The following is a 288,358-nucleotide window of genomic DNA, read 5'->3' as shown; positions in this document are numbered from 1 at the left end:
CGTTGTCTTCTTCAATTTCCTCTACCTCTCTTCAAGAAAGAGTAAGTGAGAGTTGAAAATCTCAATATAAAAGACCTGGGATTCCTTTTCCTGGCAGCCGTTCATTTCGAAAAGACAGCAGCTGATAATAACTGACTTAATGTCGGATGATCAGTTTATATTCTTAATGGTTGACTCAGACTTTTATTCACACGTTACGCCACAGCACGCATCTATTGTTTCTTATGTGTGGAAATTTCATACCCCTTTTCATTAGCAAATTACTGCATACTATAAAACTCCAGACCGGACGATTATTTACGAAAAGGTGAAAATGATACGGAAATTCTTCATAAAGCTGGGAGCACAACTCTTCGTTTTACAGAAAGTGATGGATATCTATATTTGTGATAGTAAAGAAAATAAAGTTACCTTCAATGTAGGGAGTGTACTTTATCTAAAATATAGGTAACTCTTTACTTTGGGCAAGGCAATGACATCCTATCACTGTTAATATTGTTCCTGATTCACATAGTATTGCCGAGCGAGCATTAACGAAGGCGGGTTATAGCTCCGCACAGCACGTTGTTTTCTGTCTTTCGTTCTTGGGAACTGTAAATTTAACTGCGAGAACTGGTCCAAATGAATCGCTTATTACCACTGCCTTACCTAAAGTAAAGACTTGCCAAAATATATTTTTTTTAATTTGTCACTATTGTGTGACTAATTGGTTATCAAATATATTTGCAGTAGAAATGTATTTTATCAGATATAAAATTAGTTCGATGCACAAATTTCTAATTACATACTTATTTGCATTTATTTCAGTCTAATTTCACACTCATCCAAGTGTCACTGATTATTGTAGAGATTTTAAACCAAGAAGTCTTACAAGTACAGTGAAACCTCCCTTAACGGACACCTCTATAATAGGAACAGATTTTTTTGTCCCGGCAGAAATATATGTTCTCTTATGGAACAAAACCCTCCCTTTTGTGGACACTCTCAGATACGGACGCGGACAGTTCTCTTTTCCCCCAAACGTTTCAATAACCTCTTCATAACGGACAGGAATTATTCTCGAATCTGAGATATATTACAGTAGGCAGAAAAGTGTTTTCCCCACAAGTGTATCTATCATGAGTCTAGACCTGGTGAACCATCAAACAGAACAGCTTCAAGCTGAACTTGAATTTTTTTCCTGTCCGCAATAAACCTGGTTTCTGGTGGAAATCCTAGAAAACTTTCAATAAGCAATAACACTCATGCAAGGTCAGTCGTATGGCCAAGAATTCTATGCGAAAGATCTTCCCTTCCCTAACAAATTTAGTCCTTTTTCCTCTGGGCCTTGCATTTTTCAAGACAATTTCATACATAATAAAACAAGCATTGTTTGTAACGAGCAATGTTTCTTTCAACCGCATTTTTCTTTAATGATACTGGAACAAGTCTGGGTTGGAGCTTTCCCGGCTTCCTAAGATATTCTTTGTGATTGGGCTGTCAATAAACATACGCACTCCAAATAATTTGCTTTTTCATCCATTCTGCCAACAAAGTTATCGTGCTAGTTCACAAACATCCTCCCCCCCACACACACACACATGTTTCTTTCGTAATCGTACTGAAGATTGTCAGAGAACACTTGCTAATGAGTTTTATTACCCTTGTAGAGGAAAAAGAGACTGCCTTTTTCGCTAAATAAAAGAGTTTAAGCGATTAGTTAGTTCCATCTTTTGAAAAGGTTCTGAATATTTGAAATAAATGAAAACGCTTCCCCTTCTGCTTTCGCCTCCCATGTAACTTTTACAGTATACGAATATATTAACTCATTCCCCAACAATAATATTATTTAACATAAATTAATTTCTCCTTCATCCCTCCTAGTAAGTCAAATACGTACGAGAGTATTTTCATATTGAATTTTACGTATTTACTTTCATACATAATATATTTACTATGTATTATTACATACAATTACCGTGTGAGAAATTAAATTTCTGGAACCTCTCTGTAACGAACACCTCTCAGTAACGGACAAGAATTCATGTCCCATTGGTGTCCGTTATTCAGAGGTTTCACTGTATTTGTTTTGGAACTAAAAGTTAAAAAAAATGCAATATAGGCAATAAACACCAATTTTAATACCAAAGCAATAGATTTTAAATTTACATGTATAACAATATTACACTTTTAATTACTTCGTAATATCTTCATGTTTACAAAATAAATTAAAAATCAAAGACCGAGTTTCGAATCCCTCGATGTTCAAGTTCTACAAGCTCTTTTTGGCCCTCCGGGAAACGTCGTACCTAATACAGCAAGAATTACGAGAAAACTTGATTTATATTTAGTTGAGATTTGTAAAGACTTTATTACATAAAAGAATACACGTTGGATGTTAGATTGTTTCGAAGTTCCAAATTAACAAATTGATGAAAACAGTTTGTTGAACAATTTCAAAATAAGAACAGTTAAAACAGTTGCCTTGTTTAAAAAAAACTACGGTTTTTGTCCAAGCTAACAATCAGAACAAGCATACAGAAACTGAGATATTAGGAGTTCTACTATTTTTTTTTAAAGTTGTAATTGTGGAGTGGAACATTAAAAATCATTTGGCGTTAATCATATTTTATACCATAAATTGCGAATAATGCTGCTTTAGCTGCACCCTTTTTAGCTTCCTTCTTGTTCTTGCCATTTCCTCTGTAAACTATGCCATGCACTTTCACCGATATGCTTGATACTCCTCCCTCGACCTGAAGATCATGAAATTCTGCTTCCGGGAACAATTGATTCAACAGCATTACAGGATCAATTCTTTTCCTTTCATTTGGAATTTCCTTCATCGGATCATCCGGAATTTTCTTCATTGGAGGTTGTCTGTTTGACTCTTTATCTACCGTCCCTTGTTTAAGGCCTGGAGGTACTTTGACTCCTTGTTTCTCCCACTCGGAAAATAGCTTGTAAATAGCAAATGAGGCGAGCGTATCCCATGGAAAGTTATCTTCAGCAGAGGCAGGCTTTGTGGAATTCATGATGCTCTCATCTGTCGTATTAGAGTCTATCTCCATTTGATTTGCTTCATCGTTTGATTGACTATTAGACGCTAATGGCATAATGAAAATGTCCTTCAGTACATTCTCTGCAGCGTTCTGCTTTGCAATAGTTTTTGACTTGCCGTGTCCCTCGTAAAATTTTCCATCAATGTCCGTTCTGGCAACGAATGCAATTTGCTGAAGCTGATTGCGGTACTCATAGACTGTGAATTTGACTCCGTTCCTAAGCTCATTCAGAGCCATAATCGCGTTCTTTGGTTGCAGAACCTTTGTGAGTCTAGCGTTTTGCCTTCTCTTCTTATTCATTCTTTCCTCTTCATTAATTGGTTTCTTTATCTTAGGGTCATCTTCCTCCTTCGATATAACTTCAGCGTCCATGTTGAAAGTTCCCGACAATCGTTCTGTGTTTAACATTTTCCATTAAAAGAAAATATATACTCATAACGTTGCTTAAGTATTACTTACAATATCATTTCTCAAACAATATCTGAAATTGTTTAACACATAATCAACGAAACGTAATTGTTAGAGTAGAATAGTTTATCAAATATCTACTTAAATGCTCATATAGGTATTTTTAAGTTGAACCTGAGTTGTCTACTCAACGCATCGTTCTCTTATGACCATAAATCTCCTTTCCAATCTGCATGTCTCCTTACTCACACAAGTAAAGGAAAGGAGACACAAAGGAAGCGAATTACTATGTATAAATGTTGGATTGAGTTTGTAACAAATTTGTAAAAGTAACACGATATCAAGTGAAAATATTTTTTCCTAATAAAACCATATCCGTCAGAGCACGCCTCATTGCGTCTCTTGAAGCCTTTGAAGTAGCCACCATGCAATAGGTTTTGCCATTCAGATTTAAGCAACGCGCCTACAATGTCTGTCAACCTGCCATACGTAACTTCTGTTGTGGTTGACTTACACCGTAGTTTCGGCCTGAAACAATGTTAACGTTATGGGCTCAAAACAACCCCTAAAATATTGAATAGAACAATGACACGGTTTTTGAAAATGTGAATGAGAACTGGACACAAAATTTGAAATCGACCACTGAAAACGGCATGTTTCAGCACTTGTGGTTTTCTAGATCTCATTGTCGAAAGGATTGCGGACAAACATATAAACCTAGCAATTTAATAAAGAGATTCAACATCCTTCTTTTCTGAGATAATAATAATAATAATAATATAAAAATATCTTGAATGTTACTTATACATTCTACACAGGGGAATATATATGGGAAATATATTGGGTAATATAATGGGAAATATACGATAAAATATAACTTAACTACATTGCATTTCCGTTCCTAATGGTTTATGGTCCGTTAGACGGTGAACACTTGAATAATTATACCTAGTCAACGCATCGGTTCCTATTATTTTTGACACCAGTATTACCAACTATAGAAACATGTCCCTAAACGTAGGGATATTTAGAATTTTTTTCTTAACCGTAGGGGGCGGATTTCGTAAATAGACAGGAAATATAGACATTTTTAACAATATTTAGTAAATGAAAATCAAATATAATTAATCGGGTTTGTGCTCCATATTAACCTAATAAATCGCAGGAATACCTCAGTTACCAACTTTGGTTTCCGACGATTAAATTTCTAATTTTCGAAACGAAAGAAAAATATTGTAGACTTTCAGTTGACTGTAACGAAATATTCAGTGTCTCTAAACAAAATAAGAGAAACAGAACGGGTCCAAAGCTTCTTAATTCCCTTTTTGTTAATTTTTTTCCATAAGAAAGAGTGTGTAGAACCTTTCAAATAACAAATCAGTAGTCTACAACCAAGGTATTATAACGGCTTATTCTTCTCCAGCTTCGGACCATGAGGTATAGCAAATGAGAATATGTGAAATACAAGCATACCTTTCAATCCTTACAGAATATATGTATCGAATGTTCTAAAAAATGGCGCCCACAGACCTCAGAGCATTATTCTACAAGTCAAAATAAAGCTATATATATATATATATATATATATATATATATATATATATATATATATATATATATATATATATATATATATATATATATATACTTTTCGAGTCCTCGTCTGGAGACACAAATTGCACTATATGCCAACGTTGCAAATAAAGAACCATTCATTAGATCTACCAATCGATCAAATACTTATATCGATTTTTCCAGATGGCAGCTAAAGATGATATTAATTGACACTAGCGTCACAGTAGGATCATGTAGAAAAATCTACGTCAGAGGATACCGCCTCTTGCAGAAATAAGTAGATAAACTAGAGAAAGTGTTGTAACGTTAAGTGGTACATGAGAAGAAAGTAGGTCTTGATTTCTAAAAGGTGTTAATGACATTTGGAATGTGAATGATATTTGGGATGTTATTGACCTTTGATGTGGCAGCAGGACCATGGTCCATGGCTTGACAATGGTCCCTGGGTCCCTAGGGACCTCCTATGGTACTGAAGAGTGCCCCTGAGTCCTTAAAAATATGCTCCTGAACACTATGTATGTGAAAGTAAAAATTGTTTGGTTTTTCGCTACGATACGAAGCTCATTGTTAAAGTGTTCCCTGACATTCCAGGTTCGATCCTGATTCCTGTAGCCCAGGGTCCCCATGGACATCCTATAGTCCTCAAGAGTGCCCCTGAGCCCTTAGAAATATGCTCTTGAACACTATGTGTGTGAATGTAATAATTGTTTGTTTTCTCGCTACGATACGAAGCTCGTTGTTAAAGAACGTTATGACTAGATATTTTCTTTTAATGGAAAATGTTAAACACAGAACGATTGTCGGGAACTTTCAACATGGACCCTGACTTTCCAGGTTCGATACCAGACACAGTATAAAAACTAGTTGTTAAAACTTGATTCTTATTATCCCTGTAGCCCTGGGTCCCCAGGGACCCTCAAAATGGCCTTCTCAGAACCCCATATGTGAAAGGCGTACACATTAAATGCTTAGCCATGTTATTAGAAACATTGTTTTGTACGAATAAAAAGAATGGGAGTCGAACCGAGGACCCTATATGTGAAAGGCGTGCACAGTAAGTGCTTAGCCAAGGTATTAGAAACATTGTTTGGTACGAATAAGAAAGAATCGGAATCGAACTCGAGACTTTTATGTGAAAGGCCTGCACAGTAAGCCATGCAGAAGGAAATGTGGAGGAAGGTAGAAAAGGCATAAGGAACAAACATTTCTTTCTTCATTCATTTTTTTCATATGCTTGATACTGGTTCATATACTGTATACAGAACATGGTGTTCATACGTCCTTCCCGGCCGAAGTCAGTAGACTAACTGAAGTTTTCGCGGGCTTTTGGAACCCGGATGGATGGACGGAAGTGAGAGTTGGTGATGTAGGGTATTGACCTTACTGCTACGTGACAATGAATAGAAAAGAAGTTTGACGTGACAGAATGCCGTCGGAGAACACAAAAGAAGTTTGGCGCCGCGTAAGGTGAACACGTGATTACCTTGTGGGTATGAAAATTGTGATACCACTGAAAATACAGGTTATAACAGAAAAATATATAAAGATACGTTATGCAGTCCTATAAGAAAAAGGATCATTGCAATATTGAAGCATCATCATCTGATGCTGAATCAGGAATACACGAATCAAAGTCGGATGAAGAATTTGATATTGATGCAATAGACTCACCAGTGCTATCAGTTTCAGAAACCATACCGTCATATCCCCCGTATTATCAAGAACATCAAGATTTTGGAGTTTAGACTGTTGTAATAGTCAAAAAGTTGACCGTCAATGTATAAAGAAGGCTATTGAAAAATGGGATTTCAACGATATATTAATATGCGACGGTTGTAGAGAAGGATCTTATGATGATTATGCTCATGATTGTATCAATGTACCCCCAAAGTCATTGGAAACCCGAGCTTGGAGTATTATACCAAGTCCTAGTCTTGAAGATGTGTTTTACCTGTGCGCACACGTTCTTGGAACATTCATCATCATCATAGGTATTCTGCCTTTCTTGGCAGGTCACTTACCGCAGCTGTGAAGCTTCCATGCTCCACGGTCCTCCGCTAACCTTTTCGTCTTCGCGTATGATCTTTCTGTTTTAATATCGTCCATTAATTGTAGTCTCCTTCGCCCCCTCCCTCTCTTTCCCGACACCATACCCTCTAGGACGTCCCTCATGATGCAATCTCTTCTTAGGCAATGCCCCAACCAGTTTCTCTTCCTCTTCCTAATAATATCTAAAAGTGTTCTTTTCTCACCCACCATTTCTAACACTCTCTCATTCGTTTTCCGTTCGACCCAACTAACTCTTTCCATTCTTCTCCACACCCACATTTCGAAGGCTTCCAGTCGATTTTCGTCACCCTTACGCAATGTCCACGTTTCCGCCCCATACAGCACAACACTCCACACGAAGCATTTTATGAGTCTTTTTCTCAACTCTTTGTTCAAGGTCCCGCAAAACAGACTTTTCTTTCTTTTAAAGGCTTCTTTCGCCATTCCTATCCTTGCTTTTATTTCACGTTCGCATTGGCAAGAGAAAAATTCTATGAAACATATGTAGAATTATTAAATGATACATACTATCACCAGAAATTACTGGACGTTTTATTAAGAAAAGGCATACGGAAATCGAGCATTATAGATTGAAAAAATGTATTCGAATAGTGCTAGATTTTCATGTTTCTTATGTACTGCTGAAAATATTAATGTGAATTTTGTATTAAAACAATAAAAGTATACTTACGTCATAGTAATCCAATTGAATGCGTGGAATGCAAACTGAATATTCTTCATGGTTGTACTCATCTTCATAATACTGAAACATTTGCAGCGAAGTACTTATCTCTTGATAAAACTCTTAGTGAACTTTTTGAAGTGTTTGTACAAGAACATAGTGAAATCTCATTTATATGCTTTATGCATAAAACTTGTGATCTTTTAAAAAATATAGAATTTGTTGGACCAATTACACCATTCTTCATTCACCGCACAAATGAAATTTCCCCATGGGTAAATCAGTATATTATTGATATTAAAGCTTTTAAAATCTTTGATAACGAATTTATTATTCGTGAGTTTTGTGTAAGCGCATGTGATGATACAGTGAATTTCCATTGCTTGGTAAAATCTCCAATAGAATATAATTTATTGTCATTATTTTGCCAAAAACAAATTGATTGGTTAACATTAAATTTACACGGTTTGAAGCGAGACAGTAAAACTGGATATACTGTATCATTCATACGGAACCTTGTATATCAATTATGTGCAAAGAATTAAACCTTTTATTGTAAAGGTTTAGAGAAATTCTTTGGTTTAAGAGAATATTTGCATTAGATAATGTTATTGATTTAGAAACAAAACATTGTCCTTCATTAAATAAATTGTGTGGAAACACATTTAATGAATATTGTTCTTTTCACACAAATATTGTAAACAAATCAGGATGTGCATATCGTAATGGAGAACAGTTGAATTATTGGTGGAAATATGAAAGATCAACAGCATTACCTAATGCATTGTTTAGATTGTAATGTTTTTGTTAGAAATTGTAAATAAAATGCAGGAATGTAATTTTTTTAAAAAAATATTGTAAATTTAAAAAATGTAATTAAAAAATTGTATATATAATAATAAATTTAAAAATTGTAATTATATTTAATAAAAAATAAAATATATTCGTGTTTTCTTTTTAAAATTTTGTTTACATGTTTATAAACAATATCATCATCCTTTTTCAAATTTTTCTTGTTAAACATTTTAAAACATTTCTGAAATGATTGAGTGCGAATAATATGATGCAAAAAGAATAAAATATCCGCACAACACAGAATTATCGTACTGATATTGTAGACTATTTGTAAAATATTTATTAGTATTTTTGTGATAAAAAGGTTTTATATCCTTGGGAATGTTTATAGCAAGACTATCACAGCAATATCCTTGTTTTTTTCTCATCGATGTACACCGCAACCCAGAGTGAGTGATAAACTTGAATGAGATGTTTCAAGATTAATCACAAGTGCAGCAGGTGTTTATACCATTACACGAAGTTTGTCAATGGATTAAATCCCAGTAACACTTGCACCAGTCACTTTATCAGATAGTAACACTTTTAACAATTCGTCATTATACATGATGAAGATTATTTTTCTTAATTGTAGTAGGTATGTAATTATCACTGTTATTCACATGTAAAACAATCATACAATTTTACATATTCATTATACAGTAATGCTTCATGAACACTGCACCTATATTGCCCGAAACGATGTTTATTATGCGCACACCTATGAACGTGAAAACTTAATGCAGTATACTTAGACAGTCTATTTCTTTTAAATTTGTAACATTTCTTTGAAGAATTTCTTCAAGAAAACACTTTCTAGTTATTCCGTATGTGTATATGGTTTAGTATTTGAACCATATGTTTAAAGTATTTGCTTAAGATGTGAATATTCTACATCGCCTTCGTGCGAGGTAATGCCATATACATTCTTACCTAGGTGATTGTTTGTAGTTATGATCGGCTCAGTTAACTTATCTAAACTATATGGCGGTTTAAATATCTAAATTTGAAAAAAGGGAACGTCAGGATTTACGATTGCTAGTCCCTTTACAATACATCATCATTATCGTGGAAAGCAGAGAAGTGCACAACTACCCTCATTATACTCGACTGAATAAATTAGAAGGTGTTATCAATAAATTTTTCTCTCCTTGTCTACTTGTGGTAAGGAATCAAACTGTGCATACACAATGCATGTAACAGGTTCAGTCAGTTTCTGAAAATGATACTTTTAAATTTACAGGGGAATCACGTATTACGTCCCATGTATTGTCATCTTAGTTCCTCTTGGAGACAGAATAAAAGCATACAAAGCATATCCGTTTGGATATTCATCAAGAGTAACAGTATGTGAATAATTTTGATAATATATGCCAGTATCTGAAATCAGAGTATAGTAACTTAGAAGGTATAAATCATTATTAAAATGAGGGGTGAGTGGGTTAGGAAGAAATGATTTTGAGCCAACTTGTAATTGCAGTTTGTCAACGTTACTTTCGAAACTCGTAGGGATTAAGATGTGATTTCCCATTGAAGGCTGTGTTGGAGATGAATCCAATAACCAAGCCTTTAGCAACATTACCCAGAAAGAGATTATCAAGGTTGTAAGACTTTACTTGTGCATGAATAGTATAAGATCTTGTCTCTACTCTTCTGAGAGGTAACTTGGCCGTTTCCAAAACCATTCGCGTATTTAATTGCATAGAAAAATTTGCAGCTACATCAATGCATTGTACATGAAGAATAACTTCCTCAACTGCAACTTTATAACTTGTATTTTCGGAAGACATTAAGCAAAAGATGGTGTTGTTACGTAAAAAGAGTACATTGCATGTCTCTCGCAACATGGTGTATCTAACGCAATCGGAATGGGGCAAATTCATCAATGTATTCCAGTGTGTTAAACATGCAGTGGAAGTGTGCAACAAAACAAGTATATTCCTGAAAAAGTACTATTTTAAGAAATGTGTTATGCATATTGTACAACATGTATCTAGATGTTGTGATGGTTGTCATCATCGTTCGTGGGTGCATACCTGTATTGATAAACAGTTTATTTGTGATCAAATGGACATTGAGTTTCCACCAATTGATATTGCAATAGACCTTAAATAGATTTCAGTTGGAATTAAAAATATATGCTAAAGACAAACTAGTGCAAGAAGTTCAAAATACATTGTATCGACAATATCCAGATCCTATATCTGGTATGGACGTATGTGATTATTCAGTGCAGTGTAATAAAATGATCCATTTCACTGATTTCTGTTTTTTCATTTCAAGTACAACCCCATGTTCTGACGTGTACTATTGCATCATGAAAAAAACATTGTTGCCAGATGTTTTTGTTCTAAACAGTTCCGGTTCTTTACTAATGAGTGCACAAACTTGAAAAAAGTCAAACCAAAATTTTCCAAACTAAAATTTCAAACAAAAATTTCGAAATAAAAATGTTCAAACAAAAATTTTTGAAACAAATTTTACAAACAAAAACTTTGAAACGAAAAAAATTTCCAACATTTTGAAACAAAAAATTTCAAACAAAATTTTGAAACAAAAAAATTTCAAACAAAATTTGGAAACGAAAAAATTTTTCAAACAACAAATTTTCAAACAACATTTGGAAACAAAATATTCAAACAATTTTTCGATTTCACGTTTTACGTTTTTAAATGTTAAACAAAACTTAAAACTGAATGTAGCAAAATTTGAAAATCATCAGCCAATCAGATTGCACGAAAGATAGTGATCAACCAATCAGATTGCATGAAGGATAGTGATCAACTAATCAAATTGCATCAACAATAACTTTGCCAGTGTCAGATTACATCACCTTGTGATTAAATTTCAGTGTTGTAGCATGTATTGCCTTTCGTATATGAGTCATAAAATTTAATAAGATTACCTATCAGATTTCGGAAAATTCAAAGTTAATTCAACCACCACCAATGATCTTAGACTATGAGCTTAACTAAAGTTCAAAGTATTGTTTCAAATTTCGCGCGACATACTAAAATTTTGTTTATCACAAATCCCAAATTTAAAGAATACCTCTCTTGATATACCTAAGTCTTAGAATTAATCATATAATTACATGTTGTAGTTAGGTCTCAATTAGGTCAATTGTTTATCTTAGCAGAACCAACTGTTGTTTACAAACGTGTTATTTGATAACTTCCACGAATTTTGAAAAGGAAATGAATCCCTCTACACCACCTCATCAAGGTCAATCACATGGTATATCGTGTTCCTTACGTTTATATTTGGCGGGAATAATCAAAACCAATGACGTAATTTCATTTTGACAATTCTCAAATTATCCTACAAAGTTTAAATGTACCAAAGTCCTGGACACCTAATCCCATCATAGGTCAATAACAGATCACGTGACCGTACTCATATTTGACAATGATTTACCCAAAGAAAGAAATACCACCCAATTCTACAAACAATTATTAATTTAACAATAAGAAATGTACCCCTCCCAAAATTTAAGATTGGTACATAAATACACCTGTGTCTTAAGAAAAAGTAATAAATCCTGTACTCATTCAATAATAAAGTCGGTCAGTAACCATTCAATTTGAATAGTTATTGTTGATGCAGTCAGTTTATTGTGACACTACTCCTTGTAATATGAGGCATGTCAACGGTGCTTGCATTCTGCTAGAGCAGTAGCTCCAAAATAACCTTCTATACTTTCCTTGTAGACACCACATTTATGGATTAGTTTTAAAATGTGTATTTGATAAGTAAGGCATTGGATGGCAAAGTGGTGTTAGTCATTTTTTTAAAGAAAATTGAGGTGTAGTCATTTCCGTGAACTTCAAACCATAATCTATGGATGGCAACGTTGTGTATCTCAGAGGTAAAAGAGCAGGCCATAGGCCAAAAGATGGCAGCACAAAGAACCGATTTTATCCGCTTTTACTATATCGATTCTAATAAAAGTCTCAACATCTCACAATGTCTCAAAACTAACTTACGCCGCTTTGCCATCCAACGCCTCAAATGTTGTGTTTCGTTTGCATCTGGACGACGTTCTCCTATTTAAGTGTTTTCAGAATGAGTGGTCTAAAATAGACTGCACTAACTTTATTCCAGGAATTGATGATGATGATGTAAGGAACAATATTTCCGATGTAAGAAATGAAGTGTTGAATTTTGCTATCAAACTTCTAGAAGTAGGACACCGCTGAGAAGATTACTGGGAATTTTTAGAACTGACCATCATATTCTTGGGTGGCATACCTCCTTGAGGAGTTTTCTTTCGTTTGCCTGGAGAAATTCACCATATAAGGAGGATGGGAAAAGCAATCTACTATTTAAAAATATTTCTCTTTCGCCAACAATTTCGTTTAACGAAGCAAATAGAAACAGATCGTCGGAGAGTATGCATTTTCTGATACGACTATCAAGCTTGGCTTAAATGTGATCAAGCACCCCATTCACCATTACAAGATCTGCAATTTTTGAAAGGTTTATTCACTTATAGACAAATAGATGCTGAATTATCTGAAATGGCTCTTTTTAAATTTTCACGCCAACTCTGGTACTTGACGGAGGAACACGTAGCACTGGGATTTTTTGATGATGGAGTTACCATAATGAAAAAAAAAATGGTTGAAAGAATTAAAACTATAAGGGGAAACCGTGAAGCAGCAAAGAGACTTGACGCAGGAGACGATACCATAAAAAAAATTTGTGAAAAGAGAAAACACCGATTTTGTTACAACAAACACACAAATTTTCCTCGAGAGATTTTAAGTACCCAAATTGTTTCTCGAGTGTGATACGATTTCATGGCCAAATAACAATGACTATCTTCAAGGAAAGACAATAGTTAAATTCATCCACGTAACAAACGATGCAGCAGAAAGGGGAGTGTAACTAATATAAGATGACAACAACGTTCTTACGAAAAATGAGGAGAGCAGAAACAGTTTCTTTTGCAGATAGTGAAGGCCCACAAACAATCGTTTCCTAGATGCGACAAAAGTGAACTATGTAGCAAATAAGATTCATAACTTACCAAAAAGCTACTACATAAATAAGGGATATTTCAATTTCTTCCAAGTGATAATTTTTCTTTTTGCTCATAATGGTCTATGAATCATCTTGATGGAAAAACTTGTTTGTAGTTCATAGCAAAACAAGCAGTTCGTTTCAATTGATGTAAAAGACTTCCAAAATTCTTACAAAATCTGTGTTACATAACTATAATAAAATAACATTACATCGAAGCATTTTGTTTTTCACACGTAAGAACTCTTACATGAATATAGGTAACTTGAAAATAATAAGATTTGTGCTTCTGGTGAAATGCTACCTCAAAAAGATATGGCACATGACCCTCTTCTTATTAAAAAATTTTGACCTGAATTCAAGATGGCGAACTTCAAGATGGCCGCCATGGCAATGCTATACAAGATTAGATTCGTCTCTTCCTCTAGTTCCATTATCCAAGATATCTTTCCATTCCCTTAAGCCGTTTCTAAATTACAAGAGTTTATTCTAGCTTTTCCCCATATACTATGTATTGTAAACACATTCAAAACTTTGGGTCGTTTGGGGCACCATTTAAAATTATTCAATGAATGTAATTTTTCTCCTGGCTTAATTTGGTCCAATATGGAACTATTTTAGGAGGTGAGTCCAAGGAAATTCCTAAATTTATTTTTCCCATATAAATAAGGACCACCCTAATATATATACATATTTCGAGTGATTTCAGCCTTGCGGACAAGCCCTGCAAGGGTAGACCTCCAATGGTTAAACGCGTGATCTTCGTTTCTGGAGGAGAATTGAATTGTGACAGATGATAAGTGGCTGTTTCTGAAAAATCCTGACACACGTAAACGGTGGGCGAAAAAAGGACAGGAAGACCTAACCAATATGAAACAGAACAGATTTGAGAAAACGTTCATGCTGTCTGTTTGGTGGAATATTGACCGGATAGTTCATTTTGTGTTTGTTCCAGAAGGTCGTGCTGTAAAATGTGAACTGTATTCTGAACAATTACTTAGAGTGTATGCCATTCTGAACGAGAAATATCCGGAATTAACGACAAGGAAAAGGCTATTGCTTCAAATTGACAATGCTCCGAGTCGTCAGTCTCGAAGTGTGACCAACGCCCTGGCTGAACGTGACGGGTTTGAGTTGTTACCTCATCCTGCCTATAGTCCAGATTTTGCACCCTCAGATTATTGGTTTGTTTCGCTCTATCTCAGATTTCTTGTGTGGCCGGCAATTCAATTGATATGATGAGATGCATGATGCTGTCGCAAGTTTTTTCAGTTCTAAATATGCCAGCTGGTATCGCCATCAGATTAAACTGTTGTCCCAAAGATGGGTAAAGTCATCGAATATGATAGCCTGTACTTTACTGAATAAAGGTTTGTCTTTGTTTGATATTCATGTTTCATTTTCCTCCTTGTATGGTGCAGAATTTTTGGGACAGCCTGGTATGTATGATTATCAGTCGGAATCGTCAAATTATCGCATCCCGTTCCATATTCTTACGCAACCACGCACAGTTCGTCTGCAACATATGGTCCTCTAGCCCCTTGTTACGATATCGACTTCCCGCCAAGGCAATCTGTGTTTAGTACTGCCATAGGCTCCATCTTCGCTGATTTGGATCCATCTTTAAGGTTACCCTTTCAATTTATAGATATAGTTAATTATCACTATATATATATATATATATATATATATATATATATATATATATATATATATATATATATATATATAGGCGCCGACACGAAGAAATCATTGGGGGGGCTCAACTACTCTAAATAGGAACAATGGATGTAGGGTTAGTTGGTTGAAAACCAATTGGTTTTAATCAGAGTGGATTTAGACACCTTGTAGCCTAAGTTTCCCACCCCCGCTTCGTTCTGGTTGTTTTCATTCACTTTCTCACTATTTACGTTCCCCGTTTCTGTGTGTCAATAATGGACTATTGACAGCTCGTCACAATGCAGTTGAAGCCCTCTCCGCTGGTTAGTGGCTAGCGCGCGTGAATTTGGTGCACATAGTCCCAGGTTCGATTCCCGGTGCGAGAGCATTGAACTACAGTGGGTCGGATTTCAGCTTAAATTGTAGATCCATAGCCTTGCTGCTGAAAGGATACGATGTATGATAATCAAGTCAATTCAACAATACAGTTGCAAAAATTCAGAAACGATAATGGCTAAGAATTCACTATAACCAATAAACTGTTTAGTCTTTTATCGCATAATAGGTTCAGTTAATTTCTGCAAGTATAATAAAACCCCTCAATAACGGACATCAATGGGACATGACTATTTGTTCGTATATGAAAGGTGTCTGTAAAAGGGAGTGTTCTCTCCCGTAACAATACACACATTTTTGCTGGGAGGCACAAAAAAAAGTTTGAACATTTCCAATGTTTGAATGATACAATAAGACAATAAAATAGATGTAAGAATAAGATATGACTACCAAATTTTAAATTTCTTATTAAATTGTAATATTAACTTACTTGTATTTAGTTGATTTTCTTCCATCCAGGTTCAGGTTTGTAGGTGGCAAACGGAGAATTACTTCTTTCTCATAGCAAAGGTTTGGCTGCGAATTTCGGTGCGCATTATAAATTCGTCTGCAATAAACTCAAGATCGAGTGCTGCAGAAAGTTCTTGATGACAATTTAAAATTGCTAACGCGTTGAGCCGTTTTTACCCCATGGTAGATCGTAAATAGGACTTTAGTCGTCTTAAAGAAGAAAAGAATCTCTCCGCTGTGCAAGTAGTGGATGGTAGCGTCAAAAATAATCGAACGAACTTATCGATTTCTGGCAACATTGTTTGAAGATAAGTGTTTTGCTTTAACAAGTCAAGAACACACGCGAAATTTCGGAAAGGTTGGGAGCTAGTTTGTGTTTTGCGAATATCAAGTAGCATATCACGATGCAGCTTGAGCCGTTCGATATCTATATCGTCTTTGTAAAATTCATCTATAGCACTAACATCATTTGTTTCACCAACGATAAACCGTTCACAGGGCCCTACAAAATGTTTTGTTTTAGTATCAAACCGTGATTCTAAACACTGTACTGCTGTGTCAATAGATTCAAAATATTGTTGACGATATAGCTGCTGTGGGTTTCATGGGGATTATCACCTTGATTGATCCGTTTTGGAAGTTTTCTTGGTCGCGGGAGAGCTTGTTCTGAAAGCCCAAATTTGTTTGCTTTTCCTACTACATCTGCCCAGAACGTGCCAAACGCAGTTATCTGTTTGGAAATTCTGCAAAGTGAGCTGTAGGCTTGAAGTCATATTTACAGCATCTTGAATATATAGTTTTCTTTTGTAATGTATTTGCGCTGTCTATGTGACAAAACAGCTTTTTAGAACTGCGAAATGAAAAAATAAATCGAACGAGTGCATTTGAACAAGGAAACCATGTGCTTTGGCGCCAGCGTCTGACTTACCTGATAAAGATTGCTCTGACATGAAATCCATAAGCTCATGGTAGTTAAGGTAACTCGACTGAAGAGAGACATGCCGTACTGTCATTCTTGTTGGACAAAACGGTCGTAAGTTAATCGACTTATCATTTTCACTTTGCAGTTGATGAAAGAAAACCAGTCTCTTAGGGGAATGTTTTACAAAAAAATATTTCCCTAATCAGATTGAGGACATTTCGACTGCCTGTCACTTTCTTAAAGTATCATGAACAACCAAGCTAAGAGAGTGAGCAAAGCAATGTACATAAGGAGCCCTCGATTCTAATTGAGAAATGTTTGCTTGAAGTCCTCCACGTACGCCAGCCATATTGCAAGCGCCATCATAACACTGGCCTCTACAATACATTATTTCCAGACTGAAACGTAGAAGAACATCTTGAATTATTTTGAAAAGAGTTTCTGAATGTATGTCATTTGTTGAGTAAATGCTTAGAAAAATTTCATCGATTTCAAGATCGTTGGTGACTATTCTAAAGCAAAAGGAAATCTGTTCTTTCACTGAGATATCTGCTGTTTCGTCAATAATCATAACGTAATACTTTGTGGATTTTATAGTGGACACAAGTTGCATCACTACAGCATTACTCAAAATTGATAACATTTCGTTACATATATCGTGCGATATCCATTTCTCTCTCTCTCGTTCAAGTCACAACTTAAGGATAGGGCTGTCTTCACTTCTCAATCGGAGCAAATGATTGAAATTGCTTTTGTCGTCAGTATAACCCCTTACAGGAAATCCTTGAACAGCCAAATAACGCAAAGAAGAAAGTATCTTCAGTAGGACAATTCTACTCTCTTCCATTTGAATTCTTTTACCATCAGAGAGCTGGAAAGATACACTGATCTTGCTGTTCAGAACAATGGATTACAATCAGAGCTTTCATGTTTTCTCATTCTTTCCATCGCTTTCTTCCAATTACGGAAAACAGTTTCAATAACGCTTAACTCCATTTTTGATGAAAACCTCAAAAAAAATTTTCTCATATGTGTCTTTGCAAATTTTACAAAATGCCGCGTCTACTTTAGCGTCATAAAACAACCAAGGAAACTTCTCACCCCAATGTACCCGAAAGGTTCTTTTATTTGATATACGAGGGTCACTACAAAAGTTTTGAGATACGCATTGTTGTGGCACAATATTTGAATTCCAACTTTGCGTTCGGTAGTGGTATCCAGAGTGAAGAAGCGAAGCAAGTTTCAACTTGCCTCGCTTATCGGCGTGGCCGTATCGACTTCATTTGTTTGTTGATGTGAGCAGTATTCGGCTGTCTAGAATGGAGCTTGAAAGGGAACATTTTCGGGCAATGATCCTTTACGATTTCAAAAGTGGTTTCAACGAGACACAAAGCCTTGACCGTTTGCAGGGGGCATTTGGGGACCTTGCTCCTTCCCGTGCTACAATTTTTCGGTGGTTTGGTGAATTCAGAAAAGGCCGGACATCGCTTAAAGATGAGAGAGCTGGACGTCTGGCAACAGCTGTGACAGATGAAAACATTGCCGCTGTGGAACAAATGATCCGATAAAATCCTCGAACAACTTTCAAGGACATTGAATCTACAGTGAACATTGGATCGCCAGCAGTAACAAAAATTCTTCATGCTCATCTTCGGCTCAGGAAGGTTTCATCTCGTTGGGTGCCTCACACTTTGACTGAACAGCAGAAGCGCATGCGTGTGGAATGGTATGAAGAAATGCTTGCAAGATTTGATGGAGGCAATTCTCGACGCGTCTCTGACATTGTTACTGGTGATTAGACTTGGATCTATCAATTTGACCCCGAAAATAAACGTCAGTCTACAGTTTGGATCTTTCCAGACGAAAATCCACCCACGAAAGTGAAGCGACCGCAAAGTGTGGGGAAGAAGATGGTGACAACTTTCTTCTTTAAATCTGGCCATGTTACAACTGTTCCACTTGAAGAACAAAGGACTGTTATTGCTTAGTAGTACACCACTGTTTGCCTAACAAAAGTGTTCCAGAAGCTTCGGGAACGGCGTTCAAGAACTGGATTTCGTGGGGTCCTGCTTCATCATGACAACGCGTCCGCACACATGGCCAACATCACAATTCAGGTTTTAGAATCTACGGAGGTCAAACTTATGACTCATCCGCCGTATAGCCCTGACCTGGCCCCGTGTGATTTTTTTCTGTTCTCCAGGATCAAAGATCGTATGCGTGGGAAGAGATTTTGCAGCCCTGAAGAAACTGTAGTGGCTTACGAGAATGAACTTTCAACACTTGAAGAAAAAGACTGGCAACACTGCTTCCAAAAGTGATTTTCGATTATGCAAAAGTGTGTGCACTGTAATGGTGAACACTTTGAGAAAATGTGTTAAATTAATTTTAAGTATGTAAGTTATTTCACATCTCAAAACTTTCGTAGTGACCCTCGTAGATCTGTCTGTAGTGAAGACGGCATTCAAATTTACCCTTGCTTTCCCTACTATCAATATTGTCAATCACTGAAATAGAAGATTCATTTTGCAATTTTTTTTTTTTTTCGTTCTCACTATAAAACGATCCATTTTTCAAATGTTCAATTAACACTAGTTACTCGCAAATAATGAATGAATGAATAAATGAAACAAACACTTCACTAAAACTCACGCTCCTCTTCTTCCAGAAAACTGATACCATAACACGTCACCACAATAATGTTTTATTTTTTCTGTTAACACTATCGATAAACTAACACACCGACACGACACGAAATCTTTGGAATAAACATATCGGAGTATACGTTGTTACTGACTGTGTTTTCTCCACAAAATGACCAAAACTCAATATTTGAAAATATAGAATGAAAAAAAAATCAGAAAAAAGGAAGGGAAGCATTGTTGATTTTCCGCAACCAGGGGTCATAAACCCCTATTAAACTACTATGTGTTGCAACTCCTAGCAGGGAAAGTTCATAGGGCATCCGGAATTCCTAGAAAGAAAGGTCCACTATACTTGTCCTTTACATCCGCTCATATAGTAATAAAACGATGGCAATTCTCCCTCTCTCCCTGTTCGTTTTGATGCTCCAGGACGACAATGCTCACCAATACAGTCACCAGTAAAGAATTGAAGCTGGGAGCGGTAGGAAAAAAAAGTATTCTCTTTCCTCTTGTCAATAAAAGTTCTCAAACGGAAAAATACTTCTTTGGCGACACTATTTTACTAAAGAAAACTAAATATTATATTCTGAAAATGAAAACGCACCTGAGTAGTTATTTTCTAAAACTAAGTATGGAAAAAGTACTTTGAACAAATAAGGATAGGAAAACATAATTGAAATATTGGGGGGCTGAAGGGGACTGACCCCCCAGGTTCCGGGCGCATATATAATTTTGCGTTTAAATGTCTAATTATATGCTTATTTGCGTTTATTTCAGTCTAATTTCACACCCATCCCAATGTCGCTGATTATTCTGGACATTTTAACCGGAGAAGTTTTATAATAATTTGTTTTGGAACTAAAGGTAAAGAAAGAAATGCATAAAATAACACTTTTACCACCAAAGCATTAAATTGAAATTTATATCTTTAACAAATACTACACTTTTAATTATTTTATATCTTCATGTTGAAAAAATGAATTAAAAACGTACCACAAACCTAGTTTCGAACCCTCCATCTCCAAGGCTCACTTTTTTTGGACTTAGTCTCTGAATGAATTTCTAGGTTTTTTGTGCACAAGAGTGTGTATTACATCACCCCATTCAAACGAAGGTTGCACGATAAAATGTGTTTCTAGAGGACTTGCTGATCTTATTTTAAAGGTCCAGCAGTGCGGCCATTGTGTACAGCAGACTAATAGCATTCTCCTACTACTTAAAGGTTGTTGGACAACAAGACAAGTATAGTTAAGTTTGGAAAGCATCGTGTGTCTACAATTTCAGTACAAAGTCAAAAAGGTCTATTGTATCATACAATTCGAACGTGACTGTATACTGAGGAAGCGAGGGATCGGATGGTCATTCCGCTGAATTGCCCCTTGCATGCCATGTCGTGTCAGCTGTCTATTGGTGGTATACCCAATGAGAAGTAGAGGGTTCCCATTGTTGACGTTTCGTCTTCAATGCCTCAGCCTGGAAAGAAAGATCACTGGGGACTCCTAATTGACAGGACAGTGACCGCTAGTGCAACCAGAGCCATCATGGTTCTCCGAATACTAAACACGGACAATCGATTGCTGAATATTGATCTATACCATCCTGCGTTACTTTCACACGATTACTACTGAAATCTGATAATCGCCAAGAAATGTCTTACGTGGCATCGAAAGAGACTGTAGTGACAAGGTGAACGGACAGTGGTAGTATTCATGGATGAGAGTAAACACAGAGATGGTTCTGTGCGTGTATGTAAACCTGCAGATGAATGCAAACATCCAGCGTGTTCTCATTCGTTATATAAAAATCACACTTGACTTTCTAGTATTTTGTAAGAGAGGGGGAATAAGCTACATCTCTGGTTTTCATTCATGGTAGTATGATTAGTACGTTGTGCATTCGTCATGTTATTCCTGTCCTCTGACCTTATCTGGACACTTTCTGGAACTTCATCTTCCACATCACACCTTCCTATACCGCTCGGTGAGTCCAGTGCATTCTGTTCGGCATGCCTTCTAATCTAGCCTGCTAAATCTCCGGACCTACTCTTCATCGAGTGCGTGTGGGATATAGTGGACGGGCTCTAACCACCAGCCGGCCAGGACAAATGATCTCCCAGAGAGATATAGCCTAAGCATTTGATCGGCTACATGTCCGAACAGTTGTGGGGTCGCTTGGGGAAGTTACACGTTTTATTAAGATAAGTAGTCCTACTGTATGTTTTTAACATGTTCAGGATGTGTCATGGATTATACGTTGGAAATAGCACTACCTATCATGGCCTTCAAGTATATAACTTTGGACCAGATCCGTGAATTACTACTGTGTTTTCTTAAATATAATTATGTCAGTGTAGTTTTATAGTTCCTATGTATTTTATTTAATTTTTTACTGAATGAAATCTTAACTCTCTATAAGAAGTGATGATGACTCTCGTCATTTGATTAAAAGTTCCGCATATAAATATTTATTTTTTCCTTCCTTCTTTACATTGTTAATAAATGTAATAGCTTCAACAGTCTTCATTTCATGTTCTTGAACTTGTCTTTAGTATAGCAGTTTCTCGTCATCTTCGTTTATTTCCTTTTCTTTTTCAATGATCAATATACACAGCTTTTTCTTCCTGCTATACATCTCAAATTACCCTTTCTACAGGAGTGTACCCACAGGAGGCAAATAGGAGACCTCCACCAAATGGAGTTCGACTCTTAGGTGTTTATTTAAGCATTTTACTAAAGTAAATAACCAATGCTCATAATAGAACAAATAGAAATGCCAATCTTTACATGAAAATTTAAAGAATGTAAAACCAGAACTTTGAATATCATTTTTTAAAAATCATTTAGAAGAGGAATTGTCGGAAAGTCTGCAACTCATTTTTGATTATGAATTTATATATCGAATTTCACGCATCCAACTTAGGCGAATAGTAACATTAAACATTTTCTGAATAAAGAATCGAAAATGTTAATACTAGAAATTGCGGCCTTTAGGAGCCAAAGTTTTGAAAAGGCTGAAACACTCCTATTAAATTAGGAGTTTATGCACCCGACTCCTTACCTCCTACTTAAACGAATATTCACATAAAGTTTTTTTTTCTGTAAAAGGAATCGGAAATTTGAATATTATAGAAGTTGTTCCTTTTCCCCATTATAAGCAGGATCGTCTAAACATTCCGAACTTATTTTTAGTTAAGATTTAAATACCGAATTCCACACTTCTAACTTGAGTGAACCATCACATTTGATAGTTTCATAATAGAGTCGAAATTTTTTAGATATAAATTCCCCCTTTTTCCCATTTAAGTGCAGAATTTTCCAAAAATGCTGAAACACATGTTTAGTTTCTTTAATGGGAAGCTTATATGTCAAGTTTTATCTTCCTCATGCGAGATATTTAACTCCTAGGGAAAAGACTTGAATTCCCTTTAAACTCCCTTATGATATGTATTTTTAAAATCCTTTTTTATTACTTGTTTTCGTGGCAAGGGAATTTCCTGTACAAATTATGTTCCTAGTTATAGTAGTATTACCATTCTCTTAATGATCGAACTATATTAATTTACTCTTTAGTATAATAATATATATAAGAAAGGGAAAAAATTCTAAACCCAGTCAACACATTAACCACAACAATTCAAGTGAAAGATTTCAAATGGATTGACCCTGTAGTATTGAAATTTATTGTTTTGAGTCTAGTCTTGTGTGTTATATGGTCTCTAGTGTATTGGAGAATTGCATATTATACTTAAACCAGCAAAAATATAAAGACAGATAAGTTACATTTTTTTAAAACTTAAATTAACCGTTCTATAACACCTCCTATACTTATATAAAACATAATTCGAAAGTCTTGAAAAAAATATAAAAATGTCTGAAAAATACATTAAGTAAATAATGCTAATGAATTATCTTTCGCTTATTTGATAATATAATTTAAACATTATAGTACAAACATTTAATTATATCAATTCTTATCTTCTTAGTTTGGTTACCTATTCTCAAATGAGGTGTATGAAAAATCTCAGAACAGGGTGAAATGATGCAATTTCAGTTCAAACATTAACCTAGTATCAAGCTGAAAAGTAAGTAAATTAGTGCTACAAACAATATTCTGAATCTTGATATCCAAAATCTAGCTACCTAACATATAAATGACAATATGAATCGAAATTTCAATTGTGGCTGTAAGAAAAACTATTCTCAATGTCCGTAATGTTAAAAGTCAAAATGTATAGTCAACTGTATAATTTGATCTTGCTTGTTATTTTTCCTATACAATACCTATAGTTAAAATGTTAACAAGAAATTTCCTTTTCCCGTTTTCTCGGTAACGAGGTCAAAAAGAGGCTTTGAAAAGATGTATGCTATGTTGTTTTTTTAAATTTTGTTTGTTTACTTCCTTCCATAAATAATACTAAAACATTGTATTCTGTTGTTTTACCCAAACTCATATAACAAATAGTCCATTTAGGTTTTTTGAGCTCAAGAAATACCATTTGTATCGCTTTCGTAATTACATTAACTAAATTGATTTGAGCAACAAGTCATTGAGATTGTTGTTCTGTGGAAAGTGACTAGGAGGAAGCAATGTATGGAAAACAGATCAATATTATGTTTCGTCGCCTCGGTTCCCGATAGAAGAGGTTTCTCTTTCATAAAGGGCTTCGTAGTTTCTCAAAGGCACATTTTAAAAATCACCCACGCCTTCTCTTACTATAGTGACAGGAAGTCATAAGTAAGGAATGATTTTTTAGAGCACAATATTGCTTTCTTTCTTTGAATGTTGTCTACTCGCAAGCTAATATTTGTGATATGTTGGCTCACGACAAAGATTTCAAAGGGATGAAAGATGTTACTTCCTATTTTGCTTCCTGCTACTCTACACAACCAAATATAGAAAATGTTAAAAGGCAGGAGAATGTTTTAGGTTTCTTGAACATAATTGATTCATTTTTCTATTGCATTTCTGACAAGCATATACGATTTTTGAAGTTCAGCAGTAGTCGAATTGGAAATAAATTACTACCGGACCGGTATTATTGTGAAATATACAAATCAATAATTTTTATCTTTAGATTTGTTAATTGATTTTGTCTTAACTATTCTGGAATTCCTAGGATAGTGTATGAACATTTGGAAGGGTTAATAATGATGTCTTTGTTATTATACTACTGAGATACAGATAACAGGTCTCTATTTAAAAGTTTAACTATCTGGATAACGTGTGACGATGAAATAATAAAAAAGCTGTGTAAAATATTTATAACAATGTGCAGAGGAGTATTTAATAGAACTTACAAGATCACTAGTATACAAAAGAAATAACAATGGGCCTAAAATAGATCGCTGAGGCACTACCATGTCAACACTAAGGGTCTCACACAGGGCCGGCCTTAGGTGCTGCGGGGCCCGATTGGGAACATTTTGTGGGGCCCAAGGTTGATAACTAACTTGCACCAAGGCCTGTAGAACCAATATATATATACAAGGTCGCCCATGTTGTGGTTTCCAAGGGGGGGCAAGTATAAAGGACATTTCAAATATAGTTTCAAATTTTGATGTAACTATTCTAAAAATTCTATTGGGTTTTCGATTTTCCGAAGTACAATTTCCTCTAAGGGGGGCGAGCGCCACCTTTTCCCCCCTGATGGGCGCCCTTGTATATATATATATATATATATATATATATATATATATATATATATATATATATATATATATATATGTATATATATACACTCTCCCTGCTTGTCTGATGGTTAGGGCGTGCGCCTGTGGTGTACATAGTCTCGAGCCCAATTGCCGGTGGGAGAGCACACAAATCCTTTAATTTCATAGTCACTCCCTTTCATTAATCATCCATCTCCTAAGAAGAAATCCTGGGACGTCAAATAAAAAAAATCATTTTCATTTCATTTCAAAAGTTTAATAGAGATTGTGTAGTCAGAATGGATGGCAATCAAAACGTACGCTTAAATAGTGCGTGAAAGTTAATACACTAAACATATAAATGGTACATTTCAATATAAAATTCTATATATGTAAATCTACAACTAGTAATATTCCTATATCATATCTGAAAAGGACATAGTCGTAATATTACTTGTTTTAGTGACCCCGAAATTCAAAAACTTGTTAAAATAAAACCTAAAATTACGTTTTCAGTCCCCACATTACCAAACATTGAGGGGCCCCCGGACCCCCCAAAATTTTAAATTTGTTAAAAGAAACCCTAAAATTGCGCTTTAGTTTCTCCATTGCAGAAACCTGGCTACGACGTTATGCTTATAGTAAATATAGTAAGAGTAACTATATAGTAAGAGTAACTATAGACAGTACTATAGAATTTCATACTACTTATTAAATACAACAGTGTATTAGCAAGCTAATCTAATAAGTGTAGACATGTATTTCGAAGAATTGAACACTTTTCGAAAATATAGGTGATGGAACTGACAACCTTGCCCCACTCTGCGGGCGGCCATGCATACTACACGCTTCAAGATGTGTTTTAAAGTTTAGCACGTGATGACGTCCAAACTGCGTGGCTGATGGGAATTCGTATGCGCATGCGACGAAGCGCAAGCCCATTTTCGTTTGGATGGGTTCATCAATAAGCAAAATTGGCGCGTTTGTGGGACTGAGAATCCGGATTTCGCAATAGAGAAGTTTCTCTACCCTGAACGGGTGACGGTGTGGTGTCCAATGTCCAGCCATGGAATAAAATGAAATAAAATGAAATCTAGTTTTGCGCCCCATGGTTATGCCGGCAAGGCTAAAGGAGACGGTGATGATGAGAAATAAATGAAATGTTGGAATGAAGAAAGTGGGAGGAAACGGGAATAATCGGTGCGATATTACTTGACGGCACGGTGACCACTGCACGATACGTGACGGTTTTGGAAAATTACTTTATACCCATTATCCAGACCCTGATTTCGACAAGATGTGGTTCATGCAAGACGGAACTCGACCCCATCGGACTATGAGTGTATTTGACGTCCTGGAGGAGTATTTTGGGAACCGCATTCTGGCTCTAGGGTACCTAGAGGCCACTGGAAGAGTCTCATTTGGCCGCTATATTCCCCGGATTTGAACACATGTGGCTCATTTTTGTGGGCTATATTAAGGACAAGGTGTACAGCCCTGTACCCAAAAACCATTGCCGAGCTAAAAACTGTCATTCGATTTTCCGACACTTCAACGGATCATGCAGAATTTTGCTGTTCGTCTGCGCTACATCATCGCCAGAGACGGCAGACATATCGAACATGTCATAACCTAAATCCGGGTGTGGTAGTGCCTAAATCTGTAGTGCCGCTTACATGTGCAATACAGTTTGTGTACTACGTACTTTGTCACTAATTTCCGTTTTATTTCATATAATTCATTAATTGTCATCCCGTACCTTTATTGCAATATGTTGTTGTGTGTACTTGACAACCGTGAGTAGGAGAGCCATCTTAAAGGTACCATAGCCACTTGACCGGGGACCTGGCGAGCAGAATGGTATATGTTAATTAGGTGTATTAGGAGCAAAATTTAGTCATAGGAACCACAACACACTTGTTTGCTCTGGGGCCTAATATGCTGTTAAAACAGCACTGGAAAGTAGATTAGACTGGAGGAAAGTAGAGTAGACGGCACTAGCGCGGGGTCCTCTTAGGCGCGGGGACCGATTGGGAGCAATCGGTCCAATCGGTTTAAGGCTGGCCCTGGGCTCAAATATACAGGGTGTCCAATATACAATGCAACCCGGAGTTTTGGATAGTAGAACTTTTGAACCTGAAGTGATACACGAATAATGGTTATACAAAATGAAGCCTTGTTCATGCATATATTTTTAAACTAGGGAGAAATGATTGAAGTACACTAGGAACTACACAGTGTTGCCAGATGTAACTGAAGGTGTAAATATATATTTTTTTTTTTTTTGCAAAACATGTAAATTGACTCATAACTCATACGTATGGATGTTCTGTCGGTAATTTTCAGTTTGTTTAGTTGGAGTAGCTTGTAAACTATGGAGCAGAAAAAAGAATTTTTCATTTCCACCGATAACTAATCGGATGAGGCCTCTGTATGGGGGAACCAGGGAAATCGTAGTTTTCATAAACTAACACTCTGAATTGGCAACTTTGCTGATATTTCAGTGCATGAAAAGGTGTGTTAAGGATTTGTCTACATTATGCAATTCCTGAAAAGAATGAAAAACAAACTTTGAAATTATCATGATAAAACGTTTACTTACATGCACCCGACAACACTGCTACTATTAGAAATGAATTACCAGCTCTACTGCGGATGCTGGGAGTGTCCCCTGTTTTGATTCAAACACTGGTTCACACGTTTCACCAGGTTAGCAGCAACTTTACGAAGATTAGAAGTGTTAATGTTCTCAATGGCACTGCGAATGTTCGTTTCCAGGTCTTGAATAGTTCGAGAATTGTTCTTGTATACCTCTTGCTTTAAATAGCCTCATAGAAATGAATAGCAGTGTTGCCGGGTGCATGGAAGTAAAAATTTTATCATGGTAATTTCAAAGTTTCTTTTTCATTATTTTCAGGAATTGCATAATGTAGACAGATCCTTAACACATCTTTTGATGCGCTGAAACATCAGCTAAGTTGCCAATTCAGAGTGTTAATTTATGAAAACTACGATTCCCCTAGTTCCCTCTTACAGAGGCCTCTTCCGATTGGTTATCGGTGGAAATGAAAAATTCTTTTTTCTACTCCATAGTTTCCAAGCTACTCCAACTAAACAAACTGAAAATTAACGACAGAACATCCATACGTATGAGTTATGAGTCAATTTACAGTTTTGCAATATATATATATTTACACCTTCAGTTACATCTGGCAACACTGTGCGGTTCCTAGTATCCTTCAATCGTTGCATCTTAGCTTAAAAATATATGCATGAACAAGGCTTCATTTTGGTATAAAAATTATTTGTGTATCACTTCAGGTTCAAAAAGTTCTACTATCCCAAACTCTGGGTTGCATTGTATATTGGACACCCTGTAGAATGTTGCGATCTTATGAGGTACTCCCATGCGCAAAAAAAAAAAAAAAAAAAAATGCGCGTATACTGTAACTCATGATTTTTCTCAATTATTTCATTTTCCTTATGTTTATGGGTAAAATTCAGTTATTAGTATGTGGAGATAATACAAAGTAATCCATCTAAGGAGATATTTCTAAAAAATATAATAAAATAATAAAAATATAAGCAAAAAACAAAATTATGTTCGGTTTTGTGTATACTGGCAATAATGTTTTCGAGGGAATTTTTGGAGCAGCACAGCACGATTGTAGAGGGAATTACAGAATTGGTAACAGAACAGTTGAATCAAGGAACAGGAAATTGGAGTAAAATATTGCATTTATTGGCTTAAATCTAGGGTGTAAATTGTCTGCCAAATATAAATTAGCTTCTGTAACCAAGATGTTGTACGGAAATATATAAACAAAGAGAAAAACTGTTATCTTAAGTTTGGAAGTGACATGCTCTATAGCCATGAGCATTTATTTCTTAAGAAAAAGATAGGCAATATAAGAAAGTCTGTGTGGTCAAGTGGGTAGAGTGACGGATTAGTAATGCTTATACTGTTTTGACCCCAGATCGAATCTCATCCGATCTTGTTCAATTTTTTTTACGAAATATTATAGAAGTGTATAATTTGTATGTTAATAAAAACTGAAACAATACAATAAAGAAATAACTTTTTGTTTCCTCTGATGACGTATTTATTTAGAATTAGTGTACTATTAGTAATAGCCATTGCTTTCAGTTTATGCTGTTATATAGCTTCTTTTATCATCCTCTTTTCTTAAAAAAAAAAGAACAAATTTGTCTCCAATAAAGTATGAATAATATATATAGACAGAAACAGACATCTTAGTATCAAACGTGATTTATCGTGATGAAATAAACAATTTTCCCGTTATTAAAAAGAAAACTATAGAAAATCATTGAATTTGGTCTTTAGGTTTTTAGCATGCTATATATATTCTTTATAAGACTATACTTTATAAGGCAAGATGTGCGATTATACCCACAAATTTAGCTAGTGGGTGAAAGATGTTTTCGACACAAATATTTTACAGGTCTATGTGCATGAAACACCAATACGCCATGGTCTTGACCTTCGTTTATTTCACATTATTATCCGACATATCATAGCAGGTAAAAAGCAGCATCAATTGGCAAGAAAAACTGCAAGTTGTGGTCTTAGTCTGTTTTTGATGCTCCGAACTCGATCGCCTAGCACACACGTCTATACCTTGACTCATACGTCTATCATTCAGTGCAGGCACATATCCAGCTTTACTTTTCGGAGGGGGCCCGACACGAAAGCTCGTAAGTACGTAATTCTAATGTTTCAAAAATATCAATAATAATAATAATAATAATAATAATAATAATAATAATAATAATAATAATAATAATAATAATAATAATAATAATAATGCAACAGTTCTGTATTTCTCTTAAACATTTCTTACTTTTCATTTATGAACCGGTCAAACTGCATTCTAACACAAACGAAATTAAAAAAATATTTTCTAGAGACATGTAAGGAAAACTGTCTGCTACGTATATCACATAACAAAAATAGCAAATGGCAATGAGTGTATCGTTCTAATACAGTAATGTTATAAACAGAACGGAAACGAAATTGTAATCCCATTTAAAAGTGTTCTTTAATTCCACCTGGTATCAATGGCATTACGGTATATTCTTACAAGTAACACTTCCCAAGTGTAACACTCCGATTTTGATAAAATTTGACAGGCAGATACTACACATAAAATAAACGAATACATGTTTTTTTTTAATTTTCTGCGGAAAAACGGTTTTAGGGGGCAAAAGCCCTCACCCAAAATTTTGAAAGTTAACGCCCGAAAGACAAAAAAGTGGACCAAAGTGAACGAAATTGTGCACAGATATGGCAGACGTAAAATGAAGGAATACGTGTTTTGTATTTTCCTGGAGAAACGGTTAGGTGGGGCACAGACCCCTCCAAACCTTTGATCATGAAATATCAAAAGTGCTAGTAACAATATGTCTCATGTGTGTAAAGGACGAAGAATTCCAACGACACTTTGTGTATGGACAATACGCAAAAACTAAACGAATCCTGTTTTTTTATTTTCTGCGGAAAAGTGGTTTTAGGGGACAAAAGCCCCCATCCAAAATTTTGAAAGTTGACGCCCGAAAGGCAAGAAGAAGTGAACCGAAATGAATGAAATTGTGCAAAGATATTGCAGACGAAAAATGAGGGAATACGGGTTTCGTATTTTCCTGAAAAAAAAAAAGAAAAAAGAAAAGAAAAACGTTTGGGTGGGACACAGACCCCTCCAAAACTTTTGATCGTGAAATATCAAAAGTGCTAATAATGGTATGTCAGAAGTGCTTAAAGGACATGAAGAATTTGAACGACACATTGTGTAGGGACAATACGCAAAAAACAAACGAATACGGGTTTATTTTCTGTGAGAAAATGGTTTTAGGGGGCAGAATTCTCCACCCAAAATTTTGAAATCGTGCATAGATATTCTAGACGTAAATTGGGGTAATTGTGTTTCGTATTTTCCTAAAAAAAAAAAAAAAAAAAAAAAAAAAAAAAAAAAAAAAAAAAAAGCGGTTGAGTGGGGAACGGACCTTCTAAGCTGTTGATTACGAAATATTAAAAGTGCAAATAAGTATACGTCAGAAGTTCCTAAAGAGTATGGAGAATTGCAACGAAACTTCGTATAGGGACAATTTGCAAAACAATAAATGAAATGCGTTTCAATTTGTTCGACAAAACAGTGTTGGGGCCTAGAGCCCCTCCAAAAAGAAAAGTAAATATTACTGTAAAAGTGCAGGAAGGAATGGACCGAAGCAAATGAAATTGTGTGTAGATATTGTATAGACTGTATGTAAAATAAGGACTTTCGTGTTTTTAAGATGTCCCTATCAATTTTGGCACATCAACAACAAACAGGAAATTAATCGGCACGTGTTTTTGTTTATGCGGAAAAACATTATAAGGGTTAAAGTTGCCTCGTAATATACTACAAAATACGCTAACTGTTTGTGCTTGTTGTTGATCTGCCAAATTTGAAGAAATCTGATGGAGACGCTTGTGAAACACAAGAGGCTTTATTTTTCATATCCAATATCTACAGACAATTTCATTCGCTTCGGTCCTCTCCTTCCGACACTCAACGCCTCGGTCCACTCAACAGTTTTTTTTTCCTTTTCAGGAAAATACGAAGCACGTATTCCCTCATCTTACCTCTACAACGTTTGTGAACAATTTCATTCAGTTCGGTCCATTTCTTCTTGCCTTTCTTGCGTCCAATTTCAAAATTCTGGGTGGGACCTTTTGCCCCCTAAAACCGTTTTTTCGCAGGAAATAAAAAAGGCGTATTTGTTTATTTTTTGCTTATTGTACTAACACAAAGTTTTGTTCCAATTCTTCGTGTAAATTTAGGCACTTCTGGCATACTGTTATTAGCACTTTTGATATTTCATGATCAAAGGTTTGGAGGGGTCTGTGTCCTAGCCGGTTTTTCCAGGAAAATACAAAACACGTATTTCCTAATTTTATGTCCGCAATATCTGTTCACAATTTCGTTCACTTTGGTCCACTTGTTTTTGCCTTTCGGGCGTCAAGTTTCAAAATTTTGGGTGAGGGCTTTTGCCCCCTAAAACCGTTTTTCAGCAAAAAATAAAGAAGCACTTATTTGTTTATTTTATATGTAGTATCTACCTGCCAAATTTTATCAAAATCGGAGTGTTACACTTGGGAAGTGTTACTTGTTAGAATTATAACAACAACGCATTGTCCACAGTTTGGACACTGACTCAAAGTAATCTGACATAAAAGAACCTCAAAAGGGAAAAAGTAGGTTTATTAAAAAGTGCTTGAGGTTTGGTAAGGGACAGCTTCCAGGACCTCACGCTGGATACGTCACTGAGTCAATGCATTGTATTTGTTTCTTGCAAAACATGATAATTAGATGCGTAATATGTAAAATTATATCATAGTTTGACTTTTAATAGGTCTTTCCTTAATACATCCATATTATCCGGCGTTCTGCCTGCCTGTTTCATGTCGGATAAGCAGAACTCTACTGTATTTTCAAAGATAGCATATACACAGGGGCTAGAGGTCTGCACCGGCCGGAATTTTTAGAACGGACCCGGCCCGTCCCCTTTAATTTATAATCTTTAGGCATTAGCGGATTAAGGGCGGAGCCAATGGAGCCCAGGCTTCGGGGCCCCAAGCTCAGGGGGCTCTTTAAAATCTCTCTGTTTAATACTAAAATATAGTAATCAACTTATTATATTATAGGCTTCAGACCGATGCTATTTTTTTCCGCTTGTTACGCTCGCGGTATCGCTAGATTTAAGTCTTTCTATCAGCAGCATTTACCTGTTAATAATGAATGCAATTATTTAATTGTTAATAATGAATTTAACTAAACTAATTATTCTAAACTTGGAGCACATTCAAATATTACAGCATAGTTCTCAGTAGTTCCATAAGCCTATGAGGGTGTGGAAGGCAGAAAAGAAAATTTATGCACTGGAACTATTCTTAACATAGGGCCCCCTTAAAACAGTCGGTTCTAGGTCCCCAAAAGCCTTAATCCGCCCCTGTCTATAAGCAATATTTCACGAAAAGCTGGTATTTTTTAACAAATGTATTCATAAAGCAGTCCCTTTCTCCTTTAAGTAATTTCAGAGCCCACGGTGTTTAAGTGGTAGAGCGTTCACCTCTGGTGCATGGAGTCCTTGGTTCGATCTATGCTCGCGCCAAGTGAACCTTGTGCTGGACAAACACTGTGCGTGGGTTTTCTCGAGGTTCTCCCGTTTTATCCCACTTTCTTCACTCGATCATTTCATTCATTTCTTATCATCACTGTCTCCTTTAGCCTATCCGGCATAATCGTGGGACGTAAAACTTAAAGATTTCATTTCAAATCATTTCAATCAAAAAAACAGTTGCAGGAAGAATGTAATTTCGAATAAAACAAACTACTATATACAATTCTGAGTATATTATTCTTTTATGAAATTCTCGCGAACCTTATTTCTAAATCGAAGGGTAAGAAGACTAAATTCACTCTCTTATTATTATAGATCCATTTCAATTGAAGCAGTTGGAATAGTTGGAAAAAAAAATAAAAAAAAACTTACCCTATATTCCAGTGTGCCACAATCGGTATAACGCGGCACACTGGTGTGTCCAGCAAAGTGAACTGTGTGACGAAAACTTTTTCCTATTATTTGCAAGAATATTTGTCGAGCTTCTGTTATTTATTATTATTATTATTATTATTATTATTATTATTATTATTATTATTATTATTGTTATTATTATTATTATTATTATTATTATTATTATCAACGATTCTTCCATGGATCAGCTGTCTGTATACGGTTAAGCAACCACAAGTATCACATTGAGGGAATGAGTATAATTATTTACTTTAATAGTAATACAAAATCTATTTGCTTGTATATTCTACTGGGAATAACTGCATCCGTCTAGAAAGCTAGTTCTAACAACAAAGGGATCCGAAGTTGTGACCACACACCGCCCCAAATCGTGAGTGCCACAAGTTCCCTTCTACGCCTTAGCACAATAAGGGCTGTTGCGTTCAGGGAGAGAGAGAAACAACTTAATTCCATTGCAGTTATATGCTTATTAAATGTTAACTTATATTTATAAATTATGTAAGTGATCGTATCGTTTTCTGTTTATTATTATACATTTCTTAATACGTTGATTGCCATGTGTATGGAATTCCATACACACGGCTGTCCTGTACAGTAGAGCGTGATTATTTTCCATACGCAAACAATGTAGATATTCCAAGTTTGTTGTGTTCGTACTATAGCTGTGTATGTAATTAGATACATATGGCGTAGAAATCAAAATTTAATGTCCATGCCACGTATATGCAAAACCATACACAGAGACATTTATGAACAAAGACATTGAGTTTGAGTTTAACGTCTCGCTCAGCAACGAAACTATATGAGACGTCGGCCTACTGATTAACGTGGACTCCGAAGCACGTGAGCTCTCGCCGGGAATCGAAGCCGGGTCTTCCACGCCAAAGGCGCGTACGCTAATTGCTTAGCCACTAAGGATCTCATGAACAGAGACATTTAAAACAAAGGCGAAAACAAAGATGGTGATGTGATTTTGAGTTTAACGTCCCTTTCAGCAGCGAGGCTATATGAGACGTGGACCTACTGATTAACGTAGAATCCAAACCACATGAGCTCCCGCCGGACGAAAACAAAGGCCTTTGGAATTGACAATAATCGTTTGGACATTTCAGTCGCACCTACCTAATATTAACAACATTTCTACGATAATTTCGTAACATTGTATTATTTCTTTTGTTGATTAGCTTGGTTAGACTTATTTAAACACTTTTTTCTTTGCACCGACGTGTCACATCTCTTGGATGAAAATACACTAGCTCTCACTGGAAATCAAATCCAGAACCAATGCACTAGAACCATTTGACCACAACAAGGCACATTTAAAAAGAAGTTTCGATTTTGTTCGGAAAATTGTGATTAGGTGTAACATTAAAAAATATATATTTAAGAAAGGATACGGAGCAAACGCACTGTACTTTCTCGCTCGAATTTTTTACACTGACATGTTAGGCTGTAACTATTATTGAAACATTTATTTGGGAAATTGCGAATAAAATAATGTTTTGGAAAACTTTGCTAGAAGAAACTTCAGGCCCAAAAGTAAAGTACCCATTGGTCATATTTTCGTTAGAAATAACTTGATCCATATATTAGAATTATTAAGGATATAATTGTATGTGAACTATAAGCAAAAGCGTCTGAATAATTTCTGAGAAAATCATGAAAAAAGTCACCCCCAAGAATAAATTATCCCTTGTGGATCTTTTCAGGACTAACGAGCTATGCTATATTGTTAGTGTTTTCGTAAAACATTTATTTATGAAATACGAACACAATCGCCTGAGTCGTTCTTGAGAAAATCGCAGGGTAAAACTTACTGTCAAAAGTAATATACCATTTCTAGTTTTTCCGGATGAGGGAATTATACCATATAGCTAGGTTATTTATGTCACATGTATTTATAAAATATGAACAACAAACATCTCCTGAGTGTTTTTTTAGGAAGGTCATCGGGAAAAGCTTACCCCCAAAGGTAAACTCTTCTATCTGTAATTTTGACAGTATATTGAGTAATTTTTTAAGCAAATCGTCGGGAAAAAATTCACTGTCAAAGTATCTCTTTTGGATTTTTCTTTTCGGAACAAGCGAGTTATACCATATTGTAAGATTATTACAGAAAATATTTTACTGAAATTAGAACAAATTTGTCTCAGTTATTACTGAGAAAATTGTCCAAAAAAATTCAACCCTTGAGACAACCACTTCTTCTGTATGTTATCGGAATAAACGATTTATGCTGTATGTTAGTTTATTAATGAAACATTTCTTAACGAAATATGAACAAAATTGGCTGAGGCGTTAATGGGAAAACTATCGGGGTAAAGCTCATCCTAAGATTAAGCTACTTCTTCGAACGAGTTGTTTGTTAGGTTATTAATGATACGTTTATTTATGAAATGTGGTTGAGAAAATTCTGCAAAAAGAACGCATACCATACAGTAAATTACACCATATATATTTTTTCAGAAAAATTATTCATATGCGGTGGAGATTCGTTAATAAAATATATATTTATAAAAAGTAAATAAAATCGTCACAGCTTTTTTTACTTGAGAAAATTGAATTGTTTTAAATTTTAATCTTTCAGTAAATAACCCTTACTTTTAGATGTCGAAGGACATAAAATTCGAAAGATGGTATGTTATTAAAACGTTATGTCTAGAATTCGGTCCAGATACGTTGAACAGTAAGGCCTCTAATTGAGTGCGTGTAAAAGCGTGACGAACCGAGAGACGAATAGATGGACAGACATCGAAAAATCATTTTTTCGATATGTAGGAGCCATGTAACTTGAATTCATTGAAATCTGGTATTCGGTTTTTATAACTATAACCACACTTTCTTCTTTCGTCGCTCGAATGTGAAAACGAATAGGCCTACACCGACACGTAATGTCATAATTTGTAATCCCAAAAATTTAATTTGTTATGTTTAATGTGTTGTCACGCTAGAAAAAGAAGCTAATGCATGTTAGATCATTTTATTATCAGTTTTTCACGGTACTGTATAATTCGTCGGAAGCATTCGTGTTATTCACAAAGAGAGCTGTAAAATTTAGTTTTGTTTAAAGAAAGCATTCTTGATTTTTTTTACACAGACTTGCATTTGTTGCACTTGTTGATATGATACAAAAGGAGAGAGAGAGAGAGTCAATACTCTAAAAAGGAACACACACGCACAGAAACACTAGAACAGACAACGAGCTATGGCTGTGATTGTGTTCGTCACGCTGTGTGTAAAGCTGCAGGTCGCGCTTGTTTTGTTTTTTACAGACACACTCGCAGTGAGTTGAAGTTTGAAGTTACTTCTGCTGTGTTTAAAAAAACGGAGAGGGAATGATTAAGCATAACATACCATAAACTAAAAACAATCGCTATTAGTAATAAATAGTAAGCTAAATCTAAATAAATACGTCATCAGAGGAAACAAAAAGTTATTTCTTTATTGTATTGTTTCGGTTCTTATTAACATAAAAATTATACACTTTCTACAATGTTTTGTAAAGAAAAAATTGAACAGGATCGGATGGGATTCGATCTGGGGTCAAAACAGTATAAGAATTACTAATCCGTCACTCTACCCACTTGACCACACAGACTTTCTTTCATTGCCTATCTTTTTCTTAAGAAATAAATGCTCATGGCTGTAGAGCATGTCACTTCCAAGCTTAAGACAACAGTTTTTCTCTTTGTTTATATATTTCCGTACAACATCTTGGTTACAGAAGCTAATTTATATTTGGCAGACAATTTACACCCTAGATTTAAGCCAATAAATGCAATATTTTACTCCACTTTCCTGTTTCTTGATTCAACTGTTCTGTTACCAATTCTGTAATTCCCTCTACAATCGTGCTGTGCTACTCCAAAAATTCCCTCGAAAACATTATTGCCAGTATACACAAAACAGAACATAATTTTGTTTTTTTTTTGCTTATATTTTTGTTATTTTATTATATTTTTTAGAAATATCTCCTTAGATGGATTGCTTTCTATTATCTCCACATACTAATAACTGAATTTTACCCATAAACATAAGGAAAATGAAATAATTGCGAAAAATCGTGAGTTACAGTATACGCGCAATTTTTTTTTGCGCATGGGAGTACATTTATTGCTATTTACAGGATAAGTAAGACACACTATTTAGAGTACGTTTGTTTTATCTTGGCACGCTTCCCGCCAGTGCACTTGATTGGCTTTTAAAGTACTTTCTACTACCACTCACGTGAACGTTTTAATCCAATAGATGTCTTCCTGGTTTTGTCGTGTAGGTAACGTTAGTTCTCAGCCAGCCCATCAAGTGAGGTCATTGCTATTTGGTGTGTATTTGAAGTGCTTGGTTGCCATGCGCGAACAAGTGTATTGCAGTGACTTGTGTGTGGTGTGGTGTTTTGCTGTTTCCTAGCGTATTGTAACTCGCAACTTAACCGTGGCGTGGCAAGAACGCGTTGCAGACAGATCCATCCTTTAGGCGGGAAGCGTGCCAAGATAAAACTAACGTACTGTAATGGTAATAACCGACAGGTCGTAAATGTTTGAGTTTAGCCAACAACAACTTATGATTTACAACAAAACCTTTAGTTAAGTCTAATAATACTAGACTTGTTACCTGTGAGCTATCGAAAGTACAGAATATTTAATTTGTAACTTCAACCATTGCACTAACCGTACTATGGTGTTTACGAAAGTCAGACTGATCAACAGGAATTATATTTTTATTATTAATGGGTTTGGGTACAAAACCTCGCGGCCAGAACCTCGCGGCGACAACCTCGCGGACCAAAACCTCGCCTGGCCAAAACCTCGCCTCCCAAAACCTCGCGGGCCAAAATCTCGCCGGGCCAAAACCTCGCCTGGCCAAAACCTCGCGGGCCAAAATCTCGCCGGGCCAAAACCTCGCCGGGCCAAAACCTCGCCTTGCCAAAACCTCGCGCCCCAAAATATCGCCATACCCAAAATCTCGCCTGACCAAAAGGCAAATGTTCCAACAGATGATAAGGATGACGGTATAAAAGACGCTGTTTCAGAAAAAGTATCACGGGTATTTGACCAAGTCCCGCGATACCATATGAAAATTCTCTTTCTGTATTAGAGGATTTCAATGTGAAGATAGGGCGACAGGATGTTTTTAAATTGGTTATAGGGAAAGAAAGTCTGCATAAGGAAAGCAATGACAATTAACGGGGTTAGTTTCGTGAACTTTGGAGCATCTAAAAACTTAAAATTTCAACAAAAATCTAATAATATTTATGAAAGTATGAAATAATATATGAGTTTTTACGACGTCCCTTGATTATGTCCTGTAGGTTAAAGGAGACGTAGATGACCAGGATGAAGGAAATGATCGAATAAAGAAAGTGGGAGGAAACGGGAATAACCCGAGAAAGCCCATGCACACGATGTTTTTTGTATCTTCTTCTTCTTATTATTATTATTTTTATTATTATTATTATTATTATTATTATTATTATTATTATTATTATTATTATTATTATTATTATTATTATTATTATTATTATTATATTTTGTAATGTGGAATTGCATATTAAGAAACTCATTGGGTAAATTTTCAAGAAAAGTTTCATTCGCGGCGAGGTTTTGGCCACGCGAGGTTTTGGGTGGCGAGGTTTTGGCCCGGCGAGATTTTGGGCGGCGAGGTTTTGGCCCGGCGAGATTTTGTCCCGCGAGGTTTTGGGCGGCGAGGTTTTGGCCACGCGAGGTTTTGGCCCGGCGAGATTTTGTCCCGCGAGGTTTTGACCGGCGAGATTTTGGGCGGCGATGTTTCGGCCGCGAGATTTTGTCCGTATCCCTTATTAATGTATACAGACAATTGCTGAAACATTTTTTCTAACGACTTTGACAACACCGATAGAATACTTATTGGACGAAGGTCATCTGCAAATTTTATTTGAGAGTTCTTTGATAGTGGTAGGACTTTTGATGTTTTCCAAGCATTGGGAAAGCAACCTTTCACTGTGGAAATTTTTTCAATATGAGTTAAGGGAATCAGTAAAAATCACAGTGCTAGTTTGAGCATTTCTACAGTTATTTCATCAAAACCAACTGTGTTAGATTTATACTGTGTAATGCTTTCATTATTTCTCGTTTAAGTGTTGGATGCAATCGGAAAAGTTCATCTGCATTTGTCTTTTTGTTTTTTTCAGATGTAAATCGAGTAATTTGGTAATCAGGCTTTTCTGAACTCATTGTGAGTTGTCTCAAGACATTGCCAATATGAGCATTTATATAATATGAATCGTTTAGTTCATCAGGGAGTATAATATGGGAGAAATACGTATATATATATTTAAACCACTGTCGTCCTGAAGTTTCGTAGACATTTATATTCTTCTCAGTCTTGCTGAGATCTGGTACGTTTAAATTTTCTGTGTGCTCGATTTCGTATTTTTATGAATAACTTTGTGTTACTTGAAATAAAAGACACTTTAGATCTCGTAATACTAACCTTTGGAGTAGGAGCATAAATATCAAATATAGTTTTTACTGAGTTATTAATGAAATAAACTTTGTCATCTATGGTTTCAAATGATTCGGTTTCTTCTAAATTAATAAGTGGTCAGAAGTTTCAATAGGTAATACTGCCATTTGTACACTGCCAGTAATAATGAGATCCGAGATCCATTAATGATTTGCTTAAATCTGTTATTCTAATAGGCTCATATAAAGTGGTTTGTGAAATAAACCTACAGTTGTCATGCTAAAATATACTTTTTCCTCCTCAATTATGATCAAATGAATTGGTTGTTTATTACTGTTCTCCTCTCTGAACGAAAAGATAGAAAGTGACTTTTGAAATACTTCTCTGTACAGTCGTTACTCAAAATGCTGCACATCGGAAATCTACGTTTAATAAAGTGTGTCCTTTTGATGTGAACAGATGTTTACATTACTTCACAACTTAATGAATGTCATGTTGATTTTTGCAGATTTTTGTCTCAAACATTCCTTCTCAGGACGCTGTAATCCAAATAAGAAATTCTTGAGCTAAATTACTGTGGGATGTAAAACTCAAAAATAAATAAAGCGAAACGCAAAGAGCACGCACGCGTTAAGTATTTCTCTTACTCATCTTGAATATGTGTTCATTACACAGCTACTGCTTACACACGTCACTATCATTCCATACAAGACATTCTGTATTCTTTAGTACTAAAAAGACATTATTGAATATATATATATATATATATATATATATATATATATATATATATATATATATATATATATATATATATATATATATATATATATATATATATATATATATATATATATATATATATATATATATATATTAACTTTTCTAGGATTAAATATTGTCAATAGAAAAATTCCGTGAAACATGACATCGATAAGGTAATTTCTAAGAAGTATCTTTAAGCATATTGTTAGTCTTGAACTACAGTGAAGTAAGAATAACACAGCTTGAATCGGCACAAAAATCACTGAATATCTGTTTCCAAAATTATCTTAATATTGAAACACCAAACGGTTGTATCGACAAGGATCAAGTAAACAAGACTTCTTCACTAGGTTATCTACCATGAAATATATACAAGTAATTTTTTAAATGTATGTGCTTTATCACTTTGAATCAATCTTTCATTTCTTCTGATATATTTATTTTCAATAATCTGCTATTTCAGAACTCGGAATCTTCTGTATATAATCCAGAAAACTCATACACAATTTAATTGTCAACTCAAGTTTATCTATGTAACTTCTGATAGCTTCTCTCTAAACGCTTGCTACTTTCTCATCAACTATAAAATAGCTGTGCTTCAATAAGTATATATATATATATATATATATATATATATATATATATATATATATATATATATATATATATATATATATATATATATATATATATATATATATATATATATAGATAGATAGATAGATAGATATATATATATATATTAGGAAACAAAACTTTAAAGGTACGAGAACCGTAATATGTTCTTTTCTTTGAATCCTAACTGAGAAAGGAATGTGTTCTTCGTTTTCGAAAGCGAAAGGGAATAAAACAAGTTTCTTTCTCTTTTTTTTTTCTTTTTTTAAAGAGCTTTCTACACATTAGAGATTGTTTATACTTAAAGAATAACAAGAATCTTTACCTTATACTCACCTAGAAGGAGTGTCCCATTTGCGTACATTCCCACTTCCATACATGTCAAAATCTTTCCCAGGGGCCGCGGTGGCTCAGTGGTAGAGCGTTCACCTCTGGTGCTTGGGGTCCCGGGTTCGATCCCAGCCCCCGGCAAGTGAACTTTGTGGTGGACAAACACCGTGTGCGTGCGTTTTCTCGGGGTTCTCCCGTTTCCTCCCACTTTCATCATTCCACCATTTCATTCATTACTCATGATCACCGTCTCCTTTAGCCTAACCGGCATATCCGTGGGACGTAAAACTCAAAGATATCATTTCATTTTTTTTTCAAAATCTTTCCCAGTTCCGTGCAGGTGCCGGTGGGGTGCTGACTGTCACAGACAATTATTGGTGCTGGTTGCCACGACTGGCCCTGATTGCCAATATGAAGGTGCTGATTGACACGATGGCGTGCTGACTGCCACGAGCCTGAGAGAAAGTAGCTAGACGTAACATCATCGGACGCCAAGAAGCATGAAACAAACGTGATGAACCTTAGGATCGTGTTGTTCAGACCAACTCCTAACAAAGGTAAACAGGTCTCTGTATGTACACTCATGTCAAAAATTATTGTCGCATGACTATAAATATGTTGTTCTAGTAATATCATTTGATAACGAATTCGCCCGGTATTTCTTATAATGTTAGTATGTGTATAATCGGCAAATACTAGTATGTGGTAAATTTCATGTCAAAAGAGCAGTAAATAAGTGTAACACTGGGGTTCCGGTATTGGAAGCCAAGTTTTGTAATGATAATGCTATTGTCTCGGGCGCTAAGTTTTGCAACGATAGAAAATAACTAATAATTAAAGGAAAATTTCTGCTCGTGCTGCCGAATAGAATTACTGCGTGATATTACGAAGAAGCAGATCTTACGTATTCGGGCGGCGAAGAATATGAAACGTATTGTTTTCGGAATTCGATTCCTTATCTCTAATTTGCATATTTAATCTGAACTAGAATGAATAATTAAGGCACTCACGGATGAGCCTAATATGCATCAGAAAAATGAATACCTGACCTTGTACTTGAAAAGTGAATGGTATTGATGAGCGACAACTCATCTGCCTATTACACAAATGAAATAAAAAAAATGAATGAGAGTTTGGAGAATTGAAGTTGACTCCACGGGGCTCGAACTTGAGTTCTCCAAGGTAAAAATACAGTTTTGCTAAGATGGTTTGGAATAAAAAAAATTGATATATATACAACGAAAGATGACCTAATGTCTGATCGATCCTGTTTTCCCCATAACGGTGTCTCCAAGGCGCTAGGAAAACAGGTGCGTAGTTAATAGTTAAGTGATTTAAACATGCGGAGCAAAAATCTCACAAGCTGCAAAGCTGAAAGAAAGATTTTTCGCTAATGGCTTGTTCAGTTGGCTACATTGACTATCACCTTGTCACCGAAGTGTGTGGAGATAGCAAAAATAGTTTAAAAGCAACAAACGAGGAAAGTTTAATTTAAAGTTTAAAAAATGAGTTAATTTAGATAAAACTTTCTGATGGTCAATGTAACCGTGCTTCAACTTTTTCAGTTCTTCTAGGTATGTTAATAGTGGTTATAGAAATAGGCATATCTTTGAAATGATAACCACATAACTGCTTTGGTTCTAACGTCAAATAGACTTTTAATAAATTTAACGAGAAATAAGGTGATATCTACAAAAATCAACAAGAAAGTTAATTTGGATTTACAAAAAAATGAATTAATTGACTTTACTGAAAATGAATCAGACTTTTGACTGTTTTGACCAAATAATATGATTTCTCTTAACACATTCTTCACTGTACAACGTAATGTTCAAGTTATTTAATCTTGACTGTAAAATTTAGCAACAATCTATTTCTACTCAACTAAACTGACAATATTCTAAACTTTATAATTACCATGACGTAGTTATACAAACAAAAATTGCTATTAAACTGAATATTAATTAACAAAATGATTTATTGTTTTTCCCCTAGACATAACCAACTATTAAGTAATTCGCCCACAGTTATTACCTCTTTTTAGCAAGAAAAGAAATGGAAATAAGTTTAATAATCGGATTGCGGAATGAAAGAATTAATGTACTTAGGTTGCTTGCAAGACTTACTGGAGAAATGGTTTAGAAGCGATAGTATGCTTTTGAGAAAATTTAGTGCACTGTTTCTAATGAACTCTAATGAATTTTCAATATTAAAAGATTTGCATAAACAAGACATAGCTTTGTACACATACTATATCAGTTGGAAAATAATACAATTCACAATAAAAATCGTTACACAACACTAACTACACAAATATTTCATATTCAAATACACTACACAGAAATATATATATAGTACTACCATTATTATAGTTTGGCCAATTGATCAAAATAATTATATTGTCGACACTTTTTGATTTTCTCACTGATTCCTTATTTTGCGAATACACGTTTCTCCATAGCTATGGACCCTATCTGCGTTCGTTGCTCAGATAGGTACCTCCGAAGGGAGTTACTCGAGTATCTTAAATTGTTTACCTTATTTATGAGACTCTAACGATATTACGGGATAAGAATATTTACACTTATTTGTCTGAAACTTACTCAACATAGCACGTCTTTGGAAGCTTTATATTGATTGTTTCTTTTAAGAATGAGTTTAATAAAAATTGACAAGTTACAATAAAATGGTATTAAGCCTGTTTACCGTTCTGACACATATTTCCCTAACACAACTTATACAAATGTTAAAATTTGAACAACTAGACTTTGACGCTAAATCATGGTTTACTCAAAACAGAAATTACATTATATTCACACATCTTAAACACGATTTATGTTTAAAAGAGAAATAATCCATACTTGATATAAATAAATATTGGATTGCATATAAATTATTATAATGACGGCTTCAAGGATCTAAATATTGACACATGACTATTACAAATAAATGCATGATTGAAGATCAAATCAATGTATACAAATTTCACTAGTAAAATAATTAAAAAAATTTATGGTACTTATTCAAGAATGAAATTAATAGTTCCTATATCCGTGAATTAATTTTGGAAATGCAACCAAGGCATTAGGCTATTTGTTTACTTCTTTTAAAAAGAAAAAAAAAAATGCTCTAAATGTTTACGGACAGTTCCGTATGAATAAACAATGTCCCGAAGTTTCTAGGAAAAGGTGAGTACGGAGATCACGAATCACGGAAATATTGGCCATAGTCCTTCTTCAATAAAGAAAATAACAGAATACTTTGTCCTACCTTAATAAGGCCTTCCGCTTATATTTCCACACTTCAGAAGAAAACTGCACTGTACTTAACTGACCGTCACAATGCTTCCTAATGTCCCTTCTCAGACCCCGCTGTCTTCTGGATTCAACTCCCGGAGAAGAGGTCCTCGTTTGTCTGAAGCGTCTGGGTCTTCCTGTGGCAAGGCATCTGTCTCGAGTATCGGGGCTCGAACTCGTGTCTCTGTCCCTTTCAATCTCCATGTTGGAATGCAACGATGCGTCACTTATCAAATCCATCTGCACTTAAATTTCACTCGCACAGTTTATATATCCGCCATCCATCGCACTACTTTTCCTCTCTTTCCACTTAATGCAGGAAGTCAACGTATATAGATCGATCACAAACTCACTTCAAAATCACAAATTACGTAGCGTCACCGTAAGATGATAAAAATAATATCTATGTTTTAATGTTTTAAATATTTACATAAGTAATTTTGTAATGACTATGTTGCTGTGGATAACGCGTGGTTTGAGTAGCTGGCTGCTAAGGGGTCTTTAGCTAGCCATTCTTATTAAATTAATCACTTAAGTATATATATATATATATGTGTGTGTGTGTGTATATATATGAGTTGACGTATGCTTATGAGTCGCGTGTTTGTGATGTTTTTACGCTGAAGAGTCGATTTAGAGTAACCTCTCTTCCGTGTAGGCGTTCTCCCAGCTTTCTTTCTTTTTAAAAAAAAAAAAAATAGACGCTTCATTCTTCTCTTTGTGAATTTTGAATTTCGGATTCTGATTCGCCGCTTGAAGTTCGTGACACCATTTCCCAAAAATCGGTTGATAGCTTGGTTTTGGGTTCCTAGCTTCTGTTCTGGGCTAGTACGTGATGTTAAAGAGTTTCATAAGCACTTGCGAAGATTGTAGATAAAAAATTTTGGTTTCTGTGTGTCTGTGACGTGATATTTGCGATATCGAGGTACTTAGGTAGTGCGACAGTATGGCTGGAGTAACAATAGTAATTCCCTTACCGTTGACTGGAAAGGTAGAAAGGTGGGTGGTCTATTAGTGCGGTATACGTTTTATGTTTTTTTTTTCTGAACAGCAGAGAAACTTCTTTACCTGGGACAAATGAAAGAGGTTCGCTTGGCTGCTAAATGAAACAAAATAAAATTTTCCTTGACTTTTAAAATAAATTGAATTTACATATAAATATGTTTTAATTTGAATATATGAACAATTAATTGAGTGTGTGAGCGTAATTGTCACATAAGAACAATGAAAGGCAAATAAAATTTTCTTGTCCATTTAGTAACATTTTATTTTACTCATTATTGATTTTCGTATTTATAATTCTTTTCCTATGAAATTTACCACAAATATACATTTCCTGATTATACATATATTATCAGTATTAAAAGGACTCTGCAAAATCATTATCAATTTATATTCTTACAAGAAGACAGTTATAGATATGCGACAATAATTTTGGATATGAGTGTACTTTCAGTTTTGACAGGGACCGGTGCGTACAAAATTGGTACGATTTATGTGTTCTCACTTGAACTCCCTATGTCAGCAGACCTATGCACAGCTGCGCAAATGGTTTCGAGCAGCTCTTGAATGTTCCATCAAAAAAGCACTGCTGGCTGTCCCTCACAAGGGAAGTTCAGGAAAAAGCACTCGCTTGCAGAGAAACTAAGCATGCCATTTGAAGCCCCAATTCATGCTGATTACAAGCTAATAACATTCCTGTACGGTTGAGAACGGTTCGACATATTCAACTTAGAAGTTTATATGAGAAAATGAGGATATGCGCATTTATACGCGTTAAGTACAACATAATTGATAACGAATATTGACATACGAATTGAAAGCTATCAGAAGTAACAGAAGAAAAGTGTTTCGTAATAACTAACGGGTTTGTTAGATACAATTAGTCATTACATTGTTCACAATAATCATAGGTTAGAGATGAAAATTGATCACTGTTCTTCTGTTTTATGAAGAAATGACGCAAGCAAAAGACTCCCTTGCACCATGAACATTTTATATGTGCAATTGCGTTGCATCAGTCAGGGGAACAGTTCGCAGAACCAAAGCAAATTCGACAAGTGATTCAAAAGTTATAGGCCTATAATTTATTAGTAACCTACCTTGTAGAACCCAAACTGAAACAATCCAATGTATCGCGGTGATCGGTAGTGATTCGTATGGACACGAACTTTATTTGATTGTTTCGTTCGTACATTACACGATGAAGAAGTTTCATACTATGTACAAATCTCCTGCCATAATCTTTGATTGATCGGAATCAAAACACATCAAATGGTTGCACAAATCGTGTGCAATTCTTTGGTATCTTCTCAACCATTACGTCTTTGCCATCCGTCATGCAACTTGTAATGGACAATTTTTCTGTGAATGGACCCCAGTGATCAAGCAATAGCAAGTTCAAACCATCAGGCTTCGCCATGGGTGAGAATACTTAACGCATTGAAACGTGCATCCACTCATTTTCTCATATAAACTTCCAAGCTGAATGTCTCGAACAGTTCTCAACGTACAGGAGTTTTATTACCTGTTGTAATAAGCATGAATTGGTCCTTCAAATGACATGCTTATTTCTCTGCAGGCGAGTGCTTTCTCCCGAACTTCCCTTGTCAGCTGGCTTCGGACCATCATATCCATTAAATAATACAATAAAACAATTAATATAAACAATGAAATGTGCCAATTGTACATATAACAGAAAAGACAATCCCTTTATAAACATCCAAGTGTATGTCGTTCCACTTAGTGAGCAACTTCGTAACTTAAAGGATGCTGTGATGCTGTGCTGTGATGATTACTAAATTAATCCCTAATTAATCCCTACTAAATTAATTAATAATCATAAATTTAGTATGAGGGATTAATTCCTCTCTTTCCAAATACAGTTTCTTCCAGGTTCGTGGCAGTCAGCACGCCATCGTGGCAGTCAGCACCTTCATATTTGCAATCAGCGACAGTCGTGGCAGTCAGCATCAATAATTGGCTGTGGCAGTCAGCACCCGTGGCAATCAGCACCTATCCCAGGTGTCAGATGCAATGGAATGTCATGATTTAAAAGCGATAAGAATTCCCACTTCCGTACGGGTTCAATAGTTGGTACTGTTTTTGAGTAGAGGGGGATATGGAATCTAAGGGTTTCGTTTCGGTAGCAACCAATAAGAGGCCTAGAATAGTTCCAATTTGCAAACTGCCTAGCAGGCCAGTTTTGTAGTTGCTAGGCAACGGGAAAACAACGGGTTGAACTTACATACAGAGACCGACAGAAGTATTCGCATAGTATAATACTTTACACTGTATGTATTATAAACAATGTAATATATCTTTAGTAGTGTTGAATTTGTAAACATATAAACGTTACAACTGTGTGTCTCCAAAATCATATTTAAACTATTGTCATGCAAGTATTTAGCACACAAACCTGTACTGTATTTTTCATGCGGTCCCACTTATAGTACGATATAAGTTTTTGAATATACCCAAACGAGTAGAGAGACATGATTGGATGCATGCTTTATCTCCCACCACACAGCCGTTGTATTCATACTGTGCCTCGCAACAGCAGCTTGCAGTTATGGTATACTCATTAGCGTTCACAAGCAGTGTTGGTAAGTAACGTAACGTACGTAACGCGTTACTTTTTAAGTAACGTTTCCTAGTAACGCGTTACATTTTTCCAAAGCAACTGTAACGGTAACGCGTTCAAATTTTTAAGTAACGTATCTAGTTTGAGTTACTTTTTTCGCGTTACATTTCGGATGAGTAACTACAATATATGTATATTTTTTCTTCGGAAACAAATGTTTCTTTCCTGTAAGTGAATTTCTCAGAATGAAATAATTGAGCATGAACTACGTATGTCAGTGACCGACAGTCACAGACACAGAGAAACAGATAAGTTCGTAGTGCCACTTGCTGTTTTTTGAAGATGAGGACAGCCTTAGGGAAATCACGTGTACTGATTGCAAGCACTTGGAACATTTTATCGTAGATTTTGACAGCTCCAAATCAATACATTCAGTGAGTGAACTAGGAGTGCAATGATACCAGTAGTCTATTTTACTTTGATTGCTGTTGTTTTTATAAAGATTGAAAACGAAAATATTTTGCCGTTCGAACATTTGAAAGAATACTATTTTTTTCAGAGCTGAGGATGATGGTAGACAGAATTTAAAAGTAAAGTGTTTGAAGTGCCCCGACGGAAAATATTTATCAACAACTAGGGTACCATAATTAACGGTTTACAGTAAGGGGTTAATATGAATAAACTGTGTTCTGATGAGCAGGCCTACTTTATTACTAGAAAATAGTTTGCTGAAGGTATGTAATATTGGAGTTCTTTCAGATCAGTTTGCTTATCCTAGAGTCCCGTTGATTATAGAGTAGTGTAATATTTCTCTATATTCTGTATTTTTAATTTTACATAACAACATTGTTATTATTATATAATTAGTTTAGCAGAATAATTATAAGCAACCATTTTTTCTAACTCATAGGGATGAGCACAAGTCAAGCTAAAACTCGACTCGACTCGAATTCAAGTCGAGTTTCGAGTCAATTCAAGGGTAATATCCTCGAGACGAGTTCCGAGCCGATTCAGTTTTTCGGGTCGAGTTTCGAGTCCAGTCGAGTTTGATAAATGGCTTGTTCGTTTTAAGTCGTCTTTAAATCATGGCCTGATTGAACTGGAAAACGAAAACCATGAGAAATGTAAGGTAAACAGTAATATGGAATACTTTTGGTATTGCTCACGAGAGGGGACACTGGTCGCATCTCCTGTCGTCTCGATAGCGAGACCAGAAGAGATTTTTTTTATAATAAGCTCAGCTCGGCTCGGCTCAACTGAGAAGATGGCTCGAGCCGGCTCACTTGGGGTGAACCATCGGCTCGAGCTGGCTTGGTAGGGATGAGCCATTTGCTCGGTTCAGCTCAACTGAGCAGAGGGCTCTAGCCGGGTCGGTTGGGTGAGCTGTTGGCTCGGATCACTTCTCGGTTCGGGTTGATAATGAATGATCGGTGAGCCGAGCTGTTCGAGTCGTTGTCAATTCTAAACCGAGGCCGAGCAGTTTTGGAGATATTTGGCCAGTGCCCTATAACTTTTAACGGTGTTTGTCTTGAGCCCGAATACTCAACCTAGACCCTCAACCGAAATTCAAAAGCTCGTGAACGATGTCCTTGACTCCTAGACTTCACGACTACCGAAGTTGGCAATAAACTAGTTTTTTAGTATTCAAATACAAACCGCCTATCTTTCATTTTTATATACAATGTTGTTATAATAATAATAAAAATAATAATAATAATAATAATAATAATAATAATAATAATAATAATAATAATAATAATAATAATAATAAGTTGTAGTAGTAGTAAAGTCATTGATAATAATTATACTGTCTATGTACTCGAAACTACACACTGGATTTGGCTGGAGTCGACTCGAAATTCGACCCCAACTTGAGTCTAGTTGGAGGAAATTTTTCGAGTCGAATTCTCGGGTCGAGGCAAAGATGTCTGTTTCTAGTCGAATCGAGTGTCAAACAAAACTCGCTCGAACTCGATCGCGTCCATCCCTACGAGTAACACAGTATGGCATTTTATCAATGTTACATTATATGAAAATGTTCATATATAAAGTAAAAATTTGTCCTTGCATTTACATAAAGCGATTCAGAACGTGCAATAATAATAATAATAATAATAATAATAATAATAATAATAATAATAATAATAATAATAATAATAATAATAATAATAATAATAATAGCGGTAGTAATAGTAGTACGGAAAATTGAAGTCATATTTTTTTCACATTTTTAATGTTTCGGACCTAAAAGTAACGCGTTACTTTCGAAGTAAAGTAACAGTTACTTTTGGGGGCAAGTAACGCGTTACTGACGCGTTACATTTTAAGAGAAAGTAAAGTAACTTGTAACACGTTACATTTTTACAAGTAACTTACCCAACACTGTTCACAACTGAAATGTGACGTAAAGGTAAGGAGACAACGGTGGAATAGAGAAATGTTGTAATTAATCTGTACAAACAACACAAATCCCTCTCCGAAATTGCAAGTGCAATCAACAGAAGCAAAATCACGGTGTTCATCATTCAGCGCTTCAGACTAATAGTGTTGTGAATTAACCTAGATTTCTAAACTTATTACTAGAGACAGGAGGCAAATAAAAATGATGAAGCAGAAATCAAGGGTGAGGCATCTGACATTAGAGGAAGCCTTGAACAATATTCTGGCACTGTGATGCACACAAAAATAGTTGAACGGGTGTTTCATAGTGCCGGTTACAATGCTTCCGTTTCTATGAGGGAACCATATGTCAATCGTATGAATCAGCAAAATTGTCTAGAATTTGCCAACCAGTATGTGGGGAAACCAACAGGATTCTGGATCACGTTCTCTGGTCAGACGAGAGCAAATTCTGCTTATGCAAGGGTGATGGACGTGTTACAGTGTGGAGGCTACAGAATACAGAATAGTAGCCTAAGAACATGATAGAACCGTGCAATGTAGATTCCTGTCACCGCGGCATGGCGCGTTCTCAGGTTGTGGATCGAGGAGAAGGCCTCCAGATATAGAGGTTGGCTCCGAATATTCTGAATAAGCAGTCGCGGATAGACGACAAGGAGTGGTCCTCCAACTTGAGGGTTTGGGTGAGGCTAACAACCTCATCCTGTACAAAAAAAGGCACTTGTTCAGAAACATTCACAGAAAAACACATAATCAAATCGATCACGTGTTACTAGATAGAAGAAGATAATCTAACATAATTGATGTTCGGTCATTTCGAGGAGCTGATTGTGACACTGATCACTACCTGGTAGCAATGATAATAAAAGTGAGATTATCGTTGAATAAAGAAAATATTCAATGTCTGAAAACGGGGAGATTTAATTTAAAGAAATTGGAAGCGAGCCAGGTAAGAGAGGAATACCAAATTGAAGTTACGAATAGATTCTCGGTTTTAGAAGATTCGGAGTGCATTAGTGTTGAAGATACTTGCGTTGAAATTAGAGATAGCATTAAAATTTCAGCAAAACAAAAATCGCGGAAATACGTAGGAACAAACCATGGTTCGACCAAGAATGCATTCAACTAGCGTAGAAGAGAAGACAGGCAAAATTACGTTCGCTACAAAATCCGAATGAAATAACTGCGCAAAATTTCGTAGACATCAGGCAGGAAACTTCCAAAACTTTCGAACAAAGAAACGCGATGTTTTGAAAGCTAAAATTAAGGGTCTTAAAGATAATAGTAAAAATAAAAATATTCGGGACATGTATAAGGTGATCAACGAATTTAAGAAAGGCTATCAACCTCGTGCTTATATATTAAAGAAAGCTGACGGAACAGTCACTGATACAGATAGCATCTTAAATAGATGAAAGGATTTCTTTGGCGAATTGCTTAAGACGCAGCCAAAAACTAATGTGCGTGGAGAAAGGGAAATACACTCCGCAGAACCGTATATTCCAGGGCCTAACCGAATAAAACAAGAAACCGCAATAAAGAAATTAAAGAAAGACAAATCTCCGGGTTTAGACGAAATTCCGGCTAAGTTAATTTTAACTGGAGGTGCAAAATTGTGGAACAAGATACACAAACTCATTCTCCTTATCTGGAACAAGGAAGAATTGTCACAAGAGTGGAAAGAATCAATCATTGTTCCAATTCACAAGAAAAGCGACAAAACTGATTATAATAATTATCAAGGCATTTCTCTTCTGTCAACATCTTATAAAATCCTCTCAAACATTCTATTAGCAAGATTCACCCCACGGAGATGAAATTATTGGAGATTATCCAGTGCGGATTTAGACGAAATCAATTAACTATCGACCAAATATTTACCATTCGACAAAAACTCGAAAAAAAGTGGGAATACAATACCCCGGTACATCAACTATTTATTGATTTTAGAAAGGCGTACGACTCGGTTAGGTAAGAAGCATTGTGCAACATTCTTACAGAATTTGGAATACCGAAAAAGTTAATTAAAATAGATTAATTAAGTTATGTTTAAATGAATCCTAAATTACTTTCCAGGTAAAAATTTTTTGTCCACGAGCCTTCACATCGAGAATAGCCTGAAACAAGAAGATGCGTTGTCGAAATTATTATTCAACTTTATCCTGGAATACGCTATAAGGAAAATCAAAGATAGCAACCAGGGCCTAGAGTTGAATGGGGTTCACCAGGTTATGGCATACGCTGATGATGTAAATTTAATAGGGAGAACAATAGAGAGAAATGCAGAGGTCTTATTAAACGCTTGCAGGGACATGGGTTTAGAAGTAAATGCACAGAAAACTGAATACATGGAAGCTTGTCGGGATCATAATACGGCGAATTACGGATGCGTTAAAATATCGACTAATACTTTTGATAAAGTGGGTACTTTCAAATATCTAGGATCAATATTAGCAGACGAAAACCATATTCAAGAAGAAATTAAATGACAACTAAAAGCAGGAAATTCGTGTTATTATTCAGTTCAAAATCGCTTGTCGTCGCGAATTCTGTCGAGAAACTTGAAACTTAAAATACATAAAACGGTAATCGCGCCTGTTGTTCTGTATGGTAGCAAAACATGGTCGAAGAACATAGACTGGAAGCATTTGAGAACAAGATCCTGAAACTAATATTCGGACCCAAGAGAAACGGGAATGAGGAATAGCGGAAACTTCATAACGAGGAACTACACAATTTATACGGTTTACCCAACATTGTTAGGGTCATCAAGACTAGGAGGCTGAGGTGGATAGGTCATGTAGCCAGGATGGAAGAAAGTAGAAACGCTTTCAAAGTCTTGACTGGAAGACCAATCTGAAAACGACCATTAGGAAGACCTAGGTACAGATGGGAGGACAATATTAAGATGGATCTCGCAGAAATAGGAACACAAAATAGAAATTGGATCCAGTTGGCTAAGGATAGAAGTCAGTGGAGAGCTTTTGTGAACGCGGCTTTGAACCTCCGGTTTCCATAGGCCATAGAGTTAGTTAGTTAGAACATGTTAGCTACAGTGAAACATGGAGGCAATAGTGTGATGGTATGTGGCTGTGTGCATTCATAAGGCGTTGGGGAACTGGTGTTCCTAGATGGGATCATGAACAAATTTGAATACAAGAAGATTGTTGAAAACAATCTTAAGAAGAGTGCAGAGAGGCTGAGATTGGGAAACGATTATTACTTCCAGTAGAACAAAGATTCAAAGCATACTGCAGAAATACGACAGTTGTGGCTTTGGATCGTGTATAACACTCTCCATACTTTGAAGACACCGCCCCAATCGTCAGATTTAAATCCTATAGATAACGTCCGGAATGAACTCGAAGACCGTGTTAGGAAACATTCATCAGAATTAAGAACCATCTGAAAGAACTTCTTCAGAGTGGAGAAATATGGACTTTGCAGTCACTAAAAAACATGTCAATGACCAAAAAACTTCGGCAGCAGAGATGACGTGGGTGAATGAAAACTTGACCCACCATACATCCTGACTTACGACCCACTGTCTCACAAACCACCGTGACCCACTCTAACCCAGAACCCACCATGACTCACTATCCTCCGTAACCCCCTCTGACCTGTCATCCACCATGACTCACTCTGACCCACAACCCACCATGACTAGGGTTGCCAGACGTCCCGGTTTTCAGTGAAAGAATTAACTGCCCCGAAAAAACCTTTCGGGACGCCTATTTGTCCTGGTTTTCGTTCTTCAGATTGAAAAAAACAGTTCAACCAGCGAGAACTAGTATGTCTCACCTAAAAATGGAAAGTTTTCAGAAGATTTGTGTAGCTAATTAATATTACTAAACAAACAATAAGGAGTTTAAAAAACACGTCCATTCTTTCGTTTTATGGGTTTAGCTTCCAGAGGGCAAAAAAGAATTTTAGAAAAGTAGTCAAGAGATATTTTAATTTCTTGAATATCAATTTCAGTAGAAAAGAACGTTTTTTTTCGGTGACGGACTGTAATATATATAGATATAGATATAGATATAGATATAGATATAGATATAGATATAGATATAGATATAGATATAGATATAGATATAGATATAAATATATAGATATAGATATATACTTCAATCGGCATACTTCAACGGAACTTCAATCAACAATTTCGTCTTGTCTGTCATTTTCTGAGGCACAATTTTACAATCAAATGTCTTATCCAGCCCAGTGGGTATACTATACTTATCTTTGCAAGTGAAGAGAAGTGAATTGAATTTCTTTGTCTGCTGGCGTCTGGTATTATGGTGTATAAAGGGTTTCCATCATGCCCAAGCGCAAGTATTCTTTGCAGGAGAAATATTCAGTACAATGGATATTTATAAAACGAGGAAGAAATGATCATGAAGTAGAGTGTAAAATGTGTAAGTGTTACATTAATATATCGCACGGGGGACGAGTGGATATCAAAGACCACATAGCATGCGAAAAGCATAAATCAAACATGTATTCTGCTAGCACTTTAAAAAGATTGTACAGTTATTTTGTTCCGAAATTTTCCGAACAGTAAAAAATGGCACAAGCGGTTGAATTAACAATGTGCTTTCATACGATGAAATATCATATCTTATTTAAATCGATGAATTGCACTAGTAAGTTAAACTTTAAAATATTTAGTTAAACTCTAACTCCAAAACATCAAAAACATCGCTTTAGGGAGAACTCAAGCAACACCGTAAGGTTCTGAATTTAGTGTAAATGTATTTTTCCTTGCTAAATGTTAAATTTGTATTTCTTTTAGGATAGTGTTTCTGACTCAGGTGATGACGCAACAAAGAAAAATGTATCTCTTCAATCATTAATAGGGGAAGGGTGTATCGTAATTGACGGAAATTTTAGGACCTGTTAAACACATCAAATCGGAATTTGGAATAAGGGACGCCTGGCAGCTCTTCTTATATTAGCTTTTCACATTCTTTTTGCATCCTTTGTGTGGCATCATTTGTATTGACTGTGTATACAATCAACTGGAAAATTGTGAATAGTAACCTGGTAAAGATAAGTAATTAATTGATTCTGACAAAATGAGTAGGAACCCTAACCTTATATATAGTCTGAGATTGGTGTCACAGTTTCTCGTTTACAAAATCTGGCAACCCTAACCATGACACACCATCCACCTAAACCCTTCTGACCCACCACCTACCATGAACCACTCTCGCCCACTGTGACACACTCCGGCCCACCAAAACCCATCGTCATCAACTCTGACACATGATCCACTTCCTCTTCTGTACTGACTAACACTTGTAATAAAACGAGGCTGTGAAATTCTAACTAATCAGAGTTTGAATATCTGCGGTCAATCGCTCAAGCACCGCTCTGTTACAATAACGGTGGATCTGACCTTTACGATATAAAATGGTAGAGTGTTTGTCAAGGGCCATACTACGATGAATTTCAGTTAAATTATCATGGTATAATCATTTCCTTGTTGAATTATCGATATTTTTCAGTGGAAAAAAGGATGGAATTTGAAAGTCCCAAATCTAGGTAAGTAGACCAAAAGGTACAAAAAGGTACAAAATTTTCCATACAATTAAGCGTATAGTACAAACTTAAAATTTCCCTGTAATTCAGCTTACAGTACAAATTTTACATCTGTTTTTCTCACAACTTCATGGGTTGATTGCCTTGTGCTCTGTGCGCTCCATATAATAAACATAAGCTTCAGCAATTATTATAGTAGAAAGCAATGGATATATGAAGCGAAGCACAGTTTTTTTTTTTTTTTTTTGTTTCTCAATTAATAGTTGTTTCTGAATGTCTCAACTAATATCGATCGTATTCGATTACTTTTACAAACCAACCCACTGCCAATTTTCCATATAGGCTACAGAAAGTGCACACACACACACATAAAGGAGAATTTAAAAAATGCTAGGACACGTTCTGTTTATTTTCAATAAAGAGTTAATATACTGAATTTCAGCTCCCTAAGTTTAACGGCTTGCGAGGTACTTTTTTTTTTTTCTTTACAAAAATTCGGATCCACATTACCCCCTTAGGATATATATTATAATGAAAGCGATATGATGACATCCCAGTTTGGATTAAGGCCTAGCTATATAACAAAAGTCATTTCATTTGACTTTGCACTTTGGCCGTGATGATCAGGCACATATAGTTACACTCAATTTTTTTTACATAATACTGTAATTTATATATTACAATGATTCAAAAATGTATTTTTCCAGTAGTTAGCTCCTCTAAAAACTCACATGCTGTGTGTCTTGAAAGCCAAGTAGTAGTATAAGTCCTATTGCTATTATTACAATTACAAATATCAATATCTCAAAGTGTCTGAAGCTCTTTTTTTAACTTACTTGTTAGATATACGCATCTCAGGTAAGAGGACAGAAATAAATGGAAAAGGAAGGGAAATGGAGGCCTTGAAAGTAAAACGAAAACAAATTCACCAATGTTCAGAAAATGTTGTATACAATGCACTGAGCAGAGTGGGTCAGAGTGGGTCACATGCTGTCCACTCCCGACCCACTGACACACTCCATCTCTGTTCGGCAGTATACTAATTCATAGAAAGGGGATGATAACTAAATATTTGCTGTTTTCTGTTCGTATACTTATGTCCAGATGTAAGTATCTGTTGCTTTTTATGAGTTTGCATGTTTAGTAGACGACTCAACTTTATTTTGTACCAGTTGTATTTATGTCTACTTTCTTTGCGTAACTATAGAAATGATAGAACTAGTAAAAATGTTTAGGTTCGAATACTTAAGTCTGCCTCTATATATAGCGTCACTCAGAATTCGACTCATACAACCGTTCATGCAATAGTAAGAAGAAAGCAGAAAAAAAAAATACTACGCCTTGGCTTCAGGTAGACGGTAAGCATATCAACTATTTGAACTATATTTTAATAAATGCAGGTATTTTTTGGGTCTCCTCCCGCGAAAAATCTAGCAGCTGGAAAAATTGTAGAATGGTTCCTGGACCCGAAGAGCATGATAACTTTACCATATTATGGAAAAAGTGATTTATTATTATTATTATTATTATTATTATTATTATTATTATTATTATTATTATTATTATTATTATTATTATTATTATTATTATTATTATTATTATAATAAAGAATCTACATTTGTTTTTACTTTTAGCGTGTTGTAGATTCGCAAAAGTGATGGACAGACGTCGTTCGTTCTAGATTATAGAGACAAGTAAAAGAAAATCTTCGGCCATATATGATGTATATCAGTATAGGTTACATAGGATTAATAAGGAAAATGTAGGGAGTTGGTTATGCATTAAGGAAAGAACGGAATTGTGTCGCTGCCGAATGCAGACACAGGGTGAAAATGTTCTTGGTGTATCTAATCATGTTTGTACGGGTGATAGTTTTGACAAGCGAAAATATCACTATACACTATTCCAATGGTTTTTGACCAAGAGAAATCGTGTATATGAAAGTTTTTTTTTCACTAATAAAGAAAGAAGTTCCGAATTGGAATCGAGAATTTGTTATGGTAGACTTCGAGGAAGCAGTAATAAATGCTTTTAGGATAGCTTTTCCTTGAGCTTGCATAAGTGGTTACAATTTTCACTTTATCCAGTGTCTTTGGCGTAAGATTTGGGCTTGGTTACAGACTACAAAAACTTCACGTTCGAATGTGCGCGTCATTAGCTTTCCTTCCGTTAGAAATGGTCGACAGTAGTTGGCTGTGTATTCAAGAAGATATCACCTCATCCCCTGAGCTTGAGCAGTTCTATGACTATTTCGTTGACCAGTGGATAGAAAATTCTACAGTCCTAGTAAGCATGTGTAACTATCATGAAAAACGCCATAGAACAAATATTTCCATACAGGGTTGAAATAATAGATTAAATACTCTGTTAAACAAGCAACATCCTCATGTCATCGAATTAGTCCGTTTTCTCAAGCTAGAAGCCAGGGCAAGTGATCATGGTTGCGACAGAAAGTATACAACTTGCAAGGTAAAAGAAGAAAGAAAGTATATGTGTAGCTCTACCAACATTTTGGATAATTTTGATGTTTCTAAAGATGTTAGAAGGTGTTTGGTTGCACTTTTATTTTTCATAAGTAAATCTGTTTATACAGTATATTGATAAGAATTACATATAGGTAGTGATATCAACGGTAAACGGCCTGCTGCAGATGAGCCAAGATCATAGAAGATCCAGATACTAGTTCTAGGGATGCGCACGAGACAAGATTTGTGTCTGTCTCGTCTCGAAAATGTGCTGTAAAAGTGATGTCTCCACTCGAAAAATGTATATTTCTCTATTGGAAGAGTCGTGTCTCGACTCGAATTTTGTCAGGAAAATCCTGTCTCGACTCGTTCCGTGCGCATCCCTAACTAGTTCGACGAAGGCTCTTTAGAAAATATAAGAGCCGACTTGCGTGTTTGTTTGATGTGATTTGTGAATTCATACCAAACACATTTCGGGGATACATTGGTCGAATTTGAATTCAAAGCAAGGAGTTGACAATTTTACGTTAGTACCGGTGCTCTTGTTACTACCTTCAATTACATATCCTCCTTTTCCCAAACTTTATTAAAAATGCACAGAAACAGTGTCAGTTATTAAACATATACGGAAGTGGGAAATCTTTTATCAATGTCAAAATATGTAATATCATCCGCTATGGCACTTTTACGGATCTGGGAAGGATTTTGACATTTACGGATTTGGGAATGTACGCATCTGGGAGGTAATCCCTGAAAGGAACTTCAGCATATACTTATCTAAATTTGAAATATGTTCAACTTGAGCTTACTTCGGCGAGGGTCTGTTGTGAATGAGGAAAAATCCAGGGAGGCCAGGATGGAAATTATAAATTCCTCCAAGATTAAAAATTTCCCCTGAAATATTAAATTAAGCACATTTCATTCTTACATTCTGTGTGTCAATTTTTTGTGTACGTACATTGGAAAAAGTAAATTTAGATCATCTTGTGTACAATTGTATTTACAGAATTGTATATTTTTTTAACTGATAGACAGTCCATTTGTATACAGCTATTGTTCTACGTATAATGTCCCATAGTATCTTCTCACGTTACAATGTTTTGCTTTATGGCCTTTCTTTGTGCAAGGAAACAAATTACTATTCTTTAAGACTCCAGACATCTTAATTAGACAGAACATTCAGTCTTTGCTTTCGACTATCCAGTGACTTTAGCCTCATACAAACCTGTTACCCGATTATGGATTTAATATCAACTCAGTACAATTCCAATATTATCTTGCGTTCAAAATTACTGCCTCCAGTGGTCAGTCGTGTAATTATAAAAAGAGATGCATATTTCTATTTCATTAGTCTGGAAAGCTAAAAGTTTCTGTTGGCTTTTTAAAATAATAATTAATTCATATATTGAAAGTCAATCAATGGTGGTTTATGACTTTCCCCACTAAGCCAATGATATATTATATTTGCTGAAGCCTTTGTTTGCAGATTCCATGTTTTTATTTCCAACGGAATTACAGCCAATTGAGTAATCAAGCTAGAGTAATCACACGTACTGACAATGAGTAGTTCTGGAGGACATCATGGTAGCTGCTTAGTACAGTTGGTTATGATTACAATTTTAGTTGTGATAAATATGCTATAATAGCGTAAATGGTACTTTTTCTCTTTAAACAAACTAGTTGTGGCGCCGAATCCTTCGGCCCGATAAAGTCGTTCTAATTAAAAGCTCTAATTGTCTACATTTAGCAACTTATTATTTTTAGTACTTCACACCGTATTTTAAAATGCAATTATTCAAGAACTTCATTATGTCTATCTATCTTCGCACGTCGTGACACCTATTAGCGTAACTGTTTATTGTATTGTTTGGAATCAGTATGATGCACTAAAACGTTACTGTTTATTATAAGGAATTCACATTATGCCCTTTGTCTATCTGCATGTCTTAAGCAGGGGCTTTATTTGAGGAGTGCAGGGGCAATAGCCTCCCCCTCCATGAGTTTGAGAAACTCACGCTTTTCAATAAATTGTATATTAATACAGGGTTGCCCAAAAGTAGATATACAGTACCGTACTGATCAGCTCATTGCATTTCGTATCATTTCTTATTGTTACCCATCAGGTAGTTTCTTTATTATTTGTTCTTAATGTATTTTTACTTACATCGTTAGCTCGGAAGAGCCGAAGTAAATAGACCCATAAATTAGAATGTTATACTTGATCAATACAGGGGTGTATACCTACTTTTGGACCACCCTGTATACTATTGAAAAAAGTGGAACTCCTATCTCGGCGGTGAACAATCTTGCTACACCTTCCCTGGTAAAATCTGAAATTACATTACTGTCTTAACCAAGGTTGAATAATATTCCAGAATATTAGTGTTACACACAGACTGTATCATAAAAAAGGATACACAGATAGATTATCTTAATATAAAAACGAACAAATGTTTACTTTACCAAATATGACACCAGATATATACGTATCACAAGGGATAGGTGCTGATTGCCACGGGTGCTGACTGCCACGACTGTCGCTGATTGCAAATATGAAGGTGCTGATTGCCACGACGGCGTGCTGACTGCCACGAGCCTGGGAGAAACTGTATTTGGAAAGAGGAATTAATCCCTCATACTAAATTTATGATTATTAATTAACTTAGTAGGGATTAATTTAGTAATCATTACAGCATCATATAAGTTACAAAGTTGCTTACTAAGTGCAACGACATACACTTGTATGTTTATAAAGGGATTGTCTTTTCTGTTATATGTACAATTGGCACATTTCATTGTTTATATTAATTGTTTTATTGTATTATTTAATGGATATGATGGTCCGAAGCCAGCTGACAAGGGAAGTTCGGGAGAAGCACTCGCCTGCAGAGAAATAAGCATGTTATTTGAAGGACCAATTCATGCTGGTTACAACAGGTAATAAAACTCCTGTACGTTGAGAACTGTTCGAGACATTCAGCTTGGAAATTTATATGAGAAAATGAGTGGATGCATGTTTCAATGCGTTAAGTATTCTCACCCATGGCGAAGCCTGATGGTTTGAACTTGCTATTGCTTGATCACTGGGGTCCATTCACAGTCAAATTGTCCATTACAAGTTGCATGACGGATGCAAAGACCTAATGGTTGAGAAGATACCAAAGAATTGCACACGATTTGTGCAACCATTTGATGTGTTTTAATTCCGATCAATCAAAGATTATGGCAGGAGATTTGTACATAGTATGAATCTCCTTCATCTGGACGTTATAATGTACCAACGAAACAATCAAATAAAGTTCGTGTCCATACGAATCACTACCGATCACCGCGATACATTGCATTGTTTCAGTTTGCGTTTTGCAAGGCAGGTTACGAACAAATCATAGGCCTATAACTTTTGAATCACTTGTGGAATTTGCTTTTTGCTTTGGTTCTGCGAACTGATCTCTTGACGGATGCAACACAATTGCACATATAAAATGTTCATGGTGCAAGAGAGTATTTGCCTGCGTCATTTCTTCATAAAACAGAAGAACAACAGTGACCAATTTTCATCTCTAACCTATGATTATTGTGAACAATGTAATGACTAATTGTATCTAACAAACCCGTTAGTTATTGCAAAACACTTTTTTTCTGTTACTTCCGATAGCTTTCAATTCGTATGTCAATATTCGTTACTAATTACGCTGTACTTAACGCGTATAAATGCGTATATCCTCATTTTCTCAGGGTCACTACAAAAGTTTTGAGATACGCATTGTTGTGGCACAGTATTTGAATTCCAACAATTGCGTTCGGTAGTGGTATCCAGAGCGAAGAAGCGAAGCAAGTTTCAACTCACCTCACTTATCGGCGTGGCCGTATCGCCTTCACTTGTTTGTTGATTTGAGCAGTATTCGCCTGTCTAGAATGGAGCTCGAAAGGGAACATTTTCGGGCAATAATCCTTTACGATTTCAAAAGTGGTTTGAAGGAGACACAAAGCCTTGACCGTTTCCAGGGGGCATTTAAGGACCTTGCTCCTTCCCGTGCTACAATTTTTAGGTGGTTTGGTGAATTCAGAAGAGACCGGACATCGCTTAAAGATGAAGAGAGAGCTGGACGTCCGGTAACAGCTGTGTCAGATGAAAACATTGCCGATGTAGAACAAATGATTCGAAAAAATCCTCGAACAACTTTCAAGGACATTGAATCTACAGTGAACATTGGATCGCCAGCAGTAACAAGAATTATTCATGATCATCTTCAGCTCAGGAAGGTTTCATCTCGTTGGGTGCTTCACACTTTGACTGAACAGCAAGAGCGCATGCGTGTGGAATGGTGTAGAGAAATGCTTGCAAGATTTGATGGAGCCAATTCTCGACGCGTCTCTGACATTGTTACTGGTGATGAGACTTGGATCTATTAATTTGACCCTGAAAATTGGATCTTTCTACAGTTTGGATCTTTCCAGACGAAAATTCACCCAGGAAAGTGAAACGACCGCGAAGTGTGGGGAAGAAGATGGTCGGAACTTTCTTCCCCAAATCTGGCCATGTTGCAACTGTTCCACTTGAAGAACAAAGGACTATTACTGCTCAGTGGTATACCACTGTTTGCCTAACAAAAGTGTTCCAGAAGCTTCGGGAACGGCGTCCAAGAACTGGATTGCGTGGGATCCTGCTTCATCATGACAACGCGTCCGCACACACGGCCAACATCACAATTCAGGTTTTAGAATCTACGGAGGTCAAACTTATGACTCATCCGCCGTATAGTCCTGACCTGGCTCCGTGTGATTTTTTTCTGTTCACCAGGATCAAAGATCGCATGCGTGGGAAGGGATTTTGCAGGCCTGAAGAAGCTGTAGTGGCTTACGAGAATGAACTTTCAACACTCGAAGAAAAAGACTGGCAACACTGCTTCCAAAGTGGTTTTCGAGGATGCAAAAGTGTATACAGTGTAATAGTGAATAGTTTGAGAAAATGTGTTAAATTGATTTTAAGTATGTAAGTTATTTCACATCTCAAAACTTTCGTAGTGACCCTCGTATAAACTTCCAAGTTGAATATCTCGAACCGTTCTCAACCGTACAGGAATTTTATTAGCTTGTTATAATCAGCATGAATTGGGATTTCAAATGGCATGCTTAGTTTCTCTGCGGGCGAGTGCTTTCTCCTGAACTTCCCTTGTGGGGTACAGCCAGCAGTGCTTTTTCGATGGAACTTTCAAGAGCTGCTCGAAACAATTTGCACAGCTGTACGCAGTTCATGCTGACATAGGGAGTTTAAGTGAGAATACATAAATCGTACCAATTTTGTACGCACCGCTCCCTGACAAAACTGAAAGTACACTCATGTCCAAAATTATTGTCGCATATCTATAACTGTCTTCTTGTAAGAATATAATTTGATAATTTTGCAGAGTACTTTTAATACTTATATTATGTGTATAATCAGGAAATTTATATTTGTGATAAATTTCATAGGAAAAGAATTATAAATACGAAAATCATAATGAGTAAAATAAAATGTAACTAAATGGGCAAGAAAATTTTATTTTCGTTTTATTGTTCTTATTTACTGCTCTTTTAACATGAAATTTACCACATACTTGTCTTTGCCGATTATACACATACTAACATTATAAGAAATACCGGGCGAATTCGTTATCAAATTATATTACTAGAACAACATATTTATAATCATGTGACAATAATTTTGGACACGAGTGTGCATACAGAGACCTGTTTACCTTTGTTAGGTGTTGATCTGAACAACACGATCCTAAGGATCATCTAGTTTCTTTCATGCTTCTTGGCGTCCGGTAATGTTACGTCTAGCAACTTTCTCTCAGGCTCATGGCAGTCAGCACGTCATCGTGGCAGTCAGCACCTTGATATTGGCAATCTGCGCCAGTCGTGGCAATCAGCACCATTAATTGGCTGTGGCAGTCAGCACCCCACCATCACAAGTAGGGATATTCTATTTTACAATAGATTAAGTTGTCTTTTCCTTGATTTCTTCACACGAAGCTTAATTTTGTTCATCAGTACAAAGGACGAAACCAAACATATAGATAGATAGAAAGATAGTATAGATATACAGGATGGCGCATGAAATGTCATACCATTTGTTTTGTTCACTACACATGTATTTATCATCAAAATATTACAAAATTAGTGTAGAATTAATTGTATGAGCATGGAAATTTAGTTCAATGTGTATGTGTTCAATGTCACTATTTTGTTGCACAACCTATTACAAACGAATCTTTACATTTGTCACAACCTTCCTGCACAAGTCTTGCCAAATTAGACGGCACAAGTGCATGATGAGAGCCCCGAGTTGAGCTACACTTGCAGGCTTCCTTGCGAAGACATTATCTTTCAAGTAGCCCCACAAGAAGAAATCACAGATTGATGTCAGGACTACGCGGGGGCTACTGTCTCCCATCTTGGTGACGCTCAGAAAACCGATATAACATTACCCGCCCATCAAACATGTCATACAAGCAATCAAGGACAACATTTGCTGTGTGTGTGTGGGCTCCATTTTTCATGAATCATTGAACTTGTAATGGAAGACCTGTTGCCAAGAGTTCTGGAATAAATCTGTTTTCCAACATGACCTTATATCGATCTTTGTTTACCGTCTCGTCAAAGGAACATGCTCCGATGATTCCATGGGATGAAATTGCTGCCCATACACTGACATTTTCTCCATAATTTCCCTTTCATGCAGAATATGAGGATGTTCACTTGCCCAGAAATGAACATTTTACTTATTCACTACACTAAAACGTCTTTGTGTCACTAAAAAACTCCTCGTTTCTCTCTCTCTCTAAAAAAAAAAAAAAAAATGTACAACTTTTACCTTTTGTTCAACACTTAATCTGCTCTTTTGCGACATCTTGAAAACTGCTGTTTGGCGCCAAGTAAATATTCGATACTAACTTCTCGTGACATCTACCGGATTTTCCATAAACCAAAGTATACGAATACGAGTTTTCAACATTCAATCTATAATATTATATGGGTAATGAACAATGACATTTTGTGCGCCATCCTGTATATGAATACGTATAATTGTGCTTCTATCTACAGAATACATACAATTCTCCTCTCCTTTTCGTTTGTATTAGATTTTCAACTTAATTACTAGCCAAACTTTATTGGTACAAAACTTTGGTATTTGAATGCAGATTAATCAATTTTGGTCATATTTATTCAATTGATATTATTATTAATAATATTAATCCCCTTTTTATGTTTAACATGCCTGAGCGCACAAGTGTCAAAAGTTTGATCATTTTGTATATAGTGGTGGAGAAAGAAGTCATTAATTCAATTTAGTAAGTTGATTCAGTGAAATTCATAAATACATATTTTTGTGGACTTTAGTACATTGGATAATATTTAGTAGACGACTTTTTAATAAACATGAAAATTCTGTGGAAGAATACTTTCACGCCCTGTTCTACATATATCAGTATTGTAAATTGGAAGCCAAAGTCTAGCGTTTTGGGAAGCAGTTATCCGAAATATTCTAATAGAAGCTGGTCCTATACTTATGTTAACGTAGAGCTCGCGTATTGGTTTTTAACAATGGACAAGTCCTTACTCAAAATAAAAGCAAATAACATCCTACGCATATACCTTGTGGCTAAAGGAGAAAGGTGGTAAATAAAAGTGAATAATTATAGGAAAGTGAATAGAATGAGAAATTTGGAGGAAACGGGTACACTCGTTCGCTTTCATTAACCATCTGTCTTCTATGCTATTTTTGATAAGACATTTATACTTTACGTGAAGATGATAACTCACATATTTCCCCTTATAGGCTGAGTTCTAGGTCCGTCGCCTAGTGGTCACTGATGCTCTAGGATTATTGGGTAATTATTAGGGCATTTTAAGATACATATCACTAATGTTTCCAGTCATTCCTTCTGGTGGATGAAAATCGACCGATCTTGTGGTATAATCGAATGATCCTGATTAATTTTAACATTAAGTTTATCTAGGCGATTCTTATAACAGACGAAAATCATATTCACGAAGAAATTAAATGTCGACTAAAAGCAGGAAATTCGTGTTATTATTCGGTTCAAAATACCTTGTCGTCGCGAATTCTGTCGAAGAATTTGAAGCTTAAAATATATAAAACGATAATCATGCCTGTTGTTCTGTATGGTTGCGAAACATGGTCGCTTACTCTGAGGGAAGAACATAGACTGAAAGTATTTGAGAACAATATCCTGAAACTAATATTCGGACCCAAGAGGAACGGGAATGGGGAATGGCGGAAACTTCATAACGAGGAACTACATAATTTATATGGTTTACCCAACATTGTTAGGGTCGTCAAGTCTAGGAGTCTTAGGTGGGCAGGTCATGTAGCTAGAATGGAAGAAAGTAGAAACGCTTTCAAAGTCTTGACTGGAAGACCCATCGGAAAACGACCATTAGGAAGACCTAGGCACAGATGGGAGGACAATATTAAGGTGGATTTCACAGAGATAGGAATACGATAGAAACTGGATCCAATTGGCTAAGGATAGAAGTCAGTGGAGAGCTTTTGTGAACGCGGCATTGAAACTCCGAGTTCCATAGGCCATAGAGTTAGTTAGTTAGGCGATTTTTAAGCATATTAAAGTTCTCTTTGAGTTGTCGTGAGACTGCTTATCGCTTATTGGAAGGAATTGATGACGATATTTGAGAAAGATCGATTAACAGAGATATTATTGGGTGGAATGATTCGTAAGTATCCTAAAAAGAAGTTTATGTATTTGCATCTAGATCTGTATAATTGACCCAAGGTTAAGCATTCTATTTACTGAAAGTTTAATAATATAATAATTTCAAGATATGACTTAAAAACATTATTTGCTACAATAATAATTACAAGATTAATGCGTGTTAAATAAAAATCTAATATACAACATCATTAGTTTTAAAATATTGTATATTTATATACTTTATTTATTCATGTCAAAATATTCATAAAGATTACTGAGAAGCCTATGAAAATTCTACCAATTCGAACAGCGCCTCGTTGGTATGAAGCACTTACCATTTCCTTATTTTAATCAGAAAAGCCGGTTACTATTTCTGCACTTTGTCGTTTTACCAGTACGTTTCCCTCATTCGCAACTGTTCAGAACTTTAACTCAATTTACACTTTCAGGAGAAAGGTTAGTTTTACCATACCTTTTATCTTCAATAAGTAAGGCTATTTGCTCAGTTTACCTTCGTTTACAAATGTTTACACTATCTTTGTATAAGAGCATTGTGTACTTGATTCGGAGCAATACCTATTGTACTATGGGTATATAGAAATATATATGTCTATGGTTCCAAGAGACTAATACAAACATTTAAAGAGAAATCTAATAAATCTGTGTATGGTTCACCTTCTCCATCATTCAAAAATTTATTCTCAGTCCGTGAATTTATGACTGTTAGATTCACAAAATGAAAAAGAATCGTTCTGATTTGATTTTTTCCTGGCAAATCTGCGAAAGAACCAAGCCTCCCGATCTAAATCAAGCTTGGAGTGTGGTATCCCTTGATCTGCTATACAAGCTTTAGAAGTATCATGAGGTACAGATCTTTAGTTCCTAAGTTATAAGTAAAATAAAAATCAAATTCATAACGTTTTTTACGATTACGCGTAATATAATACTAGTTACAGTTTATATATATATACATATGTTCAATACAAGGAAATCTGCTGAACACAAACATCAGCTCCATCCATATTATCATTTCATTCTCTAATACCAGCCGGTCTGCTGACATTTAGGTATTGTTTACTTCCGACGACGTCGATCTAAAATATCTCAAGTATGTAAACCACAAACGTAAGATAACATATCAGCAGACCTATTGTCCATCCATTGTGTACAAACTAATTTACCATCTGTGAATACAACTTTATCCAAATTCTTACGACACTTCTACTTCGTGTTCTTATCTGACAGCAACAAACACGGCATTTTTATCTTTCATTATTGTATTTTATATATATATATATATATATAAAATATTCTAAGTGTTTAGATAACTTTTTTTATATGTGAAATATCTGTCAAAAACACTTTAGTTCCTGGAGAAAGGGTCTTATAAAGACTCATTGTAGAAAGTCTAACTTGACTCTGTACTTTTAGTATGAGTAGGAGTTGCTTGCCCTCACCTCTTAGATTGATAGCGAATGTGGTCTGATATTTGTATTAGTAAATTACAAAATGCTTGTAACTCCTTAGTACACAGAAATATTTTTTTACGTCTGCAGTTAATGGCCTTCTATTCTAGTCTTGGTAAATTTAGTCTTTTCTCGGTATTCTAGACTTCTGGTGTCAATAAACAGACACCCAAAGACGTTTTATCTCTTCATCGGTAGTTGCCAACTTTGCCCCGTGATCTTGCAGGCATCTAAGATCAAACAGCGGCGTCATTTGGGGTTACAAAGGGGTAATTGGCCCCTCCCCAATGAGCTTGAGATACATTTACATTTCAATCAACATGATAATATTATACCAATGAAAAACTTAAAACTCTTTTTATATTGAAAGATCTTCCCTCTCTCCCAAGCAAAATATGAAATGACGTTGTTGATTGTAAATCTTTTGAATAAATTATTCCGTAATCTAATGTAGCGAAATCTTAAGAGTCTTCATCCCGGCGAAATTAAAAAACCGCTAATTTTACAGTAATTATGTGATATCTTCAAATAGATAAAAGATACTTGAAATATGGAACAAGAGCGCCCTATACAATATTATTTTGCTTGAGGTACCGTTATCACAAGTCATCTAGTGGCTTTCCGTTTTCAGCTGTTTAGAAACGCAAAAATAAATGCCGATTTTCAAAATGGCTCGAAATCGAAAGCAGATAAGTGAGACGTGATAACGGTTTCTCATGTAAAATAATATTGTCTAGGGCGCTCTTGTTCCACATTTCGATTATCTTTTTATCTATTTGAAGATACACATAATTACTGTAAAATTATCAGTATTTTCATTTCGCCGGGATGAAGACTCTTAATGCAGTTGAATAGTTTCTGCCAATTCGATTACTCGAATTCGGACAAGGGCTGGTAAATGATTTCCTCGCCACAAATATCAATTTTTGAAAACTTTTCTGCAGAGTAAAAGAATAAATTATCAAGGAATACAATGTTGAAACTCTAAAAGAGACGTAGTTTGGTTATACCACTTAAATGTATTCAGAAAAAAAAAGAGCTCCTATTACTTTCTAGCATAATGTAAACGAAAATATTTCCAATATGCAAAATATAAATGTTGACATGAAAATTTCAATGAAAACATATTCTTGTATCATTTGTATGTGTTGGGGAGGCACGGTGGCAGTGGTAGAGCATTTACCTCTAGTGCGTGGGGTCCCTGGTTCGATTAAATGAATAAATCAGAAAGAGACACAATAATTCTATTTTGTAAGTTCTGATAGCACTTAATATAATTTTGTGTATATAAAAAAGAAAATATAAAATTATAAAATTACGTAACCTTTCACATTATTTTATTGATTCTTTTAAAAATATTTTCTCTCGAATAGTCTTGTTGAAAATATATGAAATGACAAAGGCACTGAAAGGAGCAACCTTATTGAAAACCTTCAATAAAACGTCTGACCTAATAAAAACGCAAGATCTCAAGTTTTAATAAACATTGGTAATATAGCATTGTGAGTGATTTTTGCATTTGAATGAATTGCGAAATGCTATTGTGCTTCTATAAGAAAGAAATAATAATGAAAAGATTCTAGTAAGATTTTTCGTTATCAAAAGTGCTGCTTTCTATTTCTCTTCTTGATTTAAACTAATTTCGATTATTGTTTTCTTGCGAGTTCATATGTTTTGTTCTGTAGTAAAGAAAGAAATACAAGAGGAAAAAACTAATATACGGTACATTAGATTAACACCCACGATTATGCACCGAGGTTGAAGGAGATTCTGATCTTGATTATGAACGAAATGACGAAATGGAGAAAGTGACAGGAAACGGAGGAAGCCCGAGAAAGCGATATTTGCTAGCAACAAACCTCACTTGTCACTAGCTAGGATCGAATTAGAGACTTCACGTACCAGATATGAACACTCTACTGCTGAGCCACGAGAGGAATCCAAAAGATAACATTTGGCCTCCATTTTAAAATATTCTGCAAAAAGCGGTAGATAGAATTTCCTCAGCGAAGCGGGGTGAGTTCAAGCACCCGACTTTACGTATTTCGTTTCAGGTCAGGACCAGCGCGTTCTTTATATATGGTAAAAGTGGGACAAACGGACACGTCCTAACATTTTGGTGTATTATCGGAATACGAAAGTAGCAACATTGAAGGGAGTGTAGTTGACGATTGGGGTTGTGTGTTGATAGTTTGTCTATGTCCACAAATCCACTTGAAGTCAGAACAGTTGCAGATAGGAAGACATCAAGTGTCCATCTATAAATCAGGTACGACACGTGAATCACTATTTATAATAATTGCAAGGTTAGGGCTCTAAGGCAGCGTTTCCCAACCGGTGTGCCGCGGCACACTGGTTTGCCGTGAATGTGCCGCGAGGAAATCGAAACAAAATTCTCTAGCAACCAAATTGCAAGACAGGAAAAAATGTCTATTTGTATTTCACATTACTATGAACCTCCACTATGAATCTACGATTTTAAGTTTCATACCGTGTTACTTTTCTGTACATTTTTAACGTTGAAAATGTACTTATCATTGTTATGGCCATTATTGCTTCTTCATTGTTGGAGACTATTTCGTAACTTGAAATGTTAAAATATTCAATATTTTCGACAAAGCAAACATGCATACAAATTACCTACATTTGTGTTTTAAAAGTAAAAGATATTTGTTTGTTCGTTCGTTATTTACTGATCTCCCTTCTTAGTGAAAGGTTGGGTACAGTTTTCGAAAAAGAAAGCGTATTTTTAAAAACCTGAGTTCAACATTTCATTGCAATTGTTTTCTATTTTTAAATTAGAATGAAAAATAAGTATAATGATTTACCACGGAGGAAAACCAGTGATCGAACTTTCTTCTCTGTGAGAAGATCAGTAATCACAGAAACAAATACCACGGTATTTTATATTTACAAATAATAATATCTATGAGTGTGCGCGAGAATTCAAGTTATACCCGTAGTGTGCCGCAAGTTGAAAAAGATTGGGAAACGTTGCTCTACAATCGGGCGTAAAACCGTAAGAATGAGGTATTATGTGCACCATGGATCACGTCATGCTGCAACCTAGTCACAGGTAGCATGTGCCATCTGTCGATAAAAATTGGTGTTTCATTGGAAACCTGTATGCTGGGGCAGACGGACAGTGTCATGGGGGCAGACGGACGGTGATATTTACAATTATTTTGAGAGACTGTGATAAGCAATTAAGTCTAGAAAAATGTTAAACAAACCCATCGGTAATTGACACAGCCTTCCATTTACCTTTCAGTCATGGTTCGGCACCGTAAAAGGACAACAAACAGATGCTAGTTGAACGCCGAGTCTATGCCGCTGTCAACAGCAGCAAGGATATTTAACATTCCTCACAATACGTTGCGGCGTTTTTTTTTTTTTTTTTTTTTTTTTTTAGACGTTTCCTAAGTTTGGACAGCACACCACATTTTCAATTGATGTGGGAAACGAACGAGAAACCTACCTATTAGATTTTGAAGGAATTGGATTTGGTTATCGTTTTGCTATGGCAAGTAATTACAAGTATCCGTTCAGCAACAATACACAAATGGCGGGTGCTGACTAGATTAGAGGATTTCTGCCACGTCATAGACGTCTGAGTATACTCTGCGAGTGGCTGAAACATTATCATATGCTAGGGGGAAAAGCTTAACCAGAAAGAAGACTCAAAAATTTTGCTCAGGCACCAACCAATGAAGAGCACGTGGAGTCGGATGCAAATGGGTCTTCATTGGATGGAGAACATCTTGCAGCTACAGAGCGAGATGGAGGTGATGTACATCTACCAAGAGGAGAGGAAAGTTGCAATTTCGCTTCGCCAGAAACCATAAGCTTTTCGCGTTTAAGTTCTTTGACTACTGTAACGTCATTAGAACAGCACCGCAACAGGAACAATGCTGGATCAACAATTAATACTATACTTTCCAGTCCTGGTGTCATGGATGTGCTTCGGCGTAAACCTGCAAATAAATCCTCCAATCCTACAGCTACGAAGAATTTCCTGCCGACGATATCTAAAAAGAGTGGACTGTCCAATCCATCAACAAAACGGCAATTCAATCTGACTAATGTTTGTATGAATGTAGAAAGGTATATATAATGGGGAAAAATTGGTTTCAGTGTTTGAGATGTAATTTTTGGTTTCATATTTAATGTGTTTCCAATAGAGATGAGCCCTACTTTGAGTGTATGTGCGCTGTGATGACGATTCTGATGACAGATGTGCCACAGTGTCTATTTATTCCCTTTGTACTGTCCTTATGCTCCACTGTCGGGAAAATATGGACAATTGGGCATTATTTTTTTTTTCTTGCGACTTTTTCGTGGACTAAATGTAACTACCACTTTTCGTTCACAACTTTTTCTATTATTTAATAGTCTGTAGTTCCCAATGCCATATGTATCTACCTTCCAAATAGGGTCTATAACATGTATAAAAATCTTCGGCCATATTTCATTAGCATGTCCGTTTGCCCCACTTTTCTCCTACATGGTAAATATTTATTTTTCCATAATGTCTTGTTGAAGGGGAAGGTTAAAATCTTGAAGCCTCTCCTTGTATACCAGTATTGCACACAAGACGAGAAGTAGTTTACATTCAACTACCCAGAATAACATAAAAATTCGAGACGAGACAAGAAATATCACAGTCTCATGGGCAGCACTAGTTTACTTAACTCTTAAGCCTCAAACACTATTATAGAGTTAAATGATACGTAGTATAAGAATTAGAAATTGATAATAAAGAGACTGTAAATGTAATGAAATAGCATTTGCTATGTCAACGTTTAAAGATACGCAAATTATTACACAATATATTAACCAACTAATTAATACTATGGCCTATGGAATCCGGAGGTTCAATGTCGCGTTCACAAAAGCTCTCCATTGACTTATGTCTTTAGCCAACTGGATCCAGTTTCTATTTTGTATTCCTATTTCTGCGAGATTCATTTTAACATTGTTCTTCCACCTGCACCTAGGTCTTCTTAATGGTCATTTTCCGATTGAATTTCCAGTAAACATTTTGAAAGCGTTCCTACTTTCTTTCATTCTGGCCACATGACCTATCCATCTGAGCCTCCTAGACTGAATGACCCTAACAATGTTTGGTGAACCGTATTAATTATACAGTTCCTAGTTATGAAGTTTCCACTATTCCCCATTCCTGATCCTCTTGGGTCCAAATATTCATCTCAGGATTTAATTCTCAAATACTTTCTGGGGCAGAGGAGGCTCAGTGGTAGCTTGTTCATCTTTAGTGCATGGAGTCCTTGTTTCAATCCCATCTCGCACCAAGTGAGTTTTGTGGTGAACAAACGCCGTGTACATGGGCTTTCTCGGGGTTTTCCCGTACACTATTTTACCACCGATATTTATGAAATTATCACTTGCAGGTTGCTTCTTAATGGACGGTGGTAAATATATATACCAACCATTCTGATGTCACGATCCAACGTGCGATCAAATGGACTTCAAAATGATAATACAAAGACACATTCCGACCAGGAAAATCATTAGTACCTCCAAATATGAGCATGAAAATTTGCCCGTTAAAGGGATAGAAAAGGTTTTTGACCATGGAAGTTCAAAGAAGGTTGAGTTGTTGGAAAGATCGAAGACTTACAAGACTCATAAGAAGCTTATATATGAACCAAGCAGGGGTAAAAGTGAGGGGGAACGCAGGGGGACGTCGTCCCCCACCTCCAAAAAAATATGCGGCGTCCCCTCAGTTACTAAAAAATTACAATGGGCAAAGATAGGCTGGGGAACGACGTAACATCACACAATGGTCGGAAACAGAAAAACCGGTCAAAATTCGATTTTTTCAACTTCGCCGCCTATGAAATCATTATTGATATTTGATTATAAGTATCTCTCCTGCTTCCAAACCCGGAGTTTGAGGACACAGGAATATTTTCGCTGTCAATAAAATGCATGCAAACATGAACAAATAAAATTGCCGAAAAATCAGAAAAAAAATGAACCAAACAATATGATATGTTTCAACCATTTATATTGTCTCTGAGGTCGATGAAAGCGGTTAGATAGTATATTGCACTCAAATACTGTGTGTTTAGTGAAGAGTTTTTTTTTTTTTTTTTTTTTTTTTTTTGTCCATCGTCATATCATTTATATGATAGATTTGTTAAGTGTTAGCGAAAAGCTACATATACGCTGATGTTAGTAGCTCTGCAGTCTAAGCTTATCCTTGCTTATCTGCAAAATAAGGTTTATTGAGTTGACCATGAGTAGTACAAAGGTATAGCATTGGAAGTAGCTGCAGCCAAGTGCAGCTGAAGGACTCAGGCCCATCTAACTGGAAATGTGTGATGAGTAATGTTGTTATAGTCGCAATCGAGATACGCTGTCTGAGCCTTACAAAGGGGACAGACATTGTCTTGTACTTAATTTGGATTGCCCTTCGTCCCTGAATCAAAGTTGTAGTGAAAGCCTCATACATAGTGCAGTGATAAACTATCAGTCATGTGGAGCTGCTGTATATTACACGTCAGCGTATTAGTATATACGAAGATTCTATACTGAATCTTTTAATCTTACAGAATCAGCGCAATCCTGAACTAAATTACATTACAGTAAGTATTAGTGCTTCTTCGAAGATGATGCGAGTGCAAAACCGCGAACTTTAATTTTGTATTAGAAGGCCAAACACACATTTGTTTTACACCGTCTTTTTACTATCTGCATATACAATTAGAGGGAGAGCACATTGAACCTGTAACCGCTTCTTGGATGCATATTAACACCTGTCATAACTTCGTACTGGCTAGCGATGTCCAATTCACATAAGGCGTCAACATGTTATGTCTTGAATTTATAAAATGTATGTATGATTCACGATGGTGGATTTCAATATGGCGGATTTCATTGTTCTGTGTCCTCTCCAATTTCTCCTCATCTTTATTACTCTCCTACAATGTTCCTTTGGTTATATTTTGCAATATTTGATATTTGTGCGAGGGTTTCCACACTTTTGGACCACCATGTATATATAGAACTGCACATATTGCAGCAGGTGTTCTTCGAATCACATTCGCAGTAGTTGCAAGGACAATTACGTATAGAACGATAGAGAGACGACCATGCCACAACTCTACAGTTCAACTTCCATTATTTCGAAATAAACTACTTTGATTGCTTTTGTCCGCTTTTTCCAAGTTTCCGACCATTGTGCGTCATGCCGCTACCTACCGCCCCCCTACTTTTTCAGATCCACTTTTACTCCTTCCAACAAGTAAGTGTTAGAATAAAGGAAGAAACGAAAGACGGGTGTGCAACGGGAAAGGAAGTTCGACAGAGATGTCTTCTCTCGCCTACATTATTTAATATCTATCTAGAAGAAATTGTGGAGAAGAGCTACATAATGAAGACGGTATCTCAGCGGGAGGTATAATAGAATGGCTAGATGCTATAGTTCACAGATGAAATAGCGGTTGTTGCGGAATCTGAAAAGAAAATTAATAAGGCGTTAGAAAATGTGAAGAAAGAATGAGAAGAATGTGAGATGTAAATAATTGTAGACTAAAGCCATGGTGATTGGAACGAAGTAGTCGCTGTCAAACATACAAGGAAGAAGAGAGAAAATGGAACAGATGAATCGTATTCGATATCTGTGTAGTATTATCAATAATGGTATGAAGTGCGAATGTGAGATAAAAGCAAGAGTACAGCGAAATAATAATTTGGAAGGAAAGAAAAGTCTATTTTGTGAATCATACACTAAAGAGTTTAGAAAAAAAGGCTTATAAAATGCTTCATGTGGAGTACTGTACCATATGAAGCAGAAACATGGACATTACGTAAAACTAGTGAAGAAAAACTGGATACTTTCGAAATGTGGCTGTGGAGAAGAACGGAGAGAATTAGCTGAGATGGAAGGAACTGCAACATTAAAGATGTGCGAGATGTGCTAGAGGCTCTGGTGGCAGGAAACAGAAGGAGTGAGCGAAGAGAGTAGCCTACAGTTGATGGACAATGTCAAAGTGGAAAAATCTTACGGGAAGACAAAAATGTTACAGGATCGTGGTGCATGAAAGCTTCTGTTGTGACAAGTGACCTGAACATAATGGTGGTGATTATTACAATTATAGATTCTAAACATATTTATAATTTAATTATGTGCTACTAATTACTTAATTAAGAACTCTTCAAGCGAGCTATATACTTCGTTTCTTCACATGAAAGAGTTGTCGAAGCATGAGTTGAGAACAGAAGTGACATAGTGCCTAAGCACACCGTAAATATTTATTATTGATGTATGCTTTAAAAGTTTTACGAGAGTTCTTAGTTTCCACAGATGGAAGATCTTTGTTATCATAATGATAGTTATAATTAGAGCAGCCCACATTATGCTTTATTTTTTGCTTAATTATGCTTTATTTTTTTCCAAATTATGCTTTATTATGCTTTATTGTTAGTTTCAATCATTGTTTTACAGTAATCGTGTATAATGTATAATATTTACTATACATTAAATATTCTAAATATCGTGATCTATTTATTAATATTTTATGCAACCTGTTTATTTCATATTTCATGAACTTTCTACTTCATGCACTGTAAAGAGATATACTTTACTCGAGTCAGTTTTTTTTTGTTTTTTTTTTATCACTTGTGTGCGCCTTAGAGGTGTATATATACAGAACGGGAAAGTAAAAGATGCCACCAAAAAATACAGAAAGTCTTAAGTTCAAGAGGTACACATAACAATGTAGTGTGGAGTTCTTGTGCACGTTTTGTACATTTCGAATCATCATATAACTGCTCAGTTTCACTTAGAAATAAACTATTGTTTATTCATTGTTGGCGGAAAGTTTTCTTCATTTTCTGTTTTCTTTTCCCGACTTCAAAGGGTTACACCGAAAAGTTTACAGAAATAAAGATACGGTTTGCATTTTTGTATTGTAAATATTGGTTTAAAAAAATATTAATACTGTATGTTAAACTTGCAGTTAAACAGAATTTCTCAATAATTGCGCTATATATTTTAAATTTTGCTTTATGCTTTATTTTCTAAAATTATGCTTTATTATGCTTTTAAAATTAATTTCTTCTGGACCCTTAGACAAACCATGTTCAAGGTACCAACCATGTGTAAATTGCTGTTATGTTTTGTTATGCTTTTGGGTTGCTCTAGTTATAATTTTACAAGAGTCAAGCTAACAGTGGATCAAGAAATCACCTGATTATTATAGGCTAATATTCATAGGTGGAATCATTGTTCAGTAAAAGAACTTATCACTTGTTTTCTCTGTTCTTTATTACGGTGTTTTCTTAGATTATATTGGAGATATACAATTAGTTCTTAAATCTCGGTTAAACCAGAAAGTTAAACTTCTGGAATACATAATTGAGTCTCGTTCTTAATTTCCACAAATGAAAGACAACGTAATATTACTTTTTTCTGTATCCGTGCTCTTTATTTTAAATTCAGACATCTTTGGAATCATCGCGATAAAAAAAAAAAAAAAAAAAAAAAAAAAGTGTAAGACTACCAGTCGAGCAGAGGGTTACTAACACTTAAGTTAAACAGAAGTGCAATAAATTCTCATCTCAAATATATAGGGACTAATTGTGTTACTGAAGCAGGAACAATCGGAAAACGGAGCTTCAACGACCATGCTTTTAGCAGGCCATGCTAGAAAACACCAGAAGAATATGTGGACACAATTCAACAATCGCCTTCACAGTTTGAAATATGGATTGTGTAGTGAACAAATTTCTCTCATGCAGTATCTAGATGCTGTTGCTTATTATACGCATCTGGAAGATCTATATATATAAAAGAGAACGTACAAATCCTTTGTTAGCTCATCACGCTAATACGGCTGAACCAATTTCTTTCATTTTTGGGGGGTTATTAAGATTTGGACCCTAGATGGTTTTTATCATATCACTTTAATTTTCAATTACCAGTGTCTTGAGATAATTGACCATTCAAGTGTCCATAACGTAGAAATCCTTTGTTAGCTCATCATAGCTAAATCTAACCGTATTTATATGCAACCCACATGACCGTGTCACTCGGCGGGTTAACATAAATGACAGGCGATATAATGTTAACATTTACTGCAATCTTCTATGGTTTTTATCATATCACTTGAAAGCGAAAAAGTAAAAATTATCTAAGTAACAAAGTTTATTGCGTTCCGGGGTGACCCCAGCGAAGCGGGGTGAACGCTGCTAGTAAAGAATAAAAGGTATCTTGTAAAAAGGTTTGAACTCCTTGTACTTACTTAAAATGAAAAATGAAATGAAATCTTTGTTTTATCTTCACGATTATCCCGGGTAGGTTAAAGGAGACGGTGATGATGAGAAATGAATGAAGTGGTGGAATGAAGAAAGTAGGAGAACCCCGAAAAAAAAACCCATACACAGTGTTTGTTTACTACAAAGCCCATTTGGTGCGAGCTGGGATCGAACCAAGGACCCCATGCACCACAGCCCTTGTACTTACCTTGTTATGTGAATAAACAACTCAAACTGAAATGAAATCTCTGTTTTAGGATCCACGATTATGCAGGCTAGGCTAAAGGAGGAGGTGGTGATGAGAAATGAAATGGTAAAATGAAGAAAGTTGGAGGAAACGGGAAACCCGAGAAAACCCTCTAACGCCGTGCTTATCCACCACAAAGGCCACTTGGCGATAGCTGGGATCGAACTAGGGACCCCACGTATCAGAAGTGAACCCTCTAGCACTTAGCCACAGCAGGCCCCTTTAAATCAAACTGAGTCTATGAATATATTTGCAAGCATACAAATATAAAGTTAGATAAGTGAAACGGGAAAATGCCAAAACAGATTTCCCATTTCGCCTTAGTGGTGGAAGGTAATAACAGGTTCCTCATGAGAATTTCATTGCTGGAGGTCGTAAGGCGAAACAGAAAAAATGGACAGTAGTAGTAGGCCCCCCGTTATATTGAGCCGAGTCAGCAAAAATTTTTGTGACGTCATAGGTCAAAGGTCAATGACCTTGGCCCGGGGTCAATGACCGAGGGGTACCTAGAACCACCCCCTCTAAATTTTGGCAGGGGTACCATGGCCCACCCCCTAAATTTTGGCAGGGGTACATAGGACCACCCCCCTTAAATTTTGGAAATTGCCAAATCTAAAAATTTGGTATGGTAGCCTAGGACCATAGTATGTACCTCTATCAGTATTGGGTGTCTATGCCGTTCCCTTTCATGGGTAAAAAATTGCCAAAATTTGAAATTTCGGGAGTTTTTGACCTAATTTATCCCCTTTGATGAGGTGTTATTACCCAATATGGTTATATGGGCGTATACAGGGGTCCATTACCTTTCATAAGGCATGGGTATATTAATGCACCCCTTGAAAAATTTGGGAGGGATACCTTGGCCCACCCCTTAAATTTTGGAAATTGTCCAATTTAAACATTTTGTATTATAGTATAGGACCCTAATATGTATTATGATAAATTTGGATGGTCCACCTCGTTCCCTTTTAGGGGTACCAAATTGCCAAAATATAAACGTAAGCAATACGTAGTACCACGTGTTTGGTGTTTGGTCGATTTTATCCCCTTTGATGAGGTGTTATTATCCTATATAGTTATATGGTCATGTATAGGGGTCCATTCCCTTTCATAAGATATGGGTATATTTGTGCACCCCTTTAAAAATTTGGGAGGGGTACCTTGGCCCACCCCTTAAATTTTAGAAATTACCCAATTTAAACATTTGGTATTATAGTACTGGACCCTAACATGTATTATGATAAATTTGGGTGGTCCACCTCGTTCCGTTTTAGGGGTACAAAATTGCTAAATTTTAGTACAACCACGTGTTTGTTCTTTTGGTCCAATTTATTTCCTTGGATGAGGTCCTATTACCTTATATGGTTATGTATAGGGGTCTATTCCCTATCATAAGACATAGGTACATTTGTGCACCCCTTTAAAAATTTGGGAGGGGTACCTTGGCCCACCCCTTAAATTTTAGAAATTGTCCATTTTACACATTTGGTATAATAGTATAGGACCCTAATAGAGATCACTATAAATTTGGGTGATCCACCTCGTTCCTTTTCATGGGTACGAAATTGCCAAATTTTAGTACAACCACGTGTTTCGTTTTTGACCTAATTTATTCCCTTGGATGAGGCCCTATTACCTTATATGGTCATGTATAGGGGTCCATTACCTATCATAACACATAGGTACATTTGTGCACCCTTTTAAAAATTTGGCAGGGGTACCATGGTCCACCCCTTTAATTTTGGAAATTATCCATTTTATATATTTGGTATTATAGTATAGGACCCTAATTGAGATTACTATAAATTTGGGTGGTCCACCTCGTTCCCTTTCATGGGTACGAAATTGCCAAATTTTAATACAATCAAGTGTTTGGTTTTTTGACTCAATTTATTCCCTTGGATGAGGTCATATTACCTTATATGGTTATATGGTCATGTGTATTGGTCCATTTCCTATTATAAGACATGGGTATATTGATGCACCCCTTTAAATTTCGATTTAAGCATTCGGTATTATAGTACAGGACCTCAACATGTATCATGATAAATTTGGGTGGTCCACATCGTTCACTTTCATGGGTAAAAAAAATTGCAAAAATATAAACTTAAGCTATATGTTGTACCACGTGTTTGGTTTTGGCCCAATTTCTCCCCTTTGATGAGGTTTTATTACCTTATATGATTATATGGTCATGTATATGGTTCATTTCCTATCATAAGACATGGGTACATTGATGCATCCTTTAAAAATTTGGGAGGGGTATCTTGGCTCATCCACTCAGTTTTAGAAATTGTTTAATATAAGCATTTGGTATCTTCGTACAGGTCTTCAAATATGTACCACTATAAATTTGGATGGTCCACATCGTTCCCTTTCATGAGTAAAGAACTACCAAAAATCAAATTTCGGAGGTTATTGACCCCTTTGATAAGGATTTAACACATTATATGGGTATGTACAGAGGTTTATTACCTTCATATGTTTATGTGCCCTTTTAAATTTGGGAATTATCAAATAACAAAATTCGGTAAACGTTTTCTAGGACCCATTGTAGATGTTGGTGTTCCTCTTATAGCCAAATACTCAAATTTTGAAGTTTATTGACCTATTTTTTGATACGGCTTTATTATTGAATAAGTACAGGATTTATTAATATTTCATAAGACACAGGTGTATTTGCGCACCAATCTTAAATTTTGGGAGGGGTACATTTCTTATTGTCATATCAATAATTGGTAATTGTTCTTAGAGGTATCTCTTTCTTTGGGTAAATCATTGTCAAATATTAGTATGATCACGTGATCAGTTATTGACCTATGATGTGATTAGGAGTCCAGGACATTGGTACATTTAACCTTTGTAGGATAATTTGAGAATTGTCAAATGAAATTGCGTCATTGGTTTTGATTATTCCAGCCTATGGACCATTTTAGTTTGAAATTTTTCGTTTCAAAATTTTGTTTGAATTTTTTTGTTTGAAAATTTTGTTTGAAATTTTTTTGTTTCAAAATTTTGTTTGAATTTTTTTCGTTTGAAATTTTTTGTTTGAAATTTTTTCGTTTCCAAGTTTTTTCGTTTCAAAAATTTTTTTCAAAATTTTGTTTCAAAGATTTTTGTTCGAAATTTTTGTTTGTAAACTTTTTTGTTTGAAATTATTGTTTGGAAAATTTTGGTTTGACATTTTTTAAGTTTGTGCACTCATTAGTAAAGAACCGGAACTGTTTAGAACAAAAACATCTGGCATCATTGTTTATCATGGTGCAATAGTACACGTCAGAACATGATAATGCAACGTCATCAGTTTTGCATCATATATAAGTATCGTTCGAGTTAGTATTCATGATAACATCATCATGGCTACTTGTCTGCAGTTTCTAAACACACGTGATGTGATGAAATCATTTACCAAGATTACTGATTTACAACAGAATGTACCTTATAGAATCTTAGCTAGCCAAATGATACCTACAAAGTTTGGATTAAGAATCGTAGTGAAGGCTGAAAATGATAATAATATAATTTTACCAGCAAGATATTTACCCATGGAAGCATCAAAACAAGAACAACTGCTGCGTTTCTTAAATACTGGATTTGTATTTTTATGTTATAAAAGACTCTTTGGTCGAAGTCATCAATTTGAATTTAGTACACAGCCGGATTCGTCAACAATTGTTATGAAATCATGAATTCAAACGTCAACACATTCCTTTGACGTCAGACGTAGCTGTATGAATTTGGTTTGTCAGCATGACGTCAGCAACTGTGATGAAATCATGAATTCAAACGTCAGCACATTCCTTTCCAATGACGTCAGCAATAACTATAAACCAGCAAACACAGTGTCATCCCACGAAATCATTTGAGCAAGTGCGTTCAAGGAGGAAAGATGTGTACTTCTAACGATAAAGAATTCATCTTCGCAAGCTATTATCCATTAAATATATTTCAAACAAAACATGTGTTGATTTTTATCAGTGCTAGAACATTTGAACCTGTGATTCGATTGGGAAAAGCAGAACAATTCGGTGTACAACTGACCTGTGAAGAATGGCAAATATTATGTTCACGAATCGATCAAATGAATGATTATTTTCATGATGAGCTAAATGTGACCATAGTCAAATCATTAGGCTCAAATCATGAAGTGGTGTTGCGTACAGTTCTTGAAGAGAAGATGGCGCTGTTACGTAAAAAGACTACATTGCATGTCCCTCGCAACATGGTGTATCTAACGCAAACGGAATGGAACAAATTCATCAACGTATTCCAGTGTGTTAAACATGCAGTGGAAGTGTGCAACAAAACAAGTATATTCCTAAAAAAGTACTATTTTGAAAAATGTGTCATGCATATTGTACAACATGTATATAGATGTTGTGATGGTTGTCAACATCGTTCGTGGGTGCATACCTGTATTGATAAACAGTTTATTTGTGATCAAATGGACATAGAGTTTCCACCAATTGATATTGCAATAGACCTTAAAAGACTTCAACTGGAATTAAAATTATATGCTAAAGACAAACTAGTGCAAGAAGTTCAAAATACATTGTATCGACAATATCCAGATCCTATATCTGGTATGGATGTATGTAATTAACAAGTCCAATGTAATAAAATGATCCATTTCAATGATTTGTGTCTTTTCATTTCAAGTAAGTCCCATGTTCTGACGTGTACTATTGCATCATGAAAAAACAATGTTGCCAAAGATTTTTGTTCTAAACAGTTCCGGTTCTTTACTAATCAGTGCACAAACTTTTAAAAATGTCAAACCAAACTTTGAAACAAAAATTTCAAACAAAAATTTCGAACAAAAAACTTTGAAACAAAATTTTGAAAAAAATTTTTTGAAACGAAAAAAAATTTGGAAACGATAAATTTCAAACAAAAAATTTCAAACGAAAAAAAATCAAACAAAATTTTGAAACGAAAAATTTTTCAAACAAAAATCTTCAAACAAAAAATTTTAAACAAAAAATTTGCAAACGAAAAAATTTCAAAAAAGAATTTGAAACGATAAAATTTCGAACAAAAAATTTTAAACAAAAAATTTTTAAACAAAATATTTTGAAACAAAAATTTCAAACAAAAAATTTTTCAAACAAAAATTTCGGAACAAAAATTTTTAAACTAAAAAAATTTCAAACCAAAGTTTCAAACAAAAATTTTAAACAAATATTTTCAAACGAAAATTTCAAAAACTTCTTAAATGTTAAACAAAATTTAAAACTGAATGCAGCAAAGATTTGAAACTCATCAACCAATCAAATTGCACGAAAGATAGTGATCAACCAATCAGATTGCACGAATGATAGTGATCAACCAATCAAATCGCATCAACAATAACTTTGCTAGTGTTGTAGCATGTATTCCCTTAAGGCTATGAGTCATAAGATTCAATAAGGTTAGCTATCAGATTCTAAAGCTCAAGGTCAAATCAATCACCACAAATGATCTTAGACTATGAGCTGTTACTAAAGTTCAATGTATTGTATCAAATTTTGCGCCTTATGTTAAAATTCTGTTTATCACAATTCCCAAATTTAAAGAATACTTCTCTCGATATACCTAAGTCTTAGAATTAATCATATCATTATATGTTCAATAAGGTCAATAATGTCCGTCATTTGTTTACCTGAGTAGAACCAACTGTTTAAGTGTGTACTCAAACTTAAGAAGTACCACAACAAAGGAAATGAACGCCTGTACACTACCTCATGAAGGTCAATCACGTGGTACATCGTATTGCTTCCGTTTATATTTGGTCCATAGGCTGGAATAATCAAAACCAATGACGCAATTTCATTTGACAATTCTCAAATTATCCTACAAAGGTTAAATGTACCAATGTCCTGGACTCCTAATCACATCATAGGTCAATAACTGATCACGTGATCATACTAATATTTGACAATGATTTACCCAAAGAAAGAGATACCTCTAAGAACAATTACCAATTATTGATATGACAATAAGAAATGTACCCCTCCCAAAATTTAAGATTGGTGCGCAAATACACCTGTGTCTTATGAAATATTAATAAATCCTGTACTTATTCAATAATAAAGCCGTATCAAAAAATAGGTCAATAAACTTCAAAATTAGAGTATTTGGCTATAAGAGGAACACCAACATCTACAATGGGTCCTAGAAAACGTTTACCGAATTTTGTTATTTGATAATTCCCAAATTTAAAAGGGCACATAAACATATGAAGGTAATAAACCTCTGTACATACCCATATAATGTGTTAAATCCTTATCAAAGGGGTCAATAACCTCCGAAATTTGATTTTTGGTAGTTCTTTACCCATGAAAGGGAACGATGTGGACCATCCAAATTTATAGTGGTACATATTTGAAGACCTGTACGAAGATACCAAATGCTTATATTAAACAATTTCTAAAACTGAGTGGATGAGCCAAGATACCCCTCCCAAATTTTTAAAGGGTGCATCAATGTACCCATGTCTTATGATAGGAAATGAACCATATACATGACCATATAATCATATAAGGTAATAAAACCTCATCAAAGGGGAGAAATTGGGCCAAAACCAAACACGTGGTACAACATATAGCTTAAGTTTATATTTTTGCAATTTTTTTACCCATGAAAGTGAACGATGTGGACCACCCAAATTTATCATGATACATGTTGTGGTCCTGTACTATAATACCGAATGCTTAAATCGAAATTTAAAGGGGTGCATCAATATACCCATGTCTTATAATAGGAAATGGACCAATACACATGACCATATAACCATATAAGGTAATATGACCTCATCCAAGGGAATAAATTGAGTCAAAAAACCAAACACGTGATTGTATTAAAATTTGGCAATTTCATACCCATGAATGGGAACAAGATGAATCACCCAAATTTATAGTAATCTCTATTAGGGTCCTATACTATAATACCGAATGCTTAAATCGAAATTTAAGGGGGTGCATCAATATACTCATGTCTTATAATAGGAAATGGACCAATATACATGACCATATAACCATATAATGTAATAGGACCTCATCCAAGGGAATAAATTAAGTCAAAAACGAAACACGTGGTTGTACTAAAATTTGGCAATTTCGTACCCATGAAAGGGAACGAGGTGGACCACCCAAATTTATAGTAATCTCTATTAGGGTCCTATACTATAATACCAAATATATAAAATGGATAATTTCCAAAATTAAAGGGGTGGACCATGGTACCCCTGCCAAATTTTTAAAAGGGTGCACAAATGTACCTATGTGTTATGATAGGTAATGGACCCCTATACATGACCATATAAGGTAATAGGGCCTCATCCAAGGGAATAAATTAGGTCAAAAACGAAACACGTGGTTGTACTAAAATTTGGCAATTTCGTACCCATGAAAAGGAACGAGGTGGATCACCCAAATTTATAGTGATCCCTATTAGGGTCTTATACTATTATACCAAATGTGTAAAATGGACAATTTCTAAAATTTAAGGGGTGGGCCAAGGTACCCCTCCCAAATTTTTAAAGGGGTGCACAAATGTACCTATGTCTTATGATAGGGAATAGACCCCTATACATAACCATATAAGGTAATAGGACCTCATCCAAGGAAATAAATTGGACCAAAAGAACAAACACGTGGTTGTACTAAAATTTGGCAATTTTGTACCCCTAAAACGGAACGAGGTGGACCACCCAAATTTATCATAATACATGTTAGGGTCCAGTACTATAATACCAAATGTTTAAATTGGGTAATTTCTAAAATTTAAGGGGTGGGCCAAGGTACCTCTCCCAAATTTTTAAAGGGGTGCACAAATATACCCATATCTTATGAAAGGGAATGGACCCCTATACATGACCATATAACTATATAGGATAATAACACCTCATCAAAGGGGATAAAATCGACCAAAAACCAAACACGTGATACTACGTATTGCTTACGTTTATATTTTGGCAATTTGGTACCCCTAAAAGGGAACGAGGTGGACCATCCAAATTTATCATAATACATATTAGGGTCCTATACTATAATACAAAATGTTTAAATTGGACAATTTCCAAAATTTAAGGGGTGGGCCAAGGTATCCCTCCCAAATTTTTCAAGGGGTGCATTAATATACCCATGCCTTATGAAAGGTAATGGACCCCTGTATACGCCCATATAACCATATTGGGTAATAACACCTCATCAAAGGGGATAAATTAGGTCAAAAACCCCCGAAATTTCAAATTTTGGCAATTTTTTACCCATGAAAGGGAACGACATAGACACCCAATACTGATAGAGGTATATACTATGGTTCTAGGCTACCATACCAAATTTTTAGATTTGGCAATTTCCAAAATTTAAGGGGGGTGGTCCTATGTACCCCTGCCAAAATTTAGGGAGTGGGCCATGGTACCCCTGCCAAAATTTAGAGGGGGTGGTTCTAGGTACCCCTCGGTCATTGACCCCGGGCCAAGGTCATTGACCTTTGACCTATGACGTCACAAAAATTTTTGCTGACTCGGCTCAATATAACGGGGGGCCTACTACTGACAGTACATGAATTCGGTGCCACGGAGGGGGGCATCCGCTACCCTTACCTCCCTCTAGTCAGGGGTGCCCATCCCCCCCAAAGCTGATGGCGCACTCCCCCCAAAAACTAATAATCTCTTCCCTCCTCAAAACTCAAGTCCTCTAAAAACAATTGCCCAGTGTAGCAGTAGTTTTTATAGTACTAGTAATTGCTTTTTTGTTGTTGCTTTTATTTTCTAAAGTAGTATTATAGAATGCTTGTAGTAGTAGTAGGGGCAGTAGTAATTATAAAAATGGCAATACTTTTATTAGTAGTCTGGGTAGTGTACAATACTAAATATGTTCTATAAGGATATTGAAGGGTATAAAAACTTCTACACACTGTGTATGGCACAGGTATTCTTTTTTTACAATTAGTAGTATTATTTTTTTTCTTTACAAAATATTGATATAATTCCCTTGTACATGAAAAGTAAGACGCAAGTTACAAGTTATTGAGTTTGATACAAAAACAAAAGTTATCCTCGAAATTGGCCTACAAAAAAGAAGTGATATCCAACAAAAAACATTCCTGTAAAAGAGCCAAGTACGAGTGGCCTTAAAAAGAATTGAAATCACAAAAATAGGAGCCAAGTTCTGGTGGAGAACAGTTACAAACACTTACTGGCTCACTTCAAATTTAGATTTGAAACTTGGCTGTTGTCTGTATGGTTACCACTAGCTCATAATTATGTCAAACTACTTTATAATTTTCAACAGACAACATAGGCAAGTTTCAAATCTAAATTTGAAAGTGATTCCTTGAGTGTTTGTAACTGTTGTTCACCAGAACTTGGCGCCCTCCTTTCATATAGCAACTTGCCCGGTACTTCATTCATAGAGTTTCTAAGCAGGGGGTAGGGGGATTCATTCTCGAGATTTAAAAAAAAAATCGCATCGTGTTCCAATGTTATTCTGACGACAGCAAAATTACTTATTCGACATTAGAGTAAAATTCTTCCCCAATTTTTTTATACCCCCATTTTTTTTCTCGATGGCACAACTTGCGCCATTCATCCCTCCTGTGGGCGGCCCTTCTTTCTTAAAACGAACCAACCTTTCCTTTCATACGGCTACTTGCGCGGTACTTCATTCATCGAGTATCGAAGCAGGGGGTACGGGGATTCACCCCGGAAAATTTTTGAAAATTAGCTTCTCAAAATCGTGTTTTAATTCTATTCCGACAGTAAAATTGCTAGTTCGAAAGTAGAGTAAAATCCCCCCCAAAATTTTTCTCAATGGCGCACCTTGCGCCATACATCCCCCCTGTGGGCGGCCCTGCCTCTAGTAACTTCACTACTTCTAATATGTATTACTAGTTAGTCCAGTCAAATTACATCTAAAAAGTGCCAAACCTAGGCATTTAGAATAAAAAGATGGGACCTTCTGGAATTTGTTCGTGATCTCTTCCTCATTAACCTCCAGAAAATCCAAAAAAATCCAGTTGCGGGTTTTCCGCCATTTTGAATAAATATTCTGCCACCTTGGCTTTCTCACATCCACTTAGTTTATGCCATATAACTTCTAAACTAATTAACATAGAAGGATCATTCTTTCTTTATTATACTTCTAATGTTATAGGCAATGTAACAAGTTATCACTTTTCTCCTAGTAACCGTTTTTGCATAACTTTAGGATAAAGTGAAAAATTGGGACTTGTATTAGGGGACATATTCTTTTCATTGGCTCATACAACTTAACAGTAGAAATATATATATATATATATATATATATATATATATATATATATATATATATATATATATATATATATATATATATATATAAAGTGTTCGAATAAAAGTTGTTGAAAATTTCATAAGCTTTAAAACGATATATATATATTGTTACTATATACAGTGTCAGAGATGCGCAATGAAGCTAGGAACGTCATCGGACTGCACACGATTTCTGTAAAAACATATAAATGAATCATTTAATATGAAGAAAAAGATATCTACTGATTTGAGACGGCATTTCATTGCAATTTCCGGTAAGTATCAACAGGTTTGTAGTCAAGCTAGTTTAATAATCCTAGACTTTCACAGTATCTTTCTGTATGTAGGCTTATGTGTTCATTGAAAATGGTGTTTGAGATAAACTTTTTAAAAAGAAGATGAAGTCTATTGAAATATGTTTTACTGATGTTGTTATCCCGCCAAAAATCCAGTTAGGGGTTTTCCACATTTTTGAATAAATAGTACAGTGCAATTACCACGAAAATCGATCAAACTTAAAGATTTTTTTTTAAGTTTTAACCTGTTAGAATGTGTTATATGTATTGATATTATACTAAAACAGTCCCAAAGCTCTAGTTGGTTTTCCATAATTTTTGCGGCCAATTATATGAGCAACATGTGAGATTTATCACAAAACACAATGGTAAATAATGTATTGCATTTGGTGGTTATGATGGTGGACCTAGTGTATAGGATACAAAACACTGAACATGAACAAAGAAACCATGAATACGCGTAATCGTTGAGGATAACATCCACGTTGTTCGTTTATCTCAACAGGAATTTCTTTCTAACACAAAGAACAAATCCGAATTGATATCACTTCTGACGAAATATCTCGAAAAATCTGGTTGTATCGTACATCAATCACCTGGAGATGCAGATATATTACTTATGTTCAGTGGCGTATTTAGGGGGGCTTCCGGGCTTAAGCCCCCCGAAATCTTACATACTATAGTAAAGTATATGAGATATCTTGCAGAATTTTCACATTTTCAGGCAAAGCCCCTCCCGAAAGTTTGCAAAGCCCTCCCCGAAACAAAATCGTAAATACGCCACTGGTTATGCTAATCGCAACAAATCTTGCAAAATCCAGCTCGTCAGTAATAGTGGGAGAAGATTCAGATATTTTGGTTCTGATGGTAGCACTCGCAACAGCTGAGACTTACAAGTTTATTCTTGGCTCGAAGCCACCACATAAGATATACAGCAGTACCAAACTTCAGAGAGTATTCGGAGATATGGGGAACTGTATTTTATTTCTGCGTGCCTTCACTAGTTAAGATATAATTCTGCTCCATACAGTAAACGGAAAATGTTGCGTACAAAATACTGGGAAAAAATGAAGAACTGCGTCGAGAAATTGATGTTTTCAACAACCCAACATCATCTGCTGATGATTTGACAGCTGCTGAAGAAAATGTTCTTAACGTCAGATAGATGTGAAGAGAAAGAAAATCTCGATTGTACAAGATTCTGCATATACAAAGAGATTGTATCCAAACAATGCATTAGTGACACTTTCAACTTAGTAGTTCTATCTCCAACGGCAGCTGTTGCAAATCAGCATAGTCTTCACATGTTCTATCAAGTTCAGCATTGGAAAAATCAAGATTTGACTCCAACTCAGTGGAGCAGAAGAATTTGTGGTGATTGCCTTCTTCCTGTAACAATATTTGAACCTGCTCCAGATTTCTTTCAATTTAGTATTTATCTACTGTGTTACATGTTCCAATCTTGAGTCCATCTGTTGTCCTATTTGTTGTGTCACTTGTTACAATTTGGAATCCATTTGTTGTGTCATGGAATTCATATGTTGTCCTAGCTGACGTAAAACATTAATTACGTCTGTTGAAGTCTCAATTGCTGGAATATCGACATCTTCAACTCTTGTATTGGTACCCATTTTAGTTTTTTCCATAAATCTTTATTTTATTAAGCATAGAATGTAATCCGTGATGAGATAGCTTACTAAACTTCTGACTAATCTCAAAGTTCCACGGTTCCGACACCATAAAAATATGTAACGTTAATTATTTTTGCTTACGTTACTTTCCCTGATTCTAATGTATATTTATACGGATTACAAAATTATTCTGTATTGCACGACAAAGTTATTCACTGTAGAACATATATATTCACTTTCAAAATATATCGTATTGTTACATTACAATATCATACAATCGATCTACACAATATGGCACTTCGTTCTATTCTGCCTTTCTACATTGCCATGACAACGACATCAAAAAGATAAACAAGTAGCCATAACAACCAAATTAACAAATTATTTTTTAAATAAGATACCAACATTTAAATTATTTCTTTATATCTTTCTTCTTCTTCTTCTTAAGTGCTTGTATCTTCAAAATAGCACTTTTGCCCGTAACTATAAACAATACTTAGAAAGTATTTGCAAAGATAGACAATATCGTTGTATAACAGCTCCCCGAACTATGGGACTCCTTTAAATTGATCACTATTAAAGGAACAATCCTGGACCGTTAGACATTTCGAATACAAGTTGCTTTACTTTTTGAATAGCCTTCGTATATATAGAAATTACAATTCATAAAATAATACATTATTTTCATTTTATCTCATCATTTTTATATTTATTTAGTAATCAATTTTATTTTAATTATATAAAATTAGTAGGGGTGGGGTGGGGATTCTGCGCCACTTCATCATTTCCAATAACAATCTAGCACACCATCAATAATAATAGCGCACCCCTAATAACAATAGCGCATCCCCCTACCTCCAAATAACTTCTAAACTACCCCTAATAATTTCTACCGCACTCCCTACTTCCCAAATAACTTCTATCACATCTCAAATAACTTCTATCTTACTCATAATAACTTCTAATGCATTCTATCACTAAATCTAGTTACAAAAAAGTCACTAAATTTGGATACAAAAAATCATTAAATCAAGTTACAAAAGCAAAAAAATCACTAAATCTAGTTATAAAAATCACTAAATTTAGTAAAATAAAATTACAAAACACTTTTATGATTTTACCATAAAAGTTAACTAAATTCTACATAATTACATAATACTTACAAATTAGTATATTAATAGTTACAAGTTCGGATACTGATAATGGAATCTTCTGCTAACCTCGTTCTCTATAGGAAACAATGACTTCTTAAACTCTGTCCACTGATCATAATTCAAACTGAATAGACAGCCGTTAATATCAAAAACAACTTGAACTTCAGTTTGCACATTTTTCACAATTACATTGAAGTTATTAGTAAGTATAAATTTCTTTTGAGGATCCATTCTATTTACTCCATTTTTTACTTCTGACAACATATTTTTGATCATTTTTATTATTTTTTGGATTCACATACAGAACTCAACAGTTGGATAGTTATCTTTTAAACCAGTGTATTTGATTTTTATTCCATCTTTAACGATCTCATCAATCATTTTATCTGTTAAGTGTTTTGTAAATCTAGGTGGAAGATATACCTTAAACTCTTCACATTCAACTAAAATGCTCTTTCCAAACTTAGTTTTAATCTTTTCCATTTTCACAATCTTATATTCTGTATTTAATTCTAATTCTCTTAATCCAATAACCTGTTTTTGTTCAAGACTTCCAAGTTTATTTAAAAGTTCAATATGACTCGCCATCGTATTTATTATATTAAAACTTTTTAAAAATCAGTTTCTAATAGCCTCGAATTTCGTTAAGTATGTCATTGATTCTGTTAACAATATCTCTTACATTTTCATCTGTTAATTCGCCATTCATGAGCTTAATTACATTAAGCTCATCTTTAAACATCCCAATTCGATTCACCATATTTTTATAATATTCTTTCTTTGAAGCTATATTAAACCGTGTTGATAGACCAGTGATAACAGCAGAAGCCGAAGCAAATGCAGTTGTAATAATTGAATATACTGTAACAGGAATAAATACATTGATGAACCCTGTAGAAGCTGATAATAGAATTGATAACGTAATAAGAGTAATATAAACACATTTTATTCTCTTAAACTTTCTTTTGTTTTTCATTAATAACTTCTCAAGATTTAATATAGTATCTTCAATTAACACAATTAAATTCTCACGTGGAATGTTATCTGGAATAGTCATTTTATTAAATAAGTTTTTATGATATTATCATAAAAACACTTACAAACTAAACAAATCTAATAAACATATTATATAATTGATTTATATCTTCTCAATTATTTTTTCTTTCTCAACATCATACTCTAAATTTTTCTTACCAATCATAACAACATAGCAAATTGTTTTATCTGATACATCGCTTTCAAAATTAACAGTCAGTTTCAAATTAGTTCTATCACTTACAGTTACTGATTTATGCTTGCTTGTGTTAATTACGAACATCGGCCTATTTTCTAAAAATTCCTTAGGATAATAAAACATCTCAGTATTTCCAATTGTAGCTCGCTTATATACCGTATACATTTCATAAACTTTCAAATACTTGTTTTGCAAAATCTAAGTTTAAAGATTCTAATGGGAAAGATTCATTTCTAGAATTACGAAAATGGATATTCTGAACTTTACAATGATCAAAATAGCTTGAATCTCTTTCTTGATTATCATTTCTATCAGTTTGGAAAAAGGCAATCACAAAATTAGGCATATCAAATTCACTTGAGTTAAATTGTGTGGTTAAATCGAATTCTAAATACTTTCCACTAACTGATTTCTGTAAACATTGATACGTGTTAAATGAAATAGGAATCTTACCTTCTTTTAACATATTAGATCTTAACAAGGTGGCATAGTTAGGTTCATAATTAACAATAGGCATTCTTAACTCCATATTTGTAATCTTAATTTTACCTGGATGTGGTTGATCATTCTCACATGTTCCATCCTGCTTTTTTGTTTTCCAAATAGCAAATGCATTATCATCAGAACCACTTCTTTTAAATGTATATTTCAATCCTCCTTTCCACATAATATCTTTAAAATCTGAACAAAATCCTGGCAAAAGTCTTAGCAAAAACACTATTTCTTCATCTGTTCTTGCCCACGTAATTCCTTCCCATCCACATTCATCATAGTGATTTGCCTCTGGTTTTGAAATCGTACATGTGTTTACAGCTGTTGAAGTTAAACCAGGATAATCAATAATATCCAATATCTGACCATGCTTACTAACTTGAATTTGAGAAAACAAATGTGGGAAGAAATTATTAATAAGTCTAATATTTTGACCAGTAGTATATTCTCCATCACCATCTCTACCTCTAATTTCAAAAGTTACATAAATATCAGCATAATAAGGATGTATGAAGCCATCACCCACGTCAATATCAAATTCAATAGACCTGTTTGGTTTATTTAAATTCTCGATTGTTTTTTGATTAGGTTTAAAGGATTGTAATTCATATGATTCAATCTTATCCATATTTATTATAAAAATATTTATAATCGTTTTATGAATTAAGCCCATAAATTAAACTCATAAAACTTAAATATAACTTCTCCAAATATCCTTATTCCTATTCACCTGACCAATAATTTCTGAAAAACTATAATCATCTGTAAACATTTTTAACACTGTAATGCATAAATGTCCACAAATTACCTCGTTAAAATGTTGTATACGGCTGCTATTGTACTTTATGTTATGACCAAGATATTTTACGAGTGTTTTTGGTGGATTACCTCCAAATGAATCAAACACATACTTTTTATTTCCTTTTTTCCAATAACAAATCCAATGCGTTCCTATATTTTTAGACGTATCAAAATTAACAATACCACACTCATTCTTCCTTGGTTGTTTAGGCAATTCATCACTCATAAATACACCTCTAAAGTTTCTTATCTTAAGTTTTTTAACAAGTTGTATTAGATCTAAATTACTTAAAGGTTTAATTTCTTCTTTTTCTTTACTGTTTTGGAGTTTACGTTTTTTGAAAGCTTACCACCTTGTTTTTCTTCCATTGCTAAGTTATGTCGCTTTTGTTCTTCTAATTCCATTTTATTCTTTTTTGCATCATCTACAGTCTTAGCAATAGCAGCCGCACCTCCAGCAACAGAACCTAGAGCACCTATTAAAGCTAAAATCGTTGGAATAGTAAATATAAAATCACCATAATGAACTTTATTATCATTTGCCTTCATTTCTTTGTTTATTTTCTTAAGTTGTGGTATAGAAAGAGATAGAGACATACATTGTCCTTTACTTAGTTTTGCCTCCTTTTGTTTGAGTTGTTTGTTAGTTAAAATGTGATCTATATTTAATTGTTTAAGTTCCTGATTAGGAATCGTAAATGTAAAACCTTTTAACTGCATATTTATTATATAAATTAAAAGCTTTTTATGAAAAAATTCCATAAAAAGTACATATATAAACCTAAATCTAAAAAATACTTATAAACCTAATCTTACTTTCATTACTTATAAACCTAAACCAAATCTTACTTTTGTATTCATCATTAAAGCAGTTCCAAGAGCAGGTAGTTTTTCAGTTATTAAATTAGCATCTTTATCAAAAACTCTTTCCCAAGCTTTATTTTCTAATTCCTTATCTGCAATATGTCTTGATTCTGTATCTTTATTATCCCTATAGTATATATCATGTTCTTTACAAGCCTCATCTAATTTGTTAATACCTTCATCACCTCTTTCTAATCTTTCTTCTAACTTAGTCCCAGGCCCGCAAAATCTAAATCCTGGAATATGCAACTCAAATGGAAGTTTATTAATCAAATCATTTACTAATCCTTTTCCATACTTTTCACTATTCCAAAATTTTGGTGGCAGCGTATTCAATATCTTTATCAAATAACCTATACCTTTTGGATCATTAGGTATAAATTGTGCAAGTTTAGAATTAATCATATCCATAATACCTACTTTCTCATTATAAAAGTTATCATTTCCAGATTTTTCTTCCCCATCAATAACAATCAAGCGATCAATCAGTTTTCTCACATCATCCATCCATATGTATTCTTTTGATAATTCGTTATATACCTTTATTCCTTCTCCAGATTTTGGTGTATTTTTTGAAGGTGTTGTTGGTTTTATATATTCATCCCAAATAGGTTTGATAATCTCTTTATATTTTCTACCTTTACTAGATTTTTGTTTTCTTGTACTTGGATCATTATTATGAAATGCAACACTAGAATCAATTACTATTTGTTTATATTTTTCTAGATCATCATCATTATAATTTGTTGGATTATGTTTTGTCAATAATTCCCATAAACCTTCTGTTCCTGTATAATGTCGATTATTAATAACTAAATCATCACCATGAATTTTAACTTCCGCATTTCCTATCATATGTATAATTTTCCCATCTTCATCATATGGCTGTATTCCAAAACTTTTATCATCTCTAGTTGCATAATATCTTGAGGCAATATTACCAAAATGAGTTGTTGCTAAAGATTCTATTCCTTCTACTTTATATTTAATTTGTTTTTTCATGTGTTTTATTTCTTCTGTTATAGGCGTATCACTTTCATTTATAGAACTATCATACATAGGCGGTGTTTCTAATAAGCTTGAATCCACTCTAGCACTTTTATGTACAACTGGAACTAACTCTTGAATTAGATTTTTATTTTCTTCTGCTACTTTTGATATATCTTGCCCTAAATCTTTAATTGCATCAATAACAGGCTGATCTTGTTCTTTAAATTTTTCATACTTTTTTCGATTACTTTGTTTAATTTCCTTAAATCTTTTAATAAGTTCTTCTTTTAACTTAATATACTTCTTAGCTTTATTAACATCCATTTATTATATAAAGAAAAAAAATAAAAACATAACATAACATAACATAACATAACATAATATATACGTTCACCTGCATTCATATATGTTTAGTTTACACGTTTAGAAATTCTTTAATTTTATTTCTATATTTACCATTATTCACCTTCCTAGTCATATCTATTGTTAAGAAACCATGTTCTTCACTCCAACACTTGCTACATAATGATTGTAATTTTTCAAACGACATATCAGATGCAACAAATTCATCATATATATGTTTTAAATTTACATTGTCCTGTCTAAATATACAAAGAAAGTTTAAGTTGTCCCTAATTAATTGTTTTGGCACTTTAGAATATGTTTGTCCAAGATAGAAACAGTTCAAACCCTTATGACGACCTCGAGTAAAATATTCTCTAACGTGGTTTTGTTCTTCTAATATGAAATCATCAAATACTACCACAGAATAGTCCTCACATTCATCTAATGGAATAATCTCTTCATTGTTTCCTTTTATTATTGCTATTGTGTCTTTAATATTACGTTCTATATCTCGAAAAAGTTGTATTAAGTGTTGGTATTTAGGTTGATTTAAACTTTTAGAATATATATATAAACATTTGCATATTTTAACCATTTAGGTGCCAACAAAAAATTATCAATCATTAACGTTGTTTTACCACATCCACTAGGCCCAACTATTAAACATCTTATATAATCAGGTAACAACTCTCCATTCCTCTTACTCTTCGCCGTTTCTTCTGTTAACCTTACTTTAATATCCCAATTATCCATTTTAATTATTTATTATATAATAAATGAAAGTATTTAATTTAAATGGTTATTCATCTGTATTAAACATGTCTTTGCACTACCCATTTGAAAACGATTTAGAAGTAGCTGTTGCAGGATTTTATACAACATACTTAACACCAAACATTACAGAAAAGAACAATAAATTAACGTTTTGCACTGAAGAACCTGAAGTTACAAGACAAGCCATAGTTCAACCTGGTCAATATAGTTTAAAAGAATTAGAAGAATATATTAAATCAAACCTTCCATTCTACACTGATGAATTCAAAGATACTTTTGAAATTACAGAAGACAGGAAAAGAAATAGAGTTAAAATATTTAGTGAGGTTTGTGATATAACCTTAGATACCATTAACACTGTATTAGGTTTTAGTGATAAAAACTTGGCTAATAACATAGAACATATTGGAGATAAACCACCAAGGTTTCATCCATTTGATATGTGACGATGTGCAGACTCTTTTTAATTATTTAGCTCGTTTTATTCCACCATAATGTAGAGATCTGCTCACGCTAATTCTGTAGCGGATGTCACAAAGAAATATACTTAAATTACACCATTATTTTCATGGGAAAAGGTGGTTTTAATCTAGGGGAATGACAACATTATTTATAAAAAGTAAGTTTATTACATAACTAAAATGGTAATATATAACAACATTTGATTTAGTGATTCAACAAAAGTAATGGAATATCTGATAGTTCATTTGATAGATTGATATATATATTGATTGACAGGCTAAAGATTGAAATATTTAAGTTAGAAGAAACGGAAGATGAAATACAAGTATGTGACAACAGTTCTTAATCTTGAAAGTTTTATGGTAGGTACACAATTCATTTTGAAGTACCGCATGACATCTCTAAACTTGAATTTTATGATGCAACAAGAGATTATACATACCTTATGGTAGTATTCTTGTAACTCTTAGAAACTTTGACGATGATTCTGTCTGGCCACAACCGACGTCTCGAACCTCTGCACCCTTGCACCGGAACAAGTGATCAACCGTTTGAGACCTTGAGGTTCTTTTATATTATTCTCGAGGGTCACACCCAAGCCTCACATCCGTCAGTACATCCGTTTTATCATCTCCACAAATATGGAAACTTATTGCTCTTTTGCATTTTGATTGGCTCTTAGAGACTGCCGCACCCAAAATACGTGGCGTGACACACATGTACATACGTGTACTGTCACAGCCGGAAGAATTCAATAGCGTGATCTCTAGACTTATCTACAGATTCATATCTGTATAACCAATTTCAACATATTAATGCGGTGTCACGTTGCCAAAATCATGATTATGTATCCTGTAGGATGACTTATGAGTAATCTTCGACAAGTAAACTTCCTACAAAATTGCGCAGCAAAAGCAACATTAGTCATTTTCAGAAAGTTTTACGTATTTCCTGTTTCTGTTGCTAGCTTGTAGCAAGTCAAGAGAGAGAACATGTCTTTTATAATGCATATTAATCCAAAATACCCTTCTCAATTCCTTCAATAAAGAGCAATGTAACCATATTTTTGGATTCAGCGTCACATTCTCACTGCTTCATAATTTTCGACCTCGAAAATCATCAAGAAGCGAGGTTAAAGCTGGAACATGGGTAATTTACTTTCCGAGTGGCCCTCGTAAAAAAAAATTATATTGAAAAAAAAGTTTTCGCAAAGTGAAGAAAGCATAGGTTATGTATACTTATGAGTCTGTTGTCAGCATAGTCGCATTTCATCTTTTCTTAACAATAATACAGAGAACGTTTATAACAAAATGGTGTCTCTGTTCCTTCACGTAACTCAGCTAAATGGAGATACAGGTGATTATGAATGAGTAACTTCTACTAACAAGAATATTTTAGTTTGACACATCATATAACTAATGTACTATAACAAAGTTAAAGATGAACAACATTTCAATGTGCTAAAATTTGCAAGAATTCACTTGAATGAAATATTACACTAAAGTTGAAAGGTCAATGACATATTGAACATGCTACATTAACAGAAAAAGTCAATTTTCTCAATTATCATAAATGCTACGATTGCAAGAATGCAACAGAACAACAACCTACATAATGTTCATTAACAACTTACAGTTCTCAGTTCTAAAGATTCATTATTAAAAAAAAAATCTTGCATAAAAACCTTAACGACAAACATCCACATTTGGAATTGTAATATATGCAAAAAGGACAGAGAATAAAGTAATGACAGAGAGTGAATTAGACTACTGGACAATAACAGGGAACCGTTCGGTTTATCATGCTAACGGTGATTTTGTAATGTTCAGCACACTATCTTAGATTCAATTCAGTTTCTTTAGTACAGTAGATTCACTAATGGCAAATTTTGAACTTTAATGAAAGTAAGTATTAATATACGGTTACGTACGTTAAATACTACAATCTAGTGAGATGTGTACCATCTCATACTCAACGAAATAGGGCCCCATTAGAAATTTAATACTACACAAGTAAGTAAGAAATAGTATTGTTATAATTAGTAACAATGTAATATACTCAGGAGCACAATAGTTTGCATTATTTCATTACATTATACACATATTTTAATTTCAATATTGTGCTTATGAAGTGATTGAATGAAATAAGAGAACATAAACCATTGATTAAGAGATTGGCACCTAAGATGAATGGAAAAGAAGATATGCCAATACATAATTTGGGGTAATTACATAGCAAGACAGCCGTGCTTCGTTGTTTACAAGGATAAATGAATGATTACAATTTAGTCACCCCAAGTAATTGGTAATGAGTAATTAGTAACGTCAACTATTAATGGGGTTTAAATAGAGATCTCTACAGTTACATAGCTCGTAGAGATTTGGTTACATAAGGATTCGATATATCAACAAGGGTTGAATTACTATTATTGACTACCATTGATTTGTTAATTTATTATAATGAATTTCCAATAATTAAGTTCATGTAGATTCAAGGAAGAACTACCGTCAAACTGTTGATATTGTGATCTTGAATTTTAATTTACTATAGGTTATATTATTTTAAGCGTGACAAACAACGAATAATAGTTCAATATTGAGTTGACTCGTAGAAATTGCCTTGAGTCTACATGTCATGAATTTAAAATTTATTGGAACCCTGTTTCGTTTTAGTAATCCTCCAAAATAATAAATAATCCTCTCTTTCCTTTCTCCTTTTTTTGTGCGTTTTTTAAAGTTTACAGGTGTATTCAAGGGAGCGAGGAAGGAAAAGGATCCTTTGTTGTTTATTATTCGGGAACTTCGGAGAATCGAACCAATACTTAGTTAGATTTGGGACTTTCACACCTAGTGGTTTTTACTTCCGCCTGGTCATGGGCGAGTTTTTAGGTATACCGAATTGAGCCAATTAAAGAAGTTTAATCATTCACATATTATTAATTTCTTGCCGGCATCAAAGTATATTGCCATAGGCGGTTATTTGCAACCTTAGATTTAGGAGGAGCAGGGGCAACAGTCGTTTTTGTAATCTTTCGATTGAGAAGCAATCGTCTCCCCTTTCTCCTATTATTTACTTTAAGTAGCCAATGGAGCGAGGAGAGAGGATTTTAGTTTGTCGATCTGTGACGAGGGGAAATCGAACCTCAGAGTACTTGTATTCAGGAACTAAATCGTATCCCTAATATAATTTGGAATCAACATGGAATCAATCTGGAATCAACGTTTCTAGGGGGCTATTTCACTAACATCACGACAATTGAACAGATACATAGAATAAAAAAAATATAATTGCATGCATAGACGAGTTACATCAAATGAAATATTAGATAATAAGTATTATGAGCTACGCAGTGGACAACCACAATACTTGATAGGGGTTTCCTGTTTACGCATTAAAATGCTATTACAGGAACTTGTGTAAATGCAACGAAGAAAGTTGCAGCAATATTTCCATCTGTAAGTATGAGTTTTAAACCAAGATAGGGTATTACATAATTCTACAATTATATTCTTCAAGCTGTTTATGTGCGATATCGATATACTAGTGAAAAAAAATGTGGGGATGGAACGTTTTAATTCTTACTAATGTTAGCAAGCGAACCCATAACGCCTAATGTGGGTTGAAAATATGTTTTCTGTCATTCGATTGGTGGCTGCATTTTATTAGTGGAAATCCGTTCGGGCGTGGTCCGGAAACGTTGATTCGTATCGAAGTGTAATATTGTTCTTCAATATTCGATATTAAGGATTCAGAAGGTATGCCACGTAGATGGTGTACAGTGTACAGTGTATTTAGTGCAATTTAGTGCAGTTACTTAGTGAAGTGAACGATGAAGTGTAAAAAAATGTTGTAGAATTAGTATAAAAACGAAAGTATTAAGGTGAGATCAAGAAAAGGAAAGTTTCGTTAACCAGGTAAGTAAATAGGCATTTTCGAATGTCTTTTCCTTAGTCCTACCAAACATCATATAGACTACCACTAATAATACATTAGTGATACTGCAGGTGCTCCAGGAATACTATTTTCGAAGGGTGAACTATCCTTGTAAAGATCACAGTCACTTGTCCGTCCAATAGCTGTTCCAAATACCTGAAGAATTAATCAATTTTAGAAGTATCCCCTTCCAGTGCTGGCCGTTAATTTTGAACGAGGTGCCTCTCGAGCCGTTGTCAAGAGTTACTCATGAAAAGACAATTTAATGTATGTTAATTCATAATCTTATTAGCTCTAAATAATAACTAAATAAACTCTAATTAACAAATCCAAATCATTAATACATAACAATAAATATTAATCACCATTAACGATTTTTAATACATTAATACTTAATGATAACTTCTGTAACAGCACAACACAATTAATAGAATGGATATATAGTATAGGTGTTATTTTATATTCTTATTCACCCCTTGTTTTTTTTATGAGTATGAAAACGTTGGTAGTATAATCTAAAGTACATGCGTAACCGCATAATAATGCATTTGTCTGTTCATTCATATGTGTGTCCTTGTTCTGCTGATAGCGAGTCGTTGGAATTTTGTGATGATAAAGTCTTCCGGGCTTCCAACTTTACGTAATGATAAGATTAAGTAATAGTGAAGTTGAAGAGTATAAAATGTTTGCATGCAAATGTTTGCATAGACTTTCTCTCTTTTTATATACATATATATATATATATTTCTCTTAAAATAGTAATTAGATAAAAGGAATCCACATAATTGATATTAGGCAAACCCCTGTTCATATGATTAATTATTTATGGTGTTATTTGTCTATTTTACCTAATCAAGAGTCTACCTGTGTCTTTTAATAATAGAATTTGTATTAAGAGATAATAGGGGTCTGTCGTCGGCTAGAAATGAGAATACATTTTAAATAACTTGATTGTACTTACAACTTGTGGCAAAACAAGCTTTTATCTGTATAGAAAGGAACTAGATTATTACAAAATTACTTTATTTTCCTATGTTAAATTCCATGTTGTACCATATAAAATAGTGCGATAAAATTTATTAGATAATGAAAATTTATTAGATAGTGAATTTCTTGAATTACGTCCCATGATTATGCCTGTTAGACTAATGGAGACGGTGGCGATGAGTAATGAATGAAAACGATGAAATGAAGGATGTGGGAAGAAACGGGAAAATCTCGAGAAAACACACGGTGTTGTCCACCATAATTATTAAGATAAGAACACTAATGAGTAAAAACTTAGAATATAAGGTTAGAATGCACGTTGAAGAGGAAGAAGGCACTCATTTAATGACATTTAAGAGGATACACTCACTGGCCGCTCAAAATACTTCCGGAACAATTTAGGACAATTTACGCCAATTATTCGGGGACGCCGGTAGCAGAAAGTTAAACTATACCATAGATGTTTGCATGATGTAACGCCCTGTCTGGTGTGTGGATGGACCCTTACAGTCTGCAATGGGGTTGATGGCACTATGTTGATTACTAATAACTTCCGTTAGGGGCAACCCTGACTCTAGCGTGATTTTAATTAAACTCCGTTAGGCAGGGGTGTCCCTGGGGGAATGTTGTTAATTCACCTTGCATGCTCTCAGCAAGTGGGTGTGAGAGGACTGAAGAATTTCACCAATTAACACCTACACATTGGAACAAGACTTGAATGCATGGAGTCTGGAGTATATGTAGAATTAGTAATTAGAGGGAATGTAGCATGAGTAATGACATGTAATGCATGTAGTAGTGTAATATGTAGTATTGACATAACTTGCTTGATTTCCTTTTCACTTTTCTTATTATCACAATATAGTTTATTATCAGTTATATAACAGATGCAACGTAAAGGTTTTATGCATGTTTCATGTGCAAGGTTTTGTTGAGTGTTTTTGTTTTATTTTGTTTTAGTTTTTTTTCATAACTAGTAGTGCACTCAAGGGAGTTATATCTATATGTGTAGTAACTGTATCCATAAGTAATATACTATTGGGATATATGAGTAATATACTAATTAATAAGCTAGCCTATAAGTTACTGAACATAGTGTTCTTATATAAAATATGGGAACGAAGTCAACACTCTATATATATATTACACATAAGGAATGATAATGACTCGGTCTTTGCTTAAAATCATCATAAGCTAATAGCATCTTTTGCAAAAATATTGACAATGTGCAAAATATGTAATAATCTAACAATTTAACTAAATAACTATTACATATACATATTCAAATAAATCTAGCAATTATATAACGTTACTTCTACACTTCTAATGATAAAACAACAGTAATTCAATATTAATCAATAATACAAAGATAATCAACATTAGCCTGAAACATAACTTGCGCAACACATATAATTATGTACTAATAATATCACCATAACTACATTATCATCTGTAATCAAAACAATATAACGTTCATAATAGTACCTTAATAAGGAGTAGTAAGGCGCATAACTCAATAACATTTGATATATTCAGATAGTCAGCACAGGTAAGAGTCAAACTGTCTAGGAAATGGAAATCACTCTTAGGACCGACGCTTCATCCAACCTAAAGCGGTCAGAGTAAGAGCACTCGTACGCAGAAAGCCTTCTTGGGAGAGGCTACTGTGGAGCACATATTCCTTATTAGCCAATGGAACAGTAATATTTTTTTTAGCTAATTTAATGGTGACAATTAGATAACAATTTAAAGGTCATGATTAAAGACAAACGTCTAAACAGAGTTCGAAATGGAGCAGTGGGCGAACAAGGATCAGCCTCCATTTTGTAACACAATTTCAAAGGCTATTCCGTGCTCACTCGAGAACGGAAGGCTTCCTATCCGAGAGCATCCTAAATTCCTTAAATTTTCAGCTTTGATTAAATAACTTAAGAATTTATTTAATGTTATAATTTTTCTTGCAGTATAATTTGCTATATGGTGTAAGTAAGGTGGAAAGCAGTTCCTTTACTGCTGAAATAGAGATCCCATCAGAATAGGACCAATCCAAACCATGAGTATAAATGGTCTGAAAGTGAATACGTTCTCATAATATGCACCCTTGAGAAAATAAAAGGTATTTATAGTGACTACTGCCTTGTAATTAGCAATGATGAATGAACTACGGCTATTAATGGATGTTAATTAATTATTAATCTTATTATTGTTTCCAGATTATAGAATGCTCATGACTATTCATTTGTTTTAATGTACGGTACAATTTAGTTACCCTTTTATTATTATTATTATTATTATTATTATTATTATTATTATTATTATTATTATTGCATGAAAACTTTCTGAGTAAGGCTGTTATCATTCAACTTGACCTAATTCCAATAATAGAGCATTAATCTCAATTAGTAATAATGGTGATTTTATAATTTAGAACCTTCTTCTTTTTAAAGTATTGCGCTTCTTTGCATACAAATTGTAGATAAAGATTGTTGTGCTGAGAGTGTGTGCTGATAACAGTTGAGCAAGGAAGTAGATAACTTACTTCCGGAATACAGAAAATACTCAAGAAAACACTATTACATAATAACAGATAATACTGTTATGAAGTGAGATCGTTGAAAAAAGAAGAACAATGTTTGATTTAACAATTATGAAGTATATCACAATATTATTATTATTTTTTTTAACAAGTATGAAATATATTACAAAACATATACTTGCTTAGAGAAAGAGACCTTTAAAAAAATACAGAACGTTGCTGGATCAGGCCGGAAATAAACCGGAAATAAAAAATAGTAAAGGGGAGGAAGGCGTCCTTGCTTCGTAACAGAGTACTATACCTACTTTCATGCCAATCCCATAAAAAAAATAAAGAGGGAGGGGTACACAGGTATTTCGGGGCTACCTATAGTGCTCAAACAAACGGTAAATTGTGAATTGTCATCCATCTGCAGTATCTGTAATACAATGATGTATGTAACTATAACAATGTATTGTAAAAAAAAGAACAATGTTTGATTTAACAATTATGAAGTATATCACAATATTATTATTATTTTTTTTAACAAGTATGAAATATATTACAAAACATATACTTGCTTAGAGAAAGAGACCTTTAAAAAAATACAGAACGTTGCTGGATCAGGCCGGAAATAAACCGGAAATAAAAAATAGTAAAGGGGAGGAAGGCGTCCTTGCTTCGTAACAGAGTACTATACCTACTTTCATGCCAATCCCATAAAAAAAATAAAGAGGGAGGGGTACACAGGTATTTCGGGCTTACCTATAGTGCTCAAACAAACGGTAAATTGTGAATTGTCATCCATCTGCAGTATCTGTAATACAATGATGTATGTAACTATAATGCCTTTTTGTAGAATATACTATAATGCTGCATTGCATTAATACAAACAAAGCAAGACATACTTACTTACGACCAATGACAATTTATAGAGGCATTATCTGTAAAAGGAAGCAAAACATGATTATACAAAATTAAAATTATTGTTGCTCGTGTTCTTTTCTTGTCTGTTTCTGTTTTCAAATGACAATTTCATCGTTCTCACTGCTTCATTATCTAATGCTTTAGAGTAAAATAATACTAATAGAAATATGGAAACGTACACCTTTCTGCTATACGAGGACGAAGCATTCAGTGATTCATGACTGGTTATCTTACGATATAAGGGAATATAAATTATTATATCAGTCCCTTCTATATATTTTTATTTCCTTATCTATCTCTTCTAACTACTAATTACCTGCGCAGGAATTTAGACAGTAAAAGGAAAGAAAATAAATTTAAAAGAAATACAATGAATAAAATTTTAAAAAAATACCAATGCTCGCTTATTTTGAGTTTTATCTGTAGATCTTACATTTTGAGAGTTCTATCCTTATTCTATCCTTATCACGGCTGGCCTCTATTATTATAATGACCTCTTATACCACGGCCTCTATTATTATGGAATCATTGTCCTCCACGATTTATCAGTACACTCTGTCGATTGATTTTAATTTGGGTTGACTGTATTTCACCTTATTGAGTTCCATGGGAACACCAGAAAGGACACGTAAACCTGCTTGAACCCTAGCAATTCATACAATTAAGTAATTTCTCAGCTTCATTTACACACGACCTGGTTCACGAGTAAAATAACTTCCAATACACGGGGTTCAAACCATTTTTAATGTGTACTCATAATTAACTCTAGTTTGTTACATGCTCTTAGAATTGCATGCTTAATTCGAAAACGTTCATAAGGTGTTTTATTCCGTCTTGCAAATAAGGCAATGGTTTACTAAGCTCAGATGAGGTTGCGTGGGCAAAAGCCTATCTGGACCTACAAAGTACAAAGGCGTATCCTGTTTTTAATTATTATTCTCTCCTTGTATTAAAATATCTCTTTTTTTTAATTATATTCTCATCAATGCGATTTTCAATCCTTCTAACGGAAGTTTTACCTTTAGCAAATAAAAATAATTTTTGTTTTTCTAACCACTTCTCTTTTTTTTCTCTTGGTGTTTTTCTTTTTGTTTGTCTGTCTGTCTGTCTGGCCATCGGTCTGTCTGTCAACACCAGGAATATAATACCTACGCAAGGAATCAAGTTTCCTTAGTTGTATATATTTATATATTTTCTTCCTATTCTCTTTTCTCTCTTTTTTTATTTATTTATTTTATTTTTTTGTAGCAGGGTTTCCAACCATATATGGATTTAAAACCATTAGTAATTCTCTAAACTACTCTTTTCTCTATTTATTCCTTCTATACATATAAATATATTTACTTAATTGATTGGGTACCCATTTACTTATTTAATTATTTATTTAGGTATTAATATAACATTTCTTTCAGAAAGCCTGCATCAACATTGAATTTCACGTTAGAAGTTCCTACGCCTATCGCGATAACTTAACTTTTTTTTAACTATGAAATGATCGAACAATTCGATCAGGTTGAAACTAGAGAACTTGGACAATATAACTTCGTTCGTTCAACATTAACTTTCTTAATGATGCACGTTGCATACATTTAGGAAATAACCCCGGCTTAGTTACCAAATTTGTAATGAGGTCTAATCTTTTTTTTTTTTTACGTACGTGCTTTCCTACGCTTATCAATTTTGGCTTTTTGTTTTTACTGCTGACTAGTTAAGGCCTTTGTGCTAATTTTCCTTATACGATCAAGATTCTTTTTCACGAGTTTTCCATACGGGGTTCGGCATGGAGTCTCGAGTTCGAGTCCTAATTCAGCCTTTCTACCAAACACCAATTCAAAAGGAGAACAAGAATGGTGTTTGTGTTTTATAGTATTATAAGAGTAACAAGCAGTTCTAACAAATAGAGACCAATCTTTCTGGGAAGTAGACATATATTTCTTCAAATAGTTTACCAAAGCTTGATCATATTTCTCCATTCGTGAATTTATTCTATTATGGTAATTAATACTAAACTTTTGATGTATACCGAGTACAGTCATAATTTCGCTAGTTACTTGTGTGTGGAATTTAGAACCAAGGTCTGACAATATATGGCGGGGTGGACCAAAATAACAAATAATATCCTCCAATAAAAACTTTGCAACATTCTTGGCTGTTATTGTTCTTAATGGTCGTGCCACTACATAATTTGAAAACATATCGACAGCGGTGATGACATACTTATAACCATTAGAGGGGGGCAGTGGGCCAAATACTTCCAAAGTTAAGGTATGGAAAGGAGCTAGTGGTTTAATTGGTTCATGCAACCCTAATGGTGTAGTGGTTGAGTCTTTACGTTCTTGACATTCGCGACATGTCTTAATATACTGTTTGATATCGAATCCCATTCGAGGCCAATAAAATCGCTCATTGACACGAGAAAACACTTTGCTCTCTCCAAGATGTCCGCCTTCTAGACATGATGTATGTGTAGCATATAGCACCTCAGGAACCAGACTTCGAGGAACACATTGTTTTAAATCATTATTAGACTTACGACATAACACCTCATCTACTAATACATACGGACGAGCCTCATTATTAGTAGGATCAGACTTTACTAATTCACGAATTCTACCAAAATATTCGTCTTCTTTCTGTGCCTTAATTACATCAGTCGCGTCAATCTTCATTGTATTTATACAAAGTCCTTCTTCGCGATTTGCATTCTCTTCCTCACTTAGGGTTTGCGATGGATATCTGGACATGCAGTCCGAATGTCGATTAGAGGGGTTACCTCTTATCCCTTTAATCGAGAAGTTATAAGATTGCAACCTGATTAACCAAAGAAGATATTTGCCTTTTAGATTTTTCATGTTCCTTAAATAGCAAACACAACAACTATCAGTAAATGCAGTGAAGTGAGGCACTCTTATTAGATATTCATGGAAGTGTAATACGGCTTGTACCAAAGCCATGGTCTCTTTTTCTGGGATCGTTAAGGACTTAGCTTCATGGTCTGAGATTTTTCTGCTATAATAAGCAATCGGTTTCTTCTCTCCATTTTTGATTTGCATTAATACGGCGCCAATTCCGTATTCACAAGCATCTACATACAATTCGGTAGCATCTGCTTCAGGATCAAAGATGGCTAATACTGGGGCAGTAACGAGCTTCTCCTTTAAGATATTAAAGGCTTGACGTTCTTTATCTCCAAATTGAAAGATTACATCAGGCTTAGTCAAATCTATTAAGGGCTTCGCGATAACTGAAAAGTTCTTAATAAATCTTCGATTATAACTAGCCAATCCAACGAAACTGCGTACATCACGAACTGTTTTTGGTTCGGGAAACTTAGTGATAGCCTCGAGTCGTTTAGGATCTATCTTAACCCCTTCGCGTCCTACGACGAATCCCAAGATTGGTAGTTCAGCATACATAAAGTGAGATTTTGAGGGATTTAATTTTAGATTGGCTTCTCGCAAACGAGTGAATACTTCCCGAAGTCTATCTAACTTTTCGTCTATAGATTTTCCAAAAACAATCAAGTCATCCACGAAGCATGCCATAATATTAAATTTTAACCCTGCAAACACTTTGTCGATCATTCTTTGAAATGCTACGGAGGAAGTGGAGAGACCTTTTGGGAGCACATTAAAATTAAACAAACCGGCACTACAAATGAATGCAGTTTTCAATTTATCCTCTTCCTTTAAGGGAATTTGTAGAAAACCAGTTCTGAGGTCTATTGAACTTATGAATTGAATATTTGTGAATAAATCTATTAGGTCGTTGAGTGATGGAAGAGCGTAACTGTCAGGGGATATGACGGAGTTCAATTTTCTATAGTCCACTATGAGTTTCTTAGAATTATCTCTCTTCTTAACTAAAATAACTGGTGATGCGTATGAAGACCGACAACTAGAGATGATGTTTTGTTTAAGCAAATTGTCAATCTCTTCTTTCATGGCTCTTTTTGTCTCTAATGTCTCTCTGTAAGGTGGTGAAGATACAGGAATGTTTGAAATTAATTCTATGCTATGCTCATATTTGTGTGTTACAGTTATATCATTTATTGTCCACGCAATAATATCTTGAAATTCATTCAATAGATCTACTACCCTTTTTCGATCTTCAGACGAAAGGTCAGGGGAAATGTCAATTTCTTTACCAACATCGTGTTGTAATTTAGATTTCAAATTTTCGACTTTCTCAGCGGAGAGTGGGCTGGCTTTAACCGTGTTCACTCTTATCTCTGGTGTAGGAATACATTTCTCCAAATGTCCTATGATTTGAGCATCTGGAATAGTCACGTCCCGCTTACTCAAATTAAACACAGGCAGTTTAGCATACCCATTTTCTTCTACATACATTGTAGGTGGTATTAAACATGAGTAAGTTCGATGCAAAACATCATTCGGTTCAACATAATGATCTCCAGTTATAGGATAACATGGCTTAACTTGCACTAAACCAACTTTCCCAGCAGGTATTTGCATGCGCTCGGCAGTTGTGATCAAGTTACGAGATGTTTGCTGCTCAATACAGTTGATTTTCAATATAGGACATTCGTTCTCAAGTTGGGAATCACAATGTGCGTCTTCAGAAAGGGAGATTGAATCATGAAGTTCTAAACTACTTTGAGGCACATTAATGTTCGTAGGTGATAATGATGTTGAGCTAACGTTTCTATTCGTCCTAGAGTTACCATTTTTGTTGTAAAACTGAACATGCGATAAATTAAGTACTGTTTGCTCCTTACGACTTGGCAAATACTGAACATAAAACTTCATGTTAGGATGTCTTTGATTACCTTTAATGAGAATGGACTGTAACCCAATGCCGTACGTGTAACGCTGAATGAAGTCTATTCCTAGAACCATTTTCTCGTCTAATTGAGACTGTTTAACTAATGCCACATTTAACCATAACCGACGCGATCTTCGACCATAAGTTCCAACTTGGAAACTTAACCGAACCACTGGGAGTGGTTCAGTTAACTTATCCCCTAATGTGCGCAAACGAATAGTGGCACGCATTCGCTTAGCAATTGGAAAATTTTGAGGGATAATTTCTTCAGCCAAAACAGAGACTTGTGAACCACTGTCTAATAATGCATCTACTTTTTTATTAAAAATTCGAATTGGTATCGTGGGCAATCTGTGATCACACAAATTCGTTCGAGCTCTTTTCACTTCAATTGGCCTACCATCTCTCCCGATTTCACGTCTACATGTCCACATTCTTTTAACAAACGAATTGCTTTTAGCGCCCATATAAGGTTTTACATGATGCGGTCTTAATTCTCTACATTTTTTCTTCATTTCCCGATGAGATTCAGTATAAACGTCAGCTAAGTACAATAACCGCAGCACATGGATAGCTTGATCTATGGTCGATACTTCTTTTAAGACTAAAGCTTGGACATAGTTAGAAGGCAATGCCTTATATAGTAGGCGTAATAACTCTCTTTCTCCAATTTCAGGTCTCACGAATTTCCAATCCCGTATTAAAGTATACGCGAAGTTATCAGGTGGAAAACGAGGAGGAAATCGTTTTCTCTTCAACTTTTGTTCAAGCTGACCTTTATACAAATCATCAGGAAATGCTCGAGAAATCATTTGCTTTAATTCCCGAAATTGTAACTGTTGGATGGCATCTTTATGACATAAAAACCAATCAAGAGCTGAATTTTCAAGACAGGCCACTAAATATATATGCTGCTCCCGGTCATCCCAGTTTAAGGCACGGGCTATGGTCTGATATTCATCAAGGAATTTAGTAACCGATTCGTTAGGGTTTCCTTTAAATTTTGGCAATTTAAATACCGGGACATTGGCTACTTGATTATCAGTTTCTTCCCGTGCACTTGATTCATCAGGATCTTGTCTATATTCTATTTGGGGTCCTTTCGGAGGGAGTAAATTAACATTTATTGCCTTATTCTCGTCCAAGGGTAATGAATCCTCTGAGGGAGTCTTCACTTCGTGATTATCTAAAATTTCTTGCCTAATATTATTGTATAACAAAAGTGCAAGTGCGTTATCGGCAGTGGGGGAATATGTCACTTGAGGAGGGTGAGAAGCAATTTGCGGATATTTAAGAAAACTTAGATTTTCAATACAAGGTTCCTCATTTATAAACTCTTTAAGTTCTTCGCCTGAGTCATATGAGAAAGGACTCGGTGTTAGTACGTCACGTGCAGTCTCTTCCTGGTAGAGCTCCTTCTTTGCCAATTGTTTAATTTCGTCTTCTGAATCATATTTACTTGATTCAGGTGGTGAACTTTCTGGGAGTTTACTTTTCAAGGGTTCGCCCACATGAGGTGGTATGTCAAATGGAAAATAAACTTCATCTTTGACCGCTTCTGAAGCAGCTACTTGCTGCTGTTCTTCTTTCTTTAAAGGTGTTGACGCTAATTTAGGGTCAAACTCAAAATCACTCGTCATAATGCCAGGAGACTCTTCGGATGAACTATCTGCACCATCATTAGAAGGGTCAGTAAGTTGTTCTGGCTTAAGGAAAATTGTGCGTTTCGCGACCACTGGTTTATATTGTGTACTGTCCAAAGGAGTCAAGGATGACATTTTATTACAAGTTTCTTCAAATTTAGCTAAATTTTCTTTATAACGCTGCGTTTGTGTTATCGGTTGCCTATCCACAGGATCCGGTAAACTATACTGCTGTGGATGGTTTATCCGCGGTTCAACTAAAGTAGGCGAACTGGCTACTGGGAAACTGGCTTGCTGCACGGGCAAATCTGTTGCTTCTTTTGCCAGGGGACATACTTCGGAGCGCAAAGCCTGCGTAAGAGCGGCGTTCTGAGCAAGAGATTTCCTACAAAATTTGCAATTTGCTTCACCCGATTTGGCAATATACCAAGCATGAAATTTTGGTGGGGATTTCTTAGGTTTGAAAAAGGGGAACCAATGGGAAGACATTTCGAATTACTGTTTTCACTATTTTTTTTTACTCAAATCAAAAAAATAATGGGGGGTATTTCACTATGAGCAATATAATCAGATCATTAATTTCCATTAGAATCCAAAATAACACAATTGCAGTAATGCGACAATTTACATAATTCACTTAAATTAACATGCACTATGAACATAATATCAAAACCTAAACATAAGACACAAAATAGAAAAGGAAAGATGTCATAGCAGCACCACAAAATTTTTCGTCCCGAAAAATGAAAAAAAGAAGAAAAGCTTTGGACGAGCCCCCATTTGTGACGATGTGCAGACTCTTTTTAATTATTTAGCTCGTTTTATTCCACCATAATGTAGAGATCTGCTCACGCTAATTCTGTAGCGGATGTCACAAAGAAATATACTTAAATTACACCATTATTTTCATGGGAAAAGGTGGTTTTAATCTAGGGGAATGACAACATTATTTATAAAAAGTAAGTTTATTACATAACTAAAATGGTAATATATAACAACATTTGATTTAGTGATTCAACAAAAGTAATGGAATATCTGATAGTTCATTTGATAGATTGATATATATATTGATTGACAGGCTAAAGATTGAAATATTTAAGTTAGAAGAAACGGAAGATGAAATACAAGTATGTGACAACAGTTCTTAATCTTGAAAGTTTTATGGTAGGTACACAATTCATTTTGAAGTACCGCATGACATCTCTAAACTTGAATTTTATGATGCAACAAGAGATTATACATACCTTATGGTAGTATTCTTGTAACTCTTAGAAACTTTGACGATGATTCTGTCTGGCCACAACCGACGTCTCGAACCTCTGCACCCTTGCACCGGAACAAGTGATCAACCGTTTGAGACCTTGAGGTTCTTTTATATTATTCTCGAGGGTCACACCCAAGCCTCACATCCGTCAGTTCATCCGTTTTATCATCTCCACAAATATGGAAACTTATTGCTCTTTTGCATTTTGATTGGCTCTTAGAGACTGCCGCACCCAAAATACGTGGCGTGACACACATGTACATACGTGTACTGTCACAGCCGGAAGAATTCAATAGCGTGATCTCTAGACTTATCTACAGATTCATATCTGTATAACCAATTTCAACATATTAATGCGGTGTCACGTTGCCAAAATCATGATTATGTATCCTGTAGGATGACTTATGAGTAATCTTCGACAAGTAAACTTCCTACAAAATTGCGCAGCAAAAGCAACATTAGTCATTTTCAGAAAGTTTTACGTATTTCCTGTTTCTGTTGCTAGCTTGTAGCAAGTCAAGAGAGAGAACATGTCTTTTATAATGCATATTAATCCAAAATACCCTTCTCAATTCCTTCAATAAAGAGCAATGTAACCATATTTTTGGATTCAGCGTCACAGATACTATAAATATTCATTGTGATTTAGCAGAAGGTATGATTTTAAAACACAATGATACAACACATAACGAAACAGACTTAATTGCAACATTTAGAACAAATGCAGAGTTTAGAGAACCAATTATATATGAACCTAATGAAAAGATATTTTTCCCAATACATCACAATAAATTTAATAATTTGAAAGTTTCAATTAAAGATGAAAATGGTGATTTGATTGATTTTGGTGGAGCTCGTATAACTGTTTTACTTGCTGTTAAATAATTTGAATTGTTATATAATAAATATGGATATATTTGGTAATACTAAAACGAGGACTACAAACCTCAATCATGTAAGTGAAGTTTTTACATCAAATATAACATGGGTTGATTTCAAAAACAAAAGACTTGTTAATGTAAGTGATGCAATTGACCAACAAGATGTAGTAACTTTACAACAGCTAGATTCAATAAATAGTAATGTTAATAGTCAATTGGAAGGTGATAGAAACAAATTTGAAGATGTATTAAAAACATTACAAGACACATATATAAAGAAAGATGATTTTCAAAAGATTAGGATGGATACTACTAAATTGATTATGCAGAAAGAAACTATACCCCTAATATGTCGATTGAGAGTTAAAAATGTTAAGGAACCAATCTTTAGAATATTTAATCTCTCTAATGGTTACAAATTTCTCTATAATGGGAAAATAATGCACATGGAATTAAGTTTGGATAAATACTTTCTAGAGATATATTTAGGTGATACTTTGATTGAAAATTTACCTGTAAACATTAAAAAGGGTGATATAATTATGTTTCAAGCAAATAAGAATTCAGCTATGGAAGAAGGGCAACCATTGCAAGTTATTATGTATATAGAAAGAGAACTTTCATAAAACCAGTTGCTATATTCAATCTATATAACAACATTCTAATTCAATCCATATATATATAACATTTTAATTCAATCTATATAACAACATTCTAAATTGAATTATACAGATGAATTATAAATTGTTATATAGATTGAATTATTGTTTGAATTATAGACTAAGTTATAGAATGTTATATTGATTAAATTATATAGATGAACAGTGTTTGAATTGTAGAAGTTATTATATAGATTGATTATAGATTGAATTATAGATTGAAGTTCATGATCAATTATAGTATTAATCAACAAATACCAACAACAGCATTAATTATAGTATTAATCAACAACAGCATTAATTATAGTATTAAACATCAAATATCGACACCCGTTAATTATAGTATTAATCATCAAATATCGGCAACAGCATCAAACAAACATGTGCTTGAATTATAGTTTGAATTATAGTTTGAATTAGGCCGATCTTTAGAATTATGTTGTTAGTTGATATAGTGTTTGAATTATAGATTGAGGTTAATAATTTTCCATATAATAAATAGTATGATGTATTGTGTTAAGTGTAAGAAATCAACAGATACAAAAATAGATAGAATAGAACAAACAAATAATGGAAGATATATTAAGAAAGGTATATGTGTTGTATGTGGTACTAATAAATCCCAATTCATTAAAAAGCCCGATTGACTATATGAAGGTGAAGGTATTAGAGAAGATATTATAGAAGAAATTCATAAACCATCTAGAAAAAATTATGCTAGGTTAAGTGTTATTGTTAAAGGTATAGATGATTTATGGCAAGCTGATCTTGTGGAAATGGATAGTGGTGTGTTAAAAGGTGTTTCAAAATTAAATAAAGGTTATAAGTATTTACTAACAATTATAGATGTGTTTTCAAAATATGCGTTTACTGTTCCTGTTAAAGATAAGAGTGGGAAAAATGTTACAGAAGCATTTGAATCAGTGTTAAAAGTAAGAAAACCCAACAATTTACAAGCTGATCAAGGTAAAGAGTTTTATAATAAAGAATTTGAAGATTTGATGGGAAAAAACAATATCAATCATTACTCAACATATAGTGGTAAAAAAGCTTCTGTTGTTGAAAGATTTAACAAAACACTTAAACAAAATATGTGGAAAAAATTTACTGTTCAAGGTAATTATAAGTGGTTAAAAATATTGCAAGGTTTGGTTGATGAATATAATAATAAAGTACATAGAACAATTGGTGTGAAACCTGTAGAAGTGAATAAGAAAAATGAGCATGCGATATTAAAAAAAGTGTATAAGAAAGAATATAAGTCTGTTAAGTTAAAGTATAAGATTGGTGATTATGTTCGTATAAGTAAAATTAAAGGTTTGTTTGAAAAAGGTTATACACCAAATTGGTCAGCAGAAGTGTTTGTTATTAATGAGGTTATACCATCTAATCCACCAACATATAAAATTAAAGATTTAAACAATGAAGAAGTTAAAGGAAGATTTTATGAACCAGAATTATTGAAAACTAAATATAAGGATGAGTATTTGGTTGAAAAAATATTGAGAAAGAAAGGTAATAAAGTGTTTGTTAAATGGTTAGGGTTTGATAATTCACATAATAGTTGGATAGATAAAGAAAATGTTGTAGTGTAAATTTAATGTGTTTAACTTTTATGAATATTTTCATACAAGGTAATAAAGTGTTTGTTAAATAATTAGGGTTTATTAAATGGTTAGGGTTTAATAATTTACATAATAATTAAATAATTAAGGTTTATTAAATGGTTAGGGTTTAATAATTTACATAATAATTAAATAAATAATTTGCATTAATAATTAAATAAATAATTTGCATAATAAATAATTAGAGTTTATTAAATGGTTAGGGTTTAATAATTTGCATAATATAATATTATAAATGTTGTAGTGTAATTTAATGTGTTTAACTTTTATAAATATTTTCATAAAAGGTAATAAAGTGTTTATTAAATGGTTAGGGTTTAATAATTAGCATAATAATTAAATAAATAATTTTCATAATAATTAAATAAATAATTGGCATTAATAATTAAATAAATAATTCGCATAATAATTAAATAATTAGAGTTTATTAAATGGTTAGGGTTTAATAATTTGCATAATAATTAAATAAATAAAAATAATATAATATTATAAATGTTGTAATGTAATTTAATTTGTTTAAACATGAAAAATATTATGAAAATGAATTAAAAAATCTGCTGAATATAAAAAACGATACAGTGTTTTTTCATATAAGGTGTTATTATATGGAAAAACACTGTATCATTTTTTATGTCGACATTAACAGCTGTATTAGAAAAATAAGTATGCTAATGTTGGTATAAAAATATTATGAAAATGAATTAAAAAATTTAGTGAATATAAAATTACCATACAGTGTTTTTCCATATAAAATGAGTATGAATAATGTTAATTTTACTGGTGAGGAGATGAAGGAGATGTCAATTACAAAACTAAAACAAATATGTAAAGTCAAGAAAATCCGCGGCTATAGTTATTTAAATAAGAGTGAATTAATCAAAAAAATCGAACAATACCAAAATGAACCAGATGAATTGAAAGTTATATACACAATGAAAGTTGATGAACTAAAAACCATTGTAAAAGGAAGGGGATAAAAGGTTATTCTAAATTAAGAAAGGCTGAACTTATTGACCGTATTATAAAATATGAAGATGAACAAAACAGATCACAAATTAGAAACATATTTCCACTTAAACAAGATGTTTTTGAAGAATCCAAACCACAACGAATACCAATTAAAGTACAAACAAAGGAAACAGCAATACAGAAACGATTACAAACTATCACAATCGAAAACATAGGAGGATATAAAGATCCGGTGAAGTTTTTAAATATAAGTGGGAAAGTAGTTATTAATAAAATCAAGGAAGAATTAAAGCATCACCCATTAAAAGTCAACCTTGTATTCATTTGTGATTATATTAAAGATAAAAAGTACAAGAACGCAATTTTAAAACTATGAATGAAAGAATATTACAATCAACTGACTTAGATGAATATATAACCAATGCTAAACAAAAACTATGTAGAGAGATGGAGGAATTTCAAGGAAGAGGTTCAGGTTGGTCATTACATCAAATTAAATATTTAGAAATCAGATTAAATAAATATGTACCATTACGAGCTTCTTCCTATATTGACCTTCCTAAACCAATTAAAGATAAAAAAGCAGTGATTAATGTTCAAAATAAAGATAATAAATGTTTCTTATATTCTATTGCATGTTATTTAAAACCTATAGATCACCAATCACATCCTCAACGGCCTTCAAACTATACAGAAATTGTGGATGAATTACAAGAGAAATCTTGTAAGGGTATTGAATTTCCTGTACAATTAAAAGATATAGTAAAGTTTGAAAAAAGAAGTAACATATCCATTAACGTGTATACCTATGATGATGAATATAATATATACCCACTTCAAATCACAAAAAATAAGCAGGATAAACACATCAATTTATTATATGTAAAAGATGAAAATAATGATCACTTTTGTTGGATAAAGGATTTATCAAGATTAATAAGAAGTCAAGTAACAAAGCATAAGGAAAAATTATACTTTTGTGATAGGTGTTTAACAAGACATTTTAGAAATGAGATACAATTACAAGAACATGAACTATATTGTAAGGAGCATGAGTCTGTTAGAATAGAACTTCCAAAACCATATAACAATCAAATACAATTTCAAAATTATAATAGATCATTGAGGGTACCATTTGCGATATATGCCGATTTTGAATGCTTGTTATGTAAAATGGATGTAGACCATAATTGTTCTAAAACTGTGAAGTATCAAAAGCATTTACCAATGAGTTTCTGTTATTACATCAAATACTCAAATGGTGTGTATAAAAGGCCTGTTAGTTATATTGGTTTAGATGCTGCAAAGGTGTTTGTGGAGAATTTAAAACAAGAAGCAATAGAAATAAAGAAAATATATAACAAAACAGTTGAAATGATTGACCTAACTAAAGATGAGGAAAATAGATATAATAATTCCAATAGTTGTCATATATGTGAGAGAAACTTGAATGATTTACCACCAGCAATTGAAAAACAAATAAATATGTTAAATAAGAAAATAAAATTCGCTAAAAATAATGATAGCATGGTTGAAAAATTAGAAGAATGGAAACATGAATTAGGTAAATGTTTGAAAAATATAAATATAAATAAAGCAAAAGTAAGAGATCATGATCATTTAACTGGAAAGTTTAGAGGTGCAGCTCACAGTTATTGTAACTTAAGCTATCGAAATCCTAATTTTATTCCAGTATTTATTCACAATTTAAGTGGTTATGATACTCACCTGTTTGTTAAAGAACTTGCTTATGATAAGAATGAAATAAAACTAATTGCAAATAATGAGGAAAAATATATAACATACTCAAAATATGTGAAGGTTGATAAAAAGAATGGAATTAATTTACGATTTCTAGATTCATTTAGGTTTATGTCAAGGGGTTTAGCAGAACTAGCAAATAACCTTACAAAAGAACAATATAGAGAAACGTCAAAGTATTTCACTAATGATTTATTAGATTTAGTAATTAAAAAAGGTGTGTACCCATATGATTATATTGACTCAATTGAGAGATTAGAAGAAACAAAACTACCTTCAAAAGAAATGTTCTTTAATAAACTTACTAACACCCACATCAGTGATGAAGATTATGAGCATGCGAAAAATGTTTGGAAGTCATTCAATATTAAAAATCTAGGTGAATATACAGAACTTTATAACAGGACAGATGTATTAATATTAGCCGATGTATTTGAAAATTTTAGAGATGTGTGTTTAAAGGCATATGGTTTAGATCCTGCTTGGTATTTCACTGCTCCTGGTTTATCGTGGGATTCAATGTTAAAGGTGACTAAAATCGAACTAGAAATGTTAACTGACTATGACAAAATATTAATGATTGAAAAAGGTATAAGAGGTGGAATTTCACAATGTAGTAAGAGGTATGTAAAAGCAAATAATAAGTATATGAAAAGTTATAATAAAGATGAACTTTCAAAGTATTTAACTTATCTAGATGCAAATAATTTATATGGATGGGCAATGAGTCAATACATGCCTTACAAAGACTTTAAATGGGTTCAACCTTACATAAACATAATGAATATTCCAGATGATTCAGAAACTGGCTACATATTAGAAGTTGATTTAGAATATCCAGAATACTTACATGATAAACATACAGATCTACCATTAGCTCCAGAAAATATGTGCCCACCAGGATCGAAACAATCAAAATTATTAACAACGCTTTACAATAAAGAAAGATATGTTATTCACTATAGAAATTTAAAATTATATATGTCACTTGGAATGATATTAAAGAAAATTCACCGAGTATTAGAGTTCAAGCAATCAAACTGGTTAAAGGAATATATTGATCTAAATACAAATATGAGAACGCAAGCTAAGAATAATTTCGAGAAAGATTTTTACAAGTTAATGAATAATAGTGTATTTGGTAAAACAATGGAAAACATTAGAAAGAGGCCATCAATTACTTTAGAATGTGATCCAATGAGGGTGGAAAAGTTAATAGCGAAACCGAACTTTGATTATAGAACAATATTTACTGAAGATTTGTGTGCGATACATATGAAAAAAGAAAAATTGATCTTCAACAAACCTATATATGTTGGTATGAGTGTGTTAGATTTATCAAAACTATTAATGTATGACTTCCATTACAACATTATGAAACCTAAATATGATATTGATATAAACTTATGTTATACGGATACTGATAGTTTTATATATGAAATTGGGACAGATGATTTCTACAAAGACTTAAATGAAATGATTGATTTATTTGATACAAGTGATTATGGAAAGGATAATCAATAGGAATACCATTAGTAAACAAAAAAGTATTAGGAAAGATGAAGGATGAAAACAATGGTAAAATAATGACAGAATTTATTGGGTTAAGGTCGAAAATGTATGCCTTTAAAGTTGAAAATAAAGAGGAGAAAAAAGCAAAATGAATAACAAAATGTGTAGTAGCAAAAGAGTTACAATTTGATGATTATAAGCAAACCCTATTCAATGATGTGAAAACATATAAAAATATAAATCTAATTCGAAGTTGTAAGCATGATGTGTATACCATAGCTGTAAATAAGTTAGCATTAGATTCGAATGATGATAAAAGATATATACTAGAGGGTGGTATAAGTACATTAGCTTGGGGGCATTATAAGATATAGTTAAAATGTATTTATGTGTAGTTTAGTTTTAGGTCATATTTAATTAACTTTTATGTATAGTTTAGTTTTAGGTCATATTTAATTAACTTTTATGTATAGTTTAGTTTTAGGTAAATTTAATTAACTTTTATGTATAGTTTAGTTTTAGATAAAATTTAATTAACTTTTATGTGTAGTGTAGTTTAGTTTTAGGTCATATTTAATTAACTTTTATGTGTAGTGTAGTTTAGTTTTAGGTCATATTTAATTAACTTTTATGTATAGTTTAGTTTAGTTTTAGGTCATATTTAATTAACTTTTATGTATAGTTTAGTTTTACGTAAATTTAAGTAACTTTTATGTATAGTTTAGTTTAGTTTTAGGTCATATTTAATTAAGTTTTATGTATAGTTTAGTTTAGTTTTAGGTCATATTTAATTAACTTTTATGTATAGTTTAGTTTAGTTTTAGGTCATATTTAATTAACTTTTATGTATAGTTTAGTTTTAGGTAAAATTTAGTTAACTTTTATGTGTGGTGTAGTTGATAGGTGTTAGTGAGTAATTATGTATAATTTAGTTTTAGGTAAAATTTATATTTTTAAGTCATAAAAGTTGTTTTTGTAATTTTATCCTTAGACATAGGCAACCAGTAACGTGTTAGAAAAAAAATATAAGAAAATAGAAACCATTTACCGTTTGAATTTTGAAAATCGGTTAATATTTGATGAAGTTACAGCAAACTCAAAATTTCGGGACTTTTTTACGGGTTTATTTTTGAGTTTTCGGGAAAATGTTATTCTTTAAAAAAGTGTTAAAATTTTTTTTTAATTATGGTAGTATTTTTATTTTTTCGATTTGTTGAAATTTTGTGGAGATATTGAAAAAGGGAAAAGTATCCTTTGGGTTATGCAGCCATTTATGCATTTTAGAAAATTGGTTATGTTATTAGTATTCATTTGCCGTTTGAATTTTTGAAATCGGTTAATTAGGAGCCGAGGAATTAATTAATAACGTTATTTGGGGGTGGCACTGTAAGTGTTGCCAACTCACTTTTAACAATTATCATATTTATTAGTAGTGGGGTGAATTCATCCCGATATGTTTTAAAGCGATATCTTGAAAAATTAAAATCCTGGAACGTTCCGAAAAAATATATAGAGTTGGATACACTGACTTTTTCTTTTTTGAACATTAATGTTTTAGCTATATTTACCACCTAGGTGACTATGATCAATAAGTTACTCACCTACTCAATAGATGGTGTGGCATGCGGTATGTTTCAGAATTATAAAAGCTAGAGATTTGCGGACAGATTTTGTATCAAGAATTTTCTTCAAAGTGATGACCGTGAATCGAAAAAAGCGGGACTGACAAGAAGCCGTGACACCTAGGACAGACAGCCTGGACAGACAGCCAGGACGGACAGTTTTGGTGTTGTTATTATTACATACTCAGAAGAAAGAGAGAAGGAAACTGAATTGTAAATGTGTGCGTGTGTGTTGTGTTGGGTTGTATAAATACAGGCGGCAAAATGCTAAATTCGTTATTTTTTATCCGATTTTGATAACTCAAACGGCATTTAAAAGAGTATGTATCAGGGTTTAAAATGCAATTGTTTATTCTTGTTAAATGTTGTTAGATTTAGTAATTTTTTTGTTTTTGTAACTAGATTTAGTGATTTTTTGTAACCAGATTTAGTGATTTTTGAAGTCTAAACCGGTTATAACCAGATTTTGTAACTAAATTTAGTGATTTTTTTAAAGTCAAAACCGGTTATAACCAGATTTTGTAACTAGATTTAGTGATTTTGTAACTAGATTTAGTGATTTTTGTAACTAGATTTAGTGATTTTTTATAACCAGATTTAATGATTTTTGTAACTAGATTTAGTGATAGAATGCATTAGAAGTTATTATGAGTAAGATAGAAGTTATTTGAGATGTGATAGAAGTTATTTGGGAAGTAGGGAGTGCGGTAGAAATTATTAGGGGTAGTTTAGAAGTTATTTGGAGGTAGGGGGATGCGCTATTGTTATTAGGGGTGCGCTATTATTATTGATGGTGTGCTAGATTGTTATTGGAAATGATGAAGTGGCGCAGAATCCCCACCCCACCCCTACTAAAATTACTGACAAGAAGGACTTATTCAAAATGTGGTAAATTTGTTGGTTATTTTAGGTCCTAATTAGATTCTTTAACTCAATGCTATTTATACATATTAACAATGAAGTTGGTATAAGCTGAAATACAACATAACCTATATCATTTATTCGGGCGTAGTTAGCATAAACTTGATAGACAATATTTGTATTGATGCATATATGTAATTGCATAGAATGTGAACGAAGTAAAAATTACAATGAAATCATAACAACATTCAAATTGAAACAAAACAAAAACCAATTATTATCACAAAAAATAAAGGATTACACTAAGGATTAATCTAAAACTTCAATATTACCTATATTAATCTTAGATAGAACTGTAGAAACTAACTTTTCAACAAATTACATCCATTTATTTTTGGTATGCTTTGACAGACGCCATAACTTTAGTTCAAGTTACATTATCAAAAGATTCGATGAGGTTGCATTGTATAGCACAATCTTGAGTACAGTCCGGTATGTTATTTACTTCCCCAATTCTTTGGTTTCTATTTCGAAAATTTTTGTCACCTATGTAATTATTACGAAATCTGGCATTTCGTGAGAAATTAGCTCGATTATTTACATTATTCCTGAAAGCGGTGCGATTATTATTTAGGTTTCTTCTGAAATTAGGTTCGGACGTATTGCCATTACGAGAAAATCTAACATTACCTCTAGTATTATGATTACAGTCTTCTCTAACATTAATATTTCGAACAGGAACATAGTTAGCTTGATTTATGTTATTATTACCTTGCAATCTAGTCTGACTTTCATAATTTTGAACTATCATTATTAAGTGATTAAAATTAATACATTGCGAAGAAATCAATACTTGCTGTAACCTAAGCAGTAATAATATTATTATTGATGCGATAATACGTGATTCCTGCTGATACGGATCGATCTGTTTCAAGTCATTATACGCAGAGATTACAAAATCTGTAAGGCTATTGTCTACTTTAGGATCAAAACGTCGGTTTCTAATTTGGGCATCTCGATCTGCTCACAAAAAATCGTTCTAGAAATTTGCTAACAACGCATTTTTAAAATCAGAATAATTACGCAGACTACCTCTTATTGCTTTGTACCATCTAACAAGGTAGTAACAAAATATGCGGTACAGATTTTGAAAAAGTTAGCTTTATCTATTCCAATTAATTCACACTCTTCCCCAAATTTCTTTAAAAATGTACTCGCTGGGATGTCCTCAGATCTGCCGCTGAATTTAGTTAATGATCTTATTTCACTGAATTTCACACGACTGTTATTCTTATTAAAATCACCTTAGGTGTGTACGGTTCCTGCGACGTGGTCTCCTTTGTTCGTCGTCAGTATTTGAGATGGTATCTCCCCTTTCAGAGTATACTTCTGATGAGTTGTTGTCTTCTTCACGGGGTCTTGACTCATTTCTCCTATGTTCTTCATACACAACGTTGAGGGCTGGATCACGATTACACTGGGCCGTACTGATTTTCTCTTTGATGGAATGCATCTCTTCTTGTAGTGTTCGAAATTGGTTTGTATGTTCGTTTACTTGCGTTTCAACTACACCAACAGTACTTTTCACTACTGCAAAGCTATGAATAATTTGTTCCATCCTATTGTCGGTTATTTCCAATTTAGTATTTATCTACTGTGTTACATGTTCCAATCTTGAGTCCATCTGTTGTCCTATTTGTTGTGTCACTTGTTACAATTTGGAATCCATTTGTTGTGTCATGGAATTCATATGTTGTCCTAGCTGACGTAAAACATTAATTACGTCTGTTGAAGTCTCAATTGCTGGAATATCGACATCTTCAACTCTTGTATTGGTACCCATTTTAGTTTTTTCCATAAATCTTTATTTTATTAAGCATAGAATGTAATCCGTGATGAGATAGCTTACTAAACTTCTGACTAATCTCAAAGTTCCACGGTTCCGACACCATAAAAATATGTAACGTTAATTATTTTTGCTTACGTTACTTTCCCTGATTCTAATGTATATTTATACGGATTACAAAATTATTCTGTATTGCACGACACAGTTATTCACTGTAGAACATATATATATTCACTTTCAAAATATATCGTATTGTTACATTACAATATCATACAACCAATCTATACAATGTGGCACTTCGTTCTATTCTGCCTTTCTACATTGCCATGACAACGATATCATAAAGATAAACAAGTCGTCATAACAACCAAATTAACAAATTATTTTAATAAGATACCAACATTTAAATTATTTCTTTATATCTTTCTTCTTCTTCTTCTTAAGTGCTTGTACCTTCAAAATAGCACTTTTGTCCGTAACTATAAACAACACTTAGAAAGTATTTGCAAAGATAGACAATATCGTTGTACTGTTACCAAAACCAACTTCTTTGAGAAAGGAAGTTAACGAAAACTGTGGACATTCAACTGTAAAACGCCGTAAAAGTAAATCTCAAAGTGCACTGGTATATTTAGAACTTTTATTTAAGTTCATTTACCATCGCAAGGCTTTTTACGGTGCATATAGACTGATCAGCAGTTGAATTACAGAGGTTGTTCAGTCCACATTTGGCCAATTTCGACTTACCTAAAAATTTAGAAGAATCCATGGCACCAGGTCCGTATGTGCTCGATGTGTTTCCCTTGGTTCCTAACAATAGCCCGACAGCATAATTTCCACTTTAATAGGCTTCTCTGAAGAACTGGGAGGGGAATCTTGTCCCATTCCCTTTGCACAGCTTCCCAAAGTCCTTCCACACTTGTCACACGCCGTTTTCCCAAAGCCCGCTTCTACAACCCAAATCCACAATGGTCCATAGGATTTGCATTTGGAGATTTAACAGGTACCTCATTGAAAAGTATCACCTGTATACCACTTGCCTCCTCCATCTCCCTGTAGAATGCAAAGGGCCAAGGCCTTGTCCATGTGATTGTCGTGAGGTATGTGATAAGGCCTTGTCCATGTGAATGCGAACCAGATTGGCGTCATTTCCGTACATTGTTGGAATCTCATGCTCGTAGATCGGCCGCATGATCTGCTTCTGAAAATACCGCGAATTTATTTTGTAGTTCTTCGGCACCCTACGAATCTTCAGTTTACCTCGGTAACAATAGCCAGTAACGACCATGAACACTTTTGGGAAGGATTCTTTACAGACACGGACCCATCTTCTGAAGTTCTTGGCGCCTTTCTCTCGGTACATGAAGGCTCTCGGTTTGCCGCAGTCGGAAAGGTAAATCCATGCTTCATCGAGCGTTACAACGTACACCCACCTTTGTTTTGCCAGATGTCGTTCGTACAGCTTCCGGGCGTTACACTTTCGTTCCTTTTGGTGGGCATCCGTGAGAAGATGGCCGCGAGCTTTCATGACTTTTCCCAGCTTGAGTTGATGGTGTAACGTCTGGTTCACAGTCCCCAAAGACACATCAAGACGATTAGCCATACACCTTTGTGTTGGCGGATATTCTTGCATTGCCATTTTGCGAAGTTTCCTCTGCATGGTGGAGGTGGCCTTGGTGCATTCCCGCTTCCTAGGCAACTTCGTTGGTGATCCAAATGGTGGAGCTTCGTTGCCCTTGTACTTTTTAACATTTTTATTTCATTTAAACTGATGTTACAATCATTCTTCTTGCACTGTTTTCTAATGACAGAAACACTAAAGTGGGCGTCATAAAGAGCCACAACATATCGTTCCCAAAACCGTCTTAGTTTGGGCGGCATTTTGGTGACAGAGCGGAAACGCACACACTTAGAAACAAATTTAATACAACACTCACAATAATAGTCCTGTCTTGTGCGTTATTGTCGTCCGCGCGAAAAAACAACTCCGTTCCCAGGAAGCCACTGCACAACACTGCAGGACCCCACGAGCCAGGTCGGGTGAGTCCATTCTACCTGGGAGGGGGAAGGAACGAAATCGGCCAAACGTAGGCTGAACAACCTCTGTAGAGACAGCAGGACAGTTGCAGAAACCGCCCTGCAGAGGCTTCACCAGTGCATGTACTTGAAATGCATTGCAAAGGTACTGCTGCCATGTACTTGCTCTCTCGGTATCTCTGTCAGTGCAGTGCGTGATGGGCAAGACGAAGGACCTGTATGCACTTGACCGTAGTCAAAACGTAGGGGCCAGACGATTGGGTGGCTCGATTTCGGAAGTGGTTGCGGCACTCGGATATTCAAAGGCAACTGTGCCAAGGGTGTAAAACCTCAACCACACGGACAAACCGCCGCTCAGGGGCGTGTCGATGACAGGAATAGAGGCCAAGTGCATCGTAACAGCCCATAGACGGGCCACAGTGCGTCAAATCGCGGAGAGGCTCAATGCTCGCTATGGAGTACAGAAGCCATCGACACATGCGACTTTTCCTTCTAACAGCACAACACAGGAAACAACTTCTAGCATGGGCAAAGGAACACTACCTCTGGATCGTGAAAATGTGGGAAAAGGTTGACTGGACAGTTTCACATTGGTACATGCCGATGGACTGGTAAGGATGCGTATCGAACCGCAAAAGGAAATGGATCCATCGTGACTGTAGGGAACTGTGCAGGCCAGTGGTGGTAGGTATTCTCATTTGGGGCAGGTTTACATGTACTGAAATGGGTTCTCTAACAAGTGTAACATAGTCCCTCACAGATAAATGCTATCGCGATATTCTGGATGACCATATCATATCATTTACCCGGCTGTTACATCCAAGTGGTGACCTCATCTTCCAGCAGGACAATGCGCCGACCCGCCGCTCTAGGATGGCAGCAAGCTGGTTTGATTATCACTCCTCTGATCTGGGAACACTTTCCTGGCAACATAGTCATCGGACCTCAATACGATCTAACATATTTGGAACGCCATGAAACGACGCCTTCGACTGTGGACCCTCTTCCAACTAACCTGCAAGCTCTGCGGGAGACTTTGCAGCAGATGTGGATTGAGATCCCACAAAAACAGTTCAGGCACCCCGTGGAGTTCATGCCGCGGCGGATAGCCGCCGTTATCAAAGCGAAAGGTATTGTTACACGCTATTAGGTAGGTGTCTATAATTCAACTTGTGATCACTGTATATTGTCTTCCTTTTTGTAACTACAATACTGTTAATTTTAGCAGCTTAATAGAAGCGCAGAAGAGTCTAAAGACAATTATAAAAGCTAGTACTATACCCAAATAGTGAAAATCATGAAACAGGATATGATGGTATTTGCTGTAAATCGGATACAAAATGCATCTCAAATAATTCCTGTAAGTATATTTTCCTTCATTTTTAATAATTAATCCCTTGTTTAAATCACCATTTTTTTCCTTAAATTTATATTTTCAAGTAGCCTACTAATAGATAAAAATTTAAGGTACACTGATCTTTTGGTAACGCCAACGCGGAGAAAGTGATCACTTATTATGTAACCTATAATATAACAAGTATAATAAAGAAAGAATACTTTTGCGTTTATTGGCTTAGGAGCCATAAGGCAAAAACTACGTGCTGGGGAAAATATCAAGATGGCGTACCGCTTATTTAAAATGGCGGGAAACCAGAAACTAGAGTGTTGGGACTGTTTTAGTATAATAGGCTATCAATACATACATTCTAACAGGTTTAATCTTTTTTAAAAAAATATTTAATTTGATCGATTTTTGTCGTAATTGCACTGGATTATTTATTCAAAAATGCGGAAAACCCGCTGCTGGATTTTTGTCGGGGGAGTAATCTTCACACCACCAACACCCCCCTAACACTCCTCCAAATTTTACACACACCCCTGGATGGAAGAGGAATACTCCCCCAAATCCAATTGTATCAATCAGTATCATATAGGTTATTTATTACATCAAGTTAAAAAAAAAGGTTTAGCGTTTAGGAAAAAAGGCAATATATTTATTTATTTATTTCACTTCAAAATACGAAGCGACCTCTTTCTCATGTACGGCTTCGAGAACCACATGACCTCATTGTTTCGGGCGGTGTTTCGATTGAAACAATTGACAGAACAGACCGCTGATACCTACCCTTCTGGGTTCCGCGGTCGTTTCCGAGAAAAGAGAATGATGCACAGATGCAGATGACTGAAATTGGCAACGTCTTGAGTGGTCATTCACCTACCTCCTCTTCAATAAGGAAAAATATGACAATATAGTAATAAGCCTATACCAGATTCAGTTGGTAAGTGCTACTCTGCAACAGGCTCGCAACCAGAGGAGGGCTAGGGCAGGCCTGGCCCTCCCTAACCCTTTGGGGATACTATGGTACAATTTGTACCATACGCATTTTTCATGGTACATTGCGTTATTTCTCTTCTATTTGAGCTTTTTCGTCCGGTTTTTTTTTTTTTTTTTGTTTTCCAAGTCCAGAGGCCTTGTAGAAGACATTACGTAAGGTTTCAGACCTTCCTGCGTCCAGACATAGGAGGTGATGACGTCATAAGTCAAAAATTTATTTTCTAAAATTTATTTTCTCATTTACTAAACCTATGTTCAATATTTTTTGGCGGGCTTATTTTTCCACGTAGAAGATTGAAATTTTGCACAAACATTCAGTCCACCGAGTAGTATTTACCAGATTTTTTGTTCCGATGTCAGTGCTAAAACACGGGGGGAACCAGAGGGGCAAAGGGGTGGAAAAAAGGGATATTTTTACCCCCAAAATCCCGTTTCTCGTCATTTTCCCGCCTCACATACATGATGGGGACACGTGAGTCATACCGTCTGAAAGGCAGTTCTATTCTGAAGAGAATGACGGTCGAATCATTGTCCTAGGGTAATTAGGGACGTCTCAGGGATTTTTTGAAAAATATACTTCTATATAAGGAAAAATGGGACATGGTGGGTATATTTTTTTTGGCGGGCTTACTTTTGCACCTAGAAGATTGAAATTGTGCACAAACATTCAGCCTACCTAGTAGTATTTATCAGATTTTTTTCAGATCTCTGCGTTAAAACAGGGGGGTCCAGAGGGGGGAAAAACTGAAAAAAGGGATTTTTAGACCAAAAAATCCCGTTTTTCAGGATTTTCCCGCCTCACATACATGATGGAGACACGTGAGTCATACCGTCTGAAAGGCAGTTCCATTCTGAAGAGAATGACGGTCGAATTATTATTCTAGGGTAATTAGGGACGTCTCAGTGATTTTTTTTCAAAATATACTTCTGTATAGGGTAACATGGGGAAATTTCTGAACTTTTTTTCTGGCGGGCTTATTTTTGCACCTAGAAGATTGAAATTATGCACAAACATTCAGTCCACCGAGTAGTATTTAACAGATTTTCTTTCAGATTTCTGCGTTAAAACAGGGGGGGTCCAGAGGGGCTAAAAGTTGAAAAAAGAGAAATTTAGACCAAAAAAATCCCTTTTTTCTGCAATTTTCCGCCTTAGATACATGATGGAGACATGTGAATGGTACCGCCTGAAAGGCAGTTCTATTCAGAAGAGAATATGGGCGACACATGACCCTAGGGTAATTAGGGGTGTCTCAGGATTTTTTCCCTGAGATCATAGTGTTTTGTGGTAATTTGGGGCATGGTGGGAAATTTTGATAAAATTTCTCCCTCCCTTACTATTCAAGGTAGAAACTTGAAATTTGGCACACACATTCAGTATACCAAGTACTATTTCTCAGATTTTTTTAGATGGCTACGTTGACACAGGGGGGTCCAGAGGGGGGCCAAATTTCGAGAAAAAAAATTCCCTCCGAAACTTTCACTTTGACATTTTTTCCCGCTTCTGGTATATGGTATGAGCATGCAAGTAGTACCATTTGAAAGCCAGCTCTATTCTAAAGAGAATGAGTTATGAACCATGATCCTAGGATAAATAGTGACGATACAGTAGCTGCTTGACTGAAAGTCTAAAAAATAGCCCAAAAAGCCAGGATCCGGAAAGGGCTAAATTTTTCATGTCCCCTCCAGACCTCAATACAAAATGCACAATTTAGATATTTGTAAGAGAATTTTTAATGACTTGGCCCCTCCTAACATATTCATGCCCCCCCTCCCCAAGCTCTGTGGCTGGTTTCGAGCCTGCTCTGCAAGTGGTGTATCAACGAACGGACGTTAGAAGGGTGTAGTCAAAACGTTTTTAGAAATGAAGAGATCGGTCGAATTAAGAATTATATATATATTTTAGACTGAGTCTAGTGATATGCAGGAACGCATTTGACGCTAGCTTAATTTTTTGTAAAGTATATTTTTATTCACGTAAATTTATTGAGCGGAACAGGGTTCATAGCGAGTCACTTTTTTAAAACTAAAATTTACTTTTTTTTCAAATTTGTCACTAAAAGTTACTTTTCTGAGAGGTAAAGTGACTTTTTCGTGTGATTTATGTTTTACATTGGCAGTTTTCTAAGAAAAATATAAAAACAAATGGAAAAAGGCAGAAACTTGTTACTCATTACTCTTCTGAAAGCTTCAGTACTTGCTGCCACATGTGAAACAGTCAGCTTTATTCTCACTTTAGCTTTTATTCTTTCTAAAGCACAGTGGACGGTTGGTGGGTGCTTAAGCTCTCAAGGTGGGGTTGAGAATCCTTCTATGTCTATTCTTTCTTCTATAATACTAGTCTTTTAGTTTTCTCTCGTAATAGTTAACGCTCCGCTCAACGTTGTATGTGTGTGTGTTTGTGTGATTCATCATGTTCGTTTTGTGTTATGTTTCTTGTATGGTGTTCTTCAGAGTAGGTGATGAATTTGAATATTTCACGTTTTTGAAAACTCTTAATGTTAAGTTAAATATAATGTCTGGGATGAAGAAATTCGGAAATAGGAAAGAACTGGTTCCACTTACTAAGAAGCTTTTTACACCTGCTAAGTCTGCTTACCCTAACTACAAAGCATACTTTGAAAACCTAAGAAAGGAGGAAGCTCAAAAAGAAGAAGTAAAGAAGGAACAAAAGAACAAACAAAGAGAGAGGTGATGGATAAATTGACAAAGAAAAAAAGGGTCATGATGAGATTTTGGTCATTTTTCGTGTGCTTTTGGCCATTTTTGGTCACTTTTCAACTATTTACAAGAGGCCAGAGACCACTACGAGCCCTGGGATTATTAAAATTAGGGTATATTAAAGAAGACAAAACAGAAAGATACAAAATATTTGTAAATTGAAAAACTGGATTTCTGGAAAACAACTAAATCAATGAAGAATTTTCTTATGAAATATATTCAGAGCGAATAACGTAGCCAGGAAGGGGCAGGAACGGAAGTTAAGAGATCAAATAATATTACAACAATTAACGTTAACAACAGGGTTAGAATATTAAAATAATAAAATTGGAACTATGTACAGTATTAATTACTAAACGAATGTGATTTGAGCATGGAACGAGGGAATTTTTCCCAATTAATATTTTGGAAAAAATCACCCACTAAAACTTGCTCGGGGTGAATAAATTCAAATAATAGCAGAATTTTGCAAAATAATTACAATAATTCGTATGTAATCAATTCACATGTAATTACTGGGTAAAATAGTTGAGGTTAATTCCTAATACAGTGAAATCTCTCTTAACGGGCGTCTCTCAATAGTGGACATTTTCATAAGAGGACAAACTTTCTTATTCTTCCATGCCATAAATATGTGTGGTGTGGTGTTATGAGAGAGAACCCTTCCTTTTAGGGATACTTCTCACTTACGGAGAAATAATCGGTTCCACCGATGTCCGTTTTGAGAAGTTTCACTGTATTACTTAGTTTAATAATAATAATAAATGCCCAAATGTGTGAACTTACTTTATTGACCCTACCACTGCAAAGAGCTATTATTATTATTATTATTATTATTATTATTATTATTATTATTATTATTATTATTATTATTATTATTATTATTATTATTATTATTATTATTATTGCAATAGTTGCGTAACAAAATATACTGTTTTCTTGTTTGAGTTTGTTTAAAAATTATATCACTATTCTGAGAGCACACCCCCCTTTTATTTTGAACACCCCCCCCCAAGTAAAAATTTCTGGCGTACTTACTGCATAGGCCTACATACAGAGAGAGAGTGCGAAAGTCTACTTTCAGGATTCTTGCGCACCCCTGACAACGCCACTGTTTAAGAACTATTTATTAAACTAGCTTGACTTCCAAACCTGTTGATACTTACTGGAAATTGCAATGAAAAGCCGTCTCAAATCAGTAAATATCTTTTTCTTCATATTAATTGATTCATTCATGTGCGCAGTCCGATGACGTTTCTAGCTCCATTGCGCATCTCTGACACAGTGTATAGTGACAATATAAGCATCATTTTAAAGCTTATGAAATTTTCAACAACGTTTATTCGAACACTTTATATATATATATATATATATATATATATATATATATATATATATATATATATATATATATATATATATATATATATATATATATATATATATATATATATATATATATATATATATATATATATATATATATATATATATATATTTCTACTCTGTTAAGTTGTATGAGACAATGAAAAGAATATGATACAGATCCCAATTTTTCACTTTATTCTAAGGTTATGCAAAAACGGTTACTCGGAGAAAAGTGATAATAACTTGTTACATTGCCTATAATATTAGAAGTATAATAAAGAAAGAATGATCCTTCTTCTCTTAATTAGTTTAGAAGTTATATGGCATAAACTAAGTGGATGTGAGAAATCCAAGGTTTACAGACTATTTATTCAAAATGGTGGAAAACCCGCAACTGGATTTTCTGGAATTTTCTGGAGGTTAATGAAGAAGATATCACGAACAAATTCCAGAAGGCCCCATCTTTTTATTCTAAATGTCTACCTCAAACCTTATTTTGACTGCGCTAAGTATGTTTACAGCACACTTTATCTTATCATAATTTCAATCTCGAACTCCTACATTAATTTGAAATTTCGTGTGCGTGAGTTTTCTCAGGTTTCTCCCGTTTCCTCCTACTTTCGTTATTCTACTATTCACACCCATGACCCATCCCATCATCACCATTCTGGGTAGTATTTAACATTTTTGTCGCCCAGGTTATTAAAAAATGCCACCCGCTCAATATCAATAAATATCAGTGTAGAAAATTTAAGATAGTAGATTTGATTTGAGCATCTCTTTCGCCAACGAGGCTGTATGAGACGTGGATCTACAGCTTACCGTGGGATCCGAAGCACATGAGCTCCCGTCGGGAATAGTGTTTCTTTCAGAAAAAAACTTTCCGGGGGCCACACTGAGTAATCTGAGGGTCATTTTTGGTATTATTCTTTTTATTATTATATGTATTATAGATGTACTATTCTGGTCTATTTCGGGGTGGAGGTCTCTCAGAACTCCGGAGGGTCACTGGTTTCCCAAAGTATGTCTGGAAGAAACACTGGCCGGGAATCGAATCCGAGTCTCCCACTCAAAAGGGACGTGCGCTAACTGCTTAGTCACGACTTAAGATAGTGAAGTGAATAATCTACTTTAAGTGGAAGATATGTAATGCATATATACAATAAATAAAATAATATACGACTTTTAATTTCAATTAATGAAATATTAATAGTTTATTTGATTACTCATCAATATTGAGTTAATGCGGTAGACATTTCCTTCGTGCTTTCTCTTGGACAAAAGTGTCATCTTATCATGATCAAAATATTACTTTCGATGCAAAAAGTCTTGTCAGCGTTCCTGAAACAGAAGAACAAAGCTATTCTTGATTCGTCGTAATTACGAAAATGAACGCTGGTGTGTGCATAGTAAATTTCTGAACTTTCCAGAACTGGAATACGAAAAAACTGGTCCATAAAATTTTTGCCGCCTCAGGCCATGGCCCTGACCGTCTTCCTTAGCCCCGGTGGATTACCATGAGAAGATAAATTTAATAATAATAATAAATTTTAAATTGAACGCCCTGGAAAGATAATACAAGACTTTCCTTTCTTTTGTGTGTGTGTGTTTACCGCCATCGATTTATTTTTACGTTATCCCTTATATTTCACAAAAGCGACCCCAGATGGCACACTTGTATAACTAATTCAGAAGTTACGAAGTGCTGCCATCTGGTAATAAATGTATTAATTATTTGAAGTCGAAAGAAGTGACCTTGTGTACTATTCAATATTTGGCACGTTTGTATAAGTTAATAATAACTTGCGGTGATTTTCCTTTCTTTTTGAATGACAGATTAGAGCATAGATTTTGTCTGAGTACAAAGTATCAGCACAAAGAAAGATAAGCAAAAGATGCCAGATACACTGGGAGAGAGAAAAGAGGTAAGTTGAAGTAGTTCACGGCCACTCGCAGTGATGTTTGTCTAAATCACTGTTTTATTTATATATTTGTTTGTCAATGAATGAAATAAATCTTAAGAACATAATTCGCACATATTTTTCTTTGTATTTTCAGGAGCTGAAATATTTTATTATTTGTGTAAGCAGTACTTTCAAAAAGGTGCCGGTGTATGTTAGTACTGCAAGCCTATATTACTTAAGCGGCGTTTTTGTAGCTTCCTGTGATGATATTTACTGCCATTCTCTTATCTAATTCACTATATATATGTATATATATATACCAACGAATGTATTGGTCATTGGTCCGCCTGAAGCAGTATGTACGCACTAGTGCAAGGGCGATTGTAAAGATTTCTGTCAAAGTCTTCGTGAAGTTCAGCATATCAAAATATCGCTTTGAAATAGAACGGTGTATTTCAATGGACTTGAAATAAGAAGTTGTCGCCCTTTTGAAATTAACTCAGAAGGTATAATTTGCTCATATAAAGTTTGCATTACACTTCAGTCATATTCAAACGTGATGTTTTGTGACGTCATGTTCTATTTCTCTCGCTGTCACTATCCACAGCTTGCAAGAACGGAAACTTAACGTTGTCAATTCAGTAGAGGGAGGCACTGTTTTTAACACTACTACTTCGAGTTCACCTGTCTTGCTTTACTATTTATCCACATGTGTGCCTCAAGAAAAAAGCTCTGATATACATTGGTCAGTTGAAAATAACTACTCTATGCTTCCGTTCTGGGAATAATTTTATTTTCGTGGCCCGGACATATTTAATGGTTCTATATAGATAGTATATACGGCAAAAGTGCACTTTGAGCAGAACATTCGTAGGAACCGATTCACAATAAATAGTAATACGGGCAAGTCTTTACTTTAGGCAAGGCAGTGGCAATAACCAAGTCATCTGAACCAGTTCCCACAGTTACAGTTCCTAAGAAGGAAAGACAGAAAACAACGTGCCCTGCGGGGATCTATCCCGCCTTCACTCGCTGACGCTCGCTCGCCAATACTATTTACTGACAGGATATCACTGCATTGCCCAAAGTAAAAAGTTACCGCAATACGAAAAGTTACATTCTATTAATTTTAACAAAATGTGTCCGAACTTCCCTAACCCTAAGCTAACACAGCCCTACCTTACCTTACGTGAACAATACCACATTGTTCTGCTCAAAGTGCAATTTACCGTATATACAACAGCCTTCGTCGCTGGTCGGGATAGTTCTGCATTTTGGGGACCAAAATCAGGTAAAAAGCAGAATGTTTACATGGGGAAATGAGTCGATGTTACAAAAATGTAATTAGTAAATGAAGTAAGTACTAAGTTAACCTAACCTTACATGACATGAACGAACAAAAAATGAAGAAAATATAGCGAGAAATTCGATCTCTACAAACCGTGAAGGTAAGTAAGTACTAACCTGAACAAACAAAGTATACAGAAAATATAACGAAGTAGTACGAATTTTAACCAAAAAATTCTGCCCCCTCCCCAAAGCCAAAAATATGCCCCGCTGCTCTAGTAGTTATCTCGTGTACACTCATGTCCAAAATTATTGTCGCATGTCTATAAATATGTTGTTGTAGGAATATAATTTGAAAACGAATTCGCCCGGTATTTTTTATAATGTTAGTATGTATATAATCGGCAAAGACATGTATGTGACAAATTTCATGTCAAAAGAGCAGTAAATTACAATAATAAAACTTTCTTGTCCATTTAGCAACATTTTGTTTTACTCACCCTACTTTTCGTATTTATAATTCTTTTCCTATGAAATTTACCATAAATATACATTTCCCTATTATATACATAGTATCAGTATTAAAAGTACCCTGCAAAATCATTATCAAATTATATTCTTACAAAAAGACAGTTATAGATATGCGACAATCATTTTGGACATGAGTGTACCATTGGTGCACGTGGTCCCAGGTTTCAATTCCCGGTGGGAAACAGGAGAATTTAATTACAATCCTTCATTTTAATTAATCATCCGTCACCTTTACCCTAAAAACATAATCGTAGAACGTTAAACTAAAATGGAAATTCCGCAGGTGGGGTCACTGGATTACACCCAGATGAACTTCTTTTCTCCGTTGTATTGCTACTTATATATTATTTTAAGTTAACTTTCCTAGAATTACCTCCGTGGTTCATTCTTAATTGTTAACCACAAATATTTCTTATTTTCTTGCTTTCGTTACTTTCCATTAGACACTTATCCATCTGTATTGTAATACTTCGCAAAATTAATATTTTCCAACTGTTAATATTCTAAACCACATACTTTTCATAAGTAACGAAAACAATGGATCTCTACCTTTTTATGTTTCCAACCAGAACAACTCTTCTACAGTAGTATTCTTTAGGGAGTATTAGGGAGCAGAACCCCCTATCAAACACATGTCCCTGATACATCAAAAATTACAAAAACACATACGATTTTTTTCCCCTGTAGACGATTGTCATGCAAGCAGATACATATATTCATGAAGTATGAAGTTCTCTTAGCAAGAAATGCACTTACTGCCGTAGAAAGTGTTTCTTAAGGAAAGATACTTATTAATGGGTGCAGAATGACTTAAGGGAACAAGTATAACAACAATGTGCACATATGACATAAAAACTGCTGTGCGTACCATATATTAACTTGATAATACAAACCAGCGGGTGCTAAGTGGTCACTAAAAAGCACAAATGCTGTTGAACCGACTCAGAGCAGGAGCACAGCTGAAGGATCCGATGGGTTACGTTCGTAGGGAGCATGTGTGTCAGCGACGCATAAACGAGGATAGGAGAAGCGCATTTTATACTTCGTAAAACAAACCTTGTATGTGGCACAGCTTCGCGACATTTCTGTGATCATTTTGTACACTTCTTTCTCGGGGTTCTTCCGTTTCCTCCCACTTTCTTCATTCCACCATTTCAATCATTTCTGATCATCACCGTCTTTAGCCTAACCGGCATAATCGTGGGACGTAAAACTTCATTTCATTCCAACATATTTTGATTACTTGTCGAGTCGATTGTGAAATCAAATAAGATATTCCTTCTCTGGATATTACAAATGTATGTCTGTATAAAATGGGATAGAACCCAAAATTTTGCTCCATTTCACCACATTTGGTTCAGATGCAACTCTGCTCTTAGTAGTTCCCACTCTACTTTTCTGTATTTCGTCCTTTACTGTAGCATATACGTCCTAAGTTAATAAGACAGTGGATTTGAAATACTGTCATATTATACGTATTATACTCTATTGTCTGCGACCTAATATTGCTTCAGTACGCGAAGATATATAGTCCATAATTTAACTTCGTTTTCTCCCTAATTAATTACGCTGCACTGATGACCTTTATTTCCTTTTCTGTTAACTCTCATGCTGACATTTCTTCTGATTTTGTTCATTTCTCTAAAAAGTTTGTATTTTGGGACCGCCATCTGCGGAAGTTAATCCCATTTCATATATGTGTGTACTTATCTTAGTAAGTTAATTGTTATTTTTGCATAATATCTTGCTTAAGGAGTCTTAAAACACGCAAACTCCCTTTGCGTACGCTACTATACATCAGTCGATCCATAATGAAAATATGAGTTGATGATAATTTTGGCCACTTCCGCTTTAGCACCATAATTTAAATTGTCCCTATATTAACTGCTAATGCTCGGAGCATTAATTGTTACCAAACCGGAAGTGGACAAAATTTGTGTCAATTGATTCGTTTTGTCATCCTGAATCGATTCATGTACCATACCAATACCCAACAAGATCATTAGAAATGCTCAGGCTTCAGAAATTAAATTGTAATTCTAACCCGGAAGTTGTAAAAAATGCTTGAATTGAATTGTTTCGTTTTTCATCTATTTATGTATGTATTGTTCATATACACTCATTAGAAATGTTCCGGCCTCTGAAAATAAATTGTGACTCTAAACTGCGAGTGGTCAAAATTTACAACCCGTTTCGTTTCGTCATCCTGAATTGATTGATGTACCCATTATCAAATTAAAATCACTAGAAATGCTGTCGCCCTAGGAAGTAAATTGTGACTCTAAACCAGGAATGGCCAAAATTTGTATCAATCTCTTCGTTTCGATATCCTAAAACGATATATTTATATAGAATCACTAAATTTGTCCAAGCGCCAAAGGTAAGTTATTCCCTCCCCCGTTTTTGCTTATTATTATTCGTTAATTACTTGCGATTGATTACCAGATTGTTCACGTTTGTAATTTTCATAGTCGCCAGTACTCTCGATTTTTTTTTTAATCGTAATCACCATTTATAACGCGAGATTAATATGTTGCAAACAATTTAAAAGTATTGCATAAACGTAATGGAGCTGTTTTACTTAAGATGTTTTACAGATTCCTTTGTTCATCCACAGTGCGATTAAAATTGATAGATTTAAGAAATCACTATTAAAATCTTTTGAACCCTCGCTTTTACTAAGTGTATAAAAGAAGTGCACTTATAGCTGTTATAATTTAAGAGAGAACGCATCCGGACTAAATATTTTTCCTCTTCTGCTAATTTTGTTAATTACTTAACCAAAATTTCATATACTAACAGGGTTGGCTGGTTTAAACCGTTTTTTTTTTTTTAATAACCAACTGGTTTAAAAAAAACAAAACAAAAAAGCCTGTAAGTCGTATGGACTTCATAGTGACGTTTCTACATACCGAACTATCTACATTCGTTTTATCTCCTTTTCATTTTTTAATCAAGGCGTCCCACGTTCAATTCTCCGTCAAATCACAACTCTTCTTTCAAGTGTAAACTAAGTAGCGGTTCGGATGGCACTTTAAGCGAAAGTCTTCTTCTTAACAACCTAGGTGTTACTTAAGGCTGTTAAGCCTAAACATACGAAACTATATTGTATATTTCTGTTTGCCTGAATGTCTGTTGTTTTATTTATTTATTTATTTTTTTAAAAAAAAAGTTGCTTAAACATATTGATAGAAATTGGTAAAATGTATTGACTGCCTACATAGCTTTCAACATTAGCTTGGATTGGATTTTCAGTTTAAATTTAATTGAATGATATCTACATACTAAATTTGTAATTTAATACCTCAGTGTTAGCGTACTGATTATTATACGTTGACCATAAAATTTTACATGTCAAGCAATAACGGAATTTTTCCGTTATTCCTTTGTATTTAAAGTAATAACAGGATTTTCCCAATGACTCAGGCGGGAGTTTCCGGATTTATATATAATTCTGTGTAATGGTTTCATTTGTGCAACTGTTTATCTTTTTGTCCTTCTGAAATGACTCTTGACTATTACATTAACAACTATGTAAAGATCAGTACAACGTATTTTTTATCAGGAGTCCTTCGTGAGTGAGTCGGCAGACTCATTGCATTTGTGGCCATTTAGTTCCGGTCTCGAGTCCAAATGGAGAACAATTTTTCTCGGATGTATGCCGAGAAGCGGTTTGGATTCCGGTTTAAGCTTATGTAACCCCTTACAACATAACCCCATTGTTGCATAATAACACCAAGGCGAAACAAACCTATTTCTGTCTATATGTAATATAAATACATAGAGCAAATTATTTAAACCAAAAAAAATCCTGGTTTAAACAAAAAAAAAAAAGAACTTTTTTTTCGATAAAAACCATATTTTTTTCCAACCCTGTATACTAAACTAAACTCAATGTTTTCGATATTCGCTTATTCGCTAAATTCGGTGTTATTTTCATTAACATGCTACCAAGAGTCGCTGAACTGTAAGTACAAGAAACTTAGTGTGTTACTTATGTAATATGTAAGGAAAATCCTGGCAAAATGTTTGATGCAAATGAGCAGTGATTATGCAATATCTAGATCTGCGACGTTTTGGTAAGTTAAAGCAGCACACACGTAGAACATCTCGAGATCGCAGACTCCTTATACCCAACTTTGCACGTAGGACAGTTCATTAAGAATACATCCTATTCTTGAGTGTAAATTACAGTGAACTCTCGAAACAGAAAACTTGTAGCACCAGCTTGGTGGAGGTTAGTTGAACAGATTATGAACCATTGAACCGATCAGAGAACATTACTGGCGGTGATTTCACTGCTACTAACAGTAAAAAATGTTAGCAGTGGAAGCATATTCATATCACGATAGGCATAGGTATTTAATCCCGGATCGAAATTTACAAATGTCACTACAAGTTTCTGTCGCATATTTTGTAACTGTTTTAGATAATTTGGCATGCCGCCGTATAAGTCCCTCCTACGCGTAATTCGGGACAGTTGGCAGCTGTAGCTAGAGATAAGTTCTTTTGAGAACTCTAAAAAATATTTGCACCGTTTTTATTAATAACATTTATTACGGTTAAAGGAAAAGCGCAGTAATTTCTTCAGTAAACGAAGGAAATGAAGACAATATTACAGCTATATAATCACGTTTCATACTCTTTTATTGGTATACCTAGGTATATAACAGAAAAATAACCTAAAGAGGAACTGCAATGGGATTGAGCAACACTATGCAGAGAATAAAAAGTTCCTTGAAATTCGTTTTCTCAGGTGTTCATTACGCTCATGACAGTTTTTTTTTTTTTTTTAAATGACGTGAACCATATCTGTAGTGAATATCCCAATACAATAAAGAATATAAAAAATTGGAAAGTAAGATCAGTTTAATAAAATAAATAATGTAATATGTATAAAATGCTCTTACATAAACTGGTGACAGTTTCTAAGTATTTTGTTATAGCCCAGAAATCTGAGTGCATAATTTGTGACAATATAATTGTTGGGCATTTTAATTTGTGCATAGTATGAAACGTCTTGAAAGTTAACAATTATATTACGCATGATGATGCATCCTAACGTGTGTAGCAAAATAAAAATGAAAAATAAAATTATTCAGTTTAATGTCCCATGATTATGCCCTTTTAGCTAACGGAAACGGATAATTAAGGCAAGTTAATGATTATGGTAGAATTAGGGGAATGAGAATGTGGGAGAAAATGGGAGTACCCCGAGAAAACCTACGGATGCGATGTTATCCACCACACACTTACTTAGCCGGGGATCGAACCAGGGACCCCACACACCAGAGGTAAGCGCTCTACCACTGAGCCACCGTTCCCCCCACGAGTTTAGCAGAACCATAAAGTAAACATGGGCTACAAATTTGATAACTTTATTTTGTCGTAGGACCAGTAGTTTACGGGATTTTTGAGAAAAGCTTTTCTTCCTGTCTGGCGCACTACAGAATTTCTAGCAGCGCTCGGATTGTTGGAAAGTTTTGATATGTTATTTAACATGACAGTATTGAGATGTACAAAAATTAGCTTTCTGGGATTCTTTACTTCCGACAAAGCTATGTTTTAGTCTAATTTAACTGAACTATGAAGGCTGGTGTTGCGAACGAGACGAAAGAGCCAAAATTTTCGTGACAAGGTGTTACTTTCACGAAACAAATTCGAGACAACAATATCTCAACCGAGATCGCGTATAGACTAGCCTTGATCTCAGGTCTTGTCTCCTGCACATCCCTACTAAAGGACTTTACCCCAAAAGCTCTCTACCACTGTATTAGCTTAGTATTCGAATGTAGTAATTTAGTATTTGAAACCAGTAAAGGAATGTTACATATTCTTTGTCAACACAGATATTATAATCTTTACGCACACTGATAGATGTTCCGAAATTTATACATACATCGAAAATGTTAACTGCCCTCACTTAAATTGGTTGATTTAGATCACAACTTTATCGGATGCATTTTTTAAAATCAGTAATTGAAATCAGATTTATTTTGCTTACTTAAAATAAATAAAATGTAATATTTCCAACCATTCTTGGATATTAATCGAACGTCAGACAGAAACTAATGTGTTAATCCCTACTATGTGATGGTAGGATTTTAATTGTGCAAGTTTAAACAAAATATCATTTTTTTTATTAGGGTTAATATACCATGAATTTTTGACTGTACTTAATTTAATCATTTAATATTGTACTAGCTGAACCTACGCTCTCTACACAGCGCATCATTCATATATGAGCATGAATCTCCTTGTCGTTCCTCACAAAATTTGTGCATGTTCCTTTACAGACAAGTGAAAGACGCCTTAATAGAAATCGGCAAAGGATACCATGAAGGGGAGATTTTTTCGATTATGTTTTCAGTATCTCGCACCATTTTCAAGATTTGTGCCTACTTTAGGTTAGAGTGTCTAATCACGGGAGTCTCTGACTTGCGGTCAAGGGTAACGCGTTTCCCCCAATATTTTGAAGTACAAAATATTCAATGTTCTATTCTAATTTAATTTATTTAGTAACGACAAAATAACATATAATAATTATATTTATTTGGAATATAATATTCAAGCTGTGAAACGATTATAACAGACTTCTTGATATACCTCAGGGGATCTGTGAGGGTAAGCAGAAAGGTAACAAATGGAATCGAAGATAATAACAAGTTGGGATAGGTAGTACTATTTATATCACTTTCATTGATGTCCGCCCCCCAATTTTACTTGCCAGAGACGCCAGTATGGCAATATACGATTACTGTCTTCTTTCTTCTTGTATGCAGTATGTAATAAGCAAATACATTACATACACAAGTAATTCTAGTGGCAGTGATATATGGTGTTCATTGGGCAGAAGACCCCAAACAATAAAGATTCATCTTGGACTGGAGAAATGTTTTCCTTCGTTTTTCATTATCATTCGGCCATAAAACAAACGACGGAGAGATATACTAATCCTGTATACAAATATGTGGTGTTGGAATATATAACTCGTAGGATATGATGCTTTACTTTTTAAAAATTCAATACTTCGAGTGTATCTCTAAAAAAATGTAGTAAGTTATAACGGCAATTTAAAAATATATTCAATTGCAACTGAACATTCTACACAAAATTTGTAATCGATCAGTAAAAACGGCATTTTTCTAGAGCTTGTCTTTTCCGAGATATCATAGTGAAAAGAATTGAACACAAACATATAAACCTAGCATTTTAAAACATAGATAGGAGACTGAGGAGAAAACTTGATTACATTTAAAATTCATCACTCGCAAATTTTAGTTCAGAATTTTACATAATCGTGGTAATGTCCCCCCCTTTTTTTTAACCGTAATTGAATATATATAACGGGCTGAGCAATTTGAATTGAACCTCAAAGTGGGTTTTTATCGTGTCACTTTGATTGAAATGCGTATTCTAAAAGGGGAAGGGAGTTTAATATTTATGCTAAAAGTAGAGGAACTCTAGAGCCTCTCGAGTTACAAAGATGAAAGTATATAATAATCTCAACATTTCCAGTGCCTTCGAAAATTCTGCTTCCAAGAGGAGAAGGGGAAATTTTCTATATTTTTCTTCCCCATTAAAATCGGTGTTATCTGTCCTGACCTCACCAGAAAACAATTGAACCATTTGAAATAAATTTATGAACATAACACTAGGCTCGAGCCTGGATTGTAGGGGCCTATAGTGTCTCTTTTATAAGTGCGTATTCTAAAGGAGAATGATGTTTTAAATGTATGGTAATAGAGTACCTCACGAGTCTCTCGTCTTCAGAAGGTGAAACTTCCTTTGTAAACTCTTGCCGCCTTATGTAGAGTTGTTTTGACGTATGATTAGCGTCATACTGAAGGCCTGACTAGTGCAAGAACCATATATTAGCCGATCTCTTTAGTATGGCACTAATCGCGCATCAGAACGACTGTGCATAAGGCCCTTGATGAGAAATAACTGGACAAGTACCCTCAGCGTTTTAGGAAATTTCGCTTTCCGTAAGTGAGGAGAAAGATAACATCGCCGTTCTCTCTCGTCATCACGGGAGAACAGATGTACTGTTTGAAATGAATTTTTCAACATAACGGCTGACTTGAGCCGAGTTTTTACCATATCGTTTCCATTAAAATGCGTATCCTTAGTTGAAAAGGGAGTTAAATAGGTACACCGAAATGTTTAGTGTCTCACGATCCTTGCTCATGTTATGTTGATGGTGGAACTTGGTATATAAACATCTCATTGAAAATAAGTTGACACGTGCGCAAAAGGTTGAACCCTTTAAAATGATTAAAAAAAAAATAGCACTTTTGAACTAGGTGTTTATCATTAGTCCTACAGTTTGATTGAAATGCATTTCCTAAGGGTAGAATGTTACCGATAACAGTTGCACCATTTGAAATTAAATTTTGAAGATAATACTAATTCTTGTGTCGAACTAGGTTCTTATTATTTCATTTCGATTCAAATATGCATCCCACAGGGATGGAAAAATGGGTTCAAATGTACTTTTGAAATATTTGCCATAAATATATTCTACCCATGCTGACAACGAACATCTCAAATGGAATCAAAAGAAATATTAAACAATAAGCCAAACACCGTACTACTAAAATATTTGTATACTGTGCTATTATTTTTCTATTATCTCTTGCTTGCTTTACTTCACTTGTTTACTGATTAGAATGATGATGAAGAATTAAGATTACCGTACCTTATCTTTCTCTCTCTCCCTCTTTTTCCGTCCAATCAGTGTGAATTGAATTTGCAAGATCACGGTGCTTGCGTCTGCTCTAAACTATGTTGGGTGTGCAATATTGTACTCCTACTAACAAGATAACTGTTACGTGTGAGAAACATCTTACAGAAAACAATAAATATTTCGCTTTTATTCTAACATCACTGAATAAAGACATCTGAAACACTGTAGTTTAACAATTATAAAAGGAATTACATTTAAATGTTTTTCCATTTTTTTAAATCAAATACAAGTTACTTTAAATAAAAAAGTATTTTTTCAACCCTAGCCTTATTAAATTGAAAAAAAGCTTTATATGAGTCGGATTTTAATTCTTGTCTATTTGAGATTGTCTTTTGTAATAGTATAATATAGGGTGTTCTTAAAATTTTCATTCGATATCAAGGTGTTATAGCTTAAGAATAGCTAATCGTATTTAAATTAAATGCTAGAGTTCGAAAGAGGGAATATTTAATTTAATACTCATATATCCGATTTCAAAGTACTGTGTTGAGTTTAAGAAAGCAGTAAAAATTGTTAGAAAATTGAAAATAATTTAAGTTAAACCAAGTTTTCGTGAAATATTTAGTATGACCCTCTCCGGCCACACGTATGCATCAAGTCAATAGTCGAACTTTCTCCATACTTCGATCACTGACGGGAGTTCGCGAGTTGAGTAGTAGAAGGGTCGCTCATGCATACTAGTGACATCTTCTGCCAGCTAAATGAAACTTGAACTGTACGCGTTTCATTAAAATTCGATTAATCACTTTGGAATGGGTAGATTTTGGGGACAGACTGTACAATACCGTTGTAATCTTGTTTGAATGATAGGAAAAGGTGGTGTTAATGAGAGTTAGCAGTGATGAACTACAGCAAATTAATATGTTGCCAAGATTTTATGTTGTATGATTACTTAACTATCAGCGAGTGTCACCCTCCTCACTAGCCTTTTACGCTCCCCCCCCCCCAAACTGTGAACAAAATCTATGAACTTAAGAATCCATGCATATTTTTCTTTACAACTTATCTTCAGTGTGAAGTGGCCTTGACCTTTCCTCGACTTTGTATACTTAATATTATCACGGTCTACATTAAATCTTCAATTATCAGAATTGTGTAATCATTTGTAGGCATCTAAATTCCAGGCTGTTTGTAACTTTGATTTAAATGACTACGTTCTAATTTTGTTTTGTAGTTCATTTCTCAATTTTTAAATGCTATCAGTCCATTTGCAGACGTCACATATCATTAATGAATCAACAGGCTTATAATTAAAATTTGTCCAATTCTAGTTTTCCAATATAGTTTCTGTAAACAAGTAATATTTAGTATAATGATTTCGAAAGAAATTTGCCGTGTTTACGCAACGAGCTAAATTAAAACTAAGTATTCACAGAGCGATGCCCTGAAAAATAAACTGATACTAAAGATCAGTTGATAAACGATATACACTGTTGAATCGAACAATATACATTAGCTAGGAGGTTGCATAATTTCGCGATTTGAATCTATAGGCATGGTATGCAGCGATACAAATAATTGAGATTGTAGACATGTTCCGGAAATAATGTATATTGCTGGATCAAATATATTTGATAGTGGTAGGGTTGTCACGTGTGTGCTTGGGGTCTCTTGTTCGATCCCGCTGGCACCAATTAATCTTCGTTGTGGACAGACATCATGTGCCTGGATTTTCTCGAAAATCTTTCTTTTCTTACACTTTCTTCATTTAACATTCGTTATTGATTATTGTAATCACCATCTTCGTTAACCTCGGTACATAATCATGGAATATTAAACTAGAAATACCATTTCATTTTATATTTGTCTGATGTACTGTTAAAATAATACAGGAATATCGAAATGTTAATGTCGATTAGAGCTTTGAGAAGGAATAGAAATAAAAATGAGAAACTCGAACATTTGTAGAGACCCTTTGTGGCTGTTTGGTTAGGTTTAGGCGCGGGAGACCTGGTGGTTTTATTTTTCTATGGGAGCTCATATGGTTCTGATCCCGTGTGAAGCTGTAGGTCCACATCTCTTACATCCTTGGTGCTTAAAGGGATGATAAATACCAGTCTTGCGACGAAGTAGTCTTCTTTGTGCTGCCGTAGAGGGAAAGATGGAAAGAAAGTGAGGAGTACGAAAAAGAACACAACTGATCGATGATTTGAAAAATTAGAGAGAAGATATTGGTGGTCAAAGGAGGAAGCTGAAGATCGGGAAATGTGGAAGAAATATTTCCAGACCCTAACGTAACGGGGAGGATGTCTGCTATTAGTTCCAGAACCTGCCAACAGGCAGAATACGTAATAATAAAAAATAATAGACGTCAGTCAAATGCTATGGAGAAACCAAGATTAGTAATATTTCGGACTGTGTTTTCCTTTCATTCGAAGTGAAACTGTCAATGTGTCGATCCGAAATTGATGATGATTCGTATGTAAGTAAAACTTACTAATTCTACCGCTGGAAATTTATTAGCTTCAATTAAGTTGGTTGATATGATGTATTTATTATCTCATTAATTAAATTATTTTTAATCCATAGCCTAGTTGCATATATTTAGAGCGGAGCATCTGTTAGGGGAAGAACAATTTTAGCATAATAACTGGTCTCTTCAACCCGTGAAAGACTCTGCACATTTAACTCTGTAATGCGCACGTTGATTACTAATGTCCTTATTTGTAGGTTTCTTTCTCCCCACTACCCTACATCTAAGGAGAAGGCACGGTGGCACAGTGGTAGAGTGATCGCTGGAAGTGAGGGTTCCGTGATTCGATAAAGGTCATGTGAGTTTGTGGTGAACAACATTGTGCCCATGAGTTTCCTCGGATTCTTCCGTTTCCTTTTACATTATCATTGTACCATTTTTCTCAGTAATAATCCGACTTCTTCAGTCTAAAGAGCATAATCATGGAACGTAAAAAATGAAATTTAATTTCATTCGGTCTTATTTCAAATATAGTCATATGCCGGCGAGAAATAATGTATCTCGATCAGAAATCGAACTATTTCCGGTGATTATCATACTAAACCATACTCATACTCGCCATACAGAAGGGCCATGGTGACTCAGTGGTAGAGCGTTCACCTCTAGTGCATGGGGTCCTTGGTTCGATCCCAGCTCGTGCCAAGTGAGTGAACTTTGTGGTGGACAAAAACCATGTGCGTGTGCTTGCTCAGAATTCTCCCGTTTCCTCCCACTATCTTCATTCCACCATTTCATTCATTTTTCATCACCTTCTTTCGCCTAGCCGGCATAACGGTGAGACTTAAAACTTATTTCTTTCGCCATACAGAAATACAACGTTTCAGAATTTTCTCGGAAACTTAGAAAGATGAGAAAGAAGTAGGTAGTACTTAAAACTAAAACAATTTACTTTGTAAGTTGAACGAGTTTGTACTGCATTATTTAAGAATTAACTGTATGGCTTAGGACAGTGATTTTTAACCTTTTTTGAATGGCGGCATACTTTACGTAACACTTACGATATTGCGACACAATTGTTTGATTTTTTATTAGTAATGTTACAAACAAATAAATTTCGTTTTACACTATGAAACTACGGTAGACTTCCAAACTATTCGAATTCAATACTCAAACTTGAAGTAACTACAGGTTGCAATAGAGGAACGAGTTCAAAGAGAGAATCTGTTCCTCGGACACTGAATCCGTATCAAAAGGCCATTGCTCGCTAACTTTTACTGTTTGGGCTCTATGGAGCTTAACATTGAACACTTATCACTTCCTGTCGCAATAAAGGGATAAAGTCAGAGGTGAAACATATTCCATGGCACTGAATCCATAGAAAAAACTATGTTGCTACCTATTTCCGTTTTATCCATTGTTCGATCAGTGTAGTAACCGAAAAATCTCATTTTTCACCACTTCCAGTCTTAACATATGGATAAAAGTCAACAGAAGACTCATTCTTGGGACACAGAATCGATGCCAAAAAATATTTTTTTTAAAAAGTGCCGTTTTTGCTCTCTGAAAATCAATATTAAAACCGGAGGTACTATTAAAATTCCAGAAACTTTTGGTTCCCGTAGAGGTTGCGGGTGGTGATGGTTATGTTCCCTTGGGACGCTCAATTGATGGCAAAAACCGTTTATCGCTATCTATTACTGTTTTAGTTCTATGAATATCAATGTTGAAACCGGAAATAGTTGATTTCTACCACTCCTGGTTTAAATAGAGGGTTAACGGAGAAGATGGAACCTATTCTTCGGACGTTCAGTGGATCACAAGAAACCGCTTCTCGATATGTTTTACTGTTTTGTTCTGTGGAAACCAGTATTTCAACCACTTCCGGTTTGTATTCTTTTGACACACTATATCGATTGTAAAAAAAAAAAAAAAAAAAAACACTTGTCATTGTGTATTCCAATTTTTGTTCTATGGTGTTAAAAGTTGAAACCAAAATAGTTAATTTTAACTACTTCTGGTTGGAATATAGGATTAACATGTGTCAAACGCGAGATGAATCTTGTTCTTGGGACGCTCAATCGATTGCGAAAAGCCGCATCTCCACATACCTTACCATTTTTGGCCTGATAACAAACGCACATAGGCATTCTGTCAGACTTCCGACAGTTATGCATAAGATCGTTTTGAAGTCTATTAAATGATAACGTATTTTGAAAATCTGTATAGATACTGCACTCTCTAGGTATTATCGTACTCCTTGCTTAGTAGGCACTTACAAAGAAAGAAAAATTATTTTAACGTGCTGAGAAGCCAAGAAACCCAACTACAATATGCCATCGACTTGTTTGATAACCACGATCTTTTCTATTGGCCTATAATTTTCTATGAAGTAAGTGACTCTATGCTTGTAGTACTGACCGTTGTTGCTTCCACTGAAGGTGTTGACTGTACAATGTGTATCAAAAATGATTTTTAACTAATTATTAAGTACACGGTGATTTTAAAATTGCGCGACACAGCGGTTGGGACCCAGTGATTTAGTAAACCTGATGATGCATCGCCACAGAATCAAAAGGGGTCAAACCAATCAAATGAATTGTACTCTTCTCTACACTCGAAGATTCTGTTTTATAGTATCCTCCTTCGTTTTCATTTAAGAAGTAAATACAACAAAACCATTGAAGTTTGACACTGTTCTATCTTCCACACCTCAAAATAAAATCCCGAAGGACACCTTGCATATTTTATTACATGGGCTCATTGTTTTATATTTTAGATTTCTGTGAAGTTGGACACTTTGACAAAGGAACGATGGGTGTTCAACTGGGATATTATACTGTACTTAGAAAATGATGTAGCGAGCTCCTACAGGGTTTTGAAATGCATGGGGATATGAATTTGTATGAAGGATCTTCAAAGGAATAACAGAGATGGAAAAAATTTATTGTCTTACATCATAGTTCTGCACTGAAGTTACTCATGAATAGCTCTGTTGCAGTATAAACTTCTTGTGCATTTCTTAAGTAGTGTTAATGAAAACTGCCTTGATTTCTCTTAATGCCTAAAGCAAGGTTATTCTAAGGGCAATGAGCACTTTAAAACACTGACCTCCAAATCTTAGAAGGTTCATCAAGTATGAAATATTATGCAATATTAAGAACAATTATTCATAAGAGATTTTTTTGAAAGTCTTCTTTTTTTTTAAAAAAAAAAAAAAAATCCTGCAGTTACTCTGACGGAAAGGCTTAAGAGGTTTCTCCTTGACTTTGGACGACTTTTCATTTAAGTATCCTTATTTAAAACGGAAGTAACGAAAAGTAATAATTTAAGCACTAATGAAGTAATACCTTGATGGCTGTGCTTTAGGTTTCTTTTTCTCTTAAAGTACACTCGCCCGGAACTCGTACATGTTCTGGTCAATATCTTCGATTTGATTACAGTTTTCTTTTTCACTCCCAAACATACTGGTAGACGTGAAGGGAGAGGAAGGGCACGGTGGCTCAGTGGTAGAGCCTTATCGTTGGATCACTGGTTCGATCCCGGCCAAGTGACTGTAGTAGACAGCATCGAGTCTGTTGCTTTTCTCGGAATCTCTCGTTTCCTCCCACATTTTCATTCAACCAGTTCTTTGGCAATAATTCACTTTCATTATTCATCACCCCCTTTAGACGAAATAGCATACCGTGGGACGTTGAACTATAAATCTCACTTCTAACTCAATGAGCCATTGTTAGTTGACTGATGTGTGGTCAGCATATCTGCTTGTATCACAGTTACTTATAAAATTTATTATTGAAATTCGTTTTTAGTCTCAGAAAATCGAAGCCGAAATCACACTAAAATGTGCTGATCATTAATTCATTAACTTGTAATCTTATGAAGATATTTTGAATATGTAAATTGAAATGTACTCCCGTATTTTCATTGTAGTTGCAGCTTCTTTCATTAGGTTTTTCTTCTAAAAAATCAATATCACATGGACAGTATACATATCGATATATATAATACATTCGCAGATGAAATCATCCAATCTAAATCAGACTTAACACAGTGCCCTTGTTAATTGATCTGCTTAGTGGGCATGCGAAATATGTTCATCTGGAGACCTTTGATTGCGAGATATGGAGCTTCAGAGCTGTAATTTGGACTTTGTCAAATTAAATAATAATAACACTACCTTTTATTTGATATCCCGAGATCTTTTAAACCCTTTTAAACTTATGTTGTAACTGCAATGTACTTATGATAAAGATTTGTCTTTAAAAGATCAAAGATCGATTTTTTCCGCAATAGGACAAAGTACTACTAAGGTCTCCTGCAGTGTAGGGCAGGATTTCCCTCCCATGGATTTTCGAATTGGCCTTCATTTTTTCGAAATACATATTAAAACAGTCGATTTACTTACTTATGTAAATACAATAGTATATATATTTACTATGATTAATAAAGTTATGTAATGTCCATAAATCTTGTTTTACTACAGCAATTCCTAACCTGGGGACGCGTCCTCTTGAAGGGTGCATGAAGTGAGAGCAAAGAGGGTGCGAGCTACTGACAGAAATAAACTACATTCGTGTACCGTACAAACACAAAATAACAATTAAGTAAGAACTGTTGTTGCACGTAGAAAAAGGCAGGTAAAAATAATAATACTGCACTAAAATGGTATGCAGAACTTCTTCCGGAAATAAATAGAAATTGATGAGAATTATTACTATTGAAGATTTGCGAATTTAATACTGCATCTGAAATTGCAAAACGGGTCAAATCAATGAGCTGCAAGGGGGAGGGCATGAAGCGTGCAGGGTTAGGATGGTGAGCGTGACATATACAAGGGAGGGGACGCCAGGTAACCAAGGTTGCAAATCACTTGTTTTACATGAAGTATCGTGTATCAAAGTATACAGGATATGTATTCGCGACTGCGTTTATGGGTCAGTCTTTTTTCCCCTTTGAAAAATAAAAGTTCTTTTTAGTAGAAGTTCTCACGTCTAGGCAGTTTTATTATTATTATTATTATTATTATTATTATTATTATTATTATTATTATTATGGACTTCGATACACCCCAAGTAAATATACTTTCCAACTAATATACTAGAGGTTTTCTTAATTTTTTAAAATTAAACCCCTGGGACAAACCATTATTTACAATTCCCAGTACCTATTAATCTACATTGCGTTCAGATTCCCAGTACTCATCAATTTACGTTGCGTTCAGAAAAAAATGTTTCGCCTATTGTTCTTACTGTTGCGTAGATGGTACACTAATCCTGCAAGCTACTTCAATGTAGATTGTCCTTGCATTTCGCATACAGGAAATGTCAAAGTCACGTTTCCTGTCTCAAGTGAGCGCAAGACAGACATAAAAAATGAGATTACTACGTTCTGGGGGAAGCTATATCAATAAAATCACACTTTACATTGTAAACTACACAATACATAAAGAGAAACAAACACAATAGTGACTAAGCATAACAAACATTGTCTTTCGTACTATTACCATTGAAGCTCGGATTTTTGATGCTTCACCAAATCATGAAATTTGCGGAAGGGGGTTACTGAAACAATGTTTTCAAACTAGCACATGACTTTTGTGGTTCCAAATTCGAAATTTATGTTTACCAAATTCCACCCAAAAGAACATGCTCTAAATCAAGAAATTCTCACCAAATTTTAAGTTTGTATTTATTACTAGCTGAACCTGCGCTCTCTACACAGCGCATCATTCGCATATGAGCATAAATCTCCTTCTCATTCCTCACAACATATGTACATATCCCTTACAGACACACGAGAAAGACGTCTTGATTTTTTAAAAAAAATCGGCAAGGGGTATCATAAAGAGGAGATTTTTTCGATTATTTTTTCTCAATATCTCGCACCGTTTGCAAGATTTGGGCCTACTTCCGGTTGGAGTTTCTAATTCATGTATGACCAGTGTTTTCTTTCTTCTTGCATCCAGTATGTAATAAGCAAATACATTACATACGCAATTAATTATAATGTCAGTTATATATGGTGTTCGTTGGGCAAATCACTCAAAAAATAAAGATTTATCTTAAGACTCGAGAAATGGTTATCCTTCCTTTTTTACTTTTATTTTGCCATGGAACAAATAGTGTGGTATGTTAGCGTAAGTATCCTGCATTTCCGGTTACCAGCATGAAAGTTGGCCATTTTGTTACATGTCCAATCAAGGTTAGAAAATTACCGGGGGACAGTTCGTAGGCTCATTATGGTCGACACTGGACGCCATATTGGAAAACGGCTAACTTCTAGCAACTTAATCTAAAATTTACATGAAACCTTTAGAAAATACTTTTCTTCTTCTCCAATCTGCTGCCAAACAGAACAAGAAAGACTTAGTAGCAAAAACTTTCCGATTTTAGTCATTTAACCCTTTAGGGACCGATGGAACCTAGTGCACCGATGCATCCTAGTTTACCATAGCGTCGACCTTTGGAATTTGCCTTATAATTCTCTAGTTAAGCTTTCCACACCGCTTTTTGCATTTATTTAAGCTTGGAAGCATGAAAGAACGTGTTTCATGGGCATTTTCCAGTCACGCGTGCGATGCCTACGGGTGGTGACGTCACGAACATTGAAGAAGAAAAAATGGGTAAATTTTACAGTTTTTTGGGGGAATATTTTGACACGTTCCTATTTATTATAGGATCATGCTTCGTACCTCGTTGTGTTCGTAATGATGTTCTGCTTCCAACGTACTATTACAATTTCCCTATTGTGTATTAGAAGCGAGAAAATCGCGTCCAATTTTTTTTTAAATGAGATTTTTCAGGAAAAAATTCTCTTTTTTGGGATTTCCCCCCTCAGGGACACGATAGGAACATGTGAGTAGTACCATTTCAAAGCTATCCTAATTTGATACGAAATCGTTTGCGAATTATGATCCTCGGATAAATAGAGACGTGTCAGGGATTTTTGTTTTTCCCATAAAGTAGTACAGGTTATGCTTTCCACGTGGAGGAATTTTCTTTACTGCCCTTAGTTTTCAAGATATGAGATTGATATTTTTCACATATGTTACATACACGATGTAGTATGTTTTAGGCGATTTTGAGATCCAAGCGTTAATACAGGGGAAGAGGGACCCAAACTAGAAGAAAGTGATTTTTTCTGACAAAATTTCCCTTTGGAGGTAAGTTTCCCTCCACCGGAACATGGTACCCATATGCGAGTGGTACCACTCAAAAGATTGATTTATTCCAAAGACAACAAGGTACGATTCATGTTCCTACGAAGAATAGTCTTTATGCTGAAGCTCATTGAAAAACAATTGACTGACAATGTATTATTGGGAGAAATTGGTAAATCGGCTAGAGCATCTACATTAATTTTAGGAGGACCATGCTTCATACCTCATTCTATTCATTTTGCATGTTCGTGTCATGTATCATTTGCATGTTCAAGGGGAGATATTGGTGCCATTTTTTTTGTAATTTTTCGTTTTTCCCACTTTGGGCGGGAATTTCCCGTCTTAGGTACAAAATAAGGAAATTTGATTATTACAGTTGGAAACGCAGCTTCATTACAAAGCAACGAGGTATGAACCATGATCCTACGATAAATAATCTCGTTGCAATAGCTGCTTGACTGAAACTCTAAAATTTACATAAAAAGGCAAGGTCCCATAAGGGTTAACTGCATGAATGGCCTCCCCGGTCACCCGACCTCACTGTGAGTTTTTATTGTAGAGGTGTTGTATATCAAGTACAAACTGATACAGTTTATCATTCTACAACTTTAATACGTTTTCTACAATGTTACATATCTACATAACTCATATACACTATCACATTTAAGTAAAAAGTTCAGCTGCTCTGTTCATAGTGATATCACTGTGAGCATTTTCCTTCACATTCGCAAAGCAACGTACAGACGAGGCTGTTCTTAATACATTTCCCAGTACAGCGCAATTTGCAACGCCATGTCACTAGTTGTCGACTGTTATCAGACATACTCCTCAACGTAGTCCACACAGGTTGGTAACAGAGTCCGTCATCTGTTTCCTTCCAACCCCAGTTCAGGGGTTCAACATCATGCACATCCTTTCCGAGGCACTGTCGCTAGATCTTGCACTGAAGAGTTGCTCTTCTTGTATGGAGATTCAATGCGTCTTCGGTTGGAGGTATTCTGTGTATTGTGTGATTTTTATTGCTGAATAGAATAAGTCTTGTTTCGTTGACTTCCTCGCAAGTACTTGATCTACCGTACATGAGCGCCACAAATCGGTAGATTAGAATGCGAGATTGGTCCCTTACAACATCGTGAGAATGAACGACTGACAGTTCCCGGAAAGCTGTGTCCACTTCTCTAAACGCCTCAGACGTATTCCATGCACTTGTCTTGCCAACGCCGAGGAAGGCTGACACTGTGTCACAGCCCATAAAACTGTGAAAAAAAAAAAAAACGGCATCAAATCTATCGTTCCATAAGGTAAGTTCGTGCACATGGTTTGTATAGGAATGGAAAGTCGCATTTTTGCAGAACCAAAATCAATCCATAGTTTCTCCAGAGTGGGTGACAACTGCAGAAACGCAAAGAGAGCGATAACAACAACATCGGAGTCAACTGTACGAACTGTAATATTTTTGTGTCCCTTCTCGGCGGCATGACGGACGTGCGGAAGGATTCTTCCATCAGCTTCTATGTGGGATGAGGGAGAAATTCCAGTAATATCTAAGTCTGAGGAAGAGGATAAGACTTTCATTTCCTCTTGTGCAGAATATTTCTCTTTCTGAAATATCAGCTGCAGTTATTGTTTCGGTGAGGTAATGAAATAGCCTTTCCTTGTTGTCATCGTTTGCAAGGAATTTCTGGATTTTTTTTTGGAAGCGGTCCCGTTGGCTTGACAACAAAGCGGTCGCCCTGTCCACGCTTCTGACGCGTCTGTGTTTTCAAGCTCTTTTCAATGTAGCGGTCGAGGCCGCGGTGGCTCAGTGGTAGAGCGTTCACCTCTGGTGCTTGGGGTCCCGGGTTCGATTCCAGCCCCCGCCAAGTGAACTTTGTGGTGGACAAACACTGAGTGCGTGGGTTTTCTCGGGGTTCTCCCGTTTCCTCCCACTTTCTTCATTCCACCATTTCATTCGTTACTCATAATCACCGTCTCCTTTAGCCTAACCGGCATAACCGTAGGAGGAAAAACTCAAAGATTTCATTTCAATGTAGCGGTCAAAGACCACGTCTAAGCGTTTAGTGTCTGGAAGTGTGAAAGAAACCCAGTTATTCACAACTGCGACATATTCTGCAAATATTTTCGCTGCTCCTGGTTGCAATTGGCGTACCAGCATCGCTCCATCGACGACAAGACAAGAGGAATGGGGGATGATAGTACTTGTACACCCATCAAATTTTTCAAAACATTTCAAAATATCTCATTTAGAGGTAGGAAGTCTGAGATCTCCAAATTCAGATATTGATGGAGGATAAGTTGTGTTCTCATGAGAAAAGAATTCTCTAATATCGTCCTCCCTTTCCTAACATGCTATGAACATCTTGCAGAACAGGTTAGAATCTTTGTGTGCACTAGCAAGTTTCATCTTATCTTTGCAACGAATTTTCAACGAGCTACAGTGGAAAAGCTGCATATTAACTTTCTTTATAACATCAAGTATCGACTGCTGGTATGCCATTACACGGTTATAAAAGAAGTCCTCATATATTTTCTTTCCTGTGGTAGCTGCGATGCGGACAGACTGGCACGAATCTTCTGGCGCTATACGTCTGGTGAACCCAACTGTAGACAGACGCTCTTCTTCAAAAGGATTACCAGTGTCATGAAGTACATCAATTAGGTTCTTCACATGTGTCCTAAGCTTGCTTTGAAATGCATTTGTGTCCTCGTGGTGTGATCTCGATACGTGCAACTCAGTAGAGTAGCTGTCTTCATACTCAGCCAGTAAACGAGCGATTTCGGGACAAGTTACTATTTTCTTCAAAAGGGTAAATGGATTATCGGAAGCTCCCTATAGAGAACCACTTTCTTTTATCAGTTTGTTGTTCTGTCCGTGAAGCTGGTCGTCTGACATACGTGAAAAGTGCCGGTAAGATTTCCTACTGGTGAAATGTCCCTTAGAGAATTCCAAAATTTAAATGATACTCCTACGCACTTAATTTACGAACAAGATCATAAAGAAATGTATTATTTAAACGTTTCATTATAGGTACGTTGCACAATAATAAAACGTTTTCGAGATGGCTGCTATTTCCAACAAAATATTACTGAATGCAGCAGAAACATGTATTAATAGTCGATACATGTTGCAAATAATAGCAGCACTGTGACAACGCTAGATGGGAAGAAGGGGGCAAGTGCCCTCTGGTGGCATTGTGAGCCAGGCTCGTAGCCATCGCAAAAATGTAGGGGGGAGGTAGAAATTAGGGGGCCCGATCCAACCATATTAACTGTACTATCTGCTCTTGCAAGCCTACCGTGAAAACTTTAGGGGGACATTAAAAATTTAGGGGGTGGCCCCCCATGACCCCCGTAGATACGGGCCTGTCGTGAGCCCCCTTCCCAGAGATAATGACTTGATATATAGGCCAAGTAACACAATAGTCTTATTTTTGGTGTACAAAAAATAACTGCCCCCCCTCCCCCCATAATAACTGTGCCCTTCACTAGCCCGCTCAAGAAATTAAAGCTATTGCCGTTATTGTCTAGCAGTTCACAGTCTTCTATAGTCGTTTTGACTCTGAACTTGAGTCCAAAGACGGTGTAAATCGGACAAAATTTGGAGAACTTGTGAAAAGTAGGCCATTTTTTAAGATGGCGCCCAGAGCCACACGAAACATATTGAGAAGCTGTCTCCCGGCTTTTTTTTTCATTTACATGTCGCGTTAAACACTCTGACCAAATTTTGTGCTGGTAACCAGAAATGCACGATTCATACAAATTATTGCACTTACGGACCGCACTAAAACGCCTGAGACATATACAACCCCAATATACAACATTGTAGTGTTGGAATGTATAACGCATAGGATATGATGCTTCAGTTTTTTTTTTTTTTTTTTTAATTTCAACGCTTCCAGCGTACCCTAAAAAAATGTAATAAAGAAATAATGGCCATGTTTTTTTTAAATATTCAATTAAAAGTGGACAATCTACGAAAAATTTCCAATCGACCAGTGAAAACGTCATCTTTCTAGAGCCTGTAGTTTCCGAGATCTCATTGTCGATAGGATTGGCCACAAAAATATGAACATAGTTTAAAAGAACTCGGAAGATGGAAGCATAACTCTCATGCATTTATTTTAGAGAAAGTTTATTAAAATACAAATGCTTTGAACAACAATTTTATATCATAAACTTTATGAAAAAGGTATAGTTAACTAATTTAGACTATTTAAAGTACAAATACTTAAAATGTTTGTCTGTTAAACGTGAAATCACACATAACCGTAAGTGAAAGATTTGAAAGCTAAAGTTATAGGTTGGAGCTCAGGCGCTTTTAATTGCTATTGTAGCACTTTAATAGATAGATCAATTCTTTCTGGGTTCCCACCAGTATTATTATCGTTGATTGTGTTCTTTTATTACCTACAATAATCTACGCAAAATTGTTCAAAATATCTCGCAGCACAGTAGAAAGGACATTGAAATGTACAGTAAACTCAGGACCGCTGAAGTCTAGAAATGAAAAATTTCCCTGGCCTCTCTTGCATTGACAATGTAGGTCTACATAACACAATAATATTCTACAATATTATCAGGGGCGTCTTTGGAATTTTAATTTTGGGTAGGCTCGCTCAGACCGGTAGCCAGCCCAAAAATGTAGGGGGGCCCGATCCAAACATCATATAGTTAATCACCAGATTATAGTTCATTTGCAAGCCTACCGTGAAAATTTTAGGGTGAGCCCGGCCCCCCTTGCCCCCGTGGATACGGGCCTGGCCCGCTCGCTCGCTTATGGATACATATACACATTTGCTTCATTAATTACAGTAGGAAATTACTTTTACAATAGTGATAGATGCTATTTGTTAAATAATTATTTACCATTAATATAAATAGTGGAAAATATATTTACTTTTTATTGTATCTTTTAGTGTTTATATATTTTTCAAAATTTTTGGATAGGCCTATACCTACCCGGCCTACCCGCTAAAGCTGCCACTGAATATTATTATCGTTTAACGAGAAAAAACGTTCGAAGTTCAGACAAATACTAATCAACAGATCTCAGTGAGTAGAACAAAATGGCATGCGTCAGAGTGAAAGCTTGTGCGTAGTTTTTGAGAAAATTGAGAAAAACAAAATATTTTGTAATACTAAAAATTAGTGCTGAATGATAACCACGCCATCTATTAAAAATAGACCAATAATGAAGTGTACCCTCTTGAAACTCTAGCAAGATGGCAGTACGTACTATGGTTAGTGATATATAATACAAAATTGTTATTAACTCTTAAACCTCAATTTGTACTTAAGTAAAATATTGCCGAAAGATAAGACATATATCAGTTGATAGATCTCATTAAGCTTAACAAAATGGCATGCTTAAAAATGGATTCTGATGCGTAGTTTGCGAGGAAATCAACAAAAACTGACTTTTATGGCGCTAAAATGTATGTAGTTTGTTGCCAATAATAATCGGTGGTTTTGCTGAAATAGATTGTTTATAGCTATATTTATAAACTTTTTTTATATAAAAATAATTGTTAAATATCCGGTTGCCGTCTTCTAATAGCAATACAATCACTCCTAGCATTGACACGCATACTACTAACAGTTATGGACATACTATTTTAATATCTTGCATCATCTTATCATATTAATACGATTTTCACCAATGTAAAATCTTCGAAAACCATGAATAAAAATTTCGTAATATAAATAGTTAGAATTCTTTATATCTACCATGTTGATTACTTCAAAAGTAGATAGTTTAAAATTCAATAAACACGCATTAAAAATATAGCAAAACAAATACATAGTATGCTCAAAGCAATACATTATTAGAATTCTCTGTAGAATTACACAATTGGAAACAAATATATAACATGGAATGTATAAACTTCAAGCCATATTAAAAAAAAAGAAAGAAAAAAAAATAGCATATTGTCTGCGATGTAGCGTCTCAGGAAGAAAGCTTCTATAACAGACGAGTAAAATTGCAGTTGAACCTGGAAGTAATTGTAATAAAAGCTGTTTTTATTATTTCTGATCCTATTGAGTGTCCTGAATAACATATCAAAAGTCTACCAAAACCTGACTACTGGAAAGCCGCCATTTTAGATATTTTCGTAAATCATTTTGATAAACTATTCTTGTAAATCTTTGCAATGAATCAAGCTAGAGACTTGAGTCTTATCCCAAATCGGAGCTAATAAACAGTACAATCACCAAACCATATAATCGGTATAATTGTGTGCAGAATTATTTAAATATGGTTAATGTTACGATGAAAACGTTGTTCAGTTGGTCTTATTTTGTCAGTCTTATCTTTCCATCGACACCAAAACTGTTTGTCTATGTCTGAAAGTAAGGGAGCTACGTGGTTTTACGTGAAGCAGGGTGTTGTACTTTTGAATCACTTACATATGCAATTAAGATTCTGTGGTTAGACATTAAATCAAGAAGAAAGTTCGCAGAAACAACAAATGACATTTCGGATCACTGGTTACAAAAAGTAACAATAACTCCGTTTCCATCAAGTTGGTGCCAAAGTAAAGTGCATAAGCTATAGACGAAAGAGGAATAATGGATTTTCAATAAATTACAATTACATGTGTAACTAAATTTTTTTATTTACATTGTAACGGACCAAATTTTGGCCTCGCTCCGTTACAGACATTTTAGCGCTTCAATAAATAGTGTCATTTCATCTCCCGTAATAGTTATTTACATAAGAAGAAAAATTTAACTTGGAGAATTATTGTTTATTTCCAAAGATGTTTTATGTTCAGAAAGGCCATAAATCTATATCATTCTAGAAGAGATTTCGTTTATTTTAACATTTAAAATTAGACCTATTATTTAATCTATTTCCTTAAAATTATGAATATCTATATAAATCTGATTATTGTAATATTCTACAATATAATTATGTCCGTTTTCGACTGTTGTAAATATATTTATGACGTTAGGTTTATAATCCAACATATTAGAAGAGAAGAAAAGAATATATATACTGTTGTTGATTGAAAATTGTAAGATAAGAAAAAAAGATCTAATTATATAACGACGAACTGAACATAGTGAAAAACGTTAAATTTATGTAGTTCACTGATTGATAAATCTTGAAAAAGTTGATATATTCCTGTTAATGGTTATTATTGATCAGTGTCTTGTGTATTTATTGTGATATGAATGAGATGGAAGCTATGTCTGAATAAATAAGTTTCGGGTCACCTCAACTACTTCATCTCACCTTACGATGTGCTAAGTGATCATCTAATACGCACTTATATATATGCATGCGTTCGTTTGTAAATTAAACAACAAATGCAATTAAGTTAATAAAATGCATATAATATGATCTATTTGTGATGACGTCAAAACTGTATTTTATTTTGTTGGTTGAGGCTTGAAGTAGTGTACCGTATATTTGTATATTGTGTGATATGTATGAGATGGCTGATATGAATATAGAGTCGACGAGTGATTGTATGTACGGATTCCACCTATAAAGATTATTTTGAGTTCGAGCCAAATGTATGCCGAACTGAATCAGATGGAAGTTGGTGTTAGAATCCCGAATAATAGTAATCACAATGTTGACCTAATCTTAATGATCGCCACTACATATATATATACAGATAGTTTTTAAAGATGAATGTACTCGTCTTTGCAAGTCTACTCCTATATAGTTTACGTCATTGACAATCTATTCCTTTAAAAAACGCTGTATATGTTAAACCGCCATAATTGCCTTCAGGGGTTCCAATCCAGAGCGAACCAGGAAACGCGATATCCGAAAACAACTTCTATATTTTTTGAATAGTTATAAAATGGCGACCCAGCCAGGATATCCGCTAGATGGCGCAGCAGTTCTCTGGATGGAAATCAACCGATGTGGATTTGGTGGTAATCTATGATAGATGAGATTATTGGAATAAGCATAATGGGGAGAAAAAAGTTGTTGGGGAACCCGCTAGTTAATGTCAGAATGACAGAATCTAAAGATAAAAAGACTGTTTCTGGGAATATTGAAACCCAGGTCAAATACAGATGTAATTGTGATCCTCGGAGGTCTACAAACGCAGCATTATTTGGAAGTATACAAGTGTCACCTGAATTTAGATTGCTGGCAGAATGGTTTGATGAAAAATTTTCGGAATTCGCCGGTATGAGAAATATTATGGAAGAGAAAAAAGAACCAGGATGCAACCAGGAGAGAGATCAAGGAATGGAAGGAAGCGGAGAAGAAGGATACTATCAAATTCAGTGAAAGGATGATATTAAACTCCGGCTTCAATAAGAAAACTTGTTCAGAAGTCTCGAAAGAGGTTAAGGGGCAGTGTGAAACTAGGAGCAACCCATGGATGATGAAGAAGAAAGATAAGAAGAATTTATGTGAGAGAGCCTGTGAAACACAAAGAACAAAATTGCTAACTTCAGTGAGACTGAAACTCCGAAAGAAAACAAGAAAAAGATGGTATGATATTGTTAAGAGACATCGAAGGAGGAAGAGAAGCGGAATCCGAGAAAATCCGTGGAAGGAATTGAACCGTAGTCGAAAAAGGCAGAAAATAAAATGTAAAAGGACATGTATGTTTTCGAAGGAAGAAGGGAGAGAAGTCCGAAAAAAACAGCACGGTGTATGGAAGAAGAAAGGACGACACTGGAAAGGAAAACCAATGAAGAAACGAAATAGGAAGAAGTCTGCTCTATCTAAATATGAACATAAGTGGAGAAAACAGAAAGCTAGGGGATGCAGTTGCTTAAGAAATAAGACGGACATTGAAAAGTTAATAGCAGCTGTGAACATTTTGAGAAGACTGGTTTGGTACTGTGTACAGAAGAGGAAAAGAAAGAAAAAAAGTACATATGGCGAGATGTAAAACTTTGTAAATAGTGTTAATATAGTATGTAGATAACTCGTCTATTCAAGATGTAATTATGTAAATAATGGTAGGAACTTCGTAGATGAAGCTAATTTAAATTCTATTATATCTAGTCAAGGATAATATGACATCAATGTGGTCTAACACATGAGGAGAGATTGACGTAGAATTTGTCAAGTCAATTAGTGAAAAAGATGTAGTAGATGGTAGGATACTTGATTACGTGTTATTTAAGGTAAACCGCAATGATGAAATCTTTACTTACTTGTATTGTATGTAACTTACGTAGGTTAGGGATTGTAATGTAGGTTAGGGATTAGGAATTACGGCTTAAATTAATTATTGTTGTTTTCTTAAAAAAATGATAATTCGAGATATTGCCAGTTTCTTTGAACCTAGGTTAACCCTTTAATGCCCAATGTAATTCAGAACGAATGAAACTTTGAAAAAAAAATTATAAAATTATTTATTTTATAATTTTTTTTATGATGGGCCGGCAAATCTGTAACGGACCAAATTTTGGCCTCGCTCCGTTACAGACATTTTAGCGCTTCAATAAATAGTGTCATTTCATCTCCCGTAATAGTTATTTACATAAGAAGAAAAATTTAACTTGGAGAATTATTGTTTATTTCCAAAGATGTTTTATGTTCAGAAAGGCCATAAATCTATATCATTCTAGAAGAGATTTCGTTTATTTTAACATTTAAAATTAGACCTATTATTTAATCTATTTCCTTAAAATTATGAATATCTATATAAATCTGATTATTGTAATATTCTACAATATAATTATGTCCGTTTTCGACTGTTGTAAATATATTTATGACGTTAGGTTTATAATCCAACATATTAGAAGAGAAGAAAAGAATATATATACTGTTGTTGATTGAAAATTGTAAGATAAGAAAAAAAGATCTAATTATATAACGACGAACTGAACATAGTGAAAAACGTTAAATTTATGTAGTTCACTGATTGATAAATCTTGAAAAAGTTGATATATTCCTGTTAATGGTTATTATTGATCAGTGTCTTGTGTATTTATTGTGATATGAATGAGATGGAAGCTATGTCTGAATAAATAAGTTTCGGGTCACCTCAACTACTTCATCTCACCTTACGATGTGCTAAGTGATCATCTAATACGCACTTATATATATGCATGCGTTCGTTTGTAAATTAAACAACAAATGCAATTAAGTTAATAAAATGCATATAATATGATCTATTTGTGATGACGTCAAAACTGTATTTTATTTTGTTGGTTGAGGCTTGAAGTAGTGTACCGTATATTTGTATATTGTGTGATATGTATGAGATGGCTGATATGAATATAGAGTCGACGAGTGATTGTATGTACGGATTCCACCTATAAAGATTATTTTGAGTTCGAGCCAAATGTATGCCGAACTGAATCAGATGGAAGTTGGTGTTAGAATCCCGAATAATAGTAATCACAATGTTGACCTAATCTTAATGATCGCCACTACATATATATATACAGATAGTTTTTAAAGATGAATGTACTCGTCTTTGCAAGTCTACTCCTATATAGTTTACGTCATTGACAATCTATTCCTTTAAAAAACGCTGTATATGTTAAACCGCCATAATTGCCTTCAGGGGTTCCAATCCAGAGCGAACCAGGAAACGCGATATCCGAAAACAACTTCTATATTTTTTGAATAGTTATAACATTATTTGGTACGAAACATCATGTAAGAAACTTATATGCCGTAATAACAGTTAATTTTTACATGTTTTGCGCATTTTTTGTAACACAAAATGTAAAAAAACATGCAAAAATTAACTGTTATCATCGTTCTTGTAAAAAGTAATGTGCTACGAAGGTGTCTAGTCCAACGATAACGTACGTTTATGAAGGCCACCAACATCAATGAATAATTTATGCACAGAATATCTTTTAATTACCATACAAAGTTGTGACAAATTTAGAAGAACAACAAGAGAGTTTTGTTATTTAACTTAGAAATATGTTCAAATGATCAAACCAGTTTTTATGGTTGCTGTGAAATGGACCAAAAATTACAAAAGTAACTCAGTGAAAACTGGAAGAATAATATAATCTCTTTTCATAATTTATCATGATCGAAAAGGGAAAAGCATAATCAAGCAAAAATATCTTTCTTCAATCACAATTACACGAAGCAGCAGGTGAAGCACTGGCACCAGAATTAGACATCATCGCTTTCCGGTTCCACTTTTGTCGCATATATATCATGTGATTCCATGGCTTTCAGAGGAGGCATTTGTTCAGTCAAGGCCATGTTTCTTGTAGTTGCATTGCATGGTAGAACATAGAGTTTAGTAGCAGGTACATTTTATGAACTTCAACAACTGCTCAGGTGCGCGGAATTGAGTCATTTTCACTGGTGACAGATGTCCATCACGGGAGTTCCCAACCCCATTGGAGCGAATTGAGATAATTGGAAAGCCAGGTCTGAGTCTGAAGATATACACGTAGAGACTGATAGCAGGCATCTTCAGTAGGCGGTAGTACTTCAGGCGTCACTTGAGCTGTCGATTTAACTGTTTTGGAGATAAACTTGTGATAGTGAATGTCATTGAGAGTTTGGTCAATTCGACACTCATACAGACATGCCATAGCTTTATTTTAAGATGCCTTGATTTGTTCTTGTGTTCTCCCTGGAGTTCTGAAGATTGCGGCCTGTTCTCGGAAACACTCATTCCTCCGCTAGAGTAGAATAGAAGCCCGTTTCCCTAACTCATATGGTTTGGATGTAGTGTCACATCCTAGTAGTGCATGAGGAAAGAATATGTGTGAGCACACGGCATCACCTAGTGTTTTTTTCATTGTCCTAATGTCGTAAACCATCACACTTTTGAAACTTTTCTTTGGTTCAGGACACAAAAAGACATAATTGAGTTAGTTGTCAAAATAGTGGATTAGCAGGACTAGAAGGCCAGCGTCTTCACCAATAACTGCTGTCGGATACACCTTCGATCTTTCAGTAGCTTGTTTTACAATCAGGACATCTGCGTCTCCAGGAGCATGTTTGATACCATACCCATCTTCCTCTCAGCCAACAGTGTTACAAAAGTCTGCTTGTTTTCTTTGTTGCTCAAGAACATGTGTGTGGTGATGACGAGAACCGTCGACTGAGTTACATGCACCTTTGTTCCCTCCAGACCTCTGTTGCGTTGCAGTGAGCCTCAGACTTTGTTGAGGCATCAGATATAATAGTTGCTTGCCCGAACTTTGTGACTTAACATACTGTACATATGAAAGGAAGAGTGCTTCAGATGTTTGTTGCTTACTCCAAAGCAAGCGATGAAGCAACTACCCACCATCAATGACATAGTACAGATTTCCTGGTTGGAGGGGTTGCCTGGTTTTGGCCGCGCACGTACGTTGTAAGCTGGGCCTACCCAAAATCCCTCACAAGTCCATATTTATCAAATATCGAAGCTGGGTAAGTAGATAGCTCGTAATGAAAAACATGTTTCAAATCGAATTCACTACTTTTTGTGAAAATGAGAAGACATTGGAAAAGCAGTTGAGGGTATGTGTAAAATATCTCACCCTTCACCTTAACTATCGGTACTGTCCTCATTGGTTTCACCATTTTATTTCTCTTGAACGAAAATTGTGTAACCAATTTATCCATGGTATGCACAACATACGCAATTTATCGTTCATATCAACAAGAATTCTGCTCCCTACTTCACCAGTTAGTTATTTCAGGATTTGTTTCTGCAGAATATATGATTCCTGTAATTACGTTTCTTAGACTTTGATCATGATGGAAAACGCTGCTGAGTTGATCCACAAATTCCATATTTTTTTTTGTGCGCCGACGTTGTCTCGCAATCTATGGCTTCACCCTGGTTTTAAATTTTCCATTTTCTATATGTCATTTTGAAGCCAGATAGGGAAGAAACTGGTCGATACTCTTTCCCTATTGCACTAGTGGCCCAGCTAGCAACGATGTATAAACATGATAGAACCTACCCTTGGGTAGAACATTAGAACAAGACGAGAACCAGTAAATGAAGTCTTTACACTTTGTTGAATGAGTTCTTCTGCTCAGCACTTTCCATTCTGCAGAAAGACGGAGTATTGCCGGCACTAACAATGAATAAAAGGAAGGAAGTTTCATCATTACATTTGTCTGAGTGTTGATATCTATCTCATAACATGTTACTTGAAGATTCCAGATTCTGAACTTTTATAGTTACGAAATCAAGGAATTCTAAAATTTCAAAATTCGAAGTTATTCGGTTCTGCAATTTCGTGGGCCAGGATTCCGACATTCCGATATGCTGGATCGACGTACCGTTATTGGGCATTCCGAATTTCAAAGATTCGGAAGTGCTGAACCGAAGTTCTCATATTCTGGAATTCGGAAATTTCTGGCTGAAGTTCCGAGATTCCTGAATTCCGATATTTCGGGTTGAACTTTCGGAAATTCTAGAATTCTGAGATTTCGAAATTTCGAAGTGAACTTCCGGGATTCCGAGATTTCGGAATTCCGGAATAACTAAATTTTTAATTCCGATTCCGGAATTAAGATTTTCATTCCGAAGTATTCCGGAATACCCCTAATATATATATACAGTATGCGGCAAAACAAACAGTACTGGAATTCGCGTACGGGTGGCGCTCAGATGCTATATGGTATGAGCTTTGAGTGCCACATGTGTGCTTAGTTGTGTGAGGACTAGCGTAGTGTGCAGTTGGTGCTAAGATAATGTTACAGCAGTGGAGGAGGTACTTATTGTCGAGCAATATTTCCGCTCATACGGTGTGGGGCAGCGTCTCACTGCAGGAGATTAGCGTGAACGTCTACTGTATTGCTCTGGAATGTTAGCTATGGCATATGAAAATGAAGATTTCATCAGTAACATATGATTCAGTGATGAAAAGCCATGTGTACTTTGCTCGCCATATCAATCGACAGTTGATTTTATTGACCCTGTCTAGCATGATTTGTGCGGCTTTTACCGCACGAAAAATCTGTCGTTATAACAATGGATGCAGCAAGACGGAGCTATTGCCTACACTGCAAGTGAGACTTACCCTTCTGGTCACAAGAGTTTGGACATCGCTTGATTTCCTGTGGAACGGATTTTCCATATCCTTCTCACTCCCCAGGGGCGTACGCAAGGGGTGGGTCGTGGAGGTCCGGACCTCCCCCCAAATCCCGAATTTTTTGTAAATGTAGTCTACTTTTAGGGACAATTTTAGAAATTTTCATATAATTTAGCCTCAAATTGTATTTGGACCCCCCGAAACGCTTTAGACCCCTCCCGAAATAAATTCCTGCGTACGTCCCTGCACTCTCCTCACCTCATGACTCCAGATGCCTACCTACGGGGTATGCTGAAGGAAGCAATTTTCCGAACAGAACTTCCTACCACTATACCGGAGTTAAGAGAAAAGATTCGGTCATTTGCTTTGTCATTCTAGCAAACCGTATTCACTAACATGCTCATCGATCTACAGGACCGCTATGAAGAATATGTGCGACATAATGTTCAACATTTTGAACACATGATGTACAGGAATGATTCCTTGTAAATTTACAATATGTGTTGAGTAACATTTAGTTGACATCCATTTGACAACCTTTCTTATGTTTCGTTATGTTGTACAATCCGCGGCAAAAAACCTGCAACATGAGGATATAATTTTATTGTGAAACTACACCTAACAGCACAGGGAATGAACATAACGTCTAAGTGGAACGAATCACGCCAAGATAAACCTCGGCCTCCTCGCGTGCACACTTATTTTGGAGCAAAAGACTTCGTCATTTCACAAACTTATATGCTCATGTTGCAGGTTTTTTGCCGCGGAGTACAGCGGGGGACACTTCTGCCGTGTCGCGACAAAACGCTGTAACTTGAGTTACATTGTTTTGTCGTTATAAGTATTTTTGAATTTCCCCCACCGATACTTACGTTCACCAGGCCCAGCATTGAGCTGAGTCAAATACTTTTGAAAATATACCAAAGAGAATTTCGATGTAAGTAGGAAATTAGCCGGTCTGTAGCGACTTTACGGCTCTTTTTCTCAAAACTGCTCCACCAAAGTTACAGCGTTTTGTCGCGACAGGGCAGACTTCTAAATGGTACACCTTAGCCGTAAATCTCCATATGGCTGTACCATTTAGAAGTGTCCTCCGCTGTACAACAAATAAATAAATGTCAACTATGTGATTCCGGTACTGTTTGTTTTGCCGCATAGATAGATAGATAGATAGATATAATGATCGAAAAGGACTGATATTAGTGTCGAATCCATAGTTTTCGAGGTCGCTGAGATGAAGAGTGACACTTCCCAAGCCGTTTAAATCCAAATTCAGATCACAATAGTAATATTTAATTTCTGCTAAACACATGACATAATTTGTGCATTTAAAGTTTTTATTTCAACCCAGCGAAGCGGGTGATCAACGCTAGTATATCGGTGTATATTCATTCCTTTTCTTTTTAATCTTATATACTTACTAGCAGCGTTCACCCCGCTTCGCTGCGGTCACCCCGGAACGCAATAAACTTTGTTACTTAGATAATTTTTACTTTTTCGCTTTCAAATTGCAGTAAATGTTAACATTATAGCGCCTGTCATTTATGTTAACCCGCCGAGTGACACGGTCATGCGGATTGCAGTAAATGTTAACATTATATCGCCTGTCATTTATGTTAACCCGCCCCGCTTCGCTGCGGTCACCCCGGAACGCAATAAACTTTGTTACTTAGATAATTTTTACTTTTTCGCTTTCAAATTGCAGTAAATGTTAACATTATAGCGCCTGTCATTTATGTTAACCCGCCGAGTCACATGGTCATGCGGGTTGCATATAAATACGTTTATTTTTACCTATGATGAACTAATAACAAAGGATTTGTACGTATGGACACTTGAATGGTCAATTATCTCAAGACACTGGTAATTAAAAATTAAAGTGATATGATAAAAACCATCTAGGGTCCAAATCCTAACAACCCCCCAAAAATGAAAGAAATTGGTTCAGCCGTATTAGCGTGATGAGTTCACAAAGGATTTGTGCGTTCTCTTTTATATATATAGATTTCTTAGAACAGTGACTGAAATTGCATTAAAGTGATTTCGTACTATTAATAAAACAGAATTGACCAAAATACCAAATATATATTAATAATATTTGTACTAATATTACAAGAATTATAAATATATATTTTTGGTGCTTTGGTCAGTTTTGTTTTATTATACAGTGAAACATTTCCAAAGCTGTAATGAACAAGATGCAAGTGATTTCGTGTATATAAATTATCTGTTCATTCTAAACTAACTGGCCTTGACTTTGAAGTAAAAGAATCTTATGAGACCTTGAGAGAATAACGGAAGGGGGAATTCGTTGAAAATATAGTAAACGTTGTCACTATATAAGGAAGTGGTGGACTGGAACACGATATAGCGACACTGTTTCACAGTGTAGAGCCGTGATTTGCAACCTTTCTTGATTAACGACACATTTTACTTTACGTCCAGGTCTTCGTGACACACACATTTTCTAAATTTATAATATATATAATTAATTTAAAGCTCCACAGTCATGCCCTTTAGTCTAAAGGAGATGGATGATCAATGAAAATGAATGGTTTTGAATTTTTGTGCTCTCCTATAGGGAATCGAACCTACGAACATGTGCACCAAAGCAACTCTAGCTAGCCACACACACACACACAAAACGTAGTTTCTTGTTCACAAGAGTCACAGTTTTTATGATAGACATGGGGCCCCGAAGGGGAAGCACGGGGGGACGGGGCCCCCTGGCTCACGAAAATGTATACGTAATATAACAAACCACATACATTAAATACCAGGGCGTAATATGGCAACCATGGAGATGACCCCTCTAGAAAATTTTCTTCGGGCGCCCCTGATGATAGGCTGTACTTAATCAGTACCGAACTCCTATTTCGTCTGAATATTCTGTTTAGTACAAATTAAAGGTTTGATTTACTTCATTTTATATGCAGTTTTTATCATGTGTGTACGTACCTAGCCTCAATGTACTTATTATCTAGCTACATTTTATTTACTTTGTAACAATTTATTATTTAGAGCAAGTGAATTCAGGCTTATGCCTGCGGCATTTCAGTTGCGACTTGTGCCATGACTAACACAAGTGCAACATAATTCAGTACAGTTATTCAACTTTAGGACAATAATAGTGTAATAGACGACTAGCCAAAGTGCTGCGACTGTAATTAGTTATGAATGAATATGAACCACAATATTAGTTAATGAATGAATATGAACCACAATATTATTTAATGAATGAATGAAAGCCTTTGTTTATAAAACAAAATAATAATCTAATTCAGATTTTAAGTAATAAGAAGTTTTTGTTATTTTTGTAATGGAACTACATAGAGTTTTGAAGAATTGGAACCAAGACAGAATTGGAGACCAAAATCTTGTTTTTCCAGAAGCTGATACTGTGATAGGAGCAGAACATGGGGTATGTAGATAAGGTAGAAAACGCAGATTACAAATAGTTTCATTCAAAGTAAGAAATGTAGGAAATTATCCAAAATATTAGTACTACGTTTGACTCTTCTGTGTATTTATTTATTTATTGCTATAGGCTGTTACTTTACCTGCTGCTGTTATGACGCATTACATAAACTAATTAGGGTCTATTGAAAGTCATTTCTTGCTATCTCCTATTGTACCGCTTGTGAATATTCAAACCGGAAAATTAGAAGTAAGTTTGCTACTACCCTGTTTTACGCCGGCCTATATGTATTAAATTTATGAAAGAAATATGTTGCTTGATTTCACAATAATATTGGTACAAATTTAAGGATTTGAGTATAGCCCGCTCTCCCCAGTGATTTTTAACGAATCATAGTGATTCTAACGATTCATATTAATTCATAATGAATCGGAATCGCATGTTATAAAGATTTAAGATGTAAATCTTGTGGTAAGGAAGTTTTAGTATAAGTAGTATTAGTAGTAGTAGTAGTGGTGGTGATGGTAGTAATAGTATTAGTAGCAGTAGTAGTAGTGGTAGTTAGTAGCAGTAGCAGTAGTAGTAGGAACGGGTTAAAAGCTCCGCAGGGGTTGGTTGGGTTCTGTTCTCGATACAAGTAGTAGTAGTAGTAGTAGTAGTAGTAGCAGTAATAGTATAGTAGTAGTACCGGTAGTAGTAGTGGAGTAGTAGTACTGGAAGTAGTAGTAGTAGCAGTAGTAGTATAGTAGTAGTAGTAGTGACTTCCAGTTCCGGTGATAAAGAATTGGGGGGAGCAGGCTATCTACAAGCCCAATTTAGAGATGGGGGCTAAAATTAGCCCAAAACAGGATGGTTTGCAGAAGTGAGTTGATATGGTGGCTGACAATTCATGATTGAGTAACGTGTGGTGAAAATTTGAAGTAATTTAGCGCTAGACTACCGAACCTAACCTAATTTAAAGTATTGAACGATAAAACGACCGAATGTGAGTAGGAAATCGCAAAAAAATAAGGTGAAACCTACCCTACCCTACTCCACTCTAACCTAACCTAATTTAACGCATTGAACCATAAAACGATCGAATGTGAGTAGGAAATCGAAAAAAAAAGTAGGTGAAAAAGCTGACTTTATTGGTAAACAAAGGCCATAACATTATATAAGTAGTCAGTATATATCAAGATCTCATCTCCCACATGTACAGTTCCAATAAGATAGAAATACGAAATGCAAAATATACTGTGCTCTATGCCATGTTGTACTCCATAAGGAAGACCTGATGAATTGGTGTGTTATGTAAAACCAATGTATAAAGTGATCATAGAAGTGTTGTAAAGCTGCGCCACACCCAAAGCATGTGTTTTTATGCCATAAAATGTTATTCCACTGTCCTGGTTTGTGTATATACTCAACATCGTTGACGCGCATACTCCCTACGGACGCACTCTCATGCTATTCCACAGGCTCACTGCTGTGCTTCTGTCCTGACTCGGTTAAATAGCTTTCGTGCTTTTTAGTGAGCACCGACCACAGATTGGTTTGTGTTTTTAAGTTAGTTCGTGTGCTATGCATTGCATTTTTTATGCTATATGCACACGATGCATTTATACTCAGCACTCCAAAAATCAATCTGTATCCGTTAATGCAACTCTCCCTTAAGAAATACTTTTTAAGATAATGAGAGTGTAATCCCTGCTAAGAGAAGTCAATATTTCATGAATATAAGTATCATTCCTCCCCAAAGTAGGATAGTGTGGTAGATTTATACAACTTTCACCTACACGAGAAAAATGAAATCGGAGATGGAAGATACTCTTGCAGTTACCGAATCTGTTATCAAGAAACTGCTTGTCGCTATCTATTATCATTTTTGCTGCATGGTGATCAACATTAAAACCATAAATCGTTGATTTTATCACTTCTAATTTGCATAGAGGGTTAACCCTTTGGAGTACCATCGTGTCATAGTAAGCAATGTAGGTAGTTCCCAAATCGATAGGCTGTAGAAGCCCATAAATGGAACAAAATCCTTAATTTTTGGTTCCACCTGTTCTTGGAAGGCGAATGAATATAATGTAATGGGTTTCTCCATCGTAAAAGCATTGAAAGGGTGATGGATGACGTCAGAGGGAAGGGAGGATAGTTTATGCTGTTTCACTATTTTAGGTAACATTCATAAGTCCTAAACGGCATAAGACATAAAAATATAGGCACTAGACCTAAATTTTATGTATTATGTGGCTTAGAACTTGTGCCGCGTCCCCACTATTTTTACTTAAAATTTTTGTTGTTTTGTGATGTCATCGCCCCCTATAGTGAAACGTATGTATCTTTATTTGTGTTTGTAAGTTTGCAAGATGGATTTTCCGATGTGGAAATGAATACATGCTTTCTGTTTCCCCCAACTGTTTCCTTCCTCTCTTCCCGTACTTTCATTTGTCTTTTGGCAATAGAAGCTATTTCATTTACATTTTTTTACTGACTCTTTTTGGAAGATGTACAGAAATACATCACAAGCCTCTGCGTAGCCCGAGTATGAAGACGGGGCAATGGCTTCACAGGTAAAGAGCGAACAAGCATGTTGCTTCTATGTGACTTTCATGTGACTCAAGTGATTGTTTTGTGACGTTATTACCTCAACAGCCAAGTGTTATAAAAAAGATGCGTATTTGTAATGCAATGCGAAACGTATAAAAAATTATTTGGCTTCTTTCAACCTCTTCCTCCCCCTTTCCCCTCTCCCTTCCTTCATGTATATTTTATTGATCGGATATAGAGGCTATTTGATATAGTAAAAGTTCTTGTTTGTACCAGTTATTCGTTGAAGGGTTACTGCGAATAACACACTTGTCAAAAAGCTAGGGTGTGTGATGTTACATGTAAATTTTTCTATTTTACATAATATTTTTATCACATCACTATTCTTGATATGGGCATAATATTTGGAGCAAACATTACAAATACTCGCACTTACAGAGAGGAAACGAAATTACGCAGTGCCTGCCAGGCGTTCGGGCGTTAGTCTGACCATCGACTTTCAACAATACAGGCTCGTTGCGCAAATATGGGAGTCAGCGCGTCCAGTGTCGAATAGAAATGGAGATATCGAAGCAGGTTGTTCGGGTGTGTTTGCTGTATTAGTCTAGGCTCTGTCCATAAGAGCTGTAGAAAAATTGGGGATGACAGCAGATCTCTTCAGAACCTGTTAGATGGTGATTAAACAATAAAAAAATCGAAGGTAACACTTCCGCAACCGGGGCCTTCATTGCGAAATTCGATATTCAAGATGGCGCCCGCGCGCCAAATACCAAATTATATTTAAACTGGGATATCTTCTCACAGAAACAAGCTAGAAACTTCGTTCTTGTATCAAATTAAAGAAAATGGATAGTATAAGTAAGAAACCTGGGTATATTGTTTACATGTTGCCGCAATATTTTAAAATAGCAGTCATTTGGGCCAAAAATCAATTTTTCCCACTTCTTTTTCTTCGTTTCATGACAAATTGCTATGAAGCTGTTACAAATTTTAAAATGCAACCCAAAATAATTAAAAGAGCATAATCTTAGCTTTCTATCGTTACTAATATCTTTAGTACATCTTAAAAAATGACGGAGCTAATTAAGTTTAAGTGACGCAGGGTGCAGCGTTTTTGGACTGCTTAACTAATTACGGGAAAAACACTCACTCCGCGCAAAACTTTCGAAGCTATTACTTTTCAACAAATTAAACTAGTCCATTCATTTTATCGTTAAATTAAAGGTAATAGGCTACTGTGTCGCGGGAAATGAAATAATAAATGTTATTGCATTTATCAAGTATTATTATTTACATGCTTGTTCATATAGTATGTAGCTCATGTAATTATTATTCTGTTTTATTTTACAGACTCTGATGTGGCCAGTGGAATAATAAAAATTCATAGTTGGCACTAATCTCCTAAAAAATGACTACAGAAGACCTGTTTGGCATCTCCCTATCCCGAGAGTCCCCTTCCTCTGTATCCATTTTAGACGTAAATGCCTGCATCATTTGCCAGAATTGTGACAAATCTTCCGGTAAGACAACAGCGTCTTTCCGAGGGAGAGAAGCTATTATAGCTGCGGCTCAAATTCGCAAGGATGATGTTCTGAAAAGACTTAAGGATCTTCAGCCAGGTGCAGAATTTGTGTATCATTGTAATAACGCATCTTACAAGTTATATACAAACAAGAATGTGTTGTTACGAAAGAAAAGGAAAAGAGAAAGTAGTGAAACTGCAGCACAGGATCAAAGTTCAATACAATCTCAATCTGAGCCAATACCAAGGAAAATGAGAGCAAATACTCCAGCCCGACAATCACCATCTTCAAACAAGAAAGCAAGAAATATTTTATGTGTAGTATGTGGGAAAGAGAAGCACAACGGAAATAAACAAAAGTATAGAATGTGTGAATCAAATCGTGCAATTACATTTTTATCAGCAACCATGTTCTTTAAAGATGACGTGTTTACTAGAACTTGTGACTTGGAGGATGAATTTTCTGTTTTCGGTGCAGATCTATATTATCATAAGACCTGTCTTGAGTACTATCTTCTAAAGTTCAATAAATGTTCTCAGAAATCAGTTGGCGTAACTACCGAGTCTAAGAAATCTAATAAAAGTGAAGTGTTTAATAAAGTGGCACCAATAATCAAGAAACTATTGGATGAAGGTTGTGGATTGACATTGTCGGAAATTCGAGACTTTATTAATGGAAACAGTGAACTGACTTTTAATAACAACGAAATTAAACTTTATATCTTAAGAGTTTTCGGAGAAAAAGTCAGGTTTTCGAAGCCTTCGGAAAGAAATAAACCGATTCTAGTTTTCAGCTCATTACTTAGTGCCGAAGAAGTAGCTGACAAACTGAGATCGATCAATATACTTAAGAGTGCAGCGAAAGAAGTACGAACGGCTCTCCTTCACACAGATTTTGGTATTGAAGGAGAATTTGGGGACAGTCAGCAACTTCATAAGTCCTGGTCAACAACTAGAATTCCTCAACCTGTTTTGGATTTTCTAGCAGAAGTGCTACAAGTGGACAAGCTGAACATCATATCTGCGGATTCAAGCCAAGATCTACATATGACTGATGATAACAGTGAAAATGATCTTGAAGAATTTCCAGACCAACATAATCTAAATTTGCAGAATGTATTGAAGTCAATCTTCCAGATTTTATTCTATAATGTACATCGTGGTAGGAAAGCAACCCCCATGCATTTGATGGTGGCACATTCAATTCATGAGAAATGCAAAAGCAGGCAACTGATCTCAACTATGAACAAATTAGGTGTGTCAGTTGGCTATAAAGAAATCATGCAAGCACGAAGCAACCTTGCACAATATACACTTAAGACCTGTTCCTCCACCTTGTCTCTTCCAAGCCACTTTCAGGGTGATAGTTTCACGATAGGAGCTATGGACAATTTTGACCATGAAGAAGCTACTCTGTCAGGAATGCATGGGAGCCACGATACAGTCATGGTGCTTTTCCAGGAGGTGCCAACAAAAGTGCCATCGAAACCGAAATTGTCGGAAGTCGGTATTAGCAAGACCTCCAGTCATCTTCGGTCCTTGCTTCCATCTCAGGAATTGAAGAAATACCAAAGGAAGGTACAACCTATATCCATTCAAAACACACTGACAATTTCACCTGAATTGTATGATTTAGACATCAATAATCTGCGTCAGAAGGAGTTAACTCTAGACATAATGCACGCTGCGTACGAGCTAGAAACTAAAGAATCCGCTCTAACGTGGGGTGCTGTGAATGCCATGATAACGGATTCAAATGTTCCCAAGAAACAAGTTGGCTTTCTTCCAGTACTGCCGTATCCAGTAACGGAATATGATAGTGTATATACAGCAATGAGAAACTTCCAGAGCCTACTTGTACACTTAAACCAGTCTTCAATGCCCGTAGTATGTGACGAAGGGGTGTATCACATTGCTGCCGAAATTCAACTTACGACCAATGAATTTCCAAACATTGTCCTCATGCTAGGATCATTCCACATGACAAAAGTCCTTCTGGCCTGCATAGGAAAGTATATTTGTGGTAGTGGTTTAGAGTCCCTTTTCATAGAAAATTCTGTTTTTGGGCCCAAAGTGACGGAGAGTATTCTAAAGGGAACTAACTATGTTAGGGCAGTGAGAGGCATGTTTATGATTGCAGATGTTGTGTTTATGCTAAAGTGGAAGGCATTCTTAGAAGAAGAAGGTGAATGTTATGCATCTGTCATCCAGCAGTTCGTTGACACTATGACTATTGTGAAAGAAAGGCAAGCTGAACGTGCTTCCTATCAGTTCATGGAGTTGGTCAGTAATTCAGAAGAAATATCGAAGGCTTTGCAGAACTTTTCAGAGAAACTCTGCTCAATTTCAGAGCAGTGCCGCTACCTTGAACAGTTTCTGCATCTAGTATTTCTGCTGAGAAGCCTTATAAGAGCTGACCGAGAAGCAGATTGGCCGCTGCATCTATATACTGTACAGCAGTTGCTTCCGGTATTCATGGCATTCAATCGAATTAATTACCTGCGGTGGGCGTCCCTCTACCTTGAGCAAATGAAGAATTTGGAGACTCAACACCCAGAAATAAATGCTCAGTTCATGATGGTCACTTCGTAGTCAGAAGAACGAACAATGTATTTAGTGCAGTTGGAGCTGATATGGCACTTGAGCAGACTATAAATAGATCTAAGAAATCATCGGGAGGAATTGTGGGTCAGACGCGCAGAAAGAACTATATTACAGAGTGGGAACTGTCATACCACGAAGTTCTTTCAATACGTCAAACCTTCAGTCAGATTCTTGGTATATCACAGACTATGACTTGCAAATTCATCATGAGTTCCTTGGCAATGTAGGTGATGAAGTTCGTAACTGTATTAACAGGATGGTAGAATTTATGGAGCGCAGAGAAAATCCGTACAAGGTACACAGTCCTGTGAAGTTGCACCATTTCATGTCGAATGAAGTCGTACTAGATTCTGATGCGGAAGAAATCCTGAATTGCCTGACACGTGGCCATGAAGCTTATGTGGCATTCCGAAATGAGCGTTTTTTGTACAAAACAACTCCGTTGTCGAAGACCATTCACAGACGAAAACTTCTACAATTTCGTCAAGAAAATAAAGTAGTGTCATCTTCCACTTCTTCCAAGATGTCACCTGTCAAATCGCTGGCTTCTGCGCAGAGACTGGTAAACATCGCTAAGGAGAGAGGGCTACTGTTAGATGATATATTGCGATATGACCTGTGCCACTCCACCACATTGCTGGACAATTTGGGTGCAACCACCAAGCCAAACAAATCGGAACTAATGCCTACTTTGCAGAAGTTGTTGGAACCGTCTGAGTACAACTTTGAAGACCATTCACCAATGAATACAGCAATTATAGTTGATGTCATGAACCAACTTCGTAAAACTCGAGTGAAAGGTTTACAAACATTTGCTGATCTGTTTGATGTATTCTTCAGGAGCTGTAGCAGTGTTTGCACATGCACCCGTGAGGATTTTGTGTTTGATAGCTATCTAACTACCTCAGTGAAAAATGTGGAAAGACAGAGAAGGGTAACTGCCTCACCTATGGTAGTAACAAATCTGTCACCTACCACATCCCTACCGGTACAAATGGACAGATTTTGGGCTTCCTCGGAAAACAAAATTGAAATTCAAGATGTCTTAAAAGAGTACCTCTGCACAAAAGCAAAGTCTATTCCCTTTGCAATGTATATGAGTGGTTTACTACTTGAAAATGGTGAAACTCCTGCTATATCTGTCTCTTCCTCTTCAAATGTTCCAAAATTGCACGAAGAGTTAAAAAGGCCAATAGAAGAAGCAGATTTAAGAATAATTCTTCACATCGAGCATTGTGTCAGGAAAAATATTCAACGTATTGTAGTGATTTCCAATGACACAGATGTTCTTGTATATCTGCTACATTATTTCTCAACCTTTGAAATCCAAGGATTAGCAGAACTATGGATGAGAAAATCTTCATCAGAAATTATTCCTATCCATATACTTTCTAAAAAAGCGGGTCCTCTTAGTGAAGTCATTATTGCCACCCATTATCTTACAGGCTCCGATGTCACAAGTAAAATAGGTACAAAATCAGCAGCTATTAAAGCAGATCCTGTTAAATTGCTTCAAAACTTCGGAAAACAGAAGTCTGAAGAGCCGAAAGATTTTGAGAATGCAGAAAAGTACCTTGTTCAAGTTATCAAATGCGGGAGTTCTTCGAAATCATTTGACGAACTTCGAAAAGAACAGATTACGCACTCAAAAACGGCAAATTTGTTAACTATTCCGCCCACAAGCTCTTCTCTTAGAAGTCACTTGCAAAGGTCATTCTTCATGGTACATACTTGTTTAACTGTGCTTGAAGGAAGTGCCCCTCTCAATCCTTTGGAGTATGGCTGGCAGCTTGACGAAGACAACTCACTAGTTCCTAGTGCAACACTCAACTGTTTGCCAGAACATGTTATAAGTGTATGTGGATGTAAAAGTTGCGGAACAAGAAGGTGTAAGTGTCGAAAACGTGATGTAGATTGTGTTTCCTACTGCAAATGTACTGGTTCGTGTGTGGATATGTCCTTAAGTTCATAGCAAAAGAATGTGATGTAAACAAATTGAGAACGTAGAACAATAGACCGTAGTATTCCATATTAAAATACGTAGAAAAAATACCAGGGAATTGATTGATAATATTACACAAAAGTATAATTCTCCCCCTGTTTTCCATAGGTGATTAACTACAAAACACATTTTAGCATTATTTGCAATATATTTCATTATTGTTACTTTTAGTTGTATAGAAATGTTCACATCTTTTTACTAGTTTGAGAATTTATTTTTTGTCTGTAATTTTATTTAGCATTCAAAAAAACAATTTAGGCCTATAAGAATAATTACATTAAGATTCATTTCTAGAAAATTATCTAAAATAATTACATTAAGATTCATTTCTAGAAAATTATCTCTTATTATTTTAATAACTTTACGGTGTTGAGTGTGAGTAGTTTTATTTTATCCTGTAATTTCTTAATTTACAAGAAATATACAAATATTGCTCTCAAGCAGTAGCTAAAATATTTGGAAAATTTAAATATTATTTTGAGTATTTATGTTGTGTCAGTAATTTTACATTATATTCTGAAAAGAAATATGTAAATATTCTCTAAAACATACCTAAATTCATACGTTTGTAAACATTTTGAAACTAAAAAAACTTTACGTTAAATATTAGTAGCTCTCACAACAACATATCATGCTATCATCAAATCAAAGTAAATTTTCATGAGATCAGAGTCAGCAAAATAGTATAACAATTACATAGCTACATACTATATAAACAAACATGTAAATAATAATACTTGATAAATGCAATACTTGATAAATGCAATACTTCACTTCCCACGACACAGTAACCTATTACCTTTAATTTACTTATAAAATAAATGGACTATTTTAATTTGTTGAAAAGTAATAGCTTCGAAAGTTTTGGCCGTAGTGAATGTTTTTCCCGTAATTTGTTAAGCAGTCCAAAAACGCTACACCCTGCGCCACTTAAACTAAATTAACTCCGTCATTTTTTAAGATGTACTAAAGATATTAGTAACGATAGAAAGCTAAGATTATGCTCTTTTAATTATTTTGGGTTGCATTTTAAAGTTTGTAACAGCTTCATAGCAATTTGTCATGAAACGAAGAAAAAGAAGTGGGAAAAATTGATTTTTGGCCCAAATGACCGCTATTTTAAAATATTGCGGCAACATGTAAACAATATACCCAGGTTTCTTACTCATACTATCCATTTTCTTTAATTTGATACAAGAACGAAGTTTCTAGCTTGTTTCTGTGAGAAGATATCCCAGTTTAAATATAATTTGGTATTTGGCGCGCGGGCGCCATCTTGAATATCGAATTTCGCAATGAAGGCCCCGGTTGCGGAAGTGTTACCTTCGATTTTTTTTATTGTTTAATCACCATCTAACAGGTTCTGAAGAGATCTGCTGTCATCCCCAATTTTTCTACAGCTCTTATGGACAGAGCCTGGATTATATAACTTTAAAGTGGGTCTGTGACCTGCTACATCAAGTCGCCGCATATGCCAGGCGTTTGAGGAGAATGCCGTGAACGAACGCACCGCTAGGCATTGGTTCCAGAAATTCCGTTCAAGAGATGTTAGCCTTTCGGATGAACCTCGAAGGGGATGACGAGATTGAAATCAACCATCGAGGAGGACAGTGGTTCAACATGTGATGGATTTGCAGAAAGGATCCATGTTTCCGCTGAAACACTTATACTGCACCTGCATGGGATAGAAAAGTCATATAAGGTAAGCAAGTGGGTACCCCACACATTGTCAGCAGCCTTATTTGGCATTGCTCACTCGGCACATGAGCACACTCATCTTTAATTGCTTGCACACTAGTGATGAGAAGTGAGTTCTCTATGGCACTCGTAAGCGTACCAGACGTTAGTTGCCGTCACGTGACTGTTCCTCACACCTCAAGACCATCTCTGCACCCGCAAAAAATTATGCTTTCTGTATAGCTGAATTGTTGAAGTAGTGCATTACGAGCTCCTTCCCCCTGGTCAGACCATAATTGCTGATCTCCACTCTGAGCAGTTACAAGGATGCAATATGAATTGCGGCAGAAGCCGCCGCATTGGTGAATCGCAAGAGTGCGTTGGTCCTGCACGACAATGCCAGGCCACATGTGGTAAAGAACACGCGGGAGAACCTTCAGCAACTTGGCTGGGAGACACTGCCATGCGCCATATTCACCGGATCTTGTACCAACAGATTACCACTTGTTTCATTCCCTCGACAACCAAACCACCTCCGTGGAAGATCCTTCGCAAATGGGGGAGATCTGCGTAACGCTCACATACTTCTTTGCATCCACGACCGCCGAATTTTATTAGCAGGGTATTGTGCATCTGCAGGAACGTTGGCAAAAGGTGCTGATGGAGATTACTTCGAAACCCAAAGATACCTACCGGTACAGTCATCTGTATTCCTCTTCGATTCTCTCTGCTCTGGAATGGCAAAAACGTTTTTGGTTACCTTATAAATAAAGATTTCAAAAAATGCTTGAAAGCCCGTGTACTCTAAAATGTTCAGGGGGCTGACACATAGGCGTGCGCAGATGGGGGCGCTCGCCCCACCTAATGTTTTGGCATTGCGGTTTTTTTTTTTTTTTTTTTAAGTTTTGAAATAATTTTCTCAGCTAATAAGGATTATATTTCACAAAAACGGAACCTGAAAGACGTCTGTAATTATCGCTATATAAAGTAACATTTTGAACTTTGCAATACTAGACCAAAATTTCCCAATTTAATTATATTTCAGTCTTTCTTTCGTTTGTTTCCTCCCAGCAGTATATTATCACACACATACACACACCTAACACACTAACTTTATCTGTAGGCTCCTGGGTCCGCCATCTTCCCAGATACTTCAACAACTCTTACTGTTTTGCTGTCTGGGAATTAATACTAAAACCGGAAATTGTGATTGTCCATCAATTTTGGTTACAATAAAAAGAATAAAATCAGAGATGAAACATATTATTAATATTGAATCCGTATAAAAACCTACTTGTCGCTATTTCAATTTTATCCATTTTTAACAAATAGATAAAAAATCGAGACAAAACTCATTCTTGGGGCGCTGAATTTTTGTCAATAATTGTTTTTAGATACCCCTTACAGTTTTTGCTCTATGGAATTTAGTATTGAAATTGGAAAATTGCAATTACGTCTGGTTTTAGATGGTGATGGTTCTTTTGACGCTGAATCGATTGATGAAATCCACTTGTCACTCGCTATATATTATAAATTTTCTATGGCGATCAACGTTAAATCCGGAAACTATTGGTTTCTACCACTTCCGATTTGAATAGATGATTAACGGAAGATTTGAGACCTATTCTTTGGAAGCTGAATCTACCATTTTACGCAATTGAAATCAATATTGGAATCAAAAATAATAGAGAAATTCAACCACATCCGGTTTTGATAGTGTGTTGCAGGTAGTGATGGTATGTTCTCTTGAGGCGCTGAACCGATCGAAAGAGATGCTTGTTACCGTTTCTGTACAACGTTGAGACCGAAAATAGTTATTTCGTACCACTTTTAGTATGAAAAGAGGTTCAACGGAGGAGATGGAACCTGTTCGGGGAACGCAGGGTCGATTGCAAAAAATCGCTTCTCAATATCATTTATCGTTTTTGCTCTATGGAAATCAGTATCGAAACAGGAAGTACTAGTAAGTTTCAACCACTTCTGGTTCCAGTAGGTTATTGCAATATGATGTGTTTATATGTGACTAGCAGCGTTCACCCCGCTTCGCTGCGGTCACCCCGGAACGCAATAAACCTTGTTAATTAGATAATTTTTACTTTTTCGCTTTCAAGTGATATGATAAAAACCATAGTAGATTCCAGTAAATGTTATTATATCGCCTGTCATTTATGTTAACCCGCCGAGTCACATGGTCATGCGGGTTGCATATAAATACGTTTATTTTTACCTATGATGAACTAATAACAAAGGATTTGTACGTATGAACACTTGAATGGTCAATTATCTCAAGACACTGGTAATTAAAAATTAAAGTGATATGATAAAAACCATCTAGGGTCCAAATCCTAATAACCCCCCAAAAATGAAAGAAATTGGTTCAGCCGTATTAGCGTGATGAGTTCACAAAGGATTTGTGCGTTCTCTTTTATATATATAGATTATGTATTGCAGTTTTTGTTCTATATCAATTAACATTGAAACCGAAAATGATTGACTTCAACCACTTCCGTTTTGAGTATAGGGTTAGCCTAGGATGTGGAATCTGGTATGTGGATGTGGGACGCTGAATCTATTGGATAAAAACCACTTCTCGGTATATATATTACAGTGTTTGGTGTTTAGAAATCAGTATTGAAACTGGGAGTAGTAGTAAATTTCGACCATTTTCGGTTTCGGCAGTGTTGCAAATTGTGACGATATGTTTTCTTGAGACGCTGAATCGATTGCAAAAAATAACAGTCTATTACTATGTATTACAGTTTTTTTTTCTGCAGCGAAAAGTGTTGAAACCGGAAGTTGCTAGTTTCAACCACTTCCAGTTCGAATAACCGGTTTTAACAAGAGGTTAACAGAGGGGATGGATCATATTCTTGGGACGCTGAATCAATTGCATAAAACAGCTTTCACTGACAGACAGACAGATGTATAGACGAACGGACAAACCCGTTCTATAAGACTTCCGGTACTTGTTCATGGCATAGTTTGGAAGTCATTAAAAAAGAAAACTGCTACGGTTCTGGTTTGCAACACAGAAAAGCGACTTATCTAACTCTCGACTTCGAGAAAGGGGCACGGTGGCTCAGTGGTAAAGCGCTCACCTCTTGTGCGAGGAATCCCTGGTTCAGTCCCGAATCATGTGATTTTATGGTAGACATTTGGTTGGGTTTTCTCGGGCTTATACCACTTCCTGCTGTATTATCATTCTATTAGTTTTTCCATAATCATCCGTTTTAGTTTATCTTCTGTCTCCTTTAGCGTAAAGGTCAATAACTATGGGACGTAAGACTAGTAATTTTATGTAATTTTTAACTTGTAGACAGCTCCTTTAGCTGTTACTGTACGAAGACTTACTCAGCTTTATAATGGTTATGATGAAATGTGGTAATCTACCGCTTTCAAGTACGAGAAATTAATCTTCAATGTCCCATTGCGTGCATTTAGTCTACTGAACGGATGCTAATAATAATATTTTATTAAGAGGAAGGTCTTTGAATTGCAGTACTTGATTGGCCATGATGTTTTTCTTCTTCCTTTTTTTGAGGGGAGGGAACGGGAGCCCATTACCTATCTCAAAAAGAAAGCAAGAATCTAGAGGACATCAACGAAAGTTGTTCCAGAAATCTTCTGCATTATGTAGTTATTATAAGCAATCAGATGTTTCAAATAATACTATTAGTAATACGAAGAAAGATGTCCATGACTTCTAGGTCTGTTCATTTTGTACCCGAAGATACGTAAGAACAGTTGACAATGAACGTAACGTATACTTGAATCATTTATTGTTCATTTGAGTCATAATCAAACAACTATAAACAGTTGTTTGCTGACCTCATAACGACCATGAAGCAATAAATCTGTGTAATGGTCGCTTTGATCAAAATGTTTGTGATGAATTTGCAGGATGTATTTCTGCTATGTGATTGATCGAGAAATAGGATTTAACATTAATAAAGCTAGGAAGATAATTCTTTCATGTTGGCTTTCGAGATAAGCTGGTTTCATATGTGATAGCAATATCACAATCAGAAATTCAGCACTCTACGAAGGATAATAGTTAGAACCTGCATAAAAGTACCAATACAATTACTAGTAATTATTATTATTATTATTATTATTATTATTATTATTATTATTATTATTATTATTATTATTATTATTATTATTATTTTTAATTTCTATTTTAACAGTAATATACAGCCCAATATCCATGTAGGTTATTTTTGTGTTTATATCAATCGAATGCCGGAAAACACAAATGAAGCGGGATTTCTGAAATGTCACAATTATTCTGTATAAGGATCATAAAACGCAGTTGAATGAAAAGCTGAAAAGGGAGGCTAAACTTCAGTAAACATTAGTGAACACGTTAGTTTTAAAGGAAAATATTGCTTATGTTTAGTGTTTCATGGCCTAGAGAATAGTATCAAATCGTAATATACTGTAATATAAAATGAACAATTCTTCATGTTTCTATTTCTAAAAATCCTACGTAAGTAGTTCAATAGCTGACAATGGTAGAAAAAGGTATATGGAAATAAAACTCATACCTTACTTCACAAAAGAAAGAATTAATGCATCGTAAACGTAAGTTTCTTCAGTTAAGGGATGGGTTTCAGCAACTTTTCACAAACTGGATTTCTTTTGCTCAGTAATGTTTTAAAATTTTCTTTTAAAGAAAATCGACGGTATTTGATTTCCATAGGACGGGTGTATTTATGTAGAATTGCTTATATTTCGTGGTAAACAATTGTAATGAAATATTGAGTTGTGTGATTTACTATTCGAGATAAAGCAAGCGGCGAAGATTAAAGTACAATAAACGTTGTATTCAGAGCATAATAGGAAATAAAAAATGCATTTATTACAGTAATTGGTACACAGATAGCTTAGAATTCAGGTCAGTCGATAAGAATTTAGTAACATAGTATCTTGAGGTGGAAGGCGAAGTTTATTCTTTGAGGATTGAGACATTTTGTTAAGAATATTTTTCTTTCTTTGATCACACAACTATGTTGAGAAAATGAACATAATCTTTATTTTTTGAAAACTCTGTACTTCCGTAGTAACAGGATAACTAGAGTCACGTGAAGTTGACCCAACCACATCGTAGAAATACAAATTTTTTTGTGTCAAGATTTAGTGCTTATTAGTGCTCAAGACCACAGAATTAGCGGTCAATTTGTTTTCAAGATATTTTGATTACTAAGATGGTTGGACCAACTTCACGTTTTCTAAAAGTTGTTTCAAAATTCAAACTAAACTGTATAGGTAATTAGTGCTCTTCATCCCACATGGTCCCAGAATTAGTGCTCAATAAATAAGGGCAAACGGGGCATATATATGTTCGGGGTAAACGTGAAGTTGGTACAACCACTTCGAAAGAAATAAGAAATTTTCATGTCACGAATTAGTGCTTTCAATCGCACATGGTCCCAGAATTAGTATTCAATAAATAAGGTCGTACGGACCATATTTAGAATTGGGTTATAATTGAAGTTTCTTAATAAACCTATACTTATTCCTATAGAAAATATTCCTAAACATAAAGGAAATATGTAGCCATAGATGGTGTACTGCGACCTTTCTCCGTCCTCGCAGTGCAGCTGACCCTCACCCTCGCGAGGGAATTTGTTCATTGCCTATAGCTACTCTCTTCGTGGTGGAAACGTCCTCGTCCTTCCGTATTCTCCTGCTCGCAGTGGACATTGGCCCTCACACTCGTTCACCCCCCCCTGGTGAAGTGAGTTGTCTGGGTCCCTTCCTCGCCCATGTCCTGGTGTTGGGAATTTGTTCTCTCCCTCGTGCAATCTCGTCCTCGCTCTCGAAGCTTGTCCTCGCCCTCGTGCACCCTAAACGTCATTGTGGGCGAAGAAATTTGAGGGTGAGGATGCTCTCGAGAGGGCCACCCTTGCGAGGATGAACACCTCTGCATGAAGTTACATATTTTATTTTTTTAAAATAAGAATTTGGGTACCAACACTTAAAAATTACTTATTGTCTTTAGGATTTTACAATAACACCGACTCAATGCTAGATATAGTGCCTCGTGTATTGGACCCGCAAACTTTGGACCCCTCCCAACAAAATTTCTGGGTGTGCGCCTGGATTTAGGGCTATTCGTTTGACGCCTGTACGAAAACGTGTCACTTCCAATAGAAGTGCCTACAATAAGAAACAGAAATCGGATAGTTCATCTTAATACGTGAGGATAGTTAATAACAATGAGCAACAGCCTTTGGCGCGGGATGCTTGGGTTCGATTCTCGGTGGGAACTTATGTGGATCGGATTAAACGTTAAGCTGTATGTCCACATCTTATATAGCCTTGCTGCAGAAAGTGACGCTAAACTCAAATCAAAGTAGAAACAATTATCAACATGGGCATCTTTGCTATCTTAGACAGTGTTTTCCAGCTCAAGAATGTACGAGGGCTATCCAGAAAGTAGATTACGTTTTGGAATAAAAAATCAACAAAGTATAGGAAACAAATTTTATTATATACAGATGAAAGCCACACACAAATACTACTTTTCGACATAGTCACCATTCAAATTAAGGCATTTGTCGTAGCGATGTACGAGCTTGGAAATTCCTTCGTCGAAAAATTCGGCCGCCTGCGACTTCAACCACTTCGTTACCTCTTCTTGCAGCTGTTCGTCGTCATCAAAACGCTGCATAGCCAGCCACTTCTTCATTGCTGGGAATAGGTGGAAGTCGCTCGGTGCCAGGTCGGGACTGTACGGCGGATGAGGAAACAACTCCCACTGAAAAGATTCAAGAACTTCACGCGTGACATTTGCCGTGTGGGGCCGGGCGTTGTCGTGAATCAACAAGATCTTAGAGCTCAACATTCCTCTGCGCTTGTTTTGAATTGCTCTTCTGAGGTTTTGCAGAGTTTGGCAATACCTTTGAGCGTTTATTGTAGTGCCTCTTTCCAGGAAGTCCACCAAAATCACACCTTTTCTGTCCCAAAAAACAGTCGCCATCATCTTCCTTGCCGACATTGTTTGCATGCATTTCTTGGGTTTTTGGGGAGAACCTGTGTGCCCCCACTGCATTGATTGCAATTTCGTTTCACAGTTCACGTGTTTCACCCATGTTTCGTCACCAGTAACGATGCGATCGAGTAAAGAGTCACCATCCTTATTGTAGGCGTCCAAAAAGTGCAACGCTGCAGCCATTCGCTGATTTTTGTGGTCCTCTGTCAAGATTTTTGGAATCCATCTTGCACAAAACTTGTGGTAACCAAGCTTTTCGCTGATGATTTCGTGCAACAAACTTCGCGAAATTTGTGGAAAACTCAAAGAAAGTTCCGTTATTGTGAACTTTCGATTTTCACGGACTTTAACATCGACTTTTTCGACAAGTTCGGCAGTCACTTTGCTGGGTTTCCCACTTCGATCTTCGTCGTGAACATTGGTTCGGCCATTTTTAAATCTTATGACCCACTGTCGCACTACACCTTCAGTGATAATGTTGTCCCCACACACTTCACACAGCTGCCGATAGATTTCTATCGGTTTACAGTTTTTTGCTGTCAGAAACCTTATTACTGCACGCACCTCGCAGCTCGCGGGATTTTCAATTAACGCAGACATTTCAAACCGTCACAGTATCTTAACGGAGCACAGCACGAACCTCTCACTAGCACGGCTAGATGCCGACTGAGCTGCGCAACGCTCTGACCCCAAGATGGCCGCGCTAGCCCCGCCCCTAGCGGACACAGACGAAAACGTAATCTACTTTCTGGATAGCCCTCGTACTATTGAATCAAAAGCAGTTTAACGACATTTTATCTTCATTTACTTTTTTCTCGCCCTCCCCCGCAAAAACAATTACGTCTGCCAATAGTGGACTTACAATTGCGTTAGAAACAATATTTTATTCTGATTCCAGTTGCATTCTGTTAAGCATTTGCGGCATAAAAATCATCACCATTTGACAGCTAAACGCTAATTAGTTTCAAGTATGAGGTATAGTTGGTATGGAAAAGAAGGATTCCATGACTTACATTAAGTAAAACAATATTTTTACTACGTGCCTTCCGTTGCTTCAACAGTTGGATTTGGGTTTGCTATGTTTCTTTATTTGAAACGCTTGAAACGGTAACAGGATTCAAAAATGAATACAGCATTATCAGAAGTTTGCTTAATTTTCAGCTTACAGTAAAAAGGATAAAGGAAAATTACTATAATATAATGTCTGAAAGTGGAAGAAAATTAAAAGAAACATAGACACTAGAGAAGAAAATAGATTTTTATAACAATAGAATATATGAACAATCATAACTTATACAATAAGTGAAATATTAGCAGTGTAATAGCACTATGAAGAAAAAATCCCTAATATTGGTTATATTTCATATTACCAGACATACTTCAGAATGCAAATATATACTAATACAATAATATACTACGGGGGTAATGTTCCAATTCTTATAATACAATAAATTTTCATAAAATGAAGTAGGTCCTTTTCATTATTCTACATACAAAGTATACCCAAATTCATTTTATAATTCAGTATCTATTAACGAAAATTAATTATAAAAATAATAATAAAGATTCATTTTTTATAATACAGTGTTCTGTTCTTTCTTGCCTCGACCATAGGTTGGTGGGTAACATGGGAATTTTAAAACTTTTCTCTCCCTTTCGAGAGCTGTTTTATACTTTGATAAGGTCGTAACTGCATCTAGATTCCTTGGTCTTCCTCTTCCTCGTTTTCCTTTTTCCTTTCGCACTATCAACACGATGATCCAATCGGATTGCCGAGCAAGATGGCCAAGCATATTGTTTCTTCTTTTTCCTATTATCTTCATGATCTGTTGTCCTTCATTAACTTCCTTTAGTGCGTCTTCGCACACACAGTAATACAGTACCACACATAAAATAGTCTTAATCAGACTTGCATTTTGTTTGTTTACAGATGATTAGAAAAAAGGTGCATAAAACATTTTACCCAAGGATTAACCTTCCGTTATAAAGGTCGAGTCGCGTAACGCCAGTGCCCCATCACCTCAAATAGCTTTGGCTATATTTTTAGCACATTTTTAATGAGTTGGAATATAATATTGCTATTATATGATTTTACTATTATATTATTGATTGTTTTTGCTTTTTTGCTTTCTAACCCGTGGAGTCATCTAGTAGTTACAACTGTAAGTCATACGGCTGGGTATGGTACACCCCACCTTTATGACGGAGAGTTAGGAAAACGTTGAATTATCAAATTTCATTCATCAAAGTCACCAATTTCAAACATGTAACTTTAGAAAGACAGACAATACGCTGCAGGGTATGGTGATGAGTGCTTATCTTGTACTCGTGTGTTCAAATGGTATACGCGATTTCGGGGCGGTCGTGAGACCTTGGAATTAGGGATGCGCACGAGACGAGTCGAGACGAGACAGGATTTTTCTGACAAAATTCGAGTCGAGACACGGCCCTTCCAATAGAGATACATTTTTCGAGACGAGACAGCCACAGATCTTGTCTCGTGCGCATCCCTACTTGGAATACGACCCAAAGCCAGGCAGACCGAAAAACCAAAATCGCGATGAGCTGGTGAAACAAGTGCGAGAAATGATCGTCCACGATGTGAATTCGACTGTGAAATGAATGGCGGAGGAATTAAATACAACAAAAGACATGGTTCACGAAATTTTACCAAAGGCTTTAAAGAAACGAAAAGTGTGTGCTCGATTTGTTCCTCACAACTTAATTGATGACAAAAAACATTGAACATTGCAAGGACCTGATTAAAACAGCAAGACAGAACAGAACATTCCTGGAATCGATTGTAACTGGTGGTAAGACTTAGTGCTTCAAGTACGACCCGCAAATAAAACTCCAAAGTGCTGCTTGGAAGTCCCCAAGTTGTCCGAACGTGAAAAAAATGCGTTTTCAAAGGTCACGTGAGAAAAAAAAAAATGTTGATTTATTTTTATGATTCCGAAGGTATTATATTTGCTAATAGAATATTTGAAAGAACGCCAAATTGACGCCATACGAAAATGAAATTATTGGAGATTATCAGTGCGGATTTAGACGAAGTCGATCAACTATCGACCAAACATTTACCATTCGCCAAATACTCGAAAAAAAGTGGGATTGCAATACCCCGGTACATCAACCATTTATTGATTTTAGAAAGGCGTACGACTCGGTTAGGAGAGAAACATCATACAACGTTCTTACAAAACTAGGAATACCGAGAAAGCTAATTAGATTAATTAAGGTATGTTTAAATGAATCCCAAAGTAAAGTCCGGGTAGGAAAATTTGTGTCCACGAGCTTTCACGTCGAAAATTGCCTGAAACAAGGAGATGCGTTGTCGCTAGTGATGTACGGTGGAAAATTTTTCATTTCGGAAAATTTTCCACTATATTTTTCCGGAAAATTTTCTGTTCTTAAAAATATCAGTAATCAAGCAACAATTCCTGTAACTTGTATGTATGTATGTATGTATGTATGTATGTATGTATGTATGTAATGTATGTATGTATGTATGTAATGTATGTATGTATGTATGTATGTATGTTATGTATGTAATGTATGTATGTATGTATGTTATGTATGTAATGTATGTTATGTATGTATGTATGTATGTATGTATGTATGTAATGTATGTATGTATGGATGTATATAATGTATGTATGTATGCAGTGGCGGATCCAGGGGGGCTATAGGGGCTATAGCCCCCCCTTGACGCTCAGGTATACACTGGATAAAATGAACTTCAATTATTATTATTATTATTATTATTATTATTATTATTATTATTATTATTATTATTATTATTATTATTATAAATTCATGTAATATATACATTTGATTCTCTTTTAGCATCCCGTTTCAGCAGCGAGGCTATGAACACTTTATTGTGATATTAACGACAATAGACAACAAATAGGTTTGGAGAACGAGCCTCTATTGTTAATGCAGTTCCTTGAGATTTCTTATATCACTCACACCGGAATGAATGGCCACTTGTAACAGAGCATTATACTTTAAGTCGAGGTCACGTATTATATAGCCCGTGTGTTGAAACGGGGCGCTGAAATGCAAAACAATCATCAACATAATAACAGAACAGAAAAGAAAAAAACATCGTTTTCGGCTGACAATTTGTCGTCCATTGTTAACGTATTAAATTTTAAAAATATTAGATTTAACACGAAAATTAGTTGAACATCAGGGTATTCATGAGGTTTAAAAAAACGTGCTGGATGCGTAAGAAAAATATTATTGGTTCTCGTATAATTGATAATATTGTGCATATCGTTGCTATTTTAGAGGTAGCAACTGAATGTTTCTTGACATAAAGAACAACTTAAAACCTTGCCATGAAACTCTACCTATGTAGCTTACAAAATAATAAGCCCATCTTTTTCTGTTTTCGTTTGCTGCATTGCCTCCTTGTGGTGTGCTACACATATTGGAGATTCTCTCAAATCCTTTTATAGTTATTCGTAAAATATTTGAGCCACCTTTCCTCTGATGATTGCATTTCAATAAAAGTGTAATTACAAAACCCCATTAGATACTCTCTTTTTGGCATAAATTTTGAATTCCCCTATCCGCTACCTACCGTCCCTCCACCTTTTCAGATCCACTTTTACCCCTAGTCTTACGTACATTTCTGAGTATAGTGCTGCATAATTTAAAATAAAATAAACTGTTGTTTCAAGCTCTCACTGTTAAATCATATGGACTCTTCTATTTTACATTAGAACCGGAAATCAGTTGAAAAGCTTAGCGACAGGATTTCACGTAAAGTTTGTGCTGCCGGAAGTATGAACACATTTAAACTGAAAGGATACAGGATCTACAGCCATTTCTTTCCTGATAATTGTGCATTATCTAAGATTCAGAAGTAACATTGTAAGAATTAGGATTGGGTGAAACGGAAGCAAGTGGTAGTAACATATCAGTATTTGTAAGAGAATTAGCGTGATTTTTTTCTGTTGAATATAGGAATGAGTCAAAGAATACAGTAGATGATAAAATGTGAAATGCAAGTGTGAAATTTACGTATTAACATTCAAGTAAGTATAATTTTGTTGGTATTTACCGTATTATTTGCCTTTATGATTTTCGTTTTGATTTCAGCAGATCAAGAGCAAACTGTAGAATTCGCTGATTCGAGTGTAACATTTCTGTTGAGAACCGAGGAAATACAATAAGGATCTACTGCTTAAGTGGGATTCAAAGAACGAACCAGGATTCGAGTTTTTATCCTAGGCGTAATCAAGTACCTCCCTCAGAGATCGAGCCCGGAGTCTTGCACGCAAGAAATATATTTGGTCATATGCAGGGGTAAAAGTGGATCTGAAAAGGTAGGGGGACGGTAGGTAGCAGCATGACATCACGCCGTCCCCCTGCCTATCTTTGGCCATTGTAATATTTTAGAAACTGAGGGGACGCCGTACATATTTTTTTCGAGGTGAGGGACGGCGTTCCCCTTCACTTTTATCCCTGATCATACAATATAAAATATAAAAAAATAAGTACAATCTGTAATGTAGTGGTATATACGCATTTTTAATATTGGACAATTTGTTTCGAGACGAGAACGAGATAGGTGCATGTGAATCGAGACTAGGCTAACGAATCTTGCCTCGATTCGTCCCTAGATTTATGCAGTTTTATTACTTAAATTTGTAAAATCGAGGTTGGCTGTGGTGAGAACACTAGTTCGTCTCGCTGAACCTTCGGCTCGCTGTACGCTATACGTTAATTGTGCTTAATGAAAAACTAGTGTTTTACATTTAAATGCTTTATTATATTTATTATTATTATTATTATTATTATTATTATTATTATTATTATTATTATTATTATTATTATTATTATTATTATTATTATTTAGTTTGCCCACCAACCACTCAAAATTCCATACCATATGAGTGCAGTTTTTCTAAAACTTTGTTATATAGGCAAGCGATAGTGCAAGTAGCATCTATTAGCGTGACTTTATTATTAGAATGCAACTTTTGTAGAAAGATATTTTTCTTTAATTTTTCTTCACGCTTTGTTTCGGACTTAGAAATTCTCTGTGAGTAATAGCGGTTTTGATATTTAATTATTCAGATTGTTATTAGATTTTTTGTTGGAATTCCATATCATCTGCATCAAGATATTCAGACAGAGAATATAAACTATAGATTGCTAGTGCTGTCATTCAATCAAACAATGAACCTGTAAAAGGCATTGAAAGTCCATTCGAAATTTGGTCTGATTTTGTTGTTTCTTAGTCTTAGCAGGCAAATAATGACATAGTTTTTTTAGTATCGATTTTCTTATTAAAAACCTCAATGACTTTCCGATGCTAAGGTAATTATTGGTTAGTGATTGTTTGAAATTAATGTCCCTTTGCAGCACCAAGGCTAAATGAAACAACGTGTGCAGATATTCTTGCCGGTGGTTGAACTCAGATCTTCCACACTAACTGAGAGAACACTTTAATCATCTTATATTAAGGACTTGCTCTTGTGTTACAAATGTGATCCGACATGCTACACGTAATGAGCTAATTTGATCCAGATGAATCCATTCGGTAACAACATTTCAGAAGGAGAAAAAGGAGGTCAAACAGTGCAATGCTATAATTGATAGGCGATCACGTAAAGGCTTTGCTACCGGATCGATTGAATTTGCACCTACCGCAAGAGGGAGTTATTGAAAGAAATCACTATTTGACCTCTTATTTCTTTCAAATAGTCGCGTTACACTGGCATAGAAAGGTAAAATTTGTTTCGTACCGCATTACCTTAGTTGATTTTACGTCTTAAGGCGCCTTTTGTTCAGTGGTAATTTACTAATGAAATAGCCTACAGATAAAATCAACGATATAGATAAAAATCACATGTTCATTAATAACATTAGTTTCCCAGTGCAATGGTATGTTTGATAATCTTCTTACATAGAAACACAGACAAGGGATTGTTGTTATTGTATACAGAGCTGAAGACAGAAGTTACAAGAAATGCTGATCACTGTTGACATAGGAAAGAGAGGGAGGAAAACAAAGTGACATATGGTTGGTAGGATCGACAAAATAGTAGCACGTCATCATTTTGTATGTACGGCTGTTAATTTGATATTGATGTCGAGGACTGGGAGCTTCGTCACTATTGATAACCCTGATATGATAGTTGTGACGAAGTCTAAGGCATTTAGTTAGTTGCTTTGAGTAACAGCCTTCACAAGCGTGATGAGTTGATGAGTAGAGTGACTCGAAAGTTCTTGTCCCACGAAAGTACAAGACATGGAGGCTTTTCTCAATAGGGTATGTATGAACGAATAACTGTTTTTACTGTGTTCTCGTTAGCCAATGTAATTTAGACATATTTCTAATGCTAATGACACATTTATATGGTTCTGCCTGATCCGTTTTTTTTTTTTTTTTTTTCGTAAGGAAACATTTTTTTAAAAAGAAAAACCAATGCTCAGACTAAAGATGACTGAGGGCCGCGGTCGCTCAGTGGTAGAGCGTTCACCTCTGGTGCTTGGGGTCCCGGGCCAAGTGAACTTTGTGGTGGACAAACACCGTGTGCGTGGGTTTTCTCGGGGTTATCCCGTTTCCTCCCACTTTCTTCATTCCACCACTTCATTCATTACTCATCATCACCGTCTCCTTTAGCCTAACCGGCATAATCGTGGGACGTAAAACTCAAATATTTCATTTCATTTTCATTTTGTAAAAATGGCATGAGCCTAAATATAAAGCAGGTCTTGATTAGGAGTGGGATAAGGCAGTGATTCCCAATCTTTTTTGACTGACGATACACTTTGTTGGACCCCCACGACATCACGACATACTTGTTTGATTTTTTAAATTAATAACAACATTATTTGATTAATTGAGGTTTAATGAGGTGTCAACATCCAGTTTATTTGTCTCTGTATTAATAATAATTATAATAGTGTAAAAACTTTTCTTTTTAATAGTGACTATGTGTAATACTGAACATGGTTGCTGCTGGAGGCGTTGACTCGTACACTTTGTCTCAAAATTGATTTGTAACAATTATTTTTTAATGTTTCATGATTTTTAAATTCCAAGATTTCGCGACACACTTTATAGGACTGGAAACCACTGGGATAGAGTATTGATGGATCTTGTGTTCAAATATTCGCTTTAATTTGAAATATTAATTAAAACTTTTCTTTGCGGGGGCTATAAGAGACGGGGAATTTTACTCTTTGAAATACTACTCGCGTTTCTCTTTAAAAATTAAAATTAAATAAATTAAATTTTTAGTTTAACATCCCCCCACGGTTATGCGCTTTAGGGTAAAGGAGACGGATTATTAATGAAAGCGAATGATTGTGAAATTTAATTTTTGTGCTCTCAGGTACTAATAGTCATTCTTCGGGAATCGAAACCAGGATTACACGCATTGCCCACTTCTAGACATTTAACACAAAATGAAAAAGGGCAATAAAAGTAAAGTTGCTTATACAGTCATAAACATTTGAATGCCACTCATTCTAGCTTTGGAACTTCTTTTATAAAATAACAGACAAATTCTGACCAAAGCATATATTAACTAATAAATAATAGCGTTACAGTTTCGGCAAATTAACATTCCTTCATCAGACGCATTATCAGATCAGTATTAGATAATGTGTCTGATGAAGGCAAAGTTAATTTGCCGAAACTGTAACGCTATTATTTATTAGTTAATATATGCTTTGGTCAGAATTTGTCTGTTATTTCATAAACATTTATGTGAATTCCTTTCTAGGACAATCAATTTAGTTTTGTTTTTACACGGCTCCAGGTACAGAGTTTCTACGAAGTTCTAGGTTCTTCCTTGTTCAAGTGGCACTTCAGGTTGAGTGACTAATGTAGAATCTGATGATTAGAAGATAAATACATTCAGTGTTGCTTCAGGGCGTGTTGTAGAACTTCTGACCGCCGTCTTTTAAAGATTTAGATACGTTGAAAGACCAAGTATGATGCCTGAGATGGTAATTAACTTAACGAATATAATCATCGGTTTCTTTCACGGAGAGTGTACACACGTACACTCATGCCCAAAATGATTGTCGCATATCTATAACTGTCTTCTTGTAAGAATATAATTTGATAACGATATTGCAGGGCACTTTTAATGCTAATACTATGTGTATAATCGGGAAATGTATATTTGTGGTAAATTTCATAGGAAAAGAATTATAAATACGAAAATTAGAATGAGTAAAACAAAATGTTGCTAAATGGACAAGGAAGTTTTATTTTCGTTTTATTGTTCGTATCTACTGCTCTTTTAACATGAAATTTGCCACATACATGTCTTTGCCAATTATACACATAATTACTAACATTATAAGAAATACCGGGCGAATTCGTTATCAAATTAGATTCCTAGAACAACATATTTATAGACATGCGACAATAATTTTGGACATGAGTGTACATCATCATTCACTATAAACAGGAAGACATTGGAGGAAGATTAATGAGAAACGTAGAAACATAAATTACGTCGATACATCATAATTACGCGAAATAGTACTGACTTATTCAACACATTTAAAGCGAGCACTTAGTAATTTGTCAGTTTATGGGAAGGAATAGACACTACGTAAAAGCAATGAAAAAAGGCAGTAGGTTTTTGAAGTATTTGTGTGGGGAAGAATGAAGAAATTAGCTGGGTCGAATGGAAGACAAATGAGGGCTTGTTAGAAATAGAGGAGAAAAGGATTTTTTAAAAGATATAATTAAAAAGAGGACGAGAAACTGGTTAGAACAATGCCTGAGAAGAAACTGTAGCATGAGAAACATGTTTTAGAAGGTTCGGTGGCAGAAAAAAGAGGGGGGTGCGAGAGGTTTATTGATGTACGCTATTCAAAAGAAAAACTTCAACGTGGAGACGGAAAGGTTAGCTGAGGACCTTGGTATGGAAGCTCCTCAGTTGCTACAAATGATTTGCCAATAATGATGATGATGATGATTCAGCGCCGAAACTATATGAGGCGGAACCTACTTCTTAAAGTGAGATCTGAACCACTATTTCGGTTACGTTTGTATCCGAGTATTTCAGGCCAAAGTCCTACTGCAAAAATATGGCCTTTTAAAGAGTTTTTTTTTTTTTTTTTTTTAAATAAGATTATACATAATCATGTTTTTAAATAAGAGGAATGTCACAGTGTACATCACATAAAGGAATTTTGGTTCTTAGTAAAACAAACTCCTTAACAAGCTAAATTTTACCGTGCTTAGGCTTAAATATAGCATTTTACCTTAAATTAAATTAAGTATACTTGAAAATGAACGATTATTTGAAAATATATAAACTCTAGATTTCTCAATTAAAGTAGTTTCACTTCAGCGCTGTACTCTATGGACAAATTAGGAAGTTTTCAGCCTGAGTAGGGATGGCCAATTCCGGAATTTTTACTTTCCGGAATCCGGAAAGTAAAATCGGAAAAATCAGAATTCGGAAAAAAATCTGCAATTTTGTAAATTCTGGAGTGTTTCCGAATTCCGGATTTTCCCGAAATCTGGAATTTTTCCGAATTCCGGATTTTTCTAAATTCCGAATTTTTTTCGAAATCCGGAAAGTAAAATCCCTAAACCCCTAGGATTTTGGCCATTCCTAAACCTGAGTATTATACTAAGTCACTAATCTCAAATCACTACAGACACTCTGTACGAGTATATGGGTAAAACCGATTTTTGATTGTTCATATCTTGGGATCAGCTTGAAGGATAATTTTGCATCAACAAATCAATTCCTAACTTTTGACTCTCTACATCCTGGTGAAAATTGATTGTGGTGATCCATAAAGTAGTTTTTGAGATTTGGTGTCTCCTGGACGAACACATTGACAGAGTAGCTATATAAAGAAGTTTTGGTAAGCTATATTCCTTTAAAAGAATACTGAGCTCTAATCTTCTGTTTAAAAACACCCTGCTACCATCTCTACTGCATCGTCATCATAAATATTCCGCCATTACTCACAGTTCAGATGCGCGAATGGAGAATCTTTATGTATTTCGGTTCTAAGCTAGTCTCTTTATTTTCACGTACTGTGAGAATAAGAATAACCGTCTCAAATTATCCATTAATTACAATCACAATCTCTTCTTTTATCTCCGAACATACTTTCTGTGGCATTCCTTATCAGACATTTTTTTCGCAAGTAATCTGATCAGTTTCTTTTCCCTTTAAACTATTCTCTTTCCAACTTTTGATAACATTACGTCATTGTTTTTTTTTCTATTTATTTCACTTAGCTAATATTCTTCATTGCTTTGTATATACCAGTATTTAGTTTTCCGTCAGTTTTTCGTTAGTTCACTTGATCCTAGGTTCGATTTCCGGTGGGAGAGCCAAAGGGGCCGATTTCTCTGTAAATTGGGGGGAGGCATTCAGATGCAGAAGGTATATATATATATTAAAACAAATTACACTCAAATTATGCCAAATATTGTATATTCATAAATACAATAGGGGGCCCAAATGAGATGCCCCCCGGGATCGGCGCCCTTGGGCAGAGCACCAAAAATTTAATTTCATAAATCACTTTTCATTAATCATCCCTCACGTTTAGCCTAAAGGTCATAACTAGGGCCCGGAAGTCGAGGAAAAATCCTCTTTTTTTACGAGCGCCCGCAGACGAGGCTTAACATATGTATGTATCTTCACTTTGGGTCATTGTAGGCCAGAAAATTGTAGATTTTATTTGTCCTTTTTTACCTTTTTCGGCTTTTTTTTTGTTTATTGGTCTTTTTTAAAGTTTTGGTCTTAACGTCTTTTTTTCATCTTTCGACAATAAATTTACTGGCCATTAACTCGAATCACCACCACCTCTTAAACATCTTTTCTTTAGTAAAGACAATTCCAATGGTGACATTCTTCAACGACTGGACTGATAAGACCAGATCTGCAACAATTACAAGTCACATAAGAAGGTGTAATGTCCTCCAGAAACTTGTATTTCTTGAGCATTATGTTCATTAAATATGTAATACTAATTAAATTGGATCTTTTACGTCCTTTTATCCAGTTTTTAGGTTTTTTTAAAAGATATTTTTAGGACCTTTTATAGGTCCTTTTCAGGTAATCTTTAGGTCTTCAACTTCCGAGCCCAAGTCATAACTGTGGGATGTTAAACTATTTTTTATTCATTTCATTTCATTTTGTAAGTTCTACGTTTCCTACCCCCTAATTACATTACATTTAATAGACCTATTCTGTAACTTCATTCGTCCACTCTTTTTTTTTTTTTTTGCCATATTCATCCTTGTATTTATTTTCCATTCATTTCACAGTTTTAGTTAAATTAAGTATTACTAGTACCAATAACTAGTTACCTATCCTATTTTTTCCCTACGATTTCATTAATTGGCATAGTTCCTTTCGCTTTAGTTACTGCTCCTTCAATTTGTTTTCGTCTTGACGTTTCATCCTGTATTCTTCCTAGATTTTCCTGAAATTTTTCAAACATATTGATTGCTAATTTTCATTTTAGTTCACTACAACAGCCACACCATCAAAACGAATACTCTTGACCCTTTTAGTCGCATCGAAATATTGTCTTCACTCTGGAGAGCTTTCTTAAGCGTTTCTAGTCAATATACAGTAGATAGTACTTCTAGAATACTGATGAGATGTAACACTCTGCTCATGTTCCATTTATGCGTTTGTCTCCTAATTTTTTTTATTGCACTTTTTAGTCGTTCGTGCATCAATTTTATTATAAGTTGTCGAATATTTATTCCATTCCGATCTTCTTTAACACATTAATCGAAATAGTCCAGTCGAAAATAAGCATTTTCAAAATCAGTCAACACTACGTATATTCCCTTCCTTTACCTACAAGGTTCTCCGATTACTCTAAATAAACTAATGAAGTTTTTAGTGCTTTTACCTTGTCTAAACTTAAATCATTCGTCCCCAGTTTCCTAATTTATTCTGGGATGTAGTATATGATTTCCTGGTTAGTATTTGTAGTACGATTTCTTTGCATGTGGTATTAAACTAATATTTGTGTTTTCTTCATACTTTTGTGTAGGGGGATCCTAAAGTTCCTTTGGCTATTAATAGCTTTATGAAACATTTCTTCCGCCAAGTACTTTATTAACTCAATATTATTTATTCTTTTTTTTTTTCAACCCATTTCTTGTTGCTCAGAGCTTGTGATGAGTATTGTAAACCCTTTGATGTATTTAATTACCTATTTTTCATTATCAGCAACATATTACGTGATCGGTTCTCTGGGTCTGTTTCCGTCGATTTAACCTCTCAATATATTTAATCATATTTTCCCACTGCTTCTAATTCCTCTATCACTTCGCACTTCTATGATATGCTTCTCTCGTTTTACTCGTTCCACTTAGTAATTCAAAATATATATGCTGATATATACGTGTAATATTGAAAGAAAGGGCAAAAGAAGTGGGTCTGTATTCATACAATCCTTTACAAATAAGAGAAGCATAGAGCTTGCGAAGTAGACGTAGGTTATATGGGTAGTTGTCTGTTGGAATTTTCCTACGTTCTCTCTTTTTTTTTAATTCTGTAAACGCTGTTTTTAGTATATTTTAATAGTACAGGGATAATTTATTTCATAAACCACTCTCCACAAACTCATGCGCCTAAAGAAAGATGAATAAGAAAAAAAAAGCCAGCTGCTTTTAAAAAAGATGAATTGCAGATCTTGAATTTATGCAAGTGGTTTCTTTTATTCGTATTAACACTAATTTGTGTGCAATTTTGCAGAATGAAAGAGGACAAAATTATTAACGTACGGCACAGCAGTATACGAGTTTCTTGCTTTGCGAATCGAAACACTTCGTACTATATTTACAACAGAAAAATAAAACTTGGTGGCTATATGATGAGCGTTCCTGTTATTCATGTGGGAGACCTGGGATTCCTTGGAAGTACTTGTGGTTTGGATTTCACGTTAAAATGTCGGTCCATGTTTCATAATAGGCTCAGTGCAGAAGAGAGACCTTAAACTCCAAAGAAACAAACGAATTAATAGGGTGGTGGGTGAAGGGGAATTTCTCCCTATGTGACAATGTATCCTTAGCTTGTGAAATAAAACTTCCTTAATAGGACACTATTTTTTCCTTATTGTAATGTTTTCAGAAAAAAAAATCCACTTCGAACTCCTTTGTGGCTAAGCGGTTAGCGTACGCGCCTTTGGCGTGGGAGACCTGGGTTCATTTCCCGGCGGGAGCTCATGTGGTTCGGATTCTACGTTAATCAGTAGGTCCACATCTCATATAGCCTTGCTGCTGAACGGGACGTTAATCTTAAAATCAACTCAACTCATGATATGTAATATGTACTTTTCATTGTATACTTCTAGCATCAAAACAATATATGTATGGTGATCAAAATGATGGAAATATACTAACCCGACTCAGCTCCCCTCCCTGTCCGTTCTGTTGTAGTACGTGATATCGAAAATACATTCTGCATACATGAAATATGTTCCATTTGTTATCCCGGATGTTAACGGCCTTTTATATATATATATATATATATATATATATATATATATATATATATATATATATATATATATATATATATAGTTTATCACAAAAGAAACAAATATTGTACAGTCATGTTTGTAGGAAGTTAATTTTCAGAAGCTCTACCCTTAAGATACGCATTTCAGTGAAAGCGTGTCGCCACGTTTGGCCTAATCCTCGTTTCACCTAACCAATTATCTGACACTTTTATGACAGATAAATGATAAGATTTGTGTCCGCCATTTTAGGCGAAAAGGATCCTCGTTACGCCTAAAATGGCGGATAATAAGAAAAAATCGTGGAAATTCAACTAGAGGGAAATTATAAGAGAAAATTCCCTAGTATATGAAGAATTAAGAAACGCAAAATATATAGATTAAAATTATATTAACTATTTTCGAAGAGTTAGCAGTACCAAAACTCCATTATGTATTTACTATGACCATATATATATATATATATATATATATATATATATATATATTTGGTATAGGAATTAATTCGTGCGGGTGGACAAGAGATGGCGCAACGAACGAAGCGTCCCACAGTTCCGTGTATCCACACATGTGTTGCAAACCCCTGTCATCGCGTATCGTTCGTAGTATAGGGCAGTGGATTAAAGCGTCAACAACACCAGTTTGTAGTTAAGTGAACATGGCGCAATTTGTGCCTGATAAAGTGTTTTTGCGGGGTGTCCTGCTGCATTACTTTAACATGCAGAAAAGTGCGACTAAAAGTCATCGTATTTTGGTGGAAGTGTATGGTGACCATGCTCTAGCTGAGCGAACGTGTCAGAAGTGGTTTGCACGGTTTAGAAGTGGTGATTTCGGCTTGGCAGACCAAGAGCGAGCTGGACAGCCAAAAAAATTTCAAGACGAAGAATTGACAGCATTGCTCGAGCAGGATTCGTGTCAAACGCAGGAACAACTTGCAGCAGCATTAGGTGTTGATCAAACAACAGTCTCCAAACGCTTGAAAGCCATGGGAATGATTCAAAAGATGTCACATTGGGTTCCACATGAATTGAAAGACAGAGACGTTGAAAGACGAAAAACCATTTGCGAATTGCTGCTTCAACGACAGAGCAGAAAGGGGTTTCTGCATCGAATTATTACGGGTGATGAGAAGTGGATCCATTACGAGAACCCTAAACGAAAAAAGGCCTGAGTGAAAACAGGTGAACCAGGTCCATCACAACCAAAACGAGATATTCACTGTGCAAAGGTTATGCTGTGCATATGGTGGGATATGAAAGGTGTGGTGTACTATGAGCTGCTGCAACCGGGTGAAACTATGAATGGAGAACGTTATCGACGACAATTAATGCGTTTGAAGCAAGCTCTGGCCAGAACACGACCAGAATGGGAGAACAGACATGATAAACTTATTGTTCAACATGATAACGCTCGCCCACATGTCGCAAAACCGGTCAAAACCTATTTAGAAAATGTCGGATGGGAAGTGTTACCCCACCCGCCGTATTCACCAGACGTTGCTCCTTCGGACTACTACTTGTTCGATTGCATGAACAACGATTTGATTGGACAGCGGTTTACTTCTTCAGAAGATATCGAAACATGGGTCTCTGACTGGATCGCTTCCAAGGATGAGGACTTCTTTCGCCACGGAATCCGTACATTGCCTGACAGATGGGCGAAAGTGGTGGCTAGCGATGGACAATATTTTTCTTAAGGTATTTATGTATTTTGTGTTTGTACTACAGCTTCAATGTGTGCGTACCAACCGCACGAATTAATTCCTAGACCAAATATATATATATATATATATATATATAATGTTTTTTATAAGCAATGGTCATAAATTAAACCGTAGATAGTACACGCCAAAACTAACAAAAAACTCTTAGTAAACATGTGTCCGCAAACGCTTCGTAACGGAGATAGGGGCTGTCGAAAATGTGGGAAAATGAAGTTTAGAGACGAATATCTCAAAAAGTATGAATCGGACAGAGGGCGGTCCAATGAATGACTATCGAAGTCAGACCTGCGCTATGCAGAAATGCATGGTTGATAACTCTGCAATGCGCGCGCAAGGGATTCCCGGAAAATTGTCCAAGGAAAGGGGGTTCGAGATGAACATCGAAAGCGAGTCTATCCACCAGTTATTCATAAGTCGTGGTACCAGGTCGAAAGCTCGAAAAGATACAAAATGGTGGACAATGTTTACGTGCCGTGTGTGGTTGCATAACCAGCAGGAAATGAGAGAGGCAATTGAAGTGTGGTGATGTACATTGTAAATGGCTCCAGGAAGAATTCCGACAACTAATGCATACGTACAAGTGTGGCAGCACTTAGATAAATCAAACGGTATGCAAGGCATTGATGAAGCATTATGTGCTAAGCAGTTAACGTAACGAATATCCGCAAACTGGATTGCAATGGGAAAAGGATGACAACATTCGAGTATGTGGGAGGCGAATCTGAAACATTCCACATGTTGAACGCGTAAGTGTATTACAACAAGCAAAAAATGATGGACATGTCGTATTTGTCCATATCAACAAACAGAAATCGTCATGTTGGTAATGTGTACAGTATTAATCATCAGGTAAACAGTAAATACACAGATGTGTAACCACAGAACAGATGCATGAGAAATTAACCTACCTCTATCATTAAAGTAAATGTTGGAAGTGTCGTCCATTCATGCGAATGCATGCTCGTACCCGTCTTCGCAAAGATCCATGTAGACGTGATAACATGTTGGCATCCTGTTGAATATGTCCGCAACATTGTTCCACCATTTCTCGAAGGTATTCTAATGTTGCAACAGGGGTAGAATAAACTTGCGATTTCACATGGCCCCAGAGAAAGAAATCTAAAGGATTTAAGTCCAGGGAGCGCGGTGGCCAAGAATATGACCCTCACGTCCTATCCACTTTTGTCCGAATCGGGCATGTAAATGTTCTCTAACACGGTTAAAGAAATGTGCTGGCGCTCCATCATGCATAAACCACAGTCGCTGACGTCTATCGAGAGGTATATCTTCGAGTAGAAGCGGCAAATCGTCTTGGAGAAATCGCAAATATGAGATCCCAGTTAATGCATTAAGAAGAAAGAATGATCCTACGAGCAAATCACCTAAGAGTCCTACCCACATATTTAAGGAGAACCTACGCTGATGTCCTACCTCCACTATTGCATGTGGATTCGCAGGGGCCCATACATGAGAATTGTGAAAATTTACAATGCCACCCCGGGTGAATTGTGCTTCATCAGTAAATAGGACGTCATCAGTGAAATAAGGATTGCCAGTAATTTGTCTGCGAAACCACTGACAAAACTGCATTCTCACCGGAAAGTCTGTGTGGGTCAGAGGTTGGACACGTCGCAGATGGTATGGGTACAATTGCTGTTCATGGCGAATGTGCCATACGAGAGCATTGGATACGCGTTCGGCAAGTCCCACACGTCTTGTGCTCGTTCCTGGGTTTTCGTCCACTGCCTGTAGCACGCGTTCTTCTAATTCCTCCCTTCGGCCATTCCATTCATTTTCGCGCACCGTTTGTTTTACCTTGGTATTGGTACAGTAAAGGACTACTCTGTACATGTGCATTCGTCTTAGGAATGTGCTCTGAAATAGTTCACAACATGCACCACCACCCTTCTTCGATTGCCTCTCTTATTTCCTGCTGGTTATGCAACCATGCACGGCACGTAAACATTGTCCGCCATTTTGTATCTTTTCGAGCTTTCGACCTGGTACCACGACTTATGAATCACTGGTGGATAGACTCGTCCTCGATGTTCATCTCGAGCCCCCTTTCCTTGGACAATTTTCCGGGAATCCCTCCGTTTCTTTGGGGAATCCCTTCGCGCGCATTGCAGAGTTATCAACCATGCATTTCTGCATAGCGCAGGTCTGACTTCGATAGTCATTCATTGGACCGCCCTCTGTCCGATTCATACTTTTTGAGATATTCGTATCTAAACTTCATTTTCCCACACTTTCGACAGCCCCTATCTCCGTTACGAAGCGTTTGCAGACACACGTTTACTTAGACTTTTTGTTAGTTTTGGCGTGTACTATCTGCGGTTTAGTTTATGACCATTACTTATTAAACACCCTGTATATCAGCTTCACTCTTCTATTGAAGCCAGAAGTAGTAAGAACTAGTACAACTTCCGGTTTCAATATTGATTCCTGAATATTAAAAATCGTAAGAGATAACGATAAATCGTTTTTGATGAGAATTCAGCTTCCGATAAACAGGTTACATGTCTGACATTATCACTCTATTGCTGCGGATGTTATAAATATATTTCCGGTTTCCCGGTTCCAATATTGATTCCTGAATATTAAAAATCGTAAGAGATAACGATAAATCGTTTTTGATGAGAATTCAGCTTCCGATAAACAGGTTACATATCTCAAATTATCACTCTATTGCTGCGGAAGTTACAAATATATTTCCGGTTTCAGTATTGAATCTGCATAATTTGGAAATCTACAGTAATTTAACAATGTAAAAAGAAACTCACATGTAAGAGAACAAGGTATAAATGTTTCCACAACTTTGCTTACTGCACCGAACACCAGTAAACAGCCCAGACGGCCACCCAACTGAATAAGGGGTTCAGCCAGATAGTTAGTAGACAACGTTCGCTTCATCGTATGGACTTCAGAAGCCGATAACCACGAGGTTACTACTTGCAATTATACGTCACTGCGGTTAGTGTCTTACACTGGCAACAGAATGACGTAACTGGACCATAAAAACGAGTAGCATGGTGCGATGAGTCTCGATTTCAATCTCATCACGCTGATAGTGATGTATATTTGGTGCCAGCCCAACGAAATCATGTCAGGTTGGAACTGTACAAGATAATGGAGAGTCCATGTTGATTTAGAGTGTTTTTTCTGTAAGCAATGTTTTGGACCTTTGGTACGTACTATTCATCCGTATTGTATCGAAGTACGAAGATCTCCAGAATCAACTATATTTATTTCTGTCATACGAGTGGAAATGAAGTGTACCAGAAGAACAACCACTCTCCTAACAGTTCCCGGTTGCCACCATCAGTTTGGAGGAGCATTCCACTTCTTCCTGTTGAAAGAACCACCGAGAAGCCCGGATTTCAATCTCATTGTACATCTTACAGTCAGAGACTTATGCTATGTGCACTCATGTCCAAAATGATTGTCGCATATCTATAGGGCCTAACAGTCTCCTTGTAAGAATATAATTTGATAATGATTTTGCAGGGTACTTTCAATACTGATACTGTGTGTATAATCAGGAAATGTATATTTGTAGCAAATTGCACAGGAAAAGAATCATAAATACGAAAATTAGAATGAGTAAAACAAAATGTTGCTAAATGGACAAGAAAGTTTTATTTTTGTTTTATTGTTTTTATTTGCTGCTCTTTTTACATGAAATTTGACACATGCATGTCTTTGCCGATTATACACGTACTTATATTGTAAGAAATACTGGGCGAATTCGTTATCAAACTATATTCCTACAGCAATATATTTATAGACGCGACAATAATTTTGGACATGAGTGTACATTCAAGGTAGTGTGTGTAACGAGTGGAAATTCACCTCAAAAGTTGTAAATTCAAAAGTAATAATAAGAATTGAAATATATTTTTCTTCTCTCTTCGTTATGTTTGGATTGTAGAATTATCCAAAGAGCAATTTGTCAGCGGAGCGATTTGTCACAAATCACTCATTTCGATCACAGTTGTCCATTGTTAAGTTATGAGCAAATTTAGAAATCTTTAGTCACATCTAGCTCGAAATATTTACAAATTTCATACGAATTATAATTACAATAGAATCACAATAGGATCCCGTATAATACATTAACAGTTTCAAAAAACATTGAAACTGGAATGAAATCCTCTGAAAGATTAGCAAAACCTACAATAAAACGACTTTTGCATCATAAGAAGAAACACACAAACTGTATTTCCTTTAACATACCGATTAGCAGTACCATTTGACAATATCAGATATTTGGAAACAAACTGCAAACTAAAAGTTATTTTTGAACAGCACTCACCTTTAAACAAAATTAATAACAGGTGTAACTTGTTTTTCTCTCATCTCAAATACAGCCACTTTACACCCTGTGAGGGCATTAATATTCTCAAAATGGAACGGAAAAGTAACTGTACAAGTCGAAACATTTTCCCGAAAGCAGATAGCCGTATTACAAATTAGTTATGGGAAAACTAATTTGTATTTCTGTTCTTCACATAATAGGGAATATTTTTTCGAAAAATTTCCCTCCAGTTTTATCTCCACGATTTGTTTTATAGTAAGCCATTTTAGACAAAACATGGATTAGGCCAAATGAGTATCCTTATTTCGGCTGAAATGGCAGACATTAAATCTTATCTTTTATCTGTCATAAAAGTGTAAGATAATTGGTTAGGCGAAACGAGGATTAGGCCAAATGATGCAACATCCAGTGAAAGCTTAATAATAAAAACCCGTAAGATAATCTATTTTTTACTTAAAGAATACCCAATCATGATACTAATAAAAAGTACTCACGCTTGAATAAATTTCTAATTGCACCTTTTGTATTAATTTGAGGATGCTGGATCAAAAGAAACTGTTTTTAAACTTTTCCGTCCATAGTGTTACGAGAAAAATGATCTCAAAGTTGGGGTGTTTGAACTATTGCTTCATGCCAGTGGAAAAAAAAACACCCACGCCTGGATACATTTCTAATTGCACTTTTTGTACTTTTTTAAATTAAGGAAAAGTGTCTCTGTATGATCTATGGTACAACATATTTAATGAATTTCTTCTTTGTGATCAATAAAGTAAAGATCCCAAATTTGGTCATCTTTCTCATGAGTCCATAGATGGATAACTTTAAAACAGCATCCTGAAATTAATATAAAAAGTGCAGTTAGGAATGTATCCAGGCTTGGGCACTTCTACAATTGACATAAAGGTACTTCAAACACCCAACTTTGAGATCATTTTTCTTGTGATGGCCTGGATGGATAAGTTTTAAAATTTCTTTGGATTAAGCATCCTCAAATTAGTACATCTAACTAACTCTATGGTCTATGCAAACCAGAGGTTCAATGCGGCGTTCACGAAAACTCTCCATTGACTTCTATACTTAGCCAACTGGATCCAGTTTTTATTTTGTATTCCTATTTCTGCGAGATCCATCTTAATATTATCTTCCCATCTATGCCTAGGTTTTCCAAATAGTCGTTTTCCGATTGGACTTCCAGTTAAAACTTCGAAAGCGTTCCTACTTTCATTCATTCTAGCTACATGACCTGCCCACCTGAGCCTCCCAGACTTGATGACCCTAACAATGTTCGGTAAATGGTTTAAATTATGCAGTTTCTTGTTATGACGCTTCCATCATTCCCCATTCCCATCCTCTTGGATCTGAATATTCGTTCCAGGATTTTATTCTCAAGTACTTTCAGTCTGCGTTCTTCCCTCAGAGTAAGCGACCACGTTTCTCAACCATAAAGTACACCAGGAATGGTTATCGTTTATATATTTCAAGCTTCAAATTCCTCGACAGAATTTGTGACGACAAAAGATTTTGAACTGAATAATAAACACGATATCCCTACTTTTAGTCGACATTTAATTTCTTCGTGATTATGGTTTTGGTCTGATAATATTGACATAAATCTCTAATATTGATCCCAAATTAGTATAAAAAGCGCAATTAGAAATGTATCCACGCATGAGCACTTTTTGTTAGTACCATGATCGGTAGTTCCTTTTAAACTCCCTCTTCATTTAGGATAACACTTTAATCAAAGTGACATAAAACTCCAGCTTGAGGTAAGAAGTATGTTCCAAAATTAATTTCAAACGGATCAGCTATTTTTCCGTGATATGATCACAAACAACAGATAACGAAGATTTCAATTTGGCGAAAAACATGTAGATACTTCCCTTTCTTTCATCTTTAAAACGAGAAATTTCGAAATCAATGAACACGTGTCTGTTTAATTTTAATGACGAGTTTATGTGCCAGTTTCGTGTTTTTTAGCTTCAGGGATTCGTGATTATACTCCCCTTTTCAGGATACACATTTTAATCAAATTGACGTGATAAAAACCCAATTCCAGGTGAGGTGATAAAGTATATTCCAAAATTCATTTCAGTGTAGCCGTTTTCCTATGATTCGATCAGCTACAAGATCCACGGGCGTCTCTGGTGGGGGTACGCGTCCCCTCCCCCAATATTTTGAAATACAAAATAGGCTATTTAGTATTTTATTCTAATTTAATTTATTTACTAACGACAGAAAAAATGAAATGAAATCTTTAAGTTTTAAGTCCCATGGTTATGTCGGTTAGGCTAAAGGAGACGGTGATGATGAGAGATGAGTGAAATGGTGGAATGAAGAAAGTGGCAGGAAACGGGAGAACCCCGAGAAAACCCACGAGCACGGTGTTTGTCCACCACAAAGTCCACACGGCGCGAGCTGGGATCGAACCAGGGACCCCAAGCACCGGAGGTGAACGCTCTACCACTGAGCCACCGCGCCCCCATTACTAACGACAGAATAACATATAAATAATAATAATTATTATTATTTGGAATATAATGTCAGGCTGTAAAACGACTATAACAGAGTTCTTAATATGTCTCAAGGGGCCCGTGAAGGTAAGCAGAAAAATAGCAATGGAATCGAAGATAGTAAACAGGTTGGGTTAGGTAGTACGTAGTACCATTTAAATTACGTTCTTTGATGCCCCCACCCAATTTTACATGCCAGAGATGCTAGTGACAAGATCAGTTTCATTTTTATATATTAGAATTCGGAAAATTAGTTATAGATTTTTTTTTTTTTTTTAGTTCTTGTTAACATTTGCATCAAAATTAACCATCTGCGAGTTCAGGAATTCATTATTCTTTTCTTTATTATTTTAATATACTGCTTAACTCTTTCTTAGACGCGGGGCAGCGGTGGTCAGTGGTAGAACGTTCACCTCTGGTGCTTGGGGTCCCGGGTTCGATCCCAGCCCCCGCCAAGTGAACTTTGTGGTGGACAAACACCGTGTGCGTGGGTTTTCTCGGGGTTCTCCCGTTTCCTCCCACTTTCTTCATTCCACCATTTCATTCATTACTCACCATCACCGTCTCCTTTAGCCTAACCGGCATAACCGTGGGACGTAAAACTCAAAGATTTCATTTCATTTTCACCTTTAGCCTAACCGGCATAAATGTGGGACGTAAAACTAAAATATTTCATTTTTTCTTTCTTAGACGCACTGTTAGCGCGAGCGACCTTGGTGTGTTATCTGGTTCTATTCCTGCTGGAAGCACTAAAAATTTTCCGATGTTGACTCAGCATCATGAGGCAGTTGGGGATCTACTTGAACTAAGAGGGAGTGAACTCCAGCTTAGAAAATCAGAAATAGTAACGCGTGGGAGCCAATGTGCTGACTACACATCATCCAGTTCAGCTTGCGCCATCTGGCCAGCCATAGCCTTTCCTGAAGGGTGTCGTATCTGATCTACCGAACCTGAGCCCTATACAAATTAAATTTAGAAGCTTTGATTTCAACGAGTCGGAAAACATAAAACAAGCGTTGTATTAACAAACCATCTAACTGTTTACCTACATTTGTCCAATTCTAGCTCAAGCTTAGCTTCTATTGATTCATTTATTGCGTAAGAGAAACAAGTCGCCAAGGTTACTAGAATTGTGTTACTTAATATTTATGTAAAATGGAATCGGACGTGGAAATGTACAAGATATCAACTCATGCTAGATTTTTTGAAGTGGAACTGAACTCGGACAGCATTCTATCATTTTACCATTCTTTCTAATATGTTATAACAGTGGCATTGTCATAAACCCAACATGCAAGGCTCTGAGACACAAGGTCAACACAAAGTGAACTTCATAACTTGAAGGGAAATTACAGCTAGTCTTGTGGAAGCGAATCCTTTATCCAAAGTCATTTCAAGTGTGCCTTAGAGGCAATGGAAGTTTAAAATCAATTAGCTCTGCTTCGAAGGGTACTGTTTCCTGTTGATAGCGTAGCTTAGCAATCTCTCATATATTTTGATAATGTTGTGTATGAGAAAAGTGTGTTTTCCTGTATGTGCTATGGAAACCGGAAATGTATGAAGTTCTTTCGATTTGCTACTGAAGCATTTTGGCAGTGGAGTACTAAATGCATATAAGAACCTTGTCATCATTGGGGCTTCCAAGGTCACACCTCGTAACTACGTGGCTGCTTGTATATTAGTAGTCATTCGTAGTGCTTGTATATTCAGTTTCAGTTGGCTGTATGTCCTCTAGCGGTTGTGTTTGTGCGCGTGTTCAAACGACGTAAACATGAATGGGTTAGGCCCTATTTCGAATTCGCTTGATATTCCCGGGCATGATGATGGCTCTGATAAGGTAAGGGGATATAATTATGTATTTTAAACTACACGTGTTTGCCTGCTAATGCTGTCATGTAAACTTACTTTGTGATCACGTGTTGGCAATAGTAATTTCGGTGCTTATACATCAGTTACAATCTATGCTTAAATCGATATCCAATGGAATACACGTGCATTAATTGACCGATTGTGCGAGTATGAACACATGCCGTAATACGCACGTTGAATTTCCGGCATTAATCTGCGTAGCATGTATTTTGTATTATACATAAAACTACACAAATTATCAATGAAATATGATCGATTTAACTACATAGGCACGGATGACTTAGTGGCGACATTTATCCCCTTTCAAGACAATTGAAAAAGCGAAGAAATATTACGACGGAAATAATAATGTAAAATTTTGGAAATGAAAATTAAATTACCACCTTCAGATTAGTATGTTGTATTGATTGTGATTCCTTTTATCAATACCGTGCCTTGGAAAGACGCACATGTGAAGGGTCGAAGTATAAACAGCTGTATGAGCTCTCTTCGCTGGTGTAGTGGCTTGAGCGCACGATTTTGATACATTGGGTCCCGGATTCGATTTACGGTGTATCGACCTTGACATTTAAATCCATTACGGTGGTTCGATATCAACTATAGATCTAGTATGTCTCACGTAGGTGTTAAAAGTGACGTTAAATGAACCAAACAGCTGTATGAAACTCTCCGCGTGTTATCCAAATGCAATAAATAATTCTGTGGTGTACCGTAGGCCCTATCATGGGTTGAGTTGATTTAAGATTAACGTCCTTTTCAGTAGCGAGGCTATATGAGACGGGACCTACTGATTAACATGGAATCTGAACCACATGAGCTCCGCCGGGAATCGAACTAGTCTCTCCTTGAATACCTTCGAGTATACTACATAAACAAGGAGTATATTTTGTAAGTTAAAGTTCTTTAGGCCAATAAAGCGTTTTCTCTGTTTACATGTATAATTATGGAATTTACAGTAATTGCTTTACCCGCCATTTCTAAACTTTTTCTGGGTTAGAGTGCATTTCCACTGTATTATCAATATTTAGGTGTTCAATTGCCAGCGCTGGTCATCAAACTTACGGGCTCCCAAGGCGGAAAGACCTTTGGATAGTTTAGAAAGTGAAAGGATAAGATAAAATTAGGATCTCAGCGAGACACAGAGAGAAACAGTATTGATTTTATCTATCTACTAATATTGTTTCGTGTTTCTCTGAATTTATCTGCATAAGATCGGCCGCATGTTGATAAGCAACAAGATAGTGGAGACGAGGTTAAGTACTGTGAACAGTTCAACAAAGCCATATCCGCATAATCATTCGAGCCGTGCTCTGGTGCATGGGGTCCCGGGTTCAAACCCTGCTCCAGCCAAGGGAACTTTGTGGTGGATAAATACCGTGTGCGTCTCCCGTTTCCTCTCACTGTCTTCATTCCACTATTTCTTTCATTGCTCATCGTCACAATGTCCTTTATCCAAACTGGCATAACCGTGGGACATAAAGTTCAAAAATTCCATTTCATTTTTCATTCGAGCCTGCTAGAGAAATGCCTTTGTAGTGTTGTGACTGAAACACACAGTCAGTGCACTCAGGCCATTCGCTCCGCATCTTTTCCTGCTTCCCTCTGCCTCAGCTTGGCATCTTCCTCTGGTCAATACGCACCCAGGCTGTGTGTGTTCCTAGATCTGTCTCGTGCTCGGATCAAAATTCCTCTAAATTCTTGGTAATTAAATCGTAATCGAACAGTTAGGTCTATTGACTCGATTTGTTGAATTGGGGTTTAGCGTTTTTTTTTTTTTCTTTTCAGCAGTGACGTGGATCTACAGCCTATGTGTGGGATCCGAACCACACGAGCTCCCGCCGGGAACCGAACCCGGATTTCCCGCGCCGAAGGCGCGTACGCTAACTGTATGACCGGTAAACCTCTGACCATAGATTCGAATATCTCATGTAATTGATTTCATTTGTTGGGCTGCTTCTCAGTACACCAGGAGAATCTTATTACCCAAGAGTTAGAAATGGGCAAGTATGCTAGTGTGCGTGTGTGTGCGTATTAGAGCATTTGTGTGCGGAAGGGGTGGAAGGCAGCCTCTAACAACCCAAACGAACTTCAATGTAGTAAATATGCATAGGGAACTTGTTTTTTCAAAAGTAGAATACGAACTGAATTTTACTTGTAGCATCTTCCAGTGGTCATTTTATGAGTTTTTCAATGTATTAAACTTTCATACAAGTACACCTGTCTTCATTAAATCTTGCGTATATACTGTTTACGATTTTTCGCATTTATTACATTTTTCCTTCCGCTTTTAGCTGAAGTTGAATGATTAGTTAGTGGAAATGATGAAAAGCATTCTTTGTATGAAAATGTTCCCCAAAAATATTTATAAAATTATAAGCAAAAAAAAAAAAAAAAAACAGTCTGTCTTGGCAGTCGTTCTTTCGAGGGATTTTCGTTGTAATAAAGGAAAATTCACAAATTTCCAGCAAAGGAGCTGGGTGAGGGACGTAAGGAAGGGAGTAAAATGTTAAATCTGTTGATCGACGCCTAATCACAGGGAGAGAGAGCGAGATATTTTTTGGAAGGGGGGGGGTTAAATTGAATTGACCTTACTTCCGTACATACATACCACTAAACAGCTGCAAGTTTCAGGGTGGTGGTGAGGTGATTTTAGTTTAGCGTCCCGTTCAGCAGCGAGGCTATATGAGACGTGGACCTACTGATTAACGTGGAATCTGAACCACATGAGCTCCCCCCGGGAATCGAACCCGGGTCTCCCACGCCAAAGGCGCGTACGCTAACCGCTTAGCCACGAGGGAGCTCTGGAAGTTTCAGGGGTCTCAGCCCCTTAAAAAACCTCCCTAGGTATGGCGCTATGATATATATATGATATCTCCAATGAATCAATTTAAGGAACTCGACTGCTCTCATCCATTGTTTTGAATAGGCTTTTCCGTTATCCTAATTTCCGGGGGAAGGTGTTCGGTGGCTCAGTGGTACAGCGCTGACCCGCAGGTGTGACGAGTTCCTGGTTCGATCTCAGACCAAACAGGTTTCTGGTGGACAGCAGCATGTCATTTTTTCTCTTCTCCCGCAGCCTCATTCCACCAATTCTATCATCATCATTCACTTCCATTAATCATCCGTTGTTTTAAGCCTTAAAAGATATAATCATGAGAAGTTATGTTAAAGTTCTCATTTAATTTCGTTTAATATATGTTCTTACTTTACTTCGTTATACATACAAATTAAATATTTGTAATGAGCGGAAGATGACCCACTACTTGGTCTTGGTCACTTGGCTGTTTGTGAAGACCACTCAAAGCCAAAGGCCTATAAGATATAAAAGGAACGCAGTTGGTAATTTTGTTTCCTTGTGTTTCCAATAGCATATCATTGGAAAAGCAAAGCAACTGCGTTCCCACGTTTTTAACACTATGGTCCTACAGTAAAACATCTGTTGGCGAGCAGCCAAGCAATCAATGCCAATGCCACGAGTATGATGTGAGAACATACATACAGTATGCCTTTAAATGAATAATTTATGAATGTTTACAAGGTGCATATTAGTGTGAAATAAAACTTCGTGCAAGTTGTACGTGTATAATAACACTCCAACATACTACGTAGCTCATATCAGGTGCCAGTTTATATATGTTTCAAATTTGTGGTTTAAGCTTTATTGAACGATCAAAATACGAAGAAAATTGCTAGATATTAATTTTTCGTAATCCCTGTTGTATATCAGCATTCTGGCCGCGCTGCAAGCTAACTTTAGATGAACAACTACATAGACCGAAATGGTCATTTCCAAGATATCACTGCTGAGTCACTAATAGTGTCAGCAACGACAAATTACAGATAGTTACTAGTAACGACATGTACAAAAGATACAAAAATTTTCCTTAGGAAGGACCGTTGGAGGTTGAGATATCAACCCCCCACAAACTGCATTTCTCATGGCTGACTCACTTATTCTCTGACTGATTGACACAAATGTTTAGTATGTTTCCGACCAGCAAGAAATACGAAATTTGCTCATTGATAAGGAGTAAGATGTAACTCTCCAGAAGATTCGAACATTTCGGACACCATTGCTAAGGAGACCAAACAGTGCTATAATCCTTCCAGACTATCCCTTGTATAAACCGAAATGATCAGTTTCAACAAGCACGACTCCTGACTATAATAATGTAAGCAATGTCAAATTACAGACAGTTACCAGCAGGCTCGTACTAAGGGTGGAGCAATCGCTCAAGGGGGGCGAAGATTATTTATTTTTTTTTTTTTTACAAACCCAAGAAAATTCACCGCAAAGCCCACATAAGCGCCACTGGTAGAGCGTTCACCTCCGGTGCTTGGGGTCCCTGGTTCGATCCCAGCTCGCGCTCCCTGGTGTAGACTTTGTGGTGGACAAACACCGTGCTCGTGGGCTTTCTCGGGGTTCTCCCGTTTCTTCCCACTTTCTTCATTCCACCATTTCACTCATTTCTCATAATCACCGTCTCCTTTAGACTAACCGGCATAACCGTGGGACGTAAATCTGAAAGATTTAATTTTCATTTTAACAATGAATACAACAAATTATTAAAAAGTGCAAGATGGTAGCAGCCAAAGAAAATTCACATTTGTTTGATTTACGACCGCTTATGTGATGTTTAAAGAGTAGTGGATGACCATTTTTTTTAAAACAAGACTTTATTCCGAATCAGAATCAAAAGTTATCGTCCTTTTGTGGAAGTTTAAAAGATTACCATTAAATTTACCACATGAAATTGGTTTTCGTTTCGTAGGTGCAATACAAACCTAGCTGCATTAATGTGTACGTTTATACGTATCGCAAAGTCTGGGATGGAAATAACTATGCGCTCACGGCGAGTGGTTTATCGGTGCGGGCGAGTTTTTTAATATCACTATTAAAATACCGAAGGCAACTAAATGATTTTTATTATGGGGTGTGGGCTAGTAGCTTTGTTCTTGGGCTAGTAAAATTTTGTTGCTTATTTGCATCTCTGTGGTACGTAATTATCCTAAGCTCTTTAATTTCTAACCATAAGGAGTTTACCCTACTCTTCTGAATATTCCAGCCGGAAACGCTCTAATTGATAGCGACTTATTCAGCATTAAATGGAACTCAGGAAATGCGTTAACTGCAAATTTCCGGTGTTTGTGAGGGTGATCTGCGATTGGATGTCGAAGTTATTTCTATTCATGTCTACTTATGAATATTTTCTTACATCAGCAGCTTCTGATGCAAAATTATCAACATTCCTTGCTCCTGTTTACTTTTTTTTCTTTTCTGTTTATTGTAAGACTAGCAAATGCCCCCCCCCCCCTCCATGTTCTTCGGGTAATATTTTGCGTTCGTTTCTCCTGGGTCAGACACCTCGTTTGAGATGTTAGTGAACTACCACATCTTTTTTCCCCTTTCTAGGTCAAGTATCAGAAGAATGTTGAAACACGTATTTAATTATTTTAAATGTAAAGTCTGTAAATGCTAAATTTCTCTTTAAAAACAAAACAAACAAGCAAAAAATCCAAGACATGGGCATCTTAGTGAACCACCTCAACCCCTTTTTCTTCCATTCTAGGTCAAATAAAAAAAGTACTGAAACAAATTCGTAAGTACTTTAAATGGAAGTGCCAAATTTAATTTCTCTGATACCGAAGAAAGGGCGTAACCATTTGATCAGATTAACTAAAAAAAATTCTTAGAATCTACGATAATCTGAGATATGAGCGTCGTAATGAACTACCGCACTCCTTTTCTTCCCTTTTAAATTAAACATCTAAAACGCTGCAGAAGTTCAAGTACCAAATTTCATATCTCTAACTTCAAAGAATTCCGAGATATGAACATCTTATAGTAATTGCTGCCATTTCACCCTCTTCCACGCCGAATTTCCAAAAATTCTTCTTTAGTACTATCGTATGTCACAAACACTTTGTACTTTCAAGTTTCTAGTTTAAGCAGTTTGGTATAGGCTACGGTCAATCAGTCAGCAGTTTGGCCCAGTCGTTTATGACTTCTCTCATAGAAGATACCGAACTTAGGCATGGGCGCGAGACCAAACGAGACGAGAACTGAAACAAGTCTCGTCTCGTCTCGCAAAATCAAAAGCTGTTCTCGTCTCGCGTCTCGTCTCGTCTCGCAGACCTAAGTTCTCGTCTCGCGTCTCGCAAAATTTTGGAAGTCTCGTCTCGCGGTCTCGCGCGAGACTTCTCGCGTTGGTCTCGCGGTCTCGCAAATCAATACTGGAATAATGTAGTCTTCATTCGACCCTTTTAAAATAAGTTTACATAGTTTTGTTTCATAGTTGCATTGTTACACAATGCTTATCCACTCATTCCTATTCACAATGCTTGATTTTACACCCCACATTCTTGGTATTAAAAAATGCCAGTTTTCTGTAGTCTCTGTCTATGTGAAGTATGAATGAAATCGGCATGTTACATTTGAGTAACCTTACTTGCAAGATAAAAGCTTTCAAATAACTTGGTAAGAACGGTAACTCAAATAGACGTATTTATAGTAAACATACAGCGTTATTAATATATATTTCACAACTTAAATGCACTTTCATCTAAACGTTTTCTTAACAATTGAGAGTTACGAGATTAATCTTTAATAACTACAAGAAAGACTACAATGAGCTTAAATAAAAATTTATTATTATTATTATTATTATTATTATTATTATTATTATTATTATTATTATTATTATTATTATTATTATTTAGTCTAACCGAATTACATACAAGATTTCCAATACTTGGAATTATTGTCACATGGAATTAAACAGTTACAATTTTAGATCTAACTCTGTTACAAGTAACACACGTTGGAGATACAGAAAGCAACAATGCAGAATCGATAGTCACCTTGAACAACTAACATAAATCTGAATCTTACTTACATACTCTACAAAGACAATCACAAATATTACCTAAGAAATTGAAATTTCACATTAATTCGTCTTCAATAAGAAATGAATTCATTTTCTACAAAACACCCTTCCCCCTCACACACACACCAAAACAATTGGTGAGAGGATCCGTCTTGCAGCCATAAATCCATTTATCCTAAATTTATGTTTACGGAAAGAAACAACTGTTTTATTTTGACTAAAAAAAAATTTCCTTCTTAAACAAGCCAATAGGCCCCTTTTCTGCCTTCATAAAACGTTACCGTAAGAAAACAATTTGGTGGGCAGGGGGAACAATATATAATGAATTGAAAATAGGAAGAAGAAAGTCAGAGTGTCAGAGACAGATAGAAACAGAGAGAGAGAGAGAGAGAGAGAAGATATGGTATCATCTGACCGACGCCTCGAATTTCTGCACTGAAGGAAAAATCAAAGCGAGCCGTATATTTTTGAACTAGGGTATTTTTACCGAGGGTGCAATAACAGAAGACCGGAAACCGCAGCCGCGAATATGCAATGTTACCTAAGTTCATTGTTTCCGTCTACAAAATTTTCCGAAAAGACAGCTTCCAAATATGTCCTCAATAAAGGAATTTAAAAAAATGTATTGTACTGGTGTTTGCTATCCTGCTTTTATGATTTGTCAAGATGTTGTCTCATCATCAGGAGGAGGGTGGATACACAAGACAAAACGTGTCGTTTTTTCCCCCTATTTGCCTCCCCCTCTTCAAGAACTTTATGACCAAAGATCTTGGCTCACGACACCAAAGAGAAAATAAAGAAAACAGTGTAGATAATGGAAGGATCTATTTTATTGCATTTTGGGAAAGTAGTGACAAAAAAAAAAAAAAAAAAAAAAACTAACACAATCTTTATTTCTTGAATCTTTTGTCATGAGGAAATCTCCTAAAATAACTAGATTTTGATTAACCTTGTTAACTTAAACCTATCATGAAATCAGTAATTGTGACAACCTGACCAAACCATTTCAAGAAACAATAACAGCTAACTAAGCAACTATCAGTGTTGCCGAAAAGTCACAAGACTTACCCCGTTAACTAGATACTTTGAAACTACCAAAATAACAGTAAAACATAAAAAAATCAATACAAATTTCATAATACAAAGGAAAATTGTATTTTTTTTATTTCCACTAGTCGACATAATTTATAGTAAATGTTCAAATAAATGCTAGCCCAAAAGTTTAGAAATAAACTATTAGTTACTGACTTGCCTTCGTCTGCGATTGTCTCTACGATTTCAGGTGATGATGTCGTGTAGAAGGGATATTTCGATGAGAACCATGCACTTCTAAGGTATCAATTTTGTAGAACATTAACATCTTTGGGGAATTCATAATTATGACAGCATTGTTCCCTACTGCAAAGTACAGCACGAACGCACAATATTGATTTACCTTTTCTGGACCCATTCTGTTCGAGGGTTGGGGACGAGCAAGTTCAAACAAATTTTCTTTAAATATTGGCTTCACTCGAAATAAAAGTATTTTATATCCACTCGAGAACTCGGTTCAAAAAATCTCCAATTCGACTCGATATTTGCTCAAGTTTCGAGTAGTGTCGGGTCCAAACGAGTTTAATTCTATAGTATTAGTAGTTTTTATATTAACTAGTGATGCTCACGAGATGCGACAAGAGGAAAAATTAGTCTATCTTGAGATGTCGTTAATGTATCATCTCGAAACAAATGTGAACTGTTTCTTGAATATCACCAGTCCTGGTCACGAGGTGAGACAGATTTGATTTTGTCTCGCCCAGTCTCTATCTCTCGCCTCAAAAACAAAAATGAAATCTTTAGTTTTACGTCCCACGGTTATACCGGTTAGGCTAAAGGAGACGGTGATGATGAGTGATGAATGAAATGGTGGAATGAAGAAAGTGGGAGGAAACGAGAGAACCCCGAGGAAACCCACGCACACGGTGTTTGTCCACCACAAAGTTCACTTGGCGGGAGCTGGGATCGAACCCGGGACCCCAAGCACCAGACGCCTCAAAAATAAGATTAAACAAAACAAAATACGGAAATTTAGCTGTTTGTTTAGCAAATAGTAAATATTTTCACTTTCGGTATGACCAGGCCTGAATTCAATTAATTTTTGGTGTTTATTTAGCGTGGTAATGGTACAGGAGGAGTTATATAAAGAATAAACACGCGAAATTAGTGGACAATTTACTGAAGATATTTTCAGCGAAACAATTGTTGTTGTTCTCCTTCTTTTGCGAAAGCTTCATCCTCAACCATATAAGTGTCTACACGTTCAGCCGAATCTTTATCGAATTCATCGTCTGAACCGTCTGAATTCTTGTCAGCTTGTCAGAATTTCTCTCGAAACTGTTTTCGTATTGAAAACATGGATGATAAGTTCCGAAGGCTTTTGGCAACAACAGATCCTTTCATTTCTTCTTCGGGCAAATCATTTCATAAGAAAATGAAGAATTTGTCATCTGAAGCTGTAAACCTTTTAATTATTTCCAACACGGAAGCTGACAAAAATTTAGACGACTCAAACGAAGGTGATGAAGGGAATAACTTCCATGGAGATTCGGCTGAACATGTAGACAATACCTATAGAGTTATTCCATATGGAAACAACAAATTATGCCAAAATCTTCGTGCGGTCGCATTCGAGATTTGAGTGTTTGTCTGAACACTTATCAATATGTGATAGGAAGGAAAATGGAATGGTTTGTAATGCACGTCATTCATGTTGAAGATACGGCCATAGTTGAATCTTAAGTTATGTTCATTTTCTTGGAGCTCTATCGAAAATGAAAAAATAATTAAATAAATAAATAAATAAATTCAAAATTGCACTATAGATATGTGGACAGTCCTTTTTTTTTTTACCGCGTAGTAGTGACGCAAATACACATTTTGGGTTACGAAATATTTGGATCTTTTTAGTCCAAGTCGATGAATTAAACCAAAATTATATTTTCGGAAGAAATATTGAAAAAATTGTTGTGTCAAAGGGAACGTAATTTTGAGAGAATAATAAGTATCATCTGTACTTTCTATAGAAAAAAAATCATTTTTTGTGTTTCTAATTCCTATTAGTGCTAGTGGTATAAAGTATATAGTGCATAGAGAACGGATGCTGAGCTATGCCCCCTCTAACTTCTGATCGGAAATGACTAAAACGCTCAAATTTGTGTTTCTGAGCCTCACTAAAGTATCTGTTTTCATGTTGTCACTTTATATTGTTGTTGTTGCTCCAAAATTCAAAAAAGAAAAAGAAGAAGAAAGAAAGAAAGAAAGAGAGAAAGAAAGAAAGAAAGAAAAGAAAGAAAGAAAGAAAAGAAAGCAATACATATCAATCTCCAAAACAGATGTGACCATTACAGCCTTTTGAAGCTCCAACGCTACATCAAGATTGTTGTGTTGTCTGCATTCCAGGGTCTGAAACCGCTATAAACAGAATCAAATTTTGCAAGCAATTACAAACAATCGTGAACTGAGTCTACTAAAAGGAGTGAAAACAGAAAAACACGACTCTCGTTTGTGATTACATTCCTTTTTACACCCGGACTTTGTTTACAAGAATGTTTTTGTGGAATTTTACAGTTGCTAAGGAACGTGAAACAGCAAGGAACGTGCAGCCACGTAAACACATGCCGGGACAGAAGTAAGTCGAAATACATATTGAAATTATCACCACTTGTGGAGGAAGCATATTTCTTGCTGGAATCAAAATATTGTTAATATTCCACTGTGCCTTTTTGTTCCACACGGTTTAGAACTTTATATATATATTTCTGGTTATTATCATTCACATAATCGACCGTCTTGCTCGATTTTTCGCTTTCAGGTGGAATGACTCTATATGGTTGAGGACTAAGCTTACGAAAAATAAGGGGGAGAAGAACAATTGTTTAACTGAAAGATTAAAATGACTTCATTAAGTTATATTTTAATTAATAAATGACTGGTAGATTGACTCTGTCCTAGCTATTGAAGTAGACAAAGTATCTTTCCCTCTCGAATCTCAAACTTCCGCTATATGGATCCGCCATTTTGCATTTTTAAATTTTAATGTCAAATTAGTAAGTTTGTAATCAACAAAGTCAAATGCACCAATGTACCAAGTCCAGTTCGCCAATTTTACTTTCTCCAAATTTGGTCCTCCATTTTTTTTATTTGATGTTAAATTGATAATTAACAAGATCAAAAGCCTCATTAGAGCAATTTTTTGTCCATTTTTACTGATTTTGAATTATGACCACGTTTCAAGCATTTGGTCCATAGTTTATCGATCTCTGTGCGTCGCCCTTTTGGCCCGTCGCTCTCCTGGCTGTCGCTTTCTTTGTGCGTCGCCTTTTGACCCGTCGATCTCTTGGCTAACGCTCTCCTGGTCGTCGCTCTTTTGCCATCACTCTCTTTGCTGGCGCTCTACTGTCGGTACACCCATGTTTATTACAAAACTCGATCCTGACATTATTAACTATCTTCTCTTCAATATGTATGATGGTACTTGCAAAAGAATACCATATCAATATCACAAATGTAAACTATGCGAGACCGCGAGAAGTCTCGCGAGACTTCTCGCGCGAGACTTGCTGAAGTCTCGTCTCGCGTTCTCGTCTCGCAAAAAATATCAGGTCTCGTCTCGCGTTCTCGTCTCGCAAAATATTATAAGTCTCGTCTCGCGTTCTCGTCTCGTTTGCGAGACGAGACGAGACGAGACTTCTTGCGTTCTCGCGTCTCGCGCCCATGCCTAACCGAACTCATGTGGTTCGTATTCTACATTACGGTGTAAGTTCACGTTTCATATAGTCTGAGTACTGACTGAAATGGATGCTAAACTTCAATCAAAGCAAAACATTCAAATGAAATGAAATTTCTGTTTCAGGTGAACCGAATATATGCCCTTTGCCTGAGAGAGAGAGCGCGAGAGAAAGAGAGGGTGAGACATGATAAAATAATGATTATGACAGTTGGTGGAATTAGAATGTGGGAGTAAACTGGAGATAGCCTAGAATCGAACCAGGGATCCTTCGCACCAGAGGTGTGCGCTCTACGACTGAGCTACTACCATGCCTTCTGGGAAGCAAATTTCATAATATAAACACACACAGTTATTTCATCTTCTGTTAAATGTACTTGTTGAGAAACAGATTGAGAGATAAACACTTATAATGATGATAAATTAATAAATGTTCTTAGAGCATTATTTTATTTTATTCAGTACTACTTATAGCCGTTTCTAGACGAGGCAAATGAACATCTGTTTTGCGAAACAACATTGATACAAAGCACACGTCAAATTGCGTCAGTTCCTGTGTACCAAATGACTTTCCTGTATCAGTGAGTCCAGAGTATTATTAACTGAGAACATATTCCTCAAGGATAGAGACTAGGTTGTTTTACGTAACATTTCGACCCGCTAGGAATTTGGTCATGTGATCGATTTTGTCGGCATGATGTGGAAGCTACCTATACAGCAGCCAAAAGAAAATTAGGAGAAAATAAAATAGAATAGTCTGTCTATTCTTAGAACACACGACACTTTTCACTTGGAAAGTATTCTTCTTTGGTTCAATTTATGTTCTTTAAGTTATCATAACGCATACTACTACACTGAATACGTAGCTGCAGTTTTGAAACCTTTATATTGCATAAACCATAATATGTATGTTACATCATAATGTTCCAGGAAAACAATAAAAAAGAAACAAAGAACGAAATACGCATTTAACTACAAAATACAAGGTTTGCAGCCATAAAGACTTGAAATAATGTGTAAGTAAAGTATAAATGATTATTCTAGGACACGCATACCTAGTTTGTGATCAATCATGCAAATTTTTTATTTCCAAGATTTTAGCTTAGATTGGCTTGAAAGAACTATTCTTCCATTGTATTGGAAGAACTATTCTATGACTACGAGATTTTAATGTATTTTTTTTTTAAGAATAAGCCTATTAGTACCGTATTTTGTAGCCAGCAGTGGCGTATTTAGAATTTTGTTTTTGGGGGGGGCAATTGCCCACCTGAGTTTAAGAATTATATATGTTTTAATAGATTGTCTAAAATGACACTCCTGCAAGGCAAATCTAAAATGACACTCCTGCAAACACAAGTTGAATACTTGTAATCTCATTTCAACTTAACTGATTTCATTTTAGAAAAAAAAATGGAAATATTTAGTTTTATCTGTGAACGTTTTCAACTGAAAGAAAAAGTTGAGACAAGTTGAAGCTGAAATATACTGATTGCAGTTTTGATGGCAAGAATTGCAGACTGGTGGATCTTGTGCAAGGGCGCCGATCCTAGGGGCCCGGGCCCCCCGAAAGCTCATGTGGGCCCCCTAGCATTTGTGAATGTACAATATTTTGCATACTTTGAATGTAATTTGTTTTAAAATCCTCATATATATGCCGTCTACATCTGAATGCCCCCCCCCCCCCAATTTACAGAGAAATCGGCGCCCTTGATCTTATGTGATATGTTACACACAAATTTAGTATGAAATCTTTTTATTCTATTCTTAGAAGAAAAAGGAAGCATCCTTTTGGCCTACCTAATTTCCCGGGCTACATACTCTCCTCCCCCTCTTGATTTTCTTTAATTCATATTCCTTTCTTTATAACTAAAGGAGGTAAATAATCCTTTGCTATAATAACTAAAGTACGGTTATGTTGATATCCGTGCAAGTTGATGTCGCTTATCAACTCCTCTTAGTTTTGGTGTTACTGACGACGGCCGACTTGAATCACAACTAACAACGGTCAAAAGTATAATGGGAGAAACGAAAGAAAATAACAACTAAGAAAAACAGAAGAGTAGAATGGACGAAAGAAAGAAAGAACACAGTTCTTACGTGGAATGAAATTTGACAAATATGGTAATTTCTGATCAAAGAGCATAAGAAAATGGAAATTCAATGAAATTTTTAGAAATGGTAAGAAGGATTATGGTTATACGTGGAAAATGTATTGGTAATGACTAGTGTTGTAAAGGCCTGGGGAAAAAACCGGAAATTTTGGGTAAAGTTTTTTTTACAGTTTTTTCCCGAGCTTGAAAAAAAACTGGTAAAATTGGGAAAAATTGAAATTTTCGAATATTTTACTACATTATGCTTTTAAAATGAAAACTAGTTTATATTTACTAGTTTACAGTGAAAATCATTAAGTAGTTATGTTTCTCGTATTAGAGTAGGGAAATTTTGTGGCAACAAATATATTTGCACCTCTGCTTTAAAGTTCGCACCGTGATAGATGGAGTTATGGCTACAAAAGATACTAAAATATAATCCTGAAGGTAAACGCGCCTGAATTCAACAGGCACCCGAATTCGACATACCTGTGCTTAAATGTTGTCCCTGCGATCGTGAATAGAAGTGGCAACATTATGGGAGTGTCTTTCCTCGTGTCAAAAATGCGGTTACAGTAGATGAGTCATACGCATGGAGAAAAGAAGTACATTGTTGTGTGTGTGATACACTCTTCGAGAAAAAACACATAATCTTAAGAAAATCATAAGACGGCAGGTTATTTTCGTAAGACTTTTATTAAAGTTAGGTTTGCTTCAAGCAAATAGTGGTACTTTAATGTTGTAAAGGAATTTCAATCAGTGCGTTTTGTTTTCTTCTGTGAGGACAAAGGTTGTGATGTAACATGGCCGGAGGGTTGTCGAAAACACGAGCCTTTATTTGTAACGTGAACCGGATTTCGACAAGGTTGTCGAATTCATACTCAGTAGTGCAAATATAATTTTAACTGAATATGTAAACGTACAAGTATGTTCAAAGTCTTTCATAAAGCTATTTGTTGCATAATTCTCCGATAGTTGTAACCTCAGTTCGATATGGAATGTCGAAATCAGGTTCCTGCATGTCGAATTGAGGATCTTCGAAGTAACTACTCAGTTCAGAAAATTTAAGTTGCGTTCTTTTGCCCGTCTGATAATTTCTGCATAATAATAAAACAATATTTGAAGCTGAGAAGAGATTACTACTACTAATAATGCCGACTTAATGTTTTACATGGATATAATTGAAGGTGTCGAATTCAGATACCGCAACTGTCGAAACCAGGTGAAGTGTGTCGAATTCGGGTTCCATTGGCGAGTTCCAGTTTCATAAAAAAAATTTAACATTAGCATTTGAGCCTTGAAGTGACTTTTAGTATTAGTAGAGACTGTACATTTCAAGGAAAAAAATGAGCCAACACCGACCAATATTATGGCCACAATAGGCAATTGATTTTGAAAAAGGTCCTTAACCTGTCGAAATCCGGCGCGTTTACCTTAATTAATATAGACACATTTAATTATCGTAAGTAATCTTATAAAGTTACCGTTTTATGACAGGAAAATGTTAAAATAACAGGGTCAGAATCATTTTAGTTAATACCAGTATGTTAAAATTAAATATATATATTTATGGAAATACGAATCTTCTTTGTGCTGTGTAAAATTTCCGAAAATTTGGAACCCATTAGAAAAAAATCTTTTGCTCGGAAACCTTGGCAAAACCCGGAAAATATAATAAACTATTTCTTCGCCTGATGCTAATCTTATTTGTTGTAATGTGTCTGCAGCATATATATATATATATATATATATATATATATATATATATATATATATATACAACGTATTTCGCTAGCAGGAAAAATGCTTAAAACAGCTTTTAATTTTAGCTTTTAGTTTTCTGATTTCTGACAAAAATCACTATTATTTGTATATTCTTCGAACAACTCGAAAAGAGAGAGGATCTTATTTGCATATACACACATACAAAGCACAAGTGCGTAAATTTGAGCAGCGACAAGTAAAAGAATTAAAGAATTTAGCACGTAAAACTTCCGTTCGTTATTATTAAAGACTAGCAGAATATTCTTTCTTCACACAGAGAGAGTACGTTTCATTTTGGATATAAAGGGCACCAAAACCGTCATCAATGAACTTAGGAACCCCAAAAACTATGAATTCGACACTAGTATCAGTCATTTTCAATTACTTTTACATGTCATCCTCCCCCTTTAGGAGTACTAATCGGGGCTAAATTTGTATTTAAACGGCATCGGAATTGTCATTGTTCATCACAACCACCCCGAAAACTATGGATTCGACAACTAATACCGGCCATTTTCGATCATTTTTATATACCCACCCTTCTCCGTCCCCCAAATTGTGGCACTGAATTTGGATTTAAACAGCATCAGGAATGTTATTGTTCATCACAATAACCCCAAAAACTAAGGATTCGACACTAATTCATTCATTTATATATATCACCACCTTCCCCCTCCCTAAAGAATCTGAGACCAAAATCTATTTATCAATACAATATGCTCTGACTTTTTATGTGAATATGTAAATTGGATAGTTTTAATATATTTGACCCCCTTAATAAGTACAAGATAAGAGTTGATCAAGAACTCAATCGTGGATAGTGCGCACAATTTCCCATTCATTACGAAAATTTGCAAATACTTCAGAACTGGTTTCGAGTTTTACATGTTAGTGTGATATTGCTTTAGTTAAAAGTAACAAGTTCGTAAATTAATAATATTGTTGATTGTGCAGCGAATTCCTACATGGAAACTCTCCGGGGAAACATAGACCTTTATCGAAAAGTAATGAAAGAATAATGTAAAGTTGGCTCTTAAAACAGCTGAGTTACAGCCCATAACAATCGTGTTTGGATTACATTGGCATAGGTTAAATCTCAAGTGGGCTTTATTCTGCGGCAATGAATTTCTTAAATCATAGATTTAATTAGTTTTCACAATGTAAACTACTTGAGGTATTTTGAGCTACAGTGGCGGCTCTTGGGGAAAGTCAGATTGATATTTTAAAAAGTCAAATTTTATCGCTGCAAGCTAGGGAAGAAAGCTTACCTAATGTATTAATTCTTGTATAGATTTTCTTGAAGCTGTATGAACCTTTTTACCCTTACCTTGCTGTGAATTTGTTTTTTTGGTGATGTGACTTTTTTTAAAGAGCCACTACAAGCTACTGATAAAAAAACTAACATCAAGAGGAGTTTCTTATATATTGAAGAACGTTCTCTTCTTAGAAATGCCGTGATATAACTCGTATTGTTGGTTCATTAAATGGCTTATTCTGATAAATATTAAGTGCCTTCTTATTATCAGGCTGTTATAAAGACCGAGCACTTTCCTAGTATTTTATTGAGTGCGATACATGACTGCAGTACATGTTTACCGGGATTTTGATACACTTTGTGACAGATAGCATACAGTAAGCGTGTAAATCTTTGTTATCTTTGAACTTTACATTTGTTGTCGTAAAGTCACTGATTTATGTAATCTACGATAACTAATCAGAAAGTAATGAGCCAATAATCTCTAAAATGGTGTCTTTCGTGGTATTCTTCCTCTCATTGCAATAGGCATATATATAATTTTTTCAGCTTCTCTGCTATGTTTTGAAATCTAGTCTATTCTTTATTAATTCTTTGCCGATTGTCTTTACAAATTTCATTCTAATCAAAGTCGCTATCTCATGAGCAATGCCATTCCGGTTAATTATTATTATGACTAGGGCTCGGAAGTTGAAGACCTAAAAATTGCCTTAAAAGGACCTATAAAAAGACTTTAAAAATAACTAGAAAAGGACGTAAAAACTGGGGAAGAAGGACATAAAAATAAGACCCAATTTAATTAGAATTACATATTTAATGAATATAATGCTCAAGAAATACAAGCTTCTGGTAGGTTAATGGTCTGTAATTCTTCCACAAACTGAAGTACAAACTAAAATAAGAAAACTTCCCCACCCTCACCCCTAATTGTGATTGTTGCAGATCTGGTCTTATCAGTCCAATCATTGATGAATGTCTTATCTTTTGAATTGTCTTTACTAAAGAAAAGATGTTTAAGAGGTAGTGGTGATTCGAGTTAATGATCAGTAAATTTATGTTCGAAAGATGAAGTGAAAAAAAGAAAAAAAAGACGTTAAGACCTATGAAAAGCTTTAAAAAAAGACCAATAAAAAAACGCAAAAAAAGGACAAATAAAATCCACCATTTTCTGGCCTACAATGACTCCAAATTAAACATATGTTAAGCTTCCTCTTCGGGCACTCGTAAAAAAGGGGATTTTTCCTCAACTTCTAGGCCCTAATTATTACAAATAGTTCAGTAAATAGCCAAAAGTTACAAGGAACAACTTGTAAGTAAAATGCGTAGCGTGTCAGTTCATATTGTAGTTTCCTTGCAAGAAATTTGTCACGACATGTTCACGTGTGTAGCCAAAGTGCAGAAGCAATTTTGAATACAGTACTCCTATGCTGCTCTCTTTTGTTTGTTAAATTTTCGTTTTGGATACGGTTTTGAGTTTCTCTGTAAACTCTGACTCGATGCTTCTTTTGGTCAGATGTCAATAATTAAAAAGTCACTTACAAGGAGATTTACGGAAGTGTAACTCACCAATTTGAATGAAACTGTACATACTTGTAGAATATCGAAAAATAATCGACGTGTATTTTATTATTTTGTCAGTAGTGTAGGTTTAAGGGTAGAAAACATTCTTTGAATGTTGGGGGGGGGGGGGAGTCTTTAAGCATAGACAGAAAACAGTCATTTAATATAGAAGAAAACATACTGCCAGAGGGGGTTTAGGACAGCTAATTCACAATCTGACGTCGAAATCACAAAATTTAAAATGGCTGGTCCAATATGGTGATTACAATTACAAAAAGTATTCTGGTTTGAAATGCTCTTCAGTTAGCTAAGAACAACTATAGTTGGCAGGGATTACTGCTAGAAGGTTGCAGACCGATTTGAAACCCTTTCTGTACATATTTTAACGGGATGCTTGATTAAAGTGCGTATCTGCACCTCTCACTATTCGGAATGCTTATTTAAAATGAGTTGTCTCGATTCTCACTAACCGAAGTGCTTATTGAAAATGAGTCTCCTCATTCATCCTGTAAAAATATTCAGTGATATTTTTGAATATAAATATATAAATGTAAAATGAGGGGAAAACACAATACTTGTCATTTTCAAGGACAAGAAATCTTGATTTTTCAGTTCTATACTAAGTAAATTGAACAACGAACGTTTCATCTCTTCATGATTTTTTTCTTTGTTCTCTTTATGCTGTTAACGAAATATAAAGGTATCAGATATCATTTAAATAACTCATTTTTCGACTACAAAAATAATGTATATTATTTTTATTTCACATTTTTGTCCTTTTTCAGATACGTCATCAAAGATCTCCGTCAGCCTCCAGAGAATTCAAAGAAATCACAAAACGAGATGCCCAGGTGCGGCTTACATATGAATTGGAGAGGCTTGTCAAAGGAGCTCCAGAGGACAAAAAGGAGGTATGGTATGCTGCATTGGAGTTTTGTTTGGGAGTGGGATCAGAGGGTAAAAGTGAGGGAGAACGCGGGGGCACGTCGTCCACCCACTTCCAGAAAATATCCGTGGCGTCTTCCCACAGTCTAAAAAGAGTTACAATGGGCAAACATAGGCACGGGGGACGGCGTGACGTTATGCGTCTCCTTACCTTTTCAGATCCACTTTTACCCCTGGGTGGGATAGTTATTAACCGCTTAACAGTAACTGTGAAAACTGAAGTACTACTTCTTTTGCATGCCGATAGGGTCAGGTAATTTAATTTATTAGCAAAGAAAAAAAGAATGAAACATGTTCAGACAGAGAAATAGGACGGTTCTGAAATGTTTAGTACTCAGTCTGAAGGAGGAGATAAATGTGAATGGGAGTGTTTCGATTTCTTTATTCATAGCATTTCACTTTCAGTTGACATCATGCACTCGTGGACGTTAGAACACTGTGCTTTTGTATAAAACTGTTTTGTGAGGAGTAGTGAATTAGTGATCGTGTTTCAGTATGAGTTTCGCAGCACATTCAAAATTCACTGAAATGGCTCTGTCGTTCTCATAACACAATATTAGGTTAGGTTTATAAGCTTCAGGAGGCTTATTAATGCAAATCAAACCACCAGGTGCTCCATGTATGGTGTATATTCTGGAAGGACTTCAGAAAGTTAGAAAGCAGTATTAATGAAGTCCAGGCCGCATTGCTCGGAGCCATGCTACGGAACTTCGTGAGGCGTATTTTGAATACATATTTACATTTTTACCCATACAAATACACCCCTTCAAGTTTGTGCAGGAGATAACAAATTACACACATATTGATACTTCGAGGAAAATGAAAACGTTTCGCGATTTGATGTTGTTTCATGGCCTCTACGGTTCCAAGATGTGTCAGTGTGTGATTGTTTTTATGAGGGTATCTCAAATTGTTTATGAGAGGGAGCCCTGTACATTAGATAATTTGAAGAACAGTATTCAACAAACTATCCAAACTGACAGAGGCTGTAGAAAAATGGAAACAAATTTCCACTCACACTTATAACAAAATACATAAACAAAAATTTACATCATCTGCAAGATGTTTTTTTGCACAGATGAATATCATTAAATGCTATGTAATCATGAATGTTTTTAGCCAATATTTTCTTTTAAGCATAGCTAAGAAATTGTGAATTGTGATCATGTCAAAAACGTTATACTTTTCTATCTCACCCTGTATATTCTATGTGAATTTATGAATTTGTTTAGAGTATACGTCGTGTAAAGATATTCTCTCTGAAGTATAGATTGTAGAAATATATGTTTATAATGCCTCAACTATCATGTTCGAAAAGAATGCAATTTTGTTTGTTTGGAAGTTTAACGTCTTTTTTTTTTTTTATCACTAAAGTATAACTAAGATGAGACTTCAACACTAAAACTGATTCAGATACACTCATGGGTTGGAATCCGAAACCACACACAAGCACGCCTGCTAATCACTTCATTCCAGAGTACACAATTACCGTTTAATGTCTTTAGGAAGTCTTAAATCCTAACCTATAAGATAAGTAGATTATTATTATTATTATTATTATTATTATTATTATTATTATTATCGTGGTCGTCGTCGTACGAATTTATTTTCACCTTAATTTAAGAAATAAAAAGAAAATTTTGCAGTGTTTTTAAAATACACCGTTAGCATACATTGCTTGAACTGAGTAACTCATGCAAGTGTTGAATAAATTAGTACTGTAGTAGCTCCTCATTGTAAGGAGAAACAATTCAGAGGTTAGTTGTTAAGGATGTTCTACGTCAGTTAATATAAAATTCATTTTAATTAGTAAAAAAAAAAAAAAAAAAAAAAAAAAAAAAAAAAAAAAAACAGTTCCATAACTTAATTCTTGGATTAGAAAAAAGAAGTTTCCACATGAGTATTTCAAGAACAAGAGAATTACGTGCAACTTGCGTAACGTATGCAGTTTAGGGAGATACAGCTTATGTAACATATTGAATAACACTGGTACCTTCTATAAATACTTCCAAATGTTTGTCAAAATGAAATCTTTGTTTTTAAATATTTTCCTCCTTAAAAGTTCATTTAATTCACGGTAGTTACTAGGGCAGATCAATAAGTAACGCACATTTTTTTCACACGATATTACACTGATGTGGAACGTGAAAATGAAGAGAAGTGCTTTGAAGCTCTCACTGTAGTCGTCAGTTGTTCGATCACGTGTACCTGCTCTTCTAGCGTAAGCATGAACTACTGGGCAGTGATGGGCAGTTTTTTTCTTTCAGAATCAATTTATTTCAGTTCTTTTTCAAACCAAACCAACTCACTGGTTTGCAACTTTTCCGAAGAAGAATTCGATGCCGAATCCTTTGAATAATTCCGAGTTCCCATATTATTCTCCCATATGATTCCTCCTAGCCAAAGTAATCGAACCATTTTTATCAACTGAGAGATAGGTCTAGGTGTTAAATCGTTAGGTGTCAGGGGGTATAAGTAGGAGCATATAAGGAGGGATTGCCATGTTTTGAGACGTGAGCGAAAACTTTTAAATTCTTCCTGAATCTAGTTTTTCCTTGTTAGATGAAAAGAAGGGACATAAAAGCGAAAAAGGATGGTTTGGTTGTTTCCAGATACACGTAGTAGCTTCATTAATTGCTTCTCTCTTTCAATGGATTCCTGTTCTCAAGGAGTGCTTTTGTCTGATTGTGATTACGTCCATATCTACGCCGGGTTTCAAGTAACAGCTCAAGTGAACAGGGTGACATGACCATTGAAAAGGCAATTCTTAATTATCGTTGTATTCATTTTCGAACATTCAACGTTTCTTATGGTATAGTGTGTTGTGGTGCATGACAAACTAAAATTTCATAAAGTGGGTACCGAAGAACCTCTCAGATATCCATAAGGATCACCGAATGATGACAAGCTGGACTACCTAACGCGGTACACTGAAGGAGATACTTTTCTGGAAGGTATTGCACAAATGATGAGTCCTAGGCGTACTAATACACTAGAGACCACTGCATTTGAACACTTTCTCAATTTGAGTGCTATAAAGCTGAAATAGAGGCAGCACTGCAAGCGAAGCCCTAGAATACGTGCAAAGCATGGGCGTCCGAAGAAAATTTTCTAGGGGGTTTATCTCCCTGCTTACTATATTATATTTGGTATTTTTTATTTACATGAAGAAAATCTTAAATTTGTTTTCGTGTTCCCTCCCCCCCACTTCGAGCGCCCATGGTGCAAAGTATTTCGGTTGAGTTGGTAACTGTTAAAGAAAAGCACGCTAAATTACAAAGAATGTCCATAACAACATACAGAAACCAGTGTTTATTTATTCTGTTTTGTCTTATAATCGAAAGGATGTATGGTAAGTCTAAATATTATGTAGCAGACACTTATATCACAAAAATATTATAAGTTAATACAAGAAAACTAGTTCTTCTTCTTCTTCTTCTTATTATTATTATTATTATTATTATTGTGGCGATGATTAATATTACCACCACGCCATGTCCTCCCCGCCCGCTAGTATGTTGGCTAGCGTGTGCACGCCTTTGATCCTTAGGGTCCGTAGTTTAATTCTCGGAGGCATAGCTTTGAAAGTTAAACGCATTACAGTAATTCAGGATTCTACCTTAAGCTGTAGATCCATATCACATATACTGAGAAGAGATTAAGCCCCAACTATTTAAAAATAAGCTACAATGTGAGTCAAACACACACAACGGGTCACAATAGTCGACAAGTCATTATTTTGAAGTACACCTTAGAAAAAAGTTATTAAAATGAACTGTTAAAATTCGTCGTATTAACTGAAGGTATTGGTTTTGAATCCTGCATCCGATTTTATATTTTAGCTTCCTCATACTATTACAAGAAAGTGATGAGATGATACCTGTAATGTCTAGACCTTGACCCGACCTCATACCGAAATATATTTTTTATTTAACGTTCGTAAAGTTTTTGGATGTTTATACTTTAAAAATAAATAAAATTACGGAAACTGCATCAGACGTGAACCTATTGATTGACCGGGCCGGAATTTAATTCCATTTCAGCTCGAAGGCTATACGAGATGTAACCTACTGAGCAAATACCTATCAATAATTGTAATGTAGCAAATGAACTGTAAAATAATAAATAAATTACTGTTTAATGTGGAACCCGAAATACTACTCGGATTTGTATCTGAGACAAATATTTTACTAGGAATCGGAAACTGGCCACTCAGCTGTTAACTGTTCGCATAAACATACATTTAAAATGGGATCTGAGCTAAATGTATTCTCACAGAGAAACAAATCCATGACTTCATGCCATAGACGATTAAACAAACCGTTAAACTAACAAAGAACTGGAGTTCTTGTTGAAGGTATTGGGTCCCAATTTAAATAGCCCTATTTAATTGTCTGGAATTTTGTAAATAAAATAATGATGAAAAATCACAGATAAATTCAGTTATTGAGTCTTAGTTCACTTGTACTCGATCTCTGGAGGCTATTACTCCTTTTGATTTATATCAGGTTGTCGATGCATGAGAAGCGACTGAAAAGCAAATAATGCAGATTTTAAGCATTTATTCTTCCTTTTAACTTGTTAATACATTATTGATTTATTTTTGAGTCTTTTATCATCAGTAAGAATGAATAGAACGAAATCTATAGTTCAAAGTAAAATTTAAATCACTGTATGCGTTCGATGTTCTATCACCGGGAATCGACCTCAGGACCTCGTTGACGAATCATTCGCATTAGCTACTTTCATTTCTTCTTTTTTCTTTCTTTCTTTTTTTTTTAAATGAGACACTTAATGTACTCAGTTTTTCGCTTTTTGACTTTATTTTGAACCTACACAAAGCGATCATACATGGAATAAAAACATACCAATTTCCACCAAAGAAAGAAAAATCAAATTCACTCAATCTGCGAGAAAAGTGCTAGTGACTGTATTATGTGATATGCAAGGCTACTAGTGGATTTTCCAACACATAAGACCGCTATGAACGCTGTCATAAGAAACAGCGTTGGCGAAGTTGCGTTCGTGCGCTTCGTGACAAAAGCGTGAAACTCCTTCATGACAATGCGTACTCTCATGTTGCTGCATCTGTTCATCAGAAAGTGAAGTTCCGGTAGGAGGCACTCGAGCACGCACCATACAATCCTGATCTGGCACCCTCAGACTATTATCTTTGTGTCCCGATTAAAAATTCATTGGCTGGCCAACGTTTCAATTCTGGTAACGAAGTCGAATTGGTTATGGTCAGATGGCTAAAGTCCCAAAAGAGAAACATTTGAAACTTGTTCTATGATGGGAGAAATGTATTGAGACAGGTGGCAACTATGTTGATAAGTAGCTTAAATTTGAACCTTTACTTTATATATGTTCTTGCTCTGTTACCTATTACTCCTGCTTCTACGTGGATTGTTGTGCGTTACTTATTGTTCCGCCTTCGTACATAGCTTTCCTGTTAGTGGTAAATAGTCTTTGAACCTTAAAAATAATAAATAAATAAATGCACTTTTTATTTTAAGAAAAACTGTTGTTTTTACATTGCAGAGCCTTAACAGACAGTTTGATGGGTTTATCAGGCTTTTCAGGAGGTTTCTGCAAGAAGAAGGCCCGTCGGTTGACTGGGACAGAATAGAAAAATTACCTGATGAATCCGTAAGTTTTGTTTAATTTATAAATTTATATATATAAAAAAATAATAAGTTGTGTGAAACAGTTGTTGTGAATGAAATATTGATTTGTTTAAAACAGTTTCATAAAGTCTGTTATTAATTGAAGTAATGATAAAATAAAGCAGAAGTAAAATCATATATTAAGAAATATGTATGCGAAGTAAAATCATTATTCATACTTACGTACAATTTTGATTTATCAGGTGAGAGACTATGCCACATTACCTGCTCCCACAACAGACGAAGTCCATAGGATGCTAGATAAATTAGTGGTTGTGAAGTTGAATGGTGGATTAGGTACTTCTATGGGCTGTAGGGGTCCTAAGTCAGTAATACCTGTAAGAAGCGATCTGACGTTCCTAGATCTTACAGTGCAACAAATTGAGGTAAGAATTGATTTAAACAATTTAATGATCAATCTTATGATTTCACAAGTCCAGAGAAATGCGTTATACAATAGGTGTCATAGAGAAGTACTTACATAATAACTGAATAACTAAATTCGATTGAAGTTTCGATGATTGTTATTCAATTTTATTTTACTTTCATTGTAAATCATCTCTGTTATTTCTGTAAATCTGTCTCTTGAAATAGGATATTTTCCATCAGGTTAAAAATGGCAAAAGTATTTCGTCTCCATTAAAAGAGCAGTAGGCATAATATAAGAAATTATCGCCCAGTCTCTATTCTTTCCACGTTTTCAAAAAATTTTGAAAATGTGTTGAAGTCACGACTTTGCAATTTTTTAAAGTCGTGTAATTTACTATCATCATCACAACATGGCTTCCAAAATAAGAAAAGTATTGATACAATCTTATTTCATGTCTAATATAGCTTTTGAATTAAAACACAGTAAGTATTTTGGTGGCCTATTCATCGACATATCCAAAGCTTTTAATACTATCGATCATGCTATTTTCTTAAGCAAGTTGTATACTTATGTTAGAGGTGTAGCTCACAACTGGTTTCTATCTCATTTATCCAGTAAACAACAACAGGTACAAATATCAAAATTAGTTGCAGATGGGGTTCAAACAACTTGCTCATCTTGATCAACTGTAACCAGAGGTGTTCCTCAAGGTTCCATTTTAGGACCTATTCTCTTCTTGATACATATAAATGACTTGTTAGAATATATGTATCCATCAAAATGTATTCTATACGCTGATGGCATCAGTATGACTATATCAGGAAAATCAATAGAAGTTGTTAAGAGGAAATCTGCCATTTTTACCGACAAATTAGTAAAGTGGATAACAGCGAACAGATTAATTATAATTCATGATAATTTGATTCTCTTATTTTCATTGTCCAGGAAAACTCCGTATATCACCTAGAATAAAAATATCTCATTTACTCCAATATTCTTGTATGATAAAGCTTTTAGGTGTAACCGTAAGTGACGATCTTTCATGGTCTGTTCATATCTATTTTAAACAAGAAGCTAAGTAGCGCGTGTTTTGCCTTATACAAACTTCAACTGTGTCGAAAGAAGCACTTCTTAGCTGTTACTACGCTAAGTTTAAACTGAAGCTGAAACTAGTTTAAGCTCTTTCCGATTGCAAAAGAAAGCGATTATAATATTTTTTGGATTACTCACAAAATCGATATGTAAAAAGGTTTTCATAGAAGCAAAAATTTTAACACTTCCCAGCTTATACACCTGTAAATCTATCCTTTTTACTGTGAAAAACAGGCAACTTTTTTACCTTTTACAAAAATATTTATAGCCATAATACAAGACAAGATAGTGACATATTTGTGATGCATCAAAAATATGCTAATATAAGCAAAACCGTATATATGAATTGTTAGGTTGTACAATAAACTTCCTATGTACTTGAAGAATATGACTAATGGTACTGTTTTTCGTATGAAGTTAGTTAACCTACTTACTGTAAAAAGCTATTATACTATTGAGGAATATTTAAGTGACTCATTAAGTGAAGAGCTGATAATAGATACTTACTTCTGAGTACATGCCAGGTGTGGTAAAAACGGTTACCTAATTACGATGTAAGTGATCATGTTTACATACTTGATATCTCTTATTTCGTACTTAGAAAGATGCATAGGTTCAATATTATGTGTATCTTCTGCTACCTGATAATATTGTATGTATTTTTATTGACAACTGTAATGCTTACATGAGAATTTCTTGTGTTTTGTAAGCTAATGAAACAGGCAAATAAATGAAATGAAATGATTAATAAGTAGAACATTACAAACTATTATCATTATTGCGCCCAGATGGAAGCTCATGTTGTTCGGATTCCAAATTAAACTTTTGCTCTGAAACACTGCGATGAATTACTATATTCTACTGACTATTAGGTGTTTAAATAAATGAAAAAAATCGAACATGTGTGATCTTCCTTTAAACTAATTTTATTTAATTAGATGAGTTTTATTTCTGCTGTCTGTCTACACCACAGCGCTGCAATTAAATCTTCGAATTAAAAAGAAAAAGAAAAAATAAATAAAATGAAATACTATAAAAGTAGACCAATTCTCGTTCATGAAAATATTCTGCAACTGATTGTATCACTGGAATTTCTCTAATCTGCTGTGTGATACGGTAGTTAGTGATAATACAGATACTCGATAAATGATAACATATACAGTATACTCCCTTGATAGCGATTAATACTATGATTATCACCATTGCATTTTCACTTCAATAGAAACCTTGTGCTGAATTATCTGCTTCATATAGAACGTAAAAATATTTTGCACGAAAATGATGGTATGAATATTTTGCCATACCACCATAACGTAATTGTAAAAAAAAATAATAAATAAATAAATAAAATTAAAAAATAAAATAATAACTTTGTAATTTAGGGCGAAAGAAAGCAGACATTATCAAATGTTCAACAATTTTCAAAGATAACATTAATGTATTTGTTGGAAAGACGGTTATTATGAACCTCACTTTCAAACTTTACTAGATGTTAAGTAAGAAGATTGTACGACAAAAACAATCATTTTGACATTTACAACTAAATTCTGTAGATTCCTATCAGTCAAAACAAAAGGGTTGCCAATATTATTTCGATTGATACTTTATTATTATTATTATTATTATTATTATAATAAGAAAAAGGGAAACGTACAAGAAAAAGTACCAGTCAGATATGTACCGTTAAAATGTTTATTACGTTTAGCGCTATACTCTAGTCTGGCATTCTAATGTGAAGAGGGGATATATATTTTTGATTCTTACGGTAGTGTTAAAATGACTTCTGACAAATCAGATCTCATATCTTGTACATGAAAGAGCAGTCGCATAATGCTTATACCCATACACTGGTGTTTGTATATATATATATATATATATATATATATATATATATATATATATATATATATATATATATATATATATATATATATATATATAGATAGATAGATAGATAGATAGATAGATAGATAGATATAATAATAATATGCGACTGAAATTTCATATCTGTATATGCAAGTTTTTAGAATGCTGGGCCTGATTGTAGTCTATAACATAAAATACATTATAGAACCGTAGTTGCAGATCAAAATAAGTATTAATCTTTTCCTGTTTCATCCGAAGCTTTAAGAAAAAGCATTGACAAGGATTGTGAAACTTGCTTATTGGCGTGTAATTTCAATAAATTGCAAGTGAAATAAATTTCTTTTAATTTGAATAAATTTATTGATACTGTAGTATTGTAAAATAATATTATTTGTTGTTGCATTCTTGTATTTGTACTCATAGTAACAATGTTTTTCTATTATCATCATAGAAATGTTTTAATGAAAGTTGTATGATCTGTGATAAACCGTAATTCTCTCTAAAAATTCTTTTAGTTTCTTACAGTGGAACTCATATATGTATAGACGTTACTAGTATACTCATACTTGTGTACTGTAGTATCCATTTTACCTTGTTGTAATCAAACTTTTTAAATATTTGTACCGATGAAATTTGTGTAATGTGTATTGTGATTAGAAGCATTAGTTTGATCGGTCGTTGTGTAGTTTCATGTCTTACGATTGGGCAGGAGAGAATAATGGAGGCACCTAATGAGTGCAGCACTCAGCTAACCAGTATTATTTCATATGACCTCAGGTCGAATCTACAAGCTATGTACTGGCCATCAGTCTTTGAAACACTAGAAAAGACTTACGTTAGCCTGAATAATTAAACATAATTTAAGTAGTAATTCAAAATTTCATCAAAATAGCATTTCTCATACTTTCTTCGAAAGTAAATAAAACTTAAGTTTAGTACATGTGTTCTTGTCTGGATGATTCTTGAAACTACATAAAATTAAGCGAAGAGTTTTTGTTTTACTGTCAGCTTTAAGGCAGAATGAAACAGCATCATTTTCAGTATCGGAAGTATAGAATTAAAAAATAAATAAATAAATAAATAAAATCAGTTTAACGTCCCGTTGTTGTGTTCTGTAGGCTAACAAGGCGGATGATCAGTCAAAATGAATAACTATGAAAGAACGGGTGGAACTGAGTATGTGGCATAAACAGGGCGATTTCCAGAAAACTCAGATACGATATGTTGCCCCCAGAGAGTATAGAATACCGTACTTACTACTATTTTAAAGCTTATTATTTCAGATTTTTCCTATACAAATGCACAGACTGGGATTTATGTATCTGGAGACGCGTGGCTAAGAATGTTGTGTGGCCCCCATTCACTAAAAATAATACGATTCAATAAAAACATATCAATGAGCAGAAAGGAGTTGATAAAATATATCCAAAAATAAGTTTTCATAATAATAATAATAATAATAATAATAATAATAATAATAATAATAATAATAATAATAATAATAATAATAATAATATAAGTAATAGAAGGAAGAAGTTATTAAACAAGTTGCACCATGTTTGCGGATGTGCACGAGAGACTAGTTGAGGCTATCTCGTCTCGAATCTCACCAAGCAATGTTATATTTGTGTTCAGAGTGTATAGTCTCATTCTGACGTTTTTCAGCATTCAGAGATTTACCAGTAGATAAAAGAATGTAATCTAAAAGCTTCTATTAAAAAGTAACAGAGGTGAGTCATAAGTCTTGCAAAATTTCCACAATTCAGACAGCAGGTGCGTGTATACGATATACTATGATCGACTGTAAGTATAAAGTCAAACTGGGCAAGAGCTAGTGTGCCAAGTAGACTGTTTAACACGGAGGCCACCACTCCGTCAGTGTGTATTCAGTCAGTTTTTAGTGGCAGTGATCAGTGCTCAACAACGTCTGATACGTAAACTGTTACTGCACGAGTTCAAACACGGATATAACGCTTCGGCAGCAACCCAAAATATTTGTCATGCGAAAGAGGAAGTTGTAGGGAACCACAGCACAGCAACTCGTTGGTTGCAGACATTTCATGCAGGTTATAAAAAATGTAGATAAGCTAAGGTCCGACTGTCTCAGGCTCAGAGGAGAGTGGATGTATGCCGACAACTGCTGTAAAATCCGGTATTTCCTGAAACGGATCGTCACATTCTACGAAAAGTGGGTGTTTTTCCGAGATCCGAATGTGGAGAAACAGTAATTAATTAAGAACCATCTTTCAGAACCGGTCGTCAAACAGGGTCGTTTCGAGCACAAAGTCATGCTCTGTTGGAATTAGAAGAGGATAATTTATTTCGGGTTTGTTGCTAACGGTAGTCCAAATAATTGGAGCGAATGTATGTTGCACTGCGCCAAATGTATCTAGCATTAGTGAATCGAAATTGCGCCCTGCTGCAACAGGATAACGTAAAACCACACCCGGTTCGAAAAACGGAACAAAAATTTTGGGAATTAGGTGGTATCGAACTTACGCTACACCCGGCGTATAGTCTTGACCATGCTTCTTCGGATTAGTACTGTTTCGGTGCATGGCGCATTTCCAATAATTACGATGTTTCCAAACCATCAGGAGGTGGAAACCGTAGTGACTGACTTCTTTACCTCTAAAGACAAGACGTGTTATCGACGTGAAATCAAGGAACTGGTAGGACATTCATCACGAGGGGCTATAATTAAATGTTACCTGTTTCCATTGTACTATAATAAACAGAGATATATTGTGCACTAGAATATTTCAAGAGTTATGACTCATCCTTGTAAAAGGTCAGATAAATAAAAGGGAAATAACTAAAAACTATCATAAGTATTAACATCAAAATGTTTGTCTTTACAAATCACCTCAGTTTAAGAAAAATATCAGCCACTAATTGTCTTTCCAAAACTATTCCTCATTCGTAGTGGAGGATCGGGGCTGAAGCTCCCGTAAGTTCCTCCTTAACTCCGGGCCTGTATATGCATTGTCTGTAGAGATGTATCGTACAATGTTTCGCAGTCATAGTTGGATCGAGTGGAAGAACAGCTATTTTTCTGAATCCCTCTCCTTAGCAAAAGAAGTTAAAGATTAATACGTGAAAGTTTCAGACAAGCCTTTCTGAGTACTGTGAAAGATCGTACTTTACTTACGGTTTTTGTGCATATGAAATGTGTGGTTATTTTCTATAAAATAGTTCTCTATCTGAATGCTTTTTTAAAAATGTATTTATTCTATATGTACATTTTTTTCAGCATCTAAACAGAACCTACAAAGCCAGTGTGCCCCTAGTTCTAATGAATTCTTTCAACACTGACGAAGACACGCTAAAGATTATTAGGAAGTACAAAGGATTGAACATCAAAATATATACATTCAATCAAAGTTGTTATCCAAGAATAAATCGTGATTCTTTGTTACCTGTTGCCAATAACTGTGATATTGAAAGTGACATCGAAGCGTAAGTACAGGCTCTTAAAATATATTAATAAAAGGGTAGAAACGCTGTTGTAAATATCCTAACACCAAGAAGGGGTGACAGGAATGCGTTAAGTCTCATTAGATTTATACGAACGATTACGATTAGGCACAACAGTACCTTCAATTTGGTGTACGGACTAGCCTACTACCGCCAGAGGGCTGTTTACACAGCTGTTTACAGATAGTGCACCCTGTACCCTGTACCCCGTATTCCAAAAAGAATGAGCACATTATGGCTGTTTTGGGGCAAAAAATTTCTAAGCCCAACTTCGGGCATTTTCGGAAACAGTAAATCAAAGATGCCAAAATTGAACCCCCAAGCCAATCTTCGCAATGGGGAGAAACTGTGCAGATGTCTTTTTCTTTTTTTAAGAGCAATAAGACATGTTGAAATGTTATTAAGAGTAGAAAAAAAAGTAACATTCATTGAAATACTTAAACGTTACAGTATTTCGAAACTACGTATATATATGAGCACATGCTGGGTTTGTCATTTATTGGGGTTCGAACTTCTTATCTTTAGTTTGTTTCCGAAGATACCCAAAGTTGGACTTAGAAAATTTTTGCCTCTAAACAGCCATAATCAATGTCGTGATTCTTTTTGGAATAGGATGTACAAGCTGCACTGTCTGATTGCGGTGTAAACAGCCCTCTTTGCATTCACCTTAACATTAACGTCAAAGACAATAATATACACAACTACATTCGAAAGAGGCCTCATGGTTGACTTACAATAAGGCGGCGGCTTGTATAGGGTATGCCGCCAGCAGTGATGCATGTGTAGAAGAATGGATAGAAGAGAACTACACAGTAACGCAGTGTTGACCCTCTCCTTTGTTCCCTGGTTTACCACATTGTGATGTCCTGGAATACCCGGAAGAAGAGAGGGGTGTCGGGAAGTGCGTGCAAACACGTTTCTCTAGTATATAGTGTGCCAAGAGCTGAGGTGTCAGTGTGTGTCAGGATAACAACCTGCTGGTGAAGGTGAGGATTTGGCCATCATCCAAAATGGGCGACTATCTCATGGCATTGGATCTGAGAGAATACGTGCTACCTCGTCACGTTCTCATCGAGGTAGGTACTATAAATTCCACCACTACGGCGGAAATGAGACCTCGGCTATCCTCCGAAATAGGCGGTCAGGTCGTGCCCTTGGGTCCGGAAGATAAGACTGCGTGTTACCCCAACACATGATAGAGGGTTAGTTGGTATGCCTAAGGGAGAAGATCCAGCGCTCGACTGTGAGGAAAATGTAGGTACAGCTATCAAACAGCGTTTTGTGCGTGCTTTTGGGTCCGGGAAAGGATAGTTGATCCCAACACACACTCGTACCTCAAGAGTAAGAGTGGAAGTGTAGTCCTTCGTCCCAGTTCTTCTGCACCAACTGAATGCAGGACCCACGACCCTACCAGGGGAGCCGCCGCTTCCAAATGATCATTGTCTTTACAGGGAGACGGTCTACATCTGACATTGTGTCTGGGAATGTACTGTTCATAATTAGTCTCATGAGACATTGAGTCATTTCGTACACAACTTTCATTTAACAGTCTACAATATTTCTGTACGAGGGCAAAAAACATATTGACCGACCCTCATAGAACATGGCGGACGATTAATGAAGAACACAACCAACATTTGCTTGATTCGATAGCACGACATGTAGAGAGACTAGTTGCAGCATGCCATACAGTTGAGTTGATTTTGAGTTTAACGACCCTTTCAGCAGCAAGACTGTATAAGACGGGACCTACTGTTTAACGTGGAATCCGAACCACATGAGCTCTTGCTGGGAATCGAACCCAGGTCTCCCACGCAAAGGCGCGTACGCTAACCTCTTAGCCACGAAGAAGCTCGCATGACATACATATATGTAAAGATTAGATGTGATGTACAATTCTGAAATTGTAGTAACTTGTTATAGTTATGTAGCACTCTGTAGATTTCAATTCACCAATACCGTATTTTTACGGACTAAAAGACGCACTTTTTCTTCGAAAAATTGCCTCCAAATTCAGGTGCTCCTTATACTCGAAATTAATATAAAAATGTACAATGTTTGATCTAAAATTCCCGTCAGTCTTAAAAATGGCCATATATTCGATGCCGCAGGAAACCTATCTCTATCTGGCAACATTGGATTCAACTGGCAGCAATCAGTGCACTAATGCGACGAACATGAGTTGTGGGGATTCACAAGCTTTGTAACACTGTCCCCCTCCCGCCTCCTTCCCCGCCCCGCAATCACAAACCCAGAACCACGGACTAGAATATACGGACCGTAAACTCTGCGAAAAACTGGAAAAATGTTACGGTATTAAAAAAATAAAAAAATAAAAAAAAATAAAAATAAAATAAATAATTAAAAATGCTTAAAAATCAAGGTGAGTCACTCTGTGAAATAGGGCTTTTCTTTCTTGGTGTTCAGTTTTCACGATCAGCATATATATAATATCATACAAAATGTGTAACGGAACCAGTACACTTATTTTTTCCGAGGTAGAAAAATACTGATCTTTGAAGTATTCCGTGCAGAGATTTGAATAACAACAAAAATATGAAATATCAGTATTATTAAAAATAAGTCTTGGATAGTGATATTTTAAATGGATATCGTTGATTCTAGCTTTAGAACTTCTTTTGTCTTACTTAAAACTAAAATCTAACCGAAGCAGATCACTTTTCATAAATAATAGTGTTACAGTTTCGGCAATGTATCATTGCCTTCATCAGACTTTATTTAGATTTTTCATAATGTGTCTAATGATGGTTTTAATATTTTAAATATATTTACTTGTTTTATTTAAGATAATTTATTTGGCCAAACGATTAAAAAATATCCTTTGACTGCAATGATGTATTTTCTTCTTTAAAACCTTTAAAAGTAATATTATAATTAAGTATTCTGTTTTTAGGTGGTACCCTCCAGGACACGGTGACTTCTATGAGAGTTTCCACAATTCTGGCCTCCTTCAAAAGTTTCTTGAAGAAGTAAGTATACTGTAGATTCAAAGCAGTGTACTTTCTTTTGATTGTATTGATTATGACCCCCTGTCGATAATCCTTCAATAATTGTCGTTCTTTCGATGATTCTTAATGTTTTTCCCTGTACTCAGTCAACTCTCATTGCAGAGGAAAGCTTAACAGGAAGTTGTAGTCACTTGAAAAGAATGATAGCCGCTGTATTCTTAGTAATATTCTTAACGTGTAGACTCTTGCCCTTAAAATTTCTTGGTTCAGTAGTTACTTCAGTGTCTTTTTCGTACATTTAAAATTAGTATATAGAAAGTTAAAAAAGCGCGTGAAACAACAAAAATGCAAATTTTAATTGTTGGGTCAACTCGTTGCTCGCTTACCACTTTCCATTAGAATTCATTAGGCACTTTGGTGGTCAATTATGAAAGATGGTGATAATTTATTACCGAAGTGAAATAATATTTCAAAATCTATTGGTCGAAATATGTTATCGCACTATAAATTATAAATATCGTTTCACCAGTTTTTGGGTTATTTTTTCACAAACTCTTGCTTACTCCCAGCTTTATTTATGTACGAGAGCCACTATTTATATTTTGAGCCTTATACTGCTTGTAGACGATCCAAGAAAGCTTGAACAAGACTCTTGTTCAAGACCATGCAAGACTATTTGATGGAAAAGACGTCAACAATGAGTCATTTTTGTCTTGAATTCAATAGTTTCATTCAAGAAATTTCGTTTCGGTCCTGTTCCAAACAATCCAATTCAAGAGCATTCAATAGCAAATCAGCGCTCGAGTTGAGTGCAGGAAATTCCAAAACAAGCATGATAGCGTGGTGAGACAGCGGCAGTTGTTGAATAAATATATCTTCATTACTCTTTTCCATAATTATCTGAGTTTCCAAGTGTGCATTAATATTAAACAAAAGCTAACATCTCGCTGGAAGATATTGTTAGTATGTTTTTGTTGATAATATACACGATTTACTTAGTTACAGTGCTTGCATGCTCATAACTATTGTTAAATTTTCAGGCAATGAGAAATATAAATATTAATTTGAGAATTTAATATACAAGAATATCGAATGTAGATTAAGAAAAAAAAAAGAGTCCATCAAATAAAAAATATATAACTGACTTTTCTTGATTTAATAAGACGTTTTGTACTGTTATTAATCTGGGATATCAAATAATTGCGTACAGATTGATAATATGCTCGCAAGCTGAAGTACCCAGGAAATTATTACATATTATCGTATTGTAATGTAATTGTTTTATTACGAAATCCACATGTACAGATAGAGATTGCTTTCATGTGTGCAGATTAATTTTACGATGGTTTTCCCGTAAGGTACAAATGCGCATCCTGACATATGCCACATAAAGAAAGTGAAGAAAAATCGAGAATGCTATTTAACAGTGTTAGGGCAGGAGCATAGAAGGGGGCCCATGCGACAGTAGGGAGCAGGCGAGTCATTCACGGAGGTTATAGAGCAAAAAACATAAGAGTAATAAATAATAAATTAGAATAGTGCAACAGACCTTTTACATCGTATTCATTCATTTGAGCTCAACTATAGCCTTTGTAATGATTTGATACTGGTAACATTAAACTTTTAAAAATAAAATACTGATTTCCTACATTATACAAGCATGTTCCGACAGCGGAAATTATCTCAAACAGTCCTCTTTCGTACGCACTCACACATTTTAACAGTAAAATTACTAATTGTTTGAACGTCTATTCTTAACCAGTACCAAATATGGGATAGGTTTGTGAAGAAAGTCTGATGCAGATATGGGCGGTAAGTCCAGTAGCTGAAAAAAAGTATTATCATTGCTTCGTTTGGTTTCCTTTGTTTTCAGCCTTTTCTTCAAACTGTCGTCGATGTCATAGCATAAATAACATAAAAAAGGCAGTCATTGCTTCGTGATACACAGAACTTTTTTCTTTGGTGTGAGTCTGTCATCAGTACGCCATGTGAAGAATCAGATTTTTAAAGAAGCTTAGTACAGGGAATGATTTTATACTTAGATAGCACTTTACGCTTTTAACGTAAGCTAATCTAACCCGCATTTAATGTAAAAAGGACTAAATGCATAGTGAAAATTCGATTTCGTTGCTACAAAATTAATTGACCTAATTTCTGAACGATTTAATATAATCTATTAAATTCCAAGAACCTGCAGAAAGTTAGGAAAGAAATGCTAATATTGTAGCTATTCATGCGCTGATCTGAACTAAATCAGTACGCAGTTTCCCTTTCATTTGTTTTCATAGTTTCAGTAACTTGTTTTGGACTGCCACCTATCAACAAGTATACAAAACATGATTCAATACTTCTATGATCGTGTAAAAGTTGTTTCAAGATCATTCGAAAATCTTGTTCAAGTGTCTTAAACAATATTCCTTTGAACGTGTAATTTGAGGTATTGAATGGTCTTGTTCAAGCTTTCTTTGACGGTGTACAAACAACCTTAGCAACACTGATTGTAGTTAGGCGCTTTTTTTTTTTTTTTTTTTTTTGATAGAAATGTTTGACATTGTTGACCACAACGTACTTCAAATGTTTTGTCAATAGCTTTATTTGTGTTGTTTACGTTGACTTAAAGATTGCGTGACAACAGAAAAATGGAATTAACTCGTGAAAATTTTCGTGCGATGATTTATTACGACTTTCGACATGGATTATCAAGACAAGAGTACATCGATCAACTTACTTTAACATTTGGCGATGAAGCCTCATCCTTTGCTACTGTAAAACGTTGGTATAATGATTTTACTCGTGGCCGCCATTCGCTCACTGACGAAATTCGCGAAGGTCGTCCAAAATCAGTTGTTATTCAAGAAAACATTGATGCTGTGCAAAACCTAATACTGCAAGATAGTCATGTGACATACTGTGAGATTGAGGCAACCCTAGGCAGTAGTTCCACCAGCATATATAAAATATTATATGATTATTTAGCTGTGAGAAAGGTTTGTTCTCGTTGGACTCCACATAATTTGACAAAAACTCAAAAAGAATCTCGCGTCGATTAGTGCACACAAATGCTCAATAAATACAATGACGGTGCTTCAAAAGACGTATATAAGATTGTAACAGGTGTCAAATCATGGATATTTGCATATGAGCCTGAACGTAAACAGCAGTCGACTGTATGGGTATTTCAAGATGAACTAAATAAAGCAAAAGTTGTTCGCGCTCGAAGCACATCGAAACAAATGGTCGCCTTGTTTCTTTTTTTTTTGGGGGGGGCTGGTCATGTGGTAATTGTGTCTTTAGAGGAACGTAGAACGGTCAACTCTGAATGGTACACAACAGTTTGTTTGCCGGAGGTCTTCGGTCAAATACGGAAAACAAACAAGCGCCGTCAGATCATTCTTCATCAAGACAATGAGAGCTCTCACACATCTCGTCTAACAACCGACTATTTGAACACTCAAAAATTCGAATTGATGAGTCATCCGCCGTACAGTCCTGATTTGGCACCCAATGACTTCTTCTTGTTCCCCAATGTCAAGAATAAATTGCGTGGACAGCGATTTTCGTCGACGGAAGAAGCCGTTGATGCGTTCAAAAACCATATTATAAAGATGTCTCGAGAAGATCGAAAAAAAAATGCTTTGACGAATGGTTCGAACGAATGCAAAAACGTATTAATCATAAAGGAGAATATTTCGAAAAACAATAAATCAATTTTCAATTGCAAATTACTGTTTTTCATTGTTAGGCTCAAAATATAAATAGTGGCCCTCGTACTACAAGAAATAAAAGCTATTAGTGGGTACCTAGACTTTTGTGTGATCACAGTAACACGGAAAACTTAATTTGCTGTAAATAATTGTTTACATAAGCGCAATATAGGTGCCTTTCATTTCAATTCAGGCAGAGCATGTACCATCATCACCTCAGATTTTGTTGAAACTTTTTTTAAAGCAACTAGACATGAGTTTAAGAGACTCATATTTTTTTGTTTTGTCAAAAAAAAAATTTCCCGCCAACTAATGGTCCATCAAAGACAGGGAGTACAATTTATGAATTGTAGAAGACATGGAAAACGATCAACTTCGGAGCCTCACCATTCGGCTGTGGAGGCAGGTAGAGTTATAATTCTTGTTGTGGTATGTACATAGGAATATAAATAAACTATATTTTATTATAGTTTGGTTTGCGCATGCGTATCTTTTTGTACATAAATTAACAAATGATAGTCAATGAACTGAAAAGACGAAGTTTGCGATTTTTTTTTCGAGCACTTTCGGTTCGAATTTTAAAATTCTGTTTTCAAGGTTGGTAAGACCTGGTTACCCGCTTTCCGAAAAAAAAAATTGTATCGCTTCTGTGTGCAACCGTTTTGTCACAAAAAATTCGAGAAATTGTAAAATTTTCAAAAATCGCCATTTTTGGGCGCCATTTTCTCGGAAACACCATCTTTTAAAATTCTGAAATTTTGTCAGATGGTTCAACTTTACATGAATAATAAACACACCAAATACCATTCTCGACCAATGCTTCATGAATTAACTGCAGCCTTTTAAACTTAGCGAAGTTTCGTTAACTTTGATGTCACAGTTAGCAACACTGGAAACAATAAAAGTGCAATGATTTGATGATGTTTGTGGTTCACATTCATTAAATAAAGAATAAAAGGTTTTCTTGACTGTTTTTTTCATTATTTTGATCAAGAAGGCTCTCTGAAATATTAAAATGAGCCTCCCCCTACTCCGTTTTCTTAAACCGAAATAATCTGAGGTGGAAATTACGATTACGAAACACACAAATTTTAAGTTTACTTGAAATGGCCATCCAATAAATTCTGATCATCTACAAAAAGCCTGAATTATTACCTCAGTGATGATTTGGAATGCTCCAGACAAAGTCTTAATTAAGTGAGATGTCATTACAGTGATCAGAAAAGGACAAAAAGTTTTAAAAAAATCGAAACGTTTTCTTACGCGTTCCAAAGAAATTTACTGACTTTTTAAACAGAACAATCCCAACATAAGAATGGGTCACTCGGAATTTTACAGTATTTGACTAATGCGGGTCAGTCCGCAACCTGCGAGGGACGTGTGTATGTGTGTGTGTGTGTGTATTGTGCAAATTTTAAGTTAGCTGCTACTGCGTTGCTACAAATCAAAGGTGCAGCCTGTATTGAAGCTGTCATGAGTGACCTATTTCCTTTAGTAGTATGATCCGTAGAAAATTACAACTGACTTCAAGAATGTGGTGAATGTCCTGGAGTGGAAGGAATAAGTGTAGAGTCTTTAATTATTGATCCTGATGAAAATGAAAGTGTTACGTATGCCATATGGGAAAACAATAATCTCGTTAAAAAAAACTGTGCCACTTTCTGTTTTCGTATCGTACATTGCTGGTTTAACTGTAAGAATTGTAATTCATGACTACCTCAAGAAAATCCAAAGAGAATTAATTGCTACCGAAAAGCACCGTATAAAATTTCAAGATACAAATTCTATTTTACTTCATGTGGACTTCGCTAAAAACTGGACTGTTATTCTGCAAAGTGAAATTCAGAGTTATCACCGGAATATGAAACAATTGACAGTTTTGTTGTAATAAACGACGATAAAACACACGATTCGGCTCATGTACTCATGGTCATAGACAAGATTCTAAAAATACTCGAAGAAAAGCGAAAATATATTTTATAGAAAAAGGTTTGAATACGAGAAAATAAGTGGCTACAAATTCCCAAACCGTGTCAGTGATTTCTGATGGTGCTGCTGCATCCCACTTTAAAAATCGCTTTCAGATGTTCGAGATGCAGACAGGTCCGATAAAGCAGTGGTTTTGCAGTGAAACCGGCCATGCAAGGGTCTCTGCGACGGTATTGAGGGGCGGGGGAGATGTAAAGAATGTGGCAACGCGGCATAACCTTAGGCAAATACAGATACACAGTATTAAAACCGCAGAAGAAAAAAAAAAAGGAAATGAAATCTTTAAGTTTTACGTCCCATGATTATGCTGGTTAGGTTAAAGGAAACGGTGATTATGAGAAATGAATGAAATGGTGGAATGCAGAAAGTGGGAGGAAACGGAATAGCCCCGAGAAAACCCACGCACATGGTGTTTGTCCACCACAAAGCCCACACGGCGCGATCTGGGATCGAACCAGGGACCCCAAGCACCGGAGGTGAACGCTCTACCACTGAGCCAACGCGGGTATTACTATCCGGGTATTATTCTCGTTTCGTTGCCTGGAACTGAATTCGACGACTTCCGGAAGAAAGAAAAAAAAAAAAAAAAAAAGGGAAAGTATGCGATCGGTAACTGGTATTCAACGAAGTCATCTTTGGCTTTCGGAAAATGTTGTAGTTTTTATGGCAGTAACGGGTCACCATGAACTAACTTCATGCTTCCCCCAAAATCGAACTTCTGCAATTCAAAGTGTAGATTTAAGAAATCTGCAAAAAGGAACTTTTGTTACATACATATATGTATGATAACCAGTGGTGCGTAGCAGAAATATTATGAATAAATCTTGAATTACGTGAAGTTGAAGTGCTGTTTATCCTTCCACATGGACCTTCAGCATTTGTGACTATCGACAATGTGCTACGCAGAGGCGGATCCAGGACGGACTTCTGGAAGGGAGGGGGGAGGGGGTAATACTGCTACTTAGAGCTACTTTTAAGAACTCCAAACTCTGAGATCGGTTTTATTTATTTATAAAATAAAGTTTCTTCCCCCTAGATCCACTCCTGGACGAGTTGTGAGTGAGCCAACACCTATTGGAGCGCCTGCACGGTTACATGATATTAGCGAAGACGACACCAACCAAGCAAATGATTGGTCCTGTAAAAAAAAAAAATAAATAAATAAAAAAAATAAAAAAAGTAAAAAAAAAAAAATAAATCAGTGAAATTTTGTTTCCGAAGACCATATTAAGTAAGTGAACTTGAAATGTGTGCGATTCGTAATCGTAATTTCCACCTCAGATTATTTCGGTTTAAGAAAACGGAGGAGTAGGGGGAGGCTCATTTTACTATTTCAGAGAGCCTTCTTGATCAAAATAATAATAATAAAAAAAAAGCAGACAAGAAAACCTTTTATTCTCCATTTAATGAATGTGAACCAAAAACATTATCAAATCATTGCACTTTTATTGTTCCCAGTGTTGCTAACTGTGACATCAAAGTTAACGAAACTTCGCTAAGTTTAAAAGGCTGCAGTTAATTCATGAAGCATTGGTCGAGAATGGTATTTGGTGTGTTTATTATTCATGTATAGTTGAACCATCTGACAAAATTTCAGAATTTTAAAAGTTGGTGTTTTCGAGAAAATGGCGATTTTTGAAAATTTTACAATTTCTCGAATTTTTTGCGACAAAACGGTTGCACACAGAAGCGATACATTTTTTTTTTTTTTTTCGGAAAGCGGGTAACCAGGTCTTACCAACCTTGAAAACAGAATTTTAAAATTCGAACCGAAAGTGCTCGAAAAAAATTCGCAAACTTCGTCTTTTCAGATAAATTGACGTTCATTTGTCAATTTATGTACAAAAAGATACGCATGCGCAAACCAAACTACAATAAAATAGTTTATTTATATTCCTATGTACATACCACAACAAGAGTTATTACTCTACCTGTCTTCATAGCCGAATGGTAAGGCTCCGAAGTTGACCGTTTTCCATGTCTTCTACAATTCATAAATTGTACTCCCAGTCTTTGATGGACCATTACTTGGCGGGAAAATTTTTTTCGACAAAACAAAAAACTATGGGTCTCTTAAAAACATGTCTAGTTGATATAAAAAAAAGTTTCAACAATATCTGACATGGTGATGGTACAATTTTATATTTTTTTTGCCAGAGTTGAAATGGAAGGCACCTATAATACTCCAGGGCGGAAAATTTCCGGTCGCTAGGAAGCCACTGGCGGCTAGAAATTTAGAGCTGGCGACCAATGTTTAGTAGGAATAGTTTCTGCCTAAACTCACAGGGCTGCGCAGTTTCTGTTTCGCACGAAAATAATTGTCACTGAGTGAGGAAAAACACGGAATGTGAAGTCTTCACAATGAACATGGAAAGTGAAGTCTTCACAACGTTGTACTTTGCCTCTCCTTTCCCAGCCTCAATCGAAAAGGTTTACCTCCTGGCGCATCAACGCGAGAGATCGTTTCCCCTGTTGTTTGAACCTAGAACGGTTGGGGGGACAGCCCAGTGCCTAGAATAGTTCAACGATTCACGTCACGATGTCAGAGATAAATAAATAAATAACAAAATAAGTAAATACATCAAATAATTTTTAAAAATAGATATTTGCATGAGATACCGTTATCACTGGCCTCCAAACTGCTTTCTCTTTTCAGCCAATAAATAAATGAAGATGTAGGGAGGAACTACTTCTATCTGGCCCTAGTCCTGAAATTCATCGACAACAATGCCTACAAATGAAATGTTATGCCCTGATGTAATCTCTTTCTTTGTCAAGACTAAGCGGGGGGGGGGGAGGGGACCTCTCATAATTTGTACGTGAGAGATACTGGCGACCATAATTTTGGATTGTCGAGTGCGTCTGACTTTGAAATTTTGCGCTCTGTAATAGTCAGTTTAATTTTGAAGAAACGTAACTCTCGAAGTAAGATTTCGGAAGCAACGGACAAAATTAGGAGCAGCTGATTCAGTCTGAAAGTCCAGATTAAAAAAAAAAAAAAAAAAAAAATATTGTATTGTATTGTATATTTACAGTGTACTTGTATTCTACATTGTCAGACTGGATAGTGTTTGTGGTTAGAAGTACAGGCCTGTATTTTTCCTCTTTCTTTCGTAGTGTAATTGTGGATATTACCCAGTGCAGACACGCTTGGTATTACAGAGAATCAGCAAAATCGGACCGCAGTTGCTCTCTTTTAGTCCGTTAAAATTGGAAATGAAATACGCTAAGCAAAGCTATTATAAAACTACATCTCGTGAAAGTTTCGCCAACTACCCACTTGGCTTCATCAGACACAGTGACTTACATGATAAATCCGAGTGGTTAGTTGGCGAAACAGTTACAAGATATTAGTTTTATAACAAAAAATTGGTTTGCTTTGCTCAGTGATTAGTTTATATTTAATTATAGTATATAATAGACAAATCTGGTATAATGGAGAATATTATAGTTGGTGCGAAGTTCGGTTAATACACAATTTTAGCGATTTCCTGTAGTATTTACCACAAATTATGCACATGCTATAAAACAGTGCTGCGAAAATAATAATTGCTACTATGAGAGTGCTGCGACTAGTTTCTAGAATATAGCGAAACATTGGCTTTTCGATTAGTCTCGTTTCCCACCGGAGTTTTCAAGGACAAATGCTAAGGATTAGATGCAGCCTTGTGAAATGCACCTTTTAATTACCCCAATTATTTCAGATTGGAAGTGCTTGCATCAGTGAAAGAAAATGCAGTTTCTGTTATGTACATAAATCCAGTATATGGAGGAAATAGTTAAGGGAAGTAAGCTGATTGTGAAAAATAACATTAAAAAAGTACGAAATACATGTTGTATGGTAGAATTTTAGCTTTCCTGGACAGGCGGCTAAATAGACGTCAGTCAATATTTTTATTGTTACTATCAAAGACATTTTTTTAATGAATTTTTGAAGTAATTTTATGCAACTGTACTTTTTTAAGTTAGTCTTTAAACTGACATCGTCGTGCTTAGAAAGAACTGAAAAGAAAAAATATAGTTAATTTTATTTTTATTGTTTTTTGAAAATCCTGTTTTAGAACTTATGTATCTTATTTAATCTACTTCACTCTCTAATAGGGACGTGAGTACTGTTTTATATCAAATATCGACAACTTGGGCGCAACAGTTGACTTAAATATTTTGAATTTCCTTCTCCATCCAGCGGACAAATCACCTGAGTTCCTCATGGAAGTTACGGACAAGACAAAGGCTGATGTTAAGGTAAGTTGCAGGAACTAAACGTAATACTTTATGATCATTTCAAACTAAGTTTGAGTACATAAATGCTACTTTGTCCGGATGCATACAGTGATTATTTTATCTACGTAGCAATATGAGCGACGTTTCAGTGATAAAGCTTTAATCTGTGGTATAAATTGCAATTGATTCCAAGTTGTTTATATCAAAATGTGATTTTCATTTTTGTGTACGTATTTATTAATATTTCTGTTGTACACACAGATTCTCTATAGAAACAATTCTGCATTTGAAACTATATTTAATGTGTATGTGTGTGTGTGTATCCACTTCCCATGCATTTGGAAGAAGAAATGTCCTCAAAATCTGTCTTATTTTGCCCTGCTGTTATTATGTTGCAGAGCGAGAAACCTTGTGAAGTATTCTTAGGATATTTGCGTAAAGACTGAAATTGATGCATTTCTAATCAAATTAAAAACAATAAGTAGAAACGCTAATTTCGTTGGTTGCGTCTGGAAGACTTTTATTGAGCAATTTCGCTTATTTAAGCTATGGTCTTGTTCACCAGGAAAGTTACTCCATGAAGGTCGAATCAATTTGCCACTTTTAATGTAAGGGTTCGTCGTTGGTAATAGATCTAGCGGAAAATGGGTTTATAATGTGATTCGATCTTCATGTGAGTAGCTATACATGGTCAACAAGGGCACAAACTGTCCGGTAAAAAGCTTACTATAGGCCAGAGCTGCTGAGGATAATTATTACAAAATGACTTCTAACGTGAATCATAGTTGTCACTTCTAAATACATGTACTATATAACTGAAATCGTAGCTAAAAGTGAAGGAAGATTTTTGTAATGTAAGTAAGTGGATATTTTATGATTTACTAGAATACAGGACTTAACGATAATGACAGTCATACTTGAAAACAAATTATTTCTGTTCGGATTTCTTTCGTAAAACCCAAAGTAATTTTCGAGTTACATGGCACATAGACTTGATTCACTTTCTACCTATATACTTTGGTGATCGCACTCTTAATACTTCTCAAGACTGTAAGTTATATTGAAATAAGTTATTTATTTATTTATTTATTTATTTATTATTATTATTATTATTATTATTATTATTATTATTATTATTAAAACAAGCACTCAGTGCACCATGTTTTAATAATAATAATATAGATTTGTGTAGTGCGTGAACATCATTTTTAGAACACTTGATATAGTATGCAAAGTATATAAATAGAGGCATGAGTTTTTCGCAATGCACGATAAAAGGAAATGCGTCAGAATTAAATTATTTTCAGTTTCTTGACGTTTTATGATATTCTGTGTATATTTTCATTGGTTTCCTTTGCGCGATAAAACGCGAAATTGGTAGTTTTGAGCGAAATTTCTAACAATACGCGACATAACGCGAAATTTTAAAAATACGTTTCTATTACTTTAAAAACTTTAGTTTTCCACTGATGGAATGGTAGAACATGGCATGAACTGGATGGGGAGTTCCGAAGTGATAATTGATTGATGATGGTTGTAAATGCACTTACATATGTGTTGCTTCCAACAAGCAATGACAATTATGAGAGGTGTTTTCTTTTTTTTTTTTCAAGTATGGACTGATGATAAGTGACAAACGTACAACAATGAAGTAAGAAAATGTGGAAACATGTAACATGCTATATTTAATGCTTAAAATGCAACTTGTGTCTGTTTTTTCAGAAGATAGCAAAACTTTCCTACTCATAGTAAGTTTAGTTACTGATTTTCCTCAGTTTGATTTAAAAAAAAATATAATTTTCTATAAATGAAATTGACATTGTCAAGTGAAATATTCAGCGTATTTTTTTTTAGGTAATTAATAGTTTATTTTTATAGTGATCTATGAATAAAAGGAACAATTGTAAAAATGTCAGACAATTCTTTTCCACAAAAGCTACAAAATACGAAACTTTATTTGGAAAATGCGACAAAACGCGAAATATGAAAAACGAAACGCGAAATTTCCAAATTTTTAGTGCGAAAAACTCGTGCCCCTATATATAAACTATGATATTTTCTTTTTGTTAGTTGGTTGATTGGTCAGATTGTTCCTTTCAGCACAGAGGGTATGTGAGACATGGACCTACAGTTAAAGGTAGAACCCGAACCCTGTAATGCGTTCACCTGGAATCGAACCTGTGATCCTAACTGTTTCCTATCGTGGCAAACTATAAAGCAGAATGTGAACTTACCATTCTGTAAGGCTAGAATGTAAACGTCAAGTTATTGCTGAAATAGTCATGTTTTACTAATGCAATTATTGTCATATTATCTTTCCGTAGGGTGGTACATTAATTCAATATGAAAATAAGTTGAGGTTACTGGAAATTGCACAGGTGCCAGGTGATCATATAGACGATTTTAAGTCGGTCAAAACATTCAAGTTTTTCAACACGAATAATTTGTGGTGTAAACTAGATGGTAAGTACATAATGATATTCTATGGTGACTAAAACTGTAAACTTTAGTGTAAATGTGTTTCATTGTTCCTTCATAAACAACATTGTAATCTTGACGTCCTTTTAAAGCCTATTTGAAAAATCAAATTTTCACTTCCGTGTAACTTTGTTCCTGTTGATTCGAAATACGTTATACCATGTTTGAATGTGGGTGCCTCGTCTGGGATACTTGTGTTATTACTATTGTAGAAGTCTTCAAAGTTTGAGTAGTCCGACAACGTAGCATTTTTAGTTTGTAACATTGAATAATTCATGTGGTATTGTAAGTTTTCGTTTAATATGTACAGTACATACATTTGAAATACGTAATAATGTGATGTAATGCTAATTGAAGAAATACAACTTTATGTTGAGTTGCAACACTGGTAATTGGGGGCATTGCAGAGCATGTCAAAAAATTTTAGCCTATAGATATTTGAATCTATATGTCCCACTGAGAAAATGACAAAACACGCAACTATCTTCCGAGGTCCAAGTTAACAATAATAACTGTAACTTCCGAGGTTTTGGTGATAATGATAATCGCGATTTTGGCCACTTCCTGGTTTCCACTTCTTCTCCATCCAGGACAGTGATTATGTCATAAATAAGATGATGTAATGGAAAAATAGAAGAATGAATTATTGCTTGACTAGTAAAAGTTCGTAGGATGACTTTTTTTTTTTTTCAAAATTCGATTTCATTTATCAACATAGTCTCCTTCAAGAGTTATACATTCATTCTAACGCTTCTGTAACATGTCGATGCATATTCTGTAGAACGATCTATCTTTGGCCTCAAAATAAGCTTCAGATTCGGCAATCACTTCTTTATTAGAGTCAAATCTCTTTTCCTGGAGCATTCTTTTTAGGTCTACAAACAAGTCGTAGTCACTGGGACTCAGATCCGGAGAATACGGTGGCAGGCAAGGTCCGTCGACCCTACTGTTCCTTTCCTCTTTTAAGGTCGCGTCATAACTACCCTTCTTTGAAAACCAAAGATGCAGTAAAATTGTGACGTCACGGCGGGAGCAGAAACAGCTTTCGCCCAAGGTCCTTGTCATTCAGCCTTGCTTGTTTTTTTGATTTTTGCAGGGAAGTGAGTGATTCTTGCTTTCCTGTATTAAGAAAACATTAATTACTGTAGTGCTCGTGTTAGCCTATAAGCATGTCGAATTGTACACTAAGTACTTGTCACAATTATAGTAGAAATACTACGGATTCCAAAGTTATTTATCATGTATTTCCCTCGGATCCTTTGAGGAAAGTTTGGCAAAAGAAATGCTGTCGGAAAGACATCTTTAAAGTTGAAAACGCCAGGGTCTATTCCGATAATTTTATTCCCGAAGCTTATGGACATAATTTAAAATGTGAGCTTCTAAATATTCTACCCAAGAAAAAGTTTAAACAAGATGTGCCTTCACTAAACTTACCATTACCATACGGAACCATATTGATGTAAATAATGAAATAATTAAATGTACGGAAATTAGATGTTTAAAGAAAAAAAATCAGACATTGGGGTGCAGCCAGATGAAATAACTATTGTGACTGAAACAAAAAATAACTCTTTGTTTATGTTATTTTCCGTTTGTTCTGTGGAGAGTGAGGGGCATAAACCAAAAGAAGAGCTCTCCTTTTTGCGTAAAGAGAACGAAAAACTGAAGTCTAACAGTGTGTACAAAGCGAAAATAATATGTTTACAAACGAAGTTAAAAGAATTGGAAATCAAATATAATAAAGAATTAATTTCAAAGGCCAGTTCTAAAATATAATATTGTGATCGTTTCAATAAAGTGGTTAATAACCGGGTGATGATATATTACGAAAAAGTTTTACACTAGGCCAAGTATATATGCTAATAAATGGCAAGAAAAAACTAAGATGGATTGATTAAGATATCATTCGTGCATTAACGCAACACGCCTCATTGATAAATTATACAATCATCTGCGGTTACAAGTTCGAATCCCCGTACCCAATGTGTCAACATTTCGACGTTGTATGCAAAAATTACCGTTTTTTTTTTCTGGTATTCTTACCCCAGTTTTGAAAATTTTGACTTACAAAGGGCGCTACTTAAAGAGTTGGAAACCTTTTCGGTGCTTATATTTGATGAATGTTAATAGGCGCGTATGCTATGACCAAGAGGTTTATTTATTTTTAGGACCACACAGAAATGTCCAGGTGGCAATGATTCGAGGCTTAATAGATGTGTGGAAACAGCCAGTGCATTATGATTTCGATAAGACTATGAAAAGTAAAAAATTACTCTTCGAAATCATATCGAAAGTTGAAGTCTCAGGATTCAAGATAGTTGCGATTCTTTCGAAGTTCAATGGTGGCAATATGAGGCTATGTGGTGGTCTCGTTTCACCTTCTTCCAGGTGGATAAAAGCAATAAAATAGTATAAAGTTATATTTCGAACATTTCACAAAAAACTGTGAATCAAAGAAAAGAAAAAGAATGTGATTGGCCGACCGTTTTATGTCCTAAGAAAGACAATTCGCTTTTGAAACTATTCGACAAGGCTAAGACATACTTCAGAATTTGGTTTTTGAATAGAAAAACACAGGAACTCTGCAGGAGGAATGTTCTTTAAGATAGTGGATGCAAAGCTATTCTTCAAGTGCTACTCAATGTTATAGTGAGTACATATTGTATCTGTATGTAGTCTATTTTTATTGCATTTAAAAATGTGTTTTCCTTTGCAAATCGCTACGGCGGAACATAGGCTTAGCACACGATATTTGTCACTGCTTCACCGCGGTGACGTCACACTACAGCTGGAGAAAGTGGCTATGCAGAAACAGGGAGTTATGAAGGGACCTGCAAAAGCGCGGAACAGTAGGGTCGACGGACCTTGGGTGGCAGGGAAATAACTCAAAGTGCAATTTTGCCATTGTTGCGATCGACTTGTGACACAGTACATTGTCTTTGTGAAAAAACATTTTTTTCCCTTTATTTGGGCTCGTCTTTTCGCTATTTCTTCCTTCAAATGCACCAATAACGCCATATAATGTTTACTATTGATGGTTCTTACTGTAAGTAATAAAGTACAATACACATCCCAAAATACGGAGACCAAAACCTTACCAGCTGATATTTCCGTTTTTTGTCGCTTTGGGCGGCTTTCGCCTTTTGCTGTCCAATCATATGATTGCCGATTTGACTCTGGAGTGTAGTGATGGATTCATGTTTCATCTATTGTCACATACCGTACGAAAAAAGAATCCTTTTTATTGAGCTAAAACAGCAACAAACAGCGCTCTGAATCGTCGACGCGTTGTTGTTTTTGGTCGACTGAGCAAACGCGGTACCCACTTTGAACAGTTTTCTCATGGGCAGATGTTCATGTAAAATGGTGAACTCACTGCCTCTGATATCTTTGAGGTGTCAGCTGTCTCACGCAACTTCACTTTACAATCGGCCAAAACTATTTTGTAAACTTTTTTATGTTTTCTGGAACAACTGCCGAATTTGCAACCAGAGCGTTCAGCAGCATCGATGTTTGTACGGGTGCGTTTAAATTCAGTATTCCACTTCTCTACTATTTGTCTCGATGGAGCAGAGTACGAATAAAACTTGTCAAGCCATTGCTTTGCTTGAACAGCATTTTTCCCCATTAAAAAGCAATGCTTTATCAACACACGAAATTCAAATTTTTCCATTGTTTTGAAAATTACAGAAGTTGCGTCACTAAAACCACTGTAACTTGAGAACTAAACGTCACCTTTTTGTGAAATGGTGAAACGTATCATTTGTCCCTAAATATCATATGGATTTGTGAATAGTGGCGACATCTGTGTCATCCTACGAACTTATTGAGTGATGTGATATAACTACAAATTGCGGCGAGGATATTCATATGGTATTTTAAACAGTTCAAATCAGTATACTTTTCATTTCAATCATGATCATTTCAATCACTTGTTACCTCGAAAGAAACAAGTTGGCAACTGACTTTTATACAGCCTTGCTGCGCATGCGTGATAGATAAAAGCATTTTAAGTTTATCTTGATATTTCTGTTTCAACGTAGATGTTTTATATCAAATAACTGTAACTTTACCTGTGCAGATACATTACACTTTTAGAAAGAGCTTATTACTTTTGGTAGTCACATATTTTAGTCGAATTATTTTAGCGGACTTAACTGAAGTCACATGGTATAACGCATCAAAGAGCTAATACTAAAGAGGCCAGTGGAAAGAAGTTCGCTCACAGCCACGTACTTTTGTTTATATTGGCTCTAATCTTTCGCTGGGTAAATTTCAGTGTTTGGATTTTATCTGTGCATTTTTATTTATTAAATATTTGTTGTATAGGTAACCTTCTCTTACACTAGATTTCAGTATCTACATTTAATTTTGAAATGCAAAGCACATATCTGTCTGTATGTGTAATTAATGTTTTTATATTTCAGCAATTCAACGAGTGGTGAAAGATGGCTCTTTGAACATGGAGATAATAGTAAACAACAAACATCTGTCCAATGGATTGAATATTATCCAATTAGAAACAGCGGCCGGAGCAGCGATGAAATGTTTTGAAGGATGCTTGGGTACGATAGTATCATATAATTAAATAACATATCAAGAAAAGAAAAGAAAAACAAACAAAAAAAATGGAAATTAGGTTGTTAGCTAGTAAGATTCTTTCAATTCAGTTATTATTATAATAGGAGATTATATCCTGGTATTGTACATAAAAGTAAGGCTCTCTATTCTGAGTTCCATTGAATTTACACCATTTATACAAGTCGAGGATTTGGTGTTGAATATATCGGATTCCTGTACTCGTCATGTATATATACTTATACGTTGTATATTTCAACCATCCTAGGTATTCTCAACGTAGACATTGGGTTATCCAAACGCATAGTAGTAAGTTGTGTAAATAGCTGAACATCTGCCTGAAGAGTAATAAAGTATATCTGGCCTAGGAAGGATTGGGTAAGGTAGTGATTAGTGCATCGGCCCGGTAAATTGAAGACTCGAATACAATTCGCTGCAGCCACAAATTTGTGCTCCTTGAATTTCATTGAATCTACATCTACAGGTGATTTGGTATTAAAAATATCGTTCTGCCATATGTGTTGTGCCGTGTTAATTTTTGTTGTATATCAGCCATTTTGTGGCGTGGGAGACCCGGGTTCGATTTCCGGCGGAAGCTCATGTGGTTCGGGTTTTACTTTAAGCTGTAGGTCCACATGTCGTATAGCCTCGCTGCTGAAAGGGACGCTAAACTTTAAAAAAAAGCAGCCATTTTACATGTCTGTTTTATAGATAAAAGCTTATTTTTTACAGTGAAAGTCTGAAACTGATTATAAAGTTGCAATTCTATGAACTTTGTGTTTCATCATTACTTTTTCAGTATCAAACGTTAGGGAATTATTTCTAAACATTTTAACTTCCACTTACGGATTTATTTGATTGATTTGCTCGCAAATGCAAAATTTAACAACTCGAGCTTCGAAATGAAATGAAATGAAATCTTTCAGTTTTACGTCCCACGGTTATACCGGCTAGGCTAAAGGAGATGGTGATGAGAAATGAATGAAATGGTGGAATAAAGAAAGAACCTCGAGGAAACCCACGCACACGATGTTTGTCCACCACAAGCAGGGTTTGAACCCGGGACCCCATGCACTAGAGATGAATGCTCTACCACTGAGTCACCGCGGCCCCTTCAACTCGAGCTTCGAGTTCCACAGTAGCAGTCATGTTGATTCTTCTTGTGATAGTAATACATAATTCGACTGCAGCGCGAAAATCTTAAATGCATAAATGAAAACCAGCATGTGGATATGTTAAGATTTTCACAACATTTCTAGACCAAGGTACAAACTTTACGAAGAAACATGCGAAATCTGAGGTTAACGTTTATTAAAATTAAGGATAGAAGAACCCTAAGAGATTTCTACAATATCCATTATTGGAGATGAATATTGCCAACAGAGATGAGAAAGAAACATAGTACAGTAAATCATTTCTCTAATGGACTAATTGGGGGAAAGCGTGTCCCTAAATTCAAAAGTCTGTTAAATGGCGAATCGTTTTCTGAACAATATTAGTCACAAACAACTCATACAACTACGTATTAAGAGTTTAAAAGTCTCAAACTTCTATTATTTCCGGTTAGAGATGCAAGGGCTGGGAAAAAAAACCGGCTTTTTTGGAAAAAAACTCGGTTTTTTCTGCTTCGCTTTTTTGCTTGGGAAATTTTGGGCTTTTTTCAAAATACTGCTTTAAATTGATAAAACAGACTTTGTATCGCTTCTCTATAACACAAAAAATTATTTAATTAGTGGTTGATGCTGATAATAATATAAAACATCGAAAATAAACTATGAATTTCGAAAAGATATTTCAAACAATTTTTCTTCAACATATTTACATTATGAATTCCACAGGATTAGCCAATGTATATAATAAGAATTTTTTAACCTCCTATATACAAAAGTAAGCAGAGTTGGCAAGAACCATGGTTGTTTTTGAAAATGCCAAAAACCCGTTTTTTGGGGGATGTTTAACCCAGGCTTTTTTGATTTAGATTTTTTGCTTTATGTATTTATATTACATATTCACAGAAATAAGTTTGTTTCGCCTTGGTGTTATTATGCAACAGCGGAGTTATGCCGGAAGAACTCCCATAAGCTTAAAGAAGTCCGGTCAGTAAATTTCTTAAATTGAGAATCTCCCGCCCTAGCCATTGGGAAAATCCCGTCATTACTTGAAATGTAAGACAATAACGGAAAAATCCTGTTATTGCTTTGCATGTAAAATTTAAAGGTCAACGTACCATAATCAGTCCGCTAAAACTGAGGTATTCAAATTACAAATTTAGTACGTAGATATCATTGAAAGTCCAATCCAAGCTAATGTTGGAAGCTACGTAGGCAATCGATAAATTTTGCCAATTTCTATCAAAATATTTAAGCAATCTTGGCTTCTTTATAAAACAACAGACATTTAGGCATGCAGAAATATACAATTTGGTTTGTTTCGTATGTTTAGGAAACGAAATACCGAGGTTATCAAGGAGAAGACTTTCGCTTAAACTGACATCCGAACCGCTGCTTGGGTTACGCATGAAAGAAGATTTGTGGTTCGACCGAGAATTGAACATGGGACACCTTGATTAAAAGGTGAAAGGGAAATAAAACTATTGCAGGTGGTTTGATATCTGGAAACGTCACCATGAAGTTCACACGATTCGCATTTTTCATTCTTTTTATTTTTGTGGTTTAAACCAGTTATTAAAAAAAAAAAGTTGGTGTAAACCAGCCAACCCTAAAAGTAAACACTTCTTTTAAAAGAATACAAAAATAACTAGCAAAATAGTATGTAGTATTTTTACTTCAAAATATTCCATACCCTCTTTTTGAAACAAAATAAAATTAAAATAAAACATAAGAGAAATACTTAGATTTATATGATACACTTAAAGGCTGCATATCTAGAGCTTTTGGTTCTGTATATTCTTGAAATTCTACAGTTAAGTTTTATAGAACCACCATCACAGTTTACCCAATCCTCAAGTTTTCTGAATTTTTAACAAGAGGGATTCAACATATCATTACGGAACTCCCCCCCCCCCCTTGATAAAAAAAAGGACTACGGAAAATATTTAAGTTAAGCTAAATACAACTGCACAACAAACATGACTGAGTGATTAGCTTTTGCGCTTCTATCGGGAAGTCCGGGATTCAACCAGCATTCGACCATTCTGACAAAGCTTTTCTTCATTCCATCTGTGAATGTAGAAATAGTGCGTGTACTGTGAGTTGGGCGACTTCCTTTCTTATTGTTTTTAAATCGTTATTATTACTAATTACCAGCAGTGACGGTTTTGCGAAGGTTAGGGGGGCGGTCTTTCGGACTGAAGCCCGTTCCCGAAAGTTACGGAATGTCTGCAAGAAACGAAATATCTATTATTTATGCCTTTACTCATAAACTTTAAGCTCCCGTCAAATAAAAATTACGAATTTAAAAAAAAAAAAAAAAAAAAAAAAAAAAAAAAAAAAAAAAAAAAACATTAGTAAGAAAAACACTTCCCAAAATACTTTTCTAAATCCGCCACTGATTCTCAATATAAAATGATTTTTAAAGTTGTATCCGGAAGATTATTGCTAAACATGTAAACGAAACGAAATATTAGTTATGCCTGTACTCATAAACTTGAAGCACCCCCCAAATAAAATTAGGACTTTTTAGGAAACGAAACAATCAGAAAAAAACCCTCCTAAAGTACTTTTCTAAATCCGCTACTGATTATTTGTATAAATTGGTATTCAAGGTTGTGTCCGGAAAATTATTGCTAAATCACTTCACACCTACAGTATAACAGAAATGTGGAAGTACGGTTTGACGGATATATTGAAAAACGTACGCTTTGACGGATAAATAGAAAAACGGGCAAGTTTAACTTTTGCGCTAGAAGCTAGAATACTAAAAGCTCTTAGAAATGAAACTAGAGAAGAAAAAATATGTCGATAACTCAAAAGTTTAAATAAAGTTAAATAGCCTCTAAAATTATCCTCAAATACTACATTCTTCATGTTGGCTTTAATTCGTAAAACATGTGCTCAATCCATCTTGATGGTGAATTTCAGAGCGAAATATCACATTCAGGTCATGGAATTCTTATCTAACTATAGAATATACTATAAGAAAGCTATTTAGATAGAAAAATCATGAAATTGAAAAAAGCCAAAATTTCCAAAATTCTCGTTTTTTTCCCAAAAAAGTCGGCTTTTTATGTGAAAAAAACCATCGATTCAAAAAAGCCGGCTTTTTTGCATCTCTATTTCCGGTTGAATGTTATTTCTTAATAATCATGCCGTACACGCTGAATAATCACGAACTAGTACCATATTGCAATGCACCCGTCGCACAAAATGTGGAATATAGATTGAAGTTTTTGTCTCACCAGTTTCCTAATGTCCCAAATATATTTGCTACTATAGGAGTGAAAAACAGAAAAGAGATCGGGTAGAGTAAGACCAAGAAAGGAATACCTTGATGCGATTAGGAAGATGATGTATCAATTTCTGAAACTGCTCTGTCAAGAACGTAAAAAAGTTTAAATATTGTCCATATTGCCCACCAGCCTATAGTTAAGCAGAGAAGACGACATTTGCTACGTTAGTCAGATTCCGTTCGTTAAATCCAAAGTATGTTCATTTGACGGCCGCTAAATCCAAAATTTACTGTACATAAATAGTGTTTGTCTAACCCGGTATCCTGTTTACAGTAAGTGGTAGAAAGTGTATGTAGTATATGTGGCACGTAAACGACACCTCTTATAAGCTAAATATTAGATTTTATGTATTTTTATAGCTAAATATTATCTTCCTGGTTGTGTAAGATGGTGGTTGAAGACTTGTGATATAAGATACAGATAAATAGCTTGTCTTTTACCGTGTCTCTCAAGACATTATATGATGTGTATATACATAAGGCATAGAAATTTATTGTCTTAAACCAAGAAAAGTTAAAAGAAAATTTGCATTTAAAATATGAATGAGCGTAGATTATATTGTTAAAACCAATATATTTGTGAGCTAGCAAACGAAAAACATGTAAATAGAGAGAGTATGTATACTTACTAAATGAACTATTGCTCAGAGTTATAATTTAAACAGTGTAGCGTTTTCTACTTTTGCATTTTCTATTTTTTTGTCTTTACTTTGATCTAGTGACGCGATTGACAATATATAAGCTTCGAAGTTTATTATATGTGTGCATTATATATATACATATTCTAGAAAATTATGTAAGTATCGATTTTAATTTTATGTGCATGTTAGTTTTAATAGTCTTTGCATATTTCTGATTGTACCGTAACCATTGTCCGATTTGTAGAAGGAGCTTTCAACTATTTACTATGACGTTAACAATGTATGTAATATCTGAAATGAAAATAATGCTGAGTATCATATTTATGTTAATTAGCTGCATTATTTTTAGGTATTAATGTTCCTCGTAGCAGATTCTTGCCTGTGAAAAAGACATCTGACTTGTTGTTGGTGATGAGTAACCTGTACAGCTTAAAGAATGGCTCTCTAGTAATGAGTCCAAAGCGAATGTTTCCAACTACACCACTAGTCAAATTGGGAGATAATCATTTTGCCAAGGTGAGAAAATTTGTAACGTATGCTTTGAATGTCATTAATGACCTGTTCGTCTACTTTTAAAAAATTGTTAGCATTAATTTCTTACTGTTCTTTTTGCTGTATAAACTCTGGTTTTAATCTAGTTTTATCATTGTTTTTCAAAAAATATAACTATGATTAAAATTAAGCAATTTTTCGGTCTTGTCGCGCCTTCAAAACCAAATTTCATTTAATTTTCTCTGTGTAATTTTAGATGTGAAATTTAATTTTAACTTTCACCGCCTTTTGTGATACGACGTTATCTTTTGCAGGCAGTTTTGCAAAAATCAGAGAATTAAGTATCAATAAATTGTTATGAATGATGATTGCTTGTGAAATGACATCATTTTTAATTTTTGGAAAGTTTGCAATTTATTTAAAGTTAGTAAAGTGTAGATAAAACGTTCAACTAGCTATTTTCATATAGGCTTATTGTATATCTAAAAGTGAATTGTAATTAATTCTATTTATCTTGCTCCCTAAAACTAACTGATTAGTGTTTATGCCCTTCGTGCGAGTGGCTCGAATTTGAGTCTCAATAGTCATACGTGCTATTGAATTCGACGCTAAACTCTGTTTACACCATTTTGCGATTACTAGTGAGAGTACACGTAGCTCAGAACTCACGCTAAACTACAAACAAGCGAGAAAAACAATTACCACCTTTCATAATTGATATAATAAACTATTTGTTTTTAGCGTAGAAAACTTACTTACATCCACTATATATTACATCTTCAGCTAACTCATTCGAAATTTAGTATATTTTTTTTCTATATGTTTCGCACTACATGTCGTCGCTGCGCCTCAAAGAACCGCTATGTGACATTTTTGTCGAAAATTACTTATGGCGTGCAAATAAACGTGTAAGCTGGCAGATAGCGTCCCTTATAATGTGATAAGTGAATATTCAATTGTTACGTCATAACAGTGAACAAATAATACACTGAAATTAAAACCTTCAGGTTCTCGTCACGTACCTATTGATCCTCTGTGTGTTTATAAAGGCGCAAAAGATAAACCGACATGTGCTACGTAAACACAAAAATAGTAATATAATATTGTTGAAGCAAGCTACAACAATGTTCAGTGCATAATATAAGAAGAACCAATTTTATTATATTTTTCAAGAGTTTCTATGTATATTTTTCAAAACTTGAACAGTTTGGAATGTTTTTTGCGTGTTCTGAAAAGTTGTGGTTTTAACACACAGCGGTTCTTCGAGGCGCAGCGACGATATGCTGATTTCATACAATGTTCATTTCATTTTGAGATTAGATTGCAAGTATGAATAATCAATAACTTGCTCGAGGAAGAAAAAGAAAGCAAGATAAATGAAAACAAAATAATATTTTATACATTCATTGCTGCTGCACTTTAAGGTGAAAATGTGAAGTATTGCGATTTGCTGTAAAGAATGTATTTTCCGTAATTGAGAACTATAATCCTATTTTGCGCAAGAGTTTATTAATTTTTTTTTTCAATTCAGTTCTTGATCTGCAAGTGAACATTGTGGTGGATAAACACCGTGTGCGTGGGTTTCCTCGGGGTTCTCCAGTTTCCTCCCACTTTCTTCATTCCACCATTTCATTCATTTCTCATCATCATCGTCTCCTTTAGCCTAGCCGGCATAACCGTTGGGCGTAAAACTGAAAGATTTCATTTCATTTCATTTTTAATTCTTGAACTGGTTTCGCTTTTATTTGCAGGTGAAAGAATTTTTGAGTCGTTTCGCTACAATTCCTGACTTGTTAGAGTTGGACCATTTGACAGTCTCTGGTGATGTGACATTTGGGAAAAGCGTTTCTCTCAGGGTAAGTGTTTGTTTCTTCACCAAAGACTGTGATTTTTTTTTTAAAAAAAATTATAGATTTGAGATAAAAATTTTTAAAAAAAGTTATTCGTTTGTAGTTTTACGCTGTTAGTATTTAGTGACTTCATAGTTTTTAATTTCCGTAGGAAAGGTAGTACAGAGTCTTAAAGAATTCGAAGAATAAACACACCCTCTGTTAGCGATAGTGTATAGCCATCTTAAAAATCGCCTTGAGTGTGAGGAAGGCATGGAAGCTTATTAGTAAAGCCCTCACTACTTGTACTAAAGTTTTCTTGTTACTTCCATGTTTTGTGAGCTTGTAGACAGTATGTCCTTGAATTTTGCGTAGAATCGTCCGTCCCCTGTAGCCTACACCCTACAGGATATTCTGTTGAGCTAGTGAGGTGAGGTTACCAAATTATTTTTGACCTTCCATCACTAAGGTAATAGTGCTACAGGTGATGAATTTAGAAGTGATGGACAATATATCATTCTCACAACTTTCAGGTATATTTGATTATTCTGAAAGAAGTTGGTCTCTTTAAAACAAACACGAAATGCTTCTGGGTATATTGTGAAAGTAGTTAATACTTGCCGTTAGATAAAAACAATTAACATAGTTACAGTACTGGATGAGCGACCTATGTGTTGGGGGACGTTCTATTGACTCAGCTTTTGCTTTGCTAAAAGCCTTAAGCCGATTGGAAATGGAATCAGTTACAATATCTTAACCTGAGAATCTGAGATGTGTTTGACTCAGTCGGCAATCAAACGGTCTTAACAGCTATCCATAGGAAACTTTTTATCAACAAGGATAACCAATATATATATATACTATGGATTCAAGTCAGGTAACTGGCACTTTTTAGGAGTGTAATAAGAGTCACCATTTGGCAACAACAGAGGATATTTTATTCAGCATTTCGCTTGTAATGCTAGAAGACTCTACTCCAGGTAAAGCAATCTATTTTTCGCTCTTAATATTCCCAACACGTTCCGAGAATATAATCGTTTGTATGCCAAATGCATCATCCACTATAACGGAATCCACCCCGTTTGACAGTTGGCTCGTTTCATGGTGAATTTTCTTCTCATCACATACCACTGGTACGTGGGGTTTTTGTTTGAAGTTTAACGTTCCTTGTTTTAACACCAAGGCAGCATGAAACGTGGAGTTGAACGAACTAAATGAGCTCCCGCTGGGATTTGAATCCGGACTCTTGCCAATCACTTCTGTGCAAACATCAAAGCAAACTCATCTGAGATTATGACCTTTACTAAAGCTGGAAGGGTGTCCTACTATTACCATTATTTTGATTTGACAATAATAGGTGAGAAGAATTCCTGCCTATCATTAATTTAATTATATCCTATCTGGTAAAAATATGTGGTAGCTGTCATCATACTCGTATTCATCTGAATGTGTTCTACCGTATCTGTAGGCTTTCCTTCCTCCCTTTTTGCAGCCTTCACTTGTAATAATAATTTTTCCATTAGGGACGTTACATCGAGGTCTCGAACTAGTATTGGGGGACACGGTGGCTCAGTGGTAGAGCGCTTCCTGTGGTGCTGGGGTCTCAGGTTCGAACCCCGGCCAAGTGAGTTTGTGGTAGAGAACATCGTGTCTGTGGGTTTTCTCGGAGTATTTTCATTTCCTCCCACATTATCGTTCCATCAGTTCGTTCATCATTCACTTGCTTCAATCATCCGTCTCCTTTGGCTTTAAAGGCATAATCATGGGACGTTAAACTGAAAGATTTCATTTCATTTCGAACTAGCATTGAACAATTTAGTGATACACACACACACACACACATATATATATATTTTTTGTGCATACACATACACAAAATTCAGAGCTCTACTTTGTATGAAAGTATGTGAAATTACTGACGTCTCCATTAAATATTTACCAATCAGTCAAGTTGCAAGATATGACTCTAATAAACAAACGAACAGAAAAATGATCTAATAAGAGTTGTAATAAAAAAGAAATGTTTTATCCTTTCTAGAACCTCCATAAATGTTAATATTTGTTTTTTCTACGACGACCATCTTAGTGAAGATAGTAACCTGCGCTCTGAAGCAATTTTAAGGATGGGGAGGGGTGTGCAGCGATGCAGTGGTAGAGCGTTCACCTCTGGTTCGATTCTATCTCGCGCCATATGGATTTTGTGATAGATAAACATCGTATGTATGAGTTTTCTGGGGGGTTTTCCGTTTCCTCGCACTTCATTCACCATTCATTATCATTACCATCTCCCGTAGCGTCGGTGCATAATCATGTGACGTTAAACTAAATAAATAAGGAAGATCTGGCACTTCTTAACTCTCTATTGTTTTGCACTTTAGCTTGGGATTTTTGATTCTGGTATCCGATTTAAGGAACTTGAAAAATAAAGAAAGAAAATTACTAAATATATGTAAGATTATTTAGACTCTTAATATTCTTTTGTTATTGCAGGGCACAGTGATCATCATAGCAAACCATGGTGACCGAATCGATATTCCATCGGGAGCCATCTTGGAAAATAAAATTGTCTCAGGAAATCTTCGAATACTTGATCACTAAGGAACTACCACAGTTGTTATTGTTGGATAATGTATAGCTGACCCAAATAAAATGACCATGTACATAAATAGTGTCTTGCTAAGTGGTTCACTGCAGGTAGCATACACAGATTGCTTAAATATAATGTTCTTTTGTTACACGATTTTATGTACCTTTTTGATTATTAGTATTGAGAATATATATTTTATGAATTTCAATATCAATAAATAAGGAAACCTAGTGCCACAAGCACATGCCAACTGTTATTTACGAAGAAAATGAAATAGTTGTTATTGTATTTTTAAAAATAAAGCCATAACAATATGTTGTACAGACTTATCTGTAATGTGAAAATAGAGTATACGTATATTTTTTGTACCGTGAACTTACAATGTTTCCTGAAAACTTGTCTATATACAAGTTATTGTATTTAAAAATAAAACAATGAAGTTGTGCTAACTGTTTATAGTTTTTTTTTCTTTCTACTTCTAGGAAAGTATACACTATATTAAGGAGTTGCGATAAATTTTGACTCCAGGATACAGCTGTAGATTTACTCAAAATGTACAGATCATGTTAAAAAAAACCGACAAAATTGCAATTACTAAAACGAAAGCTCTGAATATGTAATTTTGTTGTTGAATATTCTCGTGTTTGATTCTGGCTCGTACTGTACTAATAAAGAGGACAGTACAGAATATATAGTATCATAGATAGATAGATCCTAGATTCCATTAACGTATCAGTAGAACAGAAGGGGCGACAGGGTTAGCCTCAAAACAGAAAAAGATTCATGAAGTCTTCTAGAAACATAAAATGATAGATCAAGAACTAAAAACTGACACATTCCATACCCACTGTTACATTAATGCAATCTAGGCATAAAATAACTATAGTAAAACTTGTTCAAACCGGGACGTGCATATACATAGTCTTGCCATAAATACTGTCACAGAAAGGAGTAGTCCTAATGTAAAGAAGGCAGCAGATCCAGAGAAATAAATTTACTTGCAAGAAGTGCATACACCACATTCAAAATGACCACCATGCGTTTTGACACAAGCCCTTAAACGGCGTAGCCAAAACCACAAGGTAATAATTGCTACCAGTAATTGAGATCTGGACTTGCCGAGGGTCAATTACTGGTAGCAATGAAGTCCGGCACATTTGTTTCCAGCCATGTTTGATTCACCTTAGCTTTATGGGTCGGTGCAGTCTTGCTGGAAGGTGCATGGCTTGTTGGCAAAGTGTCTCCGTCATACAACATTCCCCATCAAACCATCAACGAGAACGGATGATGACCTCGCTGAATCTTTTTCACAACTTGCAAAGCTTTTCTGGATGTGTGAGCATACACCCTGCCATTTTGTTTGCTGAGGTGTTCTTCAATGTTGAAAATTTTATCAGAAAAGAAAATTGATCTGTCTCTTTCATCCGCGTACCTCTGAAGCAGGATCTTGCATCTCACCTTCTGTTTGCTTTCAGTGAAGGGGTTAGGAAATGTCCCGTTGATCGGGTGGAAAGCACCTACCTTAAGGTCACTTCTGAGTATCCTTGATATTGTCCTTTGCGGAATGTTCATTTCCAGGGACACAATTTTTTGTTTCCGAAGGCGGTTTCGACGAAGTCTCTGCCTGACAGCCTGGATGGCTTGTGGTGTTCTACTGCTCCGCGATCGGTCTGGTCTTTGGCGGTCACGTACAGAGGAAGTCGCACAGTACCTTGTATGGTCCGATAGATGAATCAGTGTGATTTTCAGAGATTGGAGACGTTTGAAAGTCTTCGATGCTTTGTGACCATCCTTGTGTAATCTAATCACAGTTGCACGGTTCTGTTCCTGACCCCACTCCATCCTTACGATATCACGGACCTGCAAAGGAACATGGATTACATAATGAACAATACACAGACTACTGACAGGAGTGAATTCACTAAAGTCAATGCGGTTAAACGCTCGGTTCCGATCTGTAACTTTTGTGACAGTGTTTATGGTCAGACTACGTAGTAGAAACTTGCCCAATGTGAACAAATTACAGTAGCCCAGCCAAGAAAATACATTATACAGTGTTAAGTTTTTGCATTATACAGAATCTATCCAACTGGGAAACTGAAAGTAAGCAATAATTCAAGCATTCACTAGAAATTACTGCATAATATGAAAATATTTTCAGAGTAATACACGATAGAGAAGCTTTAGTGCACTACAGTACTTTCGTCGCTTCATCTTGTTAGTTTGTTCCGCGCTGTTTACGGGTAACAATATACGCGTTTTGAAAGAGTGTGAATAACATTGCCTCGGCAAGTAGTGAAAAGATGCGGGAATGTCCAAACAGTATTTCTTTCTCTTTTGCTGAGTGCTTTAGTGAATAATGCTCCAAACCAACAGTTAGAGAGTGGGTAAGAATGGAAACATCTAAATGGCCTACTGACTACAAAACAGTCCACTGACATTTTTACATCTTAGCGAACCAGGTTGTTCCCAAGTTTTTAACAGTGAAGATTATAGCTAAGTCGCATGTCTCATTGTCATTTATGATCAAGTGACCGAAATTGAAGAGAAAGACAAGATATGGGAAATACTGACGCAGTTTAAGTGCAGGAAAGCGTAAATTTCTAATGCACTAAAACGGAAAGATAAAGTAATCGATGAATGGCTGCAAGGAAATAGTCTAATCAAGGGGAAATTGAAGAAAATCGGCCACGAAGAAATTAGTGAAGTTACTTGGGAATGGTTCACTAATACAAGGTTAAGGAACATGCACATATCTGGATCAATAATTCAAAGTGAAGCCCTCGTTGTAGCCAGATCTCGCAGAAATGATCAATTCCTTGTCCTTTAGAGGATGATCTAATAGGCCTGGTCCTTAGTTTTCAAGGATAAAAACCTAACGACGTATTATAGTGTAGTACAGTGTACTGAAATACAGTATGAAATCTAGCAAACAAGAGTAATTATTAATATGATTGGTAAACGTACCGCAAGACGGGGTTACTTTGCACAGAATATGAAAAGTTGCACAGTCCTCTGTCGGTAGAATATGAACGGTAAAGAGAAAGTTTCAACTGCCACGGTAAGATAGAACATCTAACTTCAGTTTCAATTACCGGGAGAGTTTGTTGCAGAGGTATGGAAAGCAGTCACTGTAAAGGCCGACAAAATTTGAAAGATATCACCTACGAGAATTTCCGTAAAAGTTAAGTCAGTTACGTAGAATACTACTGTGTGTAATGGGACTTTGAGACAATAGTTGAAATTGAAGTGTGAAACGTTTTAAAGTCATAAAAAAGATAAAACGGGGAGAAAGCTGTTTCAGCCTCTAATCGAGGTTACTTGGCACCGATCCAAAGTAACCCCTTAGATACGAAATTACTACTGCAGCTATCTCTTGCCTTCTAATTTCAGGTAAATTTCCTATTTAAGTAGATGCTGGAACGGATTTCTTGTTGAAAAATAAATTACGAACAGTGGTGGATCCAGAAAATTAGTTTGAGAGGGTCTTCACTCAGAAAAGTTTTTTAGACTTTAAGGGGAGGGCTTGAAGCTTATACGCATAGGAATGACTAACATTAGATTTAAAAAAGAAGAAATCATGCAATTTGGGGTGGGCTTTAGCCTGAAAGTCCAAACCTCATAAATATTCCACTGATTACGTTTGGGATCATATTCTCAAACGTAAAGAGCAACCAAGGCAAATCAGTTCACGAAGATTTTTTTTCTGTTCCTAAGTTGGCATTTTTGTGGGGCATATTCTAAACTATCAGAATGTGGTTTCTGTGTCGGTACCAGGAAATATATAATTTTCTTTACAAATATCGTTAATTCATATTAAGTACTGGTACCAGTATCATCATTCTAATATCAATATTTATAGACTGCGAGCAGTTTTATGTAGGAAGTGAAATGTATAAATACTGAAGGGAAAACATTGCACAGAAACATTATGTTCGTATTTTGAGCATACTTTTTTGTATGTTACCCCTACCTGCTTTGCACCAAAGTTTATATTTCAATAAATATAGTCATATTAAATGTTTACTAATGTACTTATACATCGAACTATTATATGTTTAAAATACATAACGTAATACGTTCTAAATACATTACGTTTGAAAGTTACATGCGATTTCCTTTAAAATTCCTTAATTCTTGTGCAAAGTAACCCCGTCTTACGATACTTTGGAATTTTACAACGTGTATCAGTGTAAGAATAGAACTAGTCATAATCTCTACACCCCTAAACAGAAGATATGTTTTGCATAATGCAGAAAATTGTCCAATTTGGGAAAATAGTTCAATCTCGTGTAATTCCACTTTGAATAAGTTTTACTGTTTTTTTATTCTTTCAGCCGATCTTCATTCGACATCTCATGATCGTTCCGACCAATTTGCGGCAGATTGTTACCCAGAAATGACGCATATGTACACCCTACCCATCATGGTCTGTACTTTTTCCTGTCAAGATTCCTTCTCCAAAATTTTTGGTATTGTTTTCGAACACCTATATACTCGTATATCATATATAACATTGTATGTGTGTTCCGAACTTAAGGGCCGCAAAATTGATTTTTAACTTCTTAAGGGTTTCATGGTAAAAGTAAAATTTACAGACCTCTGGTACTTATTAAGTTTATTTTTTAATTCTAAACTTCCACAACACACTGTTGAAAATCGCTGCAGTATAGGGCACTAGTTAACCGTTGCACTCATTGGTTGAACAAGGGTGTTCTCTGGATTCGTTATCAGAAAAGAAAGAAGAAGAAGAAAAAAAACGAGATGGTACCCACGAGAGAGTAAAGTACGGTAGAGGGCGTTGTCAGTGCAATATTGCCTGACATGAATCGACTGGCGGCATGTAACAGGAAGGGTTCATCTATGTGACTATAGTTATGGCAGAGCTGTCGGTTGGGCTTCATGTTATTGCTCTTTCTCAACTTTACAAAGTCGCAGTTACAGGAGGAACAACTGCGTGTGCACCGTGGAAGTTCTAGGTGTGCAACAGTTCGAAAGAATCAATACATGGGCTAGCTGCAAAAAGCAATTCAACTGCCACTGCAACACAAATTCCTCATACGTTTACCGGTACTTTTTCTGTCTGTGTCCCACAGAAACATTTCACGAAGTGTTGAATTATGTTACTTCCACCTCAAGAGAAGGTCTTCATAATAGCGAGTGAAGTCACACAAAGTAGTGACAAACAGTGCAGTGTGTCGGGTTGGCCAGCTCAACATGTCACAAATGGAATTTGGTGACATTTGGAGAATAATAATTCCGTGTATTCAGGTTTATATTTGTAAGTTGTTTTCGGACGTGTATTTGGATAGAAACTAAAAATCAGTGTTAAGTTTTACTGCAACGATGTGCGAAAGCATTATTGCTCGAATTTCAACAAACACGACTTCAAACGCGCCGCAAGAATTCTGTTGCTAGACAACAGCAGAAAATTTCTGATTGACAGAACCTAATCAGCTTATTTCCTAGAAGCGAGAGAAAAGAAAAGTAGTGCTTTTCGTAAAGGTGACAGACGTGTAAGAAGAGTGTTCCAGAGGTGAAGTGAGTGAGTGTGTCATCTTAGAACCTTAAAGACTGCGACAGTATAAAAGGATATGTAGAATGTTCTAAGTTACTCAACGAAGTTTTCGTCGTTGTATTTTATAAGCAATTTCTTGCTTTTAAAAGGTAAAATTAAGCTATGGCATGAGTATAGTTCCCGGCACGTAGCATGGCATCTCAAGGTCACTGCAATAGCAGACGAATTCCGAACAGCGATCCTACCGTCAATCAGCTTCCCAACAACCGGCAGTGCTGCCAGCCCTACGCAATTATTCCAGCACCCAATAACAAGAAGTACAGTAATTGGCACCCTTAAGGGGGAAGGGTGTGGCCCGTCCCCCTGTCTCACGAAAATATATACGTAATATAGCAAACCACGTATATTAAACCTTTTAAGATTTCCACTTTTTGAGGTAAATTTTAAACTTTCACTCAAACAGCTACTACTTCCTTACTATTTATCGTAGGATCATATTTCATATATCGTTTTTTTTTTTTTTCAGGATAGAGCATACTTCCTAACGGTGCCACTTGCTTGTCTGTACTATACACCAGGAATGGGAAAATTGGTAAAACCGGGAGATTTTTTGAAAAGAAAAATCGAGACTTTTTTGTCCCTCTGGCCCGGGCCTGGGTTCACGTATAACGGCAATTCAAAACCTGCTATGTGCATTTTTCAGGAGAAGCGAAAAACAGTATCCTGGTTAGATTTTTCGCTTTATAAAAGTGATGTTATAAGTAATATTTGATGCTGCACGTAACTTGATACCTTCTCAAGTAACTTGAGAAGGTATTAAGTTACGTGCAACATCAAATATTACTTATAACATCACTTTTATAAAGCGAAAAATCTAACCAGGATACTGTTTTTCGCTTCTCCTGAAAAATGCACATAGCAGGTTTTGAATTGCCGACGACGATATATATATATATATATATATATATATATATATATATATATATATATATAGATAGATAGATAGATAGATAGATAGATAGATAGATAGATAGATAGAAACACTTCAACAATGTACTGCCTCATTATTATTTGACCTAGAGTCATGGTTCAACGACCATTTCCTTCAGTATAACAAGCCCTTTCCAATGGTACCACTAACATGTCCGTATCATACACCTGAACCGGAAAAATCGGGAAACCGTAAATTTTTCTAAAAAAGTCACTCCCTCGGAACATTTGCGGCCCTCGGGCTAAGGCCGCCAATCTAGGGCGCGGGGGAACCAAAGCTCATGTGGGCCCCCTATTGTATTTATGAATATACAGTATTTGGCATAATTTGAATGTAATTTGTCTTAAAATCCTCAGATATGTATATATAACTTCTGCATCTAAATGGGCCCCCCAAATTTACAGAGAAACGGCGTCCTTGCCTCGGGCTCGGTCCTGGTTTCGCGTAGGAATCGCAGAAAATTTTAGAAATACTCAAAGGTACACACAACCCGTATGCAAAGTTTCAATCTGATATCTTGAAAACTAAAGTCGTGAAAAATTTTTGAAATTTGCCTTCAGAAAAAAAAATAAATAAAAAGTCACGCTCCTCCGCCCCACTTGGCGCTGCCAAGGTGAGCATCCGATTTCACAACGCATCCGGGCTGTTCTTTGGTCCATCCTTGACTTGACTAATAAAAAAGTCCGGCTTAAATACCTGGTCTAGAACCTAAATAAGCGGTCAAAGAGGATACTACGCCATGGTAACAACAGTTACCAAAAATCCTAAAAGGGTTAAATAGCAGAAATTCCATACATAATATAGATGGCCCGAATAGAAAATTTTCTTCTGCGCGCCCCTGAGTACAATCAATCACAGAGGGATTAATGATAGAAAAAAAAATCCTTATAGCAGAAATTATAAAAATCATAATGACATGTTTGCGTGTATTTCTGTCTTGAAATTTATTTTGAGATCGAAGTGCATTCTTTCATTAGGCCTTTAAAGCAATAAGCTGAGCAGATCACTATCAGATAATGTTGTTTATAGCACTATACCCACTATTGTTATAAATTATTATACATCTAGTATACTAAAAGTATTTTGTGTGGTGGAATTTGATATTTGCGTAAAGAAATATTGCACGTAAGGCGGTTGGCAACTCTGAGCACTGGTTCCAAACGAAAGCAGCGTGGGCAGTGACCTATTCATATCGTTATTTGTTGTGTTGCCTGCGGGTTGTGAGACGAAGAATTGCGACTTTTGTAGTGTCTTGTTTCAAAGTTTGTGTTTTGAATCATGCCACCCGTCCACTCTAAAGTTCACAACAAGGTGTTACACAGCCAGTCGCGTGAAATAATCAATAACGTGTACCGTTTTATGAAGAGTGAAGCAGATAATGGTTGTTTATCTATTCCCATTGCCCAGGCACTGAATCGCACAGCGTCGGCAGCAGGAGTGTCGACTAGAACTGTGTCACGAATTTTGAAAAAAGTTCAAAAATAGAAGAGGGACAATAATCATTTCACACACCAAATAAGAAGCGCAAGCGACAACACCCAGTGACTGCCGTGGACCACTTTGATGAATGTGTTATTCGTAGAACAATCCATGACTTTTATATTGTTGAAAAAGTGCTACCGACAATGCGTCGCCTCAGAGAAAAGTTACAGGAGTCTATACAATTCCAAGGAAGTGAAAGAAGCCTTCGCAGAATTGTGAAACGTTTGGGATTTCACTGGAGACGGACTGCAGATAATAGATCTGCTTTAATTGAAAAACATGACATTATGTTGCAAAGAGCTTGTTACCTGAGAAACATTGCTAAATACCGTCAAGAGGGTTGGAATGTTGTGTATGTTGATGAAACATATATTCATTCTACACATGTTAGTAGTAAGAGTTGGAGTGACTCATCATCACGTGGCTTGTTTAAACCAATTAGTAAGGGACAAAGACTAATAATTGTTCATGCCGGAGGAGAAATGGGATTCATCCCACATGCCTTGCTCATGTGGAAGTCTGGTAATGTTTCAGGTGATTACCACCACGACATGAATTCTGAGAACTTCCTAAAATGGCTTAAAACACAACTAATTCCAAATTTACCAGAAAAGACAGTTGTAGTCCTAGACAATGCATCTTATCATAATGTGGAACAGGAAAAGTGCCCCAATACAAATTCTAGGAAGGACGATATGAAGCAGTGGTTGAGATCGAAGAACATCCAGTATGATGAAAATATGCTGAAGGTAGAACTGCTAGAACTAATCAGACGGCACAAACCTATGAAGAAAAAGTTCGTCATCGACGAAGTATTGAAAGAGTATGGTCATATCGCTCTTCGCCTTCCTCCGTATCACCCAGATCTTAATCCCATTGAGCTTATTTGGGCGGATGTTAAAAGATGGGTCGCTGAACGAAACACAGCATTTAATATAAATAATGTGGAACAGCTGTGTCGTCAGAAAATGGAATCCATGTCACCTGCAGAATGGATTTCGAAATGCACTCATGTGAAGAAAGTGGAGGCCGAATATCATGAACGGGATGGATTAATGGAAACACAGGTGGAGCAGTTAATCATTCGCGTTTCATCTGAGAGTGAAATTAGTGACAGTGACAGTGATCTGGACATCAGCGGCATCAGTGACTTGGAATAACTATATCTATTTTCGTGTGTGTGACTGTGTAGTGTGTCTTAGTGTAAAACTTCTCTTGTAAAAGATTATGAGATAAATGACTGCATTTAATTTCTACATTTTCTAAGGTAAGAGTGTTCAATATTATTTAGTAATTATAAGTTTTTATTTTGTACTCTGTTTATTTAATACGTGTTCATAGTAATAATGAAAGGCGTAAACTTTTCGTTTTAACTATAATATCGAAAAGTTGAGGAAGAAAAAGTAAATG

General features: G+C 35.4%; 4 protein-coding genes across 7 annotated transcripts; 2 read left to right on the top strand and 2 right to left on the bottom strand.

The window, feature by feature from the left end:
* Positions 1 to 2,098: 2,098 nt before the first annotated feature.
* LOC145686109 (double-stranded RNA-specific editase Adar-like) lies at positions 2,099 to 3,484 on the bottom strand. The gene has a single exon (XM_081759073.1). It carries the CDS (start codon positions 3,447 to 3,449, stop codon positions 2,598 to 2,600), a length of 852 nt encoding a protein of 283 aa, XP_081615199.1. The 5' UTR covers positions 3,450 to 3,484; the 3' UTR covers positions 2,099 to 2,597.
* Positions 3,485 to 137,339: 133,855 nt separating this feature from the next.
* UGP (UDP-glucose pyrophosphorylase) lies at positions 137,340 to 279,411 on the top strand. Of its 4 annotated transcripts, none has more exons than XM_081759071.1 (12): positions 137,383 to 137,571; positions 236,429 to 236,554; positions 242,130 to 242,237; positions 242,458 to 242,640; positions 248,836 to 249,041; positions 251,974 to 252,049; positions 261,823 to 261,966; positions 264,270 to 264,408; positions 268,851 to 268,988; positions 274,399 to 274,565; positions 276,293 to 276,397; positions 278,861 to 279,411. In XM_081759071.1, exons 1-12 carry the CDS (start codon positions 137,542 to 137,544, stop codon positions 278,966 to 278,968), a joined length of 1,530 nt encoding a protein of 509 aa, XP_081615197.1. In that variant the 5' UTR covers positions 137,383 to 137,541; the 3' UTR covers positions 278,969 to 279,411. The 4 variants fall into 4 exon arrangements, with proteins under 4 accessions (XP_081615195.1, XP_081615197.1, XP_081615198.1 ...); XM_081759072.1 differs by lacking the exon at positions 137,383 to 137,571 and adding an exon at positions 199,533 to 199,691; XM_081759070.1 differs by lacking the exon at positions 137,383 to 137,571 and adding an exon at positions 217,081 to 217,293.
* Positions 279,412 to 280,220: 809 nt separating this feature from the next.
* LOC145685236 (uncharacterized) lies at positions 280,221 to 280,799 on the bottom strand. Its single transcript, XM_081757596.1, has one exon. The coding sequence runs from the start codon at positions 280,797 to 280,799 to the stop codon at positions 280,221 to 280,223; it is 579 nt and encodes a 192-aa protein (XP_081613722.1).
* Positions 280,800 to 287,091: 6,292 nt separating this feature from the next.
* LOC145685235 (uncharacterized) lies at positions 287,092 to 288,108 on the top strand. Its single transcript, XM_081757595.1, has one exon. The coding sequence runs from the start codon at positions 287,092 to 287,094 to the stop codon at positions 288,106 to 288,108; it is 1,017 nt and encodes a 338-aa protein (XP_081613721.1).
* Positions 288,109 to 288,358: the final 250 nt, after the last annotated feature.

This window comes from Thermobia domestica, chromosome 5, assembly GCF_964235325.1.
Source record: "Thermobia domestica chromosome 5, izTheDome1.hap1.1, whole genome shotgun sequence".
Classification (NCBI taxonomy): domain Eukaryota; kingdom Metazoa; phylum Arthropoda; class Insecta; order Zygentoma; family Lepismatidae; genus Thermobia; species Thermobia domestica.
The sequence above is the reverse complement of the archived record's forward strand: the minus strand, read 5'-3'. Positions and strand labels throughout refer to the sequence as shown.

Coding starts and splice junctions, on each gene's coding strand:
- LOC145686109 (XM_081759073.1), bottom strand. CDS start 3,449: ATGTTAAACACAGAACGATTGTCGGGAACTTTCAACATGGACGCTGAA.
- UGP (XM_081759069.1), top strand. CDS start 179,004: ATGACTACAGAAGACCTGTTTGGCATCTCCCTATCCCGAGAGTCCCCT.
- LOC145685236 (XM_081757596.1), bottom strand. CDS start 280,799: ATGGAGTGGGGTCAGGAACAGAACCGTGCAACTGTGATTAGATTACAC.
- LOC145685235 (XM_081757595.1), top strand. CDS start 287,092: ATGCGTCGCCTCAGAGAAAAGTTACAGGAGTCTATACAATTCCAAGGA.